Below are 210,558 nucleotides of genomic sequence, written 5' to 3' on the forward strand. Positions count from 1 at the left end.
CTACTGCTTGTCATTATGACATTGCATGACTGTTTCCAAGGTACGAGTATTAAATCAACTTTCCTCGACGACAGCTGGTTCAAACTGCGTCGAGTGATGATTTAGGAATACTGCTTGTCATTATGACATTCCATGACATGATATTTGCGATGAATCGATTTTATGGGATTACCACTGTTTCAAAGAGTGTCATACAGTGAAGACTACCGATGGTTCATTATGACATTCTGTGACTATTTTCATGATACGAGTCATGACTCGACTTGATGCACCTAACGCTGCTTCACACAGTGCCATGCGCTGTTTTGTGCCTGCCGACAGTCATTGTGGTATTAGTAGATAGTCATAAAACACTGTATGACACGACACGAAGTCGGGTCATGGTAGATACCATGAAAATATCATGGGTTGTCATAATGACCTCTGTAGTTATAAAGCACTGTGTGACACTGTATGAAGCAGCTGGGCTGCATGAAGTCGGGTCATGGTAGATACCATGAAAATATCATGGAATGTCATAATGACTGTCGGTAGTCATAAAGCACTATATGACACTGTATGAAGCAGGGGTAGTCCCATAATGTCGATCCATGGCGCCTATCACGAAAATGGTCATGGAATGTCATAATGGCCGTATGTAGTCATAAAACACTTGTGACACTGTATGAAGCTGGTAGTCCCACAAAATCGATTCATGGCACATATCGTGAATATAGTAGTGGGGTGTCATAATGACCGTCACTAGTGATAAAACACTGTGTGACACTATCTGAAGCAGCGGTGGTATCACAAAATCGATTCATACCACATATCATGAAAATGATTGGTCGAAAACACACACACACAACATGTGAGCCGCCAGGATTACTGGCGAAGTTGCCCTAGCAGGACGCTCTGGGTGTATGCTGAAATAAACACTTACAAAAAGAAAAAAGAAAAACATTAAAAAATTAACACTTAAAATTCCACCAGTCAAAATTTTAAAAAGTCTCAAAAAGTTTCTTTATTTTGAACACGTTGGTATTTACATGGTTTATTTTTAAACGTTTATTTTGGAAGTTGTATTTTTAAGAGATTTATTTTTCAACGTTTTATTTTTAAATGGTTTATATCAGCGTCACCCTGACGCTTTGGAACGTGGATCTTTCGGTGCCCGACAAATTCGATAAAAAAGGATCTCTCGCTAAGTGAATAATATGTGCGGAATCCTTCAACAAAATAAATAGAAATGAAAAATTGCAGATTTTGACGTCGAAATTTTGAAGTGACTTCTACTGTTTTTAATAATGAATCGACAGGCATACGTGAGTGAACCCGTTTACTAATAGCACGGTCCAGTATCAAAGGACCGTGCTAATAGTGTCGAATGAAATGGCAAAAAAAAGGGGGGGAGGGGGGGCTAGGAATCGGATGAAGAAGACATTTCATCGAACGCAGATTCATTCAACGCCGTTTCATAGAGTCGTTTTTTATTTCATCCGAAGCATTTTATTTGTTACGGATGCATTCAAGTTACCCCTTAAAAACTGACACGAAGCAAGTTTCCCCAGTCTGCAAAGAAAAGGTCATACACACCCACTCACCTCACCCCGCACACCTCGCGTTCGAGTCACCAAATGCAGCAGAGAGCGACACCATCTCCTCTACAGTTCATTCAGTGGGTGATAAAGTCATTCACTGGCATTCACCCACCAGGCATTTTCTTTTTGTAGTAAACATGGTATCGTTTTCTCTCTCTCACTCTGTTGCCAGTTTGTTTCCGAGCACCAAATGCTATGCATTCCAATTATTTGATTTCTAATAAAAGAGCCGCAAAATTTTTTTCATAATCTTATGAAAAAAAAAACAAAAAAAAAAACGATCCCTTGTCTCGCCCATGTCTTCTATCTCGTTGGCCTTTTTATTTTTTGTGCCTTCTGATTGTTCGGTGTCCTGATTTTCGGCCTTTTGACTTTCGACCTTCTGACACTTCGTAGTTATGATTTTGGGCCTTCTTATAGTTCGGCGTTATGATTTTCGGCCTCTTGATAGGTGTTAAATCCCCTAATATTGTGCTTCCCACTTCTCTAATATTCGTGGGTGAGCCTTATGCACCGGAAAATACGGTACGTCATTTGCCTCTAAACATACTTCTCTTTCTGTGCGCGTTTTCTTCGCCGTGAAAATGGTAAGCAATGCAATGGAAGTCAACATTGAAGCTGCACACTAGTCAAAAGAGGCACTTTCGCTTTCGTCGTCTGCCTTTGTGACGTGTCGTCTGCTTTTGTGAACTGTCGTCTGCTTTGTTATATGCGTCGCCCGTTTCTGCTAGCAAGGTCGCGCTTTTCAGTTGTCCGTCCAGATGCCAAGGTGGATTTGGACAACAAATGCAAGCTGCCACAACACCCTAGTTTGAACGTTTGGGAGCGAGGTTAAGTTCCGAGTATTGGAATGCGTAACCTACATTTCAACTTCTTGTATCCTTCAGACACCACTGGTTAGGGAAAATAGGTAGAGGGAGTCAAGGCTCTCTCTCTCTTTTCTTTTTTTTCTTTTTTTTGTATGATGATATCTGCGTCTCTTGCCGTTTCTGCGGTGCAATCGTAGCATTCATAATGTCGTTGATATTAAAATTATTCACATTAAAGCCGCGTCAAAGGTTTAATTGGGTGCCACAGAAAAGGCAGTTCTGAACAACGTGAGCAGGATATCCTGCATTGAGAACAGTACGATATGAGTTACAATATACAAGAAAACATGAGATGAGATACAAGAACACAGTGTGTGTGTGTGTGTGTACAAAAGCACGGCGTTTTTTTAAAATGTGTTTACGTGAGAAAACATAGGGTGTTTTTGTGTCTTGCGAGTTAAATTGTTTAAACTGTTTAAATAGTAGCTTGGTGGCAGTGCACTGATCCCTGTATCGTCGACCGAAAGATGCACCAAAGTGGCAATTTCTTATCATTTCTCCTCGGTAGGCAATAAAACAAGCAATCAGAATTATGCGAACTGGGCCACCTGCACGGCGGCTGCAAGAGCCTGATTATCTAATTTATTAACGTATAAAATAAATACTCATTTTGAATTCTTATATAGAAGAAATTATTATTTTATATATCACAAGGGAAAGAATAGCCGACTAACGTTTGCAGCGAAATTAGACATTTCTTGAAATACGTTTAAGGGAAGTTGTAGTTATTGAATTCTAAGCACACAAAAATAAAATCCACGTTCTAGGCTATGCCTCCATTGAGGTTTCCACTGTTTGTTTTCAAATCATTCTGATGTCCCTTTCCTTCCTTTCTTCCCTTCTTTCTTCTCTTTCTTCGTTATTATTATTATTATTTTTTGCGCTTTGCTTGCGCCGCTCATATGCATCCAGTAATGCGTAAAAAAGCGTGCATAAAAGATTGTATTGCACTTGCTTGCTCCAGACGCTTTAGTGCTTTCTTGTATTTTCATCCTTCCTTCATCATCTTCACATAATGTTCCACGTGCAGTGGGGTAGGGTACTGCACCACCGAGGTGAAACACCCCATCTGGTCGTCATAATTTATTGTTGTTGTTGTGCAATTCCTTATCTTCACAGTCAACACAGTCATTGCAGCACGAGCGATGGGAACATAACGCAGGAATTGTGATTAATTAATGTAGCTATAAATAACGCAAGTAGGCATTCAAATTATGCGACTATACGCATAAAGGCAGTCACTTTTTGACTTGCCATCCTTAGCAAAAGATGGGGGGGGGGGGGGGGGAAGCTGAGAATCACATTTATGGTTGATTGGTTGGTTCGTTCGTTGTGGTGTTTTGTTCACGTGGCATTACACAGCGATTGAACGAGGATAATGTTGAAAAATGAAACTCCGAGACAGAGGAGCACACAGATGAACACAACAAATTCTGGAGTAATGGCTTACGCGCAATGCTCTGATAATGTCTTTGATATTATACAGTAAACGCATTACATCAGCCTAAATAGACGTATTGGGGGATGATACAGATAAAATGGTTAAAAAGCAAGCGAGCTGGTGAGACTTTGTGTTGTGTCGTCTGTTTTTCGTCTTTTCCCAGTCTCGGGTTTTCGTCATGGATCTATTGGGGGAAATCGATTTCGTAACCATATGACTCTATGCCTGCTTGTAGTACCCAGAACCAGGCACACGATTTCTCCCTCCATTAACGATTCACCTTGGGTAGAGGGAAGGGGGAAAGCACCCTGGCCCAATTCTGAGCGAAGGAACACTTTCACTTTTAGGGAGGATGTTGGGGGATGGAAGGGGAAACTGAGGGGGATTTGACCCCCTCGGTCAAATCCCCCAGAGGGATTTTAGCCATGCTGTCCCTGAGAGGTGAGTATAAAAAGAAAATTGGGGTCAGACAGGCATCTTTGGGCGACCCGACGCCATCCACCTCGGATCGTCTGCGTCCACTGTCGTCTGCTGTGACCAGTTCGGACCGTCTGCATCCACTGTCGTCTGCTGAAAAAACTGTGTGCTAGCATAGCTTCGTCTGTTAGGTTCGATCATTAGGTGAGTGATTTGATCGATTGACTTTGATATATCAGTTTGATATTTAGTCTGAACATAGAAAATATTATCGTAGTGATTTTTGTAGCGTTTGCCTTGTTCGAAGTCCTGTCGAATGTGTTACCGATTCACAGAGGCAACTTTGGGCGAGCCGAAGCAATCCACCTCGGATCGTCTGCATCCACCGTCATCTGCTGTGGAAACTTGTGCGCTTACATTGCTTCGTCTGACAGTTCAATAATTAGGTGAGTGATTTGATCGCTTGATTTTCATTGATCAGTACGACTTTTAGTCTAAAAATAGAAAATCTGGGTTATTTTTGTACCGTGCTTTTTTTTTCTATGCCCCGTGGGATGTTCCCGATTCGTCTGGATGGATGTCCTTTTGGTTGATGGATGTCGTCTGCTTTTATACTTTTGTTTCTTGTGAGAGCCTAGATAGCGCTGTCTTGTAATCGCAGCTTCTTTCTTTCTTTTTTTTTTTTGTAACTCATAATAACTATTTAACTAGTATTTGCCGTGCGTGTCACCACTTACGCACTCCGGTGATTTTTGAGGTAGTGCAGAGTTACCGGAAGGAGTGTGTGAGAGAAAACTATCCACTGTTACAATAGAACTTAACCGGATAATTCGCTCCCAGCCAACCACCTTTCCGAATGATACCGCTCTCTCACCTTATTTGTTGAAAATAGGAGGCGTACAGCTTTTTTTTTCTTCTTTTTTTGACACTTTGCATTTCGTTTGCGAAAAAAGTACGTGCACCTCCTGTATTTAATATATCAGGATACAGAACGCTACCATTCTGAATGATGACTGGCTCCGATCGGTGTTATGTGGTGAAGCTGTTTTGACAGCGTATGATATATCAACTGATAAATATACGTCTTGACCGGTTTATTTTGAACGCGGATTTTGAAATATTAATTAAAATAAATTTAAATTTATTTGCACATTATTAGTTGCAAAGTGCGGGTATAGCATACCGTGTTCTAGCCAGGTGCCCGTCCGATGATTAAATGTCTATCGGTAACCGAAGTGTAGCTCGTTGAGTTTCCAATATAGTAGAAATATGATATTCAGGCGTGGTGTGTTCATAAGCAGCAGTGTTCTGCGGGCCAGATTGAAAAATATTTTATATGTGACAATATTATTATTATTATTATTATTATTATTAAATATCAAATAATTCGACTAATATTTGAGTGCTCGGTCGAATGCATTCAGAGCGCTGTATGAGATAAACGTAAGATAGATAAGTTAAGATGAGAAACGTGACATCCCAAGCAGCACAATGCACTGAAAGTCGAGTGTAATACGGGTGGACGGGTAGGTGGAAGGCCTTGAACAGATTCGTGAAGCTAAAGAACGTTGATAAGACACATACCGTCCACCCTATTGCACTCGACTTTCAGTACATTGTGCTGCTTGGGATGAGATCCATGTATTTAAATTGTGCCATACTGACAACATGACCATTATCGTCACTGCTATTACTCCTTGTTCGACGTGTCAGTGCACTTATCAGTGTCAGTGTCAGTGCACACTGACGTGAGCATGCTGTTTCCGTGTGTTTTTTTCTTCGATGAAGCATTATCCCCATATTTCCGTGCTGTTATCTCAGTTGTCATATCTCACAGATTCTGTATTGCCACGCGCATGTTTACAATCAATCAATTATATATCTCTTTCAGAGTCCGATCATGCAGGTCTCCCGCTTGTTCCTTTGGAGCCTCCTCGCCACTTTTCTTCTCCTACCCGAGTACACCGACTCCACCATCCCATTGTCCGCCATGACCGCCCTCATACCCGCTGGATTGGTCGCCGTTCCCGCGGGGCAACTCATGCTCGGTGTGGGTCTCGTTGGTCTGAAACTCTCTCTGGCCACCCGACTCCTGGGATACATATCCAACTGGTACAAGAACAGAGACAGCGGCCGTGGGGTGTCCGTTAAGAAAGAGTTCGTGCACATCCCTTCCAAAAGTTTCAAGGCCCCAGCTCTGGAGAGGACCGAACCTGTTGTCATTGAGGCACCAATGGTTCAGCACGTCCCCAATCATGCTCCTCAACAGCCAGTGCCTCAGCAGTCTTTCTTCGTTCCTGAAGCGAGATTCCAGCCTGTCTTCAGCTATCCCTACCTGGTTTCCCAGCCTGTAGCCTTCCCCGAGCCACAGCCTTTCTACCCAGCTTTGCAGCCTCAAGCCGAGCCCCAGTCAAGTTTCAGCTTCAGAAAACACCTGTCGCAGGGTGCAAACACGTTCGATTTCAACCTCAAGAAGTCGATCAGCAACACACCATCTTCCGTAGACGTCCGCTTCAGCAACTCCATGTCCGGGTCTCCAGCCCCCGTGGACTTCAACATCAGCAAGTATATCTCTCACTCGCCGACGCACACCGATGTCAAGTTCAGGAAGGTCCTCGGAAACCTACCCTCGAGCGTCGATCTCAGCTTCAGCAAGTCAGTCACTCACAACGGCCAAGCTCCAGTCGTACATGCTCCTGACGCCCCTCAGGGCCATGCTCCTGTTCTCCCTCAAACTTCCGAAGTCTACAAGCACGTCGCCCTAGGTGCTGGCGGACAGTCAGACTTGCCTTCGCATCAACAGCCCGACCACGAATTCACGCCTCACACAGCATCTGTCGGTGGAACGTTTGATCAACTTCTGCGCTTGGCCAAGTCCCCGGCAATTTCCACCCTCATCAGCAACAACCCCAACCTCGTTATCAGACTTCTCCAGGGCCTCACCGGGTCTGAGCAGCAAAACTACGGTGCCCCTATGAGGGCTTCCGGCGGCGACATCGATGCTCTGCTCAACTTCGCCCAGCAAGATCCAGAACTGGTCCGGAAGATCATTAAGAACGACCCAGACTTTATTCCCAGCCTCCTCGGTCGTATCATCGGCGGCACATCGTCCGAGGTAACACCGCAGCCACCACAAGAAGACGCGGACACCAACACAACGAGTGAAGACACTAACGTTCCAGAAAACGTCCCAGTAGACGCTGATGTCCAGCAAGCTTACAGCGCACAACTCCCTCAGGTTGCTGCCCACACAAACTATGGCTACCCCTCAGGGTACTACGTCCAGCCTGAGCACCTCTTACCGCATCAAACTTTTGGTTTTCCTGCTACGCAAGGCTCTGTAGTTCCATCGTACCCTTCTGCCTACTATCACGTTACAGCCGGTAGCGACGTGCCTCCATCAGTACCAGGCTTGAACATGGACTCTGAGGTACTCCAAGGGGGCAACGAGGAATCCACTTCAGCTTCTAGTGCTCCAGCAACGGAAGCGCCTTCTGCCGCTCAGAAAGCTCAAGACGCGTACGCTGCTCAGTTTGGAGCGGACGTCGAAGAGGACAGCAAGCGACCAGCACTTCCGGCGCCTGCAGGACCTCCAGCGAGAGCTGCCATCACGGAAGCCGCGCCTCCTCCGGCAGTTCGACCTGTCTATGTGCCTGCGAGGGGCCACTACAGATTCGACCCTTTGCCTGAGCCAGCCAGGAGCTTCCCTGCGCAAGTTGTGGAGTCCGGTGATGTGGACAGCGAGGCATCATCTCAAGGGCAAGTGTAGCTTTCTTTCAATACATATACAGTCAAACTCCTTTATACCGAACACCTTTTTAACGAAAATACCACTACAGCAATTTTTTTTGCGGTCCCGCTGGAGCCCTATAGGTCCAATAATGGACATCCTTTTTAAGGAAAATACCTTTCCTGCATTTTTTTTTTTTTTTTTTTTTGCTGTCCCCTGAGTTTCGTTGTAAAGGAGTTTGACTGTATAATTATCCATGCCTTGCAGTGCGGTCGGGCATCGTCTAAGACCCTACCAATAACTTTCTTGGTGGTTTCTTGGTTCTGATAAGTTGATAAGTGAATTAAAAAAAAAAAAAAGTTCTTGGTTCTAATTGCTTCCACGCAAGAATGATGGTAGTTTTGTTTCCCGCTGAATCACGGCTGTTCAACCATAGTTAAATAGTTTGCGGGAAGAGAAGTACAGAAGACGGAGATGGAGTTGTATAGTCGTGATAGACTGTTCCTCAACGATTGATTTGATTCAATTTTAAGGAACAATAAGATGGAGATTTCCGATTGTTCCTCTACGGTTATACGCTTGCACATTGTATGGGTGCACTTCTCTCTGCTTGTTTCTACATCTCTCTTTTGTCTTCCACAGATCTACTCCAGAAAGGAAGGGCAAATCAGTTCCACTGCTGGCCACCATCAGACGCAGGCGTCGTTCTTCAGAAGAGCCTGACGTCACTTCCTCCAACACGCCGTCTCCTTCCGAAGCAGCAGCCACGCATTTGATCAGCAGCTACTTCGCCGCCGTCAGGACATTGGACTCCCGGAAGTGCATCTTCAAGATGATCTGCTTCGTTGGCGCCAACGACAAGGCCTTCGGTCGCTACGGGGCCAGTCTTTCGTCCTTCTTTGGGTCAGTGATAAGGTTGGCGCATATACATATGACTGATTACGTTCATGTAACGCCACTCTCCAATATTTTGGGATAGATTACTCGATGCTAGATTCATAGGTGCCTCTTATCTTGCCGAAACTTTTGCGTTGAAGGAGACTCGAAGGGCAGGCTAATTCGTGAAACATGATGAAATCTGACCCCCGATGGGGGACACAGGACCCCAAGCAGCACAATGTACTGAAAGTCGAGTGCAATAGGGGTGGACGGTATGTGTCTTATCAATGTTCTTTACCTTCACGAGTGTGTTCAAGGTCTTCCACCTACCAGTCCACCCCTATTGCGCTCGACTTTCAGTACATTGTGCTGCCCTGGACCACACGTGGTTGTGTTCACTTTATGTAGTTTTGTGCTGATTTTTTAGAACAGAGGCAAATTCCAAATAGTGTTTTATTGGAATAACTTACTCGATCGTTTGGGGGGCTTAATTACTAACTTTCTGGGCCTCATTAAGTCTAGCAAGGGTACATTCACAATCACCCAAGCATCACAATGTACTGAAAGTCCAGTGCAGTACGGGTGGACGGGTAGATGGAAGGCCTTGAAAAGAACATTGATAAGACACATACTGTCCACCCCTATTGCACTCGACTTTCAGTACATTGCGCTGCTTGGGCACTTTCAATTGGAACTGAGTCGTTGCTTTCGTTTTTCTACACAGCTGCCACTGATCGCATTGTGATTACTCGCGATGATAAAGATGTACGCTGACAGCACCGATGAATTTATCTCTTTCCAGAGGGTTGAGCACCATGTTGAGGATCGACGAAATCACATCCGGCTACAGTCGAGCTTTCGAGGTTGGTCGAACCCACGGGACTGAAGGTTGCACCATCAAGTACAACACCTGCCCCATGAGGATAATCAACTTGATCACCTTGGCTACCAACTTCGGATAAGCCTAGCCCCCGTGCGAAGAGTGTCCTAGTGCATGTATATATAGATATACTATATCGATGCTATCGATATGATACAGATGCATTGATATAGTAGGAGAGTAAGCATGTGTCATGCGATAGCATTTTTTAAAAGAAAAATAGGGTGGTGATAAAAAAATTCTAGGTGGTGTTATTTATTGCCGGTGCACGGACGGCGCTAGTTGCTGCAATGCTTAAGAATAAGGAGAGTACATGTAGATAAGATAGTGTGCAATTGTAATAAATAGTTGTTTTTTTGTGTGTGAACACGATCTTGTTTGTTGACTGTTTTGAGCACGCTGAGCTTTGCGAAGGTCCCTCGTGCATGTTCGCATGATTAGGAAAATTGATAGTTCTCTAATAGAACACTAATAGATCTCTATTATTCGTTCAACGTTAAATAAAATCTGTTTTTGATAATGAAGATAAGATATTTCGAATAACAAACAGTCACAAGTAGCGATGAAAGTCACTGAAAAGGTTAGCCAGCTGTAGGACTCGAACCCACATCTTCTGGATTATCGGTGACCTGGATTACCGGGACCATCTTCTGGTAATCCAGAAGATGTGGGTTCGAGTCCTACAGCTGGCTAACCTTATCAGTGACTTTCATCTTTCATCGTTAGTTTCTTAGGCAACTTGAGGTCTTGTATGTGATTGTCCCTTCTATGTTGTTCTCAAGCCTCAGAACATCAGTTCTCTCAAAGTCACAAGTAGGTTTACAGATATATCATACAGAGAATGTATTTCTAAAGTAATTGATTACGAGGAACGCAATTACTATAGTAACGCGTTACGCACAAATCTAGCCACGACTGCAGAGACGAGGCCGCACACATTCGCTTTAGTTCGCCTTTCGTTCTCCCCTATCTCTGGTTTCTATCGTTTCGTCATCATGTACCAGCTCGCCTGTGCCCTTCCGTCGTTGTCGTTATTCCTAGCTGTTTTTTTCATGGTGAGCTCACCACATGCCTAGGGATGGAGGGAGTGGCTTTTACCGTTGTACCGTATGGTGCCACCTATAGCCTAAACTCTGTACGTTGTAAGGCATTTGCAATTGACTCCAAGATAACCTGACCTCAGAAGTCATTGTGGCGGTCCTTCGTGTTCTGTACTGAGTGTAACGCAGACTCTGAGGACGTTCCATAAACCCCAACGTGAAGTCGGCCCAGGGTGCACGCTGACCCCTTGTCCCCCACTCCTTCCTGTTGTCCTCTCTCCATCAGTCCACATATATACGCCGCTCATATCCACAGTTGCTTCGCAGCGCTAACACGGAATTTAAAAAAGAATATTCCCTAATGTCGATTTTTAGTCGACATTTTGGTGTGACACATCCGGCGGTTTCTTTTTTCTTGCCTTGATATGTTACATATCTTATCTAAGATTACCTATATTTACCAGCCACGTGTATTTCTGTTTTCAGCACAACCTCTGATTCATCATTTCGCAATAAAGTTGTTGTGGCGTTTCTTTTTGTGTGTGTGTGTTCACTGTGTGTGAAGACAAAGCTGTGTCTTTTCAGTGCCCCCTGTGGCGACTCACGGTACTACGTACACGGAAATGTTGCTGCAAATTGCACAGGTATGTCATTGACTGTGGACAGTGCTTCAGACAAACGACAGAGGGACTGCAAGAGCCACATGAACGGTCTGCACTCTGCAATATGTCGGCAACCGATTTGCCCAAGTAAGTGATAAGGCCTGCTTTTCCTGGTCATGTCTAACGTCATCGAAGGGCCTGGCAGATACCACGTGGCTGTCGGCACTTGTAGGTTGTAACAGACTGTATACTAGCAAACTGGGTTTATTGACAGGCCGAAACAGTATTTAGGAAGCTGCGGCTATAAAGGTTACAAGAAACACGCGTAAGTGCCACAGCAGCCACGCAAGATGGTTGGTTGAGCGAACCAGCTGATACTGAACGAGAATCACGACGTGTGCGCATCGCAGTAGGGCTCACGTTTGCACGAAGCAAAGGTCGTCTACGTGGGAACATTAGTAACACAGCATCAAAGAAATGCCCCGCGACATTACAAAGCCAGAGAAAGAACACGCAATGCCACACAAGAGACCCGATTAATCTAAAATGCATCAAGTTTATTCAGCACCTGAAACCATGTAGCAAGTTACGAAGGATGACATGTACAGAACATGTGATGAGGCATCGTAGCATTGCAAGAAACATATCATAGAGTGAAACATATCCAGTCGTACGTTGCGTCAAAGAATCGGGGCATAGATGATTTGCGATCACGATGTCATTATAAATAAAATGGTAGATGATAACTGATCTTAGGTGGAGGAGATACTTGAGACTGCGACGAATGACGTCACCGCCCACGCAGTGTGACACGTGTCCGTGACGTAAACAGAGGTTTCATCGGTCGACGGCAGCGCGTGAAACGGGTTCGGCAGGAGCCTGACTTCCGTCCCATGCGGGCTATCTTTGCGTAGTACGATCCAGCAGATCCACTGTCCCAGGTTGGGTATCTGGAAGTAAAAATATCGAGACGTCATGGATGAGGAATCCGCAGATTTGAAAGCGACGTCGCTGAGGCATCGTAATAGTAGGGTGTGACGTATAGGCTAACATGTAACGGACATTTTGATTGAAAGCGCTAAAGAAAGACAAGCAACGAGACTGGTGATTTCAATGGCAGACGATCGTCTGCTACCCTCTTGCATGTCTGTGACGCGAACAGTCACGAAATGTCGTCTGCTCGCATTTGACCGCTTCGTTATTGTGTATACGTCAGTAAAGTTGACAAACTACAAACACCATGTTCCTCGGCATAACGACCATTATGTACTGCATTGGATTACGTCTGCTGCAAAACTGTAGCAGAATATACGGACCAGATTAGTGAATACTCACCGAAAAAAACGGTTGATTTTCACGCCGAAGCTGCCGTAACTCCTTGGAACTCTGGCCGCACTGCACACCATGAGCGAGATGCAGTCGTTGACGTCGTTCAAGCGAACTAGACGCAAAGACTTCTCCACGTGGCCGTTGAATATCGTCCGCCTGCGTCTTGTAAGCGTAGTGGCCGTCGAGCGTTTCGTAGCAGACGTAGCTTCTGCATTCTCCAGAGCAGGCGATCCTCCTAGCTGTGTGTCGGGTCCCGATGCAAAGGACATGGGGTCGTTGACGACGGCTGCTAATATCCGAGACGCCAGCAGCAACCTCCGTTCTTCGTGATCTCCGTACAGGATGTCGCGAAGCCACGACAAGGGAGCCGTAAAGGGATTTACGGCGCAGACGATGTGAAAAGCTGACAGAAACAGCACGAATAGGATGACGGCGGACTTCATCTTGTAGATGTCTTGACAAACGGACGTCGATCTAGAAAGTGGACTTCGAAAGCCTTTTCTGCAGAAAGAGAGAACAGGGGCATCTACTCAAGGGGTTAAATGGGTTGACCGGTTAACGTTATCACTTGCTCAGCGTGAGTCACGGTTTCCTTTTCTAGGAGGATTTGAGGGATGAGTAATGACGTCACTGTGACGTAATGTGGTTTGAATGAAAAAGTTGACGCTGTACCCGTGTTTGTCCTGGGCTTATCTCCTGACCTGTATAGATATTGTTAGCGGAAAGAAAATTGGTTGCCGGGGGCTGTTGCAAGTGGGTTGACCTCTTTGAAAGCAATCGCAAGTAATTCACGAATAAGTACCAGCTCCAGGGGGCCGATTGGCGTTTTCGTGAATTACTTGTTGAATATGTCTCTTAGGCACTTGGAGTGTCCGTGTTCGGGTTCTTCGCTTTTCCTTTTTATAGCAGGGCAAGTACAATGAGGTCCCACATTCGAAATTTATGGGCAGGCGTCCAGATTAATTAATAATAATAATAACACAAGAAAAGGCGATCTAGTCTCAGTCTGTGGTTTAAGTCGCTAGGCGCTGGGGTTGTGGCGTCCGGCCAGGCTTAGCTCTTTATCTTCACTCGTTGTTTCGGTTCTAGTTTTTCCGGTTGGAACCTTCATACGTGTTTGGGTGGCTTCCCCCCCCCCCCCCCCCAAACACACACACACATACACGCCAAGAGAAAGCGCTTTGTGTTTCGAGGATGGTCGCGTTGTCGGATCCCGTGCGGGCCTGGAACCATTATACAGGTTGGGACAAAAGTTTACGGAACACGCGAGCGGCGTACTTTTCCTTTCTTACTTTCTTACTTTTTTTCACCCTAGCGGCCGCCGGAAGCAGGTGAGTTCACTGTCTCTGAGGGGTAAAAGGGTAGGCTGTGAGCGACACACAGCGGTGGCTTCCCTCCGAGGCACACCCAAGCGACACCGAAACTACCACTGTGTGTCGCTAACAGCGAACCCTTCCACCCCTCCGAAACAGTGAACTCATCCGGTTCCGGCAGCCGCTAGGGTGTCGCACCGAAGAAAAAGTACGTCGCTCCCGTGTTCCGTAAACTTTTGTCCCAACCTGTACAAGCTCTTAAGGGTTAGGAGCAAGTTTCTCTTCTCCGTATGTAGTCACGCTCTTCTTTTCATTGTTACCGACTGCAATATGTCTTCCTCGATCTACGGTGCGTTTGTCCCTATAGATGGAGCTCGCCTCCGCTCCTTTGCCTCCCTGTTATAAAGTGTGAGCACTTGTTATATGTACAATACTACATAATGCTGCACCATAAAGCGGGTGTAGGAAAAAAAATTGGCCCGGAATAAATCGTCCCTGGTTGTGTGGGCGGAAAAAATGGTCCCGTAGGCGCCTGCGCGGCCAAAAATACAGGGGCGTAGTTGCAGATAGCTGATGAAACACATCATAGCCGAGCGTGTGGTATATCATTCGCTCTCTTCTTCTTCTTCTTCTTCGTCCCACGGAAAATGGCCATTAGCCCCAAGGGAGATCGGCCAGGGCTATGAGGACGTCCAACGGTACTATAACTTGACCGTGACAATTGGGAGACATAGTTTTCTTTGTCTTTGTTTCATGCGTTAATGGAGAATGAAATTACATCAATAGGTCCATTCTTTTCGCTTGCACCGCCTGCATCAGATCTGAACTGGGTTATATGCGTGCTGCACTTTCCTGTTGAAATGAAAGGCATTACTAATAAAGTTCCTTTCAGCTGGAAAGTGCAGCTCCCGAAAGCCCGTCTTGCATGGAGTCCAAGGTAGTGCAGTCCAGTGCAAGTGAAAAGAATGCGCTTAATGAGTAACATAAGAGCGATATGATTCGCTGCACTAGTTCGCTGGAGGCTAGTGCTTTTCGACCATTGGTCAGACACGGGTTTTACAGTTGTCGCCTGCATCTTTTCTGTGTCGGTTTTTATGGATTATAAAAGCTGTACTCCCACGTATTTGATTGTTTCATCGCCTTTACAACTCCGCTTCTGCTGAAGATACGGTTCATCGACAGAGAAAGTATAAAAGAACAAGTGCAGAATCTTTGTCTGACCAACATTAGGAGAATACCAGCATCCAGGTTGAGTTGGGAACTACGCCGAACTACATACACCCCCGTACACTCTAAGAAAAAAAAAAAGGAGTAAAACACGGAGTAATTGCAGCTTCTACTCCCATAGTCTGCAATTACTCCCCATTTTAGTCCCCTAACCCGACATTTAGTCCCGACATTTACTCACCAGGACTGCAAATTGTCACTGAACTTCGCGAACGGTCTCCTGAATGCAACAGTCTACGTATAAATATGTGCCCTTGCCCAATTTGAAGGGCATAGGGCTCTATAACTCAGCCAACGTAGCAATTTTCTAGCCACACAGAGTAAGAAACAGCTAGCGCATCTTTCTTCGCAAATTCTGCCCTATGAATATCGGAAGATTTTATATCACTCGATATATCACGGTTGACGGTCTGCTTCAAAGTATTTTGATGCATGCACACGAATTATGTACTTGGGACTCTTACAGCGCGTGAAATGCAGTCTGCACTCTGTGACATTCATTTACTCCCGTGCATTTACTCCCGAAAGGGACTATTTTTTGTGGCAATGCATTTAGTCCCCAAAAGGAGTAAAAATACTCCTTTTTTTTTTCTTAGAGTGTAGAGCGAGCGTGAAGTCGGAGCCTCAGGATAGTGAGCTCAGTTTAACGCGTTTATATACGTTTTATTTCATTGGTACGAATACAGAAGGTAACGTGCCATTTTGCTTCCTACTCTGTAATACTTCCTTTTATAAAAGAACGCGGGCACCATTTCTACAACCTATCTACCAGAAATAAGCAGAAGGTAGCAGGACCTTGGAGAATCGCTTCCGAGTCTTGTTGCGTTGCCTCCGCACTATAATAATAGAGAAAAGAACAGGAAGAACTGACGCAATCCGCGCAATACAAGCGGTGCAGCCAATGTTTGCCGCTTTTATGTTCCTCAGACATATGTCGGCACAGTTCCCTTAGAAGTCGGCCCAGGACGCACATTCCCCCAGGGCGTGAGTCGTGACGTTGCCCACATACGTGAGGCCGACAACGGCAAGCCCTATCACCACCACCACAACCACCACCACCACCTCATTGAATGGCGTGCAGCTTTTATTGTTCATTGCTATTAATGTTAATTTTAAAAACGCATGTCTCATCAGCTGTCCACAACGACGCTCCTGTATTTTTGGGCGCACGGAACCCCGCGGGACCATTATTTCATCCCATACAGCATAGTACTACCACGTGGTACTACGTGCCTTGACTGGAGGCGGAGGGGGATATTTATTAGAAGAAAAAGAAAAGGAAGAAAGGAGAAATGTCAGCCACACGGAGTGTCGGCTTGCTATTCCGAAAGTAAATAATCGGAAAATAAATTTAAAAAATAAAAATACAACCTTGGCTGATGTATTAATACAACCTAGTAATATTCATCATACTATTCATCCAAAAAGTTCCTCAGAGGTCGTTACAGCAAAACAGTCAAGCGGTCAGCAGTTGATAATCACACATCTGGTATTCTAATAATGGCAATAAAAAAAAAGAGAGGAAAAAAAACGCGTCGCAGAAGTTTGTAAAATGCTGATGGCAATTGATGTTCTGAGGCTGGAACACATAGAAAGGACAAATACATACAAAGCCTCAAATGCCAAAGAAATTCATGATGAAAACGCTGTAAAACGCTATTTACTAAAACAAGGCTCGCTAAATTGAAGGGCTTTGAACCCAAATACCCGTCCGTGGCACTCCCTTTGTTCCCTCCCGAGTCCTGCCACGAGGAATAACAGACGTAGAACACCGACATTCTGGCCAGAACAACACATTTTTTTATTAAGACAAAGGCACAAAAAGACAGACACAGAACACAAACTGTACACGCGATGACAAGACGGTATATGAAGATGCGTATAATATGACTTCCAATTGACGATAACTATAGCTCTCTATCTATCTGTACATGATATATGGGCGATATAATCTCTAGAACTCTCCCGTGGTTAGACCCCTGAGTGCTGCGGAATGTACACCGCATCCTCTGTACTTGGAGGCGCATTCGTTGGAGTCCTTGCTTGACTGTCCTTCCTCAGCGGCCATCTTGTAGTAGGTACCGGCGGTCTGGGACTCCACGGGTTCGTACTCGCTAGAAAGGCAGAGAAAGAATTGCAGTTACTCGCATTTTAATCCTCTGACAAAATTTACACCCAAACACTGCAAATACATATAGTTCCTAAGGTTCGCATGAGCTTCCGTGCATTTACACCTGATACGGAGCAACGATAAGCCACAAAAGGAGTAATTTTTCTCGGAGTGTATAAATAAAAATTTGCCGAAAATTTTTGTTATCACAGGAAATCTTTTAGACGAAATACCACCACGGCGATGAGGGTAAAATATGAACGGTTGTTTGTTACAGAAGCAGTTAACTATTTATAGTTGAAAGTTACGTTCTGATGAAGAGTAATTAGCTACGTGGTTACCTTCTCCGTAAATATCTAACGCAAATTAGTTCCGAGATTGAAATGAGGTATAATAAGCTGCGCCGAATGCGCTTAAAATCGTCATACAAAGTGTCGTCTGCAATTATTTTCCCGTCGTCCACTGATTGAATGATTACAGTACTACTAGTAATAGGGTTAAAAGTCAAAGGAAAAAGGGAAAGGGAAAGAAACTCGTTGCGGGCGTCGCCTGAGGCTGTGCCCCCTTTAGTTGGAACGTGGCGGTACTTCAAGGCGTACGTCATCTGTCATCTGCTATCATTTGTCGTCTGCGAGAGACATCTCTCGATATTCGCGAAGCTCGAAGACGGAAATAGGGCATTAAGAATGTCTCTGATAACAAATTTCTGCTTTTCTGCTAACGTCATTATCATTGATAAGTTATCTGCGACAGTCGTCTGCTATCAACTCTCTCTCTCACCTGAAGAAATGGCTGATTTGTCTGCCGTAGATTCCAAAATCGGTTGGGTCATGAGCCACTTCGCAAATGAGCCTTGCCATGCACTCGTTGTCGTCGTACTGCTTGATGAATAGGAAGTACGCCTCGACGTCATCATCACTGAGTCGAACCTCGCTTGGAGTGGCCTCGTCAGCACTGCGGGTGTCACGGGAGAGGGTCTCGTTCTCCACGTCTTCCGCGGGACTGGTCGCTGCTTCTTCGGGATGCCCCGTAACGAAGTCCAAGGAGGATTCTTCGCCACTGACGTCTTCACGTGGTGTTGGGAGCATGTCCTGCAAGAGGTACGTTCAGTATTGTGATGGCACGCTTTGGTACTCATTTACTGTAGTAATCACTAAGCAAGCTTTGCAACATGACTGACTGGAGCTCGAATGGCTGGTATTAATACGCACGTCCAAAAGTTTAAATGATTTATCCGAAACGTCAAGTTTCATCGATCAATCTTAATAACGAAGTAAGCCTTATCGGTCTTAGATGTCGTTTAATTGGATTGGGGGATATATTTATTAGAACAAAAGGAAAGAAAAAACGGAAAGGTAAGCCAAACGGGACGCCGGCTTGCTATTCCACAAGGAAAAAAGTGAAACAAACGGTGAAAGCAGCATGAGATAGATTAAAGACAAATGTGGCAAAAAAAAAAAAAAAAAAGGATGACTCTCAAACGGTGAATTGGATTGGGTTGAAAAAGAGAAAAGCGTTTTACCTCTTCGGGCATCCCTTCGACACTGGTCATTTCTGAAGTCTGCAACGCTTCAGGGAGTTGGCTTCCGGGAATGGCGGGTGGCATCGAGGCACCGGATGCCTGACTTTGCTTGGCGTACATGTTCAGGAACTGGGCCATGTAGTCTTGCATTCCAGTTACTCCCATCTGGTGCGACGCCGGGTAGTAGGCCTCGAATGGTACTCGCTGCGTCATGGCGTCGGCTGGGATCTTGATTGGACCGTACGGGTAGATCTGGTAGGCATGGCCTGGAGACCGAACGGACGGAGCTTGTGCAGAAGACGCCTGGCTTTGCTCAGCGTTGCTAGATTCCGCGGATTTTTCGGGTAGAGTCTGAGCTTGTTGAAGGTAATAGTTCATTACCTCCTGGGGGACAACCTGGAAAATTAAGGATAACGGAACAAGGTTATGAGGCAAGATAATGCGGTGACAGAGCAAGAATCGTGAGAACAGACGCTGTGGAATTTCCGGAGAGGCGGAAGGGCGAAAAAACACACACACAAAAAAAACAATAATTGTGGATACTTGGGTGCCTTCTTTCCTCATGAATTTAGATTTTTCGTTAACCCTTTGAAAGCGGACGCCGAACATAAAATACTTTGAATGCAAAATCCGATTTCTCAGTGACACCTATAGTCTAAACTCCCAAGTAAGCATCCAAACTTGCTAAAACTTATTGAAACCCACTATATAACTAAATAAAATCCAATGGAATCCACTAGTAGTCGAGAAAATCCAGATTGGATAGCCTAACTATTACAAGAAGCTATTTATCTCACCCATCCTTGATCTGCGAGATTCCACTTGTAGGCTTGCTGATTCTGAGCACCAACTTCAACCTTGCTTCCTGCAGCACCCTGCTGTTGCGCTGAAACTTGAGGGTACATGTAGTACTGTGCCGGTACGTAGGGAAGCAGCTGATATTGTCCGTGAGGTCCAGAAGGTGCCAGTTGGGCCTGTGCCCCAGGAACAGTCTGCTTTTCAGCTGGAACTTGCGGGTACATGTAGTATGGGACTTGGCCGGCAGGATTAGCAGAGGCTTGTTCCGAAGGTACTGGCTTTTGTTGCTCTTCAGCGCCTCCCTGTTCAGCTTCGAGGGATGCCTGCTCAGCGACGGGGGTTTGCTGGTATGGGGCGGGTGCCCAGGTGTATTGACCCTGGTACTGGGGTTGGTACTGATGTATCATGGAGACGGCCATGAGTTGACCACCAGTGTTGCCTGCTGGTACGCTGTCCTGAGAGAAAAAATGAAGATTCTGGTGTTAATAAAACCGAGAATAAAAGCAGAAAAACATTTAAAAATCCGAAAAATACTCCGCGTATTATGGTATTCATAATGTCCGGTATGGGTAACTCTAAAAAGCTATAAAAAGTGTAGACAATTCTTCTAATTTTCAAATATAGAAAGATCATAACTGTCAAAGCACAGAATTAGGCCGTATAAAATATGAAAAAGGAGAAACAACACCCCTCCCCTATCCACTTGCCACTCCGAAACGCAACGCACTCACGCTAACCCAGCCATCAAATTAATATTTGATCATCAAACTCTAAAAAGTTATTCTGAATCAGCAATCATCCTTGCTCTTAACCAAGAAGTACCCTTACCTTAAAGTCGTGAACATTGAGGGGGATGGCGCCAGAAATAGGGTACGCCGCGTGCAACTGTTCACCGAGCTTAATCGCGTACAGGGCGGCGCTGAGGTCGGGCAGGTGAGACCTCTGGGTGACTTCGTAACCCGAGGGTTCCTCCACTTGAGTCTCGACTGCGGGCTCCTCGATGAGCTCGTGGTATTCCTGGGGTTTGTCTCCGACGTCCAGAGCTACGCTGGCCTTGACAGGGCGGTCACCGGTGATGTAGGAGACGATCTTGCCCGCCGTCGAGATCTTGGCTTCGGCGAGACTCCGAAAGCCATTGGCGATTACTCCGATGGGGGAAGGGAGAAAACTGGCGCAACATGCGGCTGCGAGGAGGTAGAAGATGACGAGGGAGAGGAGGAATTTCATCTGTAAAAAAGAAAAAAATACTTGGTCAGATCAAATTTAATAGAAGGAAGAAGTATATCGATACCTTAGTTGCTATGCAAATATGACTAAACCCAGACCAGCTGAAGACAATCTGACTATATTTCACGTAAAACCTGGTATACACCGCTGCGGGCAGACTTTGGTTTCAGTTGGGATTAAAACTGGGATGAATGCAATAGACGTGCGATGTTTCGAAACAAATTGTACTATTTTCCTGCACAACACTGGACGAAAGCTTTGTACACACGATTATTCCCGAAGGCAAGAGCATAGACCCCCGGTTTTTACCACAAATTTCTGAAACTATACCGAAACTAAACGAACTATACCATAAACACACACACTAATTGCCTAATAATTTCCGACACTCTCTATTAAGGCACTACAAGCAAAGTATATATGCCCCCACCGTGAACTGCTTCTAGTCGTGAACTGCTGAATCCCAGGCTGGTCGTTGGCACTCCAAGAAATCCTAGGCGTTATGAAGGATTGCTGTCCTGCCAGCCATTAATATACTCTGGTCGCTCGCGTCATTTGCCCCCTCGCCCCTAACATTGTTCTTAATAAGCCGAAAAATGCTGTTCCGCCATTGGTCATCGCCGTTTACACGCAAGCAGACGACACACCCAGTAGCAGACGATACTTTGCGTTGTGGTAGCAGAAGCGAAAATTAGCAAACAAACGAAAAGGAAAATGAGGAGAACTTTAAGGAAAGAAGGATAGCTATAGGCATTAACGGCGTGGAGAGAAGGTCACGTGGGGAAGGTGGTTGCAAGCAGACGACATTTCAAAATCTAGGTCTGTAGTGTGTTCTGCTGTCACGGGTCGGGCTTAGCGGCTTAGCGAAAGGGAAAGCGGTTTTGTTCTGTGGCTTGAAAGCAGTTCGTGGAACTGCGCGCAAGGACGACAGCGTGGGTTGTGTGAAAGTTCGTGTCGAGCAACTCTGGGTTTGCCTTGAGAAAAAAAATTGAAGGTTGCGACCTCCCTATTGACGTGGAATGGAATGTCTGAAATGTTATTATCGCGCCATTCAACAATATCTTTGTGGTTGAACGTTTTTAAACATGGTCTCCAAGTTCTCATACAAAACCGAGCTTGTAGTGTACCTGATAAGCACTCTAATTACGTAATGTAAAAAAAAAAAAAAAATCCGACACCAAACACATAGTGGGATGTTTATTAAAAAAGGAAAGGTTAGCCAGGCAATGAGCAGGCTCCGTCCTTTCTATGTTGTTTCAGCCTCAGAACATCAGTTCTCTCTTGGGGGGATATGTTTGTTAAAAAAAGAAAGGAAAGGTTAGGCAGGCAAAGAGCCGGCTTGCTATTCCAAAGAAAAAAGGACAAAGAAAAAGGAAGGAAGAGAAGAAAACACGGAAAATATTTCACAAAAAAAAAAGGAAAAGAAGGAAGGAAGGGCTAGGGAAGAAAGCGATCAATTATGGAACGCAACGAGATTTGTGGGAAACGAATATTAATCTACACGAGCAAAGAAATTAGTATTCTCTGTCAGATACCAGTCATGTAGTAGCGTAAAACAGACGCCAGTAGAAATCGGCAAAGTATACGAGTATGTGTAGTTTCCAGTCCAGACCGCCCTCTGGGAAAAACATTTACGAGCGGCAGATATTTTATATTCCCAACTATGCTCCTTGCAAATCTAAAAAAAAAAAAAATAGAGCAATTGTAGTCAGAAACTAGAAAAGACCACTTCATAATGGAAACAACCAACCCGCGGATGGCGGTTCCCAGATAATTGCGCACCGGACATTTGCTCATCCCCCCGGAGGTTCTAGGCGGACAAATGCTTACCGACCGTGTCACCCAACTGTTATATTGTCACTGTATTTGTCATGTTTCGTGTTTATATATAGCGGCGCAGTTATTTCCATAAATATATTCCGTCATTCGAAATACGTAAACTTTCAAAATCTAAGTGCATATGATGAGGAGCTTGCTTCTTGAAACTCGGTTCAGTTAGTTTCTGTTATAGTTCTCATACAATTGCAAATTTTGCCATTGGGTCTAGGAAAAAGTGATCTCGGAAAATTTTGTCCCGGAAAAAATGGTCCCAGGCTGTTTGGGCGGAAGAATGGTCCCGCAGGATCCCGCGCGCCCAAAAATGCAGCGGTAGCCTACCGAATGTTATCATTTGCCCTCTCGTTTTGTCAATATTTGAAGACATAGGCTCATATGTTAATGGCAGTGTTGTACGTAACGCAACGCCGTTACTGTAATCGATACTTTTTTTCAGTATTGAAGTGCGGATCGCGATATTTTTTTTTTTTCAACTGGTGTCGTTAAAGTATTTTCGTTACAAATTTATGGTAACGCGATCTCCGTATCATTACCGACAGCGATCCTTTTTAGTGCCCCACCCTTTCATCACCGACCAGCCGTTCGTGCCAGCCCTGTCTTGGCTAACCTCTCTCGTAACCCATATTAAACAAACAAACAAGCAAACAAGAAGCATGTAGCTTTTAGTTTTGTTTGTTTCTTTGAGCCTGGAGGAAATAACCACGCTGGGCTCAACAAAAGAGTTGAGGGTAACGAACAGAGGGCAAGTCCGTGATAGTGCGCTCTGAATTTCACTGCTAAGCTGCCCTGTCGCATTGAGTCACGCTCACGTATATGACTGTGTTGTTGTTAGCTTCAGATAGGTTTCCTTGGTCATTGGACTCCACGGTATGTATGACACTAACGTACACTGACGCTAACGTAATTGTCATATCGGCCTCTGCTGTCAGCTGCCGGAGAGACCACGGCCTGCTAGGATGGCACAATAAAGCTTTCAGAAGCAGCTATTGGTAAAAGACGAGCGAAGTGTCCGAGCCACGTAATAAATAATATGTTGAACTCCATCATCATCTCTGTTCATCTCTCATCTGTTTGTACTTTCTGTGTGTAAGCGTATTGGGGTAGCCAGTTCGACTTCGTCGAAACACACATCCCCATTTTTTTCTTTACAGCATCACCATCCCGTCGTAAATATGCTGTCTTTTTGCAGCAAAACTATCTTATCCTATTATTTATTTATTCAATGACATTTTTATGAACAGCAGTTGCCTAGGTGATGGTGTACCCAAATCGAAGCTATTACACAAATAGCGTATTCACGAAAGCGGGATTTCGACGGGCTGACACGACGGAATACCTCGTTGGTCGGTTTATTATTAGATTAGTTCAATTTTGGTGTTTGCATTCCTCTGTTCGGGTTAGTCTAAGTTCGCTGCTGGCAGTTACTCGCGCGCGACTGCGTGATTTTACAATCAAATAACTTTTATTTCCAGCAGTTTATTTTGCAGCGGGGATTTCGATCACTTTATTTCGATGTACACCCGTGAAACGCGATTTTTTGCTCAGAATTCTGCAAGATTTCTCTTCATGAAAGAATACGAGGACCATTATTCCAAATTAGGTGACATAAATACGCAGAAGGTAGCAGGACCTTGAATAACAGCTCCTTATCCTTGTCGCGTTGTTAATTGTACTCAACTGAAAAAAGTGAGAGAAGGGAGGGGAGGGGGTGGAGAGAGTGGAACAGAAGGAACAGTCGCCATCCGCTCAATAACAACCGGTGCAGCGAATGATATCGCTTAATATGTTCCTCATTGAATGTCGTGCAGCCTATCAATTCTGAATGTATGGTGAATATGCGGAACGGCAAAAATAGTCTCTGATATAATTTTGCTTTTCGCTTTGTCCTGCAAAAAAAAAAAAAGAAGGAATGCGCACAGAGTTGTCCGTGCACCGAAACGTGTCCACAGCGAAATGTCCGGTTCCCAGTTTTTATTTTTCATAAAAGCATTTGACGAAAAAGTCAATTTATAAATTATAATGAATTAATTACACAAATTAGCACCCAAAAACACTCTCGTAGGATTTCCGCCAGGACATACAATCTACCTGCAAAATGTGCATGTTTAGATCAAGCAGGCACAAAAACGGGACAACAAAGTATCTTTGTTTTTGTGCCTGCATGCTCGATCTAAACATGCGCAATATCCTACTGATCCAACTACCCCGCTTCAACAATAACAAATAAACCGTGACTATGTGGGGGTGACTCACCCCACTTCAGGACTTTAGTACTACCTGCGAAAACCACATCCACGCTCGTGTATAGTTTTATAATAAAAATTCTGTAACGCTTAAAAAAAAAACGCCCTGTATAGTGGTGTCATACAGATGCTGGTCACGATTATATACCAATGCATCACGTATCATACTCTGAAGAGGCAAGAGCATCTTATTAATTTATGGCAACCGCGGAAGGACATGAGATATTTCTCGATGCGACAATCTGTGAACGTCGTCAGTGCACCGAAATGTCCTGTACCGAAAAGCCATGTTCCGAAATGTCAAAGAGCCCTGATGCTACACTCGTCAATTACATGCTGCTTCGATTATGTCGTGAGATTTTCTGATGCTGATTTGTCAAGTTTTATATATTGCCTCTGTTTGTGTGTCATGCCTTTATCTCATTTATGGGGCATTTTGGCCGCTTAGTCTTGATTTCTTTGTCTGGGATTTCAGAAGGTTTGCTGTTCCAACTGCTTCTCCCCCCCCCCCCCCCCCCCCCCCCTCGGTTCTTAATTACTGTGTTTTCCCAGTCTGCAAGTATATATTGGAGTGTCAAGACCCGACTCCCGACGGGACATTTGCTTACATTTTCCTTGATTGGATGCATATCTGGTGACTGCATGCATCATTGCTGAGGTTCTTGCCAATAATTTCAACACTAAGAGGTCGACAGTTTTTTTGTCTGCGTAGAGAACGGAAACTGCTGTTCCGAGATATTCTTCTCTATTATTATGCGAGCTTTTTTGTAAACGACACGCACAACTCAACGAGCGCTTTCCAGTCCCGTCAAGTCCCGACATTCCTTTTGCCATTATTGTGCGAGCTTCCTTACCTGCAAGATACAATTGAACTGCCCCTGAACATAATACCAGCCGCCGGCTCTAAAGCGAAACGCACCGCCTCGAAAATATTGTCGCCACTAGCGTGCCAGCTCGGAAGACCTCTCATTGGCTGCGCATTATATGTATAAATATTTGGATGTTCATTGGTCTAAAAAACTGGCGTCAGTTTCCTTCGCGCTGATTGGGCGAGAGTCATTTGACTGAGGAGCGAGCATCCGAACGCGCGAACCGCTCAACGGAAGCAGTCGAACGGAGGAGAAAGAACGACGTCGCGTCTGTCCGGCCACGCGTGTTCTCTTGGACTGCAACCGTTGTGCACGCAAACGCTACGGGGTAGTTTGAGGGTTTTGAATGCTTTAGATTTAGATTGTTGTGGCGAACTGCTAATGTGAGAACGGAATGGCACATCCACCTCATCATCGCAACAGCGGGAAGACGAACATGACATGCATGGAATCCCTGCACTTCCAAAGGACGCAGAAATCGCCAGAGAGGAAGTCTGCACTCTTTCCGACGTACTGCAGGTGAACGGTAAGACAAGTTTGATTAGTTTTTTGTGACTGAAGGAAGTAATGCAGGTTTATCACGTTAAGTGTATTACGTACAACATTTACGAGTCACTCGGTATGTTAGCGGCGTTTCATTGTGCAGTGCATTGTCGTAACTTGTACATTTCTGATATGCCGTTAATCAAATTATGTGTGGTTATTCTAGTTGCCCCTCATGCGCGTCGCAGCCGTTCATTTACTGTGATCTAAGAACATTCGTGACAAATGCCTCGGTGTTCAAATACGAAATCAATATAGATTGCCTATCATAGCAGTGATTTTCGTGCAGAGTTACGGATCATCAATATATTTTTTGTTTTGTTTTAGTTCTCCCGCAGCCACCGGCAACAACGACGCACATAGCTCAGCATTGGCTTTTGAACGGCCCTTGGATGTCGAAGCACCTAAAGCTCCAGTGAAGCCTGTTACAAGACGTAAAAAGATATGTACTGTAGCTTTTTCGAGGCAGTTCTCGAGGACAAATAAAGTGGATTTGTCATACACTATCGCTTTTTGATTGTCTGCTTCGGGACAGCATGATCGTTGCTCTACAGCAAGACAGCAAGCGCCGAAGACAAACCAACGGACGAGTCGGGTGGGGGCAGGGGGGACGAGAGGAGAGACGAAAAACCCGAGCAGAGAAGGGGAAGGAGGTTGGGAAAGGAGGTCGGTCTGCGCATGCGCACTGGGCCTGAGCTTTTTTCCCGCGCAGCAGCTCGGGGACGCTGTGAGTGGCTCTTCGAGATCACGTGGTTTGGGCGCCCGCCATTTTCCCTGGACCATTGCGTAAACGGCAGCTTCCGGCGGATGATAATACGTCCCTGAAGCGTGGCTACAGTATGGATGGTCCATTTATGCTCCGGAGAATTCTTGGAAAAGTTCGGGGTTAAGAACTGTTGTACCTTGGCCCTTATACGCATGTTTTGTAGTCTACAATGTAGCCTTTTAAGTTCACTTCGGCCGTGAAGGATCTACTGAAGGGTTGCGGCCACAGCGGTGACGATAATGCATGAAAGGTTGTCGTCTGCTACGAATGTTGTCTGCTAGAGAATGCGAGGACGTTTCCGACGTCGTCTGCTTATTTAGTGACCGTAGTCTGCTAAAGAATGTCTTGAATGCATTCTGTTGGTATTTGACTGAAACGTTAAAATTATAATAATGAAAAGAAAATTCTTATGGTGGTGGTGGTGCTTCTTCATACACCAACCAGGCTTTATGCAATAGATATGCTCTGTTTCGTTTTTCATGAAATTATGTGGCGAGTCTGGTTAGCGCAGAAAGTAGTACTGCAGTAAGAAAGCCGGTAAATATAGGAATAAAGTTAATGAGGCAATGCGTTCGAAATGCACGAAGTGTTTTGAGCAAGCTCAGGATACAATGACATTAAAAAAACGACGCCTAAAAATCCAACCGTGAAAATCCACCTTCCGAAATAAATCGCTGAAAAATCCACGCCCTCAAAATAAACACTGCTAAAATAAATCATAGTTAGGCTTAGGGAGGGAACGTGCCGTATGTTAATGGGGTGATACAACGTTGTTTTCAATGCAACGCACAACTGGAACTTTTTTATGAATATTTCTACCATTATTGATTCTATGTCTTCGAAGAAGACATCGGAAAAATCGACATATCGATGGAAAAATCGACATATTCATAAAAAAAAAAGTGTGTTAAAATTACTTCGGCTCAGTGCGTCTTGATGCGCCCGGCTGTACGCCGAAATCAATCTTTTAAAAGAAAACATAAAAAAATCCACGCTTAAAATTCCACCATTCAAAATCCATTTCTGAATAAACCACTTAAAAATACGATCATGGTTAGGCTTAGCAAGGTAACGTTCCGAATGATAGTTTGTGGGCGACACGATGTTCTTTTCGGCGGAACATACTCATGTTTGTACTGTTATCAAGTACATTTCTTCAAATAACAACTTTGGATTTCTAAATATATCCAGTGTAAAAATGGCGAGGACGATGCTGGGAGCAGAGCAGTGAACGAAGATAACAGGCTTGTCATCACATCTATGGAAGTGGCCCTCAAGTACAACAGTTCGTGTTTTACTTCGAGATTTTCGCATAAAAGTAATTGCCGGGATCGAAAAACGTCGAAGGCTACGCAGAGAATGAGCAAACGCGCATTGTTTAGAAACGAGCTTGCCGCCGGTAGGAAGAAATGTCCCCGGAAGAAATGGTCCCGGAAAAAATGTCCCCTGAGGAACATTCACTTTTGGTCAGGGATCGGAACCGGTATTTTTTTCGGTCCGGTTCGGGTTCGGGTTCAGGCATATTGGTTCGGTTCGGGTTTAGCTCCGCTGAACCGAAATTATCAGCTTGAACCGGTTCATGTATATCGGTTCGGTTCGGGTTCGGCTCAGGGAGAACCCCCCTCCCCCCCGCACATACACAGACAAAAAAAAAATCTGTCAGCGGTCGGGGCATTTACAGGGACTGGAACAGTTACTTTTTTCGGCCTCGGTTTAACCGGTCCACGGGCAGTAATTTTGCTACGTGCAAGCAAGCTTACGCTCACCGTACGCGATTGTAAGAGAAAGGCGTGAGATAACCGTTCAGGTGAGCAAAAAAAAGGTCGGTCAGTATACAATTAATTCACCTCTGAACCGATTCCCGAACCGGTAACCGTATCAATTTTTTTCGGTTCAGTTCCGGTTCGGCTCAGGACAAGCAAAAAAATCGTTCGGGTTCGGTTCGGTTCGGGTTCGTCAGAAAATAACGGTTTTTTCCGGTTTTCGGTTCGGGTTCAGTTTCGGTTCCGATCCCTGCTTTTGGTACGCGTGGACTGGTTGACTTCGGACGCTGATTTTTTACTATGACGGTGGGAATATTTTGATTTTCGGAACACCGAAGCAATCGTTATCGGAATCGTATATCCTGTTCCATTTTCGAACCGAGAATGGAAATTCAATGTTCGAATTCCGAATCGAATTGATATTTCTTCTAAACCGAATAGTACTTGCATAGTCCCGAAGCAGCACACGCAAGGCCGGGACATGGAGGGCATAAGACAGAGTGAGCCCTATATCAGCGCATACATACCGTACATGCAGACTTGTGCCCGTTACTCGAAAAAAGTAATTGATTACCGTTACCGTTACTTGTACGGAAAAAGGAATTGATTACCGTTACCAATTACTCGATTCCAAATCTAATTGAATAATGAGTAGAAAAGTAACGCGTTACTCCAGTCGTTACTCTGCATTCACGCAAATTGTACCCATCTTTGTGTGCCCCAGAAAAGGAAGAAAAAGGCCCAACAGCAGTACCACTGAAATAACAAAAAAAAAACAAAAAAAAAACGCCTAGGACAAGTAGATCTGTACGTCTATTGTATTCATCGCACGGGAAGACGTTGACCCGATTGTGGAAGAACATTGCGTGGAACTTCCCCATGACTCACTAAACTTCCAAAGCTACAGGTACCACTAGAGTCACTAAATAAGCTCCACTAGAGTCACTTATTTAGTGACTCTAAGTACCACCACACAGGTGTAGGAAGAGATTAGGGAGAGAGATCCTGAAACTCCAGAACTTTATTACAATGACCTCCGCTTGCTATAGTACAACGGCCCAACAAAGGCTGGCTGACAGCACGAGGGGATTGACCTGGGGCAGAACACCTGAAGAATAAGTTAATCTCTGCCGGAAAAGTAATCAGTTACTGAGTAATCGATTACTCCGAAAAGTAATTGATTACTCGAAAAATTACTTTGACAGTAAAGTAACTGCATGATTACTCAAAAAATTACTCAAAAATGTAATTGATTACAAGTAACGCAATTACTAGTAACGCGTTACGCACAAGTCTGCGTACATGTTACAACATATGCTCGGCGTGAAAGCGATCATCCTAAGCGCTACTCCACGCGAGCTGGTGCAGAAAAATGTGCGTCTTGCTCTTAATTCCCTCAAATCTGAAAAGAATAGCTGTGTCATCAGGCCTAAAATCTACAGTTGCAAAATCCCGAGGATCTAATTACACACCAGTCAGTGTGACGTCACGCAGGATATACCCCCTAAAAAGAAACAAAATACGAATACCCCAGTCAAGTGATGCACGTCGTATATCAACAAACCGAATATAATATAATAACAATTGATTGCAGTGTATTCTCTACGCGAAATCGGAAGTGAAAGTGGCCCAAGCTTTCCAAGTAAAAACACTTAATAAGGGGTTCGGTATTTTAGTATTTATTTTGAGTCCGAGGACTTCAAGACCGGCAATATCGCAACCGGGGATTTCGCGACAATTCCACACGTACCAAAAGTGGATGTTTCTCAGGGGACATTTTTTCCGGGGACGTTTCTTCCGGGAACATTTTTTCCCGTTCCCCCCGGGTGTAGCACCAGTGTGGCTGGCACCAGTAAGCTGTCTTCCTTGCACTACGCCTTCGGATGGTGTTACGAAGGTCAATTTCGATTTGCCGTGTCTGGAAGCCCCATACATGCACTCCGCCACGGCACCCCCCCCCCCCCTATTACAACTTATTTTACCACTTCCATTACCATTTATTACGGTGTCTACCCATTTCATCGAACGCCGTTTCATCATGCCTGACCAAGGTTAGGTCAGGAGGGCCTTTTACGTATTTCACACGTTGCCGCAAGAAAAAGCGGCGGCCACGGATTCGATGAATCGGCGTTTGATGAAACGTTCACTTTCGATGAAACGGCGTTCGATGAAACGTCACGATTATGGTGTCCGCCCAGTTCATCGAACGCCGTTTTATCGAACGCCATTTCACGAACGCGTGGGGGCTCATTTTTTGATTCCTCACATTAAAATAATGCCGCGTATATTGTACTGAACTGAATATCTTCTCGCGAGAGACTTACCACAGCAGCTGCCATACCGTGCCAGTAAAGTTTTATTATTTTTTTAATGCAGATCTTTCCACAGCGTAGTTAACCTTTGCACGTTGTATTTTAAATTATTGTCCGTACGTTAGAGACCGCTGAGCGGGTATTACATAAGAGGGTGGACATCAGTGTAGCCACGTACAAACAATTAACAAATTGATATCAAATACTCTACATGTATGCGATTATATACTACTTTCCAATACTACTACTACTTTCTTTTTCCAATCCAATCCAATCCAATATACTAGTAGCACGAATCGTGAGATAATGAAAAACGCGTCAAGCAAACGTCAAACTTCGCGCGATGGAATATTACGTATTGAATTAATTATACTGTAACTGAATTACTGAAGTTCAATTACTGAAACGCAATGTTTTATGAGAACGCGTAGAAGTTGTACGCAATGTTTTCGGAAACACGATAAGCCAATCGCCCGATTCCGGGCTGCCGTCACGTTGCTGACTGACTGAGATGACATACGGAATCGGAGGGCGCGTACGATTTCCTAAAACTCCATACTTGTCTCCTATCGGGATCTTTTCTCCAACACCACGCGAATTTGATACTGTGGTCCACAACCAGTTCTGTCGCTTTCATGGACTGACACTTTTGTGGTGCTTCCAAGGGTTTTCCGTGGGCTTTGACATGGTTTTCACTAGAGCGGCGTGGGGATAGATCGCCCTACGTTTACCACACTGAAGCGGCCTATGCGCGGCGCAGCAGGGAGCGGACCGTCGACGCGTTGCGTGCAGCCTACGAGCTCAATGTGTAGCTCACCATACTCGAAGCAAATACCTAAAATATTCGCGTTAACAAAACATATGTGAACCTGCTTCCCTGCCTGCCGGGCCGCCGCCTTTTCGTAAGTGCCATTCTCAATATGTGCGGTGCGGACTACACATTCTCTACTGACGGAGAAATCCCTGAGAGCGAAGTGAGAATATATGTACGTGGGTTCGACTCATTGTCAATTTAAGTGCAGACCAGCAAGCATGACCGAGTGGGTAAAATCACTTGATCGTTGGTGTGGTAGCCAAGGTTCCTCTTGAAGTCACCTCAGGGCGCACACTAACCCATTGTCCCCTACTGCTTCCTGCTGTCTTCCCCGTCTCTCCACGTCTGTTCATCATAGCCACAGTTACTTGGCGGCGCTAACACGGGATAAAAAACAATGAAGGACGATTAATGGAATTAATGCGGAGGAAATGCGTTAGCATTCAGCTGGACCCACCCACTACCGTATCCACCCCCTAACTATCACTAGCTGTTACTCTAATTACACAGCCACAACAGCGGCGCATTTTGAAACGATGCTTTCGCTCTTTCCCCGTTTCATTCGCCCACTTTCGGCGCCGAGCATTGCTGAGCATCCGCTGCCTGACTGCTTGCGTTGTTCCTCGGTTTCGGCAGCTCGTCGCCTTCACTCAGAGTCCGTCTTCTTTTGGCGCCTATACTTGGCCCGGCACTCGTACTGGGTTCACTCCACTGTGTACCTGAATTCGGCCCGTACGCGCCTTCCACACCCGCATGTAAGTAAATTTATGTCAATAGTTTGCAGATACCATCTTGAAGAAGGAAAAAAAAACACAGAAAGAATCCGAATTCACCATAAAAATGTTTGCCATATTTAGTTCGATGCTTCTGCCATACCACAGAAGCACCGAAAATTTCACTCCCACCTTCTATACCTGATAAGGCTGGATTTCATTATATATCCACCAAAACCCTGTCGTAATGAACTTCTTGTATTATGGCACAGTGTAACAAATGCAGAACTTTCAGTTCAAATAAGCTCAGTGGTTATTCACAGACCACAGAATTATTTGGACACTGTCGAAATCTCATTTTGTCTAAGCTTGTGTCATGTCATGTAGCATTGCAGATTGGTCCACAACTCTCGTCTGCGTGATCAATGCTGATTGAATACAAACATAAAAATACGATAATACGCTACATGTATAAACTAATATAGGTTGTCCAAATGCATTACCGTGCTAGCACACATCGCTCACGGACACGAAAAATGACATTAAGTTCTTAATGCAGTGAGTATTATATGTTTTAATGTCATTTATCGTGATGCCACGTTCTGCTTAAGGGGTTTGCCGTAACCCATTTGCCAACGGAATGCCCATTATTCTCGGTTCTCCACTTTGTACTGTACAGCACAAGGTTTTGGACAGTACTGTACGACACAAGTTTTGCGAATTTTAGCGGAGGCATATCTTTCATGGAAGCAGCTGTGCCATTGCATTTGAGTTCTTAAGAATTTCCACTGGCAAAACAAAAAGGCGCATGACAATGCTATTTGCAGACCCAGTTGTTTTGCGAGCTGACAATCCATGCTGGAAGCACCTGGTATGAGAATATATTAAAGGGGCACTAAAATTCAAAAACAACTTGCTCTCAAATGAAAGTCTGCGTCTAAATTAGTATAATTCAAACAAAAATCAGTTCAGAGAATGCTACCGTTTCGAAGAAAAACGCAATGAAAACAGCGCCATCTGTGGTGTCAACGAATGGGATCCCCACGAGGCAAAGATTGGTGGCATCCAATCAGACAGCAGGAACGCACGCGTACCTATCGTGGGCTTGTGGATTTGGAACGAGTGTGATTGTAGTGTTCCGTATATGCGCGGCATGATGAGCTCTGCTGAATTTTTCTATGCCGATTCACTGAATTCACTGCCCACAACAGTTCTCGTGAATGTTCCACTGATAACATTTATCTTCACGTCCTTCGGACAGCGATGCCAGTCCTCCTCACAACACGCACTGTGTTTTTCACCGGGACTGCACGTGCAGCACGGAATAAAAACACAGATGCACGAGCTGAAGTGTCCTTCACAGCTTAGTGCCGAAGCAAGGAAGAGTTTTTCGGTATAATTTTGGTTGTAGCTTCGTAACGGAATCAAAGTTTTGAATTATGATAACAAGTACGAAATTAACGTAGCGTGTAACGTAATTTGTAGTAAACTTGCTTTTGCATTTTAGTGCCCCTTTAAACAGGTCCACATGAAAGTAAACATAATATGTACTATAAAATTTAATATTAATTGCACTTTCAACCTGTAAACTAAGTTTCATTCTTTACAAATTGTACCTGATCTGACCTGTAGTGATCACAATGAGTGGCCACATCATCGTCACGGCATTTAATGTAGCAGGAACTGCGCAAATATAATGCCACTCGAGACTCAAACAATAGTAGACAATTATGTCTTCTTTTGTGCCTACGTGGCACAGGTATGAATACAGTATCACTGACTAGAACGAAAATACACCAAGAAACTGCCAACGCAGCACCGTAAAACTGGCAGTGACCAACTTTCTTCTATTCTCTACATGACTTCTTTGTCCAGGAGATGCAAAGCCTGCAACCTCCCACTGCATCACGGACAACTGAAACCAGAATGTGTCGTGATCGGTACTCCCATGGGAGGATAATGAAATAATAACAGTGATCAATCTATTAATCACGTAGCAGCATTTCCCCTCAATCAATATGTTACCTCTAAGGAATCCATGAAACATAAATGTTCCATCCACTATGTGGTGCCTAAATGTTTCAAAGAATCACAACTGAAACGTCTGCTCTACTTTGTCGGCTATCATTTCGGCTATGGCTAATGACGAGGTAGCCGCCGGCGAAGGAGCATTGCGGACGTGCAGTGTTCTCTGCCCCAATTCCCCTGCGCCGCTGTCGAAGACGAAGTCGTCTACGAGGTTGCCGTCACGATCCAGGGCTTGCGCTCGTACACCTGACGGACCTCTGTAATGAAGTGAAATGTGCGTGTTAGCAAAGAATGTTCAAACTTTACTTTTATGTTATTTCTCAAATGAAGCCAATGATAAAGTATTAGTGTCTCGACGTATTTGTTTGGAACTACAATCTTATGGGTATTGGCACAACCTGTTACTAACAAGCTCTACAAAGTCTGTTCCAGTGAAACAGCCATTTCTGCTCCGTCACAGCTAAAAGTATGAAAAAAGGCCTTCATGAATTTGAATGACAGGAGTAGATCACTATGGCCCCTTAAGACATGTTATAGGATGCACAGTGCTGCATGAGAGAATAGAATGCAAAATGGGAGGCTGCTGAAGCACACTAAGTATACCCTGAGACAACATGAGAGCTACAGTCATGAAGCAGTATGTCCGTCAGCAGAGAACGACGTCCATGCACTGAGGGTGTGGCACCACAAGGAGATAAACTCTTTCCAGTTCCACATCAACTATCAGAAAGTGTTGAGCTTAATATATTTTTACACACTTCTAGTAACCCACATTTTAAAGTATGTCTGATGTGTATATACAGTATATCGATACTTGTGCAAGCTATCATGTTTTTGTGACTTATCCCTGGTGGAAATGGTCTGCAATCCAGTTGCAGTTTTGTGACTGTTATGTGACCAATACTATACGATAGACAATCTACATGTTTATTTGTAAGATAATACTGAGGGTCCGAAGTTGGGGAAGTCGGTACATGACAAGTTCACACCGCCGCAGCCAGAAACACAGACAAAAGGCACACACAAAACAGGACGAACTGCAACTCACGACTACTTTACTGTTGAACACACATACACTCTTAAATACCAGAGCAGGCACCTGTTGCCCTATGTATCTGACCTATTTTTTTAGATAACAAAATTCCTCCTGTATGAGGGCGATAGAGGGAGCGCTGACACATTTTTCTCCTTTTTCCTCAATCAAGAATGCTTCGTATATCTCTCGATCCTGCTGTGATCGGAGATTAATTTCTATTGAAGTTTTATCAAAGGCAGGCGAGCATCCACATCTATCGCAGTGGAATGCGTGTGTATTGTGTGTGCCTTTTGTCTGTGTTTCTGGCTGCGGCGGTGTGAACTTGTAAGATAATAACTTCACCTCTTTTCTGTTGAGAAACTTGATTTCACAGTGGCGTTTGAATCTTACTGCTGGTGCTTTTTCTGCAACTACCTTTCGTTAGTCAGAGATGCAAGTCGGTGTCGTGAGGTCTTAAGCGTTGCATTTGTCCTTCCGTGTTTCGTTGCCTCATCTGCTCCTACATTACTGCTTACTGTGTATTCATGTGCGCATCTGCATGGAATATTCTAATGGAAGGAAAGGCAAGAAAATTGCCCAGGAAATTCCAAAGCCCCTCCGGTTGAATATTCAAAAAGTGCGGGAATATGAGGAATTTCGTCCTGCGCACGTAGCAGACGACACTACCTGCTGGAACATCTGTGTCTGCTGTCTGCTACGGAATATCTTGTGCCTGAGCTGCGCGATACTCCTCATGGTTACAAGAGGTTGAAAAGACATGACATTGACAGCAGGAAGGTATGACTTCTTGCGCATCTTCCACCGGAGTATTCTTGGGAATGTCGCGCGCGTAAATAATACCCCTGTCACACGGGCAGTCTTCAACGATCATTGAAACCAATGACCATTGAAAATGCGTGTAATAACACCAAGCGCGTGACGTGTCAACTTCCCAAAGAGTATTGGATTCAATGTCCCCCAACAGGTTGACACGTTACATGCAAGGTGGCGCTACACGCATTTTCAATGACGATTGGTTTCAATGATCATCGAAGACTACCCGTGTGACAGGGGTATTACTCAGTTAGCATAAAGGCCAACCTCCACGGAGCGAATCCGCAGCGAAAAAGTAGCAAGCATCGCAAGGCGTCAAAACTGTGAGTGTTCTGCGGCAATCTGGCCATGCCAGATATTTTCACAGCGTCCGCGGAATCCGGAAGGGTCAACTGCAGATGAACACGGGTCCGGCCAATCAGAGCGCACTTCTGCTACGATTTGATGCACCACCTACATTTCGTCTGCTCTCCTCAGTCGTCGTCGTCTGCTAGCTGCCTAGCCTACTGCCCCGCTAGAACGCCAGGCATTTTCTGCCGAGAAACACCTTTTCCTTTAGCGGTATTGAACGTGCTTTTCGGCACAATACTGGATACCGTTTTTTAGACAGATGTCAGGCTCAGTTATAGAGTTTTGGAATTACTGATTTCACTAAGCTCTCACTTTGTGCTCTAACAACAGTGACATTGGAGCAGGATTCTCTGGCTGTAACCTGTAACTGTAACCTATAACACAGGCGTATTACCTTGTGACATCTTCAAACTTGAGCTTAGGAATGTATCTTTGGAGCTGTTTAACCTGTGCACGGATAAAGATGCCTTTGTAGTATTCCTTGATGCCGTAGCCCAAATGCTTCATGGCTAGTTTTCTCAGCCCCCTATAAGAACGAGTGATAGCATGTGACAAATTATGTGGCACAGCAAACTTACAGCCAGACATACCCCTGTTACACTAGCGCTCTCAACCACAGTTGATTTGAAAAATAGAAGCAGTAGTAAAAGGTAGAGTTGCGTAGAAAATCCTTCCAACACACAATAACGCACATCCTTGGGGCATTACACACCTCTGGAAAGTATCTAAAGCGTTATCATGTTTTGACGACGTAATACTTGAAATTGTTACATGTTCTGGAGTTCCACTATTTGCTCGTCAGGCAACACTGCAAGTGATGCTCTTAACTAAGCTCAACGCTTCAATGCTCAGCGATTTCGCTCCTCAGTTCACTCGTCCGTGGTTAAGTCAGTCAATTGTGATTGACTCAACCGCGGTTGAGAAAGCTAGTGTAACTAGGGTATAAGCGTTCAAAATTGTGAAGAGAGCTGATTATAAAGGGATAGCCTGTCTGATTAGTTGACATTGGAATCTAGGGCATCATAAGATGTGTTCCAGTCAACAATACAGCCAACACTAGATTTGGGCTTGCTATAATTGGGGTTCCGACTTTTCGGAGTTTTCATTTGGCAAAAATTGGGAGGTGCCCACCAAGTCCTCAATTTCTGGAAAATTTTAAGTCTTTCGAATGTTCTCTGAAAGGTAAGTCCAAAAAAGTAAAAAATCTTCCAGCAATGGAAACATCAAGTTTCGACGAGCACCCCGATCATTGCCAAGTGAAAACACCGAAAAGTTGGGAACCTAGCTATAGCCAAACAATTTCACAAGTAGGAAATACGATTGCATAAAAATACATCCTATCAAAATAGGTTTCACAGGAGATAATATCTTTATGGCATGTTTAAAGGGAGACTCTACACCAAAAACATGTTGAAGTAACAGTACGACATCAATCCATATCGTATGAGGTTTCACTGGACAGAACTTCTCATCTCAAGGTGGCACAGATAATTAGAAAACGAATATATTTTCCTCTGATTGATTCAGCACTCCTCCACGGAAGAACGGCCCGGCAACACTGGGCTTCACCTCACCGGTATTCTTCACGTGCGCCTTTCTGTAGGTTCTGTTCTACCAGTGGAGCACTTTACAACGAGACTCATAATCAATGTCGCACGAGGAAGTTACCAAGTGCGTGTCCGAAACCAAGCAAACAGACGACGCCCCGCATGAGACTACCTGTGACATCACACAGGATCCAGGAGCTGGAGAGTGGGGCCAACGCCACCTAGATACAGAAGGCCTGCTTATTGCCTACTCTCCCTCCTTCGCTATGTGGAGATATATAGTCAGAATTCGTCTGCTACTGCAATTTGCCGTTCTGCGAATTCAAGAACCCGCAAGTGATTGCAGCTTACTTGGAACCTGCAGACCCGAATATTTAGACAAAAAGTGCAACACGCTTTCCAGAAAATCAGTTTTGAAAACGACTGGGGCCATTTTGCGCTTTATCTTTAAGTTTTCACATTTAGTACGCGGGGACGTTCAATCACCAGTAGCAGACGACAGTGCTTCGTCTTCGTGGCCACGATCGGTGGAAACACTTTCGTGATTGGCTGCCGCCGTTGAAAACACAATCCTGATTGGCTGACTATTAGCTGTTACGTCACGTCGACCAGTAAGCGGGCTTCCTTTATCTAGGTGGTGTCGGTGGAGCCTCCTGGAGTTTTGGTTTCGATATACACTTTCCAGCTCTTATGGTAACTAAGGAGTCTGCAACCGCCAAACCAACTTTGTTTCTCACTTCTGAAAAATGTACCAAACTAATTTACACAGTCACTACAACAATTCTGAACCATCCCTGAGTCTCCCTTTAAGCCAAATCTCCAGCTAAACAAACGTCCTCCAGTATGTACAGCCGCACCTTTTTTTCTACGATGCTACAAAGCAATTCCTAACCTGTATTTGATGGCTTCAAAGAGCTCTGGCAAATTAATGTCTGTATAACGATAACCCTCCCGTCTGAAGGCGAGGACTGCGTTTGGACCTAAGATCACCCGCCCGTCCATTCTCGGAGTGTAGTGGACGCCGAGGAACGGAAACCTGGGATCCGGAACCTGGATAAAGTAATGGAACGAGAAAAGATGTGATACAGCGAGGTTGCATCCCCCCCATCCGTGTGCTTTGGCAAGAATATCTTACCGGGTAGATGTTTCCATTTACGAGGTTGCTCTTCTCGGGCTTGAGGAGCAAGTATTCGCCGCGGAACGGCAGAATTCGAGGTTCAGGATCACATCCGGACATCTGGGCGAGCTTGTCCGAGTATAGTCCGGCACACGTCACGAGGTAGCGACATCGAACTGCCTACGGATTTATGATTTATGTGACTCGTATCCAAACTATAGTATCTGGAATACTACGACGGGCAGGCTGCTTTTGACTTGATCGGACAAGATCACAAGGTTCCAGAAGCAGGATTGAAGTATATAAAGGAGAATATATTGTTTATTTATATATATTCTTTCTTTATATAATATATAAAAGGAAAGGGATTGAAATATAAATAGCAAACATTTGAGGGTGATTCAAGTGAAGATCACGAATGTGTGAATAAGCAGGTCTGGCCACACTGCCCCAAAGCAAGCAACCACTAGAGATGATGCATAATGAGATGGTCGTTTTTTCGAAAGTGTGCATGAAAAAGAAATGTTCTATCATGTTTCTCACCGTGGCAGGTACACCATTGGCGTAAGCTCGTTAGTCACTAACATTGAGGGTGATAATCACGAAAAATATACACACATAGTTCCATTTGCCCTTTTTCATTTTAATAACCCTTGTGTTTGCATCTTGTACTTAAAGACGTTGCACGGGATTGCATTTATATTGATACTCAAACGGCAAAATTTAGTATTTATTTGCTTAAATATTCTACAAATAAATGAGCTACACCATGCATTGTCAGTTGCTTACCTCACGATCGCTTGCAACATGCACTGGATGTGTGAGGCCTGCTTCTTTAGCAGATCGCTGGCTTTCCGCTACGATAGACAGCTTTCTGACGGGAAAGTTGAGGACGACATCTCCTCCCAGTTCCTGAAAATCTTTTCCGTAACTGCGTGCTACTAGGCCCCAGTCGACGATGCCTGTATGTGGAGACCACAGTGCTTCAATGCCCTGCAGGAAACAGAAAACTCTTTACAGGTTATCATGTCAGTCGGGTATCATGGTTATTGCTTCACGCTTTAAGTGATGCAAACAGAGATATCAACAACGTTGAAATTTGATTTAAAAAGTGACGATTCATGTTTGTTGTGACCACGACCTACTAGATCATAACGACCATGTCATACTCAACCCTTCCCAGCACCGCATTTGGAAGCTAGTGGTGGCGCTACTCATCGGCCCGGTTATTGCTTCCTCAACTTCTACAATACTTTTTACTTCAGCTTACCTTAGTATTTTTGTACAAGCTGTCGATATCCCACAGGAGATGCTTCTTTCTAAAGTTAATTCATCATAATTCTGGGCGTTTTCATGCTGTCGTCTGCTACAGTAGTCTTACATCTGCTTCTGCGCGTTCAAAATTCAAATTTCCATTGTCCAGTCACGATGTAGATCTCGTGGGCCAATGAGTAGTGCCCCCTAGCGGATCGTGCAGACGGGCTCCTCAAAGGGGTTGCCAATTATGACATGGTCGTTATATAATCAAGTAAGTCGTGGTTGTGACAAGTTATGATCATGACTGTGACATGGTGGCCAGTGCGTGGGTTCATTTTTGTCCATCAGAGGTGCTTTAAGAAGGCGACGACGCACGTCAGCAAATTGTACCATGCCACTAAGTTGATATAGTGTCATAGGCCATGTTCAAGCCCACAACCATGGAATCATGTTTCTACTAGTAAAATCTTGAACCTGTTCCTGTGCTGCATATTTACTATGAATCTACACCAACTACCATGCACTCATTCCATCATGGAATCACTAGGCAGCAATGTTATCAACTGATCGTCTGAAGCTGGTCATGTGAGATCAACCGTAATGCCCGACAGATATGAAGCCTCGCTAATGGCTTTCTTCCATTATATTTAATTTTTTTCTTAAAACTGAGATGGCAACAACGATTTACTGGTCAAGCTTTTACGTGCTGCTTTCCAGTCCACTTTCTAATCCAGTACACTGTGATGCTACTTTCATTACCTTTAAGTACTGCACACCATTATTTTTTTTTATTATCAGTCATTGAAAGGACAGACAAAGAGTGAAAGGGCAGACATACGGTGCAGTTGGGTTCCACTTGTCTGATCTCTTCGGCGTCTACACGTTTGAGGTCCTTAACATTGTTCTTGATGCCGCGTTCCTGGAGGACATCCAGACGAGGTATTTCATCTGGCGTAACCGCAACGATCAGCTGGAAGACGTGAGACGTTCCCACATGTTTATCTGCAGTCATACAACATTTGGCCACAACGAGAACTCTCCACAGAAACTCCATGCAAAAGAGGGCCACAGTGTTGACTAGAGATGCGAAGCCCCGGAAAAGAAACCCGAAAATTTTGGGGGAAAAACAGTTTTTTTGTTTTTTTTTCCTCGTCTCCGGAAAAATAGCCCAAAATTTCCAGGCGACAAAATTCAAAAATGTTAATTTTCGTGCCTTTGATGCTTTTCAACCCATCAACAGTGCCTTAGGTGCCTCTAATCTGCCAACAACCACCAACTTAGTGCTCCATCTGGCCACTCCAAGCGATCACCATCGCGTTGACATAATGTCGGAGTTCTGGTCGGAGTGGACGGGTTGTTCGAATTGCCTATCGCTGAGTAGACAGGAGTCTCATGGGATGCTCTGCTCTGCATTTATGCCTAGAGGATGAACACTACTAAAGCTTCTAGCTCATTGTATGCTGTGGTTTGGCCGGCAATGCTTCGACTCAGCAGTAACCACATTTTTTTTTCCTTTTTTTCCAATTTTTTGGAAAAAAAAAACTGAAAGAACCGTTTTTTTTCGAGCGATTCAAAATTTACGTAAATTTTGCATCTCTAATGTTGACTGAAGCAAGATAACAAAAAGCATAACAAAGCAAAATTTCCGGAAATTTTGCATCTCTAGTGTTGACTGAAGCAAGATGATAAGGGTTCAAATAACCCATGATGAAACAAGCTTGAGCATGGGCTACCACAAACATACACAACGAATAAGGACATCTGATGCAATGTGAAAGGATGCAGTGCTGGTGTCGTACCTTTCCACACTTCTTGTACGGGATGTTGTGGTCGTCAAAGTACTTGTACGAGAGTTCAAGACCACGCACACATAACCGGGCTTTGAGGGACCCGGGAACGTAGTATATGCCCGCATGGATGACACCACTGTTGTGTCCGCTTTGGTGGGCGGCTGAAATGAGGAAAGGTGGTTGGATGGTCCATGAACATGTACGTCAAGGTGTCACACAGATGTAGCGAGTGAATATTGAGTGTAGCGTGTGCAGATCCTCGTGTTTTAGGGTTGGACCCACTAAAAGAAACTGTTTTTACCCTCCAGAAAAAAACCTAAAACTTTTCGGGTTCCTTTTCTATTCATTTTTTTCAAGCTGAAAATGTGCTCTTTGACGTGAGACTCCTAGATTTCACCCTGTTCTACCTCATCCAACAGAAACACAAAGGTGTAAGTAGGCATAGTTGAGGCTTCCATGAGGCAATACTAAAGTCAATGCTACAGTTCATGACATTAAATGATGAAACAGTTTATAAACGCCGGCGTTGCGCTCTCTTCGAGACCCTGTATCACTTCCGACCATGTAAACAAGGTATCTACCTCCATAATATAAAAGCAAAAGTGAGGGAGAAAAGCTGTAGTTTCACTTCCACACATATAGTACAGCTCGAATCATAGTTAACTTGAACGACATTCCGGGCTGCAGACCTGCTTAGTGCTCAGTAGAAATAAATGGCAGATTGTATTTTTTTTTTCTTTCACAGTTATTTATTTTTGTATTTATATTTATTTATGTGTATTTATACTTATATTTTTTACAGCTATTTATAGTTAGAGGGGACCCTCTTTTTTTTCTCTCTCTCGCAAGCTACTTCCGAGTGGAGAGTTCGGGTAGCGAAAAAGAATAAAAAAACATGTGCTCACCAAGGACATGTTCTTTTTCAACTATTGCAAACTTGAGTTTGGGATGTCTTTTTATAAGTTCTCGAGCAGTAGCAGTTCCAACGATGCCTCCTCCTACGATGACAATGTCATATTCTTTCTCTGTGTAATCACTGCGAAGAGGAAGGGAAATTACACGTAGATTAGACACACCCTTGTTCTTTCACGGAACTGATGAGCCGCCACTGGCAAATATATATATTTTTTTCCACGTTGATTCTAATCAAACTAATGCTACTTGCTGCCTCACAGGTGGTATTTTCTGTCGTCTAAGCAGCGTATGCAATCCGGTCAAGGTCAGAAGAAACAAACTTATCTTTCGAATGAGATTACGATATCTCACGCATACATCGGTGGAAGCCGTGCCAAGTTGTACAGTAAGGTCACTTTTTGAGAAATCTGGCAACTACAACAGAACAACCTCTTCTTCTCACCTATTTAGTGCGTATGTGCGCCGTGAAACTTCATTGGACAGTAAGTAAATCGATGACTTTTGACTAGAACGCGAAACATAGTTCGACAACTTCGAAACACAAAGGGGAGACCGAAACCACATGCGCGCTGCCATCTCCAAAACAACGACCACGGCGCCCTCTTCACCACGTGATAGACGCTCAAACCCGCGCATGCTCAGTAACTCCCGCGCCTCACGAGTGTCGTCTGCGAGCGAAGTTTTTGCCGCGCTCATTCGGTACGAGTCTGTGATGGGTTGCGGTAGTCGCGGTCGCTGTCATGGAGGATGAGCTTAAATGCCCGATTTGCAAGCATTTTTACACCAACCCCGTCCTGCTACCATGTTCGCACTCACTGTGCCTCAATTGCGCGCTCAACAGCCAGCAACCGGTGAACAGCTCGACGAATGCCCCTCAACAAGCAGACGACAGCATCAACGGAATTTCCTCTACGGAAATCAACACTGCCGCCGATTACCCGGATGGGGATAAAGTCAGTCTTCTCAGTGAAACTGACAGTGGTGTGGTCTGCACGAGTCGGCCGAACTCGTATGTGGGAACGCCGAACATCCAGGGAATACTTTTCCCACCGTTGCAAAGTTCGGCGGCGTTCTCCTCGCTCACATGCCCGGAGTGTCACAAAGTGGTTTACTTCGACGAGAATGGGGCGCATAACCTGTGTAAGAACCGGGCACTGCAAAATATTGTAGATAAGTACGGTGAAACGCGGCGTCTGCCCGTGAGTTGCCAGTTGTGTGAAGGTGATGACCCCAAGGAAGCGTCGGTTATGTGTGAGCAGTGTGAAGTGTTCTACTGCGATGTCTGCCGAGATAATTGTCATCCAGCAAGAGGGCCGTTAGCGAAACACTCGCTTGTCGAGCCTCAGCAGGGGAAGAAAGCTTTGAAAGCGAAGGCACAGGGCGCGCGGGACGCCAAGTGTGGTGAACATGCCGACGAGGGGCTCAGCATGTACTGCATGCTGTGCAAGACTTCTGTGTGTGTGTTGTGTCTGCAAGAGGGTAGACATGCAAGTCACGACGTCCAAGCGCTCGGCTCCATGTGCAAGGCTCAAAAGGTTAGTGATCTATACGATGCATCACCAATTATATCTTATCGTAATTGGAATACTGCTGCCTTTGAAAGTAACTTTAAGCCGTAGAAGACGCCTTGTTTCTGCAAGAGGGACTTCGCAGACGACAACGGACTATTATGCAAAGTATAGGCTTCCCAAGCTTTTGTATATAGTCAGCGGTTCCTGAACGTATCATATGCGTAAAAGTGCCTCTATTATACAAAACATGGACCGGTATAAGCGCCTGCATTCCAGCTTTACCTTTTCACGAGATTATGCTCAAAGCGTTCCCGTAAAGACTTCCAAACAGTTGACGCTGGGTCTGTGCCAGCGTTCGCCCCGTTTTTATTTGCGGAGAAGGGTGAACGCACCGCGCTGTACAAGGGAATGTTTTGATGTGTTCAATGGTACCGACGGTGGTCGAAAGGACAGCATCTGCTGTTGTCGCGTGCCACCTTTTGTGCTAAAGGTCGCAGCTGTTTCAGGGCCGGGGTGGGTGAACAGAGCCGGTGGGGGGGCTATGACAACTTTACTTCTCTCCCGATGAGAAAAAGATATATTTACGCTGGGGTTCCGTCCAGGAAGTTAATTGTGGAAGCACGTGCAGATAATCCTGCCGCGTGTGCTAAGTTGTGTGCTTTTCGTTTCTTTTACTTATTTTTTATTAAATGTGAAGAACCAATCATAATTTCTATGTCCAAAGGATGATCGTGTGCTTTCGTCTGGCTCCTCGTGTTGTCGTCTGCGTTCTCGTGTTGTCTTCTGCTCTGTTATGTTGTCGTCTGCTTTTACGCGATGACGTCTGCAAAGCATGCATGAACGTCGATGTATGCAGACGGACAGATGGGAGGGGTTGGTCATCATTTATTACGATGAGTACGGCGGTATAATGTCTGACCAAGAACCTTGAAGCGTCCGTAACGACTTCTTGGCACATTATCGTCGTCTGCTTCCTTTTTTTCATCTCGTCCAAGGGTGCCGAGCAGCTCCGCACCTGCACGTAAACGTGATACGACTTTCAGTGAACTAGACACTGCAAACAGCGGCAAATACTCAATCCAATATCTTTCTTATCTGATCGGCACTCACCTGCCGTAACCGTCTTCTCCAGCTCAAGTAGCGTTTTATAACCGTCTTGGAAGTAATAATGCTTTGCACCTAGCTGGCTCCGGTGGAGTCCTATTCAGCCAGTTGGCAACAATGTGTGTGACATATCAGATGGAAGTTAGCTAATAGTGCTTTATTAAGTGCACAAATGTAATACTTTTGCTAGGATAGGTCCTTAGATGGATTTACATCGGAGAGAGTTTGGCGAACGAAATGCAGTAGCGACAGCAGTTAGTTAGCTTATTAAATATGTGGTACTGCAAGTAATAAGTTCTGAAGACTCCGAATTATTATTTTTGATTATTGAAGGCTCGGCGTGTGTCAATTTTGAATTAACCGTTCCGTGTAGCTATAGTTAGCGACATAGAGCTAGATAGCTATACTGTAAATATAGCTAGGTGTTTTTCTTACAGATTCACTGAAGAAATATTCTCGAGTTCAAACAATAAAATATTTGGGCACTCTGCCAAAACCAATTGGAGATATCCAAATTCGTCTCTTTAAAAGAGCGCACACATATATTGGACAACACAGCACTCCAACTTTGCGTCTCTCACAACCATCTTGTCCGTCTTTCCACGCTTACAATATTCCCCACTCTCAATCACCCTTTCGACGTAAGTTACATGTAGTAGTAGAGTGCAACATCAGGACTGAGCCTGATGTTCTTCTTCCTGCTTGGTGTTCGTAGGCGCCTTTTTCCCACTTTAAATCCCTTTAAAGCGGTCGCGTTCTCGTCTGCATCACCAGGACCGTGTTTCCCATTTGATCCCCCATCCTGTTGGATTAAGCGGGATTACTGCCGACGGGTTAATGTGCATACGGCGAGGGATGCATTTCCGATACGGAGTGATACTTCGCGCAGTGAACGAGCTCTCTTGTTGGCGTTCGCAATCTTGCCGGCGAAATTGGGGCAGTGGTTTAATGCATAGTCAGTGAGAGAAGTGGCACGTATAGCTCAATGTGGAGGTTAGCGTGCTACTGCCGCATAGTAGTAATTGAATAAATAATTGAGTAAATAGTAGTAATTGAAATACATTTCATGTGCGCATGCTTCACTGCCTTGATTTGGTCGTTAACCTTGCATCCTTGTTTTTCCAACCACGTCTGACAGGTGGATCGTGCCGCTTACCTGTTAATGCGAATCAGTATTTGTATACTGATATATCGAATACGAGTATATCGAATGCGGCATTTGCACCGATAATAAGGAGTTTTAGGAAATAGTAAGCGCCTTCGCATTCCGTCTCGCTGTCGGGCAATCAGGTATCAGCAACGTGATGTCACTCACTCCAAATGAATCACGCAATTGGCTTATCTAGTTTTCGGAAACATTATCGTGAAACTTCTATGTTTTCATGAAACTCTGTATTGTCGACACTTTTCTCCATCGCGACATTGTGAACGTTTCATAAAAAAAGAAAAGAAGAAAAAAGGAAACGTTTTTACCAGGATCGATGAATACGAATATTTTTCTCGACGATATCGATACGTGTAGATAAATTACTAGATATTCCCGCGAATATCGAAAACGTATCGATATTTTTAATCGATCCTTATCTGTTTTGAGATATCGGAATTCAAAATCGTTGATAATCATCACAGAGCCCTGTGCAGCAACAAAAACTTTGATCTCGTTAAATGTTCGTAAGCTTCAAATGGACGAAGAAGTGAAACAGGAACGAGCGTATAACGATGCAAAAGTCAATTTTCATAAAACTCTTAATAAAACGATGACAGTAATGAAAAGATGGGAGATCGGATAACGATATTGACACTTTGTGCGCCTCGGTCGACGGCGCTTGCTTGCGACATTGTAGCGTAAAACATGAAATAAGGCTCTTTGTTCCGCTGTGTGCGTTCTGTACTTTGTTCGCCCGACAAAATAAACCGATTATCGTCAGTTTTCGGGGAAAGAGGGCGCTTCGCACTTCAATCCTTTTTTTTTTTTTTTTTCACCATCATCCAGTTGTTTGCTTTGTGGCATCGTTATATCCGGAAAAGGTAGCACGTTTACAACGATTATGGTGTTTTTGGGATTCAAAATGAGCACGCTATAAAGAAAAAGACCGAAGAAAAAAAAATCGAAAATGTAGCCTACCTGCAGCCGTACCGGAGATTGACAGGAGCTGAATTCGGCTTACTGAACGAGACAGCTTGAATCGCAGAGCTTTCTGCTTGCCAGATATTTCTGGTCGGTCAGGGATGGTTGAGCTGGTCCAGGTGTTTTTGTGCACAGAGCGGCCAGCTGCGCAGTTGAGGGGGTGATGCTGTGTAAGGAGGGTGTGTGCCCCGCTCCAGAACCGCGAAAGAATTTTCCTTTGTGTATATATTTAATAAAATGACATTTTATTTAACAAAAAAGAAAGGTTTCCGTTTTTGCGTTTTCAAGCCATTTTCCTTCCCGTACGAACTAAAGATTGTGTCTAAAGTACTGAGGCGGAGTAGTTGATATGTCATAGTAACAAAACGTAAACGCAGTCTTAACGTCTGTTCCTTCTTCTTTTCGTGTGTGTGTCACTTGCTGCGTTTACGTTTGTTACCAAAAATTGCGTGGGGTCGATGTTACATTTTGAATGCCTTTTGCGTCGCTTTTTGAAAGCACATTCTAGGCCTTTGCCACTTTCACTCAAATGTGCACAGCAGAACAAATCGCATGAAAGTGCCCCGGAACTCTGTAATGCCAAAAATGAATTTCGCTGCTTAGTAAAGGGACTCTTCTTTTTTTTTATACATTTCTGTAACACCGAAATTTCATTCAGGGCTACTCGAACACAAGAATCCCCATCGCCATGACCATAACCAAACCGAAACTAAACATAAATACCCCGCGACCACCTTCGAATCTCAAACACCGACACGAACAACCGCTTTACCACATTACCACCCAACCAGAAATGAACTGCATAGAAAATTGTCTGGGCCTTTCTAGAGCACGTAAACACGGTTGTGGACATTCTCTCTGTCACTCTCCCTTTCTTTTTATGTATATTTGGACCGGGGGAAGGGAGAGGGGGGGTTATTTTGGAGCGCGTGCTCGTGACGTTATCCGGCTCGGTGGTTTTTCACCACGGGAATTCGGGCGAATTCTTGGTTTTGTTTCGCCAGAGGGGGTTATTTTTGTTGGCAGGTGATAGTTCGCTGACACGAGGCGACGATGCCTCTTGCCAATTGGGGGTTCCTCGAAGACACTGCGGGAGGGTTCTCGGTAAGGTATGCAGTGTGGTCTTGCTGAGTCAGCGGAAGTGACGTAATAGGGGACACCGGATGGGTGCGCTGGAGCCTGGCTCCTTTTTGGTAAAAAAGCGACAAAAAACCTTGCTGTTTGGTGGTACATCTAAAAGCGATAAAACCCCGGTGCAGGGGACACAAAGAGACAACACAGACGAAGCACTGACTGACAAACAACTGATAATTTTGTGATTACAGCATGACGGCCTTGGCTGCCACTAGGGGTCGGGTGTGCAGTTGGTATATTTAAGATGTGTCCCTGCCATTAAAGTTGTTTGTCAGTCAGTGCTTCGTCTGTGTTGTCTCTATGCGTCCCCTGCACCGGGGTTTTATCGCTTTTTGGTAAAACGGTCGTTGAGGGGGAAGGGTTGTTAGGAGTTCTTTTGATTGGAACATGAGTCATTTAAAAGGAGTGTAAATTGGTGACGATTGATACACGAATGAAAGCGTGTGTCAGAAAATGATATTTTAGTGTTTCGTTCAAACTTTCTTGCCTTTTCAGCTTTACAGTTTTGCTTCCTTGTGTCACATTTTACCGTTTTACTTAGTTGTTCTTAAAACGATAGCTTTAGAGGACCAACCACAGGATGGTCCGTGGTCTTATAGGGTCACGTGACGTGCCACCGCTACGCGATCTGTGGCAGACTACGCCTGCGGTACGCTGTGATTGACAGTGATGGCCACTAACTACTTCTACAGTAGTTTAACTATAACTACTAACTACTTTGCGATTGAGTAGTTTAACTAGTAGTTCAACTACTTTTCAGGGGAGTAGTTAAAACTACTTCTTTAACTACTGCAATGTAGTTTAACTACATCTATAACTACTTAACGTTGTCCATCAACACCAATCCCTTGTAGTGTTCTTGGACACCTAAATATGAATCACAAGCAATGATGAACTTTGGCTCAAGCCATTGCTACGATCGTCAAACACAAAGCTTGCGGCGAAATTCTTTTTGTGCCTACGCGATAAACTAAATTGCAGAATTATTTCACAGCAAATGAGGCTTCACTAGACAAGCATTATTTATTTATTTATTCACATACCCCAAAGGCCATACCCTGGGGGACACCAGTTGATACGTGACAAAAGGACGAGGAATGGTTGTTCACGAAAGTAGACTGGAGGCGGTCAGTTAAGAACATATTAATCCAGGAGAGAACATGTGCATCAAGGCCTAGTTGTGAGAGTTTAACCATTAATCTAGCGTGCGGTACAGAATCAAAGGCTTTAGCAAAGTCCAGGAACACGGCATCTGTTTGAGTAGAACTGTCCATATTTGAGTGGAGGTCGTGGATAAAACCAGCTATATAGTTGTGAGAAATTTTTACGGAAGCCATGCTGGCAGGGGGAAAAGTAAGCATTTGACTCTAGGAAGTTGATTACCTGCGAATATATAATGTGTTCCATGATTTTGCAGGGGACGCGGGTAATGGAGATTGGTCTATAGTTCAACGGTGAATGAGTGACACCACTTTTATGCACTGGTATTATCATTCCCCGACGCCAGTCTTCTGGCAGAACTGAACTATTAAGTAGGAAGGGAGTTGCCTCAGGAGAGAAGCCGCCGATATTTCGAACAGAGACTGTTCTTTTTCTGGGCACCGTCCTCATCATTGGCATGGTATATAAAGGGTTAGGTGTGACGTGTTCAAAGGTTCATGCGAATTGTCCCTTTAAATCATGCCAATGATGAGGACGGTGCCCAGAAGAAGAACAGTCTCTGTTCAAAATATTTGCGGCTTCTGTCCTGAGGCAACTCCCTTCCTACATCTCTACCGGTTCGCTGGATTTCTACCCATCTATGAACTATTAAGTGATTGTTGGAATATTGCAGCAAGAAATCTGCTCGAGTGAGCCTTTGTGTTTTTAAGAATTTTGCTGTTTATTCCATCGAAACCAGTAGAGGAGGAAACCTGGATGGAAGAGATAATCTTTTCAATGCCGGCAGGAGATATCGCTATCGGTGACATGCTATTGAAGGTGGATGTGGGAGGCGCGGCAAGGGGAGTTGTGTCTTCGTTGGTGAACACGCTTGCAAATGCGTTATTGAAGATAAGAGAACATTGGTTATCTCTAACAAAATTACCATCACGATCTTTCAGTTGGATGTTTACCGATGGAGATTTTGGGTTTATAACTTTGTAGAATGCTTTGGGGTTGTGCTTCAAGAGGTTAATGAGGCCCTCGCTATAGAACCTGCGTTTTGAAGAAGTCACCAATGACATGTATTTCCGGACGCATTCTTGATATTAGCAGTGATGATGCAGACTTACAGCGCTTAGCAAGCCTGTACAGACGTTTCTCTTTACGGGCGAGCAGTTTGATTTCATGATTGTACCATGGGGCATGACATGGGTCTTGATGATAATGGAGGGTATATAGGCTTCAATAAGTGCATTAATCTTGGATTTGTATAAATACCAGTTTTCCTCAACTGTCCGTACTTCAAAATTAGCGAGAAAGTTAGCCATATAATTGAATAATTCAGAATTTATTTGGTCGTAGTTACCCTTATCGATCTTATGCGTTTGCACGAGGAACGACGGGGCACGCTGGGGACAGGTATTGTAAAGTGTAGTACTTTGTGATCACTCAAGGCGCATGGAGAAAATACAGAACCTACTATATCTGGGTCGTTAGTGAGGATTAGGTCTAGGATGTTTGATGAGGTGGGAGTTACACGGGTGGGTTCATGAACCACCTGATGAAGGTCAAACACATGACACAAATCAATGAAAGAACGTTCTTCACTGCCAGAGGCTGAGGTGGATCTCCAATTAATTGAGGGGTAGTTGAAATCACCAAGAAGAATAACCTTTAAATTTGGGAATTTGTGAAATATATGATGTAGTGATTTGTGTAATTCTGGGATGAATGCATTGCTTGAGGGAGGTCGATAGCATGCACCAACTACTAATCTACACGTGACGCAGTCAATCAATACCCACGTTACTTCGATAGGAAGTGTACAATGAACAGCATATGATTTAAAACAGTTTTTAACGGCGAGTCAAACACCACCTTCTCGTCTATTTACGCGATCACAGCGATAGAAGGTAAGTCCAGGACACTCTGGTAACAGCTCACTGTCTCTTATATCTGGCGATAACCAAGTTTCAGTAAGTGCAACAGGGTCACGTTCACAGGATTGCAACAAACTACACAAATCCTTACGCTTTGGAATCAAACTGCGGACGTTACAAAAAAAACAAACAGATAAAGCATGTGCGGTAGTACAGTGGTGGGAAACAGAACAGATCAGCTATAGTGTACGTTCAACAACCTGTTTTAAACATTGTTTTAAAGCAACCTGTTTTAAAGCATTAAAAGTGAAGATTAAGTACACATGCACGACACAATTGCTCTGCACCTCCGTTCTCATCAAACAAGTAGCTCAAGGTAAAAGTCGGAAGCACAATCATGCCGTAAATTTTACGGCAAAATCGGAAGTAGTTGGCGCCTTCAGTGACCTAACTACTGTAGTTAACTACTTAAAATAGTAGTTTAACTAGTAGTTGCCACTACATTTCTGCAAGTAGTTGATAACTACTTTTTAACTACAATCATGTAGTTTAACTAGTAGTTTAACTATATGTAGTTAACTACTGGCCATCACTGGTGATTGATACCCTGCAATAATTGGAAATGAACGATTACTGGAACGTTAAAAAGCTCTCGATCAAGATTTTAAAGAATTAAAGAAGAAGAAATTAAAGAATTAATTTAAGAATTAAAAAAAAAACGTCTCATCAAAAATTAACCGCCAACCGGATGGCACTGTTCTAAAACCTACGAATTTAAACGCGTTTGACACAATGCAAAAAAAAATGTAACATTTTTTCCGTTGAGTTTTACGTTTTCACTGTCCGTTCTTAGTTTTACGCTTAGTTTAGTTATCGTTGCTGCTTTACCTCCTCTTCTTTCACCTATTACTCACTTTAATACCGATTCTACTTTCTGACAAACATTGCAACCTTGATGAACTGTTAATGCAAACCAGACGCGATGCAAGGAGCGAAGGTCTACCTTCTTAAATGCTTGCGGGGGTAAACTCGTGAATTTTAATGATCTCTATGCAGAGCACGCAATGCTAATGAACCGATGTAAACCGATTTTACCCGACAACGCTCGAGAATAAACGCCCGCGCCAACGAATCGCAAAACTGCTTATCAGCATGTAATTGTCGTTTCCCAACCATTCAAAGCAGTTTATAAACTACATGTACATGCATATAAACTACATCAGTAATATCATACTGTCGAGCCCGACCATGACTGTCTGTAATGAAACTGAAACCTTGAGAAACAAAAAAAAAAACTTTTTTTTTTCTCCAGGATCAGCGAAACGAAGCTCTCATTACAAGCCGGGCGTTGCCGTCTCTAAAATCCTTGCATAACAAAGTAGATCCAATATCTCTCTTTCTGCGTCGGCGGGGCATTCAACCTAACTCGTTCTTCTAAGCGTGGCTCGAAACAAGAAGATGTCGCTGTTAAGGCACGTAAGCACGTCGTCTTGTTGGAATGCTGTACCTCCAGACGGCTCACTTTGACGGGGTCCTCTCTCGCTGTGTGCAGAGGCCTTTATCTGGGAAAACCTGACGGTTTACAGGTCTTCAGAGATTATCAGAGTGTGCGAGGAAAAGGGCGTGGGAGGGCCTGGTCCTCCACCAGATCAGAGGTGAAGCTTCGCTAGAGTGCTCGGTGTGTACTTTAGCGTCATCCGAAAGTGTGCACGGCATAGTGCTGGTTGGCTGCGTCAGGAGCAGAAGCGTTTTATTTAGCCAGGTTTCGGTTTCGATTTTGTTTTGTTTAGTCTCGCAGACAGGTTTGAGGCGGTGTGGGCAGTGTTGAGAACGAGATAGTAGTGGCTTTCAGGTGTGGTTGTGACCTAGTTTTCATGCTATCTAGGTGCGGTTATGCTTCATTTCAGAGCGGCAGCTGGTAGTGGGGCTTTTTCGAAGCTTCCGTGACTTTTTAATTCCTGCCTTTTTTTTTCTTTCTTTTTGCAGGGCACCCATGCTCTGTTGGATATATACGTATAAAGAATTGTCGCACCGCGGATTTTGAATGCTGCACACACAAACAGACACTAAAAGTAACTCTTCGGTCCGTTTTGGCGCAATTAGGCTGTCATCAAAACGTTCGAGTCATAGCAGACGACGATCTGCTAATTTCAAACGGAAGCAGACGACACTCCAAAGCGGATCTAAAGAAATCGGACGACGACCGCCGCTCGCCATTTGAAACGCAGACGGAGTCTCACTGATCGTTGTATTCCAAAGCTGACCCGCCTATTTTCTCAGCTCACGGGGCTCACTTCTGCTTGTGCATTGAGAAAGGGAAAAGCAGAACTGGATTGTTAGGTATCGGAACACGCGAGGTTAAAAAAAAAAAATAAAACGTGTAAAATAAAGTGCGAAAGACTGACGGGGAGAGCATAGCAGCCCAGGTGGGAAGCGATTGCTCGCAGACGACGGTTCTGTGATGCCGTATCGTCTGCTAGCTGCTGTGCGTCTGCTAGGATGTGGGGAGCCGAATGGGGGGGCCCTCCATTGTTATACGGTGGGAATTGTGTGTTCTTTCCTTCTCTCGCCTTGCTGTGCGGAGGTTAGAGATGATGATGATGATGACGACTTTCATCCGAGGAAGGAGAATGCCATACGAGTTTTTACGGCGAAGATTGTCGTGCGTGACCTGTGAGGTTGAAGGGGAATTTGGCTGCTTGGGAATACCGAACGGCCGCGCAGTCGGTGGCGATATTTTGTAAGAAAGGGGTAGGACAAAGAGGGATTGTCGTAATGATGTTGGTGAAAGCAGTGCCATTTTAAAATCTGCCCAAGTAAAGTGACAGTCATCTGCATATCTAATCCAATCCAATCCAATCCAATGTGTGTACGTGATTCTCAGACCAAACAGATAGCGACAGACTGGAAAGGCCAGACGGTTCCCTGGATATCTTTATTGGGGTCACAGATCGCTTTTTCGGGTCACTGCTCCAGCTGACCTTTCTCATCCGCTTTACGCTAATTAAATATGACGTCATTGAGGTGATTGCGTCGTTGGCCGCGGGTGTCAGAGTGACATGTTTGTCTGGGTGGCGAATAAAATGTTTTTGAAGAACGGTGAATCGCGTTTCCATGATCGGGAGAGTTACACGGACGAACTTTGCAAGTACAGTGGTGGACAGTGTTAACTTCATAAAGCCAGAGCAATCGGCTATCCATTCTTTGTGGGTCACTTGATCAATGTTAGCGAATGTCGGTTACAGAGAACCTAGATCAAGAGGCTACACATGATTATTAGTTAATTTGTTCAATTAAAAATTATATGTGTTCTTGTATTTCAACCTGCAGGATGGGACATGCCGTTGTTCTGTTATTCCATTCTATTCTATTCTTTTGTGTTCTTCTATCGCAAGCCGTTTTTGGACAAGGTGCTCTACTATGTACTTAAAAAAAAATCTTTCAAAATATGGCATGTTCTTTCGTACCCTGGAACATGGGACAAAGAACAAAGTGTGTGTTTGTATTGTCATGAAGCATTGTCAAAACTTGTGTATTGTCATCAAGTACGATAACTAGTAGCTGCATCGTTGACTGATTAGACGAGTCACAGAATTAGTGAGCCCATCTTCCTTAGCCTACTATTCCCTGTATCCTTAATTTTTAGTAGTTGTTTTGCGAACTGTTGGGTGGGACAAGCGCAAAGTCTTACCCACATCACATTTCAAAAATAGTTCTGCCCTCGCCGTAAAAGCTAACTTCATATAGACACATGTATTGACATCGGAACGGAAGACCAGTCAACAGACTGACCACCATACTATGCTGAATACGCCGGTTCTCGTCCGACCACCTATGTATTGGCATCGGAGTGGAAGACCAGCCACATAGATCTTGTATTGCCAACTGTAGGATGGGACAAGCGTAAGCTTGCCCACATCACGCTTCAAAAATAAAGCGCCACCTGCGGCAAAGCAAGCGCCGCCTGTGGCACGCAAGGACTCATGGGAACTTCGAGACCAATGTCTTTCTCATTCTCCCACCTCATTACATATCGCGTCGCGTCGATAATAGCCAGAAAGTGGGTATTCATCGCTGTGCAACTACAACGTTTTCTGAGTCCTTCATACCTAGAACATCGCTTCAGTGGAACCAACTGCCATCATCATTAACATCAATAACTGACATTACACTCTTCAAGAAATCAGTAGCAATTCATTACTCTGCCAGTGATTAGTTTTGCTAGGCCACCTTGTCTGCGTGTTTTCTTTTTCTTTTTTTGCATTTTTATGTTATGATTGAAATTGCCTTGTATGTGCCTGTCGTTTCTTCTTTAGTTTCTTGTCCCACTCCCCTCTGTAAAGCTTATGCCCTGAGTGTACCAAAATAAATAAAATAAAATAAATGTATTGTCAATGTATTGTCCACAATTGACCACTCCGCAGAGATTACGTAAGGCGTCAAACGAAACAGCATTGCTAAAAATAACACATACAGATCAGTGCAGTTCAAAGTTTGTGGTGTGCGGAATTTCGTTGTGCGCAAGTTCAACTCGGATGCAAAGGTAACGATCGATGACGCTGTGACTGCCGGAAGATCCGTTCAGTTTCCATCGCTTGCCATCTCTTCTTATGTATGATAGAATGTTTAGGGTACAAATATTTCCAAAAGAAAAAGTATTATTCGTTGGTCACAGTTGTAGATATTTTGAACCGATTTGAACTACTATTTCTCTTGGACAGTTTCGACATCGCGTTCGCACGTTGCTCCACCTTGCGTGAGAACACGAAACGTGATACAACCCGCAGTTCCCGTTGCGGTGCCAGTATAGCGTACCGCTCCAAATAAATTCCTTTCCCCTTCAGGTAGCACATCTCCTACATTCATCGCGCAACAAATCCAACTATAATCTCATCCCGCTCCAAGGAATGTCGCATTTCCACACCTTCTTTCTATTCGCGGACCCCTCCACCACCACACCCCTGAGGGGGCAGGAAAGACGAGACCGGCGTTTGATGCCTCCGGCACGCAGCGCCGCACTTATCAACGCAACGCATGTATGAACCAACAAGCACAGATACATGACAGCCCGTTTGGAGCGCCCTCTGGCGGGCGGACATCACCAAATTTGGATGCTTTTTTTTTTCTTCTCATATATATGTCTCTTTTTTTGTTTTGCGTCTGGCGTCGCTCATAGCGCATCATGAATCGTTCTCATTGTTGTTACACCCCCCCTATGTTTTTAGGCTCCCGCGAAAAGTGCCCCCGTTAGCCGGCAGTCACGATGGCGCCACCATCGTGCACACTATTTGGTCTACGTCGTCGGCAGGCTATATCTTTGTTGAAAAGAGGTGTTATGTTGTGAAGTGTAGGGATGCGGGGGGGGGGATTAAAGGGGGCGTGGTTGACGGAGTGTTGCGGGAACGAGGGGAAGGGGAGAGAGGGAGGTTCGTTTGCGACGACAGATGCTGCGCATATAGCTCGTTAAGGGTGGAGAGGAGGAAAGTGCGTCACGTGGTAGCAGCTGTTACGTGATTCGGTTCAGTGAGCCCCCTCATTTGGGGTTTAAGCCGAATGTGGGTTCACACACCAGAGGGCGAGCCTTGGGCAGGTATTAACACTCCCAATTGGGATGGTCTTCTTCTATGTTACTAGTGTGCGAGACCACGGTTTTGTTCGTTGTACTCTCTACTGGTACTCCCCGGTACTAGTACTCCCTACTCCTCCTCTGTATACACCTCAACACCGCTCACAGTTTCTTCACGGTGTTAATACGCACAAATAGTGAAAACTGAGCTAATGTCGCAGTTAGTTGGGTTATAGCCCAACTGATAGTGACACTAGCTAACAGTACTTGCAATGACTTCAACAAAGTAACGAATAGCATGGATACAGGCGCTTCTTTGAAGATGTCCTAGTCAAGTCACGGCTTCAAAAAAGACTCGTCGTAAAGATGTTTGTACAGAGACCTAGTGCCATTACCGTACTCCGTCGCTCGTGCTTTTGAATCTACTTTCTTCAAGGTATCCGGAGCTGCCAGTGGATTTGGACTCTTCGGGTTGTTGGACCTCCAATTCGCTACAACAGTTTGCCTTTGCGTAGGGGAGAGGGCAAAGCTTGGAGAAGCCACGTGACCAAGTGTCTGTCCAATCACAAGGCAGGAATAAGGGAGTATTCGTTGACCGGCACGGATCCACGGAAGAAACAACGTGCGCCTCGTAACCTTGACCTGTTTCCCTTACACCCTTATTTGGGAGAGAGACCCATGACATGGTCGCTCCACGGACAACAGGGGAAAGTGGGAAACAGAGGAGCTGCGCAAACAGCTGACGTTCTTGCATAGCGTATATATCGGCCATATTTCGGCAATACTGGTTCAATATTGGATCAATATTTCTAATATCCAGCCAGTATTGGACCGAGATGTGCTGCACCTTGGGATCATGTACGCATTGAACAGCACACCATAGTATTGAAGAAAAAAGAATAATTTTTCAACGTCTCGTACTTGGAGAGAGAGGGGAAAAAAATCCTCCAACACACATACGCGCGTCAAGCTCTGACGTCGTCAGAGAAGCGAGAACTATACGGCCATTCCCATTGGTAGTCGAAAGCACGTGACCTCCCGCGCACGGCCTCATTGGCGGAGACGTTTGCGGTGGATATCGGAGCAGGAATAGTTTCGGTTTTCGCAGTGCTGGTTTTCTAGGCTATGTCTATTCCTTCTTATTATTGTTTCATTACCCTTCATGCGCACGCAGCTGGAAGTGCTATGGAGTAGTCAGCACACACATGCTAATAGAGCCTACAGCCTCTAGTTCTTCTTTCTATCTATATCTTCCAATGCAATGCAATACCATTCACAGTAATTACTCCCTGTTTCCACCCCAATCAACCCATTTGCACGCTGTATCTATAACACGGCATAGCATAACACAAAGCTTGGAGCGGAATGAATGTCCCGCTGTGCTGTTGCTCCAGTGAAGACAGCCGGGCACAAAACGTTCAATAATGATGAACTGGCCGGACCAGTCAACTGCCCGAGGCAATGACGACTGAGTGCACTTCACCAGCGCCCCCCTTCTTTGGCGGGAGAGAAATCGGCATATCGAACTGTCCTTGATGCTCCCAAGGGGATAATTAGCGCCGATAGCGAAAATAATAATAATAATGGTAGAGGGCGCGCCCCTTCGTTGATGAAGATGGACGGAGTGTTTTACGTAGTATTTTGAAATGGAAAACGACGACGACGACATTTAATGACGCGAGGGCTGCTGACGAAGCGGGGAAGCGGTGTTTGGTTAATTCGAAGGATCGAACGTGTTTACTTTCGGATTACGTTTGAATCAGTCGAGCGAAAGTTCGTAAGCATTCCCTCACCATATAGGCTGCCTGTAGGCATACTGTAGCGTTGTTGCGCTACTCGTCGTCATTTTTGATGATGATGATGGCAATGTGAATGGCGTAACTTTGATGAAAACTTACGAAACGTGGAGAGTCTAGTAGGATAGGAAACTGTGATTTCGGATAGTACGATACAAATCGATGAGTTCACTACGAACTGAAAATGTGCGTTTGGGTATAGTACGAATGTGGTAATGTATTTGCGAGTACAGATGTGTTAATATGAATTTTTTTTTATCCCCCTCCCTTGTTTGTTGCGTCATGCGTTATTTCTTGATTTGCCAGCGTGTAAGGCTGTGGGTCTTCATGCTCTCTGAAGATTAGGTAAGACCAGACAGAGAAACCAAAAGCATGGAGATGTTAGTGGATTGGATTGGAGTTAGTCTCGGCGCGGTTCTCCAATGCTCGTACTGTGTGGAGGAATAAACATGAACAACAAATACGAAAATCTGTACAACACCTAGGCAGGAAAAGAAAATACTTGCTGCAACCACTTCAGTGCTTACTTGGAAGCATAGCGAGAAAATTCTAGCAGGTGACCGTTGCCATCTGCAACTTAAAGTTGCAACCAAAATGCAACCAGGAATCAACAAATCCTCAACTTCAACGCCGCACTCTCCTTCAACTGAACAACAATAAATCACACTGCCACACGGGGCTTCGCTTCATCATCTATCACGGGTAGACCACGGATCAAACTATCTAGCAGATGTTCTAACAAATGGTCCTTTAACCCACCGCGCCCAAGTTGCGTAACAGGGTACACCCGACATCCGGTACATTTGTTGACAAAGGGCTGTGACACCAGCATGCCGACGATACATCCTGCCTGATCATCAAAACACGGTTTGCTAGATCTCTGTTCTCTCATTCCATCGTTGCAGACGACACCGCTGTTAGCAGGCGATACCGCTGTTCGCAGACGACAGCGCGCGTTCCGCTGTCGTCTGCTTCGATTTGCATTCGCCTGCGAGGGGCCCGTGATTAATTAGAGGCAGGAAATGCAGCAAAGCGCGGCTCAATAGCCTAATGGCGCGTAATATCCTTTTGGGGAAACGAACGGTACGCTATACAATAGGTAATATAATGAACGTTTTAGGTTTGGGGATCTAATAAGCTGAGAATTTTTCGCGCAGCACCAGGTGGCGAACGCATTAATTGAAAAGAGAATAGCGTGTCGTCTGCATTTGGAAGTCAGTAGGTAAGCAAGGGCGTCTGGTGGAGGTGTGCGAAACTATTTTCTTGGGAGTAGCGCGCCTTTTGGCGTTGTGTGTGTCGTAAAATGGCTTCCATGTGCCAAATTTTGTTGATTTTTCCCTCCTCTATTTTGTTGTATTTGTATTCAAACGACGCAGAAGAAGACGTGGAAAAAGCGGGGCTTCTTTGGCGTCTTCGATTCGCAGTCGTTTTTTGACCAACCTATCCAAACATACTTTATTACGGCTACTTTAGAATTGAAGCAGCAGCCGCTCCGTGTAGGCATTACAAATGTCACCGTCCCTCGAAGTACACATCATCATAGCACTTTACGCGCAGTAGATTCAACACAAAGAGGACGCCCGTAGTCCAATTCTCTCATGCCATTTCTACGGTCTGCATAGGCACACATCAATTGTCAGTTCGACAGCATTTTAAAACGTCTGAGCGCTATGGTGACACGGTCTATCTGTCCCATTCCGATGTATGGCACACTCAGCAAATGTCTCTCCTGGTGCGCGAGAATTGATGACGATGTTATAGTATGTTTTTATTTTATTATTTTTGCCTTCGTATGGGTGTCGAGCGCATTTTTCCGCACGGGCGCTTTTTATGTTTTGTATGTTTTAGTACGCGCGCGCGTATCCGCGCTTGGAGTATTGTCTGTTTCGGTGTGTGTACGAAATGGGGGTAGTTTGCATCAGGCGTCCGCCGCTCTTAGCGGAGTGCACGCAGTTGTCAGGCAACGATGAGCGCGAGAAGTGCCCGTCTGCTTTTATCGGTCGTCTGCGTGATCGTGGATGGATCCACATTTTTTTTCCAGATGTTTCATTTATTATTATTATTATTTGTGTCTCTAGATACTGAAATTGTCACGGATAAGTTTGGCACTTATTATCGTTAATGTTGTTAGCTGTTGTAAGAACATGGTGTGATACTTGTGTAGCAATTTACGGTGTTTCGTTTTGAAAGTAGCTGAGTTCTTTCGCTTTGAATATATCTTTAGCTTTGCCTGTTAATGTCTAATTTTTTAAAAATATTTTGTCAGGTTGTGGTGAAATGATGAACCATAAAATAACAAGGATGTGCTCACTGCACAAGGAGTCGTGAAGTCTATAACTTATGCTTTTATCTTACCTGTGATTGCGAAGTAAACGTGCGCTAAAGAACATCTCTCGGACGATGACGTATGAAAGAGGAACGGTATTCCCGGTAACAAAATCAAAGACTCTACTCAGTTTCAGTGCGAAAAAGAAGAAGGAGAAGACATCACCAGGTGTCATTCCTCATCCACATTCAAGGCCATGTTCGAGGCACGCTAACCTATAATCACTACTTGTCTCCTCCAAACCGCACCAAGCCACCTATCAAGTAAAACAGACATCACATTATACCGGCGAAAAAGACAGGACGTAACCTCAGCCACCTGCAAGTCTTCTCACGCTAAGAACACAACGAGCATGAAAGGCGGGGGCAGACGAAAACCGAAACCAAAACTAAAATCGCAGAAGAGGCATTCGCAGACGGAGAAAGTAAAACAAAGCGTTCCGAGTTCTGTCTCAACTTTATTCTGCCATATGGCAGTGTCTAGCAATATGGTGTATAAACAAGCACATAAAAAAAAAAAAAAAAATTACACTGCCGGACAGCCACGCAGGTGGTTCTTTAGTGGCGGGTGCTTTCCAGACGACGTATATATCGTTCGCGTAGCAGACGACCGATTGCCCAGTGTTCGTGACCTCGCAAGGCTTTTCGGCTAAGTGCGACCTTCGGACGAGGTTGACCGGTTTTTTGGCGTTTGTAGATCCAATGATTGTGGCAGAAAGAACAGACGACATGGGAAACGAGTGTATTATGGGTACGGTACGGAACGTATGTATATTTGCGATGCTGGGAGACGATGGCGCGGCCTGTGCTGTGAAGTTTTTCTCTGGTGCTTATATTTAGTGTTGATAGTTTCTCGTGTCATTTTGCTATCTTGTTTCTTTCGTTCTTGCAGTTACGCTTTGCAGCGGGGAAGTATAGAAATAGTATACTCAGTACACTGGAAACTTAGTGTAGAACTACTTTCGTTGTTGTTAAAACGCATTTTAATATGAAAAATGGGGCTGCGAACTTTCAAAAGGGAAAATCTGTTTCTCACCGCATGACTCAGGAAGAGAGAGAGAGAAAATCAATGAGTGTTCATAGACAAATAATAATGGTACTAGCACGCGATCATCATTTGTCCATAAAGAGTTATGAATCAGTGGTCGAGTGAATAATGTAGTCTTGTAGAACTTCATTTAGCAGTAAAATGAGTAGAAAATAGGTGAATAGTACCACTTCCCCTTTTGAGGTGACCACGCATGCAGAAAGTTACAGCTGGTAGTTCAGTAACAATACTATAAATAAGTAGAAGATAGCACATCAGAGCGAGGCTGGTCTGAAACTCAATTGGAGGATTCGCACCTCTTACAATATAACTCAATCGTATCAGCAGTACAGGGTTGCTGGAAAAGAGAAGCAGCTGCCATTGGCGAATTGTCGCCTGTCCCTATTGACGGATATGTGGTCAACAGGATGGGAGCAGAATCCACGAGGGTCAGTTCGGTGTATTAGGTTTCGAATCTTCTCACGTTCAACGAGAATCCCTCGAAAGAGGTTGGCAACATGTGCACGTCGCTTGTTACGCCGTACTAGCTATTATGGCGAGGCCATATCAAAATTATAAGTGACATCTGACTTGTCTAGTGAGTATCGGTACCTACGTGTACCGCGTGCCGATATACCGGTACACAGCACAGGTACCATGTGACGGACCATGCGACATAATAATAATAATAATAATAATAATAATAAATCTTTATTCAGGTATACACACAATACAAAACATGCATATCAACCCTCCTAAGCCAGAAGGCTTGTAGGTTGGGCCAGGAAGACAGCATGGCAAGATATACAATAATACTATAGATATAGATGTACAATCAAACATATGCACAAAAATACAAAGACATACAAATAATAATAATACAATATATGTATAATTATTATTATTTTGTGTACATGTACAAAATACATGTACACACTATGTCCTTCCTTGTATGTACTTTTTTCTTCCCTTATATTGAAACGGCGAAGCTTGAACCTAATACGTACTTCGTATTGACTCTCTCATATTCTATCTCTCTCTCTTTCTTATATATATATATATATCCGCCCTTACCATCCCGTCACTGCACAAGAAGACACTACCACCAATTCACGAAAGATAGCTGTTTCTCATCGCGAACAGCGGGCAACTCTGTATCGCTGATTCGACTGAATTATTCAAGCTGTGTATCTTCCAATGGAGTTCCAATTCCCCGAGGCGTCTCTTCGCTCCGATGTTCGACCTTTCATACATCCCCCCCCCCCCCCCCCCCGCTCCAACTATCGGTTCCAAAACCGTCTCTGTATTTTCTGCGGAATTCTAACTGCATTTGAAGAGCCGCCCTTCGAAAATGTGAAACAGAATCGCGCCGTCATTTGATTTCATCTTTTCTTTTTTAAAAACAAAACCAGAAGAAAGAAAAAAAAAAGCGACGAAATAATTCTTTTTTTTTTTCTCCTCCGCTTCATTAGGGAGAAGTGCCCGGAGAGATACCTTATCCGTTTGTCCATAAAGATTCATTAGTGTTATTTTTTAAATTCCCATACATAATTATGTCCCCGGCGTGTCTTTAGCGAAGTACCAGAGACGTGCCTCATTTTTAATGCTGCTTTTTTTAAAGAAAAAATATTTCTTTCGATGTCCGACTACAGTTTCATTAACAACGATCAAAGACTCGCTTCCGTAGCGGATTTCTCCCCCCCCCCCTTTTTTTTTTCTTTCTTTCCAGAGATTACTGGGTTATAGGAATTGTAATAATACTTTCTTCACAGAGTTAGATAGTAAAAGGACTGTCGAGGGAGGGACCCGGTGGTATTTCGGATTCCCTTTGAAGTGTTGTTCACAGACACCTTGGGAAGTACATATTATGTGTCGAATATGATATGCGCAATGTGCTGGGATGGTTATCGAGACTGTTGCAAAGTTCTCACAAGTTATAAGCTATTGTCAGACATTCATCTATATTGATGCGATACGTAAAAACGGCTCGCTGCATTCGCGGCTCATTACTGATTAATTTTTTTTAGGGTCATTTAATTGTAGTGTGTGTAGGGGCGAAGTGCTCGAAGGGGTGTCCTTGAGCCGAGTAAAGGACAGCATAAGATCTGCATTGTGTGTGTCAAATTCGTATCTTAAAGTCACAAACAGTGCCCTTATATTTCGCGAGTCTTGACAATTTTCAGAAATAAATTTCGTGCTTTCCAGCCCTTTCTCTCTCTTTCTTTCTCTCTCTCTCTCTCTTTCCCCCTGTCTTTTTGTCTGATCTTACGGTCATCTCAGCTGCTGTTTTCTTTTTGCTACTGCCTTAAGCTGTATAATTATGTCGAACTAATTACACTGCTGAATGCTCAAATACTATACAGTTATTATCCGTAATAAAAACTATTCTGTAAAAAAGATTATACTACTATAACAAAAGTATAGCATATTCCTTCAAAATTTCAGCAAGAAAAAAAAAACAGAAAAACGCGTATTGTTTGAAGAACTCTTTTTCCCAAGTTACCGAAATACACCACCTCGAATGTCCCGAATCTCATCCGGGTCTCACGTCACGTCACGGCAGGTATCTCAGCCAATGAGGCGGCCGCGGGAGTGGTCACGTGCGTACGACAACCAATACGAGTGCAGTACAATGCATTACGTCATTGTGCCCTCACATGTTCCTGCTCGCCAGTAAACAGTGACCACGGCGAACGTTCGACCGCTTTGTGACAGGCGCACGTGACCGGGAACATTGTGTCTAATCACATTCGTCGTCTGACCAATAAGCTTTTCCTTGTCGCTAATCTGCTTAGAGCGGGGTCCCTTCCCATCTCCGTAGTGCGCCAGTTTATAGAACGGCAAGTCCGAGCACCTAATTTTCTCCGAGCGAACGGCGCATTAGCCGAGTCCCTGCAAGTCTTTGAACCGGGATGCATACAGCACACGATGATTCGTGATTGGAAGATTACTTATTCACAAAGTCCATCGACTTCATCGTTGCTTTGACGTCATTGTGAGGAACTGCCTAGAAATCGTAAGCGGAGGGGGCACAAGATGCGCACTTCCTTGACAGCGATTGGTCAAGTATAGTGCAATGTTGTACTGCACTGTCTAAAAAGGCGTCTTTCGGAATGAACATAAAGTGTCCAAAAAAGGCGTGCGCTTCCGATTTTGAACAAACCAGAGGAAAGAGAACAGTATATCATTCGGGATGATGGTTCCCTTGGAACGTGTGATGTGGTGAAGCGATATTTTATCATTGTGCAGAGAAATGGTAGAAACAGTACAGTACCGGTACCAGTAACGGTACGGTAGCGAGCGGTAATGAGCGGCGTACTACGTGTACAGTTGGAGAGAGGACAGCAAATGTGGGTTAGTATGCGAACTTCTTCAAGCAGCAAGAGACAGAAAAAAGAACACGCTCAACAAGACTATCTGCTTGCAGAAGATCTTGCAGAAGATCTGTTTGCAGACGACAAGACGATCTGCTGCAGATCGTCTTGTTCTGCGTGTTCTCGTCTCCGTGTCTTGCTGCTTGAAGATGCTCGCTCAGTATACCAACTACAATTAAAAACATTAGTAATCATAAATAAGCAAGATTTTTATTGATGCCCTGGACACCACGTGTTCAAAATTCACAGTTTAGTTTGACCTTAACAAGTTTGTAACGAACCTTTTCAACCCGCGACTGCGAACAATACAGAACAACTCTTCTGCAAACAATGCCTTTGTTACGCTCACAACACAAAAACGAGGAATGCGTTTACGAAACATTGTGCTCATTCCACTCGTCCTCATCATCGCGCGATTGTCGCGAAAATTTTGCACGTTGTCGCATGTGCTGAAGTGCGCTTTCGACGCGTTGCTAGAGGGCGCCACGGGCGCGGAAGTCAATTCCAACACGCGCGAATTCCATATCGAACGGTATTCGAAACACGCGCTCGCGCTTGGAGTTTATAGCGGACGGAGGCAGAGGGAAATATTTTCGCGGGATGCATTTTCAATTCGAACCGCGCTTACGATGAAGTTGGCGGAATATGCTGCACAGCATGCGTTGGCAACATTGGGCGCGGTACCTTTTAAGGAATCGAGCGGAGTGAAGGGGAGAGGAGAAAAGTTATGCTGCTTTCGAAACAGTTAGTCATTGGGGTGGGGGTGGGGGGATGTTAGGCAGTGAAGATTGGGAGGCAGTAAATGACCAACCTGTTGTTAAAATTCCTCTGCGTGTTCCGTTGTCGTCTGCACAACACAAAGCAAGTCTCTTATTGGCGTGGCCGCACAGTCGTCTGCTATAACCACACTCTTAAAAATGAACTTCACCGCATAGCACGCTCCTAGCCAACCATCATCTCAAATGATATCGTTATCTAGCCTAATTTGTTGAAAACAGGAGGCGTACGCCTTTTTTTGTGACACTTATGCTGCTCATAATTGTCACAAAAAGGCGTACGCCTCCAGTTTTCAACAAATCATAGCAGATAACGATATCATTCGAGATGATGGTTGGCTAGGACTAGGAGCGTGCCATACGGTGATGTTCATTTTTAATAGTGCAGGATTCCGGGTTTTCGGGATTATCCGGGGAAAAAAAATACGAAGAAAAGACGCCGGCAAAATTTGTATTGCGATGCGGATTTATCCGAAAAACTCCGCTTTTTTAGGTTCCATTAGCCGAGAGCTCAGCAAAAAAAGCCATGCCCTGAACACTGGCCATCCCCTACGACAAGTCTACGATCTCCATCCTCATACTGTGCCCCCCCCTCGCGAACGAGTACTCTGTTTAATGACTCAACTCGATATGAGAGCGTTTGAGGCCATTTCAGCCACTTCTCAAGGTTACTAGAAAAACATCCAACGCCTTTCCCTTTTTCTATGCATCATGTTCCTCCTCCTCCTCAAAGTGCGCAAGGAAGCACAGGTGACATGCAGACTGTGTTCTTGAAAGTGCAGCTGGAACTCCGACAATAAACTGTTATGCAAGTGAAAGCTGTCTTGCGGATATCTCGAGCAATATCCGGATTTCAAGATGATCCAGATTTCATGTGCATGTCGTCAGGTGTTCCTCACGTAGCTGTCTGCAAGTACTGCCGCATAACAGTGTGCGCTTCAACCGTGCAGCTTCTATAATTATTTTTGTGAGTATGTCGGTTCACAGCCGTTGAGATTAACTCGGATGCAAAAATAAACGACGAAAAACTCCGTATTCTCGGGAAATAATCAACTCCGAAAAGCGCTCTCCGAATATGCCCGAAAATAAACTAAAAGAAAATGGAACCGTACCTATAATGTCGTCTGCATTGTGTGTCGTCTGCTATATACGCTGTCGTCTGCTATGTCATCTACTACGATGACGATCGCCGTGATATCACTTGCTGCTGCGGTGTCTTCCGCTGTGATGTTCTCTGTAATGTATCTGCTATCTGTGTTATCTGTATTCTGAAGACATTGACAATCATTTCACGAGATGGCCGCCGTGCCATTAAAGGTTGCCGCACAACCGCCGCAGCATTTTGCCGCGCAAACGTACAAAGGCACGCACGCAGCACAGGGAGATGCCTTGAAGCAGCATTTTCAGTAATGCTGCGCGTGCTCGCCAACAGTGGGCCGTGAACGCGTTGGAGGGGAGGGTAAGCGAAAGGGATGGGGAATAAGGGATGTTATTAATAAACGCCCAGGTTCGGAACGTTGCGGGTTTCGATACGTGTTTGTGTGGAAGAAATTAGTGCTGAACCGGCGTCTGTGCACATAAGTTTACTGGTGGGGTAGATTGCTTTGGAGTCAGCGAATTTTTTTAGAAAGAGGGACGGGAGGAGGGGGGAGGTTCCTCTCTGAACGATTATCCCGGTTGCCCGACTCACAAAACTGGACAGAGCTGGGGAGCGTGCGAAGCAATTTTGAATATGATCCTGCGCTCTAATTATCCCCTTTTTTCTCTTTTCGAAATGTGATATGAAAGTGAGCTTTTGAATTGATTTTGCAGCTGTTGTTTGTCTAATACAACATTATGGGAAGATCCAGGAGCATATTCTGATCAATGGTCCTCAACACTTAGTTACGGGGTAGTTAAATATGGTTAGATATGATCAAAAGCGTACAAACTACGTACATATTTCACACAGTGCTAACCAAACAGAAAAGGTAAAATAGAAGTTGGAGAAAATAACTAAAAAATAAGCTAAGGTAAAGGACGAACACTGCACTCTTATATTTTCCTGCCACTAAACCAACACAAGAACGAATATGAACGTTTGTTAACAACAACAACATCATTGTGATGGTGATGATTAAGGTGTCGGAAGTCGCTGTTCAGTAAGTCTAATGGTGCTTTTAGGGCAGAGCGTTTGGTGGGCTGGATTCGACCATGAACCCAGTAACGACTGTGCCAAGGTGAAGTCGAACTGTTTTGAATTCATTCATTGATAACAGATTAGATTTAGCTAGATGATACTAGGCGATATTTGATGATACTAGATTAGACTTAGCAGGAAATACATACTACTCATGCGCACGTTATGACACATGGAGGTATCAGCCGCTACCTACCGGACCTATACACAACGAGTTTCGTACGAATTTCGCAATACCGAAACACATGCTGCAGTGGCATGTTTGCAGTTCGAGCAGTGCATGACGGGAGCTATTCATGACGAAGTTTCGCTAACAGGACGCAGACTTTCCTAACGAGACCGCTGTATAGTGACATGGCGGGAGACCGAGCAGGGAGGCGAATGCAAACATTCGCTCATTATAACTTCAATCAACCTATAGCTCAGCCCTGCCAATTGCAAACACCGTCGTGCTTATAGGACAGCTTTTGCTTCAGTGCGGCAGTGCTGCGATAATTATCGTATTTATTTCGACACAGAAAAGTAGGCAGTATGAATTATTCTGTGACCGAAATGTGGTAACACGGAGACAGACAAAAAACTAAACGACAACTGTCGAACAGTTTGTTGAACACGGATACGTCAAACTGTTTGTTCAAGTAGCAGAGCAAGCGTTTGGGCTGGTTGGTTCATATTGGATTAAAAACAATTAAAAACCCCCAGTGCTGGGTAGGGCGAGGACAGAGGATAAAAAGGACAAGGTCCTTGTCTTTTTTATCGTCTGTCCTCGTCCTACCCAGCACTGGCGGTTTTTAATTGTTTTTAATCCTGCTTGTTCAACACTGGTCGTCATGTCGTTCATTGGAATAGTGCTAGTTCTTGTCTTGTTTTGTCTTGACTTGTATTTCCTGTTGTTGCGCCATTAAACCACAAGTCATCATCATCATCATCATCATCATCATCATCTGTTCCTATCTTTTGAACAGTGACAGTTGATGCTGTTTGTCTGAAACTGATAGTTCACACCGTTGTTTGGGACGCTGCTAACTCACATTTTTTCGTTCAGCAAATATATAGTTCAATTTTTTTGTTGAGCCCTATAATAAAAATCATCCTAATAAAAATAAGAGTTAGAAAATCTTCCAGTTCTGGACACTATACCCGAACATTTTAGTGCTAAATTTTAGCAAAAAAAAAAACAAAAGCAAAAAACAATCAACTTGCCTAAAATATCGAGTGCCACGAATGTTCTCCCGGAAACACGCGTTCTGGTGCCCCCTTCCGCAGTGACGTCATCACTTCCGAAATACCGCTTTTGTGTCTTCTTCAATTCCGTTTTAAGACACTAGGATCGCAGAGGAAGAATCAAAAGCACGTTGGATCGGAATTTCATGATGATGTCGCTCTCTCTTTCTCTCACTCTCAGTCACTCAACATATGTTGAAGAGAGAAGCGCATCGATTTCAAATTCAGCCACAAGCAAGATCACGTGACCGTATGGAAGCAGTGGGGGGAGGGGAGGGGAGGGGATGTGCTGGTGGGGATGATTCGGGGGCGATGTAAGGATGACGCCGAGAAAAAAGCTTTTAGCGGGTATATATCTTGCAGTTTCTCCCTCAGGAGCATATACACATAAGGCTTTGTTTCTTTCGAGAAAACCTACGATAAGAAACGAATAAACAAACAAACAAGCAAAAAAGCCGAAAAGCTTCTCGGTGTTGATAGCCGAGCGTTTCCTCGGTATTAAGTAAAGAGGGGTTGACAGTGTTGTCGTGTTTCGGAGAGGTTTTATAGCTGGATTTAGAGACTGTGAGCTTTTATTGTGTACGCGTTTGTTTGATGTGTCTGAAGCGAGAAAGAAAAGCATTGTCGAGAGTGTGACTTTGAGGTTCCGCGTGGCATCTGCTTGGTAACGTCGCGGCATGAGACAGTATATTATTCGTAATATAGAGAAATTAACCGTCTGTCGTTACAACGACATGTTCGTACAAGCCGAACTGGAACAATTGAGTGCATATTCACGCATTGTGCCAAACGGGTTATATTCTATGGCTTTGTAGGGTAATAGTTAGCGGTACATTTTCCCCCGAACTCTTTGCGCTATTGACACTATAAAGTTATCACATTAAAAGGACGTACAATTATCCTCACATAATTGTACGTTCTTTCAAAATGATAACTCTACCGTTTGGCACAATTCCCGAATATGCACTCAATTTTTTTTCAGTTCGGTATAACGCGGCCTCGCTTGTACGAACAGATCGTTGTAGTGAGAGACGGTCAATTTCTCCATATTACGAATTTCTGAAGCAAATAGCAGTGCTCCGAAACACGTTGCATTCACGTTCCTCCCTTCCTAATCGATGGCGATGGCGGCACGTTATCAATTGGGCTTCCGGGCAACGCACCGAAGAGCCATGCTGGGAGACTAACATCTCGACTTCTGCGATTGTTTCATCTTCCAAAGTGTGCTTACTGCGCATACACTAATCGCGTGTCATCCATCTACACGCACACCTCACTAGCTATAGTGTACACACAACCTATTCTGCCGAATATCGCATCTGGGATTCCACTTGGACATCTTCCTGGATGGCACGACTGATATTCGGAGGAGGCTACGATCGTTCTCGGCATGTAATGAAGATATAGCTCTCTGGGACGGAAGCCTGTATCTGTGAATATGGGCTATTTCGGATAGTCTCTTGTTTACCGAAGTGGCATCTGTCCAATGAAGAGGCCGCATATGTGTAGGCTGTGTTGTTGCATGGCGTATGTGTGGGTGACCTCGTGATGTTTTCTTAAAAAAGCAAATAACGTTGTGCGGTAAAATGCAACTTCCAGTTACTCTTTTAATACGCCTCATTCTGAATGACCTAGCAGTCTAGTACAGAACTATACTAGCTGCTAGGTCATTAAGAATAAGGCGTATTAAAATAGTAACTGGAAGTTACCGGCTCATTTAAGTAACACGGCACGCCATTCATGACTATAGTTAGTTAGTTAATTAGTAAATTTGTATAATAAGGTGAGCTATAAAGTAAAAGTTCAATTTATAGCTTACTTTATTTTACTAATTTACTAATTAACGAACTAGCTAGCTATAGTTATGAATGGTGTGTTGTGTTACTTAAATGAGCCGGTCACTTCGTTCCAGACTTGATGTTTCCTGCTACAACGCTTGTCGTTACAATCAAACAAGTACTTATCTGGAACTTGCTGTCTCTTCAACGTTTTTTTTTTCTACGTCTCCATTTTCCTTCCCTTTTTTGTGACGTCATCGTTTTTTTCCCCTTCTGGATAGTAGCAGAAACTATATCTTTCTAGTTCATGGTTGATACGTCAATCACAACGTATTGTGCTATTATTACTATCTTAAAAATTTGAGAGGGTACTTTATTTAAAATGTGTGTGTGTACATAACAATGCACTGCGGAACGGTCAAGTATTGAGATATTTTGTTGCGCGTCTGTTTTTTTTCATTTTTTTTTTCATACCTAATCATGCCGGTGTTACAAGATTGAACTTTGATTCGATTTTATGTGTAGAAAAAGCATTCCTCGTCGTCCCATCGCCATACTATTGTACGTTATCAGCACACTGCTTTATCGCATAGCATAGAAACTACACACACACACACACAAAACGATAACGCACACAAAAAAAAAATATAACCTTAACGGTACCTCCATCGTGCTTTGGCAGATTCTGAAACATGACGCTGAGATGAAACTCATGTTGACATCGTCTGCGAGATTATTCGGATGCACTTTTCTGTTTGCGGGGCTACTTAGGATGCGGATGAATACAGGAGAACTACATTATGCGGCCCATGCGTCATCATACACGGGAGGCACACGTATTTATGCCAATGGGATGCAAATGTTATTTATCTTTCGCATTCGTATATATCGGCGATATATAGGCCCTTCTCGTCTGTTTCATGTATTCCACGTTGCATCTGCTGCAAACACGAAGTGATCGGATGCACTGAGTGATTACTATATCGCTCGTTCGTATATACTTGTGTGCATATGAATGTCAGAGAGCGATGGCCGAATGTTCATTCGTATTTCTTTAACGTTGCAGGTGAGTTGGTGACTTCTCGTATTGGAGCTTTTCCTGATTGGTTGGATCGCTGAGTTCACGTCATACAGTGGGTGAGACATTACGTTTTTATCTATGGCCTTTGTCGCTCGTGCGCCAGGAAAACCCGAATCATCATCATCATCATCAGCATCATTACGTTTTTACTGGTTGAGACTGTCGAATTTAGGTTTGGATCAACGGGTGTGTTTTGCCAGGTTGTGAACATTTAGGGTGTTTTTTTAGCTGTACCAAATTTTCAACAAAAAAAGAGAAAAGAATTGCATTTGGACCGTTTCAGTTTTGTCATTAGCTTACCCGACTTGGTAGCCATTAGGAATAAGGTTGCTTGTGCAGTGAGGTGGCTAATTAACATAGATATCTTAATTAACTTCTTAATTAGATGCATGCTTTCAGGGAAATTTTGAGATTGCAGAATTGTTCCCTTACGATTGTGAAACGCGCACGCTAATCGAGATATCCGTTGCCAAGTTTTGCTATGCGAAGCCGGGCAAGCTAATGCAAGCTAATAATTATGTTAATAAAGTATTCTGAACAGCTAATGACAAAATTGAAAGTGTCCTAATGCAATTCTTCTTCTTCTTTTCTTTTTTTTAAAATTTGGGGCAACTAAAAAAACACTAAATAAAACTTGTATAGTGGTGGCTCAAGCGGATATTTTGTGTGTTTCAAAGTGTCGGTGGGTAACACGCTTTGTACTGTCATTAAGTTCCTATATAGATATTCCTATATATATATTCCTATGTTGACATTAATATAGGAACTTTTACCTTGCCATTCGAACAATTTAACCGTTTACGCAAAAAAAAAAAAAAAAAGAAGTCTGTAACCACCGACAACGAGTTGTCAGTTACGTATTACTGTCCTTCACAAAAATAGATCACACAGTCAGGGACATACGTCGAACAGCAAGCGTGACACACGTTCACATCGGGCCACCCACGAACATGTCCCACGTGACTTCTTCTTTTTTTTTTTTTGTACTTTCTTTTCTGCTTTTAATTGCGTTTCTTCCCACTTCCCACCACGGCAAACAATCACCATTGTTGCAACATCGCGAAAGCAATCAGCCAGATGGCCGACTCTCACACCGTCGTGCAAACGGAAACCACGCAGAAACCGCTAATTCGTGATCTCGCGGTTCCTCGTTATGCGCGTGACATATCCGTGAAGTGAAAGCAGACGATCGCCTGCGCTCTCATCGTCCTTGAAGATCGTCCGCTATTGCGCTAGAGAGCTCTCGCTCAGGTGCTAAGCGAACCTTATATCCGTACACTTATATAAGGTGTGTATTAGTCCCCGTTTGGGAAAGAGATGGAGGGGTAGGGAGGGGGGAGGCGGACCCGCGACTCCTTATCGTCGATGTCGCACGCGCGGTGTACTGTCGTCTGCTACGGAGTGCTAGAGGGCGTCAGCGTCGTTAGTGAGGGAAACGGGATATGATGGAGACGACAGCGTTGATGATGATAATGGTGGTTGTTGAGGGCGAAGTGTTTGGGCGAGGGAAAGGGTTTGTGGCGAGTCGTAAGTGTCCCTTAATGAATGTCGTTAGCTAGATGATGGGGTGGGAGGGGTGGAGAGTGAAAGGGATGGATGGGAGGAAGAGGGGATTCCATCGCTCTGTGAGGAGGGATGACGGGAAGAGGATTTGGTGTTTGCAAGGTGTTTTACGAGAACTGTGGTGCATTGGTTTGTTGATATTTAATAGAAATGGAGGGTGTGTTTGGAGGCGATGTCCAAGATTTCATGCAAGGATACGAAAACAAAGAGAGAGAGAGAGAGAGAGAGAGAGAAAGACCCTGATCACGAAATAAGTGATCACGTTTGGCGACGTTCACATTTGGAAAATACAAAATTCGGTAATTGAAATTTGCACAATTTAATATTTCGTCGAGTGACGTAGGACGATGTATGACACAATATGTTGCTTCAAGGGGACAAAAAAGAAGAAAAAAGAACGTAATAACACCACCTGATCACGACAGCATCAAAATGACAACACATAATTCTCTCGCAAGCTTACAGTACATTTACTCAATATTGACACGTGACAAAACTATTCGCAACCTAACGCCGTTTGTCTGCTCGTCTCGACTAACGACTATTAGTAGTCGTGACAGTGCAGTGCTCGTTCTCATCCGATACAGAAGAATAGAAAAATAGACCGTGCGAACGGTCGTTCATGACCCTGATGTCGTCCGCACCTCCCTGTATCGCTTCTGCTAGCGCCCCATTGTTGCTTGACGGGAAATGTTTTGACAGCTGTCGCGTAGCCGTCGTTACACCCGTTGTTCCCAATTAGCGTCGACGCGTTTGTGTTATACTCGCCATGAATACGTGTACTACTGCAAGTCCGCTGAGAACGGCTGTTTCATTGTTGCGCGGCCGTGATCGAGTTCTGTTCAAAAGAGAGACTGTACCGTATAGCCGTGGGCCGTCGTAGGTTTGGCAAACTCGGTCGATAGAACTTTATTTATTATTGATTGATTGATTTTTCTTACGAAAGGTGTGGCTCAAGGCATTAAGTCGTCTTGAAATTGTAGCGGGACGTTTACACAGTTACACGGACCAACGGCATGGCCGAGCGGGTTAAGACGTCCCGCTCGTTGATGGTAACCAAGGTCGTGGTAACCAAGGTGGTAACCAATGTGGTAACCAAGGTCGCGCTGAAGACTGGAAGGTGGTAGGTTCGAACCCTACCACCGGCTGTGCTGTCTGAGGTTTTCCCCGGGTTTTCCGAAGACTTTCCAGACGAATGTCGGCACAGTTCACCCTGAAGTCTGCCCAGGACGCATACTAACCCCCCTGGCCCCTATACTCCTTCCTGCTGTTCTCTATATCGCTCATAGCCACCGTTGCTTCGCAGCGCTAACACGGAATTTAAACACACACACACACACACACACAGTTACCAGGATGTACTTTATTCGCGTATTGTGGGTAAGATTTTACTCGAATGACGAAATGGGGGGGGGGGGGGGGTAACCCCGAGACAGAAGAAACATAGAGATTACAGCAACAAATTTCTCTGTTTCGAGATTACTTTTGGTCATTTTTCACTTTGAGTCTTACCCATTTACTCTAATGGCAGCGTAGCACTGGAGCAATAGCTCATTGCAGCAATACGACTCGCAGCAAAAAGTAGTGTTCCCCGACCTTTTCCCTATAGGTTTCTTGAGAGACCTTCCAGACATATATCGGCGCAGCTCCCTCTGAAGTCGGCCCGGGACGTTCACTATCCCCCCCTCTCCGGTCTCCCACTCCTTCCAGCTGTCTCCTCTCCCTTTGTCTGAGTCCGTACACGAACATCCACAGTCGCCTTCTGGTGTATAAAAGAAAATTAGAAACACCTTTTATTAGTCAACGCTACGTTGAGTTTTGCGATTATGTCACCCTATAGTGCTAAAATATTTTGGGCCACACCGTCAGGTTTCATTTTTACGCGGCTTCAAATTAAAATAATTGCGCGAAATAATTTAAAATAATGATGAGAAAAGACTATGTGATTGCCCTGCTGTCCTCTCTAGGTCTGTCCACAACTGTGCGTCGGACCTATAAACACAGACTTATTTCGCGATGCCAACACTTATTTACTTCCCACGCGAGCCCACTACGTGACGGCATTACCTCACAAAATCATCATCATCATCATCATTAACATCATCATTAACATTCTCCCCCACCATACCGCGTGTTGCACATATACGTTGCGCGGAGTGTCGCTTATTCAGTTATTCACTTTGCGTCCGCTGTAATGGGCGAGATCCTCGAGCGACCACATTTGGACGCGTTTTCCCCAAAGGGGGCGCTCTTCTTGCGACTGGCCAATGGACATAATCCTCTTAGTTGGCGAGAGATCCTTGGCGTGTGTGGCGTGTAGCGTTTTCTGTACCCTCCAGCGTCCCGTGTATATATATACCCGTGTCATCCGGTATACAAGCAGCACGTATATGCGTAGCGCGAGAAGTGCGGGGAGTGGTGATAAACGTGCGTGTCTCGATACGGGGACCAGCGTTACTTATAAATCTAGTTATAATAACCAGGTCCCCCAAACTCACCTCGGAAAAGCGTGCAACGAAGAAGGCCGCCACTAGATACCCCACTGTTGCCGTTCCGGATCACTTCAGCGCGCTAAGTTTAGCGGCAAAATGTTTTTGTTGTTTCTGCGAATGAATCTAGTCTTTATATGTCCAAATAAAACGCGTATAACAACTTTCTGTGTCGTGTTTCACTTTTTGGTCCCGTTTTTAAACGTGTGCGTCGCAGGCGCAGTCGTCCATTTCTCCTTCGGTGACTTGGCCTGGCTTGGATTGTGCTTCAACTGGATCTTTAGCGCGCTACAATCAAACGCAAGCCAACGTCTGGTAACAATGGGGTATCTAAGGGCGGCTTCCGGCATTGCACGCATCGGGATAGGAACAAATACATGGGAAAATGGCGACCTTGGGGGACCTGTAATAACAGTAACAATAGTGATGATAGTATTTTAGTGACGCAAGCTGTAGCTGTTTTTTCCCTCAGTGTTTTCGCGTTAATACGAAAATTATATATATATCTGCACTATTCTTCCCGTCATCATTCATTCGTTCGTTTATTTTCGGGACTTTCTTGCGTGTTGAGCCCACTGCGCAGCAAGATCGGGACGCGAAAGTTTTGGACGACATGTTATTTTTGCGCACGAGCGGAGACTTTTGAAACTTAAAGGAGTACAGAGGGCCATCCAAAAAAAAATTTCAGATTAAGACATCTGATGAAAGTGTGTGTGTCATTATACCGAATAGCGCGAAAGGTATTGATGTGTGCAATTTGTTTCCCAGAAAAAAACTCACATAAACATAGCTCCGCGCCTTCACCCTTAACTCGCCACTCCAGCTATAACGAGGATGAGGAGGTATGATGGTACGTCACCGATGACGGCATAAGGAGACTCGTTCTGGTTTGCCGGTCAGTGGGGGTCAGCGCCTTGTCTCTTTGCCGCCGTAAACCTGTTTTGCCAGTTTTCCCGGAGAATTGGGGATAGAAGGAGCGGCCGAAGCATTACCGAGCACGGAGAAAGGCTTTATCAGAACCCCGAACAGCCGAGTAGCAGACGACAGCGGAGTAGCAGACAACATTTCTCTAGGCCAATCAGCGAGCGTTTTCCTTATAGCGTCAGCGCGAGGTTCCAGGCAGGTCACAGGCTGGTACTGCTCTTCACCACCTTTGCGCACGGTCGCTTTTTTGCGGCGTATTTTAAATTCAATTTCTGCGATAATTATGACTCTGCTGTGTAGATTACTTCGCATGGAGCATCTTACTGGCCTACTTAACAGTTTTATAGGAAGAAAGCTGGGTGTTAAAAATGACTTATGTGCTACTTTAAAGGCACGTATTTCCGCAACATATAGAGAGGCGTCTACTTGCGGTGTATAAGATTCGTGACGAACTTTGCATTGTCGCTGTCCTTTTGCATCCATTATGTAACTAAAATATCTGTCATGCAAAAAGCCAAAACCAGACAGTACGAGTTCCGGATGAGAAACAGAAACCAGTACCGAAATTACCTCGGAAACGGAAACGAAATTCTTAAAAAGGAAGCGGAAACAGAAACCGCTACCGAAAATCGTCCAGAAACGGAAACGAAAAGCCGAGTTTTTCAGATACCGGAAACGGAAACAATAATATTTTCGATAACCATACCCTGCATACTACAGGACCTCACCACAAAACCGTGATTCCACAAAACCGTGATGGAATGGGCGCCGCCATTAGTGTTGCCACCCTGCGGTAGTCGCAGGAACTGTGCGCGTGTGGACTGCCGTTTGCCGAGTTCCTTCCCTTCATTTTCCGGTGTGTGTTTTCGTTCATTTTTTGCGTCCGTTCGTTGTCGTTTTTTTCGATGCTTTTCTTCCCCATAAAACGAAGGACAACGAAATACAAAAATGTACCACGTGACAACGTCTTTTTTTATATAGATCTGTATACAGCCAGTCGAATAGTGAGGTGAAATAGTGTAGCGGAGCAGTGAGCCTCCGGCACAAGGGTGGAACATACTGTACATAACCCCGTAAGAAAAGAAAGTCATGGATTGGATTGGATAAGTCGGTTCGGCAACTGTGGATCCGTGTACTTCAGCATGAGCGCTCGAAATAAAGATGAAAGTACTTGTCTAGTTACGTTCGTAGATGTAGCATTGTATATGGATATTCATATTTCGGGGTGCAGCATTCGAACGCTTGAACACCCGGAGGAGCGTTCGAATGTGGCACCTGAGAAAGCGGCGCCCGAGAGTTCGAACCCTTCTTAGTACTATCAGTAGTGCGAACTTGCGGGCCCGAACAAGAAAAAAAAAAAAAAAAAGGAGGAAATTTTATAAACACTTTCCTCTCCCTAAAGACTCCTCCGTGCTAGAGATGCAAAATTTCCGGAAATTTTGCATGACTCGAAAAAAACCGGTTCTTTTCGGGGTTTTTTTTTCCCGAAAAATTGGAAAAAATGGAAACAAACACGGTAACTGCTGAGTCGAAGCATTGCCGGCCAAGCCACAGCATACAATGAGCTAGAAGCTTTAGTAGTGTTCACCTTCTAGGCATAAACGCAGAGCAGAGCATCCCATGAGACTGCTGTCTACTCAGTGATAGGTCATTGGAACAACCCGTCCACTCCGACCAGAACTCCGACATTATGTGACCGCGATGGCGATCGCTTGGAGCAGCCAGACGAAGCTCTAAGTTGGTAGTTACTGGCGGATTAAAGGCACCTAAGGCACTGTTGGCGGGTTGGAACGCGTCGAAGGCACGAAAATTAACATTTTTGAATTTTGTCGCCTGGAAATTTTGGGCTATTTTTCCGGAGACGAGTTAAAAAACCGAAGAAAACTGTTTTCCCTCCAAAATTTCCGTTTTTTTTTTTTTCCGGGGCTTCGCATCTTTACTCCGTGCACGAGCTATATATACATACTCAACCAAGCTTAACAAAGAGCTCCTTATAGTTGACGCTGCTTGCGAGGAAGTATTGCCGGGTTTCGATTCGATAAATAAGCGAAGGGCCCGGTCTCTTTCTCGATTGACGAGAACCCGCATGGAACCGAAATCTGTTTCAGTTACGAGCGAACGAACTGCCATAAAACAGTTGTCGCAGGTTGAAGGGGGGCATCTCGTCTATATAGTGTTCGGGAGAGTCCGGATGTCTTCCACTGATCCCACTTGAAGCTTCGCAGGCTATAAAAAGCCCCGCTTCCTATAGACTTGCACGGAGTCAAAGGCCGTGATTTGGACGGCGCGTATAAGGGGTGTCGTAAGGGACAGCCGGTGGGAAGTGTTTTCATTCTTAATGCCACCCTGACACTATATATTTGACATCAATAGCTGTAACATCGGCTGTAGCTTTGCTAGAGATCTCCCTTTCCCATTATATGGCATCTTTCTCGGATTAAGGCAACAGCAGCAACAACATCCAATCTAATCATTGTTTGCGTGAGACGCTTTATTTTTTATTGCGGTGCGTGAAGTTTGTACACATAATTATGGAACGTTTATCGAACTTACTGTACTTAACTTTAACTTTATGGCGATAAAGTTAACGTAAATAAATATAACACTCTACAGTAGGAAATCCCAACAACATTAACAGCAGCAGCAGCAGCTTTATTTTATGATGATGAATTAGGAAATCACGAACATAGATGTGGGGTATTGCGAGTACGTATATGGTCACGTGATTCGTGTCATGCGGGATGAAAGGGGAGGTACCGGTACGCTACTTGCAAGAAAAGCTGCTTTAAGGTTTGACACCCTTTCTCGGGATGAGTCCTCAACTCGGTAAGTAGAAGATCAAGTCGCTTACACAGTGGTATTGGTACTGATAGTACTGGTAGTGGTATTGGCACATTCTGAATAAGGAAGTATAATACGGTAGTTCTCGCTGGTAATTATCGGTAAGAACCGGAAATACGATGCCCCCTTCATATCGTAATACAAAACCACCTCTCTTCCTCTCTATCACACACACAGTGTCATATACATCCCCCTCTCACACAGGCAGGCAGGGTAGCTTCCTGTTTCTGACCCCATTTTCTATTACCCCCATTCCCCTTCCCCCATGCTCTCCCGTAAAAACAATCCGCGTTTCCCGTCACGTTTATTCGTCGCAGAACCCATATCGCGGTCACGTCGCCAGGCGTCGCACGTGCGCGAGAGCGTGCGAGAGTTTCCCTGCTGGTCAACTTGCCTGCACGGCACACTCCTTTTGGGGGAAAAGAAAAAGCCGGCAACGCGCTACCTGGTGGTCAGTTTGCGAAACAACAGCAGTAGCAGAAAAAAAAAAAAAAGTGCGACGCAACTAGGCGGGAAAAGATTGACGTTCATCCCGCTTAATTACGGGAATAAAGGACCTCGTGCGTCAGATTGGGCGACGGATAACGTCGGCTAGCGTTGGCTGGTGTCGTCATTTTTTCTTTTTTTTTGGGGGGGGGGATAGGAATGAGCTAGGAGCGGACAACAAAAGGGGACACGTTCGGCTAAAGAGATAGGGGGTGTGTTTAGCGGGCAAGTTTTATATTTTTTTGTGTATTTCTACTTGGCCGTTTCGTGCCATTTTATTTTCCGGTGTTTCGTTTTATTGTTTTTTTTTTTTTTTGGCAGAGAGGCTTAGCAGTGTATTTGTCAACATACATACATGTGATGCAGTGCTTGGCGCGCGTATTAAATAAGTACGTGCGGTATTTTTATTTCGTTTAGAGAGTCAGAAGTTCACTTTCGGTTCGTTTGTTGCTCCGGTGTTTGCAAGTTGAGGTACGCTTTGTATTTTACTTTAAATGTTTAAATAAATAAAAAATATAAATTCAAACTTGAATTGTGACTACTTTTACTTTAAATGTTACTGACACCATCGAAAAACTGCCCTGCTGCGCTTTTGAAATGTATATCCTTTTTGTCTTTGCAAACCACATTCTGCTCGTCCTTTTTTATATTTACATCAGTTGATTGATCTGACGCGTATATATCAATCTGACAATCACACGAGAAGATAACGGAGGTCATACTTTGACAAGGAAAAATTATTCATAAATGGCCTCACGAAATGATTACCTCCGTTTAACATCCCCCCCCTCCCCGTAATAGTATTTCCACGAAGCTCCCAAAAACCTTCCCGAACCCGGAACTTTGAGTGAAATATCCCTCACGTGAGGCCACGGAGACAAACCGGAAGCAGCAGATGACTTCCGGTGGCGCTGTAGGAAACGCGCGGTAACGACTGCGAGTCCGAAACTGACCCGGCAACGAATGTGTGATAACCGACTCTGCCGAGAACTCATTTTAATTGAAGATTGGATAAATCTGTACGCGTCGCCATCCGATGACTTCCGCACCCGAAGCGGATGTGTGTCACGATATCCGCATCCGAATAGGAAGCGGATGAGGAAATAAGGAAGAAAACCTCGCGGAAGTAAATAGGTACGATATTGGTAAGCGTGTGAACTAGTGCGTCTTTCGGGTACGTTTTAAAATGGTAGTTGCGCTTGACCGCAACACAGAGCAGTTAGGCGGGAAAGCTAACTTTAAGGATGGTTGTTTTGAGGGCCCAGCTACTGCCCAGCTATTCATTGTACACAGACATGTGGCGCCATATCTCCTTTCCTCTTCCCTTTCTTTGTACAGCAGTGTCTATACTATATATACTTATGTGTGTCACCACTTCATTTTGTACCTGAGGAAGCGTGGACCTCCACGCGAAAGCTTGTACAAATTAAACTTAAACAAAAATCTTCAGTGTCGGCTTCTGTATTTTGTTTAAGGGAAAAAAAGGATAGTTTTAGGGAATATTAAGGAACAACAGAAGGGAGAGAGCGCAGACTATAGCTGGTACATGATGATGGGAAGAAAATTAGCGACACGGAGAAAGTGTCGGTGTTGTCCTTCTGTGTTCTCCGTGTCTCCGGTTGTCTTCCCATCAATATTGAAGGAACTCCAGCCTTTCTTATATTGCCGTACCGGTAAATGTGATGTTTCAATCAATACGGGACATCCAATTTGGGACAAAAATGTGCACGATGCTTATAAAGGCCTATATACCTTTCTAAAGCGGACACTTTTAGACCCTTCTCCCCATCTTACTAACCCGTTACTCTCGAGTGACGTCACGAAACAAGATCGCGACCGAGAGGACGCGGAAACAGAGGACAGCCCTTTCAGGACGCGTCAGCGTCCAGTCACGCGTTTAGCCGAGCGCCGCGTGCAGTTCTCTTCAAGAATGCACGAGGCTATTAACACTTGATGCACGCTTACAAACTCACAAACAACATACTGCGCTTATCATAAAGGACAAAGTGAAGGAGGATAAAAAAAACGATAAAAGCGGGAAGCACTTACAAGGGGCGGAGGAGGAGGAGGAGGAGAAGATTTTCGCGTTGTTTATTTATTTTTATTTTTTTGCGACCGTCTATAGGAGCAGAAGCGGAACTTATTGCTCTTGTCATCCTGCCTCTGCATTTGTAGCCGGGCTCATGGTGGCTTAACGTGTTGTATACCTTAGAAGAAAGGGGGGTTTATATATTACACTCCCTGCTGTTGTCAGACAAGAATGGGCGCTGTGTTTTGAATCTATACGTATTTAGCTTGTCTTCTCTTCCTCGTTCCTCTGCTGTCGAGTGCAGGAGGAAGGTTGCTGTTGGGGGGTTTATTCACGGTCAATGCAGCTTGTGCTTGCTTCGTGTGCACGGAACAGCGCAAGTCGTCTCTTGAATGCCAACACCAGTTGGACTGCATTCCTTTCTTTTTTTATATTCTAGTTTCCAGTGATGGCCAGTGGTTAACTACATGTAGTTAAACTACCTGATTGTAGGTAGAAAGTAGTTATCGGCTACTTGCAGAAGTGTAGTGTGCAACTACTAGTTAAACTACTATTTCGAGTAGTTAACTACGGTAGTTAGGTTACTGCAGGCGCCAACTACTTCCGATTTTGCCGCAAGCTTTATACGGCACGATTGTGCTTCCGACTTTTACCTTGGGCTACTTGCTTGATGAGAACGGAGGTGCAGAGCAATTGTGCCGTGCATGTGTACTAAATCTTCACTTTTATCGCTGCTTGTGATTCATATTTAGGTGTCCAAGAACACTATAGAATGGGATTCGTGTTGATGGACAACGTTAAGTAGTTAGAGATGTAGTTAAAATACATTGCAGTAGTTGAAGAAGTAGTTTTAACTACCTCCCCTGAAAAGTAGTCGAACTACTAGTTAAACTACTCTCTCGCGAAGTAGTTAGTAGTTATAGTTAAACTACTGTAGAATTAGTTAGTGGCCATCACTGCTGGTAACGTTTCCGATTCTATATGGAATAATCTGTGCGTGTAGATCTGCATGAGATCGGAGTAAGGGTGATATTTAACGTAAAGATCGATCAGCATCCGATTTTAATGACGGGATCTGGCGAGCGGATGCTGGTCTGATACAAATCACATGAATTAATAAAGATCTTTTTTTTTTTCTAGAAAAGCGGTAATACCAGCGCTTACATTAGGCGACACACAGCATTGACTTTCAACAAAATGAGTTTATTGACGTAACATTTTGTCCTTTATACGTAAATAATCTCATTTTGTTGAAAGTCAGTGCTGTGTGTCGCTTATAGTCGCTTGTCCCTGTATGTTATTTAAGTACTGGCATCATCGCTTTTACAACGGATGGCTAAAAACAAGCCCGAACTATCACGGTGTTCCAAAATAAAGATCGAATTTACGTCAAACTGGACCTCGACAGGCACTCGACACACCATCTTAACACTGTCTTAACGATCACGGCACACAATTTAAATGCAGAAACTACCAACACGAAAACGTCGTCTGCTTTGCCTTTTATCGTCTGTTTTGATATCCGAATCCATATCACGCTGTGGAATCGGAAAGTGCGCCCAAAATAAACCCGTCTGCGTTTCTTAATTTCCCCCTCTTTGAAATTTAGCGATTCTCAACTTTCATCCGGGCCATTAGTAACCATAATGCTCTCAAAACTGCCACGTGGGCGCTGGTGCTGTGTCTGCTTGTAGCCATATTCCGCTTTCGGTTTCGTTTTCGTTTTATCATCTGCAACCGTTTTATGATGACAAAGCGGCCGTCTTCGGGGTGTCATTTCATGAGGCGTCGCCGCATCGGGGTATTCTTGGGCGACGCGTCGAGTTACAAAATTCTGCGAGAGGATATGACGTAATGCCGGAAGTGGAGTATAGCAGGAGTTCCTTTCTTATACTCTCGAAGAAGGTTTTTATTGCGTGAGAAACGGCCAGTTGAGCAACGCGAGAAATCTGAAACTGGTGGCACGAATTGTTGGATGGGAATTTCATGATGACGGACCGTCGGGGTAGACTAAATTACTTTGGACGTCGCGCAGCGGGAGGGTTTTGAAGGGGTGGGGGTGGGGGAAAGGGGTTGCACAACGCCATGAAAGTAAGGATGTTTGATGTTAACGTTGCATTGAGTTTGAGGCAAGACACAGGACGAACACAGAGCGAGGACTTGCCTGCACCTGCTATGTTCATAAGAATGTTTGTCAACGCTTGGTAGTTGACGCGTTTCTGAGAAAGTAAAGGCTTCAAATGCTGAGTCTTTAAAACGTAAAATGTGTGTCACCAAGCGCTGTCAAGAAAGGAAGCAGAAGAGAAACAAACAAACATGTGTGAACAGTGCGATAAACTTGATGACATGATGGGCAATTCGTTCGCGTCAATAGCGAACTTGAGAGTAGAGCACCTGAGAAGCAGTTTTTTCTTCTTTTTTTTGGGGGGGGGGGTAGGAGAATTTATGTTAGGAGTAGCAGAACAAGTCTGGAGACGAGATCAACTTCTCCTCTTTTTTTCCCCCTCACAGACAAACAAACAAACGTTCGCGTGAAGCAGCACTAAGAATGGTGTCGAACGCCGTGATTGGTTGGCTGATAACACAGTCGATCAATAGGTCTGCCGGCTGTGCTGTCTGGGGTTTTTCCTGGGTTTTCCTCAGACGCTTTCAGACATATGTCAGCACAGTTCCCTTAGAAGTCGGCCCAGGACGCACATTTCCCCAGGGCGTGAGTCGTGACGTTGCCCACATACGTGAGGCCGACAACGGCAAGCCCTATCACCACCACCACCACCACCACCACCAGATCTGTCGGGCGTTATCCTCCTCCAATTTGCTTCGAAAAATACGTGGCAAATTTCGGAGAAAAAAAGAAAGGCACTGTTGGACCGGGCAGACGGGTCCCTAATTCCAAAGTTGCAGCAGCAGGTGTGCGCTACACTGACCCGTTATATCCCCGCGCTACACTTTTTTTTTTTACAACTTCGCTTTTGCTCACTGTACTATATTTATTATTTTCTCGCAATAACTCACTCCCATATATATCATCGAGGCAGCGGACGTCACCGTGACACCTACTCAGCACGCGTGCAAAGCTTTCTAACCTTGTGGTACTATTTATGGGAGATAATTCCGCTAGGTGCGCTGCCATTGTCAGTCGTGCCACACGGCGCCTTTCCTCGCCGTGCATGGCAGGAACATTATCCGCGCATCGCCACCATGGAAACTATCATCGGGAAAATCGAGAGACAGCTCAGGTCACGGCTGTCACGACTGCCCACTAACCGAGCCCACTTCCGTAACCACCTTTCTAAATGTCCGTCCCCTGCCCATCTATAACTAAATGTCCATCTGAATATTCATCTGGCTAAATGTCCATCCCCTGCCGATTTTCACCAAAGACTCGTTGCGTTACAAAACCGGTATTAATATCCCGTAGTTACGTCACATTCATTCAATTGACTATACAATTCAGTCGTTCAGTTGGGTACAGTGGTTGTCACAGTTAGTTGCGGAATCAAGTTGGGCTGCATAGTTACTTGGCCCTCAATTCAATTGGTGAATTCAATTGATTTACCCCCTGACACTCGAGGGGGTAAATGGACGGCAATGTAGAATAAATGTTGACGTGACTGGTTAAGAAGGCGCAGGAACGGGGAAATCGTTGCGGAAAATCGGATATATACAGACACTTGGGCATTCGATACGAATAACATTCATGGTTTCGAGCGATGGTAAGCGAAAGTTCAAGCAAGCTTCTATATATCGAACTCTGTCTTCTTTCGAAGGGTTTGAGACACTTTGACAAATTGGGTGTGCTGCACCATGCGCGCATTGCAGTACACCCTTGAGTACTGAGGAAGCAAGAATTATTATGCTGCGTGTCGTGGTTGGCGAGATACAATCCCTGGAACAAAACTCGCGAAAAGCTCTCAACGTCAGAGGAGAGGGCGCCTCGGCTATGCCCATTGGTTCTCGAAAGCACGTGACTGCGCACGCGGTTGCTTTATTGGCGGGAAATGCCTACCACGACGTCGTGAATCGGATGAGTTTTAGGTATTTTTCTTTTACTGTTTTCTGCGCGTCCGTTATCTTTATCTAGGACAACTTGACGCAAAATATTACAACCCGCTTAAGACGATGCCGTTTCTTAAACGAAGAACAACAAATTGAAAAAAAAAAAAAAAAAGACACTCGCTGTGACGCGAATGCGTTACATCCGAAACGTATCTGGTATCCTATACACACCATGTGCTCAACGACGGGCAACACAGAGAACAGTAGCGACCCCATGCGGGAGAGAGAAGCGGAATGAAGGGGGAATCTGCAGATGACGATGACGCTGACACATGTTGAGACCCCGACTTTAAGTGTCGAGACATTTTGTATGGTAGTGTGTGTGTGTGTGTTCTCCGAACTGCGCATAGTGGGGGCGCTGCATACGTCGCGAAATGTAATTACTCTCCATGGAACAGATGTTGCACTCTTGGACATTTTGGACGGAAGGGAAATGGTGACGTTGAGGGTGAAAGGGAGGAGGTTGGAAGGCGGGGAGACGCGAGGAGGTGACGTTTTGACAGGAGCGTTACATTTTTTTTTTGCATTTTTAAAAAGAAAAAGAAGGTGGAGAGGTGTGAGGGGGCCTAAAAAGGAAAGAGACAGGTGAAAATTAGGGGGTGATTGTTTTTGCAAGTGTGTATGGATGTGACAGGTTGGCGCGAGGAGGGACAGGGGGAGAGTGTGTGTGTGTGAGAGGGAGGAGGGCTAATCTACGCTTTTTTTTTTTATTTGAGGGGCCAGAGGTCGTGTGTTTGACAATTCGTAAATCGAAAGAAAGATATTAAATTCGCGTTTCTTTCGGGGTTCGTGATGTGATAGGTGAAAGTTAATAGTGGAACAGGGTGGTGGGATCGATTTGCTGGGGGGGTGCAAAGTGGGTTCTAACGTTTTTCAATTTTTCTTTTCCTTCGTCCATGTATTCGTGCCGTGCAGCCTGAAGCGACAGGGCAGCGAAAATAGCAGCAGTTCGTGCCCGTACACGGGTAAAGCAAATATAACTTAGTTAAAACAAATAAATTAATTAACGAAGTTGACAGGAGTCGCGCCAGTGGCACGAATTCTCCTGGACATCATATAGCGCTCCACATGCGCAGAGAATTAGCAGGTGACCTCTCTTGAAAGATGCGTTAAATTAATGGTTATTTAAAAATTGTAATATTACTATCGATATATGGTAACGTTAGATTTACTATATTAGTATTATGTCACATTCACAGGCTTCATATATTAAAATCCTATATGGCGATACGAATGTCGAGTGTCATAGATGCTATATATACATAAACGCGTCAGCTAGCCCCGTCTGTCTGTCTTTTCTTTTTGTTGCACCGCGAAGCAGCTGCAGCTATGACCGGCAGACATGGGAAGATGAACAAACCGATAGTAGGAGCGGAATGAAAGACAGGGGGGATTAATGTGTATCCTGGGCCGACTTCAAGAGGAACTGTGGCGGTATCCACCTGCGAATGCTGTCTGAAAACTCAGGGCAAACCTCAGGCAGCACATATGGTGGTATAGGATTCTATCTCGACACCTTGCCGCCACCAACAGTGAGCGGGTTCCTTAGCTAATCTTCGTTGAATGGTGTCCTATTAATAAAATTCACAATTAATGAATCAGTAGAAATAACTGTTATTTATAGTGAGGTTATCTTCTTCCGTTCAACAATAAAACTGATTTCATAGGAAAAGTTTCGCAAACAGAACTCAGGTACAACATCAATCTAGCACTTTCCCATCTACCTCTCTCTCTCTCTCTCTCTCTCTCTCTCGTTTTTTGAGCTAGCATTCCTTCTGAATGAGTACAACAGTGCAACGTCTCACGTATGGATGCCTCAGACAAATTGCGGAAACAATTTTCCGTACCCTCGAAGGCAGCACGCATTTGTATGCAAATAAAATCGAAACAACAACAGAACAAAATTACGTCAAATACAGAAACAAAAAAAACGACGAACAATACCTGCCAAACCCGAAGGCGCGAAGGGCCCTTGACGTAAATAAATAAATAAATAAATAAACAGGAAAACGAGAGAAAGAGAGAGAAAAGGAAAGAAAAAAGAAAAAACTCAAAACGCTCTCAATTTTCGCATCGCTGCTGATGTTAATACCTCGCAGTTCCCTTCAAAATGAGATTCCACAAATATAGTACGCGCCTGGTTCGATTTTCGCCTGTCTTACAGTAGAACGCTGGTACTTTCTCCATTACTTTTACTTTTGATATTACTTTTATCTTTGAAGTACCTCGTGTTTACCCCAGTCTAATATCGGTAAATCGATCCGAACACGCAAACATAACGAATAACGAACGCACGACAGATAAAAGCACTAAGGTAAATACGAAACCGAAAGCACAATAAAGTAAGCAGACGATTTCTCAATTCGTCTGCCACGATATCTACGTTTATTTCGACGCAGACGATATATATTTCCGGGCGCGCGGCTCTGCGATATGGCGTTCTCGCCTCCCTATTTTTGTTCCCTAGATGCCCGTCTGTCCCGAAATTCCTCCTTTCTCTCTATTTTTGTGATAAATGAGCCTGAGACATATAATAAAGCGTGGATTAATAATATGCGACTCTTATTGATTAATGAGCCCGCGAGCAGACGGCGGAGCAAAGTACATTCGTCTGGGAACAAAGAAAAGAAAAGACAGGAAAATGTATGAGATGAGAACTCGTCTTCTGCCGGGCAGACTCATCGTCACGGAAATCAGCGCTGTAATGATGAAGATCAGGGTTGCCATGGGGGTAGAATAGGGTTCGCGCCAGATTTGAGGAAGTGCCTGCTCTCCTAACCCTGTCTCTCTCTTTTTTTTAAGGAGATAAATGGGAGAGGAGGTGGGCAAGTTTAATTTTGCGGTGGCAGGTTGGCAACGTTGTCGTTTTTATTGCGTAGACGTAGTTTCTCTTGTAGACGTAGGAATACGTAGACGTTATGGGCTTAAAGGAGCACTGAGGTGACCAATACCTTTTCTTTTCTTTTTTTTTTATATTGCTGTGGCGTGTTCTGTGATGGACGAAATAAGTTCCTGGGAAAGAACGGCTGGCGCAGGTGGCCTGCAGCGCTTGAAAAGGGCGAGTCAGGGAAATGAAGGAAGGAAGGAGGAGGAGGGAACGGAGTGACGTAGCCCATTCCCCTGGCACGTGACTGATGACGTAAGCCGGCGCGCCTCGAGCCCATTCCCATTCCACCTATATAGTCGTGTTCAGCTTAAGAAGGAAAAGAAATCTAGTCCGTCAGCTCTCGAAATATTACTGCGCCGCAGATAGGATGGCTGGACACATAGAGGTCACGCTCGCTTCTCCGCAAGATAATGTAGTCCATCATTACTCACTCTGCTTCCCTTTTGGCTGTTTAGACTGGTCACATATGACAACTACACTGCGTGGTGGCGCTGTAGTATTTCTCCTGCCGCACTATTGCGTTTCCCTATCTCCAACGACGTATGTAGTTGACGGACTACATTTCTTCCCCTTCTTAAGTTGAACACGAGTATAGATAACAGAAGGCCTGGACATTCTTTCGATAACGTCGCGCACCTGCAGCGGCTGCCATACATTTTCAATGAGGGAGCTATTCTCTTCTTCGCTCTTTCGGTGACGTCACATGTATCTCCAACCGCGACAGTCGGGCCAGGTACGTGACGTCAAATGAAAGAGTGCGCAGGCCTTCTGTTATATAGGTGGCATTGCCCAAGCGCGTGGGCTGAGAAGAAAGGCAAGGGGGGGACTTTTCTACGTCACGCGAGGGTTGGCCTCGCCCGTCAGCGGCTGCTTTCTCAGAGTGTTTTTTGTAAATTTGATTGCGCTCTGACAATACAATGCAGAGCGAAAATATATTGCATGGTGAATCCTGATGGACAGCTTGATAGGTGAGGCAGGGTTTCCAGCCATGTTAACTATAACCTCATTGCTCGTTCAAGCTACAATGTTGCGCGTGCTTTGTTATTAGATGCTAGAAATACAACACCTCCATTTGTTTCACGTATTCAATTTGCTCTTCGTGCGGGGCTCAATCAATTTGCGATTCAAACTTGAGCTCCTCACACTTGGCTCAGGGGCGCCGTCCATGTAGGCTGCGCGAAAGACAAACAAAATATGCGAAGGATATTTCGTGAAGTTAACGCGGAACTAAAAGTTTCATGCATCATGAACTCCCCCCAAAACACGTCCCCCCAACCGTTGCATTCTCCCGTTTTTGCAAAGGCGCATAATTTTAACCCTTTTCAAAGCGGACGAAGTGTTCACAAAATAGGCGCGTCTGCCACCAACACTCGCTTTTCTCCGCCATTCTCCTTTCCCCATCGTTCTGAATAGCATCGTCGCGTCGCCCATTGTTGTCCACGCCGTTTGCTGGGACTAATTCCGCCTAATTTAGCGGTAGCGCGCGCACGCATGCTGGCCACTGTGAAGCGTCTAAATATTACGTAGATACTCAAAGCGCGGGCAGCAAAGCGCCGGCTCATTTGCATAAGTACGCGCCTTTTAAAGTCTGTTTCACAGCGTGCTAGTAGTGTCCGCCAGGGAGCGCAATTGTTCCCGTTCAGTGTGGGCAGACGTTGGTTTTAGATGTGGTCCGTTGTTTGAGCCAGGTTTAGCGCAATTCAGTTAGGAGTTGTTTGTACATGTAGTGCCCTGTTGTGTCGGCTAGCATTCGAGTGTGCTGTCTGCGTGTGCATTGTGTAGTGCTGTCTGGTCCGTACTGTGGCATTTGTAGTAGTCCTGTCTGGACTGTTGAATTGTCCGCTTGCGTTGCGACCTCGCACTGTGTGTGTTGTACTAAAGCGCGGAGTGCGAGACAAGCGATCAGTTTTGACTAAAGCGAGCCCGTGTCAGATGTTTCCCACCAACGACGACAGCCGTGTAGGTCCGATCGTAACAGCTTTGTAGCGCCACGTGACCTACCACGTAGGTCACGTGCTACCACCACGGGGTCGCCAGACCGTTTGCGATACGCTGAAATTGTGTAACCACCGCGGTAACAGTTAAAAAGTAAACAATTTTCATAAAATATGAAGGTGCTTTCGATGAAAATATAATAGAATTTGGAACTGAGTTCTGCAGAAAGGAAGAAACGCAAATTTCACACGCAGTGACAACAAATCACAATTCTGTCAAAGGTGCGGCTTATTATTATTATTATTATTATTATTATTATTATTATTATTATTATTATTATTATTATTATTATCTTCATGAATATGTTGAAGGACTCATCTAGGCCGACACAGGTACTTATAGCGTACGGTGCATTCCACGCCAAGTGATCCAGCGAGGTTGCTCGACCATCGCAGGTCGTCAAGAAAGAAATTCAGAGTTCATTGTGGTGGTAGACATATACTAAATCCCAAATATTAGCCTCAAACACCGCCGCTAGATGGCTCTGAAGTTTCCGCTGCGCGCAAAAACCATAGTCCCTATGGAAGCGTACCGTGAGCGTTTTACTGCACCGAAGAATCTCAATACCGCAAAATTTAGGATTTGGGGAATTCTGGGAAAATCACAATTCTCCCAATGGTGCGGTGTTTTTTTGCTTTTTTTTTCTCTCTCTCTCTCTTCAGGAATAGGTTGAAGGGCTCATCTAGGCTGACACAGTACTATCCTTTCTAGGAACCGTCCACAAGTTATCGTTACCGTAAGCTGCGCTAGCAGTAGTGAGTTTTAGTGCGTCGTACGCTATCGCCTTTGTGTACGTAAGGGATAGCGTGGTGGTTCAGCGCACTGCGCGAAGCTCTCTTTATGTTTTGAGCATGCGCAGAACCACCAACGCTATCCCTTACGTACGCAAAGGCGATAGCGTACGGCGCACTAAAACTCTCTAGTAACGCCCCCTATAGGTATGCCGGTGCGGAAAAAGCGTTTTTCCTAAACCTTGCAGCGCAACACGCACTAACGTTTAACATTGATGCGTCTCTGAAGGGCGCAGTAATGTGGATTGTCCCCTCGCCGGCATACAAAGGATGTCCGTGATGGGGGCCTAAATGGGACTTGCACTATGGACAGGGGGGGGGGGGGGGGTGATGGGAGGGTTATTTCGAATGAAAAGGTTATGCGGAGTCATGAAAAACGCATTCCTTCGAGGAAGTGGGTGGGAAAGTCATCGGTCTATACTATATAATGATCCTCTTGCGTCGCTCTTCTATTATTTTCTCGTGTGGTATTGAACCGTTGCATTCTACTCAGTGCGTTCGTAGCGCAAGATGTGAATGTACTGTTCAGGTTAGGTTATACGTCCGGTTAAGTTTTGTTAGGTCATATTACATGAGGTTAGATTACGTTAGACGTTATCATGACGTGTTTGATGACGGGTTGATTGTCGTCACGAATTACTACTATTGAAGCTCACGACGGAAGTTGGTGAAATTGAAATCGCACAATTTGTCTAGAGGTTAGCCCATGTAGCGTACTAACCCCTCCCCCCTCCCTGTCCCCCACTCCTCCTTGCTGTCCTCTCTCCATCTGTATGCCGCTCATGGCCACAGTTGCTTCGTGGCGCTAAAACGAAAAAAAAAAATTCGTATAGCCATTGTTGCTGCGCGGTTCGAACTCCTACCTTCTTGGCATCCTCTCGTAGGTTTGCTCGCCATAAAAAAAAATAGATAGGAAAGATAAATGATAAAAGAATATCGATAGATAATCGATCGTCGATGAATCTTGGCTATCTGCACTAAGCGATCGAAAATTCCGGTATTTCTTTATATTTTTTTTTTACGATAACAGTAACTCTTTCAACGTCAGGGTGAAATATAGACCCAAAATAAACTCCGTCAGCGTAATAAAGTTATAAGAAATACCGTATTAGCCTAGAAAGAAAGCAAGAAAAATTGGAAACGAAGAAATCACGCCTTAGGCGTGGCCTTTTGTAGCACATCTTGGAGTAGATTTTTTCCTCTACATTTTTTTTCTTTTTGTCTTTTTTCGTGAGGTATCGCACCCCGTTTTCTTTTTTCTTACTCACACCTAAAAAAAATTACGAAGCTGTAAAAAATGACGGCGAACAGAAAAAAAGAGTCTTTGTAGGGCTGAGATTGGAGGTAGGGGGGAGCTGCAACAAAAAGGAAGCACACAGCCTCGAATATGATAGGAATTTCTCGGTATAAATTCCTCAGTCGAAGTATAAAACTCGACGTATGTAACCTCCGTCCAATATTTGTAACATTTTTGCCGAGCATTTCGTCTCGGGATTATTTCGTCTACGCCGGACTCAAACACAGGGTTTACAAGCAGCGTATATATATATATATATATATATATGGTGCTGAAAGTCGCCAAGCGCGGAGCGTATTTCGTCGCAGTGTTGTCCGCATGTTTGTCACCCATTTTTTTAATTTTTTTTTGCGAGTGGAAAGGGTGAAAGGAGGAGGTGAAGGGGAAGAGACTTGAGAAGCGATTGGTGGGTGCCGACGAGATTCTGCGAATATTTGCGCCGGTGCTGCCGGCGAGTGTGGCATTCTTTCGCGAGGACGTTGTTTAGTTTCCGGTATGTTTGATGAATGTGTTTGTTCTTTCCTTTCGTGTCTCCTTCGAGAGAAAGTGTGCGCGTGATGGATTTGTTGGCTCGCGAATTGTGACAGAGGATAACAGGTGTAGGAGCGCTTTCGGAGTATGTGAATGTTGTTGTCTTTTGGTTTCTGTTTGACTTTAAGCTCTGAAGTCCTTCCTTTTTTGTGGTACCCTTTTTCCCGTCGGGAAAGCATAGTGGCAGCAAGTGATATAGGTCGGTCTGTTCATTGTGCTGTTTCATTGCAAAGTAATTTTGCCTGCCGACGTAGTGGTACGGCTCCCGTCAACCTTAATAATAACACTGAAAAAAAAAAAAAAAAGTGGTGTCTCGTTTTCCGAGCTCGATTACAGCAACCCTTGAGAGGCGATGATGAAATCTTAGTTGAACAAAATTATTCTGTTAGATTAACGCGAGGATTTTTATTCGCGTTGTTGATTGTGGATTTTCGTTGTTGTTGTGTTAAAGTTCCCCCCAGTGCTCCAAAAGTGGCTGTTATCGCGCCGGGAAATGAGACAATTTTTTTCCAGCGTTATTATTAAGGTTGACCGGAGTTGTACCTTACTCGGAGTGGGTCGTACGTCGGGACGACTTTCTTATACCTGTGACACACGGGCACGTTGGAACTCCTTTACACAAGGGGACACCTAACGGGAAGGCGTTGCGTGACGTGAGTCACGTGACACACGGCAAAGGAGAATCTCCTTTTACGAAGCGGTCCTTTTGGGAAGCTGAGACAGGCGATCTCCTTTTCGTCTGTAAAGGTACAGTGTTCTAGAAGGGTAAAGGGTACAGTGTTCGTCCTTATAGAGCACTGTAGTAAAGGCGTATGGCGTATAGCCTCGAACGAAGGGCTATACAACGACGATACTCTCAAACGAAGGCTAGGCCGTGTTTAGGCCGAAGGTTAGGCCGTGCAGATATTGCAGTTGCAGTACGTATATTGAATTCATTGGTCGTATTGTGACGCTTATCGTTACTATGTCGTGCGTGTATAGGCAGGTTCTAATGGAGATATCTAGCGCGACATCTTTGGCTATATATTTTTCAAAAGGAACACCAAAAGGAGTTCGGTCTTGCATGTGTGTCACCGACACGAACTCCTTTCGCGAAGGTGCCCTTTGCAGCTGTAAAGGGCCTCTGATGGAAAGGAGTTCAAACGTGCCCGTGTGCTAGGGGTATGGGTGTGTTAGGGGTGTAAGTTTGAAGAACGCACAGAGAAGCATCAGGCATAACACAGCCGGTGTCGGGGTTCGAACGCAGTTCGTAGGACTACGCAGTAACGTTTAGAGTCAAGGGATGCATTCGGCAGGTTCGCAAAATATATAGTCCTCGAGGTGGTGGTCATTTTTGGTACTGTTGGCTATAACTGGTATGCACTTACTTTTAGTTACTTTATTTTCTATTTTTCACCTCAACTTAAATATGAACTTTTACTTTACTTATTATGTACTGGCGTTGCTTTCTAGTAATGGGGTTGTAAAATGTTCATCTGGGTACTAGTATATGTATTTTTCATCCTGCCCTGATGCCTGTGTCAAAATCAACGTAAAGAGTTCAGTAGTTAGGAATATAACTAATTTTGTACTCACTTAACTTACGTGCGAATCAATCACAGATTACTACAAATTTCGTACTTCCAGTTCCGGTTATGAAAACTCTCTCCTCCAGCTCCACGCCACTTTGTTTTCGACGGAACACAAAGGCAATCGCGTGCATTCAGTTTTTCGTTTTTCACTCCCTCCAGAGGACGCGCTTGGCGCATGAAAAATGCATTATGGGCCGAGGGATGTGCACGCAAAAGTAAGACGCCAAAAAGTGGCGAGATTTTGCGAGATCTCGCGAGATCTCTCTCGCTCTCTCTCTGTATTCTGTACGAAGTCGCTAAGGCTCTGAATAATACACGAAGCAGAAATTCATGAGTTTGGAAGCGGAGCATATCTTCCTCCTTCGGGATGCACCCGCCAGAGGGACACGCGCTTTATTTTGACAAAACGAAAGTAACCAATGAGACAGGGGAATTGGATTTATGACCAGGACTCTGCGAGATTGAGCGATAAGATAGCGCTTATCGACCACGGTTGTGCTGTTTCGATTATGAGAGTGGGCATGTCAAAGGAAATTCGGTTTCTTTCGGTTTCGGTTTGTGGTATTCTGAGCACTATAGTATGATGTAACTTGATGGGACTGGGTTGCGTTGGAAAGGAGTAATTTCTTAGCTGGTCCGCTTTCGTTCGGAAATTGAATGCGGAAGCCGCGAGTGGAAGGTTTCCGCAACAAATTCGGCGTTATTAATATTAACGAGAAAAACACGAACAGGGAAGACGCCGCGGAAGAGTTTCCGCCGTATTCATCACCAGTGTCATCAGCGGTGGCAGCACTTTCGCTGCTGTTACTTGTGGGAGCTTTCGGTTTTTACCAGTTCTGTCAAATGATTACGTTTCACCATATCTCAGAGCTGTCCACCAAGTCACCTTATCTCGGTCACGCAGCAACCAGTCGAAGACACCATTAGTTTTCTAAAAAAAATAAAACACACACACACACAGACACACACGCTTATCTCAAAATCGATTGGCTCTCCATTTAATCTTAATCTCCGCTGCGATACTGCACTGGGATAAACGGTGACGACTCTCGACTGAAAATATAATTCCTTCCACTTCATGTATTTCACGGTCATATGCAAAGACAAAGTCCAGGTAATAGCGTTAGTCGAAATTAAATTAGCAGTCGTCAGTCAACGACGGCCGTACGAAACGGCCACGTAAAGAAGCCACCGTCGTAAGCTTCACGAATTGCTCGCGATGCCGTTGGTGTCGTTAATGGCGATAGACTGGGTCGGCTCGTTCAACGTTGTCACGCTTGGCGGCGCGTCTGTCGACACCGATACGACTCTGCAAATAAAAGAGAAAAAGCGCATTGGTGTAGGACGGGTTAAGCTAACGATCAGAACGATCTAACGCGTTAAAGTGAAAGTTACGACGTCTACTGCAGTTGCCGCATGGGGGCGCTAACTGCATACGGTACGCGTACATCTACAACCTCAGTTTGGACACTGCCGCATGGCCGTGTACTATGGAAGAAAATATACCTTTTTAGAAAAGCAAGCGCCACCTGTGTCACGCAAGGGCTCATGCGGGAACTTCGAGAGCCTTGAAGGATTACGAGACATCCAGAGGCGGAGGTGCAGGAAGAACAACAACATTCCCGATGTGCGCAGCAGCAGCGTCAGTCGGGGTAAACCATAACCGAAGCAGACGACGGAGCAGACCCCCTCAACGTTCCCATGCTGCTTTGCGCCACGCGCTTTGTGGCGCGCATCTTTTTACAATCGTCTATTGGGATGTGGGGGTGAAGGGGTTTGGGTCCGAGGGGTGCCCGGTTCATGTACACCCAAACGCCACGTTGAAGCCCCGCCCTACGCTTGCTCCTATTTGCTGCAATAGCTCGCCGCATCGCTGTACGTCGCGATAACTAGTGCGCCGCGACGCCGAAACTATCGTAGCTATATAGGGCGGCACCTGTGGCGCTACAGTGTAATTTCTCCGGCAGAGTAACTCTGTTAGGGTAGAATACATTTCGTGCCATTCTTAGGGTGAAGGTGGGTGTAGTACAGGTAGATACGAATATTGTATGAGCTAACCAGGTTACTGCTGTTCCAATCACGAGAGGAGACGGGGTCCTGTGAGATGACCCGGGTTCGAATGCCTCCGCCTGGGCGCTCTCTCTCTCTCACGGGCAATTCAGACATACATCGGTACAATTCTCCATGAAGTTTGCCCACAACGCACACACCCTCCTCCCAGCATCATGCCGCCGTCTGGTATGATCACCCTGAGAATCGCCCTGAAAAGACTATCAAGAGACACAGAGAGAAGGGGGCGAATGGGGTTGTTGAGGGTCTCGGTTTGTTTCAGGCCTCTTCGACAGAATCGTGGGCCTACATCGGTTTCTGAGGCAATGTTCCATTCACCATTTGCTTGCCGATGTAAAACTAAACGATATGTAGACGCTGTTTTTTGAACGCGTTTTATGACGTAATTTCCGGATGTCCTTACCCAAAGCGGTGGCTGAAGTCGCCTTCGTGATCGTCCGTCTGCAGGAGGAGGTCGCCACTGAAGCCGTGAGTGTCTGGTGGTTCACGAAGGGGAAAGAATTGCATCATGTAGGAGCCGAACATGACGCCACCCAGCACACCGCCGATGACCAGCATGACAGACATGGTCACGAAGCCGCAGCCACTAAAGAGAAAGAGAGAGACCACGGGGGTCTAGTGACGTAAAATAGCCAACAGAAACAGATCGCGAACGATGATTTTACAAGAGCAGTGGGGGCGGTCATGACGAACCATTGCGGATTTATTTAAATTATTAATCTAACCCTCGAGGCTTGGTATCGTTAGAGGGGAAGGAGGACAAAATAATTTTCTAAGCACGTTATCTGCTGATAACTATCGATATCTATCAGTAAAAGTGGCGTAATTAAAGGGAGAAAATTGGTTTTTAATATAAACTCAACGTGTTGCCTTACGCTGTTAATAATAAAATACAGCTGAAAGCAGAGAGGCATAAAGGCGCGTCCTCAAGCCTAACCGTGGCGCGTTGCTCGAAGACACGCCAGCGCCACCAAGCGTTGACACTGAGTTCGAGACAGGACCAGGAACCCAACGTCTCGAACCTAGTGTCAACGCTTGGCGGCGCTGGCGTCTGTTCGGGCCATGCGCTCGCGCTATAAGGTTAAAAGAGCTTGGACCGGTTCATTATATCATGGACGCATTGTACTGCACGCCAGAATACTGAAAAAAGAAAAAAGAAGAGAGAGAGAATTCTATGTGTCGCGAGATCCAAGCCCTCGAACACACTCCCGAGCAAAGCGCAGACGTCACATAGCTCAGAGTTGCGTTCATTCCCATTGGCAGCCGCAAGCACGTGACCTTTCGTGCTCTGCCTCATTGGCCGCGGCGAGGGCCGTGATGTCAGAACCGCATGAGTTTCGGTATTCGCGGTGGCCATTTTTTACGCTTCTATTACCCTCTTCGCGGTGAAACTTTCAATGCAGGTTCACATCGGTGCAAAGAATACACTCTTAAAAATGAACTTCACCACATAGCACGCACCTAGCCAACCATCACCCCGGGTGATATCGTTCCCTTCCTTGATTTGTTGAAAACGGGAGGCGTACGCCTTTTTGTGACACTTATGTAGAAATGTTAATTGTCACAAAAAGGCGTACGCCTCCCGTTTTCCACAAATCATGTGAGAGAACGATGTCTCTCGGGATGATGGTTGGCTTGGAGCGTGCTATGTGGTGAAGTTCATTTTTAAGAGTGTAGTCTTTTACCTTTATCAGGGATAAAGTGGGATGACCTGTCGCGACCCCTTTAAGCCTGAGGACTTCACATCTTGAGAATCGCCCACGAAATGTTGATTTGTGATTTACAAAATCTCGAGCGATCCTCTACGTAACGTGGTACGGACGAAAACTCCGCTTCCGAGCAACCTTCGGAGAAATAATGCAGACTGCAAGGACTAAATGTGTCAAGAGAAAGGACGTACACGGTCTTAGAGGGCACGGGAGACGCGACCGGTCTAATCGGAGCAACCCAGGGTCCCACGGGCGGATGCGAGGGCGACAAGGGACGGCGTCGTCCCGTTGCCTTCGACGGAGACCCGCCCGACAAGGGAGACGACGACGAACTCTCGCTCTTCCGACGTTCGGACTCCGACGCGCTGCTGCTGCTGCTGTTGCTGCTGTTGTTGTTGTTGTTGGCGGGATCGGGGGTGTCGTGGTTGCGGCGAGGGTACTCCTGGCAGTACTGAACGTTGGGGTCCTGAAAGTAGGCGGCCCCGGGAGACATCGGGGGTGACATGTACCCGTAAGGGGAGAAAGAAGGCGAGGAGGAGTACGGAGGAGGAGAGGGAACGGGAAAAGGGAAGGTAGGGGAGGTGCAGCTCAGGGTGTTGGAACCTGCGCCCTGCGGGTACTGCGACATCGTCGCTGCGGAGTCCTGCGAAATGAGAAATACGTTCGATAAAAGAGAGAGAAAGAGACAAAAGAAAGAGGGAAAGGAGAACGGCACATAGTTGCTAACGGAAACCATCTTATGGTCTGGCCGCACAGTGCACACCAATGCCTCGCGTAAGTATACAGACTTGTTAGTCGTGGCACAGTTGGCAACTCTTGAGTTGGTTGTTCCCCGAGCCAAATAAGGTATTGGGGAGTTTGAGAATGGGGTACCCAAGGGCTTTAGGGCACCAACGATATAAGGCGTCGTCTCTAAGCACGCCCAGAACCAGAGCGGCAATGCAGCGATGTGCAGTGTATTTGCTTGGGGCGCCATAGCGTTTGAGCACCGTTTTCTAAAATCACCTATTAACTCGGAGCTATCATCCTGCATGTTTCAACTTCTCAAGGGTACATGTTTAGGATACATTTTTATGGTACAGTTCCTCCGCAAGATATGTTAACCTACGTGGTTCCGTGTAGATTTGAACGCAGCTTAGAAAAAAAAAAAAAAAAAGCGTTCAGGTGGGTACACTTTGTTCCCGTTGAAATTTCCTCGCGACATAAGCAGCACAAATTATTACAGTTATTATTAGTGTCCCAGTTTACGTACTGGCGCGACATCGTGCGGACCAATATACTAGCCGTGCCTAGCAGTGTGTACACCACATATTTGTGGTTTACTTCACAGAATGCGTATTGTGTTTATGTAGGAGACACACACGACGTGAAAGAGACCATTTACCTCCGGTAATGCAGGAACACCGTCGTGGGGTTCGTCCAGCGCGTACATCGTCTTCTGCTAGCTTTGACTTCTGTCTACCGATTGCCGATGCTAGTCCTTAGTGTTTGTTCCTCACGCTCTGGTTCCTTCTTCTTCTCGTGATCTCGAACGCCAATTTGGCTTCGTTGTTGTCGTCCATTGGTGACAGCCTCGGACGATGATATCCACAATATTACTGGTCGGACCTTGCCGATAAATGAGATTATCGCTGTAATACCTCGCGTAAGTCGATGTAGCATTTTAAAAGGAATGATTTAATATCAGTTAATGCGGCACTACACTCTTAAAAATGATGGTGGTGGTGGTGAAAGGGCTTGCCGTTGTCGGCCTCACGTATGTGGGCAACGTCACGACTGACGCCCTGGGGAAATGTGCGTCCTGGGCCGACTTCTGGGGGAACTGTGCCGACATATGTCTGAAAGCGTCTGAGGAAAACCCAGGAAAAACCCCAGACAGCACAGCCGGCACCGGGATTCGAACCCGGGTACCTCCCAGTCTCCCAGTCTTAGAAATGAACTTCACCGCGTAGCACGCTCCTAGCCAACCATCATCTCGAATGATATCGTTATCTGCCCTGATTTGTTGAAAACGGGAGGCGTATGCCTTTTCTGTGACAATTATGAACAGCATAAGTGTCACAAAAAAGGCGTTCGCCTCCCGTTTTCAACTAAGTGTAGTTGTCAACTACTTGCAGAAATGTAGTGTGCAACTACTAGTTAAACTACTATTTCGAGTAGTTAACTACAGTAGTTAGGTTACTGCAGGCGCCAACTACTTCCGATTTTGCCGCAAGCTTTACGGCACGATTGTGCTTTCGACTTTTACCTTGAGCTACTCGTTTGATGAGAACGGAGGTGCAGAGCAATTGTGCCGTGCATGTGTACGAAATCTTCACTTTTATCGCTGCTTGTGATTCATATTTAGGTGTCCAAGAACACTATAGAATGGGATTGGTGTTGATGGACAACGTTATGTAGTTATAGATGTATTAAACTACATTGCAGTAGTTAAAGAAGTAGTTTTAAACTACCTCCCCTGAAAAGTAGTTGAACTACTCGTTAAACTACTCCATCGCAAAGTAGTTAGTAGTTATAGTTAAACTACTGTAGAGGTAGTTATTGGCCATCACTGGTGTATAGTGTAAATACTGTTTACATTGTAAATGAACGTGTGCATCTTAAGAAGAGCTCCCGGTGCTTTTTATGGTGCTAATATGACCTCCTTCGCTGATCTGAGACTGCACCGACTACACGCTGAGACTGTGAGGCGACCCGGGTTCCATTCCTATACACTCTAAAAACAGAACTTCGCCGCATAGCACGATGTGCGCCCACCATTGCCACGAATGATAGGGTTATAGCTTCTGATTCGAAGAGAGACGGGGGCGTACGCCTTTTTGTGGCAATTTTCATATATCCAAATTGCCAGAAAAGGGCGTACGCCCCCTCCCCCCTCTTGTCTTCCAATCACAAGCGATTTTTTCTGAGGTTTTCCCTGGGTTTTTCGAAGGCTATCCAGACGATTGTCGGCACAGTTTCCCCGGAAGTCGGCCCAGGACGCATACTAACCCCTTATCACTAACGCCGCTCATAGCCATAGTTGCTTCGCGGCGCTGACACGGAATGAAAAAAAAAAAACGAACGATTTTTGCTGATGTGCCTGCTTCTGCTCGGTTTCTATCCATTTTTATTCGATTTGCTACGCGTTTTCAATCTCTTCCCTCATGATTTTTCTTCGCTTTTTTTTTTCTCGCTTTTCTTCGTACTTGAAACATATACACAACTTAACGCGGGACTCACGCTGAACCGCAAAATCATCTACAAAGCCTTATCAACCCCCCCCCCCCTCCATGTCTCCATCTTATTTTTTTTTTTAAATCGCTTTCGTGAGGGAGTGACTGCGTATGCTTATCAACGAGGTGTTTCCATTTAGACGCGATTAAAAAAGCCACGCGAGTTCCACATTTCGTCGTCGGGCAACACTGAGCACAGCGTCGGCGGGAGCGTTCCTACTGCTGTGTACTCTAGAGGATGTGTTATATAGGCGTTCTTCGTAGGCGTGACTGAGTTTTTATTTATCACTTTTTACCTCGAGCAGGGTCATTTTTTATGCCCCCATTATTCTTCTTTTATTTACATTTATGTTTTTTTTCTCTATCACTCTCTCTTTCGGAAAGGTGTATGTGTTTATGTGATCGACGGAAGGCAATGATTTGTGTGTATGCATTTTGGGTACAGGCACGTTTGAGTGTTTGTATATTATATGAGGTCGATACGTGGGCTATTGTGTGCGTTGCACGAGTTGCTATGGCAACCATGTGTGTGCACGGAAGGGGGCGTATATTAAAAGCGTGTTATTTTGCGCAGTAAAAGTTTGGTTGTGTTGGAATGGTGCTTTTTTTTGTGTGTATGTGATTGCTATGTGTGTGCTGAGAGTGCAGTGGCGAATAACGACGAAGGTACGTGATAGGTAGCTATCTTGGTCCTAAATAGTAATGTGAGAGGGTACGTAAGAGTGTACCCTACTCCCAATTATTATTATCTACACCTTCTAGAGGTACACCTCATTCGAGAGTAATATCGCAACCAATCAACATCATAAATAAATTGTAGAGGAAGACCATCGTCTAGAGGAGACAGGAAGCAGTAGTCCGTTTGTCTCGGTTACCAGATTCCAACTGGCCCGAGCATGTTTATTTACACGAGCCACGGGGCAGGTGCTGGATGTCAGGGACTGGCGATGCGGCTGCTACAAAATAAATAAATAAATAAATCGTAATTTATTTTTCCACCACATGTGATTAGGGCCAGTGACATGCGTAAGTGACATTGTATTGTAACGCATATAGGTTCATAGCTATTTGAGCAAAACAACTAACGACACATTTGACATTACAAGATTTTAGGATTTTGTGCGAGTGCCTCGTATCAGTGTGTATCTTTGTAGTGTGTATTTGTAGTGTGTATCTTTGCATTAGTGTGTATCTGTTTCTCTGCATGTTCTAGGGATATTTATTCACTTGCACCAAGTGTACTAACACACTAATTGTTGGGGATGGGGAATGTACTTTGTTTGTTTTTGGTTGTTTGTAGGTTGTTGTTTTGTTTTGGGAGTACCAGAACTAGTCAGGAGACAAGTTCAATTTCTCCCTGGTTTTCTTTTAAATAATCAATCATTCATTAATCAATCAATCACAAGATGCGCGTGTCAAACAAATCGCGAGGTACGCATGTTTCACCAAAATGTGCACTTTAAGTGCTGACCGTTTGCTGGCGAGAAAGAAAAAAAAAGTCACCCGATTACCTCCGGGAAAGGCATTTTAAACCCGAAAAGGTCGGACCCTAACCACAGTCTGTACCATCTTTTTTTTTTTAGGACTATACGAACCGCTACAAATATTCTTGCATCCCTCCAAGTAAAGAAAAAGTCAAGATATGTTCTTGCATATAGTCTAAGATGTCATCGCTGAGGCTTCTCTGTATATATAAATATCTTCGTATATTTACTCTCATTATAATCCCATATTGGATCTCGTCAGCGAGAATTCTATTGTCGAGGATGCGTCAGTTCTTCTTCCGGCACGATCGCTATCGTCACGGCCTGGAAGAAATAATAGCCAAAGGGAAGAGGCTGGCAAAATAAAAGTGGAAAGGCTTAGCCAAAGGTTTTTCCTCGGGATTACAGTGGGCTTAAGGCGGGATTGCAGCCGCGACCGATGCATCAAAATGGGAACGAGAACAAGCATGGGAGAGAGAGAGAGAAAAGAGAGGGTGAACAAAACCTGATGAGATGTCCTCTTCTGCTGCTGGCGACGGGAAAAAGATGTCACGTCCCACAAAGACGGTATAGAGTGGAATATTTATATAAATATATGGTCGGCCGTGTTCGTATATAGCTAGGTTTCCGTGCTTCCGATTCAGTTTTTGCGTATTTCGGGACTTACATTCAGTGACACGTTAAAGAACTGAGGCCCATCCGAGAAAGCTAAGTTAGAAAGTATCGTCTCTGAAACTGTAAGCCTATATAACGAAGTTCGTGTTCGTATAATAATTGGCAGCAGATTAATTGAAAGTAGCATAATTGGCACAGGGATCACTATGCGTCTTCTCAAAGCCAGGTTAATAACCTACAGGAACGGAGAGACAGAGAGACAAAAAAAAAAAAGAAAAAAGAAAATGTACAAACAAACAAAATATACAAGCTACACCATAAACGCGGGTATGTGCAAGTCATCGCAATGTTCGCAATGTTCGCAATCGCAACGGACAACCGACATTCTTCCCCCCTCTATGTTGAACAGAGTTGATCCCACGCTCGCTTTCCGCATGCCACGAAACACATCTCGTCAGGATGCTGCATTAATCCACCGCATGCGCCTCGATGTGGCCTTTACAGCTCAGTGGCGTTACCGCTTGAGACAAATTGATTCTCCCACCTGCTGCCACTGTGGTGCTCTTGAGGATCTGGAGCACATTCTTCTTCATTGCCCTCACTACGAACCTTCCCGAACCACACTCTCTGAGTCTCTTCGTCAGCTGGACTCTCGCCCTTTCTCCCTACCGAAATTGCTTGGTCCCTGGCCCAATCCAGCCCAGCAACGCTCTGCGCTCAAAGGTCTTCTGACATTTCTGGACACCATCGGACTTCGATCGTTATTGTAAAGGGGCTCGTTATTTTATTCCCCCCATTCCACCAAGCACTGGGGTAGAGTATCGCCTGTTGCGATGAAACTCCCCACTCTCCAAGGCCGAAAATAAAGTTGTTGTTGTTGCAATGTTCGTGAACAGATAGAACGAGGAGACGCTATACGCGAAACGCTTGTGACGAACGTTCGTACGGCGACCACTTTCACCATCACCATCACCACCACCACCACCACCACACATTTTGTCTCCGGTAACACTCCTACTGTACACCGCCTTCTTTTGTATGCTTTTTTCGTCCCCTCAGTCCTCTCTAATAGAATTTGTATTTCCTCCTCACCACCTTCTTTGTCCCCTTTCTCGGATGTATAGATCAGTGTAAATACTTGTACCAAGTGTTAAATGTATCGCACCTGATGAATGACGGACTCCGTCCGAAAGCTTGTTTTTTAGTAAAATAAATTATTTAAATGTTTCAATCTCTCTAAATACTTATCTTATTCACTTGCGTGTGCTAGACTTTTCCCGCGCTCTCAGAAATGAACTTCACGGCATAGCACGCTCCTACCCAACCATCATTTAGAATGATATCGTTATCTGCCCTGACTTCTCGAAAACGGCAGGCGTACGCCTTTTTTTTTTGTGTGTGTGTGTGTGTGTGACAATTATGAACAGCCTACGTGTCACAAAAAAAGGCGTACGCCTCTCGTTCTCAACAAATCAGTGCAGATAACGATATCATTCGAGTTGGCAGTTGGCTAGGAGCGTGCCGTGTGGTGAAGTTAATTTTTAAGCGCGCATTTTTTTACTGTTGGTTTCCTAAAAACCTGAGGATGAATCGTGTCTTTTCTCCACATTCTCAGGGTTCCGACTGCGTGGATCTTTGCGAACTCCACGTGAGCGTTTCCCGAACGCCAGGGATCACGTCCTGGGCGACCGAATAACGCGTCTATAAATTGTGTCCGTCCATGTTTTCATGTATTATGTCCTAATGGGACCCGTGCACTTAATGAATGCACTGCCAACGGGCGTGGTCTCTTTTGGGCCTGCGGCCGCCCGGCAGATGGAATCAATTGCAAACGGCTTTAGCGGGTAGGCTTTTATTCAAAGTGCAACAACTGACAATCGCTAGAGGTATTACCGGCCTCGAAATTAGAATGGATGACGCTCTAGTGTGGCTGGAATGAACGATGTGGACGCACTGGAGGAGATTAAAGGAAAGCGGGATGATAGCGACGCGCGCGCGCGCGCGCGTCGTTGTGCGGTATTGTGAGCGTGTTGCGGTTAGTTAAGAGCTTCGGTATCTCCAGACTAATCTCCGAGATGATTGCAAAGGAGTGCGTGTTTTGCAAAGTAAATATATATCTTGTAGAAATCTCAACGCATGCAGCACAATTTACTGAGAGAGAATAGGGGTGGACAGGTATAGGTGGAAGGCCTTGAACACGCTCGTGAAACTAAAGAACGTTGATAAGACACGTACCGTCCACCCCTATTGCACAATGTACTGAAAGTCGAGTGCAGTAGGAGTGACGGTGTGTGTCTTATCAATGTTCTTTAGTTTCACGAGTGTGTTCAAGGCCTTCCACCTACCCACCCACTCGACAAATAGTACATTCGACAATAGTACCCCCTAATGCACTCGACATTTAGTACATTGTGCTGGTTAGTAAGCACCACAATGTACTGAAAGTCGAGTGCAATAAGGGTGGACGGTATGTATGTATGTATATCAATGTTCTTTAGTTTCACGAGTGTGTTCAAGGCCTTCCACCTACCTGTCCACCCCTATTGCACTCGACTTTCAGTACATTGTGCTGCTTGGGAATGTTGCCGAAGACGCCGCTGCGTTGAGCGAACGGTGTGTGTGTGTGTCTCCTATGTTTTGAATGTAGGCTGTGACTGAATGATCGGCTCCGCCTCGCAGCACAAGTGTAAAAGGTGAAGCACGCTTTACAGAAAAGGCTTTGTGTTGTGGCAGGCGTTGCGAAAACCGAATGTAAAACGAAAACCGAAGAGGTTGCGAAAACAGAATTGCTTCCCGGGTTTTCTCAGACACTGTATGGCATGTCGGCGCAGCTACGTGCGAAGTCGGCCCAGGACAAGCAGTCCCACCGGTCAACATGCCACAACACAGACGAACAAGAAAAAAAGACACACTAAAATAGGTACAATATCAACATCCAACACATGGTTTGTCCACTCCCTCGAGACGGTACCCGGACTGACCCGAACCGCTTCCCTTGCGTATAGATGGACGACGAGGGGGAAGCATTTTATCATAACTAAGATTGGGCCAATCCCTCCTTCAGTCTGGCCACCCTAAGCTGCATCGTGTTTTGACAGCGCCCCCTTCAGGTGGTAATCTGCGCTGCAAGCCGTTAAGACTGACGCGGATTAAGGCAGCAAACTGTGTGGCCGTCAGGGAACGCTAGCGACAGGGCCGATATATAGCGACCCTCTTGTGTGTGTGTGTGTACTCCTTCATAAGAGACAGGAAATACCGCCAGAGGGTAGTTCCGTCAACTTGTTAGTATACAGAGGACGCTGCGTTGGTTACGTTGTCATGGTAACACGGCCTGGTAATGGTCGGGATGTCGTGTGTCTGATGGAAAGGGCTGTGAGGATGAGTCGGTAATTGGGCACGGCGATTAGTCGCTTTTGTGTTGAGTGCTGCTGTTTCTCCTTGTATAAGAGAATAAAGTGCGATTAATTAATTAGGTGTATCTGGCAGCTGTTTGGTTGCTCCTGTCGAGAGTTGATGGCTGATATTGGAGTGCGGGCAAAAATAACCAAAGTTTTTTCAAGAGAAATTTATTTCGTTCCCTGTCGATTAAATGTATTCTTTTTCACGACCACCGAATTAATCGGTAAATAGCAGCGCTTAAACGCTCTGGAGCTGTAATCTGATTTGAATGGTATTGGATTCCAGTGTGAGCTTCATATAAACGTGATGTGCAATATTTCATCGAAAGTAACGCCGTAGTTTCCTTAGACAAAAATAAGAAAAACGAACGTGATGTGCATATTCGGTTTCGTTTTCGTTTTCGTTTTCCCAGTGACGTCATGACTTACTGCACCGTGGCGGACACCACGAACGTGTACTAGCGCGATAAAGCGTGATTCGGCACAGCTTTGATAAAGGACAAAACGTGACATCACCAAGAAAGATATAAGTATGGTAGTCGCGTCGTAAAGGCTACACAGCGGCAGATATCGAACCACGTACGCTTGAGTGCGCTAACCACTACGCTACGCTGACAACGGTTTCCAACCCACTTATCAAGGGCCCTCATTAAACACCTTATTCAGTTTCCGACAACTGCCATATTTCAATCTCTCATGCTTCTTGTCAGGCTTGTGTCGTGTACGTCGCTTTGTGTGTTCCAGCCTCACATGCATCTTGATCAGCTAGTTTTGTCTCGAACCGCTGGTGGGGGAAATTGCTTGGCAGAACGGAAAGCGGAAGTTGCCGTTGTATTCACAGCTAGCTGTATTCCTCAGCGAAAGATGCGAGAAACGTCATAGCTTTCTGCTGACACGTGAGCGCCAACGTTCAACGTCATGCCTTTTCGTGCTCTTCTAACCTTGGTGTACATCCCCAAGCAGACGACAGTGCTGTCGTCTGCTCAGACGACAGGTAGCAGACGACGCAGGAGGCAGCAGACGACGACTGTAGCAGACGACAGCAGACGATGGTGTCGTCTGCGAAAGTGGTGTCTCGAAAACTCAATTGTGAACAATTGGCTGCCTGGAAATCTAACTGAAATATTTTGAACGGTGACCCTGAGCACCATGTAACAAGCGCATTAAGAGCCTTCGTTTTTATCTTTGGCTTGGATGCGGGCTGTCACTTTAAATCAGTGCGATCGATCCAGTCCAGGCGTCAATCACTCCCAGAAGTCCGTTGATATCGCAGCAGGAGGCGCAAAAACAAATCGACTCGCGGAAGAACAAGTTTGATGGTTGTCTTAAAATATAAAGTTTAGTCTTCAAAAGGCTCCTTGACTGGAGGAAGAAAAGCAAACTGAAAATAGAAGCGCTGATTGGCGGAAGGCAGCAGACGGCGCGGAATATTTGTTGACATTACGTGCTCCCAGCCGTGATTTCACGATCTCACCAAAGATGCGGAATAATAACTCCCCCATCCACCGTCAGGGGTCGTTCAACCCCTTATTATTCAACGCCTTCGTTTAACGAAGCCGAGCCGAAGCCAAATAAACGGAATACCAGACGGGTTCAAGTTGCCCCGTATGGAGTCCTGTGCTGAAAGAGCACGTCTTCTGCATACATGTTCGGCATGGCAGACGAAATAAACGGCCGCTGTAAATACGAGGTGTGATAATAAAGATAAGGGAGGTATATAGGGGAGGCCTCTCTCTCTCTGATGCGAACGAGCGTGCATACAATTAGTGGCTTTAGAAGTGGCTTCGTATTTATGGGTTGTATATTATAATGCTCTGAGCGAAGAACTTCACGGGGAACAGAACATATATGCTCGAAAAGACTGCTGAAAAACGTCAGGCAGCCAGTGGCAGGGTTCGATCCCAGTAACTCTTCGTGCTTAGCATTGGTGCTCCCACCAGCTAGCCCTGGCCGCTAGTTGGCTGGTTATTACTGAGCGGTCTGCCGGCTTCCGTGGCTCTGCCTGCTGCTGGCTCAAGCCTCTGGTTTTACGGAAGTTACGTGCAATGTATCTTCGTGTTACTCTCTGCAGAACATGTACCCCTGTTTTTCTCATTAATTGTTGGAGTATAGCTGATAATCCCGCAGAAAACCACTAACGTAGTCAGCGCAGCCACCTGTGAAACGTGTAGATGTGGCCATCGATAATGTATAGCCCATCTGTTTGCAGCGAGCCTCTCAGTAGAAGGGCTTTTCTAATTCGAGCCCACTGGCGTGCATTTGTTCGGCCGCTTAGTCGCTGACTTCGAATCCACACGAACGATCTGCGGCACGCGAGGCTCGGCTGAGTCTGCCCCCCCACGCACTCTGCTTTCTTCTGGGATGAGAGAGAGAGAGAGAGAGAATTTCTCTCCTTATTACCGTTCGAAGGCGTAAAAAAGAAAGGAGAAGAAAAAAAAACATACTGTAGTTCGTACTGCGAACGCAACTCGGTCCATACTCTATACTCAAACAAGCAGCGACAGGTACACGGGTTTATTCTTTTGGTGGAAGTGGAACTGAGCATAGATCGTATAAGCCAGGAAAAGCCAGATAAGCTAGATGCTTCCTGAAGTCGGCCCAAGAGGCACACGAAACGACCTCAGCCTCCTTCTCATTGCCACTGTCCCCTCTCTATCGGTCCGCGTCCGCATACCTTACATATAGCCACGGTTGCTTCGGGGCGATGACACGGAGTCAGGAAATGAAATATCGAAGACGGTGGTAGGGCATGGTCCGGGTTCGTGTCTCTCTCTGTTCGAACTGAACGTTCAAAACTGCTTATTGAGTGCAAACCAGCACAGTTTTTACCAGCACAACCTGTAACTTCCTCACCACATAGGAAAATACCATGAAAAGCACAGCAAAAAAAAAAAAAAAACTCTTAAAAGCAGCCACAAATATCTAAATCCCACCTTATTACGAAACTAGAAAATGTTAATGTAGGGACAAATATCGGAACGGAACCATACTTCGTTACAGAAAAAAAAAGAAAAAAAAGAAGAAATCGTAGAAGTAGCGACAAGTATCAGAATCCCACCATCTCACGAAAAAAAAAAAAAAAAAGAACTCGTAAAAGCAGCCACCAATATCTAAATCCCACCTTATTACGAAACTAGAAAATGTTAATGTAGGGACAAATATCGGAACGGAACCATACTTCGTTATAGAAAAAAAAGAAAAAAAAAAAGAAGAAATCGTAGAAGTAGCGACAAGTATCGGAATCCCACCATCTCACGAAAAAAAAAAATCTGTGAAAGTACAGCGACAAATGTCGGAACCCTATCTTCTCACGCGCACATCCTGCGACAGCTGACACGTGAAATATCATCGGACAACGCAGTCCACAAAAAGGGAAATCCCCTCCCCTCCCCCCCCCTCTCTCTCTCGTCAAATCCTGCTCCGCTCACATCAGATAAAGTGGAATAAAGTCACGCCTGATTGAGACAAACGGCCACGGGCCCCCAGAACTTTCTGCCGGGACCCCTCGGGGGCGCTGCTCCCTGTAGACCGGCGACCAATCAGAATTAGGGCCGATCGACTCTCTTCCCGTTGATTGGTCGGAACGGAAAGACAAAAGGGAGCGTGGGGAAATTAGCGGTCATTTTTTTTCTTTTTTTTCTTCTTCTGTCCGATGTCGTTAATGTCGGAAATGTGTCGTAAAGGAAGATGGAAGACCGTGGCGCCTTCTTTCTGTGTGGTGGACGGTGTAAGTTTTCATGAATTTAATCTGTTCTTGCGGTGGTCGATGTAAAGGGGAATCTGCGTAAAATGTGTTTTATTGAATGCGATTACGAAAATTCGTGTTTCAGTCACACAAAAAAAGTTAAGCAAAAAAACATATACCAGTGCTAGAAGACAGAAGTACTAAAGGCCACTGGTACTATAGAGCTGTCCTCCACTCATCTTAAAGAAGGGGTTGTGATACTTTAATTTAGTATTCCATTACACTATGCACGCATAGTACTGAACGGAAGAGTATTGAAGGAAGAAACTTTCCTGCATTCCAGCTTTCGTATATAGTTGAGTACTTCTATGCGAAACTTATTTGCTATAAACTGACTCCAAACGGGTTGTTTCTCGAGCTACAACAAGAAGAAGCTTTCGAAGTGGATTTTGCATTGAAAAGCGCATATTCCTCTCGTTGTCATTGTACTGTTCTCTGACGTCAAGAGTATGGAACACAAGGCAACCTTTGTGATAGTTCAGGCTTCTCGCTTTAGCTCTTGCGCGTTGTTTGTGTTTCGCATTGATAAACTCCCGGTTACCTCAGGAGAATTGACATGCCAGTCAGAAGATAAGAGACACAGTAAACACAATTTAGGAATTGTCAATGATCGCCGCTATTGTTAGTCAAGTTCCGTTTTAATTACTTTGGCCCTTAATAGACTTAAAAAGCCCATTTCCAGCAACGGATATCATTTAGCTACAGTATTGATCCACAAACATAAAATTCCCAACGGAAATAGCCAACGTGCACAGCTTAATCTGCCGCTGAATCTACCAGTAATTGATATGCAGAAGTCTCGTCTGCAAATACTACAGGACCCATAGCGCAGCTATATGGTCTTTTGAATAGGTCCTGTGCGCGTTGTGTCTGGCTCGTGGATCGTCTTGGCTATCAAGCAGAAACTACGAAGCTCGTCATTATGACAGTGCAATGCTTGTGTATTCGAATCTTGTCTGTGCGGTTTTAATACGGTTGATTGGTTTGGGGTGGATCGATATGAAATTGCCTCCGCTAGGCGGCGTCCTGCATCGAAAGCGATTTGGATGAGTGCGCCTGGCAGAAATTGTGCAGAAGGGAGCGACACCTATACGGAAACGGTTCGTCTGCCAACGTGCGTCCGGGGATGGTAGGAAGAGATAAATGATATTTATGGATTTTTTTACGGCGTAGAAGCGTGTGTTGTTGGCAACTTTGGCGTAGGGGTGTGCCTGGCGGCGGTGGGGCTATGCTTGGAGGTGAAGCTTGGTCTTGCGCTGCACGGTGTACTACAGGTTTTCCCGGTGATTTTAATCCAAGCGCCATCGAAATTAATCCACATGCCATGCAAACTTTATGGGGCATGGATTAATTTAGCTGGCACTTGGATTAAAATCGCCGGGAAAACCTGTAGTATAGTAATTCAGAAGTTTCTTGCGTAGACTTACTAGAGAGTCACGAATGTCAGTGGCTCTTGCGAGCATTTTACTTTTTTTTTTATTTGGAGCGTGTACACACAGTTCCCCGAGCCAGCCTCACACCCAGCGCTTTTGCGGCCAGGACAAGCCAGACAGGTGCACTCTTAAAAATGAACTTCACCGCATAGCACGCTCCTAGCCAACCATAATCTCGAATGATATCGTTATCTGACCTCATTTGTTGAAAAAGGGAGGCGTACGCCTTTTTGTGACACTTATGCTGGTCATAAATGTCACAGAAAAGGCGTACGCCTCCCGTTTTCAACAAATCAGGTCAGATAACGATATCATTCGAGATTATGGTTGGCTAGGAGCGTGCTATAAGGTGGAGTTCATTTTTAAGAGTGTGGAAGAAAGCGCACGCATCACTCTAAATCTTTTCACACCTTAAAGGGTGTAAATCATAATGTTCAGGGCGTGTGTATTTTGACACCATTATGAGAGTTGGGGTGTAACCCACAAGGCGCAATAAAAAAGCGCCTGCAAGAATGTTAAAAGGTAAATGTGAAAAAAAAAAAAATACTGAACTTAATTCTTATGTTGAATGCGTGCTACAACATAATGGCCATTGTGGCGGGTATTTCAGCCTTGTTCGCAGAGAAGGCTGTCGTGTGCTGAGCATTCTATAATTAACAGCAGCAAGTAAGACTGTCTGCATGTTGGAGCAAGAGGGCCTGTTGATCAGGAAGAACACGTGCGGTAAATATACCGCAATCCACGTCATGCGGTACTGCAATGTGCCTTAATGATGTTTTCAATGTTTGATTTGTTTTCAATACAGAAAGAATAAATTGATGCTGAACATCCAAATTCATCCTACATTACACCCTGTATCACACCCTCATCACGATATTTTAGATAAGGCTGGAAAAAACGCTATATTTGCACCCTAAAACATTCCGAAACGGTCACTCATTTGGGGTGCAAAATGGGTGTTGTATTGCTACATACACCCATTATATACACTCTTAAAAATGAACTTCACCGCATAGCACGCTCCTAGCCAACCATAATCTCGAATGATATCGTTATCTGCCCTGATTTGTTGAAAACGGGAGGCGTACCCCTTTTTGTGACACTTATGCTGTTCATAATTGTCACAAAAAAGGCGTACGGCTCCCGTTTTCAACAAATCAGGGCAGATAACGATATCATTCGAGATTATGGTTGGCTAGGAGCGTGCTATGCGGTGAAGTTCATTTTTAAGAGTGTACGTGCACCTATAATGGTGTGAAAAGGTGTTTGCTTCTCTCAAGTGTGTTTCCCCGACGGCGTTACACACTTTCAATATGGCGGAGTTCGCGAGAAAACAGTTTAACAGTTTACATCTTGCACCTGATATCGAATACCGCCTAAACGCTTCCCCAATTTCCCTAAAACCCACCTAAACGTCCTTGATTCGTAAAGTTACTTCCTCATACGCTACGTCCACAAACGCCGCAACTTTCCGTGCGGGTACCGCTACGTACCCCGTGCATTCTCACTTTCTTACTTTCGTCAGTGTTTCGCGAAAAACATGGGGCAAGAAAGTGGGGAAACAGGGAGAAAAAAGGATGGAGCGTATATACACTAGATATCCGCATATGGTTGTGTCCCGTTGGAACGCTCTTAATTAGAGGCCGCTAATGGCCCCCTGGTGAGGAGGACGCGTACCATGAATATATTATAAGCGACGCTGTTTCTCCCACTTTGACTGCACGGGAGTAAATGGGAGAGAGAGAGAGAGAGAGAGAGTTGTGTTGTTGAAGAAGAATGGGGGCTGTTTTGTCGGATCGTCTGTTTGAGTCTCCGGAATGGCCACGGGGAGTCGGACGATCGTTTGTTGGCTCTGAGTTAACGAAGTTGGAGTCAGATATCGCGCGAAAGGGTTTTAGTCGGATGTCGTGCTTAATATACGGAGGACCGGGGGGTCGTTTAGCTTGCATGGTGAGGAGTGCGTGACTTCGGAACGCGCTTCTACGTATAGTGCACTATAATTCTACGTCAAGCACAGGTTAAGTGGCGCTCCCTGAAGAACGTAATCACTAGGTGAGACTATAAGGAAAACCAGGGATCGCAACCGGTATTTCTTGCGGTCTGGTTCGGGTTCTGGTTCAGGCATATTGGTTCGGTTCGGGTTTAGCTCCGCTGAACCGAAATTATCAGCTTGAACCGGTTCAGGTATATCGGTTCGCTTCGGGTTCGGCTCAGGGAGGACCCCCCCCCCCACCCACCCACGCACACACAGACAAAAATAAAAATAAAAAATCGGTCAGCAATTGGGACATTTACAGAGATTGGAACAGTTACTTTTTGCGGTCCCGGTGTAACCGGTTCACGGGCAGTAATTTTGCTACATGAAAACGAGCTTACGCTCGCCGTACACGGTTGCAAGAGAAAAGTGTGAGATAACCGTTTCAGGTGCGTCAAAAAAAGGTCGATCAGTAGTACAATTATTTCACCTCTGAACCGATTCCCGAACCGGTAACCGGATGAATTTTTTTCGGTTCAGTTCCGGTTCGGCTCTGGAGTAGCAAAAAAAAAGTTCGGTTCGGTTCGAGTTCGTCAGAAAATAACGTTTTTTTTCCGGTTTTCGGTTCGGGTTCAGTTCCGGTTTCGATCCCCGAGGAAAACACAGAAGGGGGCTAACTACGACACTTTACATACATCGCAGAGATTTGGAGGTGACACGGGTTCGAATCCCCGCACCGGCAGCGCTGTCTGAGGTTTTCCCTGGGTTTTCCAGCAGACTTTCCAGACGAATGTCGGCAGAGTTCCCCCTGAAGTCGGCCCTGGACGCATACTAACCCTCCCCCCACTGTCTCCCTTCATTCCTGCTGTCCTCTCTCCATCTGTGCATGTCTGTACGCCACTCATATCCACAGTTGCTTCGCGGCAGTAACACGAAATAAAAAAATTACAGACATGTTATGTTGGCGGCGTAGTTTAATAATAATAATAATTTTTTTTGTTTAGGTGCCCAAAAAGTAGATAAAAATAGTTTGAGAGCTTGTTGCTTGTAAACCCAGTACAACAAGTAGTAGGTTTGACAGGGAACGCTAAATATTTTTAAATTTTCTAGTAAAATTGCGGTAAAACTGCTCGGGGCGACGCCTGGTGGGAAATAATCCCCAATTTGTCGAGCAACAGTGATCTATGTTCCCCGACTGACTTGCTGCTCATGATGGCTACGTAGCCGGCTACTTTTCTTTTAGACCCAGTGTTATGCGCATGCAGTGTGGTTTTGGCGCCGTACTTGACGAGCCATGCACAGTTGGTGGCCACTTCGACACAATGTTGCCAGTAATTTTAAATTATAATTTTCTACAACACTGTGAGCGCAATTGTGACGAAAATTGTGACGTAAGAGTATGAGGGCTCAAGCAATCGAATAGATAATTTGTATAGAATTTCTTATCAGAAATTGGGGCATACGGGTTTTGGAGCCCAACTGCTGGTGTCATTTCGTACACTGTAAGAAAAAAGATGAACACTTTTAGTCTTCTTGGCCGTAACGATTTGTCTGTTTAGGGACTAAGTGCACGGGAGTTTAGGCGAAGTTTAGGGAGTATTTTAGGGCTGGGAGTAAATTCAAGGGTCAGGGGAAAAATTGCAGTCTATAGGGAACTAGAGGCTGTAATTTCTCTCCATTCAACTTCTTTTTTTTTTCCCCTTTGGAGTGTAAATCGTCCTTTTTTACTCCCAGAATATAAGTTAGTACGATTCCTGAGGTGATGGTTAAGGCGTTCATAAACAGCAACAACAACTTTGACACAACAACATAATGATCAGTGGGTTGTTTTATCGCCAGGGGCGATACAATGGTCTCCGCCTCTTCTTGGTCTCCTCGGTCTCCTCTTCTTCTAATGCGCGCTTACTGATTCTTAGGTCGCGGGTTCGAACCCGTCGGAAAGCGCCAGGTAGAGGATCAGAACGAGTAGAGGTTGACATAAGGCTTGCACGTAGTCGGTATAATATTAAAGGTTGGCACAAGACAAGAGCATGCTCCTCTGCGAAGGGCATCATATAAGGGGCGCTGTGTGGTGATACCCTAGCGCACGCCAAAGAACCCTCGTGTGGGGAATACCGTAGAAGTCGGTGATTTCGCGTGGCACATATTTTCGCGTCTTGGTGGAGGCCATTGTTGACGCGGGAACTTAAATTCGCGAATATTTGGAGCCCGCGAAAAACGCGAAAAATCGTTCCGCGCGAAAAAAAAAAAAAACTCTTTTACAGTATGCGGAACGAACATTGTGTCGTCGCTCATGATCATATAGTTGCCAGACCCGGCATTACTATTAGTCATTTTTAATTGCTGAGAGCGCCACTGCTTTTTTACTCGCTTCTCTCAATCTTCGTTTTTATCGCGAATTATTAAAATACTATTTACAGTGATACGAATAACACAATTATAAAAAAACCTGCCTCTTTTTCGTAAAGGTTTTCATCAAGCCCACCCTCTTCTCGCGAAGACTCGCACCCGCGCGGAGCTTACGTCGTATACCCAATTGCAGCTGCAGTGTTGTGTCAATAGCACCCCGGCACCATGCACTCACCAAAAAACAGGATAGAAAGCACACTGCACTACCGCACGTCTACGTGGCCTCGGCTCTGAGAAGCGACCATACGCAGTGCTAAAAGCATTATGCTAACAGTACGCGGGTACGGTAGCACACAGTGCCTGGCGTGGGGGGAGCGAATGCATCCCCTTCCCGAGTAGGGGAGGGGGGGCGAGATAAGTGAATGAGTGTACGCAGTGGCCGATACTGAATTAAGAGTGCGTAAGGAATGCCCTAGTCAGTCCTCCTATTCAGGCAGTGAAGCCTGGAATAAACAGAGGGTCGTTTTTAGACGCACCTGTGTCGATGAGTCACAGATCGGCGCTAGGGGCGTGCTGTTCGGGGCTGACAGTATAGAATTGCAGGAGCAATCTCGTAGATCTTGGCTTGGAGACAGAGAGGCTTCATTGCTGCGTGCTGAATTCAACGCGCTGCGCGTTTTGAGTGTTGACAGGAACTTTTGTAGGCAACATTGTGCTTATACCTTGTAACTGTGCCGCCATCTTCATTTTTAAAGAATATGATTGCTTCTCTTGATGTGGGGATATCATTGTAGTAATTGTGTGTCCCTTCTCTGTTGCAAGTGAGTTGGAGCAGAAAATGTCGTCTGCTTTGTAATTGTCATCTTTAAGATCCGGGCTTGCGTCATTTACGGTGAGGTAAAGCATGTTTAAAATTATTCTGTGCCTCTCTGGGTTATGTGCACACTTTCTGTTAACTAATGTGCGCAAAAGTTTTCTCTACTAAACAAACCGAAACTATCGCCTACCAACCAAATGTGCATGAGCCTCATCTGCTAAACCAACCGAGAAACTCGTCTGCAAAAAAATATCCATAAAAGAGCTCTGCGGCTGCTAAGTTAACACTCAACCGAAATCCTCATCTCCTAACAATATACGTATAACACTTCCCCACTTCCAAAACCCTTCCCCGCTTAATGTATGCGAAACTGGATGGTTGCGAAAGTTTCGTGTGCCCAACCGCTTTGTTCAAAAAGTTTCGTCTGCTACGTCGTGTCGTCTGCTAACGCAGCGCGCGCGAACGTCTGCTAACCAATATGTGCTCGATGCAGAAGAAGCGCTGCAGGGCCTTCCTCGTGAATGCGGGCGGTATATTATGACGGACGGGTGGGAAACCCAACGTTGCTAGAGCAACTCGGGGTCAATTGACTGGCCAACGCTGTCAGTTTTGATATCGCCGCTCTAGGTGACCGCCGCTGCCGTTGTCATGGTGATCCCTGGGCTTGGGAAAACGACGTGGTCCCCCCTCTCTGTGTTCTGTCCGGTAATAGTAGAAGGTTACAAGACGTAGCGGGTATGCTTGGATACTTTATGTATAGTCAGTAGAAAGAGAAACGTTGAAGATGATGATGGCGATGAAGATGATGCCCGTTTACGCGAGACGGACGACTAAAAATACTGACATTAAGAAGCAGTGCTTCAACAAAGGGCGAATGATCAAGTGTTTTGAAAAGCGCCACCTTGCAGTCAAAGAAGGAAGCGAAAACGGAAACCGCGTGCGAGAGCTAGCCCTAGCTGTGCCTTCGAGCTATGTGCGGGCAAGAAAAACAGAGCACAGTCTTAACAAGCAGTGTATCGGGAACGAGAGAAATTTCATCGTCTGCCATTAGAATCTAAATCTAACTGCAGGGGGCGCGCAGAACGTATCTTTTTGTTTCGCTGCCGTCTTCGGTAATGACTTCAAGAAGACAGGGATCCGACTTCTGCTTTCCGCGTTCTGATTTTTATTTGAACCTCATTTTCTTCGAAGACAAGCCGCTTTGAACGTGGACTAATACGGGTACGGGAAAGATTCTCTATAAAAGCATTTTTCGATGAAGTAATATTTTCGCGAATTTGGGAGAGTGCCCTCTCGCGGGAAATTTATGCGTAACCGCGCGGTGGCGCTGGCAGTGCGCGATTGCGCTTTCACTGTCGATTTCGGCCAGCATACGATGTGCTACGTTATGTTCGTGTCGTGCAGGTACTGCGCTTGATGCGCGTTGATTTTTTTATTTTTTTTTAAATATGAAAGAGAGAGAGAGAGAGAAAGGAGCTTTTGGGATTGGAGTCCGCTGATTGGATACGTGACCCGAGAGGATAAGGTTTAATTCAAACCCGGATTGTGAATTGCGAGCCCAATCTTTTCGTGTCTTTATTTGTACGGCAAGATTGCGTTAACATCATGCGAAGAACTTTGGCTAATGAGTGCTGTGGTGTTCCCGTGCAGGATATTGTTCTTCCTCCCTGGCTTCTTTTTTTTGTTCTTTTTTGTTCTTTTTTGTTTTTTCAGAAGAGGTTATTGGGAACGTGGTTGACCTCGATTCATTTCAATTTTTACTTTTATGGTGTCCATGAATAACCGGATAGTTCGAGTAATGGTGTACCACACCAAACGAGAGAAGAAAAAAGATTGCGCCTAATGGCAGATGAGAAGGCTCATGATTGATTGATTGATTTCGTGTTAGCGCCCCGAAGCAACTGTGGCTATGAGCGGCGTACAGATGTGGACAGATGAAGACAGAGGACAGTCAGGAAGGTGTGGGGGACAGGGGGGTTAGTATGCGTCCTGGGCCGACTTCAGGGGGAACTGTGCCGCGACATTCGTCTGGAAAGTTCTCGGAAAACCCAGGGAAAACCTGAGACAGCACAGCCGATAGTAGGATTCGAACCCAGCACCTCCCAGTCTTTCAGCACGACCTGATTATGATTTGGGAGTCGCCAGGGCCGATACTCTAGCCCATTACCTGTGAGGAATATGAACGTCGTATAGTCCTAAATAATATACGGCTCAACTACCGTATGCGGCTATAGACTACCCCATATATACGGCTAGACTATCCCATACTAGACTACCGCATAGACTACCCCATGTATACAGCTAGACTATCCCATACTAGACTACCGCATTGACTACTCAATGCTACACTCTTAAAAATGAGTTTCACCACATAGCACGCTCCTAGCCAACCATCATTCAGAATGACAACGTTCTCGCCCCTGGTTTGTGGAAAACATAAGGCGGAGCCTATTTTGTGACACTTATGCTGTTCATAATTGTCACAAAAAAGGCGTACGCCTCTCGTTTTCAGCGAATCAGGGAAGATAACGCTGTCATTCGAGATTATGGTTGGCTAGGGGCGTGCTATGCGGTGAAGTTCATTTCTAAGAGTGTAGACTACCCCATATATATATACGGCTAGACTACCCCGTATATACGGCTGGACTTCTGGAGTACCCCATATATAGGGCTAGATTACCCCATACTAGACTGCCGCATAGACTACCCCATGTATACGGCTAGACTACTAGACTACCCCATATATACGGCCAGACTACCCCATTGTCTGTGAGGAATATGAACATCGTCAAAGTCAGACATAACGCGTGTAAAAGGTTTGACGAGTGCCAACATAAAAAAAGAAGAAGAAAAAAGAAGAAAAACAGGGGAGTGATTTGGCACCTTATGTGATTGGTCGAAAGGAATAGATGACAGAAGATCGACCACGGGGGAATGCCAGCTGCACCAGCGACGAAAAGACAGTCTATCCATCCCAAGTATGTTACGTAAATGATCGTAGTTGCTCCTGGGTAGTCGAATGTATCTATTTTTGCGAATCAAAGCCGTTCCTACTCTTATTACAGCTCTTATTTAGTTGTGACTCACCTCCCCTTTTTTTTTTGTTCTTCTATCCACAACCATCAACAAACAACAACTTTATTTTGACTCTGGGAAGTGGGGAAGTCCACAACCATCACAGCCGTTTATAAGTATCGTAAAAGTAATTGGGAACAAGGAACCCCTTGCTTCAGTGCTCCAATGCTGGAGCCTATAACGCTTGTCTTATAAATAATAAGCCAAGTTAAAACATCCAAAGGAAGGAGTTCATTAATAGTTGGATCCACGTTATTTTTCTGTCTGCTGCTGCTGTTCCATTGCGGTGGTCGTTGTTGCATATACTATACACTCCGAGAAAGCGAAACAAAGGGGGAAAAAAAAAGAAAATGGTAGAGGAGTGAAAAGGGAAATAAGACCGTGGCGAAATATCCTGGAAGAATAAACTCCGCGTGGAAATCTTAATCGCTTTGTCCCATTATTTCCCTCGCTGACAGTTCTGCCGCAGCAAACCTTTCACGCTCGCGCTTTTTAACTTCCGATCAATCAATCACTCGCGGGGCCGGCAAATATACGAATCCTCTAACTCGAAACGTGACGCAGCGTGGAAGCTGTACTTCCAGGTGAAGGTAACAGGCGGTCAGTGACAGACCGTCTTCCCAAAATAGCCGGTTTCAGAAGTCCCCGCGTCATCCCGCGTCGTTCGAAACATGGTTCCTTCATCATGCTGGTGGCGTTCCGTACATCCTTATTTCTGCCCATCCATCAACTATTAACGCAGGAGGAAATACACGAGGCAGAGGACGTCCAGAAAAAAAAGAAGAAAAAACGAAAAAGAAAAGAGAGAAAGAAACGAGAGAGTGAGAGAGAAGAAAGATGAATACGAAACCGAAAGTAGAAGTAGCGACATCGCCAGCAGCATTTATTGCAATCACGACTGGTTTGTTGACGTTGTGCGGACGAACAAATGCGGGAAGTTTTTTCTTTTAGAATGTGGGGTTAACACGGCGCAACAGCCGTGGCTGCAAGTGGTGTGGAGAGGAGGATAGATGAAGATGGGCAGCAGGAAAGGGGGAATATTCAGGGTGTCCGGTGAGAAAGTGTCATAAAATTTCTGAACATAGACTTAACTTCAGAAAATTATGAAACTATTTGGAATATACACACACAGACCTTTGCCACAGATTCATGCCGTTCGCATTTGCGTCACACACTAATTAAGGTAATTTTGCTAATTGAACTGGAAAATTAGCCAAGCAGAGGTATCGTTTTTCTTGATGAATTCGGAAGCCAATGGCCATAGCACACTATTCCAACCGAAATCACAGTTTTTTTTTTTTTCAGAAGATTTGTACAAAAATTTGACAGCCGCAAAACCGTCACTTGGCAAGGCGTGCTCCATGAAATTTGCGTTTGCGTAAGTGCTGGCTCTGCCTCTATCGAGAGAAAGTGGAAACAGCCACACCCGATCGAGGGCATTACAGCGGTAACCGACGTTATCAGTGGCTGAAAACTGACAGTATTCACGTTGATAAGGGCGGAAGGCGTGATGATGTCCTTGTTCGCATAGGAGGGAGGGTATTTGGATGGAACCAAAAGTTCCGCAAACGTAAATATACAGCAAGCGCACCTCGCACTGGAACGGTTTCGCGGCTGTCAAATTTTTGTACAAATCTTCTGAAAAAACCAGTGATTCCGGTTGGAATAGTGTGCTATGGCCATTGGCTTCCGAATTCATAAAGAAAAACGTTACCTTTGCTTGGTTAATTTTCGAGTTCAATTAGCAAATTTAGCTTAATTAATGTGTGACGCGAATGCAAACGGCCTGAATCGTGGCAAAAGTGTCTGTGTGTGTATTCCAAGTAGTTTCATAATTTTCTGAAGTTAAACCTATTTTTAGAAATTTAATGACACTTTCTCACAGGACACCCTGTAGTTATTAGAACAAAGAAAAAAAAAGGGGAGGAAAGATCAGCCAAACGGGACGTCGGCTTGCTATTCCGAAAGAAATAAAGAAAAATAAATGAAAGAAGAATAAAATAAATAAAAAGAAAAGAATTAGGAAATAAAGGATAAACTAACAAACGGTGAAAGAAGGATGAGATAGAGTAAAGACAAAGATGACTTTAAGATAAAGATGACTAACAAACGATGAAGAAGGAGACTTAAAAAAGAAAAAAAAAACATGAGTTTAAGGCGTTGAGGGTGAGAGTGGGGCACTGAAGAATGAGATGGCACGACTTGAGTTCACGACTTGAGGGTCGGAGGGTCGTCCTGCCTAAGCCGACTCCTTAGGCGTTCTAGAATATCGGAGTGAAGCAATAACGGATCGATTACGGCAAACAGTAGGCCCAGATATGTCGAGCATCGTAACATGGATTTTTCAAAGCTCTACGAGAGGCTTTTGTCCGTGACACGTGGTGGTAATAAATAAATAAATAAATAAGCTTGTTTAAGTCGCGTTAATCGATGACTTTCGTTTAATTATTTTGGTACACTTGCTCTGAGGAAATGTCGAGTCGAAAATATCGCAAGAATACAGTTCCGTTTTCACACTTATCTATGCACTAAAGATCGCGCTATGTTGCAAGCGACTGTTACTGCAGACGTTGCTATCGTGACGTCACACAGGTTGGACTAATTCCTTAAACCTTGCGGTATAGGCTCAACCACATCCCCGCTCTTCTGCTTTTCCCCAAATTCCCTAAATTACGGAGCATGACTCAAAACAGCCGAGCCGCCTCCGCTCACATAACTTTCTCCCACACAATACACATTCTCCCAACTTCAAAAGCCTACAGTAAGGTGACACCCCAATAAGCCCGTAACAAAGAGTACGTCACTAAAAATATGCACCCTCCGGACACATAGTAGAAGTACAGACTGTAATGTATATTTATCATCAATACAGCGACCTCCCCTGCCGATTTCTATTGACCATCGCACGTCAGCTTTAGAACCTCATGTTGCCATACCGTGCAACAGGAGAACAACCAATAATTTCCCGTCTTTATTTTTTTTCTTTTTCTCTCTGTCCCGTTCCTGTGACTCATGCGTAGGTTGCATTTGTGTCTCTCGTTCTTCCTCCACCAGGGTGGCGCTGTTGTTGTTCGTGCGGCTGCTATAATGTTGGGAAGGTGCGTGTGGGCGACTATGAAGCATATAGTTGGGGATTTGAGACGTACGTGTCGATGAGGATCTGTGGTGCTGAGTGGAAGGGAGAGGGGGATACTGTTAAGGAGGAGAGGGGACCCGCGGTGACTGGGTTTGTGGTGTGACCTCATGCCGATGCGGGCTTTTAGTTTTGTTATCGTCCTTTGTTGTGCTTTTCTTTTTCTGTTTTTGTTTTTTCGCGTACGCCGTGCGATGAGAAATAGTTCTGTCATTCAAAATTTCGTGGAAGTAAGCGCTAGAGGTAATAATGGTACTCGGAATAGTTATCTCAACAGCCGAAGTTTTATTCGTATTAGTGGTTAGCATGCGTTTTTTTTTTTTGTTTTGCCGCTTCCTCGCGATGTAATTATTTATGCACACGAATTTCGACTGTTAACGCGTCTGTGATTCAATTTAAACGTGGTTTAATGTACAGGGTGTTATTTCTTTTCTTTTTTTTTTTAGCTGCACCAAATTTTCGAGAAAAAAAATCATTACGTTACTCGACGTGAGGGTCTTTATGATTAAGTTTGTTTGTGGAGTGAGGCGGCTAATAGACCTCTACCGAAGAAACGTCACCGTGACGTAATCATGACGTTGGTAGACATAGTGAAACTAGGGTTGCCACCTTTCGGAGTGAAAAATACCGGCTGAGGGAGAGGAGGTGGAATAGAGGGGAAGGAGGAAAGGGAAAGTGGGTGAGGAACGTTCTAGCTGGCTCGACACAACCACCAACAGCCTTGCACAACCACTGCTCTTGTCCCCAGCGAACACAAGACTTAATGAATAACAGTGATAATAATAACAATCAATAATAATAATAATAACTAAGAAAACGACTGGTGACTGCGGAGTTGGGTCTGTGCTCCAGATTTATTCAAGTTGTAGTGAAATGTTGAAGGGAAAACCCCGTGAAAGCCCTTATGAAAGGTGAAAACTTTGAAAACTTTGAGCCACAAATACCGGCAAAAGGCTGCCGGTATCACCTTCCTACCGGCAACCGGCAGAGCGCGCAAATAATCGGCCGTGCCGGTATAATACCGGCCTGGTGGCAACCCTAAGTGAAACCGAAACAGCGCGGCCGGAGAACAGCGCCGTTTCACAAAGCCATATTCCTTCACAAAGGTCACGGGTGGCTTCTTCTTCTTCTGCTTCTTCTACCAATGAGATAATGGCTTCTTTATATTAGTGGTACACACAAATGAGGTCATCTTCTTCGTCGCGTTCCCAGTCCACGGCGGAAGAAGGAGCAGGCTTCATCTCAAGAGTTGCATCGTCTTAAAGTCAATGTCGTAATCCTGTGCGTAATGTGGTTTGTTATTACGACTTAGTTCGCGCTTGCTTTGTATAGAGACACCACGTGCACTCCGAGAGAATCTCGTCCCCCTCAGGCACCAGAAGATCGAAGAGCCCGGTAGCCAGCTTTAGAAAAGGCTACCGAAAAGATAGGGCTACCGGTAGGGTTGCCACCTTTCGTAGTGAAAAATACCGGCTAAGGGAGAGGAGGTGGAATAGAGGGAAAGGAGGAAAGGCTCGTGGGAAAGGGAAGTGGGTGAGGGGTGGAAGAGAACACACAGAAAACGAGAGAGAGAGCTCAAGATAATACGAGGAAACATATGTTCCTGTGTGTAATAATAATAATAATGAATAACCAAGGAAAGAACTGGTGACTGCGGACTTGGATCTATGCTCCAGATTTATTCAAGCTGTAGTGGAATGTTGAAGAGAAAACTCCGCAAAAGGCCATATGAAAGGTCTTGAGCGACAAATACCGGCAAAAGGCTGCCGGTATCACCTTCCTACCGGCAACCGGCAGAGCGAGAAAATAACCGGCCTGGTGGCAACCCTAGCTACCGGTAGAATGGAGCAGAACAAGACCATACAACTAATAATATGTAAAGAATTGCAAAAACACACACACACACAATATGAGAAGTTACATTTAAACCTGGCTTTCTTGCGACTTATTGATTTTTTTTTACTATAGGGTTTATTCACTGACGTCACCTCGCCGCCATACTGTAGGTCCCTCGAAGTTATGTTCCCGCATTCGTTCGCTGCCATATGCTTCGTGGACGACTATTAACGTCGAAAACATGGAAATTGTTTGGATATGCTACAAATCACATAGCACAAGAACATTGAAACACTAGATATACGGTGAGTACGATATATGGGTAGTGGCTTGGACGGGACCTACAATATGGCGGCCGATGCAGCACATCTGCCTGCAAGCGACAGTGGCGGTTTCCTGCGGATGACGTCATGTGAATAAACCCTATAGTAGTTCCACTCTGCCCAGTTGGCGGCGCTGCTGTACCATCTGACGTCATCTGTTTGTATACAAGGATAGGTCTATTAACCGAAATGTTTGATTAACTTTAATTAGATGCATACTTTCAGGGAAGTGTCATTATTTAAAGCGAATCTGCTTCTCTGAGATTTTGAAACGCGCAAGCGCGTTCAGATGTCCATGCAAAATTTCGCTATGCAAATGAGCCGAAAGCGAAACGACGCACATCGGTAGGAGCAATTAAAAACTTAATGAAAATATCTCTATTAATTATCCGCCTCACTACGCAAGCAACCTTATTCCTAATGGCCTCCCAATGGGATAAGCTAATGACAAAAATTGAAAATGTCATAATTCAATTTTTTTTTGAAAATTTGATGCAGCTAAGCACACACACACACACACGCACTGTATTATACTACATTACTTTCGTTTGATTAAGTTTGATTAAGTAATTGTTACAAGTATTTGTTACGCGAGGTATAGTTCGTGATTTTATAATAAATCAGTGACGCGACAATAATGAAGCCGGCGTCCTTATATTGCTTCGACCTTAGACAATCTGTTGTAAAGATAAGGACGTGGTAATATCTCATCGTCACATTGCGGAAGTAAAAGACGCAAGAAAAAATAAATAAATAAGGAAGCGTCGTCGGTGGAGCTGTGAGAAGACACGTACGAAACTGCTATGATATATAAAAGCATAAAATAGTGAAAATAAAATAAAATAATACAAATTAAAAATTGAGCGATAGAAAAAACAGACTATCTTATTCCACAAAAGATAATCAGCAGAAACAGTCCAGACCTGATCCCACACTCAAACTGACCCTATTTTCCCTAAACCCCTGACCATTTTCCTGTTTTCCCTAAAAAGATCCCCCACGGTTATACTTCCCTGTTTTAATCATACTCGAGACGTGGTGTCCACGCGCGGGAAAAACGTTCTCCTTCATTTCCACGAGTGCTCTAGGACGCACACTTGGAACGCGTGAACCGCATAATGGCCACTTTCATCACCCCCTCCACCCTCTTCCCCGACCGTCCTTCATCCGTACCCCTCTCCCCATTTTCCCCTTCATTCCGTCCCTACCTATCCATCTAGCGACGGTCCCCAGGAAGATACGCTCGAGGAGACCGCTGAGGAGAGCGGGGTCTACCGTGTTATACATGCGAGTGAGGCTGTGTTATACAGCTGGGGTTGAAAGCGGGCGGAATATACATTCATTGCTGGTGATGTGTGAGCAGACGACGTTCCATGGGAGCACCGTGCATTGTTCGGGGTTTCTAGGTGGCTGCAGGAGTGGAGTGGGTGTATGTGATGTTTTTGGAACAAAGGGAATGAAATGGGGCTGGGTAAATGTCGCCTTTAAAGGAGCAGTGAAGTCCTCCTCCATTCTTTGTCGTTTTTGGCTGCGGCGGATTGTGTAACAAGTAATGTGGACTGTTGTGCAACAAACTATAATTATAGCTGACCTCTAGCGTGAGAGGTCTATGCCCTCTTGACGCCCTCTAGAAACCCCTCAACTCTTTCAGAGAGCCCGTAAGTGAATTAGTCATGCTGACGTCACTCCGTGACGTATGTCCATGTAGCGCCGCACGGTGTCCGTAGCGGACGAACTTTCATTCTAGCTAAAAGTCACTAGAGGAAAGTGCAGGTAATGCAATACTTGCTTAATGCTTTCTATAGTGCTAGCTAGTGCTAGTGCACTTAGAGAACAGACTTCAGAAATCCTCTCACTGTGGCCCATCCACTACGAGACGCAGTACAACTTACACAACCTGTCGACAAATCACCCAAACACCACTTTCCGATTGCCTCAGAATCGAACTTCCTTGTTTGCACAACAACAACAACAACGCACACCAGCATGCCCTCATCCAATATGGCGCCGAAACTTCAAGGGACCATCGACGAGAAACGTGACGGGGCAGTCGTCTGCTAACACAAAGCGCAAGCAGACGACACGCGAGAAACCGAAACGTGCCGATCGCTTTTACACGCATCAGTGCCCCATTACGCTTACCTTCTGCTTTCGTACCCGAAAGCCGACAGTATACCTGGCAGACGACGCAAATTCAACGAAAGTGCTAGCAGACGACGTAGCAGAAACTCCTTTTTCTGTTCCACTTTTTTTTTTTTTTTTTCGCACTCGAGCGTCTGAGTGCGGGGGTTTGTTCGCAATTTCGTAGGTTCTCACGTTGTTCACACCCGCCCAAACTTTGCTTTTTCTTGTGTTCATGTTCTTTGCGAGTTTTATTTCCGCTTTTCTTTGTCGTCTGCGATGTAAGTGCCGGCGGTGATGCTCTTCCCTTGTACTTGCTTAACACGCTCTCTCTTTTCTTAATGCTACCGAGGTCATTAGTTCCTCTCCGGTCTCGCGCTTTCTCGAGCAATTAAGGAGATGGTCCATTGCGCATCGCCTTTTTCGCGTTTGCAAGCACCCCATATAGCATCTCCCGTTTTTCTTTCCTTATTTTCTTTTTATTGCGTTTTTTTTTTATATTACATTTTTCTCTTCTTGGGAGTGTATGATATGCTCGGATATGGTCGGAAAAGATGCCGGGTCAGCTCTCCTGAGACCATATGGCTTTATGCCTAACGGAAGTAGCTGGATCATGCCAGCTTCCGTTAAGCGGAAATGCTCCTCCGTCGTCTCTCGCTTTTTTAAGTACGTAAGGGATTGTGTGAATATTTGATGCGTTCCACGCCATTGTTAATGCGGCTGGTTTGTGTCAGCTAGGTTAGGAAGCGTTGAGTTTGGTTGTTTGAGATCTCATTCTGCTGGAGTTTTCGTTGAAGTAAAGAGGAGCCCCAGGGAAAACCTTCTGTATTCAGTTTTTGTTGCAATGCAAACTAGAGATAAAGAAAATCCCAGGTGGATATTGGATTTCAGGTACTCCTACAGCTCTTACAAGCTGGAAAATGGCGGCATATCCCTGAGTTTGAGGAGACATAAACTACACGAGTACACCAGCTAACCTGCTCTTCCTACCTTATTCATCAATTCGCTAATTTCATCATTCATCATCATTGTTCATCATTTAATCAATTCATATCAATTTTACCTAACTTCAATAACAAATTGTCGACCGACTCATCTAAATTGTTCTGCTTTACGAGAGGTCAAAAGATTCACCCATTTTGACGGTTGAGAAGACACCAGAAAAAAAAAAAAAAAACAAAAAAAAACTGGTGTATGGTGACGAGATTAAACTCCATATTTATCCGACTTCCACTACCACTGTCCTGTTCTTGTCTCCTATATTTGCACATCCCTTCCCTTTTTTTGTTTTCTTATATTTCTTTATCACTTCTTGGACGCCAAGTTCTCCCCATTTACTGCCCCCTGCCCCGCACATAAAACAGATATCAGAACAGTTTCCTGTCTCTTCCGGGTAGTTTATATCCCCTTCCCCCCACCCCACCCCCCCACACACCCCGCCATATCGCCCCGGGCATGTTAGAAGGGGGGTCCAGAAGCGTGACAGTCGTGCGTACCCCGACCGCTCCCCTTCGACCTGACGTGACGCTGTGTGGTCAAGCACACAGGCGACGTTCCTGCCCGTATTAATAAAAATCGTGACTCGAATGGCGGATGTTATGGTCTATCTCCGCTATGTGGCGCACTATTTGAGTCGAAAAAGAAGGAGGGGGAAGAGAGACGCACTAACTGTGCCTGCCCGTCACGTGCTACTCTGAGATAAAAGCTGCGGTTGATAGGACGGTGTCTCTGTGCGTGTTAGGGTCATGATATGAACCTGATCTCTTGTCCAAATGAAGTCGATGTTGTGCATCTGCGATGATTATATACCTTTTTTCAGTTTTGTTTGCTGTACGTTTTGGGAGTTTGTTAGTTGGTACACATGAGGGATAATATGGAGTTTTAGTGCGTCGCACGTTATCGCCTTTGCGTACGTAAGAGATAGCGTTGATGGTTCAGCGCACGCGCAAAACATTAAGAGAGATTCGCGCAGTGCGCGCCACCAACGCCACCTAGATACAAGAAGGCCTGCTCTTTGCCTCCTCTACCTCCTTCGCTACGTGGACATATAAAGTCAGAATTCGTCTGCTACTATACGAATCGCCAATCGCCGTTCAATCACTATACTCGCAGACGACGGTGGTTCGTCTCCATGGCTACGACCGCTGAAAGCACGTTCGTGTTTGGCTACCGCCGTTGAAAGCACGGTCCCGATTGCTGACTCTTACTTGTTACGTCACGTCGATGAGTAAGCAGGCTTTCTCTATCTAGGGTCTTGGCACAACCACCGCGCTATCCCTTTGCTTACGCTGTATAATTCTTCCGATGCACTGAAATTCGCTATTATCGACATTATCGATTAGCGATAATATATTAGCGCTAAGATGTATCTCGAACGGCTGATGAAATGGAACCAGCAGCGTGTGTGTGTGTGTGTATGGAGGGGTGGGGGTTCGAACCCGCATCCTCTGATATCCGTTCAAAGATAGATGCTGTAATCACCATACTATATAGCTAACTTCTCATCGCCACTTTATCAATGGCGTGAGGCAGAGGGGTGTGGCGATGAGGAATGAAAGTGATGACAGATTGTTGGTGAACGGCAGCCGAAGGACGCTGTGATGGTCCAATCAACGTGACGTTTGCTTTTCAACGAAGACGTGAATAACAGGGCCGAAAAAGAGAGAGAGAGAGAGAGAGAAAATGAAACGCGGTATACCTGCGGTGACACCTACGCAGAGCTTCCTCTCCGTCTAGCCAGGAGAACTGGGAAATACACCATCTTCAGAAAAATGACCAGGATATATTCGCTAAGAAGTTGTCAACGTGCAGGTATCCCAACCCCAGAACACACATTACCAATATTTGTCTTGTCAAGAAAAAAAAGAAAATGTGGTAATTTGAAACCACCCGAAGTCTTGTCTATATTTTTCGTCTTTCTCCTACAAAAAAAGAAAGAAGATAAAAAAAAAAGCAACACGAAAACGAAAGGCTGCAGCAGGCACGGGCCAGCGACAAAAGCAAGGTGAAGAAGAAGATTAGCTTTAAAAAAATGTATGTAATTTGTTTGAGCACGCCAGAAAGAATGAGAAAAAGGGGAGGGCAAGAGTGAAAGTGGCCGGCCAACAGTCCTTTCAACTTTCAAGGAGCCATGAATAAGGGAAGAGCGCCGTCTGGGGAGGAAAAAGGAATGATCATCTGCGAAGCAGAAGAACGCCGTCGTCTGCTCGATAATTCATAGCAGACGATCTTCATCTCCCCGTGAATCGTGATCACTGGGGTTTGTCACTCCTTGTTTCGAGCCACTTTTCAAAGAAAGCTTCTCATTTTCTTTAGAGTACAAGCGTTCGAAGAGAAAAAAAAAAGAAAAAGAAAGAAAGGAAAACGTGAACGAGCGTGGATGTTAAAAAAAGAGGAAGAAGAGGTGCGGAAGAAAAGAGAAATACGAGATATAAAAAGGGGGAAAAAAATAACGACATCATTCTTGGTGTCTTTTTTTTTTTTTTTGCTTCCGTTTATGGTTTTTGGAATGTGTCAGCAAGGTCTTCAATCAGGGTAAGTTCAAATTAATTGTTGGTGGCAGATATAATTTTAGTAATCAGTGGGTCAATCGATCAGCCAGTTCGTGGAGGGTCGTATAAGCGATGGGAGGCAATTAAAGAAAGTGGATGCCTCAATGGAATGCTGAGGAATACGCTGTTTACCACGTCAGGGCCGGCGACGGGGGGGGGGGGGGGGGAAGCGAGTAAGGCTACCGCCTTAGGCCCCATGCTTGCATAGGCCCCGCGCACGAAGTCCTCAACGAGGGATTACTTTTTTTAAAAATATCGAGTACAGTCAAACCCCTTTATAGCGAACACCTTTTTAACGAAAATACCACAACAGCAATTTTTTTTGCGGTCCCGCTGGTGAATTCGATTACAACATATAATTCAATTGTACTTTAGTAAATATTTTATTTCAAAATATAAACAAGGCGTGGTCACTTAATCGCTGTGCACCGCCAATTATGAAATTTCTAAAGCAGCAGCACACTAACGTGTCGCGGTTGACGGTAGAAATATATAATTTGTTTTTTTCCACAAAGTTTTTCTATAGTCTAGTTTTTAACTATAGGACCTCCATCTGTATATTAAATGTATGCATATTATTTTGTCAACAATAAACTCTATTTGATTGATTGATTGGTTGATTGAAAGACTTAACGCACACTAAACCTTTGCCGTCTTACTCGCATAATTAGCAGACGACGGTTTCGGTTTTGTCTGACTCTGAAGGTGATTTCTCCGATGCCAGTATATTGTACAGCAAAGACCAAGCACCTTATACACATCCACCCTGAGCGGGTGAGCCCGGGGGGGGGGGGGGGGAGAAAACAGAAACACCTGCCCGAAGTCATTTTGCCCTCATTCACACAAAGTCCAGAGTTTTTCTCAGACAAGTTCATCATAAATCATCCGAGCGTTTCTTGGTGGGTCACGTGATGGTTATCTGCGCTACGTTCTCGAGTGTGGTACGATGGCTGAGGTAAACGCGTCGCTATAGTAGCGTTGCACGCGCCTTCAAGTACCTTGAATTCCGAAGGAGTTCAGAACCGGTTGCTATAGCAACATTCTAGAGATGATTTATGATGAATGTTGTTTTTCGTTATGCTCCTCTGCTAGTCTAGCCAGACGGCTGGCAGAATGCAACGAACGTATCATTTAGTTCTACTATTTATCATTTAGTGCTGTCGTACATTATTTAGTAGACGTTTAGCAGACGGCGTTTTTAAAGCAGACGAACGTTAGCAGACGACAATGCGTTCCCGTACCAATTAGTGCATCTCGTTCTTTTGAGCGGAAGCCGAAGCTCAGATGGCAGTGTCAGAGTCACGTGAACAGGTGATCAGTCGTTGTAGGTGTCAAGGAACTTGCTTTTAAGTGTCATAATGCATCCTTACTATTTCTTTTTATCCTTTTTCACGTGCGCCAGCTGGCCGGTATGTGGGACATGAGCGTACATACGTCACTTCCGTTTCCCCTCTATCTGTTGCGGTGACGATGATCGAAAGCATTGTCAGTTGCCTGTCGCGGTGACTGATTTTTCTCTGTCGTGCTCCGACTGAGCTCGGTCGAGCAGAAAAATGAATCAATGAAAAAGTCGGAAAGAAACAAAGCCCGGTGCATGATGTATCTGTGTGGCCTCGCAGAACGCACGGAACGGAAAAAGAAAGAAACTCCCGCGTCCGTTTTGTTCCGTTCCTGCTTTTACTTCACCCAGGATTAGGCAGTAATCCATTGCACGTGAACTGCCCTTAACAACTTCGGTTGGTACCGAAACAATGTAGCCCTCACTGAATCAGTTTAGTGAAACTGATGTTTTCTCACTGATGTTGGCACTGATTACCTGATGCCACTGACGTAGTGAAAATCCTCATATCGGAAATTATTTTAAATTTGGTATAGTGCGCATGCACACATGTCCCTGCAGACACGCTTATAATTTCACAATAAGCTGAGTTAAAAAGCTGAAAAGCTTAGGTTTCCATGCCGCGGAGCTTCAAAAACTGGCACGGGCCATGACGACGTCACGAGGAAAACCACGTGGTGTGTCAGGATGACGTCATAAACAGCTAAAGCTTTTTTTTTTAATTTCGTGTTAGCGCCGCGAAGCAACTGTGGCTATGGGAGGTGTACAGATGTGGACAGATGGAGAGAGGACAGCAGGAAGGAGTGGGGGGACAGGGTGCGTCCTGGGCCGACTTCAGGGGGAACTGTGCCGACATTCGTCTGGAAAGTCTTTGGAAAACCCAGGGAAAACCTCAGACAGCGCAGCCGATAGTAGGATTCGAACCCATAACCTCCGAGTTCAAACAGCTCAAGTCAAGAACACTGTCGAAGAGCATTGCTGTGCGTAACATGATTACCAGTCAAACTGTTAGCCATGTTCTACTCAGAAAATGAAAGTAAAATTGTAGTATATCATACTACTACTACAATACGGTAGAATGCTGCTATAGTACTCCTGAGTGCAATCGAGCACTACAATGCGGGAACAGGCGAAGCGACCTCATGGGCATAGGGATTTGCACTTCCGATACAGCTGCCTAAGAATTCAGCCTCTGTGGAAAAGCGACAGGTATATGAAATGATATCTTCTATTTTTAATGCTTAAAATGTGAAAGCAAGACGTCCAGCAGGATTAGAAAGGCCCAAACTTTACATTGGGAAGCCATTTTCAAAGCTGTCGGCTTCAGTTTTTGCGTCCCTTCCCAATAATTGCAATTGTCAAGTCCATCTGTTACAAAAGTCCGCTTCGCTAACTTCGACCCCGACACGTTTTTGGCGTTTCTTTTTGGTCCTTACATTTTGCTTTAGTTACTTTCTATTTGCTTTGATACCGGGTTTTGATGAATATCGGGGTGTCGTGTTGGTGGTCCTCCGTTCTGAATTATTAAAGAGGGCGTCGCGGTCCGCAGCATACGGTCACGTGATGCCCTTGTGTATTCGCTGTCGTCTGCGTTTGTTTGCTTTTGGTTTTCGTAATTTGAATAAGCGGATCGATTCTTGCAGAGGGTGCCATTGTGGTTATGCTTTTGGGTGACAGTTAGGAAGATTAAAATTGAGCAGCTGCTATTTTGTGAGTTTTGGACCCTATTTTTACACTCGGCTGCTTAGTTTTGCACTCGTTCCCTACACTCGTCTGCTACGTTCTGTACTCCATCCTTACGCTCGTCTGCTTAGCTGTGCACTCCATCCTTACACTCGTCTGCTTAGTTGTGCACTCCATCCTTACACTCGTCTGCTTAGTTGCGCACTTATCCTTACACTCGTCTGCTTAGTTTTGCACTCTCGCCTTACGCTCGTCTGCTTAGTTTTGCACTCTCGCCTTACGCTCGTCTGCTTAGTTTTGCACTCTCGCCTTACGCTCGTCTACTTAGTTTTACACGCCTTCCCTACACTTGTCTGCTTAGTTTTGCACTCTCGCCTTACGCTCGTCTGCTTAGTTTCGCACTTCATCCTTACACTCGTCTGCTTAGTTTTGCACTCCATCCTTACACTCGTCTGCTTAGTTGTCCACTCCATCCTTACACTCGTCTGCTTAGTTGTTCACTCCATCCTTACACTCGCCTGCTTAGTTTTGCACTCTCGCCTTACGCTCGTCTACTTAGTTGTGCACTCCATCCTTACACTCGTCTGCTTAGTTTTGCACTCTCGCCTTACGCTCGTCTACTTAGTTGTGCACTCCATCCTTACACTCGTCTGCTTAGTTTTGCACGCGTTCCCTACACTCAATACATGGGGCCGGTTGGTACATGACTTGGAGCGAGGCTTGTCTCGCCCCGTGTAGTCACGTCCGCTTCAAGTTCTCTAACTCGTCTGCCTAGTTTTACACTCACGCTCGTCTGCTTAGTTTTTCACTCGCTCCCTACATTGGTCTGCTTAGTTTTGCACCCCTTCCCTCTATTCGTCGACTTGTTTCCTCTGTGCTTCTTTATTCGTCTGCTCAGCCTCGCATATTTCTTTTTTTTTTTTCGTGAGCTGACGCATGAGCACTATGACACTTTTATCGACCTTCACATTTTCGTCGTGATAAAACCAGGAACATCTCATCAGAACCGGGAATCTGTCACGTACTCTGCAAGATCACGCAGGACATATTAGCCCCATTACGTAAGGAACAACTTTTTTTCCCTTCTTAGGCCTAATTAGGCCGAACGCAGCATATTAAACAAGGGGGATTGAAGGATTAGGGTAGCTGATTGGTGACCTTTTCTTCTGCCTTGGCGATTCTTTCTCCTTCGACCTCGTTGCGCTGCGTTATAAAGATGATGTTTACTTTCCACGTCGAGGTCCTCATACTTCGGTAGAAGCTTCTGTGCTTGTTCTACTACTAGTTGGACATTTTTTGACGGCCTGCCAATGACTGCATTAATAACGGCTTTGTATGGAGACGTGCACCGTTGTATAAGGTTGGACCTTATTAGTGTAAAGAAATCTGGTCTCGCAGCAGCAGTGTTATTGAAGAAGGCTTCGGCGGGTTAAGCTGATTTCTGGGACGACAAGGTAGGGGATTTTATTCCCAAGAGGGGAAGAAAGGGAAAGGGCAGAGGGGAGTTACGCTTCCGGAAGCCGCGAAAGTGATGGGGGATTAGTTACTTTCTTATTTCTCTCGTATCATTTCTCCACTTTTCCCTGTGAAATGTGAAGTTTGGTGGTGTGCGTGCGTGCTTTCTGGTGTTGGCAAGTAAAGAGTGTGTTTTTCCCGCTTGGATGAACCTCCGTGGGGATAATAAATTGGTGAAAGGGATCTTGTGATTGGGTGACGTCAGTGTGACGTCAGCGTGTGGAGTAGCTTCAGGTTCGTCGCGAAATTAAACGTGGATTAAACGATTTTTAGGGCTCCTCTAAGTATCTGCTGCGTGATGTTATGGTACAGAATGCTTGTGCCATAGAAAGTAAAGACAACCTTGGTATTCAGAGGACTCCTTTTCATTGGTTCACATTATAGTCACCTCCACCAATCAAATGTCGTCTGCTATGTTTGTGAACAGCTTCATTGGTTTTGTTATATCCTCAGCGTCGACCTAGCCAGAAGAATTATCCTACTTTTCAGACTGACTTACTTTGCTATCGTATTATGTTCCTTCCATATCCAGGCCCAGATTTAGAAGTCGTAACATCCATCGTGCTTTTTTTCCCTTCTTTCTTCTCTTTATAACTGCGATACATGACACGATCATGTTTCGTGCGCTTCGCAACCCGCGCATGTCCCAACAGTATAAGAAAGCATACCGACTCTATTCGGCCTTTCCGCTCTATATAAAACCCAGGTACTGTATACGGCCGACTGTCACGCCACTTGCGGCCATCTTGATATTCTCTCTATTGTTTCTGCCACGATACGTAAGCGATATGCCATCGTAGTGTATATACAGCACGGTGCTCGTGGCGCCATGTCGTGACCGAAAAAAAAAAAAAAGTCAAAATTTGAGGAAGGAAGTTCCTTCGCGTGCTTTATAGAGATCTACGGATGTACAGTGTAAATACGAGGGAAACAACTGCGCGGCATTAGGCTTAATGCGTTCGTGCTCCACTTGTCTTCTGCAACGCAATGGGGGCGGCCATTACGATGTTGTATTGCGGGGATTCGTGTATGTTCGTTCCGTTGTATATTGGGGGAGAGGGCAGGGGTCTGAGGGAGAGGAATATTTGATGGAGGCAACGCACGCTAGGTGGAGTTGTTTGAAGTGGTGGTGGACGAGGGTGGCTTTCAAGATGGGGGGGAGGAGGGGAGATGGAATGGGGAAGGGAGAAGTGGTGGTGGGTTTGGGTCGGACTGATTCGTTTTAAAGCCTAGTTTTGAAGTTTGTTCGTGTCGGGAAAAACACCTGGTTTGTGTTTCCTCTTGAGATTTGTTGCAGTTCCGCAATTTGTTTAAAAAAGAATGCCCAACATTTTTATTTATTTCGTTAGTTTTTCCTATGGCACCTACGGTAACGCTAACGGTTGAATGTGATTTTTTTTTTTTAGAGTTGTAAATATGACGCTTCTCGCGTTTTGTGTCAGTGTGTTTTTTCCGACAAATTTCAATATTTAGGCGAATTAATCAAAGGCAGGCACAGAACGACATCCGGAAAGGATAGCCGTAGTCGCGTTCTCGCTATCCTGCATTCGAATAACTTGTCTTTCTTGCAGACACTGTTCACTTTCAGGTTTAATATTGATGACGATGCGTGATGATGATGATGAAGTGATACAGTTCGTGACCTCATCGGGGCACAGCGGATGAAACGTCCTGCACCTGATCAACTCGATGACCATCAAAACTGCTCAAATAATTTTCGGGGGCTATCTAATCGGTAATCACGGAACCTCAGGAACCTTCAATGATTCTCCTCAGATATATGTTCCTTATAGATAATTCAGACGTCATAGAGCGCAAGTCGGCTGATAAAGTGTTCGGCTGAAAAAAAAAAAAAAAAAGTGATTATTCCACAAGTCGTCTCGTCGTTCGTTTTTAACGCTGTATTCAGCCCAGAAATATAATCCGAGCCGATACAAGTAAAGACGCAAAAGCGTAGAAAGTAACAAGAACGGATATCCAATAAAATTCCGCACGCACATCAGACTCCCAGCAGAAAGCATTAAAAACGATATCATCAAAAAAATAAAATCGCGCCCAGAAGTAACATTTTTTATCACCATGCAAACAGACGTCAAAGTGCGCCACCCCGCGGCCGGAGTGTGAACTTATCGACATTCCATCTTCACTTTCGTTTCCGAATACAACCTTTTTCTTTTTTTTACGAGAGCTCGTCGTCGTTCTTTTCGGCTTTTATTTTATTATTTTTTTCACCCTAGGTCATTAGTCTTTAGTAGTTTTCTTTTTTTCCATTTTAGGAACATAGAGGGCGCTCTAAAACCTGTGCTGCGGCGATCGCGGTGACGTATCCGTCCCTGGACGATTGGGCATCGTTTCGTATTTCTTTTTTTTTTATATAACTTTATTGAGAGTCTTTTCTTTTTTTTTTGTCGTTTATTAGTTTGACGAAGAGGGTCTCCTTCATGACATGCGATTTTTGTGGCGAAAATGAGGGGGATCTTACTTTCGTGAAATTAGTCTCCGGGGGAGAGACAAAAAAAAAAAAAAAGAAAACGTTTCTCGCGTGGCGTTTCTTGCTTCAAGTTTCGTATTGCGTGGAGTGAAGAGAGATGGCGTGTGTACTGGCTACGCTATTTTTCCCTTTTTTCCCTCTCTCTCTCTCTCTCTTCTTCTTCTTCTTCTTCTTCTTCTTCTTTTGTCTTCTTTTGTGATAGGTGTCCTGTCAAGCTATATGTTTTAGCATTTATTTTAATTGGATTCTTTAAATCGGTGCAGCGTATGAAAATGGGAGGGGGGGGGGGAGGGTTCTGCTTGTCATCGTGAGGAGCGTGGTTGTCATTTCTTTTCTTTCGCGGGGAAGAGGAGAAAAGATAATGGCAAGATGGCGAGAATAATAAAGACAAAAAAGTTGAGAACTCCGACTTAACATAACAAAATAACAAGTTTACTCAGACGTTTCGTCCGTCATGCGACGTCAGTGCCAAACTGGCACTGATGATGTCCGTCGCATGACGGACGAAACGTCTGAGTAAACTTGTTATTTTGTTATGTTAAGTCGGAGTTCTCAACTTTTTTTTGTCTATAGTTATGTCGTCTTCCGGCTTTTGGAGTAGTTTTGCATCGAGAATAATAAAGATAAGCTCAGATATGTGATCAAGAAGGTGGACATATACGCGTTATATGTAGAAATCCTCTGCCCTATCCGAAGAGGGCTCGGGTATTTTAGAGTCGCTAGATAAATAAGCGGGGTAGATAAATAAGCGTAGCTTATTTAGTGACTCCTGCGCGTTTCATAGACCGAGTCAACTTGATGTACGACGAAGCGCTTCTTCTTGCTCTTGCATATTGTTCTATCTTTTTTAAATTTTCTTTATGCCTTATGTTTGTCTATGTACATTAGTGTGTGCTCATTATTTGTTTATTAGTGCTACACAAAATCAAGAACACACTTGAGATAAGGGACCGTGAGGGGAAACCCTGATTGCGAGCAGCTCGCGTGGCGTAGTGGTTAGCACCTTCCACGTCGTGTCTGATGGGAGGTGACTCCGGTTCGAATCCCGGCATCCGCTCTGCTGTCTCATGCTTTCCCCGGGTTTTCCTGCTGACTTTGCAGTCGAATGCCGGCATAGTTAGCCCCCGAAGTCGGCCCAGGATGCATACTAATCCCCCTTGTCCCCCCCCACTCCTTCCTGCTGTCCTCTCTCCACCTGTCCACGTCTGTGCGCCGCTCACGGTCACAGTTGCTGCGCGGCGATAGCACGGAATTTAAAAAGGAAAATTAGTGTACCCACTCCTGTTACAGTCGAACCAGGAACTAAGAGCGCTATTAGATAAAATTATAAAACACATAAATTAGGCATCAATTTTTCTCCCTAATTAAACTATTAGAAAATTGGCGTCCAGTTTGTACACACTCCACAAATTTGTGAACGGCATTTAATCCCCAAAATGGCCGAGCATATTAATACAGCATAATAAAACCTAACATAATAAAATATAAACAATTTATATAAAACAATATAACGTAATGAAACATTAATCCGTCCGTGCTTTTTCGCGGCAGTCATATATAGATGCAAAATCAATGATTCTGCCAATCCTCCACTCTCTCTTTCTCTCTCTCTCTTTCTTTCTCTCTCTCTCTCTAGTTAAGTTATCTAAAATTGACTGAAAAAGGGAGTCAGTAAGAGCAACCCCCAAGCATCCGGGACCTTTCTAGTTAGCAGATATGACGTCGTGTCTGATGACGCCTAGTACGCAATGCGAGCGTCTGTATATATACACACGTGACTTGGCATCAAAAAGGGCGTCTATCCGAATGGGCTCTTGACGCGGGCGGGGCACACCCATCGTATCTTGGCCACCACATAAATTGCGTATAACGCTGTCCATATATATTGATTTGTTGCCCCGTATTATATACTGCGCCCGTAGTACATATGGCGTATAGCATAAAGTGTTCCGCATGTGTGAGGACGGGCAGCATGTGTTGCCCCGTGCAGTATGCTTGCTTCTGCGTGATATTTGCTTTTGTCAATATGTACGTGATGATAAAATGATTTTAAGGTTCTACTTACGGTATAAAAATGGTTGGTGCAAGAAATAAATAAATAAAGCGTGTCTCTCAACCCTGATCGGTTTATAGTACGTAAAGCGACGAAGGGGAATAAAGAAAATCCTTATACGTATATCTTGAAATTTTGAAGAAAAAAAAAACTGTGGGGGTTTTAAAGGTCAATATTAGCTTGTTACATCCAAGCGACATTGTCGGTGGAGGTTTTTTGCCCTGAAGTAGTATTTTTTTCTCTTTCTTCTAAGATACGCGTTTGTATGTCGATGTCAATATATACGGAAAAGTAAAAACTGCTAACATATAGGGAATCCACAACACATGTCACGAAGGTGTGTACAGTATGCGAATAAAGCCGAAATGTAAAAAAAAAAAAAATGCAAACTGCATGGCAAATAAGTTTGACATAAAAGCAAATATTACTAATCGCTGGGGAACCTGAGGATCCCGTGTAATGCTGTGACTTAACGATGTTAACTTGATCACATCACAACTTTATAGCATTTAAAGTGCCCGTTACAAGGAAACCTCAAAAATATGCGCGTAATAAAACCGCAAATGTCGCAGCACAAAGCGGAGATACAGTGCAAGGATGATATCTGCTATTCCTTTGTCGAATCCATCCTGCGAAACTCCCCATTTGTGAAAGTCCCATACTTGTTTTATAACTCCACCACACCCGTAATTTTTATCAACGCAATATAGAAGCAGACGACATTTTACGAGCCGTTTTGCGATGCAGACGATAGAACGCAGAAGCGCTCATACTTCGTCGTCTGCTTTACGACGTCGTACCACCTTTGTTGATGTGACGTTCATGTCGCTTGACTATAAAAATAATGACCCCATTAAAGAATGCGTTCCCGAAGTTAGCAACGGTTAAAGTGCGGTATGTAAAAAGCTGTTTAAAGGATTCGTGTAGGGGCAAAACGGGTGAAGATATCAAGTTGCAAGATGGGAAGTTTCGCTGGCGGTAAAGTTGTCGTCTGCGTATACTTGGCTGTCGTCTGCAATTGTGGTTTTTCCGATTTCCCGTCGACGTTCTGAAGACACCATCTTCTTCAGAAATGAAAGATGATTTGAAGATAAAATAGTCTGAAAGCGTTTCTGAGGAAAACACAGAAAAAAAAGAAAACCAGACAGCACATCCGGCACCGGGATTCGAACCCGGGTACCTCCCACTCTCGACGTGACGTGGCCAGCACGTGCAGGTTCACGCTGTCGCCTGCTGCAGCCATTTACCGCAGACGATTTGAAACGCATAAGTTCTATGGATACGAATGGCCGCCTATAGGGATGAAGACACGTCCTTTCCATGGCTGCCACTGAAACTGTGTTTGTGATTGGAGGTTCTCTCAGGATTACGACATGTTCAAGTACCGAACAGGCCTTGTTTACTATAGATGGCGCTGGTAGTTGCAAAAATTTTCTTTGCTTTGATTGTCTAGATTTGGGATTTGTGTTCTTATTACTCTGAAAGTTTATTACAGCGAATTACGTGGACGGGATAACAAACTTAGTATTCTGCTTAGAACTACTTTTCAGTTTTTATTCGTGCAACGGCTAACCATCCAAGGTAAATACCCACACGCTGTGGCTCACCGCCCTCATCGAACCGAACTAATATTGTGCATCCCAGACAAACATTCATTACTTTGCCTGACATCTATGTGCCCTCATCCCCCATCCCTGCGTGACCACTTCTTTTCACGATAATTTCTCCCAGGCCCCGCAGGACACACACACAGCACACATTCAAGGCCAACTTAGAGCTCTGACTCATTCTCATTTTCCCCACCGTTTTCACTGCTATAAAGCGAGGTGGCACTACCGGTCACGTGTGTGCGTCACTTCCGCTCTGCACGTGCGTGCGTGCCGGCAGGGGGCGCCACCGCCTCGCAAGATCCAATAAACGAACCCCCCTCCCCCTCTTTCAGTTTTTCACCCTCTCTTTGTACCGCGAGCGCGTGCTCCCATCGCACCTGCTCGATCCAGCGAAAAAAAAAAGAAAAAAGCTTGAGGGCGAAACATTCAAAAGCGTGTCTGGTGCTGAGGCTATTTGAGTGGAATGCCTTCTGATATCGAGAATGTTTTTTTGCTGTTCTTTGCAGAAAGGGGTCGCTGCTGCTGCGAAACGGCGTCTCCAATTACGATTATGAATTTGCGCAAAGTCAGCCATGCGATGGGCATGTAGTAGCGATGCACACCTGGACGCGAGAAAAGCAGCTGCTTCCGAGCTTCTCTCTTGTTAGCTGTTGCTTGTAGGGCCATGTAGAACACGAAGTAGGGGATAACAAATGAGAATTAAAGGTGGTTAAATAGGCGTGCTTTCCTGCGCAGCTGCTGTATAAGTACAATCACGTGACCGCTACGCGCAAAGGGGGATGGGTGTTATCCCCGCAGAATGTTTTATTCAGCGACAATTAACAAGCGTAGTACTTATGATTTTGTAGATACATCGTGCGGTCAACTTCATTTAGCGTCGTTTGTTTGTTTTTTTAAGTTTTTTTTTCTCTCTCTCTCTCTCTCGCTGTATGTTGCGAATATATGGATATAAGATTTAATTTACGACACCGTAATAAGTCACGGACTGCAGGGACTGACCTATGTTTTACTCAATATATCCATCCAACCATCCATGTTTAATTCTTATGCTTCTTAATTTCACGTTGGAAATCATGTTCAAAATCATTTTCATGATATCAATACTACGGTCGGAGTCAACAACCGAAAAAAAAAAGAAGAAAAGAAATTCACCCGGAAATACTCCTCAAATTTTAATTCAATCAACTGTTCTTGCTCTTTAGTTTGTAACGTATAGGACAACAGGTTTCCGACACCGATACGTGCAAGTGCCACGAATTCGAATCCTTATACACTAGATGTGCTGTCTGAGTGTCTCTCAGACACTAGTAGGAAAACTGCGGAGTACTGAAGTCTGCCCCAGGAAGCATGGTCCGCGCGGACAGCTACGTATATATTGGCGGAAAAGCAGCTCTATGCAGCAAAACTGCGCAACCAACCAAGGCAGCCCGCATAATAAGTCGACAATAGAAGCCACAAGATTTTTCCGTGGCACTGTCTTCTGTAGTTTTGCGCGTCACATTTCGAATAAACCTCTACGCCCGTAATCCCCAGGGGATTTTCAATGCCATGGTCAGTGATCAACGGGGAACAAAATGCCACAAATGTTTCGGAATCTTTGGGGGGGCCGAAGGCGACCTTCCCTTCAAACAGCAAGGTGCAAGTTTCGAACTAGTCGTACGTGGAACGCGAACTGGAGAAAGAGACGTTGGCGACGTTCCCCCCGAAGTCGGCCCAGGATCTCTTCCACTCCTTCCTGCTGTCCGCTACACAAATCACCGCGTGCTGGCGAAGAATAGAACGTATTAATCGTACCGCGAGAACAACCGAAGCGACCAAGACGGGCGCTTAAGTATTCTTTCAAATTTCCAGAGAGCCATTTGTGAAAACGCACCGTCCCACGAACAAATTTCACCCACACAGAAAAAAAAAAAAAAAAGTACGCGAGAAAAGAGAGAGAAAAAAATATGTGTCGTAAAAGAAGAGGAACAACAAAATAACAAAGGAGAAAAGAAACGAAAGCAACGTGAAAAAAGCTGAGGACGAAATGTTCGTGTAACGACGAAATCACGTTAATGGAAGCGAGAACGTAAAATGTCTTCCGTGCGAAGGACCCGCCTCACTCTCGCCCCCCTAGCGGAAGAATAAGGTGCTACAAGACAGTCGCGCAGACGAATCTTTCTCCCTCGTTATTAGCCCTTTTCCTTTTTTTTCTTTTTTTGCAGACGGCGAATAAAGCGTAAAAAAAAAAAAGAGTAGAGACGTAAGTAGGACGGGAGGACGTACCTTAATGTTCTCTCTACGGAGAAATCTACTTTTTTTTTTTCATCATCGACTATCGGTGTTCGTCTGCTTTACTTCCTGCGTGTTCTTCTTGGTTTGTGAAAAGGGCGGTGCGAATTTTGAAAGCGCCACTTTAGAAATGCCCTAAATGTTACCGTTAAATGAGACTGTGATATTTAAATAACTTATTCTGCACGAAACGTGCTTAAAGTAGCACAGAAGTCATTTTTAACACCCAGTTTTCTTCCTATAAAACTGTTAAGTAGGCCAGTAAGATGCACCATGCGAAGTAATTTACACCACAGAGTCATAATTATCGCAGAAATTGAATTTAAAATACGCCGCAAAAAGCGACCGTGCGCAACGGTGGTGAAGAGCAGTACCAGCCTGTGATCTGCCTGGAACCTCGCGCTGACGCTATAAGGAGAACGCTCGCTGATTGGCCTAGAGAAATGTCTGCTACTCGGCTGTTCGGGGTTCCGATAAAGCCTTTCTCCTTGCTCGGTAATGCTTCGGCTGCTCCTTCTATCCCCAATTCTCCGTGAAAACTGGCAAAACAGGTTTACGGCGGCAAAGGGACAAGGCGCTGACCCCCACTGACCGACAAACCAGAACGAGTCTCCTTATGCCGTCATCGGTGACGTGCCATCATACCTCCTCATCCTCGTTATAGCTGGAGTGGCGAGTTAAGGGTGAAGGCGCGGAGCTATGTTTATGCGAGTTTTTTTCTGGGAAACAAATTGCACACATCAAAACCTTTCGCGCTATTCGGTATAATGACACACACACTTTCATCAGGCATCTTAATCTGAATTTTTTTTGGATGGCCCTCTGTACTCCTTTAAAAACGTAAGTGTTTTTGCCTGTAGTACCGGGAACCGTGACCGTTGTGAAGGAAGGTTTTTTTCTGGTTACCTTCGCGACCGGACGTTACTCCGTGAGTGCGGTCTCCACAAATTGATCGGTAATCGGCGCAGATCACCGACCGTCATCGTGATCACGTTGGGCGCCATAGAGACCATCTCGATCGCTTGCCCTTTATTGAACCGAGACCCTAGTGGTCCGTATACTCTCAGTAATTTCTCAGCAAACTTTCTTCACCAGGGGAATAGACCTCTCCCTGTTTGTAAACAAATGACGTCATAGTGTTCGACAGCGCCACCAATTTGGTAGAGTTGAACTACGCTCGAAGCTAGAGGCGAACAAAGTCGCGCCCGAAAGCCACGGTCTTGAGGGGATTACGATGGTCCCTGAAAGAGACGCGACCTTCGGCCCTACTTTTCTTTCAATAGGAGGCAGCGAACAAGTGTCCATTCGTGGAACCTAGAGCTTATTTAGTGACTCTAGTGGAACCCAGCCCTCCCCTTCAGATTTGTTTCGGTTTCATTTTGTCTACCAACCTTATGATGGCGTTTCTCGGGTAGTTTTTGTTAAATTCGACGAAATACTGCGCAAGAACGTATGCCAGATGTTGAGATGTTGAGATGCCCCTTCTGGCGAGAAAACGTCATACAGTAACCGACCAATGACGACACGCCTTTTACAAAGGCGAGCCGCTTGAGCGGCGGTCCTCTTGAAGACGCGGAGCAGACGAGTTCGGACACAATCGTCTGCGAAGCCAGTCGACTGTGGGCTGCCCTCCGATTGGCGTTACGACACCGTGATGTCTCTGCTGCTGGGGCTTCTCCAGGTGCAGCAGCAAGGTTAACCTATAAAGCTCCTTTATTTATTTATTATCTTTATTTAATATCTATGCTGTTTTCGGTAGAGAAAGATGGCTCGATAAGAATGTCGAACAGCGTTACATGTGCCCCTATCACACGGGAATTCTTCAATGATCATTGAAACGAATAACCATTGAACTTGCGCGTAGCGCCATCTAGCATGTAACGTGTCAACCCGTCATTGGGCATTGGATTTAATGCTCTTTGAGACGTTGACGCGTGGCACACTTGGTGGCGCTACGCGGATGTTCAATGGTTATTGGTTTGAATAATCATTGGACACTGCCCGTGTGACACAGGTATTAAACATTATTGTTTCATGCACACACGTTTCAGGAGGTGACTGCCACGTTACAAGCATACAAAGCGCCATGTTGTATTCAACATCCGTGTGCCCTGAGGGGTAGGCTTGTATGTGAGCCCCGCTTGCTACAAAGGAGGTTGGTCGATATAGGACGTCGGTGGCGAGGCAAGGCTTAATTTTTCGAAACTTTCATAGCGTTCTTTGTAAGAAGGTAGAGAGGGTGTTCAAAGTGACCCTCCAGGCGTTGGTGAAAGTGCCAGGCGCAGGTAGCAATTTCGTTTTTTCTTTTCGTTTTTTCTTTCGATGGTCTTTTATCATGTGTTTTTGGGGCTCCGTATTTTCCAGTGTATGGAGTTTCTTTTTTAATACGCGCTGTCCCGTAAAACGTAGCTGTAGTCTGTAACGTTTTACGTTCTGCTAGCTCTTATCTTACTTATCTAAAGGGTTCTCTTCTGATTATTTTAGAGCCTGCCTACTTCCGTACGCTAGCTTTCTTATCTTGTTTATTCCCTTATTTGTTAGCGTTACGTCTCGAGTGCTGCTACCATTTTTTTAGCGTTCAAATTGAATTATTTTATGAATACCATTTATTCGCACTGTATATATAAGGTCGATCTAGCCTGTTATGCAGTCCTAATACATACAATTTAGATGAACTGAAATGAAACAGTTCTTTTGGGTTTAAATAATCAAAACCTGTCGAAAGCTACTACATCACACCTAACGTGTAAAATCTACACTAATTACGCACGTTTAACTTTCGAGAGAAAAAGGGAGAAGAAAACTAAAGATTTTCCGCTACTATTTTAGAACTTTGGACGGTGCGGAAAAGGGCTGGAAGTTGTACATTACACGTTTGCAGAAGCGGAACACAAATTATCACGCGGGATGGATTGTATCAATATTAACACGTTGACGCCGAACGCAGTCTAATCCAAGCCAATCCAATATCTACCACACGCGAGCGAAAACACGAATATAGTCCCTTCGCCCATCACTTTTGTCTTCGCGCACCATATTAGCACATAACGCCATACCGGAAGAGACATCATCAAAGCAAACACAGGGGCGCAGACGGAACGCGAACATAATTCCACGTTTACGTACTCTCGCGCCCAGAGACCATTTCTGCGACACATGGACCCCGCCGACATGTGTATGTTGTCTCAAGACGTACTTTTTTTTTGTCCTTATGTAGCTTTCTCTCACTTCCCTTTTGTAACCAGTGCCCAATGTTACCGCTCCTTTGATGGCTAGACATCTTCCTGTTTATTTCGCGGAGGGCGGGGGGGGGGGGGGGGGGGGGGGGGGGGGGGGCGGGGGGGAGAGCGGTAGCGATCTGTTCATCCGTCGTCGAAGTTCGTCTGCGATTGTTTTGTTTCGGTTTCGTATCGTCTGCTTTTCTCCGCAAACGAACGTTTCCAGATGCGTGTTCGTCTGCGTTCTCTCAGTTTCGGTTTTGCCAGTTGTTTGAAGGAACTGGAATGGGAGTGTGTTGTGCTCGTGCCGTTCGCGTGAGGGGGGTTGCGGTCGCGCGTGGGTGCGTCCATGCACACGCATGCGCAGACCGAGAAGTTACTTTATTTTGAATCTTTCGCAGGATGTTTGTCTTAGGGTCTTCTTAAACGAATTTAGGCTTCGAATTGCCTGTTTCTCTTGAGCAGCATTTGATATCCCGGGAAGCAGCGGGAAGGGGCGGGAAGGGCTTGTATCCTTCCTGGGCCGACTTCTTGAGGAAACTTGCCGACATCTGCGAAGAAAATCTGCGACTTATGGCAGCAAAGCCGAATGTGGGGTTCGGTCTAGCCACTTCCCAGTTAATCAAAAACCTTGATTTCATCGAAAATCACGGCCTTGAAATCATCACCATAGCCTAAAGCGGTTACGTAAAGTTTCGCAAACTAATTACTTTCATCGCTGTGATGTATACTTTTATTTCGTGCCCTTCCGATACTGACGTCACTTCTTGTTTATTTCGCGCAATCAGACTTGGACGCCTCACTCAGTAATAAGAGCTTCGTCTCCACTCTGTGGCCGCTCAGGCTTGCACACTCGCTCAGCTGAGTGCAGAGCGCGATAATAACATCTGTGTGTTTATGGCCCCGTAATTGGCGGCGAAGAGGCAGAATCGTCCGGCAACAACGGGCAAACTTTCCGAAGCAGACGGACGGGTGAACCCTGGGAGATTTCTTCGTAACGTTACGCTGGTGCGATTCCGTCTTGCATCTCGCGCGACTGCGTATGACGCCGCGCTGCGGGAGATGATGGAAGCTAATGAACTTGCTAACGAGGGTGGCCGGTAGCGTCGTCGTCTGCTTTGGTGGTGGGTGTGTTTCTTTATCAGACGAGAGTTGTTGTAATGATGTTTGGAATAGGGTGAAGTTTAGTAGGGGGAAGAAGGGAGTGAGTGTGTAATGTTGGATGAATGGTCTGAGAGCGTTTATAATGCATAGTGCCCGATATTTGATAGAGGGATGGCGCATATACTTAGAGCAATGGTGTGTCGTCTGCTACGTTTTTGCATCAAGCAGAAGGGCAGTGTGCAAAGAGGCTAGGTGTATCTTTTTCTTTTTGTATGGTGGAGATATGATATTGTGTGTGTTTATTCTACACAATTACAGTCAGAAATGCAATCAATGACAAGTAATCTTATGGTACCGCGTCTTGTCCATGTGCCCTGAACAGAAACTACATTCAATTTCCTGTTTTGTTGAAACGCATATATCCAACATCTGGTAACTGTTTATTGAAAAAGGTTCGCATCTAAAAACTTCTCCTCCTGCACTAACCACCGCCCTTATTGCGAACGTGGCCCCACGAGTCTCATAACCAACAAACTTTAACGACGAAATCCGCCTAAGCACAACACCCCTGAAAGCGCCCTCTATCAGCCACCCTAGAAATATACTCTCGAACCCCGGATGTTTACCCCATACATAAGAAACTTGGCGCTCTATAAACCCACGCTATTCGCGAAAAGAAAGGCTGCTTTATGCATTACCGTCTGCCACGTGCGGAAGAGCGCGGTGATTGGTCGTTGATTACAAGATCGTCTGCTTCTCTTTACGGGCGCGTCTTCTGCAAACACAGCGCGGCTCCATGGAGTGTTCTGGAATGCGTTACGTAAACAAGTGCGGCAGTTTATCTTACATGCAGCGCCCCCTATCACTTCCATTTTTGGGTTTCCGTCAAAATCGTCTGTCTTTACGCCGAGCGACAGAGAAAAAAAAATCGAAAAAAAAAGGAACGGGAGTTTTGAGGAACTATTTTCTTTGGTGGAAGGATATATCTAAGAAAGTCTCGTACAGCCTTGCGCAGTATTATGCGACAAGGAGGTGTACTTGTTATTTTTGTCTCTCTCTCTCTCTCCCCCTCTCCTTTATTCCTGTGATGTTCCTGTGTCGGCGCAGATTAATTAACGTAATTAGGTTACGTTGAGTGCGGATTAATCTCTGGATGGCAGACAGGAATGTGATTTGTGCCAGACGGTTTTTGTCGGCACAAGTTGGTTAAGCTGATTACGGTGTTAGCTTCCGAATTTGTTTTCTTTTCCCGTTTCCTTTTTCTGTCTTTCTTTTTTTTTTTTTATGAGAATGATCGAAGTCTTTTATTTTCTGAGCACTCGTTCCGTGTATATATTCTCTTCATGATTCGGGTAATTTTATTAGGCCTATCGTTTTTCCGTTTTGAGTGACGGTAAACATTGCAGTCGTCTGGCAACACCATCTTCCCGTGTTTCAATGCTGCGCGGGTCTGCTAATTATCGAGTGGTTTGTGAGCTTGCAATTGGTGAACTGATTATTTGCTGAATAATTGCTGACGGTTAGTCCCGTACTTCGGGATTGGTAGTTACAAATTGGGTTAGTTACAAATGTTATTGGGTAGTCTTCCGTGCGTATTGAGAGTTCTGACTGTTTCTTTCTTTCTATCTTTCGTGGAGTTTTGAACCGGATTAAATTGATGGTGTCGTTTAACGTTGTTCAGTTGAATTTGCCTCTCAGTGTCACTTCACCGAGATTCTTGTCACGTTGTTACAAAAAGAACAAAAAGAAAAGAAAGCGGGACAATACAAGCAGTACAGCAACAGCTGCCACTGCGAAAGTGCCACGCAAAAAACGCCACACCACAGAAAAAAAAAAAAGAAAAGAAGTGGCCGTGAAATACTGCTTTGTTGAAATCATTTAGGCGAACTTCAGAAACATTTTTTCTCACTTTTTTTTCTCTCTTATGTATGACGTTCCACTTCAGATGCGAACGCCCTCTTGCGTTTATTTTGTGAAACTGCAGGACGTGCTAGACGCCAGTTTTATGTATCCTTAGGAGTGATAGCCAGGCCAAGAAACCAATAGGGTCCAAGAGACAAACTATAAGGCTATTAACAAATGCGTTTCGAAATATTATGCTGAATATATGCGTGTTTTAAAACAATTTCTCAAGTTTCGGTTTAGTTTTAGCCATATCTCCGTGAAGTGCACAAGTGTACGTGCTCAAACATGTTAACGACGAACTTTTCTTCCTCGAATATGTTCTCCTTGCGGCTTTTCCACGTCGTCGTCAGTATAAAACTCCCTCAGCCGTACTGCCCTGCTGAAAGCCACAATGTCAGACGGGACGCTACAATCCATTCCTGTACTCTCTACACCGTGTATGTCTTCGAGGTAGAAATCTAGCTGCAAATTGTTAAATCAATAAAAAGACAGATGTAAATAGCCTCTTCCGCGCGCGCGCGGTGTCCGACCTCAAATCGCCATCGTCATCAACACAGCGGTGTCGCCACCATCGACCGAGGCGTGAAAGACGTTGCGTTAACAGCGCCGAAGTTTCCAACGGTGCCGGATGAAAGTGACTTCAACGTCACCACTAGCATGTGCGAGCGTGACGCTCATGCAGTTCCAGATTTTTTATTTTATTTTATTTTTTATTTTTTTGCAAAACGTGGCGGTGATGTTTTGTGACGGTTACAGCTCTTACCGACTATCGCTCAAACGAAGTTGACGCCCGTTCGAATAATGGCACATTCTCATTAGTCGGTGCAGGGATCGATTTCAAAGGAAAACGCCGAATAATAAAGTAATGTCTGAAAGCGTCTGAGGAAAACCCAGGAAAAACCCCAGACCCTAAAAACAGAACTTCACCGCATAGCACGCTGTGCGCCAATCATTGCCACGAACGATAGTGTTATCGCTTCGGATTCAAGGAGAGAAGGGGGCGTACGCCTTTTGTGGCAATTTGGGTATATGGTAATTGCCACACAAAAAGGCGTACGCTTCCCTCTCTCTCCTCGAATCAAAAGCGATAACCCTACCGTTTTGCGGCAATGACTGGCGACTATACGTGCTATGCGGTGAAGTTCTCTTTTTAGAGTGTGTAGGACATGTGGAGTACATGGGCGACGTCACGGGAGGGGGGGGGGCGTTGCTGCCCCCCCCCCCCGGCATCTGGAAACGTAGGGTTTCTGGGCTAAAACAATGCGGTTGTGGGCGCGGATAACGCACCATCACCCCAAATATTCTGCCCCCCCCCCCCCCCCCCCGACACCCTGGAAAAGACTCCTGGCGGCGACGCCCATGGTGGAGTATCGATATTAAGAATGTAACGGGACACTGGTGTCAAGGTTTCAAAGTGTAGAGTCGTCGTAATTAATTGTCGGTCATCGCGCACGCGCAGCGTGTAAGTACTCCCCATCGACTCCTCGTTCACTGTTTGTTTCGAGTGCAGTCGAACATCAAACCGAACATGTCCGAGCGCACAATCCAATTAATTGGCTTCTATTTTCATTATTTTTTTTTTCTTCACAGACATCGAGCAATTAATCAGTCAGTCGAACTTGTCATATACTGCGCGCGCATCTTCCTTTTCAACCCTTCGTCCACTAACCGGGCCACCGAAAACCCGATACAGAAGCGAGACCTGCTCGGATAATTAATTATCCCGTATACCAAAACTAAGCCTTTTCTAACTAAGCGTTTTTCGCCTCATAAACGCTGGCTTGACGGGAACCGTTTTGCTTTGACGTCGTCCGTGAAAAACAGGCGGTTACTTTCTCTTACTTTGCCTTTTTCTCTCTCTCTCTCTCTCTCTCTAGTTCTCCCACATATAGCCTCGTTAGCAGGACGGAGTGTTTATTCCTCAGTGAATTTCGCGGCTCGCGATGCAGAACGTTTTAAGAGCAAGTTGCCAGACCGTGAGGCGCATATTCAGCCTCTTTTTTTTTAGACCAAAAACATAGCGTGTGTGTGTGTGTGGCGTTAGAAGGGGGCCTATAAGCACGGTACTGTTTTCCGGAAGCTTAGTTCTGAATAATTGGACACAGCGCGCAACGAAAACAGGGTCACGTTTCTTCGTCGACAGTGGTTTGTATATAGTTCGCGAAGATTAGTCGTCCGTTTCGTAACAGTTGAAGTGCTGGAGGCGTTCCTATAGTGGGTCGGTGGTAGTGCGTAAACGTGCGTAGTGCTGTGATGATGTTACTTTTAGGGAGCGTAAATAGAGGGAACGGCACGAGAAATTGGCAAGCTGTACGAAGTAGCCTCTGTTGCAATCCTGTTACTTGAAGAGAATGTGAATAAACGGAACTGTGCAATACGCAGTGTCAACCTGTATGAAATCGCTGCTGCAATGTTGTTACTTCAAGACAGCGCGAATAAACGGAACTGTACAATGAATTGCCAAGCTATACGAAATCGTTGCTACAATACTGTGTATTCCAGAGAATGTGAATAAACGTAACTGTGCAATAAACTATCAACCTGTATGAAATCTCCGCTGCAATGCTGTTACTTCAAGAGAGCGCGAATGAATGGAACTGTACAATAAATTGCTAAGCTGTCCGAAATCGTTGCTACAATACTGTGTAATCCAGAGAATATGAATAAACGGAACTGTGCAATAAACTATCAACCTGTATGAAATCTCCTCTGCAATGCAGTTACTTCAAGAGAGCACGAATAAGCGGAACTGTACACTAAATTGCCAAGCTATACGAAATCGTTGCTACAATACTGTGTAATCCAGAGAATATGAATAAACGCAACTGTGCAATAAACTATCAACCTGTATGAAATCTCCTCTGCAATGCCGTTACTTCAAGAGAGCGCGAATAAACGGAACTGTACAATAAATTGCTAAGCTATACGAAATCGTTGCTACAATACTGTGTATTCCAGAGAATGTGAATAAACGGAACTGTGCAATAAACTGCCAACCTCAATGAAATCGCTGCTGCGATCGTGTTACTTCAAGAGAGCGCGAATAAACGGAACTGTACAATAAATTGCTAAGCTATACGAAATCGTTGCTACAATACTGTGTACTCCAGCGAAAGTGAATAAAGGGAACTGTGCAATAAACTGTCAACCTGTATGAATTCGCTGCTGCAATGCTATTATTTCTAGAAAGCGTGGATGCACGGTACGGTTGCTTAAGAGGAATCCAAGGGGTACGTCGTCACTACTGCTGCGATGGTGTGTTACTTCAGGAGAGCGTGAATAGACGGCACGGTATAACAAATCCAAGCTCAACGATGTCACCCTAGCGGTCCGTTGCCAGCGTGAGAATTGACTTCGCAGGCAATCGCACTTTTTATTTGTCATTTAGTCTCCTAGCGTCGAAACGGCAAAATACTTTTGATCAGAGATCAAAACAGAACTTTTTGTGCGTTATCATTACCAGTTACGAAGTTGATGTGTCGGGGTCACCGTCTATTTGAGCACTGTAATGACGTGACGTAGGGCTTACGTCATAGGTGCGTCGTTTCCGTAATTGAGTTCCGGAAGAATGCCAAAGACTCATTTTTCGTCTCTTAGTTCCTCCTAAAGTTCTGCAGGGGTCGCGCGTGACACGGTGTGGAGCTGCAGACCCACGGGGATATATCTTACATACATTATGCTGGGCGACATTAAAAAAAAGTATTTATATATATATACATATATAGAACAAATAGGTTAATATATCAGACGGCTACGAAGTTGAATAAAAGTGAAATAATAAGGCTTGGACTACAGATTACAGGAACGTTAACAAAAACTAATTTATTTAATGGGCAATTTAACACATAGATTAAACAAAGAATGGTCGACATTTCGACAGTGGCACTGTCTTCGTCAGGACAAAAAGGTCTTTTGTCCTGACGAAGACAGTGCCACTGTCGAAACGTCGACCATTCTTTTTCTAATCTATGTGTTAAATTGCCCATTAAATAAATTAGTTTTTGTTAACGTTCCTGTAATCTGTAGTCCAAGTCTTACTCGCCTATGCAACCGGGTACTACAAAGCTAGCCTCGGCACGAGTAGAGCGTAGGAACATTTTCCTTGCTCTACTCTCGACGCCAGTGCCATTTATCTCCTCACAAAGCAGACCTCCCTGAAAAAAAAAATGAAAAAAAAAGAAAAGAAATAAAAGCCCTCCTAATGGCAATAAAACGCACACTATACCATCCAATGTGTGTTGCTGACTGTGTATACGATACACGCCATATGAAAGAAAGAGAATCAAAGAAGGGAGAGGAGGATATCTCTGAAAACCCAGGTCTCGGAACCACTCGAGAGTCCTACAGACATGACTCTGAGGTCTGCGCTCCTGATAAGCGTCACTGAGTGCTGCCCTCTTGCGGCCTCGCAACATTTATTTCAGCCCCGTTTCTGCGATAATTTCTTGCTCTTTTTCGTATATTCTACTTCTCTCCCGCACTTATGGGCACGAGAGAGAGAGAGAGCTTCTGTTTAGATCTCGGTTGAGAAAGAGAGAGAGAGTGTGTATGGACGTTTTCCTTTCTATTTTTGCATCGACGCCATTTTTTTTTCCTTTCCTGACGTTAGGTAGCGCCCTCTGGTTTTGATTTACCGTTTCAAAACAAGGATGAGGCATGATGATGGCAGAAAGGTTACGCGCGAGCGAGAAGAGGTACCGCGCGCAGATGATGGTTCAAGTATTAATAATATAAGTGATAAAATGAGTAAAAACAAATGGTAGAGAAAAAAAAAAGTGGAGGAAAGTTTGGTGTCTGTAGAGGTTTTCTTCTTCCGGCGACTGTTGGTTTTCTCCCGGGACTTGTCTGGTTTGCAGAAGTGCCTTTCCAGAGACTCTAATGGACTTTAATCTCCACTCGTTCCCCCCCCCCCCCCCCGCACCCCCTCTCATATGGGAGGTGTCTGATGGCTGTCATAAACAACCTTCTTCTTCGTTAGAGCTGTGATGTAGCTTTGATATTGTTGCCTCTAAACGACAGGTTTGGGCGGAGTGTGTTCTTACGGGCGCGTGCCGTGTTTCTTGTTTGTCGGAGCTATGCTACGAAGTTGCTGCTCTGTATACTTGTACTCCTAGCTAATGTTTCTGTTATCACTACGATATGCCTCTTTGTGTTATTGTTACATCCGGTAAACACGAAGTGACTAAAAGTTCTAGCGGCACGCCACATATTAAAACTAGTAAGGAAGGCGTGAGATGTATAAGAGTGTAATGTAAAGCGTCTGTTGTCACTTAGACAGTTTTTACGAAAGAACCTTTAACCGGCATTTCCCCTCTGATTCCTTCAGTTCTGTGTTAATTGTATGTATTATGTGAATGAATGAAATGATTGATTGATTGAATGTACTTAATGGTGCTTAACGCTCCGTAAGCATATGTATGTATAATATGTAATGTAAGTGCAATAAGTATATGTCGACATAGGTATATAAGTTTTCCCGACTGACATGCACCAGTGTTTAAAAGAAGACAGAGAGCGAATGAAATCAGCTGAATATTCGTAGCAGCTGTGTGTCGTAGCCGTCGGTATTACTTTCGTTGTGACTAACCAATTAACGAGCTAAGACTAACCAGCTAACGTTCGAAATATTGGTTTACTGACAGATGTGCCAATCGGAAAGTTGTACAGCGCTCGAGAAGCACCCGATCGAGGTGCTCTCAATAAAGAACGCTTTGTGTGGCTTTTTCCTTTTCTTCTTCTTTGTCTAAAAAGAGATTAAATACGAAAATACCACGTGACAGGGCGCTCGCCCGTGCGTGACGTGTGCAGCTCCGGAAGTAGTTACATTTCGTTTTGCAACACGAATGTAAGGACACCGTGGAATCCCAGTAATCTGCGTACAAAGAATAACACGTAACACACAAGGTCAGTGGAATCGAAAGTGCGCAGTCATACGTTGGGAATTCGCCACTAGGTGTCGCCCTATCGTATAATCTCGAAGCGGTGTCTTGCGCGCTTCTTGTGGCGGCACCACCGTCTGGGGTTTGCTTCACTGCATCACTCGCTTGTCTCGCGGTGAAGGTACCTTTCTGTTCAGTGGGTGGACGCGCTTTTTTTGTTTTTGTTTTTTGGTAGTGTCTGAGAAATAATTTCTACTACTTGCTCTGCTGTTTTTGAGAGGTTGCTCGCCCACGAAGAATAGTAAATATACATCAAGAAGAGCTTGTATTTTTTTTTTATGCTAATGAACTTTACGTTTTTAATCTTTCGACAGACGGAGCTATCCCAGAACCTGCAAGCCCTCTCCGAAAAGGCCAAGTCAGCCACAGAGTTCATTCAGGGACTGAAAGGCATGTCGGAAACGGTCAACGTGAGTACCCTTTCTTTATTAATTAATTGAGTCCACCTACACAGATATGACTACGCATATCTGCGAAGATTAGCTTCTTGTCTTCCATGTGTTGTCTGCGAAGATGTCCTCAGTGTCCTTCGGCCTAGGATGCATCCTACTCCTTCGTGCTGTCCTAACGCAATGTCCTCGTCCGTACGCCGCTCACAGCTACACTTGCTTTGCGGTGCTAATACAGACACACACACAAAAGGCCACAGTCTTTGTGTCTGACGTCACAGTCTTCGTCTGTATATCGCTTATAGCCATAGCTGCTTCGCGGTGTTAGCCCGGAAATAAATAACATTGCAAGGACTCCACAGCGTCCAGTCACCGTTTGTGGCTGACAAATTTTGTGTTGACATCGCTCAACGAAGCGATCTTTCCAGGATCTCGATCTCTGCGTGATCATACTTTTTTTTTTCCGATCTTCTCTTCGGCTTGCGGCTTAATGTGGGAGGAAAAAAAAAAGGATCTAAAAATAGTCCTGAGCGAAGGTTAATCCCTGTACGTTCTTTTTTTTTTTTCGTAGCGTCATTTCGTCCGGCTTGTTTTTTTTTCTTTGTTTTTTTCGCCAATTTCTGTTTGTTCCAACTTGTTGGAGTCTTTCTCTGCTAATCCATCCGAACAGATTGAGAGATTAAGAACTAGAGAATTAAGCTGCTTTGGATTTTCTCCCCGTTCGGATCGGATTGTCAGCGGGGCTGTTTGTTTATTTATTTATTTGCGTCGTTTGTCTGCCTGATGGGGGGTTTGTAGACTAAATGATAGTTGTATTGGTTCGGCGCTATAGCCAGTTATCCATTGAAGATGAAGCCACAGCTTGGGCGAACTCGGAGGGACACAAGACAAACAGCAAGCATCTTCAGGTGTTCCTCCGTGTTCGCCCAAGCTCGGGCATTGTCTTTAATTGATATCCATCAGCGTGCCTGCATCTATATACCTTTTTATAGTCAGTTAGTTCTTCCCAAGGGATTTTTGGACTGATTTGGATGTAGCACATGTAAGAATGGGTCACTTACGTTCCCAGCAATACACCCATGTGCGTCAACACTGTCTATGCCTTCGGGGATTACTGTTGGAAGGTAACGATCCTGCAAAAAAAGAAAAAAAGATAGAGAGAGATTAGGAAAGGACTTAATAGACAAGAGGAGAAACAAAAAACACCCGGTAACACCCGGAGGCACAATTAATGCACGATTTTTACCCCCCCCCCCCCCACACCCTACGAATATTTAGCGCTCCTCGCACAAGGCCAGGTTTCAGAGTGACTGGTACAAACGAACTGAACGTGGGTCCAGGGGCCAAACTACTCATGACACTGAGCGGTAAGCGCAGCAACAGTTCCCTGACAATAACTTTACACCAGAGACTAAAAAAAAATATATTTACCCATAGCGTGACGTACATCTCTTACCATGAAGATACACAACCGTGTGACTTCCCTCACCACTAAAAATCCTGAGCTATATATAAAAAATGTGTAACCTTCCTGCAGTCAAATGTTGTATCGTTTAGATGGAGGAGCGATAATGGGACCGATATCCACTGAAGAACGCATTAGAACGTATGAACAACTGTAGTTGGGGAACGGGTCAAAAGAAGGCGACGTCGCCAATGTTGTCTCCGAAACTTCGGTCCACAGGCGATATCCTCTCCCTATACTTCCCCTTTCTCATCCTCATCATTTCCTTTCCCCCCAACTGTCCAGTGTTATCCGACTAAATCCGCGCACCCGCCGTGAAAACCCTACAAATTAATGCACGTCACCCCTCAGCCCAGTCGTACATTCTCCTGGTTGCCAACCCTCGAGCGCGTCATTCCGTGATTGAGAGCTATCGAGCAGGTTCACAACACTGGGATATACTCCGGACCCAAGTCCCCGCGTCCTTTTAGACGAAATGTCCCCCGCGACGTCCTTTGTGTTCGACCTTGCCCCACGGTCAGCCTTCCCACGTGACTCACTGGATAAACACGTGACCCTCTTTCCCCTCCCCTGAGGAGGTCACGTGAGTGGATTATACGACAGCCACTAGTCGAGTCTGACGATGTCCGGGGTCCGTCTATTACTACGTTGTCAGATAATCTCATATGTAGCTCAAATGGAATGATTGGGTGGGAAGGAACGGGACAAGGGGGTTGTGATCAGGGATTTCCCTACACCCCCCAGGCGGGGGTGTACACCCTCCCTGCATTTTTGCAACACCCCCCCCTGAAATTTCTGAGGTGACTCCAACCAGCTGGCCACCAGCACGTTCTGGTAGTGAGTCCGGCGCAGCGAATTACATCCTGTACTATCAAACTTGGGCTGTAGGACCACAGACATGCAGATGATCGTACCATGCATTTGTCCAAAATAATTTGAAAGTGACTGTTCAATGCATGTATTGCGCGCATATACGAGCAAAAATGCGTGCGGGCACGCAAAACATTTGCGTCGTTTTCACTGTTGGTTGCTAGGTATTCATTGAACTTCGTGAGACAAGGCTCTAGTCTTTTTTCTTTGTCGGTCGCATGATTATGCATCGTAATGTTGAAACGCCGTTCATAATGAATCTGTATTCTAATGTTCTGTGTTCTAACGTAATAACATGTACAAATAAAATAGGAAAGCTGTCGAGATATGTCAACATTGTGCCACGATTATTTCCGTGTCTAAGAAAAATTCCGCAAGTGGAACCTTCACCAAGCATACACCCCCCCCCCCCCCTTGAAAGCTCGGCACCCCCCCCCCCCCCCCCAGCAGTGAATTTCTGGGGGAAATCACTGGTTGTGATGGAAGGAGGAGGGAGAGAACCAAAAACGTCAGTGTAGTCATTGTATGGCCAGAATATGACCGGAAATGACCGACTGTCACCGTAGATGATAGAACGTCGTTATGCAGTCCGGAATATCTCTCGAATTTGAACTGGTGGTGTCGTTCTAATGCTGAGCGCGAGCTAGTTTGTGTTGAGAAACTCAGCCGAGTTATTTCTTGTACAGTTCGTTTGTAAGGGAAATCATATGCGTTCCTTCCCGGAATAACAGGAGCGAAATGACCCAAATTAATAATCCCAAAAATAACACATCGGTAGTCCCCGATCGTGATCTGCGTCTTGAACAACAGTGAGGTATAACGTATTGCGATCTATTTTGAAATGAAATATGATTTCTCTCTGTGACGCGCAGTTTTAGGAAAAAAAAAAAAAAAAGCTTCGATAAGCATGGCGTCATATTGCGTACAATCTTCTCCTCGTCTGGCAACGTTGTTCCTCCAAAGTAGATTTCCGTCTGCTCAAGTCCGTCAAGGTTTCAGTCAGCTTGCAAGTCTTCCAACGTGGAGCGGCAGACCGCAAGGTGCCCGCCTTGTTGCTAGGATACAGATGCAAGAGCCCTCGATGACGTCACATATACTTGCAGACGTCGAAACTATGAGGTTTTGCCGGAATTTTTGAAAATTCGTGTAACCGACTAGTGTTCGTTGACGCCACTTGTATTTTGCGTACTGAGGCTTTCAACGATGTCAGCTCATAAAGCTAAAGAAATAGTATAATTTTTACTCCCATAGTGGCACTATGGGGTAATGAGTACAGTAAGTGTAACCTGTAACGCTCTCGAGTTTGCGATCTAATTATCCGTGCCGTATCATTCATTCCCCGCCCCTAATTACGGGCATCCCTCCGTGTTCCCTATACCGCTTACGTTTCCATTATGGATCCTTCTATCTAATCACCGTGCTGCCGTTCTAAAAAAAAAAAAAAAAGAAAGAAACAAAAAGAAACGCTAAAGGGACCACTCATCTTCTCATATCGTATGCAAAGCACCCGAACTTCAGAAACTCACGCACGTTTGCGGCTTCCCTGGCTTTCATTCAGATGAGATACACAGCTCACGTGTGTCTCTACTCCTTCTTTCTTTTTTTTTTGTTACTATTATGACTACTTTTTTTTTGTCAAGTAATATAATGCACGCGCCGCTCTTCTCTTCATGCGGAGTACTATCCAACTATTTCGACTGCCCCTTCCGTTTTCCAGAGTTGCCCTTTTTAACAATTCTACTCGAGTGTTCCTCCGCTCGCACGTGTGTTCGCGCTGAACGATACCAGAAACGCGCGTGCGACCAACTATTGTCCATACTCGCCGCTAGGGGAGCAGTTGTTCAGAAGCGCCGTCTGTCTTTTGTTCCATCATTTCACGTTCTATTGTTCAGTCTTCGTTTTTCGTTCTTTCTTTCTTTTTTTTTTCGGCGTCTTTTGTGCAATTACCGTTAAAGAAAGACGAACGTTTCCCAGAGTTCATTGTCGGCTTAATAGGGTTTAATGGCTGCCGTGTTTTCGCTCCCTTGATTCGCCGAAACGTCTTTTGAGGCCGGGCTAATTGCGTTTCTTTTCTGGAAGGTGTGTGTGCAGTTTAAATTGATTTGAGTTTCGCTTTCTCTCGTTTTACTTTTTTTTAAAAGCGTATATCTTGTCTGTTTCTGGTTTTCCTTTGTTATCTGCTCCGCGTCTTGATGGGAGAATGAATGTAAATAGCTAGGCCTAGTTCCGAGTTTTGCCGGAACTGTGTAAATATTAAAGCGGCGTAATAGGTTTTAAGGGGAAGCGCTTTGAATGTGAAAGTTAGTTTGGGTCGGGAGACTGTGTACTTTTTTTTTCTTTTTTTTTTTTGTGAATGCGGCTCCGGGAAAAGTTTTAGGCGAGTTTGGTTGGCACTATATTTTCTTTCGTTTTTGGTGTTATTGGAATATGTATGTGGCCAAGTATAATAATTACTTGGCGTACACATGAAGTTATACTAGGCAGCTGCGTCGTTGAATGGATTGGCTCTGCAATAATGAAAAGCGTATAGTTCAATTTCCAATAGTCCCCCCCCCCCACATGGAACCAAGGCAACTGTTCGCATAATGTTCTAATTTTGTGAAATTGTTTATTTTATCGCCTATTCCGCAATTTGTCGAGTGTATGTCAATTACTTGGACAGAAATGAAATTATTTGTAAAAACGTGTTCCAAATACCTGGTGCCTACGGGCAGAGTAAGGGTAGTTTTCGCCCAATGGCTTAGTGTACTAGGCGAAGCCTGCTTTACACTTTGGCGCATATACATGGGAATATGAAAATAATCGTTCAATTTACAGCGAGTTATTTGAAGAAGCCACACTCTAAGGCGGAAAAGGAATAAATTGATTAAGTAATTGCAGCTTCTAGTCCCCTAGATTGCAATTACTCCCCATTTTATCTCCTTGAACCTGAAAATTATTCCTCCGCACTGTAAAAAGTCCCTGAACCACGCATACAGTACTCAAATACTACTACTACTTGCTACTACTTACTTGCAACTACTACAGTATTCAACTATACCCCCAAGAGGACTTAAATATACTTCTTTCCTTTCTTTGAGTGTATAACACACATAGAGTTTTCGTTTTCGACATAATTTGTGCCACATTCGACCAGGGGGTTTGTGCCTAAGTTCAGTATAACATGTCTGCTGTCCATAGAGCGGTGTCCCCGTTCCTTGTCACCGGCAGCATGGCTGATTTGATAGGTAGGATTGGTTGATTGGATTGGATGTACAGCGTCATTCTAAAAGCTAGGATCCTTCCGCTGTGCTGTCTCAGGTTTTCCAACAGGCCTTCCACACAGATGTTTGCACAGTTCCTCCTGAAGTCGGCCCAGGACGTGTGTGAAGCTCCTCTCTCCCAATCTTTCTTGCTGTTCCCTCTCCAGATGTCGACGTCAGTGCACGTCATTTGGCGGTAGTTGCGTCGCAGTGCTAACACGAAAAAGTAGGCGCGATACACGAATTATGGCCTGGAACACCATTTTCGACACACTCGCTGAACTTCACCACATGATCCTTCCGTTATCACTCCTGGTTTGAGGTACACCCTTAAAAATGAACTTCACCGCATAGCACGCTCCTAGCCAACCATCATCTCGAATCATATCGTTCTCTGCCCTGATTTGTTGAAAACGGTAGGCGTACGCCTTTTTTGTGACAATTATGAACCGCATAAGTGTCACAAAAAAAGCGTATGCCTCCCGTTCTCAACAAATCAGGGCAGATAACGATATGATTCGAGATGATGGTTGGCTAGGAGCGTGCTATGCGGTGAAGTTCATTTTTAAGAGTGTACGCGCGGGACGTACGCCCCCTTTTCTGACAATTAACGTAACTGCATAACTATCGCAAAAAGGCGTACGCCTCCCGTTTTTAACCAATCAGGGGGTAGAGCGATGTCATTCGGGATTGTTTTTGGTCGAGATGGGACGAATCCATAATTTTACGAATCCGAATCCGAATCCAAGGAAGGTTCTGCGAATCCACGAATCTCGAATCTTTCGAACCCTTCATTTAAAAAGAGTTTAAAGAGCCAGAGAGAGAGAGAGAGAGAAAACAACAACACTTACACTGAGAAGTGTTTCGAAGCAGAATATGATCAAATCATAACCATATCATAACATAATCAAAAGCAAAACCATGTTAAAAATTTTAACGTATAAGAGTTCCTGCCTGAACTCTTTCAGTCCAGAGCAACAACAACGAGTAAATTACTGATGATGAATGGGGAACTTCACCACGTGAGAACAATGTAAACGGTGGTGGTGGTGGTGGGCAACGCCACGACTATAACGCCCTGGGGGGAATGTGCGTCCTGGGCCGACTTCTAAGGGAACTGTGCCGCCGTATATCCGAAAGCGTCTGAGGAAAACCCAGGAAAAGCCCCAGACAGCACAGCCGGCGCCGGGATTCGGACCCGGGTACCTCCCGGGTAAACGATCAAACGAGAAAACACACGCCGACCAATCAGGCTTTCGGCGGACTCCGGAGGGGCCAATTTTAAAAAAGAAACAAACAACCGTGGCTGCTGGATTCGCAAAATTCGATTCGCCATTTTGGACAGTGGGATCCGGATTCCCGAATCTCGAATCCCTGCCTACACTCTTAGAAATGAACTTCACCACATAGCACGCTCCTAACCAACCATCATCCCGAACGACAACGCTCTCGCCCCTCATTTGTTGAAAACAGGAGGAGGAGCCTATTTTGTGTCCATTATGCACGGCACAAAATAGGCTCCTCCTCCCGTTTTCAATAAATCTAGGGCGAGAACGTTGTTATTCGGGGTGATGGTTGGCTAGGAGCGTGCTATGTGGTGAAGTTCATTTCTAAGCGTGTAGGGTTCGGGGATCCGCACATTTGGTTGGCACATCCCTATAGTTTCTGGCTAAGAGCGTGCTATGTGGTGAAGTTCTGTTTTTTAAGAATGCAGGATTCTGTCAATGGACATCAACTAAAGTTCCCCGTCAGGCCTAAATAAAACGATACCCGCTTCTCTCTAACTTCCTCATTCCTGTTTTCTCTTTTTTTTTCGTCGACCTCCAGGAGAACTGCAGCCAGTTCGAAGCCGAAATCTCCGCGCAGTGCGACCTCTTGCTGGAAGCCCTGGAAGCTCGCCGACGAGAATTGCTGGCATTTGCTCGTCAAGAGCGGGACGGGAAGCTGAAAGCGCTCAAGGAACAAGTGGGCAACTGCACACTCACCCTGCAGAGGACAACAGCCCTGCTGCAGTTCTGTATCGAGGCCCTGAAGGAAACGGACCACGCTGCCTTCCTGCAGGTGAGGCATTATTTAGATGACGGTATACGCTTTGCCGTCTGGCAACCATGACGGCTACCTCTTGTTAGAGGAGCAGTAAGGGATAGCTCCGTAAATTTGTCTTTTCGGCTGTGGTGGCACGTCCAGCAACAACTTTATTTTACACTCTAAAAACTGAACTTCACCGCCTAGCACGCTCTGCGCCAACCATTGTCACGAATGATAGGGTTGTCGCTTCTGATTCGAAGAGACGGGCGTACGCCTTTTTGTGTCAATTTGATACACGATAATTGACAGAAAAAGGCGTACGCCCCCCTCTCTCCTTCGAATCAGAAGCGATAACCCTATCATTCGTGACAATGCTTGGCGCAGAGCGTGCTATGCGGTGAAGTTCAGTTTTTAGAGTGTAAAATAAAGTTGTTGTTGCTGGCCAGGGACTAAGCAATTTGGATAGGGAGAAGGGGCGAGAGTCCAGCCGATTAAGAGATCCCGGAGAGTACGGTTCGGGAAGGTTGGTAGTGTGGGCAATGGAGAAGAATGCGCTCAGTTCCTCTAGAGCACCGCAGTGACAGCAGCTGGGAGAGCCACCTTGTCTCAAGCGGTAACGCCACTGGGCACGTCGAAGAGCGTACATTCTTATACAAAAAACAATGAACGTTACACACGAGAGAAATTCTTGATAGTTATGCAGAGCTTCCAGAGTGGCCTCGACTTTCTGCTGTAAGAAGATTAACGAAAAATGACGATGAAAAACGAAAGACATGGAACAACAAATTTGTTGCGTCGTGTTTTCCGTTCATGTCTCTTGGGATATTTTTTTTTTCTGTTCATGATGGATTTAGCCTTCGTTTTGAATCTTCCCCAAGCTATATCGAAGTGAGCATTTGGTTTATTTGGAATATTATCTTGTAATTGCTTAATTTGAATGTCTTTGAATCCGATTGTCTTTGATTGTTTTTGTTATAGCTGGTACACTCCGAATCATTTTGAAGTCGTGAAACCCTCAGCCGCAATGTAGGAACTAAGAAAACCGGAAGCAGATTATATTTTTCTCTTTTGTTTTTAGAGAGAAAAACCGGATTGCCATTTGTCATTGCCGGTGTTCAATTCAATTGATTGAAGTTTCAATTTATTCAATTCAAATCAATTCATTGAAAATTCAATTTATTCGGCATTCCTCCAAGGTTTCGAACTGCATAGAGACCTTACTACTTTTTTCTTTTTCTTTGTCCAGATTGGTTCGGCGCTAATTCACCGCGTAGCGACTGTGGACTTGAGCTGGCACAAGGACATGGCGTCAACGCCCTGGGCCAATGCAGATTTCGACTTGACGCTGGATCTTCAGTCGGTTATGGACGCCGTTCAGCAGATGACGTTCACGCAACTTAAGCGTAAGTACTTCTACCCTAATGCTCTTTACAGACACGCCTCCCATGAAGCATTTCGTCTTGGACGCATCATAAAATGGCATGGCCTGCATGTTACCTTATGGTGAATTCGAGTGGTCATTTCATGGCAACATGGCGTGGCGCTCGGAAATTGCCCCGGGCGCTGGATCACGTGACCGTTGCCACCCGAACACGAGTGCCAGGAATCTAGCGGTTTTAGCCGCTTGGATGCTAGCCGCTAGGGGCATCGCGGTCGCTCGTCTTCGGGTTTCGTCGTCTGCTAACCCACGTGAACTTCGACGTGCCAGCCAATGCGGGCCCTCGCAGCCCTTGCAGTGCGGATGTGACGACACCGGATATAGTGGGACATAACCCGCTGCCCGACCGTATCGTGGTCGCGCGAAAAAAAGTGCTTGCTGGCATATTCCGTGCGCTCGGAATTAAAGCGCCACGCGAACATGCGAGGTTGCTTCGCTTTGACCAAGCGAACATGACTGCTCCGGATCTGGCAAAAAAAAAAAAAAAAGAAACGAAATGTCATGAAATGACCACCGAATTCGTCGTTAATTGTGTACCTGGCAAAAATGTCTCTCTCTCACGGATTCTCTCTCTCTCTAATTTCCAATGCTTGCTTACTATAGAAGACGGAGATGCTTCAACAGGTACAGTACTTTGAGCATTCGCCCTTCTTTATTGCCACAATATGTACCTATAGAAGCTATTAAATTTCTTTTTGTCGCGTCAGCCATTTTGCTCCGACAATCCTTTGTTGGCTGTTGTCATACGAAACGAGCAGTGCCTTTCGATCGCTTACCATGCTAGCTAGTGCACTGTGGAGGTTTGAGGACAAAGAGGCACCGGGTTGGACGTCAAAGCAAAGGGCCACATTAGCTGATTAATAGTAATTAACGGTTGGCTTCTAATGATGCCACGAATATGTTGCCGTGGTAGCACTAAATTGCCGCAACTGGATTGGATTGGATTGAATTCGAAGAAAAAAAAACGACACTTATGCGAGACGAGCTACTATCCGTTAGTGAACGACTTGAACAGGATCCAAAGCACACAAAGGAAAGTGGCGTTGTCTGCTCAAGGTTCATCTGCGTAGAAATACGCCGTTGCAGAATGGACTTTGAAGTGTGTGTGTGTGTGTGTGTGTCTGAGAGAGGGAGTGGAAGTGAAAGCAAAGAAAGAAAGAAAGAAAGGGAAACAGTCTGGGGTTCAATTTCTTTGAACGAGGTTGAGATTATTTGGAAACATTCGCTGGGTATTGGAGGCCGGGTGTTGTTCTCTCAAGCGTAAGGTTTTCTAATCTTTGGAGAGAAGTTTTTCGTGCTGTTTTTTTTTTTCCTTTTGTAGAAAGAGGGGAGTGGGAGAGGCCTAAAGAGAGACTGCTCCTCCTCTCATCTTCCTCCCGTTTTGGCATAAAAGAAAAGGAATATCGGAGAATAAATATTGTGTGGCGTAGCATAAGTGGTTGAATAATGGGAAGTTTGAGATTTTTTTTTTTCTTGCGTGTGTCTCCCCAGCGAGACTTTAAAAATTTTTGTTTTTGATGCTCGATTTCGTAATTTCGTGCGCCGACTTTGTTTTTGACAATTCCACTATTATTGTTGACATGTTGCTTTGGATTCCCATTCAGTTATTGGCTTTGCAGATGCGTGGAATAAATGTTGAAAATAAATAAATAAATAAACGCACGCTCGAATAGCGTCATTTTGTCCAAACGTTTCAGACAAAACGAGGAGCTTTTATTTTTATTTTCCTTTTAGTTCTTCCGAGGGACGAATCGTTTCTTTTTTTTTTTTTTCTTTCTTTCTTGTTTCGTGTGTGTGCACGAAGTTGTACACAAACAACCTCCTGGTTGTTTTCGAGTTTTTGCCGTCATTTGTGTCGTGCCCACGTTCCTAAAATCTAGTGCCCCGAAATGTTTTTCATTTTCGTCGGCCATTATTGTCTCGCGATCCATGCACGACAGCAGTCCCCTGATCGATCGTTAACATTTGATGTCGTTGCCTTTAACATTTTGCCTGATTAATACTTTCCCACAAGGCAGCATAAGATTCGGGCCTGACGAAGTGAGGATCCTGCGCGAAAGCTTATCATTCAAACTAGACGCTCCTCACAGTTTCAATATTACTACTTCCTTAGTGAAATCGACGGCGTTTTTATATGTTATCAATTTACGTACTTTCATACAATCTTAAAAAATAAACTTCTCCACATAGCGCGCCCCTAGCCAACCATCATCCCGAGTGACATCGTTCTTTCGCACGATTTGCTGAACGCGGGGGCGTACGCCATTTCTGTGGCACTATGCAGTTCATAATTGCCACAGAAATGGCGTACTCCCCCTATTTCCATCAAGACAAGACGTTGTGGTTCCTGATAATGGTTGGCTACGAGCGTGCTATGCGGTGAAGCGCTGTCTTTATAGTGTACTAGGGAAGGTACAGTTTCACAAACGTCATTGAGGCTGTGGCCTGTCCTAATATTACTGTGTAGAAACTAGCACTGAAGATATTTGCTCCCACAGAAAAGTAAATGACAAAAAAAAAACAATAAAAAGATAATCGAGAATTCCGTACTATCTTTAAAAACATTGTTATCTCGACAAAGTTGTGGGAGTGAGCTGTCTTACGTCGAGTGGTTTTGATACCCGGTGGTTATCTCGGGCGGACGTTTCGAAATACTTTTCAAAAACACTGTCATAGTTGTAAGGCACTGAAAGCATTTCGCCTATTACAAATATCCTAATCGCCAGTATTAGCGACGCTCAGATGATGGTTGTTTGAATTGATTATTTATGTCTACACTTTGCCAGTAACAATGCTATGTTAGCTTCACCTCGCAGCACGCTCGCGTGACCAGACAGCGTTCAGAATAATCTCTCTCTGCCTCTCTCCTGATTTGCTGAGGACAAGGGGGCGTACGCCATTTTTGTAACACTTTGCGTATATCATATCGAAAGTGCGACAGAAAAGGCATGTGCTTCCCGTTTGCAGCAATCAGAAGGCAGAAACGATATCGTCGTGTGTCGTGCGGCGAAGTTGTGCCTTTAGAGTGCACCGACGTTCTCCATCCGGGCACTTCATTCGGGCCTGGTTTCGAAAGCAAACTGGCATATAACGGCCCAGTAATACAGTGCATGTATCGGGAGGGCTTCGATATTCCTGGTTGCGAAATGGGCCTTTTTCACATATGCGTCGTATACAGGGTGTTTCAGTTAAATCCCCGGGCTAAATAATTCGCGAACGGGTGCACCACTCCACGAGCGTTATTTTTTACTTAAGTATCTGTCCGATACCACGTACAAGCTGCATACCGTGTGAATGAGTGGGAGGCGCTCATTATTAAAATAAAAATGCAAATGAGTTTCGTAAAAAAGCGTAACTTCTAAAGCAGGGCGCTGTCGGCATTAAAATGGGTACTACCCCTTTTGGGACCTTCAGTGGACACCTTTTAGAGAAAAATCTGCCACCGAAGCGGGTCATTTGTTGCAGTAATTAATTGGTTTCGGTTTACGTATTTTTTTTTTTTTGCGGCTGGTCGCGGCGAAGCGCAAAAGGGCGTATTTCATTGGTGTAATTCATTGGTGTAAGGACGTAATTCATTGATGGATAAGGGGGTGAAAGAGCGTCCTTTTGCGCTTCGCAGCGACAAGCCGCGACAAAAATACGTAAACGGAAACTAATTAATTACTGCAACAAATGACCCGCTTCGGTGGCAGATTTTTCTCTAAAAGGTGTCCACTGAAGGTCCCAAAAGGGTAGTACCCATTTTAATACCGACAGCGCCCTGCTTTAGAAGTTACGCTTTTTTTACTTAACTCATTTGCATTTTTATCTTAATAATGAGCGCCTCCCACTAATCCACACGGTGTGCAGCTTGTAGGTGGTATCGGACAGATACTTGTAAAAAAGAAAGCTCGTGGATTGGTGCACCCGTTCGCGAATTATTTAGCCCGGGGATTTAACTGAAACACCCTGTATATAGTGGCTCTCCAATGAACCCTGCTCCCCGCGCGTCAAAACAAATCCACGTGCGTAGCACAAAGGACTCTCGTCCCCATACTGCGCCATCTAGTGAAGACGGAGACAACCCTCTCCGGCGCCTCAAGGTCATGCGCATGCGCATAGACCGTTGTGAAAAAAGGTCCATTCTCGAATTCCCGATTTCAGGGCCTCTACACATAGAAAATGCTCGAGTGCTTCGTAAGATGGCATGCCGTGTTTAAAAATCCGACACTACTATTAAACCACTCAAATTCACGAGTTTTCGATGTCTGTCCAAGTCGTTTTATCGAACGAAAGCCATATTTTGGCGGGCAGCTAAAGCCTAACGGCTTTAGTTGGGCGGACACTACGGAACAGCCTGTTGGTTACTTTATGATGAGGTTAGTCCAAGTTTGTAGTTTGCATTGGTATGTCCAGGCTGGTCTAGGTTCGCTCTTGGTATTTTCCCGCGCGCGACTGTGGATTTTATGGTCAGATAACATTTACTTCCAATAGTTCATTTTGCAACATGGATTTCGATCACTTTATTTCGAGGTACACCCCATGTATCAGCGCTCCTCCTCGTAAGCCTATCTCCTTCACGTGAGCAGCCAATCAGAGCGGGTCACACTGAGGATAGCGTGTAATGCGATTGGCTTGACGCCACGCTCTTATTCTGTTCCTGCTCTAAGAAGAAAGCCGCGCGCGATAACGACAGAATCGGCAATATCGGTCCAATATCGGACAAATATTGAGCCGGTATTGCCAATATTGGGCCAAAATGTTGTGCTGCTTGGGACGCGAAAGGCCAGAATTCACTCCTACAAAATACGCAGCGCTTCCCCTATCGCCTTTCTTCCTTATCTCTTGTTTCTTCCTTATCTCTTGTTTCTTCCTTCCCGCAAATAGCCACGATGCACGGTTATATTACTCCCATCGCAACTTCATTGATATTCGTGCGCACGTTCATTGCGCATGCGCATCACGCGCGTCCGCCGGCAAACCGCATGAATATGCGTACCTTGTCTTTTCCGACGGTCCGCCAGGGGGCTCTAGGCGCGTATATACATGTCCGTATACGTGGGAGACCTATTGAAAATTCCGTGTCCGTCTTCGAGATCGCCCACGAGAGGGAAGACGAATGCCACATAGCGCTGCTGGTGGTCGATTTTGCGTAATAGGTTGCCAACATTCTTTTCCTCTTCTGCCACAGAGAAGCAGTTGAGAGACGCAGCTGTAAGGCCAGGCTACATTGAATAAGTGCGTCAATACTCCTTCTTCTTCTTCGTCTGAGGAAGAAAGTGTTTTGCGCTGAAATGTGAGAAAGGAAAGCTTTATTTTCGGTGTTCTCGAAGAGATGTTGTTCGCGCGTTGGAAGGTATTGAAGCCTGTTCTCAGACGAAGGCAAGGACAAAGGTGTACTGTTCGTGCTGAGCACGTGACTGAGAAGCGTTTTTTGCACGTAAAAGAAACGAAGGAAAGATACTTTCGTAATAACGTTATGGTCACGTTGGTGAGTGTATCGTTAGCATTCGGTCGCATTGGGTCGGATAAAACAGGTGCCGAAAAGTTACTCGTACCGATTGTAAGCTTAGGAGGAAATATGAACGCGGATCGAAATTGGTGTCTTGGGTTTCTCAGGCGCCCTGTATCACCTCGGGAATACGGTAGACGCATGACCAATTGAAAAGCAAAAAAAGAAACAAAGAAGAAAAAAAAGAACGCGGGAAATACTCAATGTTGTTTTTAAAAATTTGAACAACATAAATCTGTTTGGAGAACTACACGGTCCTTATATAGTATTTTCGTACTCATCTCACTGCCTTCTTGGAATCATCTTAGCTGCTGCCTTTTCCACTTTAAATCCTGTAGTGATGTCACTCTTTGTATAGTTGTATTTTTTGTTGGTTTGTATAATTTGTTTGTATTTGTTTGTGTATTGGCTTTTGTATAGTATCGTGTGACGTTCGCACAGTATGTCACTGTCTTTCGCGACGATGTACAATGGAAAGGACTGTTAACTGGAACACTTACGAATTGTTGCAACTGCTGATAAGCTGTCGAGCTTGACAAAGATGCTGGCTTGTTATGAGGTGAAGCGACACGTTTTTACGATTGTTATCCCCCGCTTGCGGAAGAAAAGGGATTCAAAATAACGACGTCTTATTTTCGCCCCTTTTTTTCCCCCCGTCACAGCTCCCGGCGCGCCCTCTCTGATTCCAGAAGATTCCAGCGCGGACAACAACAGTATCACCGTTGCCTGGCAACCACAGGCCGGCAGCTACGTGCAGGGATACGTACTCGAACTGGATGACGGAAACCAGGGACCATTCCGGGTAAGTCAGCCAAATCGTCATCAGCATCGCTTGGTTTTCGAAAATTATGCTTTTATGTTTTCGTAATATGACCTATTGTCGCGTTCAACTTAAGAAGGAAAAGAAATCTAGTCCGTCAGCTCTCAAAATATTGCTGTGCCACGGATAGGATGGATGGAGACACTTCCTCCTTGCGCCAGATAATGTAGTTTATCATACTCACTCTGCTTCCTTATTGGCTGTTAAGACTGGCAGCATGACACAACGCTGCCGCAGAAAGTGCACTCTCCTGTACTCTGAAAACAGAACTTCACCGCATAGCACACTGTACACCAACCGTTGCCACGAATGATATGATTATCGCTTCTCGAAAGAGAGAGAGTGGGGCGTACGCCTTTTTGTGGCAATTTGGATAGTATATGAAAATTGTCACAAAAAGGCGTACGCCCTCCTCTCGCCTTCGAATCGGAGGCGATAACCCTATCATTCGTAGCCATGGTTGGCGCACAGCGTGCTATGCGGTGAAGTTCTGTTTTTAGAGTACAGGAGAGTGCAACTGACACAAAAAGGCGTACGCCTCCCTGTCTCTTCGAATGTAACCCTACACTCTAAAAACAGAACTTCACCGCATAGCACGCTGTGCGCCAACCACAAATTTGAATACAATTGACACAAAAAAGTCGTACGCCTCCCTGTGGCGCGTGGTGGCGCTGCGGTATTTTTCCTGGCGCCCCGTTACTTCTCCTTTGTCCAACGGCGTATGTAGTTGACCGACTAGATTTCTTTGCGGCCCTATGGGATGAGATGTACGGCGAAGCAGAGCGAAGAGTAAAGCACGTGCCCAGAAGATATCGCTGAGGAAATACCATGACTATCCGGACGACGCTGGAAAAAACGATGGAACATTTGTTAGGAAGGGTGAAGTGAATGACGCTCAGAACGATGCTGCTATAGCTGACGGGACAAGCAGGCGGGTAACGGAAGAAGGAATATTCTGTGGTGAGCGGATAGAATACTCCCGAGGCGCGGGGCATGAAGACGTGACATAAGAGACTCAGGTGGTCACGTGCACTCTGGTTATCACCAACATCTTGCCTTGCCTATGACGTCGCTCGTGCCGAACGAACGGAACATTTTGTCGCACATTCTATTTGAGCGCACCGATAGTGCATCCACACGCCAGTCGTGCGTAATCTCGCTAGTCTTTTGTCGTAGTCCTTAGTCTAGTAGTCCTAATGGTCCTGAATATCACTTTTGGGAGGTGGAACGACGCATGTCAAATAGACTATTACGATTCGCGAGAAGCTTTTTCTTTTCTTTTTTATCTTATCGCTGCTTTGTTCTCATTTCCAAAAGTACTGTACTGCTCAATGCAAAATTTGCGGACATTGTAAAAAGAAAAAAAAAAGAAAAAAAGTGTATTTTTGAAAGGTGTTCGCAACACCTACCAACGGCGCTATTATCTTCCAAAATATTCTTACCCTTCATGTTACGACGTCTTTCCGTGGCGCCCCCCCAATACGCGACAAATTCACCAGCAGACGGAAGAGAGCTTCCGCGATATTGGGAAATCGTTAAAAGGAAGAAGCGAAGAAATACGACACAAAAGACCGTGCATCCCGTCAGCTTCTCATGTTCGTCTCGTGTTCTGCACATCCTTTGGCTCTCGGCCATTCACGGGATTGGGGGAGGGTGGTGGTGGAGGAGGGTAACACCGCGACCAGCTCATTGTTGTAACTCGATACCCTGTCCCACCGTTCCTGTGCTCTTGCTGATGTACTTCTAATTGAGATTGAGGGAGACTTGCTGTGTCTCATCCTTTGGTTTGTTGCGTGGCGCATTACGACCGTTTTGTCGATGCGCCAAAAGAACTCGAACCATAATAATAATCATCATCATTATCATCTACAGTCAAGTCCTCTGGACTTTTTGTCCCCTGCCCCCATTCACGGAAGTGATAAATAAACTTATTATTATTATTATATATTTGGTTAGGTCTGTGAACGCGAGCTTGCAATGTGCGTCTGCACTCCCACAAGGGGAGACCACGTGACAGTGTAGATGGCAGCACCGTCTGTATCTCTGTCGCCTCGATGCAGTGACACATGTGAAGGCGACCCGGCATGCCCTTTCACCACCACCACCACCACCATCACCCATTATGTGAAGGGTGTTTTCCCTGTATTTTTTTATTTATTTAACGCTTTAAGACAAATACCGGCACAGTTCCCCGTGAAGTCCGCCCAGGAGGCACGATCCCTCCTCCCCTCTGCGATAGTCGTGATGTTGCCCGCCTGAGAGTTGGCGACTGTATACAGCCTTAAAAATGAACTTCACCGGACAGCACGCTCCTAGCCAACCACCATCCTGAAGGACATCGTTCTCGCCTCCGATTCGTTGAAAACGGTAGACGTACGCCTTTTTTTCAACAAATCAGGGGCAAGAACGATGTCATTCAGGACGATGGTTGGCTAGGAGCGTGCTATGCGGTGAAGTTCATTTTGCAGCGCGTACGGCAAACAGTTCCATCACCAACATCACCACCAAACTGTGAAGGGAAACGATTGTGGTGTTTTATATTTATTTTTTATTGTTAGCAGCAGCGATAGCGTTTACCACTTAAACCATATTGAGAAGTAATAGCTTTTTTTTGCTGTTCTTAGTATTACGCGCGTCTGTTACATCGTGAGCCCGTGCTTTTGTTCTGTTAGTTCCAGAGCGTTTTTAACATTTGCATCATGGGTAACACTTCACAATTTGTTTTAAAAAATTCAGTATACTTTTATTTATTACATTATTCGGGCATGATATTTATGACGAATGATGCATTTCCGTGCGTTTGAGGAGCAGCAGCACAACGTGACAGGACCCTTAGCTTGTACCACGCTCTAAGAAAAAATGGTGTGAAAAGGTGATAGTTTCTATAGTTACCACCTAGGTCAACATAGCGTCTTATAAAGGGTGTAAAAGGGTGGTAAAAAGCAATTATCATATATCCAAATTGCTACAAAAAGGCGTACGCCCCCCCATCGATCAACGAATAAGAAGCGGTAACCCTATCATTCGTAAGAAGCAGGTACAACTTTGCAACCTTTTAGGCACAACATATATGTGACAACTATTACCTCCTAAAAAGTGTAACTGCTCCAACCTTTTTTTCTAAGACTGCAGTTAGCTTGTCTACTTTTCGTCCCTTCTATATCATATCTTTATTATTAACTTAAAAAAAAAAAAACAGTTGCTCGAGAACGAAATATAGCGAAATAAAAGTTTGAGCAGACGCCATTTTGTTCGAGTAGCCCATACGTGTTTTGTCGTCTGCTAATGTTTTATCAGCAGACGACGCAATGTTTCATCCCGCGCCATTTTGTTTTTCCTCTCCTGTTTCTCTTCGCGGCAGATCCTGTGTAGGCCATCGTATCCAACTCAATTTTTCAACCTCCGCATTGTTTTCGCAAGGTTTTTCCGCGTTTCCTTTTCTTTCTTTTCTTTTTTTTTCGCGGCGGATACGAGCAGTGTTTCGGTATCGTCTCTGTCCGCCCTGCAGACCATCATTAGTCATAACGTCGAAGGAAAGTCGTCTGTTGGCCGTCTGTTTCGCTCCAAGCAGACGACAAGATACAAAACAGAAACCAAAACGTGAAACAAAACGGAAGAGTCAAATATGAACGTTCGCGGTATGCGCACAGCATGTATCGGGGAGCCGCAGGATTGCAGGTAAAGAGACAAAACGTTGGTGAACGAGGAAGAGTGTTTGTGATTGACGGTGCGCTGCCAACTTTGAGGTTTGTCTCCTCGGAAAATGATTGGTTGGTTGAGCCATGAAGCAGACGACGAGAAACGAATAGGGTTGGAGGAAAACGAGATACGACGTAGATGAGAGAAATAAACGTTTTTCACTTGTCTTTTGCTTTTTTTTTTGTTGTTGTTCTTTCTTATATTAACATCGTTTTTTGTTGTATTGGGTTATGCATTTGATGTGCCGGTGATACCATTATACCCGTATATGTCAGTCTTGCATGTTTGTAGGGGATGCTGGTACGTTGTGATTGATTCCAAATATTCAGTCTCGATGTATTCATTCGATGACGCGTGCGTGGTCTTGTTGCACACCCTTTTCGAACACCCTTTTCGGTGCAAATGGGGTGTAATTTGGGTGTAAATCGTTTTGCACACCCCTGTTACACCCTTCTGGTCAAAAAAGTTTGTATGGGGGTGTTATATGTGTGTAATAGTTACAGAGGCCGATTTTGTGGGTGTATATCTGTGGCTGCTGGTGTAAAAAGGGTGTAACTGTGAGCAAAATGTTTAACATCGCCGTGGAATAGGAATGTCGTGTACGCGGAGTCTTAATTTATCCTCATACCAAAACCAGTAAGAAACACAGATGTTATCTTGACGTTGAGTTGATACTCCAAGCAATTCCTCACTTCAGTGTTCTTTGTATTATATACTAATCAAATTAAACTTAGTCACCTCACCCTTCGTTTTGACTGGAAGGCGAGCAGGGCTATCGCATTTGCAGACGCTCGCAAGACAAGCAATGCATATAGTATCTGTTTTCTTTTAAGAAGTTTTGTATTTTTTAAGTGAGTTTTTGGTGTTTCAAATTTATCACTACATTTAAGCGCGTATATCTTTATCCGTATATCAGACCATATATTGATCCAATATGGCACCCGTTCGAAATTGCTATATTCGGAGAATATTTGTCCACAATGCGTTACATTTTCATGTTATGCATTTAATTTGGCTATAGTGATTTTCATGATACACACACGTTACGCCATTGTTTAAGGGTGTCGATTTACACCGAAAATGGAATCAGGGTATCACTCTGTTACACCCCAGATGGTGTTGAATTAGCACCTCTCCTGGAGGGTGTACTTCCATCTTAAGGTGTTGTTTTGCACAAAAAAAAAAGTAATAAGTTTGGGTATCATCCAATTACACCGAAGAAGTCGTATAAAATTTAAGAGTGCATGATCGCTCATTCTTTATTAAAAGGGATTGTGTTGAATCTGTACGAAGAGTGTACCGTAGCCGGTACGTTTTGAGCTCGTTTTTGATGGACTTTAATGGACTCAGTTGCTTTTAAAATTCGCATGTCGAGGTGTCTAGGCAGCTTGTACCATGCCGTGACGTCATCGGTCAGGTACGTAAGAAGTAACGAAAGCCATCACAACAACATTGTTTCTTTTTCTGAATCTTTTCTTCATATACATGCATCATGAACCTGTGGTCTAACATGACATTGAACCAAGTTTAGGAAAAAGGAGAGGAGCGTGTATGGGAAAGGAGGTATAGAATGGAACGACTCCGTATAAATAATCCCCGTTCTTTGGCAATTTATTTCGCTTCGCTCCAACGAAAACGGTCTTCGTCAATTCTACGACTCTCGGGGAGACCTCCTATACCGCAACAATACGTGCTTGAGAAGCGGGCAACGACATTTCTTCACCCATTCGACACAGACGCGCGGCAAAATGGGATCGGGGAGCAGAACTCAATTTTCCCCCTTTCTCTCTTTTAATACACCCGCCGAAGGAGGTCGGGAAATGAGCTTTTAGTTTGAGTACGTACGGCCTTACAAGCAGAAAATGTCTCGAGAAAACGAGCGATACGAAAAAAAAGAAAAAAAGAGGAAACGCGCGAAGAAATAGTCCTCAATCGTTTCATGTGTTCCACAGCACGCAGGGATAGGTGTAACGTTTACAGCCGGCGTTTTATCGCGCGGTGTTCGCGTTACCAGGCGACGTTTTCGTATTTGCGGAAAGTTGTATAACAAGTTCTCGTCATAATAATAACTCCCTGATACTGCAACTCCCGTTCTGGATATTTTGTTTTTTCGCGTGTGTGTGTGTTTTTATTGTTTTACGATTATTATTATTGTTGTTGTTGTTGGAACGATCGAAAGCTTGGTTGATCGGGGAAGCGGGAACTATGTTTTTAGCGCGCAAGGAAAGTGTCGTAAAAGAGTTACGAAGGAAGCAGGAATGTCTGGCAGCAGTTGTAGCGTGAGCAGGAAGCTCGAGCATATTTTCTTTCCCTCTCTCTTTTGTTTTTGTACGCATCACACATTGGTCTCTTTCTGCCGGTGATGATTGGATGTTTTATTAGTTTCGGTTTCTGTGTAGCCGTCATTTGGGGTTATTACGCAATAGAGACTGGCCAGTGCGCAGCAGCAGTTGTAACGGTGCACCATGTTCAGTAGATGCTACTTGCACTGGTGTGTGGGGCTGTAAAAGTACTAATAGCTTGCTAGAGGTTTACATATAGGCTTCGATTAGTGTCAGTGCGAGGAAGCCGCCATTTTGTCCTGGTAATGCCCCTTTGAATGCATGGTGCGGAAACGTTTACTTTTATCAGCTTAGTCCAAAAGTTACCCACTTGTTGGACCGGTTGCGGGGGATCATTTGGTAGCGCTTAATCAACGCAAGGTTACGTGTTCGAACCCAGCTGAAAACTCTAGCAGTCGTAAGTTGATCGGATGTGTCTTCCTCCGCGAAGACCCCCACTGAGGTTTCAGTGCGCGTCAAAGATTCTTCAGGTAAGGACAATTAATTCACGAACCGACAGCTGCGTGGCATCGCTTACGATCATAAGCGTGTCTGGTGTCGATCAATATATCACGATAATCGTGATATGCTCACATCGGATCGAGCAACATACCCCGCTTCTTAATTTATCTGTATTGCGGCAATCGTCAGACGTACCTTTTTTTCCTATGCCTCTAGGAATAATGTCTCACAAACGACCCATCGTGATGTTCGATTGGTCCTTGTTGTGTATGACGTCACGATCGTAAAGCGAGCCCCCATTAGACATGTTCCGGGCATCGACTGTTCTAATGCCGGAGGTATCGAACCGAAAGATATATACCGCCGACGCCGTAAAGCAAATTAAGACCACTCCCCCCCATCTTCCCTACGGTCCTGTTATAGCACCGGAAGAGAAGGCACGCACAGGGGGCGCCACTAGTGAGTATAGCGATATCTGACTTTCCCTCTTGCCCCGTGCGAGGATACGCGCACATTGTGGCCAGACTTAAGGTAATGGTTGTTACGTATCCTATGCAGGAGGCGATCCCGTTTCGGCTGCTTTACTGCATCTATGAGGGATCGGGATTAGGGAAGATGTGAGTCACGTGAGTTGTGTGTGCGCGCGGGAAAGGATAGTGGCGCATGCGCGATGGTTGCGCGGTGTGATGACGGGGGTGAAGTAGCGGTGAGGCGGACGCGTTGAACTGGGGGTGAGGCTGGTGGCGTTGCGTAGGGCGCGATGTACGGAGGTCCAGGCAATGCCCTTCAATGCGAGCGAATGCAACTAACCGTATAGCTAGCGCGTGCAATGTGCTTAGGGCATTGCGTACAGTGTTGACAACCTGATGGGCTCCAAGTGAGTACCAGCGGCGTGGCCTAGCGGGATTAAGGCGTCCCTCTCGTTGGTGGTAACCAAGGTCGTGATGAAGACTGGGAGGTAGTGGGTTCGAATCCTACCACCGGCTGTGCTGTCTGAGGTTTTCCCTGGGTTTTCCCGAATACTTTCCAGACGAAGGTCGGCCCAGTTCCCCTTGAAGTCGGCCCAGGACGCATACTAGCCCTCCTGTCCCCCATTCCTTCCTGCTGTCCTCTCTCCATCTGTCCACATCTGTACGCCGCTCATAGCCACCGTTGCTTCGCGGCGCCAACACGGAATTAAAAAAAATCCAACTGAGTATATATACCTTTCGAGGTCATGTCACGGTTTTAATTCGCTCAAAAAAATTGCGATAAACATGGCTTGGGGCGACGTTCTGGTGGGAAATAATCACCAATTTGTCGAGCAACAGTGACCTATGTTCCCCGACTGACTAGCTGCTCCTGACGGCTACGTAGCCGACTTCTTTTGTTTTAGACACAGCGTTATGAGCGTGCTGCGTAATTTTTTTCCCGCCGTACTTGACGAACAATGCGCTGTTGGTGGCTACTTCGGCACAGTGTTGCCCGTAATTTTCATTTTTAATTTTCTAAAAAAAAAAAACTATGAGCGCAATCGGGACGAAAATTTGGACGTGCGGATATACTGAGGGCTCAGGCTATCAAAAGGATCAATTTTCTGATATTGCAACTCCACCCCTTTACAGTGCCTTAAAACAGGTAGAGTGTCTCCACGTATCGCAGTAACTTCTGCAAAACCAAGACGTCTGCAACGAATCCGAACAGCTAACTCGCTAACCAACAACAAAAAAATCTCCCTCGTATGCGCTTCAAGTGGCACGCTTCAAACTCCGCTTTCACAAATCGTTCACCACATACACCGCATGCAGTCATTAATCACAGCCAACACGCCTCAACATCTAACTTCCAAAACGCTTCAACAATGTACTGTCATCTCGAAACCTAGCAGAGATCCACCGACACACGCTCGCGCTGCGAAACGCATCAACTCCTCTGCCACCACCAATCAGCGCCGAGCTGTGTCACTGACGCCATTTTTCCCTGCCAAACACGTCTGCTTTCCAACGGAGACGACTCTAAAAGGGTCTGCCCATTAACACTGTATTTAACGCGGTTTCCGCGCTGCAATCGTCGTTAGACATGCAACTCTCCCTTTTGTTTTTCGCATCCCACGAGAGGGCGTCAGTTGTTAGTCGCATTACGAGAACAGTCCTTCGCGTCGCTACAGGGCTTTTCAATTTAGCCTATGACTCTCGCTAGGCGTTAATTAGGCCACTGTGAAAATACGACGCAGGTTTCAGACCGGCACCATGCGCGACATCTATCGGTGGTGACGGCGTCCTTTAATGGGAGAAGATGCCGTACGCAGTGAAAGGTGAAGGCGGAAAGTGACCTGAGACGGGCGTTGCTGTCGTTGTGACCGGTTGAAGGTCGGCGTAATGTTAAATGTATGTCTGTGCTACCACTGGGTGGTCTCGAGGCGAACAAGATTGTTGCGTGGGAAGTAATTTGGAGGCCGGACGGATGATTCCAACGCAAAGTCATTCGAGAAAGTGTGTCAATATGGAGGTGGATGTCCACCTTGTTTGCAGCCCTGTGCTATGAAGTGTTGCATTGCTGATACGTTGCGCGGTGGCGAAATGTCGTGAAGTGAATAGCACGGCAAATAAATTAATTTATCACTCTCTCCAGTATACCTCATTCCTCTTGGAACGTGCTCGAAAGGGAGCCAAAATGTCAAGATGGCACGATGACGATGATGTGATAATTTGTGATTTTGCGCTGCGATAGAACTATGTGATAACCGTGGATTAATTTTTCAACTGTTAGTCTGTTGAAGTGTCAGCGTTAATTAACTATATTAACCATTTCTTCCTTGTAATGAGACGCGCGAAAACGAAACCGAAACTAATCACATTTTTGTAATTACGAAACTGACATAACGCGGTAGACGACGAGGCCGACCGTACAATCTGCTAATCGAAGATATACTGCTCCGACCGCATTTCGAACATGGCGTACATACCTATATACATATGCACTTGTCAAAATTCGTGCGGCGGAACTTAATTAAATCCGAGTCGCTCGTCTGCTCCCGCTTCCGTCTTCATTAAAATTTAAATGAGCGCCTCCACGCGGGAAGTGTCTGCACTGCAGGGTCGTTCGGCTGCGCGCCACCCTTCAAAGAGAAGGGAGCCTTCAAAATCGCGGATGATTTCCACGATATGGAAATGAAAGAAGAGAGGATTTTAATTACTGGGCTTCTTGGGCGAGATTTCGACGTTTTCACAACGACGAATAGGGAAGGTGGTTTGTCTTAAGTTCTTAAAGGATGAAGAATAGTATGTTTTGCGCTCGGAATTCTGAACACTGTATCTCAGTGTTCGATAATACGACAGCTCTTAATAATCAATGCTGGCAAACATACATAACTATGAATAGAGAAGCATCTCATTACGTCAGGCATTCGTCACATGGTGGTGTCACGTGGCCCTATAAAGCAATGGACGGACCTACACTATAAGGCTATCGCTTGAAAAAAGAAGGAGGCGTACCAGAGCTGTGAAGTGCTACTATCTCAGCATCTAGCTCCACATTATAGACAATAGGGTAATGTTTAACCTGCCGTTGTATCTTAACGTTATTTTTAATTAAGCCAGTCCGAATTAGCGTGATAGTATCTACCTCCATCCCTCCCAGCGGACAGCAATAAAAGCGACTCCCCAATAACGTAACTTGCACTTTCCAAACACGCCTCACTACATCGGAACCCATCTGGCAACCCTCGTCATCCCTCTGCTAAACCCATCCCTCCCATCAAATTAACCGTATCCTAAACTTTTCACAACACAGCCCCTCCCCCCCTCTTTCTGCCCACCTTGTGAGACACCCTCTCTCGATGACGTCATGCGTGGAATTCCCCACAGGAATGCGTCCCCAACGAATTCCACATGACGTCACGCAGAAGGCACCCTCAGTGTGGCCAGCCGACCTGCTAGCCGTTTCGCCAGAGTTAGTCACCTAGATTCGCTTGATGGCACGTCCGCTAGCGGCATGACGAGGATAATATATTCTCGGGACCCGATATGCGTTTGCGCCCTCTGTTAATGACTTTTGGCGTTTGTTTCGGTTAGCATTCGTAGGGGGTCGTTCTAGTCTGCTGCGAAGATACGGGGCGCCACTGAGCCGTGAAGTGTGGGTGCCAGAGTGTAGCGCGTGTATAGTGTTTGGGCGTATATTGTGAAGGGTCGACTTGACAGTTTTAATCTGGGTTAGAGAGTGTGATGGATAGTGGGCCGATTTATCTATTGAACGGTTTGGAATCTTTTTCGTTTAATTTCCTCTTCTTTTTTTTGTGTGTGCTTGTTCTGACTTTTATTGTTCTTAGTTTGATTTCTTTTTTATTTCTATTTTCTGGTCTCCCGCTCGGATAACCCCAGTTTTCGACACGTGCAGCCGTGGGAAAAATCGGTGTGAATCGGCGGTTTCTTTTATTTTTATGTTGTATCTCGAACCTGTTCTGTTGTTCTTCTGTCTCTTTCTTTTTATTTCGGTTCTTGCCGCCAGTAAGAGAGGGGAGGATAGAACTGTTGGTGACTCAGTCAACTTGAGCAGGTGCCGCGCAGACTGGGAGGTGCATTTGCGTTGGACCAGAGAGAAACTTTTTCTCGCAGTCTGGCAACAGTGACAGATGAATGGAGGGAGAGGTTGGGGGGTTCCACGTGTTGATCCTGCTCTATTCATACGAACGAATGGAGCGTGAGTTTTGAGCTGTTTATTTCTCTTACAAGTGCAGTTGTGCTGTTGCGTCTCTTTTAATGCTAGTTCGGCGAAGAACTAATTTTTAAAAGAGTTCGACTTACATAGTGTAGAAACCCGAAAGCACCTGCGACGTTACTGGCAGCATTGCGGTAGCGTTAAAATGCCCCGGACCTTGTGCCGTGCCATCAACTCGCTGCTGGTCAAGGATGGATTTGAACCCGTACACCTTGAATCAGTAGGCCTCGTGTTAGATCCTAACTTTCGAAAGGTCCGTATACCCTGGCCCATCCTGTGATTGCCGAAATAACCTCATATCGTTGCCTATACCTTCGCCCTGTTGACGATGGCCTAATAAGGCCGAAACAGCTGTCCAGTGCTGGTATGACGACGTCCGGGTACTTCTTCATCTTTTTGAGTGTTGAGTGTCTGGGTACTCAGAAACACCATCCGCCTAGCTTACTAGCTTACTTAACTCTCTAAAAGTCCGTGACGTCGCCCAATGCGTTCCTTTTAAAAGGACAGAATGAACGATTTATATGTATCCGTGAAGAACAAATCTCATCTATTGAACAACCAAAATTTATTGAGCTGGATCAACAACGGCTCTGATCGAGACAGCGTTCCACTCAAACTTCCGCATGAACGTAGTTGACGAAGCACATTAAAGAACGAGCGCACCAGTACGGGATCACGTCTGACAGCGAACAAAAGAACCTCTTCATGCATCAGATACGGTAGTCAAGAACCGACGCACTGCATAAAGTCGAAAAGACATGACAATCTCAATAGCATCCCTACTGCACTCTTCCTTACAAGGCTCTTCCAGAAGCAATAGACTTCGAAGACTTTCTCTACGGCACACGCTATAACTCCCCCTTATCCAGCCGTAGAGAGGCGCGTCTTGTCACGTTACCGTCACTCTCCGACATTCCCCTTTTCATCCATAAGATCCCGTATGCTCCACGTACAGCCATGACTCATCTGAACTTTCTCTCTTTCCCCCCGGAACCCCCACCCAGTACTTCCCCAATCCGAGCAGAGACAGGCGACCTGCATCGCAAAGAGGTAGTCATGCGTGTACAGTGTATCTATACTTCGGAATTATAATATAAATCACGAAAAAAAAAAGGAAGACGCGGGAAAGGATAATTTAAAACCTAAGCAGACGACATGAAAAAGGAAAGAAAAACGAAACTTCCCGACATTGTTCCCAGACTCTTTTCCCTTTCCCTCCGTCCCTTTCTCTTTTCTAGTACGTGTCCCCGTGGCTCCTTTTCACGTGTTGTAATCTAATATGCGGGCCGGGCTTTAGTTTTGGTATCGTCTGCTAACGCCACGCATGCGCAGTAAGAATGTATGCTGCGCGGTCCAGCGGCGTTTTGGGACGGGACTCTAAATTGAATTTGGTCCGGGGAACGAAAGGAGAACATAAGGGAGGCGTTGGTGCAGAAACGGTGGACTCTTTTTTTTCCTTCTTTCTCCTTCTCAAAAGCTGTAATTAGAATAATGAGATTCAAATGTGTGTTTTCTAGCTGCAGCTAGGAATGTGTAGGTTGTTCGCCAGACAAGCTTAAGTGCATCGCGGCAGCAAATGCTTTGGGAACCGTTCTGACAGGCCGAAATACAGGAGGCTTATTTAGCGTACCCCGCGTTGGATAGGCTTGTTGGGTACTAAGGCCGTGGCGTCCCAAAATCATGCGTCCGGGTATACAGCGCCGTGTGGTAAAATATTTTCCGGGGAAACGAAGTGGACAAAAGGTGGCGCGTGGTGTCAGTACAAAACTGCGGATCCGTGGGAAATCTTGCGCACCAGTGAACTACTATTTTTGACTGGTTTATCTTTTGTTCCTTCATCACACCACGATTAACCCAACTAACTTCTGGTGGTAAGTGCTATTAACCACCCTTTACTGCTACAAGAGAGCTGGGCCCGCTTGCACTAACGTTCAGGTCATTCCTCAGTGCTGCCCTCAGTAGCTTTGCCAGTGCTCTAAGAGAGGGAGTCGTCGAGGACAGTACCGTGTGCAGAAAGGACTATACTGAAGCTACCGAGGGCAGCACTGAGGAATTGCCTGAACGTTCCTGCAACCGGGCCCTGGACTTGCCACTTCCGCACTTGTGGAACCACGATCTTCATATTACGTTTAAGCCAATCCAATCCAAGCCAATCCAGCTTATCGAGCTGCCAAAGTCCTCCATATCCAAGCACCCATGGAAGGACGACTGAGCGGCAACAGCTCACCCACAGACGATATCATATGATAACACTCCTCATTATTAAGAAAATAATCCTCCTTGCGCTTGGTGATCGATTATGAATTGCAGAATTACCAACAAGAGACGCATATACCAACATAAGACGAATAACAAACACGCGTGCACTGTAAACTGAAAAACACCCTTATGGGTGTAAGTGTCTTGTCCTATAAGTGACACCTCTTTTTACACCATATGGTCTGGAACACACTTTTTAGAGGGTGCATTCTGTGTGAAACACCCTTTGAAAGGGTGCTTTTCCTTGAAAATGCCGTCTTTTGCACCCTCTATACACGCTTTTAGGAGGGTGTTTAACAATTTTACACCCTAGTAAAAGGGTGCAAAAGAAGGCATTTTCAAGGAAAAGCACCCTTTCAAAGGGTGTTTCACACAGAATGCACCCTCTAAAAAGTGTGTTCCAGACCATATGGTGTAAAAAGAGGTGTCACTTATAGGACAAGCCACTTACACCCATAAGGGTGTTTCTCAGTTTACAGTGTGGTATGGGCAGAAAGGGCGCATTCTCACTGCTAGCGGGCCTTGGGTGCCAACAAAGTAGCGAAACGTTCAGCCAGTTGAACTGTCTTACTCATACTTTTAACGAAAATGCTCAGTCGTAAAACCTTTGTCGCTGCTTTCTTTTTTACCGTAGGAGGTTTATTGCGGGAAAGAGACCATCTGCACCGTGGACGGCCTCCACTTCAACAGCAGCTACAGGGCGAGGGTGAAGGCCTTCAACAGCACAGGAGAGGGACCTTACAGCGAAGTCATCAGCCTACAGACAGCGGAAGGTAGGTGACTTCTTTCCACGGCACAAAGAGTTACTTTGGAGTGAAGTTGCTAGGTCTTTATAGGCGAATTTACACCTTCATCACCAATCGAGCGGTGAAAATTGCTATACGCCTCGCTTACGCTAAACCCCACAAAAATGCAGGTCAACATTTGCGCAAAGTAGCCCCGACGTCCTGGGTAGGTCAGCATTTTAGTAGCGTGTCCACGTACTGGTCCCAAGGCTGTCGTTTCGAACCCAGCGGAGGACTCCAGCGACTTGGTGACGTAGATGCGTTGTCTTTCGGGATAGACATGCGTTAGGAAGGGCATGCTCAGATTTTCGTTTTTTGCTGAGACTCAAAGAACATTGAGGTGCGCGCGCGCGCGCACACACACACACACACACACACACACACACTAGACCCGTTGTCGTTCTGCAGTCATTGCCCTATATTGTCCTGTGCAGACGTTGTCCTAGTCCCAATGCACCTTACCAATCTTAAGAGATTCTACGTCATGTATATCTACGCACAGCCGCTGTCGGGCCTATACCTGTAACACGCGAGGACCACGGAGGCTTCGGCCTCGGGGTTCAAGACTATAGATCGCAGCGCACGCGCAGTATCGGTACGATAACCGTCCAGCCGAGTATGCCAAACAGCCGTCGTGAGGCGGTATCTGTCTCAACCCACTCTGTGGACGCCAGGTCCCCCAAACTCACCTCGGAAAAGCGTGCAACGAAGAAGGCCGCCACTAGATACCCCACTGTTACCGTTCCGGATCACTTCAGCGCGCTAAGTTTAGCGGCAAAATGTTTTTGTTGCTTCTGCGAATGAATCTAGTCTTTATATGTCCAAATACAACGCGTATAACAACTTTCTGGGTCGTGTTTCACTTTTTGGTCCCGTTTTTGAACGTGTTGAGCGATCGGAAGGATCTAGTGGACGGCTGCGTGCATCACATAGCGTACCTGTCGTACACCAGGCGCCGCAGGCGCAGTCGTCCATTTCTCCTTCGGTGACTTGGCCTGGCTTGGATTGTGCTTCAACTGGATCTTTAGCGCGCTACAATCAAACGCAAGCCAACGTCTGGTAACAATGGGGTATCTAAGGGCGGCCTCCGGCATTGCACGCATCGGGATAGGAACAAATACATGGGAAAATGGCGACCTTGGGGGACCTGGTGGACGCAGTCTGGGACGCAGACCCGCTGGCCCCTGCATGCGCCCACGTGTTACGGCAGCTGTCTAACCCCCCAACAGCACCGAATATCCTCTGGATGTACGAATAATGTCCTAACGAATTCGCACGTCCGATGGACATCCTCGGAATAACCCATCGGACGTACGAATCGGTTTGGACACTATCCGTACATCCAGAGGATATTCGGTGTTGTTGGGGACGGTAGCTGTATAGATATCGCTACACTACAAAAGGCACAGGGCTTTTAATCCCAACTTTCGGCGCCTCGTTTTGCGTGCAACTGACTGATACAAAGTGAAGTTATCTCGTAAATGGGAAACCGCCCAAACACTTCCGTAGACCCCCTCGTTTTCCCGCGTTTGTAATGTATCCCGCATTCCTTTGATGTCTACTATGCCCTCGAGGTGATCGTGAAATTACTGCTGGAATTGAGCTTGCTTTGTCGACGCCGATGTGATCCTGGAGACGGGGATAAAGATCAAGCTAAACAAAAAAAAAAAAAGAAAGAAAGAAAGAGAGGGAAGAACGGGACGAAAAAGGGTTTTCCCTTTTCCCTAGGGTTGACGCGCGACGCGATTTCGCCATCAGCGTTCTCTGGGTGTTTGCTTGCCCGAAGCCATTAGCTCTTTCGGCGGATTTGGCCTGATTGGTTGAGCGGCACCCAGAAATCGAAAAGGTTGCCGCCGATTGGATGAGCCAGGTGGACGTCTGGTCGAACGAGTGACTTCAAAGGATGGTGCCGCCGAAAGGTCACGTGATCGTTGGCGGATCTTATAGAGAGAAGAGTGTGTGGTGTGGGTGGATGCTTTGGTACGTGTTTGTTTCGCCCGCAACGTGGCGCTCCTTGCTGTCATATTTATACGTCGCGAATAGCACACACCACCGTAAGAGAGAGAGAGAGAGAGCCCGACTACATTTCGTTAGCACATCTCCGGATAGGGACCTTTCCTTTTTTTACTAAAACCTAACTGTTCTAGATAAGTTCACTCTCCACTGTACATTTATCCATGTTTATCTTCGCTTGCAGTAGCGTGGTTTGCCCTGGACCCAGCTTCTCGCCATCCTGACGTGGTTCTGTCAAACGAAAACCAGACGGTCCACTGCGACAGCTACGAACACAGAGTAGCGCTGGCAACATTGGGCTTCTCCCGCGGCATCCATTATTGGGAAGCGTCCGTTGACCGGTACGACAGCAACGCCGACGTGGTACTGGGCGTTGCTTGCTACGATGTCGCCAAGGGGCTTATGTTAGGTATGGTCCTTCAATTGTCTATTCCCCCGCTCTTTCACTTCCTGCATGGTTGCGGATTGGCTTGGCCACCTGCTTATGGCTGCTTACCTGCTGTGGTATGGTACTGGTATGGCAACTTTCCCTATTGCACGTCGCTGCAAACGCTACAACTGCACAACTATTCCTTGCACTGTCGAGGCTTGCACCTCATAGGTGGGCTTGCAAGCTAATAATTGGAATGCTTATGGCCGAGCTGATTACTGGGAAATCCCCGTAATGCCATCGTAGGCTCTAATGGACTTCCTGCACGTCTTTTGCAAAGATTTCCAGCTTGCTTATTGCACGAAAAGTTCCTGCAACGTTTTGGAGTCCTTCTACCCTTTCTGGCTCTGCACACAACCAGGAGTGCACTCACCAGGGACAAAGTGTAGAAAACTATTCTTTTTACATTCAGGCAAGGATGACAAAGGCTGGAGCATGTACATCGACCATCAGCGGTCCTGGTTCCTGCACGCGGACCGACACGAAAACCGCACGGAGGGCGGCATTGAACGTGGCTCTGTCCTGGGCGTGTTGCTGGACCTGGACCACAGACATCTCACTTTCTACGTCAACGACGAGCGCCAGGGCCCGCCAATGTCGTTGGGTCACGCGCTAGGGCCGTTCTACCCGGCTTTCTGCGTGAACCGAAACGTCCAATTAACGATCCATACTGCTCTCGACCCTCCTCCGTCTTCGGATACATCGGACGATGGCGAAGAGGTCGTCGCAGAAGTGCATCGCCCACCAGACGGCGCGCTGCCACCGCCTGTAGTGTAGTCAAAGCAGACGACTCTTCTGATTGCGGGACAGACGATATTCACCAGAAGGATGACTTTCGAAGCAGGTCTCGAGCGTTCCTAGTGACGTCAAAGGTGTGACGTCGCGCGTGCTGAAGTCTACGTTCCACCAGGTGACGCTGCTGGACTAGCACAGTGTGCAGCGTGGACTAAGTAGGCTACGCTTATGGTTTCGGTTTCAAAGCTGAGGATGTTCCGCCAAGTTTGACGTCAGAGTTTTATCCGGTGTGACGTCACGAACGACGTTAGCGTCGCCACCACCAATCGTCGATGTTTCACCTCCTCGCAGTGCAGGGCACATTTCGGAGTGGCGTTCACGCAAACGCACCTGGTGACGCTTTTTGGAACAAAGATCTACGTGCGTGACGTTCGCTATTTCACGGGGTGGGGGTGGGGGGTGACGTCACCAGCGCTGTAACGTAGCTGACAGTGTCGATCGTGGTGAAGCTGACCAGTAGCTACTGGAGGAGTAATGATGTCTTTCTCTTTGGTAGGTCTCCGGTGTCACGTGATCTTTTCTGTCTGAAATAGTTTCCTACGTATCATTGAGTGTTCGTATGCAGGCCCAAAGATGGACACTGTGAGGGAAAGAGGGAGGGAAAGGGAGTGTTGATGGATGGAAACATATCAAATCTCGAACCCCGGTTGTTTTGATATTTTCGAATACGCGTTTTGTTCTCCTTTAGGCCTATATTCCCGGAACATATATATATATGTAGACTCCCAATGCTTTGTGACGCGTGGTTAGACCCAAGGGACGCTGGTCGTCCACCCTATCTGCATTTTTAGCGTGTCACATTTCTCAGGATATCCGACACGGCCCTTATTCAGAAGGACATATCTTGGACGAGGAAGTCGTTTACTTTTCTCCTTTAATTCGAGGTCTGCTCCAGCCACACTTGTCCCACGCACGGGATCTTATTCCAGCTTGAGTTCAACTTCTTTGCATTTCAGCTATACTTTACTGTGCGCCAACTGCTGGACACTGTTTCCCAGGAGATCTCACGTGCACAGATATATTTATATATGTGTAAGAAGAAGAAGAAGAAGAAAAAAGAAAAGACAAGCTCCTACGCGGAACGTGTATACATATCCGTGACACTATTATGGCGGACAAGCTCTTTTTATGCCGCATTGTGTAAAAAAAAAAAAAAAATGTTCTTCGGGATGTTCCGTGAGAACTTTCGGGGGCGGGGGCATATTTTCGTGAGCGGTATCTGAGTTTTTCTCACTGATGATGATGAAAGCGTGGTTTTCTGTCATGCTAGTTACTAGTCCTATGTAGTATAACTGTGAAGGATGCGAGGCACAGCGAAGAGGTTTTTCAAGCAACGAAAAGTCATAACTGGAACGTACCGAGTGAATGCGAAACTGTCATTGAGAATCGTTGTTATGAACAGCGAGACGGTTTCGCACGCTTTCGAAAGTGGACGAATATTCGAACCGCGTTTTGAAACACCAACCTTACACCAAGTTTTGGACGTCTCAAACGGATGATTTTTGTTTACAGCTGATAACCATGAAGCAGGCGGGCATTTTCTTCGTCGCTGCTGCGAAAACGGAAATGCAGACGACAACGATTAAGCAGGCGGCCATTTCTGTCGTCTGCATCTCTGTCGTCCGCTTGGGGACTCGGATGCAGTGGTAATTGTGTCGTCTGCTTCGGAAACTGCTATGCTGATTGGAATGCTGTAGTCTGCTTCGTAATCCGTGGTGGTAATAATTGGTTCCTCCTCAGGCTTGTGAGCGTGAAGTTGTTTTTATGCGTAATTCCAATTATTGAGAAGGCTGTTCACACAGTGTTCCGTTGCGATTGATGTAAGTTTACAGACGTCATTCGGTTTCGGTTTCGTGTTCGAACTGGCATGTCGTCTATTCGCTCACTTTCGACCACAAACGTCACCACGACAAAAAATAAATAAATAAATGGCACTGCTAGAATGGCTGCACGTTAGAAGAACGCACATATCAGACGAAGTGTTGATATTTTATGAAATGCCACTTTTAATGCCTACGAATTACGCTTTTTTTTCTTCCATTTTTACCGGATGTAAATATCTCGCCCCCCTTTATTGCAGTTTTATCCACATTTGCGTATCTAGGAACCAGATTGCTTGCTAGATATAGCGTCTTCCCTCGTTATTGTATCACCGCTTGGTTCTGTGAGGTGTTTCTAAGTTGTAGCTTTAAGCGCGCGTGGACTTTCTCATGCCATTCGTACGTGGCTCTTTCCCCTGGAGTGAGCGAGAGTTTAAGACGTGATCAAACTTTGAAAGCAGTCGAGTAGAAACGGTAGCAGTTCTATCTTATTGCCTCTGTACATGGTTTTTTCTACAATGTTTCAGTCCTGTGATGCTCTTCTCAAGCACATGTATATTAAACAAAGGTTTATCGACAACAGCGAGTTTTGTCCGTTGATTATTAATGAGCGAGAGTGTGTCACGATTAAGCCGTTAAAACTCGGAAGATACCGGTTGCACAACGCCCCAACGAAAGCGGAACGCCGAAGAAGTTTTTGGGGGAAACTTTCATTGAGACTCATATGGAAGTTTCTTTCGTGCGTCTCCACTTCTGAGGTCCACTTCTGCGCCCCCCTCCCTCCCTCCCTCCCTCTCTCTCTCTCTATCTCTCTCTCTCTCTCTCTTCCTCTCAAAATTGCTTGGTCCCTGGCCACATCCAGTCCACCAACGCTCTGCCCTCCGAGCTCTTTTTGACCTTTTCGGACACGATAGGACATCGATCCTTATTGCGAAGGGGCTCATTATTTCATTCCCCCACATCACCACCAGCAATGGGATAGAGTATCGCCCCCTGGCGGTGAAACTCCCCATTCATCATCTTAAAATAAAGTTGTTGTTGTTTCTTCTGTGCCTTACGTTTCCGTTGAGTTTTTTTTTTTTTTTTTTTTGCGATATGTTCGTTCCAAGACCGTTACCACCCTTACTACAGTGGCGCGCAGACTTGCTTCGAACAGAGGAGCGCGTGTCATCGGGCGCTGATAGACAGCTGGAAACGAGATTGGGATGATCCACTATCCCGTTGAAGGGAGGGTTGGTACGCACAGCGGATGCGTCTGATAAACGGTGCGGTGCGGCGAACGCATCCGTTGTGCGTACCGACCCTCCCTTCAAGGGGATAGTGGATCGTCCCAATCTCGTTTCTAGCTGTCTATCAGCGCACCACTGTAGCTTGGGAACGCACTAAGGTGCAGAGTGAAATGTACAAAAGCGTTGTGTAGAGCTCTCGGGACAGCATCTACGCTCACCAGTTGCTGCACGTGTTCTTCTGTCCGCTTGGATGATGTGTGTTGTCGCAGTCTACTTGAAACGCTGTACGTGGAAAAGGTCCCTCACTATGTCCTGCCGTATACGGCGCTTCTCTTCGCTTACGGCGCTGTCATTGTTCGGCATTTCACCGCTAGAGGGCCACTCTTCATTCTGGTCCGCCATATTTGACGTAGAAGCCGACGCCATGTTGGGCACGATTCGTTCACAGAATCCACGAAGAGAAAAATTGATCAATGTAGGCAGAGGTTTGCCCAGGGGCTGAGGTATGCTAGCTGCGGCTGAGCGGTGCTTTACCAACACCGGCTGTGTTGTGTGTCTCGCTTTTTATTTTCCTCAGACCCTGCAAGGCGAATGTCGGCCGTTATCTGTGAAGTCTGCCCAAGACGCACAACAAACTCGACCAACATGGTGCCACTACATTGTCAATTATATCTCTTTGTAATGAAAGGCAAACCAATGAACCGTCACAGCCACATTAGGTCTATAGGTAGGTCTATTACGTCTAGGACTAGTCCTACTACGAGAGCCTGCGCTGGTACACTAGCTTCTCACGTGTCCTCGTACGCCATCTCATAACTAACGGCGTAGTCCAAGATCAAGCAAACGACGCTGTTAACAGACATATCAATACATCAGGCACATATCCCAGAAGCATTCGTGGGCATTCATGGGCCTCTGGAGCACCGTCTCTTCGCACCGGCGAAATGGTCCCAATCTGAGCATTCGAACCCGGTCCCCGTCTGCTCATTTCAGAAGTACTGGGTCGTCGGGTAAACGGTGGTAGTGCGGGTGAAAGAGCTCACCGTTGTCGGCCTCACACAGGTGGGTAACGTGACGACGAACGCTCTGTGGGAATGTGCGTCCTGGGCCGACTTCTAAGGGAACTGTGCAGACATATGTCTGAGGAAAACGCAGGGAAAAAAAAGCAAGAACAGAGCAGCCGGCACCGGGATTCGAACCCGGGTACCTCCCAGTCTGGAGTGTGACATGGTGAGCGCGCTAGTCACTGAGCCACGCTAGCTGGTGGGTAAAGAGAAGTAGGTGAGGTCACCGGTTCGACTTTATGTCCACTATAGGACCAATTGAAAGTCCCGTCCGCATTGACGCTGTTGCAGTTGGAGGTGACGTCGCATGCTTCTTATCAGGCCATGTGTCCATCGTGATCGGCCCACTGGGTGCAGACGTATTTCTAGCGATGATTTTTGTGTCAAGTTTTGGATAGGTAACTTCGGTGACCGTGAACGTGAGGAAGGAGAACGCAGAATCTGGACGAGACTCTGCTGGATGAGTTGAGGTTGAGCGTCGTCATATTGTCGCTGAAGCAGCTCAAGAGTTACCTTCAGAAGGAACTGTGTTGAAGAGAGCGGCCATGCCATCGTGGTGTGGTTCAAGGACACCTGTCTGGCAGAGTAATGGAAGATGGGGGCTCCGTCACTCGCTAGCATTTTCCTCTAGTGGTCATATGTGTCGTATCTGCTTATCAAAGAGACTCGATAATACGTGACTACCCCGTCCGTAGGCCTTCTTCCTGAGGAGGACGGAGAAGGGGTGCAGGAATGTTACTCGATCAATATCGTATTCCCTAATGGAAGTTCCCTGTGCGAGGTTGAGGTGCCGGATCTTATATTGTGCTGTTGCAATCTCGGTTTTCATCCATTTTGTTGCGCTATGAATAGAGGAAGAGTTGTGCGAGTGGGTGTAGACGTTGGAAATTCTAAGTCTCGACGAGGTCTCGGCGTCCTAGAAGGCAGAAGCGAGACCGCGGTTACGAGGAACCGCCTTGAGGAGCACATTGCGCAGCCTTTACTTCACTACAGATGGATCCTTCAGCATTCTTTTCGGTGTACTCGGTAGTACGGTTTTGTGAAAAATCCATCTGGTTCGATATATCATCCGCTCCGTACCCTTCTAAAAACAGCACAATAACCCCTGACAGAAACAAAATGGAGGCAGGAACAACAGGCATGGGCGCCATGGCATGGCATGGCTTCCAGAGACGCAGGATTTTTGAGCCAAGACAATGTAGTTCCGGGCGCGGTCCCTGCCCCACATCTCACCCCTTGGGAAAAAATCATGGCGGCGCTCCTGACAACAGGACAGTAGTTCCCGAACAGGCCGGCCACCCAGCGACAGTTTCTTGTTGTCATGACATAGGTTGCCGCGTTTGCGAACCCACTTTCCCACTTCCACTTTCCATCTTCCCACTTTCGTTCCCTGTCTCGGCTTCACGCTACCCGTTTTTTCCACCAGAAGTTGTGCAGACTCCGCACGAGAGCTCGGTGCTCACTAAAATTTGCTTGGTATGCTCAACTCCGATTCACTGTGGCCTAGTAAAACGCTACTTTCAGTACGACCCGATAGAAGACTGGTAAAATCAGCGTAGGAGGTAGATTTCATGGAGAGGAACTGACAACAGGCTCTGGTGATATCATGCCGCCTGAGGGATTGGTCAATTGTCACTGCAGAGACTACAAGTCAGCGCCCTCTTCTTGCTATGACGGTCATGGATATCGTCCGTACCGCAGCCTCAGAAGAGTCTGCACCATTGGTCCTAGTGGTATGAGTGGTTCGTTGGATCTATTGGTGTTGTAGAGGAGGCGGTATTCCTCCACGGGAGTCCTGACCGGCGATGATGGAATGTCCCAGCGGCCGGTGTTCGTGGCCTCACGCTAGGATGGTGCCGGTAGAACTGGTTGGCAGGCGCAGTGGCGCGCGCCAGCAGGGGCACGTCTTCATCGTCGTCCACGGGCCGTCACATCACTCCCACCCTCAGACGCGGAGCGATGTAGAGCTAGCGGTTGAGGTAAGACGAGAAAGAGGGGCGGCACGTGGAACAGGGACGGCTGGACTTGCGTCTTGTGCTGAATAGGAAGAAGTAGCGGATGAATGGGCGGACAAGGGCTAATCGGGCGGGTTCGAGGGGCGGACCGAAGCGGAGTACAGGCAGGTAGGCCGAAGTGATCAAGACAGTGGGGCGACAGAACCGCGACCGGTTCGTGAGCGGCGAGCTCGTAGTGTCGCCAAGGAGAGTGCCGGGTAGGACCATCGTGAAGCACGGGGAGACCGGGAGTAGAACTCACTATGGCTTCCGTGCATGGTCTCGGTGGACCATTGGTCCCGTTGCCTCTTGGCCGCAATTGGATGGGCTGCCAGTATCTTGTACAGACGCCTGGTGGGAAGGCGAGGCGGGCAGGGTTCTTGTACCGCTAGCGCAGGAGATGCATGCGGTGCGGTCGACAGCGGCGTACCGCGACCGGTACGACCGGCTCAGGAACGTGCTGCTGGTGAATGCCCGAGGAGGACCGTCGCGAAGCGTGAGGCGGCGTGAGAGTTATCATGACGTGTTGAGAGTGGTGCGGTGCAGGAGAGGTGTCATGATATGCCAGGTCGTTGAATGCTAAGCGAGGAGCGTTACCAGTCCTCGGGGGAGCTAGTACCTTCAGTGATGGTTTCCGGAGTGGTTCGCTGGTCGATGGAAAATTTGGGATAGGGAAGTGCCGAATTACGCCGAACGTGGTATCACGTTCGGGTCACCAAATGTAGAGGAGGTGGTATTCCTCCACAGGCGTCCTGATCGGCTATGATGGAATGTCTCTGCGGGCAGATGTTCGTGTCCTCACGCTAGGACGGCGCCGGTAGAACTGGCTGGCAGGCGCCGTGGCGCGCGGCAGCGGAGGCACGTCTTCATCGTCCTCCACAGTGAAATGTTGTCTGCTACTCAGCTGTTCGAGGTTCAGAAAAAAAAAAAAAAAAAACATTGCTCCTGGCTCGGTCGTGGTTCAGGCGCACCTTCAGTCCATCGTTCTCCGAGGGAACTTTCAAAACTTTTACGGCGGCAAAGGAACAAGGCGCTGACCTCCATTGACCAGCGAACCAGAACGCGCAGACCCATCGGAGACGTGGCATCATCCTTCTCTTCGTTCGTCGCGAGTTCGGGAGTTATGTTTATGTGAGTCTTTTTGTAAACAAATTGCACACATCAAAGCCTTTCGGGCTATTCAGTAAATTCACACACACTTTCATCAGACATCTTAACTTGATATTTATTTTTTATTTTTATTAATTTTTTTAGTAATTTAGTGTAGTATGGAGAGTCCGAGAAGAGAGACACGGAAAATCTGCAGAGCAACCTTCGACCAAGGACGACCAAGTAACTGTTTCAGAACTAGTGCTGCAGCTTATCAGTCTAACTGCCCATTAACGCAAATTAACGCCACGAAACCCACGGAAGTAAATTCTACGCAATTATCTGACGGAGGCAGCGTACCCATTTTATTTATGAATCTTTGTTTTTTTCATTTTAGGACCTTCTGTTATACTGTGTCGCGTATAGAGAAAGTATTTCAGAAGAGCACAGTGTGAAACTGCGTAAATTGCAATGACATATATAACCTACCTAGAGTACCTTGGCCCAATGTCGGCTGGGTATCGGCAACTACTGAACCAATATTGGAGCGGTACTGCCAATATATGACCGAAACTCCGTGCTACTGAGGGAATCACGTATAGGACATTGACGACGCATGAAATTTAGTGGCATAAATCAATCAATCATTCGCTCAGCGTCGTATGCCGAACTCCCGAACATATCGTCGTACGATCCGTCTGCGCTTCCCTCTGTGGTGGTTTCTCTCTCCAACACTGCGGTTATATAGTAGATGATTAATGTGATGCCGACAGTTTGCAGAATGAAGAAGGCGGCAATGCAGAGGGCTTCTTGGTTGGTCTCTGGACAACACGTATTCTGTTTGCGTGGCCGCGCAGCGCCCACTTTTCTACGTTGGGCTTCCGCTTGTGCTGGGGCGGGCGCGGGGAGTTCCGTTTCTGCTGGTTGCGCCTTCTGAAGAAAGAGCAAGGTTGTGAGGTGCTGATATGGGAATTGGGGAGTGACTACAGCTTCTATAGTCTACTAGATTGCACGTCATCCCCATTTTGCATTTGTATTTGTATTTATTTACCTCAATGATACAGAGAAGCAGACATAACTGTAGGGGAACCGAAAAGCAGCACAGGCGGCTTGACCCGGGTACCACCCCGCTACACTAGTAGTCATGTCGACAAGCAAGACAATGAAGAAACATATACATGAACGAAATATCAATCTTCATATCAACCGAATCATATCAATCACCACCATCAACAATTGTAAAACTCGATACGAACAGAACAGTGGTAACGCGGATTTACACGAAGATTAAAAGAAAAAGAAAAAAAAGACATTTTAGATCATTGACGTAGAGGGAACACACGAAAAGCTTTAATGAAGAAGCGTCTTAAGGATGATAGTCACATATCATTAGTATTGACATGTAATGAATGAAAACGATTTAGGATACGAGAGAGGACATAGAACACAGATAGCTGTTTCTGCATTTGGGCAACCTAAGTCCCTGACTGTATAGCGTGAACGTTCTACAACGTGCTCTAACGGCGAACAGTGACAACATGAATCTGTTTTGTTTTATCGCTAAAAGATAGGTTTTTAATAAGAAATAATCGTAGAGGTGAGTTACTTTTGTATTATTCAAGGTATTCAATATTCAATTTTAGTTTCGTAACTTACTCTTCTCAAGTGGCAGTACATCCTAGTCCCGAAAAGGACTAAAATTACTCCGTTTATAGTCCTGCCTATATAGTCGTGCTCGACGAAAGAACGGATTGTTTAATTCCCGCCCTAAGCTTTTCCCTATTGGCTACTGTAGCTGGCTGCATGACTCATCAAGATGACCCACGTCCAGTCACCACATTACCGCCAGCCTGGGGTGGGCATGTATTATTAATACATTGCATCGTAATTATTACTGTAACATATTTTTGTATATACGTATTTGTATTACGTATTATATTACACATATTCAAAAAGTATTTGTTTTCTATTACAATTCTAATTCCTCAATCATAATCACGAAATATAGTTGTTGTTCTGTGTTCCCCGCGTCCATCAATCGGCTAAACTTCGCAGAATGACCGAGATGTGGCGCTTTCACATTGCGCGGAACAGAGCCGTTTATTGGGAGAGTTTGGCCAGTGGGAGGAGCCTTCAAGCGCGTCATATGACGTCACACGACGGGCGGCGCCAAGCCCAGTGCCACCATTTTGGAGCGAAGCTACCGCCTTGAAGTCGCCTGTCTCTTGAAGGCGAACAGACATCTTTACTAGGGACCTTCTGATCTAACCGGCAGCACAGTATCATGCCCGCACCGCTTAGTGCGTGCCTGGGGGCGGGGGGCGGGGGGGGCACCCCCAGACCCTCCCAGATCCCCCTGAATCTGTCAAACCCAACCCCAAATCTGCAAAAATGCGAAAAATCTCCCAAACCCCCAAAATCTGTCAAACCCAAACCCTACCACCCTACTACCATTCAGCCCAATTCAATTCGGATCCGTTAGGCTTAGCATTGCCGCGTTTCTCCCGCGCTAGAAGTGCATCAGATGGGGTTTTTGATATGCATATAAAGTTTTAGATTCAGTATATGACCTTCTTTCACATCTATGCAATGTTTACCTTCCAAACGCTTTCAACAATTTTTTAAAAACGAGTGGTCCGGATACGGAACGACACGTCTCATTCAGAATAATACTCTAGTTTCCACTTACCTCTCCAAAGGCTCTCCAGCGCTTTGCACCTTTGTCATCCTGTTTCTTCCACACCGCGTGGGGGCGTTTCGGAAGCTCGGTAAGAGGTACGACGCTTTGTCGACGCGCTGTCTCGGGGGCTCCACGATACGGACGGGTAACGTGAGGAGCATCTGGGCGCTTTTTTTCGTGCAGAAACCCTTCAGTTCTATCTGGTGAAACGGGGCGACTGACTGCTCCAGGATATAGGAAGACTGTTTGGTTAACCGGGGAAGGAACAGCACTCGGGGCCGCTGTAGCTGCAACATACACCGATACCACGATGCATTTCATTCGAGCAAATGCACAGGCTTTAGTGTGATTCTATACAGGGTTAGTTACACGTTTTGATCGCATCGTAAAAATAGAAGACGCGGTTTATCTAACACCAAACTTTGCAGACTAGTAGCCAATTGTCTGAAGTTTTGTTGGATTTTTTGTTCCGAGCATTATGGTCCTGTAGAATAAAAATAAAAAATCCAGCAAACTTTCACTCTATGCATTTTCTATGGCCTATCTCGCTCAAAAGCCGCCATTTTCTGCTTTGTGCGATTCCGTTTCATTTCATCACACACAGGTGGCACCAGCATACAGAACAAGATTGGAACAAGAGGATTGGTGCATAACGCCAGAATCGGCGTGTGACATCGTTGTAGGCAGCGCTACCTGTGTGAAGTGATGTAAATGTGAAGCAGACACAAGAAAAAATGGCGGTGTTTGTGTGGGATAGGCCATTGAAAATGCATGGGGAGAGATTTTGCTTATTTAATTTTCTTTCTACATGCCCATAGCGCTTACAAAAAAATTCGAATGAAACCTCAGATAAATGGCTATCAGTCTGCCAAGTTTGGGATGGGCCAAACCTAGTCGATTTTTACAGTGCGATCGAAATGTGTAATGTTTGCTAGACCAACCCTGTAGTTACGCGACGAACCGTTTGAAACGACGTCCCCGTCTACACCCTAAGGAAAAAAGGAGTAAAATGGGGAGTAATTGCAGCTTCTACTCCCTAGAAGTGAGATTACTCCCTATTTTAGTCCCCTAAGCCCGACATTTACTCCCCAGGACTGCAAATTGTCACTGAACTTGGCAAATGGTCTTCCAAATGCAACAGTCTACGTCAGTATGTGCCCTTCGTCAATTTGACGGCATCTCGCTGAACAACTCAGCAAACTTGACAATTTTCCACCCACACAGAGTAAGAAACAGCGCTTCTTTCTTCGCAAAAGTGTGCCATATGTATTGTGCTCTATAATTTTGTATCACTCGACATATCACGGTTAATGGTTTGATTCAAAGTATTTTCGGATGTAGTTCCGTATCGGTACCACTGGCTTTTTAAAAAAAAAAAGAATAAAAATCAAAATGAAACGCTTTTACGTGAAAGAGGAAGTAATTAATAACGAAATTAAACAGGGAATGCGTAAAACGTATAAAAATTAAATTTTATCGCCGGTTTCTTTATGGCGAGGCGCCATCTTGGCTGAGGACCTTCTGACCTAACCCGAGGCATAGACTCGACGTCCGCACCGCCTAGTGCGTTCCTGAAAGGGGGGGGGGGGCGCCCCCCCAAAAAAAAATTTGTTGAACCTAACTTAACCTGTGATTTAGCCCATTTCAACGACCCTACCTTTCGCAAGACGGCAAGTTTCGAATTCGTTAGACTTAGCATTCCCGTATTTCTCCTGCGCTAAAGTGAATCAGATGGGGTTGTTTAAATGCATATAAAAACCTTCTAGTCCACAGAATTTTATAATTCTTACATTTTTAGATTCAGTATATGATCTTCCACTTACATGCAATATTTACTTTCCTATCCTTTTCACTAATTTTAAAAACGACCGGTCCCTGTACGGAAGTACACCCGTATTTTCATGCATGGACACAAATTATGTACCTGGGTCTCTTAGAACAGAGCGTGAAATGTAGTCTCCACTCTGCGACATTCATTTTTGCTCTCTTTTTTTTTTCTTATAGAGTGTATAACGACAGAAGTGTTGGGGACATACCAGGTTGTGCCCACGGTGACGAAATGGACCGCGAATACCGGTATAGGTGTGGGTGAAGATTTGCTTTGTCCAACAGTTTCTTGGGTCTCTCTGGGCTCCCGGGACGGCTGACGGCGGGTTTCCTGCCGTGGGTGTCTCCCGCGGGCCGCTTTGGTGATTCCGAGTCATGTTTCTTTTTCGCTGCCTTGACGGGCTTCGACTTTCGGACATCATTCGGCATCGCTGCTCTTCCAGGAGTTCGGTTACGGTGGTTCGGAACGTGAGGATTCTTCCTCTTCTTCTTCGTCAAAAGTGTCGCGGGCCATTTCGTAAAATGTTAACGCAGCACGCGCAAGGTATTGTAGCGTATTCTATCGGGACTTTGGCGAAACAATTTGGCGTCGTCTGCAATAGACCATTTTAGAAATGCAAGCGCCACCTGTGGTGCGCAAGGGCTCATGGGAACTTAGAGCGCCTTCAAGCATTACGATACGGCCAGATGCGGAGGCAGAAGAAGAACAACAACATTCCCGGTGTGCGCAGCCACAGCGTCAGCCGATATAAACCATATCCGAAGCAGACGACGGAGCAGTGTCCCTCAAAGTTCCCATGCTGCCTTGCGCCACGCACTTGATGGCGCGCGCATCTTTTTCAAATCGTCTATTCGTATCCACATGGTGTCGGGTTGCGGCGAGAGGCCACATTTTGTGAACTTCTGGAGCGAAAGACGTTTTTATAAAGATAGCATAAGCACGTTCGTCCAGCAGTTGCGAAGCAAACTTTTTTTTTTTTCGCGTTAGCACTGCGAAGCAACTGTGGCTATGAGCGGCATACAGATGTGCACAGATGGAGAGAGGATAGCAGGAAGGAGTGGGAGACAGGGAGGAGGGGTTAGTATGCGTCCTGGGCCGACTTCAGGGAACTGTGCCGACATTCGTCTGAAAAGTCTTCGAAAAACTCAGGGAAAACCTGAAACAGCACAGCCGGCGGTGGGATTCGATCCCACCACCTCCTACTTCGTCTTCTGCGTCTTCAGCATGACCTTGGATACCAGGAACGAGCGGGACGCCGCAAAGCAAAATACAGCAAGGGGAAGAAGGAGCAGCAAATGAAGAAGTCCAGTATCCGCTCGCCGCTCGGGCACAGAACACCATCTCTTGATTGGTAGAAGAAGAAGGAGAAGAAGAAAACCCGTAATAACCTTGTCGGTCTGTGATGACAGATGAGTACCGACCATTTCCCCGAGGATGAAGAAGAAGATGAGTACCCCCCCCCCCCCCCCCCCGAGGTACGATGTTGCATCTCGGACGCTCCACGAACTTCAGGTTATGTCCTACGGAGACGTCCCAAGGGGTCGGCAAAATGCCGGGTCGACGTATGCTTCCGACCTAAAAGACATCGACCCTGACTTGGCAGGAACCATTCCACGAGGGCTCGACAGACTACTCCAGACTACCCACCACAGAATCTGGCTTGGCAAGCTCTACAGCAGGGCGGCCGTCTACCAGATGCGGAGCTTACCGGGATCACCTCCAGGCAACCATCAACTAACTGGACAGGGTCCCTATAGTTTTGTCAAGCTGCTTGGCCCATGGCCCGGTGCAAAAAGGCAGGAAAAGGCAACCAAAGCCCTCTGCAGATTTCTTAAGAATACTATAGAATATCTAATCGCATACTGCATCGAATGCAGAAGACAAGGACCACACTGTGAAAGACAGCAGTGATGCTGAGGGCAGGGCACCAGAAGTGACAGCAGTGGAATGATAAACAGAAATCATTCCTGAAGTGGAGCTACAGGTGCCAGCGATGGCCACCAAATAGCCTCAAGGCAATGGCCTAAAGGTTTAGCCAAGCTTGGGGACTATGATGAGAGACTAAGTCAGCCATCTCTTCTTGGTGACAGCCTTGGTCCTAGTGGTGTCAATGGTTCATTGGAATCTTTAGGCGATTAGTTATTACAAATATACGTGTGATGGTACGACAATTACACTAGTCAGTGTCGTATTCGAATAAACCTAGGCGGAGACATCTAGTATATTGTCTTTGAGGATCCAGGACTTGAATTCTGAACGCTAGTCACATTACATGGTCCATTCTTTTCTACAGCGTATGAGAGCGCAGAGCTGCAAATGCAATAGGGTAAGGATAGAGACATTGAAAACCCTCGATTTTGCATCTTTTTCTTGTTCTCATGGAGCTCCTAATGCAAATTCTGCTTACCCGAACTGAACTGTAGTTTCGAAGCGTCAGGAATCACCAGCAAATTGACCATTAATTTTCACCTTCTGTCCTGCTATCTGGTCAAAAGCTGTGTTTCTACGTCAGAGACAAAATGGTGACCGAGGTAAAAGGCCCTTGAAATTTTTGTTCAAAAATTCAGTGGGAACCACGGCCAATGTATATCTATTCAGACGAACTGGAACTAGGTTATATATTATATTGATATCATCAGCACTGAAAATCATCTTCGCAACGCTTCCGCTGACACGGTCTCAAAGATCCTTCGAAGACCGCTCTCATAAGCGGGAAAGGACCGTCGCCGCAGAAGTCCGCGAAGTCGTCCACGTCCGAGTCCCACAACCCGAAACAAGTGATCCCCGTACGTCGTTGGACCTCGCAGATGAAGTCCTGGATCGAAACTGGGGTCGGGTAAATGATCCAGGCCGTGTTGCACAGAGCAGAGTCGAAGTAGAGCCAACTGCTACGGCGGCACTGGTCTAATGCTTTACAGGTCTCATAATATGCCCAGTGTCCTTTCTTCTTGGTCACGGATCCTTGGGGACCCTGGCCGAGACTGGCTTGCGATTTTGTAATGGGATATACGATTTTGTCCAGATGATTCGTGAAGGACCATCCAGGGAGGAGGAGGCAGACACCGTCAGGACTGTTCGGTGACGATTCAGTCATGTTTTGGATATATCCAATGCTGCGTCCATCGTAATATCTGCAAAGAGATCGGTATACCCGTTGAAGGTCTCTCAGGGTAACGTTGTGTAGGCAAGCATTTTCAGATCGCCGGGGAGGGAGACAAAGAAGTGCATGCCTGCTCTTCCTTTTTAGGGAGAGGGCAGTACTATTTTTGAAGCGTGGTACTGGCAAGCTGTGCGCTTGTCCCATCCTACAGTTGGCAGTACAAAGGCACGAGGGATGTTTCCTGGTGGCGAGGATTAAAAATCGATGTTGACTGCAGGCGATATTATCAGAACGGCATTCAAGTAATAAGTATCCAACCACTCAGACTCATCGTGCGCAAACAACGCTGGGGATGGAGAAACGACTGTAAGGACTAGAGCACTGCACGGGCCGACTTTTCCGGGCCCGACCCGGCCCGGGCGCCTCGAAAAATGGCCCGGCCCGACCCGGGCCCGGACCTTCATATTTTTATGCGGCCCGGCCCGGCCCGGCCCGGTGACCCAGTGACTAGAGCCCGGCCCGGCCCGGCGTCTAAGCAAATAGAGCCCGGCCCGGCCCGGCCCGGTGACCCGGCGAGTAGATCCCGGCCTAGTATTTCCAGCCGCGACGTACGCGTTTCTGGCGATTATCAAACAAATTTATAAGTAAATTTATAAGGAGAGAAGACAAACATACAAGTGATGGCGGTTTAACACCGTAACCGCACGAGACCAAATTAAATCCAGAACGCACGGGGCGTTATCGTTACACTGTCAAGATTTTGCGGAGATAGAGCATGCTGTCGACAAACTGCTTCTCCCAGTCCCTATCCCTCTCACCAAGCTTTGCCAGAGTGATTGTGAAATATGTGAGGAGTGAGGAGCAATGAAAAGTGGCTTGGAGAATGTTCTAGACGGTCGAATCATATGCATAATGCAGTACCCTTTGCTTGTCTTTGCAAAATATGCACAGGAATGACGCAAGCGCATGATGATATGAACTAATGCATCTCCAATGTGTGGAATTAGCTGCGTGGCCCGGCCGGGCCTGACTCTTGGGAACATATTTGTCGGCCCGGGCCCGGCCCGGCCCGCGGTGGGTGGCGTATTTTAACGGCCCGGGCCCGGCCCGGCCCGTGGTGCTGGCGTATTTGTCGGCCCGGGCTCGGCCCGGCCCGGAGCACACAGCCAATAACAAGCCCAGCCCGGCCCGCGGGCCGGGTCGGGCCCGGGCCGGGTCGGGGGCCCGGGCCCGTGCAGTGCTCTATTAAGGACTGCTCTCGTAGTCTTCAATGTGAGTGCAGAAACACGAGGGACTCACGTTTAAAACGTGCCCTTTGAAATGACTGGCGTTGTATGACGGAGGCGACAACAGGACACCCCCTGGTTGGAGCTCCGCAGTCATCCAGTCTACGTTGTACAAGGCGAATCCTCCGTTTGCCTTCTGCTCTGACACTATTCCGAAGACGATGTTGTGCGAAGATAACTGTTTTCTCAGCGTCTTGGCGACGATGATTACAGCAGGGCCGGTTAACTCCAGAGATGGAGGGAAGTACACGTAGACGCGTTCGAACCCGTTGGCTTTGGCCCAAGTTGCAGTGGTCTGTGAGAGGGAGAACGTGAACAGGTCAGAGCGCTGAGTGAGATTCGTTATTGCGACGGCACCACATCCTATGTAGTCCGGCCACTGACTTTCTAAAGGCGGCGGAACTAGAGAGGTACTCTGGAGAAATAGAGCGGTACATCTATACCGGGTGTTTCACGAAGGTACCCCGGCTGAATAATTCGTAAACAGGTGGCACTTTCGAGAAGCTCTTTTTTTTTCTTTTTCTATCAGTGAGCGTCCCTGAGACATCGGCTGAGAACTGAGCAATGAGCCCCGTGTGTGGAAAAGCGGGTGAACACGTATTGGGTAGAAGGATAGCTGAGCGAAAGAGCGCATTGGTATGCTGCTCCGCGCAAGAAATATGTAAACCGAAACCAATTAATTGCTCTAAAAATCACTAAGTGTCGATGCGGACTTTTTTCTGGAAATTTGTTTGCTGAAGGTTGCGATATGTAAAACCGAGGTTGCGAAAGCCTCTGAAATAAAATGTAAAAGTTAATGTAATGTAATTAATGAGCGTGTGCAAATGAGCCGCTCACTGTTCAGTTCTTTACCGATGTCTCAGAGGGTGCTCACTGAAAAGAAAGATATTTGGATACTACCACCTGTTTACGAATTATTCAGCCTTCGTGAAACACCCGGTACAGAACGATATCGTTATACCCAATATATCGCTATAACCGGTATATCGCTGTATCTGTGATCGTTTTAAACGGTTCGTCACGATACTATAGCGCCACGAAGTCATTCCTAGAGCATACATACCGTTACAAACTTAGGCGTGCTCTATAGCCGTCTGGGGACATTTCAAAAAGCCTCTGAAGGTACACTTTGTCCCGATCCCCTTCTCCGACGATCGCGCCTGTGGTCCTGACGTGGCGGTTCGTCCTGGCCATGGCGTGAAACGCATGGAAGCTCGCATCGTGCCGTAGAAATATGCCTACCGTGTCGTCCATTCCGAGACAGCAGTAAATGGCGATATGGCAGTACTCGTAAGGAAAGATTGATGAGCTGTACCTGTATGGAATAGGAACTATTGAATCGCTTGCTTTCTGGACGTGCTAAGCACCCAGCGGCACCCAGTGTCAACAGCCTTAATGACGCCTACCGTCATGAACGTTGCTGATGAGCTGAAATTGACCAGGGATCGAGTAATTCAGTCATAGTGTGCGGTTGAGATGTACTGTTTAACAGCTGTTGTAGTAATGTCGACAACGGAGAAGGGTATGTTCTAGGGATTTCAAGTCACCCCAATGAAGGTAGCACGAGCATGGTAGACACATCGGCTGTTCCCACTCTCTTTTTTTTTTTTTTTCACCGCGTGACATGAACATACTACCTTGAGGAACTGTCACGCACAATAATTCCTTTAGGAAGCGTGCACTACCTGAGAAAAATAGTTTATAAGCATGCTCGCAGGAGCACCGACCTCTCCCAGCTGCTTCGGGCGCATTCTGACGTCAGATCAGACGAGCACTTTATTGGCTGCTGACAATAGTCTGCTACAGGCGCAGGAGCAAGGCGACCGCTCGTTTGCTCGCGCTTCAGACGCGGAACTGGCGGCGCCCAAATCCAGCTTACAGCCGACGGCTTATCGCTTACAGCCGACAACGTGAAGTAAAGATGACAAGAGCGCGCGGCGGCACGGTTGCTGGTGGGACAGCGACCAACATTTCTTGCGTGGCTCAGTCCAAAAATTGAGCTTTGCGAACCTATGCGTCCGTCGCTTTCAAAGGAGGTTGCGTCCGACTTCGTACACGAAAGCAGCGCTGACGGACGCATCGAAACGCAATAGTGCGGACCAGGTTGCATGTGCCTTCTGAAC

The 210,558-nt window shown here is 45.5% G+C and overlaps 7 protein-coding genes and 2 long non-coding RNA genes across 10 annotated transcripts; 4 read left to right on the top strand and 5 right to left on the bottom strand.

Moving 5' to 3' along the window:
• The first annotated feature begins 6,768 nt into the window (after nucleotides 1–6,768).
• On the top strand, nucleotides 6,769–8,076 carry LOC135398711 (uncharacterized). The gene has a single exon (XM_064630095.1). The coding sequence runs from the start codon at nucleotides 6,832–6,834 to the stop codon at nucleotides 8,074–8,076; it is 1,245 nt and encodes a 414-aa protein (XP_064486165.1). The 5' UTR covers nucleotides 6,769–6,831.
• A 611-nt stretch (nucleotides 8,077–8,687) lies between these two features.
• LOC135397224 (uncharacterized) lies at nucleotides 8,688–10,151 on the top strand. The gene is made up of 2 exons (XR_010423614.1): nucleotides 8,688–8,940; nucleotides 9,719–10,151. It is a non-coding gene; the product is annotated as an uncharacterized LOC135397224 (long non-coding RNA).
• A 1,823-nt stretch (nucleotides 10,152–11,974) lies between these two features.
• On the bottom strand, nucleotides 11,975–13,354 carry LOC135397221 (uncharacterized). Its single transcript, XM_064628654.1, has 2 exons — nucleotides 12,774–13,354; nucleotides 11,975–12,388 (listed from the first exon to the last, which is right to left on the bottom strand). Exons 1-2 carry the CDS (start codon nucleotides 13,208–13,210, stop codon nucleotides 12,229–12,231), a joined length of 597 nt encoding a protein of 198 aa, XP_064484724.1. The 5' UTR covers nucleotides 13,211–13,354; the 3' UTR covers nucleotides 11,975–12,228.
• A 3,818-nt stretch (nucleotides 13,355–17,172) lies between these two features.
• LOC135397219 (uncharacterized) lies at nucleotides 17,173–21,453 on the bottom strand. The gene is made up of 6 exons (XM_064628652.1): nucleotides 21,395–21,453; nucleotides 20,566–20,964; nucleotides 19,737–20,192; nucleotides 18,940–19,335; nucleotides 18,198–18,508; nucleotides 17,173–17,421 (listed from the first exon to the last, which is right to left on the bottom strand). The coding sequence occupies exons 2-6, from the start codon at nucleotides 20,962–20,964 to the stop codon at nucleotides 17,262–17,264; spliced, it is 1,722 nt and encodes a 573-aa protein (XP_064484722.1). The 5' UTR covers nucleotides 21,395–21,453; the 3' UTR covers nucleotides 17,173–17,261.
• A 4,941-nt stretch (nucleotides 21,454–26,394) lies between these two features.
• On the top strand, nucleotides 26,395–26,958 carry LOC135398285 (uncharacterized). Its single transcript, XR_010424062.1, has 2 exons — nucleotides 26,395–26,438; nucleotides 26,783–26,958. It is a non-coding gene; the product is annotated as an uncharacterized LOC135398285 (long non-coding RNA).
• Nucleotides 26,959–33,065: 6,107 nt separating this feature from the next.
• On the bottom strand, nucleotides 33,066–44,270 carry LOC135397220 (L-2-hydroxyglutarate dehydrogenase, mitochondrial-like). Its single transcript, XM_064628653.1, has 9 exons — nucleotides 44,120–44,270; nucleotides 43,668–43,798; nucleotides 42,772–42,923; nucleotides 41,811–41,942; nucleotides 40,505–40,708; nucleotides 39,734–39,895; nucleotides 39,491–39,648; nucleotides 37,446–37,577; nucleotides 33,066–35,108 (listed from the first exon to the last, which is right to left on the bottom strand). The coding sequence occupies exons 1-9, from the start codon at nucleotides 44,251–44,253 to the stop codon at nucleotides 34,913–34,915; spliced, it is 1,401 nt and encodes a 466-aa protein (XP_064484723.1). The 5' UTR covers nucleotides 44,254–44,270; the 3' UTR covers nucleotides 33,066–34,912.
• A 61-nt stretch (nucleotides 44,271–44,331) lies between these two features.
• On the top strand, nucleotides 44,332–193,958 carry LOC135397217 (E3 ubiquitin-protein ligase TRIM9-like). 2 transcript variants are annotated; one of them, XM_064628646.1, is made up of 9 exons: nucleotides 44,332–45,212; nucleotides 159,458–159,553; nucleotides 166,937–167,170; nucleotides 168,384–168,540; nucleotides 169,179–169,199; nucleotides 174,729–174,868; nucleotides 188,957–189,095; nucleotides 191,305–191,529; nucleotides 191,963–193,958. In XM_064628646.1, exons 1-9 carry the CDS (start codon nucleotides 44,418–44,420, stop codon nucleotides 192,325–192,327), a joined length of 2,172 nt encoding a protein of 723 aa, XP_064484716.1. In that variant the 5' UTR covers nucleotides 44,332–44,417; the 3' UTR covers nucleotides 192,328–193,958. The 2 variants fall into 2 exon arrangements, with proteins under 2 accessions (XP_064484716.1, XP_064484717.1); XM_064628647.1 differs by lacking the exon at nucleotides 169,179–169,199.
• Nucleotides 98,149–102,643, bottom strand: LOC135398286 (uncharacterized). Its single transcript, XM_064629704.1, has 4 exons — nucleotides 102,330–102,643; nucleotides 101,137–101,588; nucleotides 99,640–99,822; nucleotides 98,149–98,475 (listed from the first exon to the last, which is right to left on the bottom strand). Exons 1-4 carry the CDS (start codon nucleotides 102,375–102,377, stop codon nucleotides 98,370–98,372), a joined length of 789 nt encoding a protein of 262 aa, XP_064485774.1. The 5' UTR covers nucleotides 102,378–102,643; the 3' UTR covers nucleotides 98,149–98,369.
• A 6,189-nt stretch (nucleotides 193,959–200,147) lies between the features above and the next one.
• On the bottom strand, nucleotides 200,148–204,553 carry LOC135398287 (uncharacterized). Its single transcript, XM_064629705.1, has 3 exons — nucleotides 204,258–204,553; nucleotides 202,231–202,508; nucleotides 200,148–200,474 (listed from the first exon to the last, which is right to left on the bottom strand). Exons 1-3 carry the CDS (start codon nucleotides 204,475–204,477, stop codon nucleotides 200,178–200,180), a joined length of 795 nt encoding a protein of 264 aa, XP_064485775.1. The 5' UTR covers nucleotides 204,478–204,553; the 3' UTR covers nucleotides 200,148–200,177.
• Nucleotides 204,554–210,558: the final 6,005 nt, after the last annotated feature.

Source organism: Ornithodoros turicata, chromosome 6 (assembly GCF_037126465.1).
Source record: "Ornithodoros turicata isolate Travis chromosome 6, ASM3712646v1, whole genome shotgun sequence".
In the NCBI taxonomy this organism is placed as follows: domain Eukaryota; kingdom Metazoa; phylum Arthropoda; class Arachnida; order Ixodida; family Argasidae; genus Ornithodoros; species Ornithodoros turicata.

Coding starts and splice junctions, on each gene's coding strand:
- LOC135398711 (XM_064630095.1), top strand. CDS start 6,832: ATGTCCGGGTCTCCAGCCCCCGTGGACTTCAACATCAGCAAGTATATC.
- LOC135397221 (XM_064628654.1), bottom strand. CDS start 13,210: ATGAAGTCCGCCGTCATCCTATTCGTGCTGTTTCTGTCAGCTTTTCAC. Junction 12,389..12,773: donor AAAATCAACCGTTTTTTTCG/GTGAGTATTCAC, acceptor TTTTACTTCCAG/ATACCCAACCTGGGACAGTG.
- LOC135397219 (XM_064628652.1), bottom strand. CDS start 20,964: ATGAAATTCCTCCTCTCCCTCGTCATCTTCTACCTCCTCGCAGCCGCA. Junction 19,336..19,736: donor ATCTCGCAGATCAAGGATGG/GTGAGATAAATA, acceptor TTAATTTTCCAG/GTTGTCCCCCAGGAGGTAAT. Junction 17,422..18,197: donor CAAATCAGCCATTTCTTCAG/GTGAGAGAGAGA, acceptor CTGCCTTTCTAG/CGAGTACGAACCCGTGGAGT.
- LOC135397220 (XM_064628653.1), bottom strand. CDS start 44,253: ATGGCAGCGCGCATGTGGTTTCGGTCTCCCCTTTGTGTTTCGAAGTTG. Junction 42,924..43,667: donor TGAAAAAGAACATGTCCTTG/GTGAGCACATGT, acceptor TCCTCATTTCAG/CCGCCCACCAAAGCGGACAC. Junction 37,578..39,490: donor TTTGAAGCCATCAAATACAG/GTTAGGAATTGC, acceptor TCGTTCTTATAG/GGGGCTGAGAAAACTAGCCA.
- LOC135397217 (XM_064628646.1), top strand. CDS start 44,418: ATGGAGGATGAGCTTAAATGCCCGATTTGCAAGCATTTTTACACCAAC. Junction 167,171..168,383: donor ACCACGCTGCCTTCCTGCAG/GTGAGGCATTAT, acceptor TTCTTTGTCCAG/ATTGGTTCGGCGCTAATTCA. Junction 168,541..169,178: donor GACGTTCACGCAACTTAAGC/GTAAGTACTTCT, acceptor TGCTTACTATAG/AAGACGGAGATGCTTCAACA.
- LOC135398286 (XM_064629704.1), bottom strand. CDS start 102,377: ATGTACGCGCTGGACGAACCCCACGACGGTGTTCCTGCATTACCGGAG. Junction 101,589..102,329: donor GTGTTCCTGCATTACCGGAG/GTAAATGGTCTC, acceptor CTCATTTCGCAG/GACTCCGCAGCGACGATGTC. Junction 99,823..101,136: donor CCCGTGCCCTCTAAGACCGT/GTACGTCCTTTC, acceptor CTTTCTCTTTAG/TGGCTGCGGCTTCGTGACCA.
- LOC135398287 (XM_064629705.1), bottom strand. CDS start 204,477: ATGCCGAATGATGTCCGAAAGTCGAAGCCCGTCAAGGCAGCGAAAAAG. Junction 202,509..204,257: donor GTCACCGTGGGCACAACCTG/GTATGTCCCCAA, acceptor TGTATGTTGCAG/CTACAGCGGCCCCGAGTGCT. Junction 200,475..202,230: donor GCTGGAGAGCCTTTGGAGAG/GTAAGTGGAAAC, acceptor CTCTTTCTTCAG/AAGGCGCAACCAGCAGAAAC.